Source organism: Cetorhinus maximus, chromosome 17 (genome assembly GCF_964194155.1).
Source record: "Cetorhinus maximus chromosome 17, sCetMax3.hap1.1, whole genome shotgun sequence".
NCBI lineage: Eukaryota > Metazoa > Chordata > Chondrichthyes > Lamniformes > Cetorhinidae > Cetorhinus > Cetorhinus maximus.
In genome coordinates, this window is record NC_135895.1 from 43,673,651 (window position 1) to 43,941,943 (window position 268,293).

Genomic DNA, 268,293 nt, shown 5'->3' on the forward strand with positions numbered 1-268,293 from the left:
TGGCATAACTCATTCATGGTACGTTACAACATCAAATTCTATCAAATGCATTGCTTATTCCATGAAATAACCTTTCTTGTTTTATGAATTAAATGCATCGCACTCAGGAACAGCAAGCAAATTCTGGTGACAGAACTATTTACTACAAGATTTTTTTGTTCCTTTCCAACAATAAATCGGGCAAGCTAACTTTGTTTTTGAGAATTATTATATACTTAGCAATCCAAGAAATTAAAATTTGACAAGGGCCACTCACTATTTTGTAGCTTTTGGTTCAATTATGTGTAGTTCTCTCCAAAAAAAACATACGCAATGAACCGCCAACTTTACTCCAAGCCATTCCCACAATTAATAGCATTTTATGAACAAAGCTGCTGGAAGAGAGAATTATTCCTAGACATAGTAGGGGGAAAACCACATACTAAACCAACAACTGTACTCTTATTTATTTTGGATCCAAAAAGCGTCCTGCAATATTTTATCTCTGTCGCTGTTTGCGGTTTACAACAGAAGCCCGAGATGAATAATAGGAAAACTTTATAGCATGATTCTGCGGCACATTGTTGAGGGGAGAAAAAGAGGGAAACAAATCCCATCCTTCCCACTAGGAGTTCAGCAAATCTACACTTGGGAGATGCCTATGAAACCTACGTGTATTCGGAATGTGCGAAGCAGTTTTTACAAATACCCAAGAATACAATTTACAGATACGCTGGTCAATTAAAGCAGAGCCAGATCCATTCGTAGTCAAAACGCATAAAGTCCAAGATTTACACCCTGCAAAATAAATGACTGCTTTCCCCTTCTCTGTCGTACATGATCGGTTTAATCCGCAGTATTTAAATCTCGGACTGGTAACAAAACTCAAACATTTGCAGACTCGTAATAGACATTACACCAAACCCCCCCCGCCCCCCCAAAAAAATCACGTTAATAAAGGCAAACAGCAGACCATTCCTGTGCTGTGCCTTCCTAGGCCTGCCCGAAGCATCGGAGTATCTGCTTCAGGAATATCCGCAAAGCACACGCTAGCCCACAGCAGGCGCATTATCCAGCGAGCCCTTAGGGTCACTCGGAGGGAGGGCGCTTCCATCCAACCCTTTGAACGTTCACATCGCTCCCGGGCTTTCCTGCCTTACCAGACGCGGGTTCATCGCTTCCAGCACGGGGTTGAAAGATGTCGCCGGCCACCACAGTGTTATCGCTTTTAATCGCTTTGCATCTTAATGGGAAAGATCCGCAACGTTTTCCCCTCTCCGACGTCGACATCAACTCAACAGCCATCCATCACGCGCTTGACGTTTGGAAAATACGAGCACCAACCTTCCAACCGCCTATCCGACCGCGCCATCCGACCTGACCAATGGCCATTCCGCATTTCCAACATCCGCCCTTCACTCCTCACAACTGGCCAATAGAAATGCTCGGGACTAACGCGGCTGAGCAAAGCACCAATGGGAAGGCTGTTTTTGAACGGCCGCTTTCAATTGGCACAGATTTTACCTGCCTCTGCGAACAGCCAATGGAGTCTGTGATCCCCGAACTGATAAGGGAGTTGCTGCGAAAGGTTACAGCCGGTTTCATGTATTTGTTGCTTCACTTTTATCGAAATAGTGGACAAGAGCAAAGAATCACAATCATAGAAATACAAAAAAAATCCATTATTTAAATAAAATTGTTCAGCTAATTTCAGTAATGCAGATAACCTGGTTATTTAGAATCAGCACAGAATGAGGCCATTCGGCCCGTATTCTCTATGCCTGCTCCCTGCAAGAGCAGTTTACCTAGTGCCGCTTCCCCGCCTTTTCCCTTTGGCCCCATATTTTCTTTTCCTTTTCAGATATTGATCAAATTCCCTTTTGAATGTCATGATTGAACCTGTCTCTGTCGGCTGTGCATATTCATTCACTGTGTGAGGTGTCAGCTGTGGCTCAGTTCATAGCACCCTCGCCTTTGAATCAGAGGGTTGTGGGTTCATGTCCCACTCCCGGAAACCAAGTAACTGTGATTGTACTCGAACGAGTTGCAATCTGTGACTGTTGATAACTCGAAAGAGTTTCATTTACTGCATAAGAAACGTTTTCCTCATGTCTTTGGGTCTTGATCCTTCCATCAGTAGCCGACTCCAGATTCTATTTCTTAAGTTCATGGAAACATACCATTCAGCCCAAGTCTATGCTGGTGTTATATTCCATTTAAGCTTCCTCGCACCCTTCCTCATCTAACTCTAACAGCATTTTTATTTCTTTCTCCCTTATATTACTTTAGCTTTCATTAAAACGCATTGAATTTATTCACTTAAACTGATCTCTGTGGTTGTGAGTTCCACATTCTCACAATTTTTGCATAAAGAAGTTTTTTCTGACTTACCTATTTGATTTCTTGGTGGCCATCTTATATTCGATGGCTTCTAATTTTGCTCTTCCCCACAAGTGAAAACACACTGGGCCAGATCTTAACTCTGTTCAATTTAGAGGGCTCTGAATGGGTTAAAATCATGCCTTCTGTCTATGTCTACTCCATTAAAACTTTTCATAATTTTAAAGACCTCCAAAAGGTCTTTAACCCTTCTCTTTTCAAGAGAAAAGAGACCCAGCCTGTTCATCCTTTCCTTATAACTCTTTTTGCACCATCTCCACCGCCTCTTTATCCGTTTTCTCATATGACAACCAAAACTGTATACATTACTCCAAGTATGGTATAACCAAGGTTTGATATAAAGTTAGCACATTTTCTCTTCCTCTCAATTATATCCCTCTAGAAATAAGTGCTAGCACTTGGTTTATTTTAAAGGCCTTATAACTTGTGCCACTAATTTTAGTGATTTACCTATATGCACTCCCAGATCCCTTTTCTCCAGTACCCCCTCTAAATATATATTTGCCAAGTAACACGTGACCTTATTTTTCCTACCAATACATATAGTTCACACTAATCTATATTGAAATTAATTTGACAATTATATGCCTATTTTTCAAGTTTCTTGTCTAACAGCAATTTGTAGGAGTCATCCTCAGTAATAACTACCCCTCCCATCCCCCAATTTGATGTAGTCCACAAATTTAGAAATTATGAATTTAGAAAGTCCTCTCTTATTCTTCAATTCTAACCATAGAGCCTCGGCTGATTTCTTTCCTTTTCCTATATCCTCTCTTGCTAATGCTTTAATAGTCTTTAATAATCTTTTATCAATAAGACTACCTCTCCTTTTCTTCCAGTTTCCCTATCCTTTCCCTGCAATTGGCCAAAAAGTTTGAGATTCTTTCAGCTTGTGTGGATGAAAACAGGGACTATTGTTCACAGGAGGTTTTTAGGATTTTTGAAGAAATTGATAGGGTTGAGAGAAACATTTTCCATTTTGGGAATAAGTCTCAGACAAGGGCATATAACCTTATTTTCAAAGCTAGATCACTGCATGAAGAAGTGTTTCCTAACTTCTCAAAAGGTGGCAGAAATGTGGAAGTTTCTCCAACAAAAAACAGTAGATGCTAATTCTGTTAATTTAAATCTGAAATTGAAAGATTTTTGCTAGCCAGGCGTATTATGAGATAAGGGGCCAAGGCAGGTGCAACGAGTTAAGTTACAGATTAACCATTGATTGGCAGAGCAGGCTAAATGGCCGAGCAGGCTGAATGGCCTACTCCCGTAGCTATTACAGTTGAGGGACACTAACCTTATCCTCACTAAAAGCCACAAAGGCACACTTTCTAACAAAGGCTACTTTTCCCATCTCTAGCCTGAAGACACCAAGGTCACTATTCCCCACTACTGCCTAAGAGTGATCAAGGTAACTCAGCATTGACGAGGGATCAAATCTCAAATCTTCTTTTTTTGCAATATAGGACACTTTATACCCACTCACCGATATAGGGAAACAAAATTAGCATATTATTACAAATCCATGCTCAGAATATATCACATAGCAAGTTTCCAACTACAGCCATGAGAAGGGAGTAATAGGAGATGCAGAACAACAGGTAGATGTTTTCCTCGATGTCAAATTATTATGACTACTTGTTTTAGCGGCATCTGTAAAGGCCAGGGAGGGGGTGGTGGTGGATTGGGGGGGGCGGGGTTGAGGGAGGTCAGTTGGTATGGGGTTTGGGGGAGTCACTTAGCTTCTTCCTCAGCTGGACAACAATAAGGAAGAAAATAGAATATTACTTCCTTTTAAAAATTACAAATATGCTTCTATCAGGAATAACCAATTGTGGGCTTTGATCTGAATTTGCCCAAAAATTGCAATAATTAATGTGTTTGGTATTTAAATTGAATAACAGTAAATCAGTGAATCAGCTGACTGATTTGTTTTGGAACAGGGTGGATAAGTTGACTAATACTCTCAGTTTTACTGCTATTCTCTTCTTTGCTGTCTCAGACTTTCAGCATGTCCAGCTAAGCTGGCGCAACTCATGCCAGCCAGGACGGACTTCTAGGAATAACTGGGGTAGTACTTCAGATTTTACTTTCCTAGGAAATGACTCAGGCCTCTACTCTGCCACACGGCCAAGATCCGTAGTAGATTATAGAAGAAACTTTACCTGTCCAGGGTGGTAATGTAATGCATGACAATGTAAACATGACTGGAGCATGTGCTTAGAAAACAACTCAGCTAGCAAAAGTATCACAAAGCTCTTAAATTAGCTTAATATGAAAATGTATTGTGCAGTTTGAAATTGTTGGGGAAACTCTTTCGAGTTATCAACAGTCACAGATTGCAACTCTTTCGAGTACAATCACAGTTCTTGGTTTCCGGGAGTGGGACATGAACCCACAACCCTCTGATTCAAAGGCGAGGGTGCTATGAACTGAGCCACAGCTGACACCTCGAAATTGTTGGGGAAGTTGAATCTACAACCCATGGTGTGGAATAAGGCAGCTAATTCCAGCTCAGGTGGGTTGGGCACTCCAATTAGCCTCACCATCCACAAGTTGGGGAACAAAAAAAAATCAGCTATATTCCTACTCCCACAGGAAAACTAGTTTTCATGCAAAAATCAACTAAAGTATATGGCCCTGTATACATTAGCAACAAATTAAAAACTTGCATTTCCGGGTGCTTTTCATGACCACCAGATATCTCAGTGCTTTACAGCCAATTAAGTACTTCTGAAATGTAGTCACTGTTGTAATGTAGGAAGAGCAGCAGCCAATATGCACCCCAATATGCACACAGCAAACTCCCACAGCAATATGATAATGACCAGTTAATCTGTTTTTGTGATGTTGATTGGGGGATAAATATTGGTCAAAACACTGGGGGTAACTCCTCTGCTCTTTTTCGAAAATGCACCACGAGATTTTTTTTTTTTGCATCTACCCGAGCGGTCAAAAGGGGCCTCAGTTGAACAGCTCATCCGAAAGACGTCACCTCTGAAAGTGCAGTGTTCCCTCAGTAGTGCACTGGACTGTTAACTTTCGTACTGAAGCCCCAGATTGGAACTTAAACCTGGAACCTTGTGGTTCAGAGGCAAGAGTACTACCAGCTGAGCCACAGCTGATGTAAAAGACTATATATCAGTAACATTTCAAATTTACAAGCACATTTAAACCACAATTAAGCCACAATTCAGCTCAAAATTATGGTTACCCAGAGCAATTAGATGTTGTTAAAATAAAATAAAAATAGAATACTGCGGATGTTGGAAATCTGAAACAAAAACAAAAATTGCTGGAAAAACTCAGCAGGTCTGACAGCATCTGTGGAGAGGAAGACAGGATTAACATTTCAAGTCCGAATGACTCTTCATCAGAACTAAAGAGAAATAGAAATGTGGTGAAATATAAGCTGTTTAAGGGAGGTTGGACAGGTGAAGCTGGATAGAGGGCCAGTGATAGGTGGAGGCAAAGGAGAGATTGCCAAAGATGTCATAAACAAAAGGTCAAAGGGGTGTTGATGGTGGTGATATTAGCTAAAGGATGTGCTAATGGTGACATTAAGGGTAGAAAGCAGGATGAGCAAGTGACAGATGGTCCTAGTGGGGGTGGGGTGGGGGGAGGCGATCAAAATAGGCTAAAAGGTGGGGATAAAACAGTATGGAAATAAATTGTGGTCTGTTACGATCCCAGCTGATGTTAATACTGGACAAGTCAGATCCCAGAGCGACACCTGGCTCGATAGATTCTAACATTTTTTAAAGAAACCATGAAGGTAGATCATTGAACAAATTCATAGAAGTCTGCAGATGAACTTTTAACACAAAGGATAAAACATTTATTAAAGAAAAATGAACTATATTACATCAGACAAAAAGGTTGGAAAAATCTCAGTTCAAACACAAGAAAATGATTCAAATATTCACAATTCCTTCACCCCAGCTATATCTTTAAGAATGCACACAAATTCAGAAAGATGACACAATTTACCATATAGAACATAAGGACTAGGAGCAGGAGGCAATTCAGCCCCTCGAGCCTGCCCTGCCATTCATTACAATCATGGCTGATCTCATTTTGGCCTCAACTCCAATTTCCCGCCCTCTCCCCTTAACCTTTCAACCCATTACTAATTAAAAATCTGTCTATCTCCTCCTTAAAGATATTCAGCGTCCCAGCATCCACTGCACCCTGCGGTAGTGAATTCCACAGATTCACGACCCTTTGAGAAAAGTAATTCCTCCTCATCTCTGATTTAAATGTACCACCCCTTAGCCTAAAGCTATATCTGTCTTATATTCTAATATTCAGGATAAGTATGCGATACATGTGAAACAACTGGTGAACTGTGGTCAGACACACCACGCTCCAAAGTAAATGACAGATGCAACCAAAGCAGATTCTATGGATTTCTCAACAACCCACCCAGACGCTTGTTACACCGTGAGCTAACTGGTCTCACTGAAACTCTGTCTTTCTCTCGAGGGTTTCCAATCTCCACATTTGAAGAACTCTCCTTGGAATTCTCTCCCAAACGTCACTGCCGACAGCTTCAACAGGGATCCACCTCTAGGGTTTCAATCTCGCCTACTGAAATTCCACTCTTCTGGATCCCCATGTGGGCTCAAGCTTCACACCTTCCAAGCATAATTTCAGATCTTCACCTGTGCCAAGCAGAGCACCCACTGCTCCAAAGAGTATGTTTGCCCTTATGACCTGCAGCACGGAGTCATCAACCTTTAGCTGCCCTCTCAGATCTTCAGGCTTCTCTCGAATCTACTTTGCTTCAAGCCTGCTCCCCACAGCTCTAATTCAGAGCCTATTGCTCTGCTCCTTTTTCTCAACTTTACTCAACAGGATCTGTTTGTGGTCTCTGTTCTTGTCCCTTACCTGGGACCTGTTTCTGCCCCACTCCCTGGTTTGGGATCACCTTTGTTTGGGACCTTCTCCCTTGTCTCTCTCCATGGAACACCTTCTCTCAAATGGCACTCTTCAGGTCACCTGACCTGCAGTTTCACTTTTCTTTTACGCACATGTATAGGGCTGGTTCCTGACCTGAAGATGTGAAAACGGATGAACTACACATGTACGGCCCTTTCCTGGTCAGTGCATGCACAGAAGTCCAAAGACCCAACAGGAACTGTAATTCCCAAACCACGACTCCAGTTTAAACCTAAGGTCAGTTGTTTTTGTTTCATCACAGGTGTTAAAAGAGCAGGCCCATCATGTGAGCCATTTATGGGCAGCCTCACCATAACAGATTAATACATTGTATATTTTGTAGTATAATTCTGTCATAAAACACTTGTATTTATATAGCACCTTTAATGCAATGAAACTCCCAAGGTGCTTCATAGGAGCATTAGAAAACAAAGTATGATGTTGAGCCACATAAGGAGATGTTAGATCAGATGACCAAAAGCTTGCTCAAAGAGGTAGGTTGTAAAGGAGTGTCTTAAAGGAGGAGAGTGAGGTAGAGTTGAAAAGGTGTAGGGAGGGTACTCCAGAGCTTGGGACTTAGGCAACTGAACACATGACACCAATAGTGGAACATTTAAAATTGGGGATATAAAAGAGGCCATAATTTGGCAAGCTCAGATATATCTCCTAGCCACTGTTTTCTGCCTCAAGGAGATTACAGAAACTGAGGGCTGAGGCTATGGAGGGATTTGAAAACAAGGATGAGTATTTTAAAATCAAGAACTGTTTGATCAGGACCCACTGTAGGTCAGCTAGCACAGGAGTGATAGAGGAACTGGACATGGTTTGAGTTAACAAGCAGGCAGCGGTTTTGAGTGACCTCAAGTTTACAGTAGGGAGAATGTAGGAGACCTGCCAAGGGGTGTGAATGAGGGCTTCAGCAGAAGATGAGCTGAGTCGGGGCAACGTTTGGGCGAACACAGCCAGTTTACTTTGTACAATACCTTGATAGATCCACTAGCGTGATATTTAGAAATATTAAAAATCTATGCCATTACATCATGTAGAAACTTAGATAATGAAATTTAAATATTAAAAAGAATCATCAATGCTGGAAATGGTTGGACTCTTGCAGGTCATTCAAATAAAACCAGTAAAATTGGTATAAAGGTTTTAAAGCGGCAAGACTGAACATAGGCATATCAAGAATTTCATTACATACTAAATTTTTTAAATTAATCTGTAAATTGCAAATAACTTTTTAACCTTCCATGGTCAACAAGTATACTATCAAATGTTTTGGAATGTCACTAAATTGAATCAGACAAACCTGGCAATTGATTAATAAATGGTGCACCATATTTTTAAAATTATTGTAAAAATCTCAGATGAGCTGGATCTTCAGTAATATATATTGGTTTATTCAATTATCCTTTATCAAGCGATACACAATCCATATTAACTTTCCTTTGCAGGGAGCAATGTACCAATCATAATTCTTCCTTCATAGATTAATGGAAACAAAGTTTTGTGAACAATTACATTTCAATAGTTGCCTTGGTTTCAGTATTTCTTAGCTCCAGCTCTAACAGTGGCAGTGTTTCACAAGTGGAGGCACTGAAAAAAAATGCAATTTAGTGTCACCTCTGTAGTGCATAAAGTATATTGCTGATATGCCAACTAGCAAGAGTAGACAAAGAATAGGAATCAATTTTACAGATTTCCCATGTATTTAGGTAAATAGCAGATTTTCTAGACTGTATTATTTTCTAATCCAATTCAAAAAAAATTCACGTTTGGCAATGGAGTCTTTCCACACAAATTCAGTGGGGCTACACCATCAACTTACATTTAGAAAAAAAAGCCAAATTTTTATTTCTTTTGTTCATTCACGGGATGTGGGCTTCGCTGGCTAGATCAGCATTTATTGCCCATCCCTAGTTGCCCTTGAGCTGGTGGCGGTGAGCTGCCTTCTTGAACCACTGCAGTCGTCATGCATTGTTCTAGATGACTCTTAGAATTAATCACAATCTAACTATTAAGGCCACACCCTAGTTGAAGCAGACAGGACCAGTTTATTTCTGATAGACATATATTGCATTGGGTCATGGGTGAGCTCCTTCTTTACCATCCCAGTCCTAATATGTACCTCTATCTCATCCCTTGCTATTCTGATATGTAACCTGGACTTTCAAAATAATATTGAAATTGATTAAATCAATAAAGGAACATCTGTAAAGGTTGTAAAAATAGGCATACCAGATACAACAAATTGGATGACACTTATAAAGAGCAAGACAGAGGCCAAAAAATTAATCAGAAAGGTGGAGGTAACAAAGCTGTGCGACTGAAGACTTGTGCTCCAGAACTTGTCACACCCCTAACCAAAGCTGTTCCAGTACAGCTACAATACTGGCATCTACCCGGCTATATGAAAAATTGCACAGGTACGTCCCATACACAAAGCAAGACAAATCCAACCCGGCCAATTACCGCCTCATCAGTCTATTCTCGATCACCTGTAAAGTAATGGAAGAAGTCATCAACAGTGCTATCAAGCAGCACTTGCCTAGCAATCACCTGCTCACTGACTCCCAGTTTGGCTTCTGCTAGGGCCACTCAGCTCTTGATCTCATTACAGCCTTGGGTCAAACATGGACAAAAGAGCTGAACTCCCGAGGTGAGGTGAGAGTGACTGCCCTTGACATCAAGGCCGCATTTGACAGTGTGGCATCAAGGAGCCCTAGCAAAAATGGAGACAATGGGAATCAGGGGGAAAACTCTCCACTAGTTGGAGTCATACCTAGCACAAAGAAAGATGGTGTGGTTGTTGGAGGTCAGTCATCTCAACTCCAGGACATCAATGCAGGAGTTCCTCAGGATAGTGTCCACAACCCAACCACCTTCATCAATGACCTTCCTTCCATCATAAGGTCAGAATGGGGATGCTCGCTGATGATTGCACAATGTTCAGTGAACACTCAAAAGTTTATAAATGAATGATGACTAGTTTAGCAAGAAAGTTGACCACTGTTTGGAACTCTACTCCAATAAACAAGACAGCACCATCAGGGGAGGAAAATTAATAGTTTAAAAAAAATCAAAGCATCATAACATTTATCGATGCTTCAATTGTCTTATGGTAAGATCTCCCATTCTAAGCATATATTGTTTCATTATGAAACAGATTGTTGCCTCCAGAGACTCACTCAGTGGTCATCCAACAAAGCAGTACCACTGCAGCATCCAACTGAACAGCTATAAGACTGCCACCACAGGATTCAGATTTGAGTTATGTTTAAACATTATAAATCCAACCACTTGAGCTGCTGGACAGGTACACATACATGCAGTATTCAGCCAGCACAAAGGTGATGCTCTGCTCTCCTTGTAAGAGGCATACATCACACAAGTACATACCTCCAAATGGACCATGGTGCTGAAATTGAGATTGCAACAACATGTTTGTTTGGCAAGGAGTCTGACATGACTGAGGAAACATTTTTCTCACAATAATGCTACATTGCTGTCTTTCAGATATGTTAAACTAGGATCTCTCATCCAGGAAGCAAAAGATACCCTAGCACATTTAAAACGTGGAGCCTTTCTACTGTCCTGGCCTACATTCATCCCTCATACACCATCAAAACAGATGAACTGTTCAATTATCTAATTTATTTGTGAAACCAGATGTGCAAAGTAGCCTTTAAATGTACCTGCAAGATAGATTGGACTTTAAATATGTTACATTAACAATTTTTATTTAAATACTAATTTTTCACAATGAAATTACAACTCTTTGCTAATTAATGTTAGCCTTTCTACAATAGGTGTAGCTACATACATAGAAACACTACATTATCATATTGAGATTGTGGAAAGTGACTGGTCTTTGGTTCTTCATACATTATGATGTAACTAAATCAAGGTGGAGCTTCACAATATATCACAATGAATTGTACTATATACAAAACTTACCTTGATAAGTTAGATGGAAATGATTTAGGCTTGAACATAATAGAACTCAATTCAACGAGAACCAAAGTGCTCTCCACAGAAGCAAAAAGTAGCAAGCTTTTTGCAGGGTGATGTAGACTATTGTGACTGTCCTCAACAAACCTTGTAAACTATGGGAGCCAAAGTTCAATAAGAGTGTATATTATCAGTTAGAGAATTATTGCATTTTTATAAATTATGATTCATACTATTTTAACCTAACCCATTTCCGCCCAATCAAAATCTCAAGCACGAGAAGATTCTGCAGCATGTCTATTTGGGGTTTGAGGACATCAATATAATTTTTAAGTTGTTAGAGCAGAACCGACAATAGCTTTTAAAATGGTTTACAATTTACTATGCTTAGATTATGACCCATATGGTGCATAGCTGTTTACAGTAATAGCTGCCAGTTAAAACCTCTGTCTTAATCAACTTTTTAACCATGCCAGAGAAATAATCAATATCCTCTGTTCAATGGACATCAATTTTATGATCCTTATTGATGTGCAGCTTATTAATCTGCATTTTACAACTTGCAGTTGATATGCTAAACTAGGGTTTGTGTAGAATCATCCGATTATGGATCAGGGATCAATGCATTTATGCACTGCTCAAACATTTCATAGCTACAATTACAATGGGGAAAACTGATATCAAAAGGAGACAATAGGTCTTGACTGTACTTAATGGGCAAAAAACAGTGCTTCAATGATTATTTAATTTGACTTCAATAACTGTAGTTGTCTGGTCCTACCATTGTTCTTGACAGTGAAGTCATAAATATCACAGTTCTACTAACTAATCTGGTACTTTTTAGAAAAAACATGGGCTTTTCTCTATCTTACTACGTGCAAATGTATTACCTGCGCCTGATATGTCTAAAGTTTGATTACCAAAATGCAAAGTAAATCGACCTCAGCCTATATTTACAACTGGCTTGTTTCCCTGCACCAGGAACAATGCTAGAGGTGCCACTCCTGACTGCATTTTTCAGATACCAACTCTAAGGTTCATGTGTAGCTAAGACCGGATGCAGTACTGATGCCCTCCATAACTGAATCATTTAGCACTACCCTATAGTCACAGGAAGAATGGCAAATTAGGATTTACCCAGTAGAACCACAAATTACTTTCTACGCAAGAACAGACAGGAAAAAAAGGGGATTTTAAATATTAGGCAGAGTCTCAACCAACAATTCTGTTACAGCCATGTGTGTCTGTAGGCCAAGTAGAAAACCATTGCATTTTTAACTATCTGCAGTTTGGTATGACAAAACATGATACAATGACACACAGAATAGCTTTGCTGTCATGTCTGCCACTTCTGGAGTTAGACAATGATACCTGGTAAGGGTATGCTTTGGAGAATTATAAAAGTTAAGCATACCTTGATTTCATTTTACCTTCTGAAAAGGGTATGTCCCTTCAGCTAATTCCATTGAGTCCAATTTAATTAAATAAACACGAAAATGAAATTCACACGATGTACAAGGAGTTAATCAATCTATTTTATTTGCATGTCATGAGGGAAAACCTTAAATAAGACTTCTTCGCCAGCTTGCCCATCACTGTGTTTTCAACCTATTCAGGTTGCGTTTTAATGAAATTTCACTGTCTTACAAACTTCAGACCAAAGGATTCTCTTTCGAAGTGCAAAATGCAAACAAGTGATTTCAACCAATTGAAAGATGCTGAACATTCAGCATCATTAAAATATAAAATGCCTTAGTTCACTGTATTTGCAAACTTGTGATTTTTCACTCTTTAATATGGTAAAACTTTGGAATAAGTTTCCTTGTTGGTACAGTCTTTATCCTAGTCTATGGTCTGCCAGCAGCATTAGTTGGCTTCATTCTTTGATGCCTCATCAAAATTTTCAACGAGGTCTGAAAAAACAAAAAATGCAAGAGTTTAAATCATAAATGTTGTACTACTTATGAAACATTTTTATCTGATTTTAACAGGTTGAGACAGAAACTGTTAAATACACTAATAAAAATGTTCAAGCAGCTCCAAAGGCTGCAACATCAATATATTAATGGCAGAATGATTGAATATTGATTTGCTGCCTCAACAGCTCCAAATTCCTGACTTCAGCCCACTACTGTGCCATTTGTGTGTGCCACCTGGTAGCTTTCAGAGCAGCCTTGATGTTACTTGGCAGCTGTTAGCTTCCCATAGAAGGTAATGGCACAAGAGGATGATATACCGAAGACTCAGATGTAGCAGTGCGAGTGGGTGCTTGGCAAGAAACACAACAGAAGAAGGGGAGAAAAAAAGAGTAACATACTCTAGAAATGTTTCAATGGAGAACTCCAGAAGTATTCATTGTAGATGGCTGCAGACAGGAGTCACCAAATCAGGCCAATTCCTCAATGAAGGTTGAACCAGCAGGGCAGGAATGAGTTATTACTATTCCCAATTACCAAATATTCAGGAATGGTAGAGAAGGAAAAGAGCAGGGGCATGGCAAGGAAATATTGAATAAGGATGGTGTTACAGTTCCAAATAGAAATAATTTACTTGATGCTTCTCAGAGTGAATCCATGGCTTAAGTTGAGGAGCAAATTCCACAAGGTGTGTAAAAGGTGTATAGACTGGGATAAACAGTGCTAAGGGGAGGGGAGGAGAAAAAAATTCTGATAGGTGCATGACAGGGCATTATCAATATACCTCCAGTCCAACCAGGAAGGAAGCAATTTTGGGTTTGGCTCTGGGAAATGAGGTAAGGCAAGTGGAGCATCACACAATAGGAGAACATCTACCTAACAGTGACAAATAATTTAAATTAATTATGGAAAGAGACCAGAATCTATCAAAGATAAAAATGCTCAACCAGGTAAAAACTAATTTCAGTATTTAAGAGACCTAGCACAGGTGAGATTCTAGAATAAAGCAGTAATGGAGGACATTCAACAAACAGAATATTCAGAAACAAACTAGGTATATTCCTTTGAAGGGAAAGGTATAACGGTCAAAGTTAACGTGACCTGGATGACAAAGAAAATTGCGCCAACTATAGAGGATCTCCAGTTCCAGGCACAGTGATGTCATCAAGCAGACTAAACACCCAATCACACTGAAGAATTTGTGCAGGCAGCAAACCAGGAAATAAAATTAGCTGATTAACCTTCACTTTTTAAACATTTTATAGAGCGCGAGATAGATAGGGACGTACAAATGGATTAAGGTAGAAGCTGAAATATAAAAAATTAAAATAAAAAATCTATTAATTTATCATAATGGAGAAATCTTACATTCCACAAATATAAGTGGTTTTTCAGGACCAGAGGTTGTTCAGCAGTAACGACATGTTAGCGTGGCAGCAAAAATCCAGTTACAACTCTTTCAATTGGCATAACGTTTTCAAGGTTTTGAGAGTGACAGAAAGCATAAAAAGTGAAAGCTCACATCTATTCAGGCAATTTCCAGGATTTCCATCTGCGCATACTTTGATAGCATACCTCGTGGGCGAGCAGGGAATCACAAACAAAAGCTTCTGTATCTTTGCATTTAACTGCACATGTCAGAAGCTGCTGTCAGTTTCATAGGATAATGACAGCAACGCTGGTAGTTTCACCAATGTTATAACTGCAAAACTAGCCCATCACGCTAGAGCTTTATAAATCACTGGTTAAGCCTCATTTGGAATATTGTGAACAATTCTGGGCACCACATTTTAGAAAAGACAAAGTCAGTAGAAAGGGTACAGAGGAAGCTCATCAGAATATTACCAGGGATGAGGGACCTCAATTACAAGGAGAGGTTGCAAAAGTTAGGACTATTTTCCTTTGAACACAGTAGGTTATAAGAGGTGATCTAATAAGAGATTTTTAAAATGATGAGAGGTTTTGATCAAATAGGGGAAAAAAACAATTCCCCTCTGGCAAGTGGGACAACAACAACTAGAGGAGATGGAATCAAAATTATTGGAAAATGATCAGGTACTTGAGGAGGAGCTTGCAGACTTATGGACAAAAAAATGCAGATCTGGTACTAAGCATGACTGCTCTAACAGCTAGCACAGACATGACAGACCAAATAGCAACCTGCTGTGCTGTAAGTATCTATGATTCTATTAGTGGCGGTGCCATAAGTTTCTACAATTCCATTATGCCATTCTGCATCTAGGAGGCCTGAACGATACTGTGGAAATGCGATCTTGGCTGACCATTGAGGACGAATATAAAATGGCATGGAGCTAAACCCTAAACACCAGCTGCTGCAAAATGGTGGGAGGCCAATTCAAAATAAAGCATTTGAACCTGTGTATACTCCACAAATGCCACCCTTCTATACCAAACTGAAGTGCCTGCAGCCATAAAAGTACCCTTCTTCACAAATTACCAGTACCTGCAAATCTGGTGAACAGTCCAGGCGTCACCAGGAACATGGCTGTTATCAACCCCAAAATACCAGTGCTTGTTGGGACTGCCCACTAGAGAGAAAGCATTAAACCCACAACTCCTCAATGAGTAGACTGGCACAACTCTCGTTAGTCGCTACAAGATGCAACCCCTTTCTGTGACAAAAGTGTTCAAGCACACAGGACATTTGTTAATCTGAATAAATGTCTCTGCCTGGGGCTAGGTAATTAAGCAAATAATGGGACATTCTCAGAGACCTTTGCAACACCAATCCAGCCATTTGACATGAGACAGTGACCATTACCACAGGGCTTGCACATATGTTCCCAAGCCTGAGCAAGCTCCAGGATCCAAGACTGAACAAGATGACTTTCTGATCTCCAGTGGTGCATCTGGGCCTCAGATGCAGCAATACATTCTCTCTATAAATGTTACGAATGGACACTGAAAGGATTTGTATATTTAGGCACACAATCTTAATGATCTCATAATATATTTGCATGTATTTTTAATCATACATTTCCATCATGAAATGGTCTTTTTTTCAGAACCCAAAAAATTCCCCAAGTTTACCTTGGCTACAAGTCTAGAATGATGTACTTTCTTAATCTGTGAGGATGGCAGAATTTAGTCTTAGTGCCTAAATATTTCCTGGTGCTCCAACATGCTCCAAAATGCAGAAGGCCACCAACACATATAGCACTGACAAACTGATCAATGCTGACTTCTGTGGTCCTGTTGCTCAAGTACATAAATTTAGAGACACTGACAATGTGATGGGAAGAATTGTACAACAGGAAATTTCTGTGCTGACAACAGTTCTCTGGCCAATAAGGAACCAAGAGCCAGTTTGCAAGGTAAATACTAATTCTAATTTACCTGGGACGTCATCATCTTCTTCATCAATGTCTTCAGCTTTGGGCGTTTTATTATCCAAAACTAGATTTGAAGAGAAAATACATTTTTAGCTCATTACTAAAAGCTACATGTAAAAGGAATGCTACCATGTAGGTCCGACTGTCTCTGTGGTTCTTAACGTACTACCATGCTTCTTTACAGTTAAAGACATGAATTACGTACAGTGGAAAGTCACTATAAAAAATCATTTTCATGACTCAAACTGATCCAAGAATCTACTCAGATTGTGACACATTTAAAATCAAATTGCCATTTGTAAGTTCACAGAGATAAAACAGAATAAGACCAGCCAATAGGGCAGTAACAACTCTAAACTAATAAGCTCACAAGTATCCCAATTGCACTAAGAAATTCCATTTCGAAGAAGAGTTATCCCTGATACATTATCCAATTTTTATCCCCAATTATCATTAAAACAGATTATCTGGATCATTATTATATTGCTGTCTGTAGGAGCTTCCTGTACACAAATTCCACCATCTTTCCTACATTACAACAGCAACTACACTTCAAAAGTACTTCACTGGCTTTAAAGTACTTTGGGACTTCAAGCTTGTGACGGGAACTACATTAATACAAGTCTTATTCTTTCTTTAAAAGCACGCTAATTAACAATCATAGAATTTCAGAGCACAGAAGAAAATTTTTCAGCTAATTTAGTCTGTTCCAGTTCAGTTATGCAGGTAACCCTTTTACCTGTAACCTTTACATTTATGCACTTTCCATTTAAAACACATTTTGGATTTTACTTCCTCCACCTTTTCAGGTGGGGCATTCTTTGTCATGAAACCGGAGTTTTAAAAAAGTTCTTAATCTCTCACTTCATTCTTTTGGCAATTAACTTAAACCCATGAACTGTAGTTACTGATTCATCAACAATGGAAACAGATTTTCTCCAATAATCCTTCATAACCTGGAACACCTTGACCAGATTCCCTCTTAACCTTCTCTGTTCTAATGAAGAAAGCCCCAGTTTCTGCAGTCTATACTTTAATTAAAAAGTCTTTCACCCTTGGTATTATCCCAAGGAATCTTCTCCGCACCTGCTTTATAACATAAGAAAACAGGAGGAGTAGGCCGTTCAGCTTTCTGAGCTTGCTCTGCATTCAATAACAGCACGGCTGATCTTCTACCTCAACTCTACTCTGAGATCCACTGTTAAGTAAGGAACACAAAACTGGCCAATATTTTAAATACAGCATAAGTAGAGTTGCACATGTCTACTACTATCCATCCCTTGCCCAAATTTATATAACCTGGGACTCTATTTATTTTTAAAAGAAAAAAAAAAGCTTTATTTACTTTTCCTGAGTTATAAAGAAATTGGACATATAGCTGCTGTCATGAACTCTGGACATCCCAAAATCTTTTATGATCAATGCAGTGCTTTTGAAGTGCAGTCACTGTTGTAAGGTAGGCAAGTGTAGCAACTAATTAGTAAACTATAAGGTCCCACAAACACCAATGAGATAAATGACTAGATAATCTGCATTATTGGTGTTAGTTGAGGAATAAATGTTGGCCACCACACTGGGAGAACTTCCCTACTCTTCCATGGCATCTTTTATATCCTGTCAAAAAGCTAACAAGGCTCAGTTTAACGATTCATCTGAAAGGCAGCATCGTCAACAGTGTTTAAATCTCTAGAGTGGGGCTTGAATCTATGATCTTATAATTCAAGAGGTGAATGCCACCACTGAGCCAAGGTTGACACATCTGAGCCTTCAAGTGGCTAAGCTCCTTTCAAAGTTCTATCATTTAGTGTATTCTCCTTTCCAAAATCTATTTCTCCATATTACATTTGTTGTCAAATCTATCTGCTTATGTGTCCTTTTCAGTTTCTCCTCATGCCTCCATTGATTCTTTTGTCAATTACCTTAAACTGTGCCCCCTCATTCTTAATCCTTCCACCAATGAGAAGAATTTTACCCCAGCTACTCAGCCCAGACCCCTCATGATTTTGAATACCTCTATCACCCCCATATACACATGTACATCATTTTCTTTATCAACACTTATCTCCTCAAAACTCTCAAATTGGCAAACATGACTTGCCTTTTACAATCCACTGACTTTAACCCATATATTTCCAATTAATAACATTATTCTGTAATATAGCCTCTATAGGTTTTCTCATAAACAAGTTAAATTAATTGCCCCATAGTTACCTTGTTTATTCCTTTCTGAACATAAAAATGTTATGCTACCAAACTTTCAGTCTCTAGCACAACTTCTTTATTCAAGGAAGCATGAGAGAATGTGATGAGAGACTTCTTTCCCTCTCAACTTCTCTCATCATTTTAGGATGCGTGTTTCAGGGTCCAGAAAGAGGCCATTTAGTTCATCCATTGAAAATCATGCTAAAGCCACTCAATTTTTAAAAAAATGTTTCCAAAGGTTTTGATTTCTGTTGTTGTTGTCAGCAGCTGTCCATTGGCCCGATAATGATGTCTACTCAAGGTCATGAGTTTCTGCCATGGGTCTAAATGTGATTGAACAGGCAGATTCTTGATCCACAGATCTTTGGACACATGGGGCAGGATGTCTCATGAGGTAGTGGGATCTGAAGTGCAGGATTGGCTTCTTTTTCTTTCCTCCTCTGCTGCCACTCTGCCTTATCATTAAGACGTCAGGAATCAAAAGCACGATGCAGCTTGATGGACAAGTTGTCGCCAATCTGAACAATTGGTAGCAAGCTCCTCCCAATCATTAATGTCAATGCTGCTGTGCTTCAAGGAGAGCTCCAGAGAATCTCTGAAGCATTTTCTCCAGCCTCCCCTGGAATGTTGGCCATTTGAGAGCTGACAAAACAGGACCTGGCAGGGAAGACGATTTTTGTACAGTGTCCAGTCCAAAGTTGGTTTTGCCTGAATGCTTGTGGAGCTGCATTCAAGAAGGACACTAGCGTTTGTTTGACGGTCTTCCCATTGAATCCAGAGGTTGCAGCAGAGGACAAATAATGGAATTTCTCTGGCGCTCTTGTGTGTCGCTGGTCTCACTGCAGTACAGCAGTGTGGTGACAACAATAGCTCTGTACACAAGGACATTTGTTGATTTGCAGAGGTCTTCATTGCCAAACACTCGCTGCTGCAGTTTTTTTTAAGAAGGCTGAGTTGACGCAGCTGATTCGGTTTTGGATCTCCTCGTCAATGGTAGCCTCTTGAGAGAGGTTTCTGCCAAGATATGAGGAGTGCTCAATATATTCCAGAGTCTCTCCATCAACATAAGTGGGAGATGAAAATTTGGCTGACCAGGTGTGGGTTGATAGTTTTGTTTTGGCAGCATTTAAGGACAGGCCAAGACTCTTGAATGCAGAATTGAAGAGATCGAGAGTGGCTTGCAAACCTGGTGCAATGTGGGCAACGACACTGAAGTCAGCATCAAAATGTAGATCATGTATGTTTATGGTGGCTGGTTTAGTTTTGGCACGGATCCAACTGAGGCAAAAGAGTTTTCCATCTAGACAGCATTCAATGCTGACACCAGTGGGCAGTTAATCTTTGATGAGGTGAATAATCACTGTCAGGTGGATTGTAAATAGTATGGGCATTTTCTCTCAGCCTTGCTTGACCCCAGTGCAGATTTTGAAGGCGTTTGTTTCAGATCTCCCACTCAAGACAGTTTCAGTCATATCATCATGATGCAATTGTAGGATTGTAATGAAATTTCTTGGACATCCATATCTTTGGAGCACAATCCAGAGAGCCATGCGACTTACTGAGTTCTCATTTCCACATCACCATCCAAGAGTCAATTGTCATATTGATTAGGAATTAATTGAGAATAAAGAACTTCCCAAAATCCATACTAAATTTATCCTTTATTAGTTTAAATCTGTGGCCCCTTGTTTTATTTTTTGAGATTAAATTTACAGTACCAATGTCACCTGCCTTGATGAATCTCCTCCAAATACATACTGTTTTCTATCCTTTAGCCAATGTTTTTTATATCCAAGATTTATCCTGAATACAATTTGAGTTTAACCAAGGCTTGTGTGCAATAATGTATGGAAGTATAGGCACAACACTTCATACTGGAATGTCACTTCCTCAAAAGAAGTCAACAAGCTTGGTCAGACAGGATCACTCCTCACACCCCCAAAATCCATGTACTTAGTTATCCTATACACTTAATTTTAGTAATCTCACTTTTCTTCTTACCTTCTCAGCCTACTTTTTTGCTTACCAACTACATTTTCTGAGGTCCATTTGATTTTTTTTATTATTAGCTGTAGATTTATAATGTGCCAAAGTCTTGTTTTAATTCTCTCTAGTCACTTAAAGAAATTTTCAACTTTTGCTGCACTTTAATTCTTGTGAAAATGTATCTAGTTGTTGTTTTCTAGATGCTTCCCTACTCCTACAGTAGCTACTTACTCCACTTTATTTCCTAAAACAAGATTCAGCACTACAGCTTTCCATGTTGAAAGCAATCCTGGACTCCTCCATCATTCTTTGCAGCGATATTTTTTTAAGCTGATCTCGCTCTGGGGTTTGTGTCACCCATTATTATGGGCCCACTATTCCTGAATTTTCTCTGATGTATTGGTTTCTCTATTCCTCTATTTCTATTCTCTGTTTTTGATCTAAAATAAACACTTAATGAAGTAACAGTTCCACTAACTCTAATCATCTAGATTCAATTTTTTATTTCTAACAATTCCTACTTCCAAGTTTCAATGCTGTAATTGAATCTTTGATTAAAACCATTGGCCCCTCCTTAGTCTATTCCTCCGGAATATTCTGTAGCCAGGAATGTTCAGATTCTAGGCCTAGCAGCCTAAGCCAGTGTGAAAATTCACATGGCAAAGTACATTGAAGCCAAACAAAATGCAACCACCATCAACACATAAAAGCAAAAATCAGAATACAAGTTAGTTTTTGTTTTGGGCTACTGTAGAAAATAGATAGTGCACTGTGGGAACAAATCCTGGCTCAATTTATTATAATAAAAGCTTTAGCTCAGCGGTAGCACTCTCACCTGAATGAAAAGAATGTGATCACATAATCTAGACTGACACTCCAGTGCAGTGTTGAGGTAATGCTGCATTGCTGGAGGTGCTGTCTTTCAAATGAGACAGGAACCCGATATCTCAACTGCCTTCTCAGATTGATGTACAAGATTCCCATGACACTAATTCAAACAACAGGGGAGTTCTCCCCAGTTTCTTGGTCAAATTTCATCCCTCAATTAACAGCGGATTATCCCTTTCCATTTTGCTGTGTGCAGACGAGCAACCACATTTCCTACATTATAGCAGTGACCACACTTGGAAAGCACTTAAATGGTTATAAAATGCTTTGGGACATCATGAGGTTGCGAAAAGCACTATATAAATGCAAGTTCTTTATTTTAAACTAAACTGATACCGTTATCTAAAAAAGTGAATTTGTGTCTTGGAATTCACTGGGACCCATCTAATATTTCTCATTTAGTACAATAGGCTGCAAATTGAATCACCTGCTTGTTCAACATATATGTCAACCAGCATAGATCTATATTCCCATGGAAGAGGTCCACATTCCTATTGTTTTCTTAGCTTGGAAAACCCACTGCACATATTCTCATGTGACAAAACAGGACTAAGATCAACTTTTTATTTTAAGAATCTAATAATGCAGATATAATTATGCAAACCACTCAAGATCATCCTATACATACCTTGCCGTGGCAACTGCTCAGCTAACTTTCTAAGACTTGTTAGACTGTCAGCTCCAAGCTGGCTGAGAATGCCTGGAAGCATTTCTGTGATTTGTTTTGTCTCAGCATGGCCGGTAATAGCAAAGGTATTGGCAGATAATGAGGCCTGCACTTTAGGATTATTGAAGTGAATGACCTGACCATCATCTTTAATCATATTCACCTGTTTGGTATAAAATAGAAATAGTCATAAAAGTGTGCCATTCATCTGAAAACAAAATATTTTCAATACTAGTGTTAAATAGTAATTTCATTAGTGTCTTGCAGGGGAATCAGCTGATGAGCATAAATCATGAAATTCCTCTCCCACTACTGTACAGGGTTATTCAAATTTTCATCCATTATTCCAAAAACATTGCTGTATGGTCAGTCAGTGCCAGCTGCCTCTACTGCCCAGACCAACTGGCTATTCTTCATGCTCAAGACCAGGCAATGAGGGTTTATGTTATGAATCATAAAGCAACAAAAAGAGGAAATCACATCCAACTTTATTCGCATCCAATATTCACAGGTTCACATTTTTCAACAGCAGTTACTGTGCAACTATCAGGATTAGGAACCATAGCCTAGGCCAATTTGTACTGCCCAATGTGCTGTTTTGATTACGTTTATTGAGCAAGACTAGAGAATGAACCATGGAACTTTATGGCACATGGTTCACTGTATTTACAAGTTAACAGAAGAGCTATTGCACAACCTTTAGGTAGTTCACCAAACTAGTCATCACTTTAGCCAATTCTGTGGATGTATTTTATAGTTGTTGAACTGCCAAGTGCTTCTCTAAAGAAACTGAGGTGGCAAAAAAAAGAGCAGATACTAATTGCACTGTTCCACCAAGCAAGATCGATGCTGGGGAAATAAAAACAATGTCAGCAACATAACTACAATGTAATCATGTTACATACAGTAGACAAATTGGAAAAATAATTTCTACTAACAAAACAAGGTGAGGAATGCACCCTAAAAGTTGTGCGGAAATCAAATAATGAAGCGTAAAATGCAAAATATACCTCCTCAATTCCAGCAATATTATTAACTGCCAGTTTCTTCAGAGAGCTTTGCAATTTCTTGTCATCAGCTGTAGCTGTTCTGTGCACTACCTTCTTCTTTCTGCGAGCTGTGCCCTGACAAATTGCATTGATCGCAAAGTTAATCAGTCTTGCTAGAAACTAGTCAAAAGGGAAAAAATACATAAAGGCTTTCTTTGCTATTAATTTAAACTTTGAAACTGCTAACCACATCAACCTGAGAGATATTTATGCCGAATCCCACCATTGTTTTCAGCAACATAAACATTTAGATTCAAATATAATTTACCTGTGCAATAACACAAGATTACAAATGTTTAACACACTTAATGCAAAGCTTACTTTGCAACCTGAAAACAATACATTATTTTACATGAGCTTGGCAATAAAGTGGCATATTACAAATAAGCAAAACATAGTTTATTTTAAAGGTCCTTTGTTCTATTACTATTACAATTTTGTTTAGTTTAATAGGCTGCACTCAAGATTTTTTCCAATGTTGCTGTGACCAAGTCTAACACAATGCATAAAATTTCTCAAGGGAAGCAGCTAAAAAAAGGAAATACATCAGGCAGACATAAATCCAAGTCCACAACATTATGCCACCAGACTATTCTCATGTATTAATAATCTTGATCTGTTGATTAAAGTTATTGTACAATTTTTTAAAAAACATTGACCAGTGGAATGAAACAAGTATGCATATATCCATGCACAAAAGCTAGTGCCTGGACTATGAAAACTAAAGAATTGTCCTCAGAAACAAATAGGCAAAATGTATTACTATAAATAGGTTAAATGTATAACACGTAAGTTAGTAATTATGGTAGGCAATACTATAAATTAAAGATGGCAAAAGATTTAACATTAGCATTGCAAAAGTCATTAGGTTCAGTTTTATGCAATCACACAATTTAGAAACTGTGGTATTTCGATACTTGCAAGTTATTTGTAAAACCGGAATATAATTATATTAACAGGTCTTTTAGTCAAGAAGAGAAGGCTTTGAGGTAAAGTAACAATGTTTGGTGATTTAAGAGATTTCAAAATTGTCAAACACAGATTTGTTGCACAGTAACTCGCACATTAGGCTCCCAATCTTAGTTGAGAGATCCAAGCCAACTGTTCAAATTGAAAGGTTAATTCCATTCTTGCACATTCTAAATTGTCTCTTCAGAAAGGAACAGCGCGAGTAAATGTTTAAATTTAGCTTTACTTGCAGGTTTGGAAGGAACATAGAGTAAAGGTGCATATCCGCATTTTCAAGTGTGGCTGCCATGGAATAACTGGGCAAGAAATATTTTAAAAACAAACAAAGCAAGAGCCAAAAACATGCACATTATCATAAGTAAAAGTCAAATGTATGATCCATAATAGCTGTCTTGTGTCATGTGAGAAACCAAGCCAAATACTACCAATAACTATCAAAAATGAGCTAGTTGCATTATAGATAGTGACCTGAAAATGCCAGAGTGCAGATTTGACCCCTACCACCTTACCTGCACTGCTACAGGGAACAAATTTAACAAAGAGGGAGAAACCTACTAAAGGGCTAAATCTGCAAAAATCCATTAAAGTTATATTATTTAAATTTGGTAGGCAACATCTGAAATGACCAAGAATATTACTGTAACCGCCTCTAAGTTTACAGTAATCTAAAGGACTGAAAAATTCTTTCTAGTATCAACTCATAAATGGAGATTTAAGGGTAAAGCAAACGTAATTCAGAAAAACGAATAATTTATATCTATGATCAAACCCTTTCTAATCAGAAACATTCACTGCAAAATTGGTAATATACTGTAAAATTCACATTCAACTTTCTGAAAGAGTCTCACATTACAATAGACATACATCACCAGCACGATGCACACTTTAGTTTATGCAAAGTGCCCCTTGCTCCTGCATACAACTGCCCAAACTGGGGTATGGTTTCTGGCACGGGACAGTCATCTTGTACTGCAACAAAGTAGCAATTTTTCCTGCCTGAATGAACAACCAATTCAACTGCAGGGCATCAAAGCCAAGCTCAATACTACTGTTAACTCACAGCATCTTCTAGCCGCCATCACTGAATAGTGTGCAGAACTAGGAACCTTGGGTGATTTCCAACACTCCACCCTCCAGGTGGAGAACAGTACACATTCGCACCAAATAACAACACTGATCCACTCACATCTCAAGGCCAAGTGAAGAATAATGTCATTCGAGCTGCCTATTCACTGTGTATTTACTTAATAAGCCATCAGGATCCAAATGCTCACTCTAAAACAGGTTCTTTTCAACAAACATTCCCTTCTGACTTTTCCTTTCGGTAGAGATTCGAGGGAAAAAGCTTGAAATTAAATGTTCAAAATAATATTGTAATAAAGGCAGTGTAATATGACAAGATCAGATTGCATAGTTCACTTAGAGACAACATCCATTCCACAGGTAGACATTTTATTTGCTATTCATTGGGTGAGGAACAAAAAGTACCTGCACTATGTAACTCATGTTGCATGTAACACACGGATCACTCATGTCAAGGTACCTGCCAAATTAAGAATAAGTCTCCTTTCAAATTTTTTTCTTTTCTTTATTCGTTCATGGGCGTCGCTGGCTAGGCCAGCGTTTATTGTCTATTCCTAATTGCCCTTGTTTAAGAATCAACCACATTGCTGTGGGTCTGGAGTCACACATAGGCCAGGTTAGCTAAGGACATTAGTTAACCAGATGGGATTTTACGAGAATCTGCAATGGTTTCATGGTCATTATCAAACGTTTAATTCCAGATTTTTATTAGATTCAAATTTCACCATCTGCAGTGATGGAATTCGAACCCGGTGTCCCCAGAGCATTACCCTGGGTCTCTGGAATACTAGTCCACTGAAAATACCACTAAGCCACTGCCTCCCAATATGGCTTAATCCAAAAGCCAGAATAGCACTTCAGTACCAGTTTGCATTCTTAGTGCCTTTGTGTGTTCCCAGAGGTTCGGGGGTGGGGTTTACGGGGTGGATTATACTTTAACTAAAGGGAAATTAATTCCTCAAAATCTTCACATAATCCAAGATGAAAGATACATAAAGGCTTCCTTTGTTACCATAGTTTAAACTTTGAAACTGCTAATTAAGCCAATCAACTGGACTTGCCATATAAATACTGTGGCTACAAGAGCGGGTCAGGGGCTAGGAATCCTGCGACGAGTAACTCACCTCCTGACTCTCCAAAGTCTGTCCACCATCTACAAGTCACAAGTCAGGAGTGTGATGGAATACTCCCCACTTGCCTGGATGAGTGCAGCTCACACAACACTCAAGAAGCTTGACGCTGTCCAGAACAAAGTAGCCCACTTGATTGGCACCTGATCCACAAACATTCACTCCCTCCACCACCAACGCACAGTAGCAGCAGTGTGTACCATCCACAAGATGCACTGCAGGAATTCACCAAGGATCCTGAGATAGCACTTTCCAAACCCACGACCACTTATTATCTAGAAGGACAAGGGCAGCAGATGGATGGGAATACCACCACCTGGAAGATCCCCTCCAAGTCACTCAGCATCCTGACTTGGAAATATATCACCATTCCTTCACTGTCGTTGGGTTAAAATCTTGGAACATCTTGGTGTACCTACACCACATGGACTGCAGCGGTTTAAGGATGCAACTCACCACCACATCAAGGGCAGCTAGGGATGGGCAATAAATGCTGGCCCAGCCAGCAAAACCCACATTCCATGAATGAATAAAAAAAGAGAAATATTTTTGTAGAATCCCAGTATCAATATCAGCAACCTAAGCATTTCCTTTGTATACAGCTTTATTTGTAGTTGTCAGGATTTCGGCATCACTGGCAAGGCCGACATTTGTTACCTATCCCTAGTTGCCAAGGTGATGGGTCATCTTCTTGAACTGCTGTAGCCCATGTAGTAAAGGTGCTCTGATAATGCTTTTTTTTTGTAAATACCTGATATAGGGAGGTGATGGCATAGTGGTATTGTCGCTGGACTAGTTAGAATCCCGCCACGGCAAATGACCATGAAACCATTGTCGATTATTGTAAAATCCTAACTGGTTCACTAATGTCCTTTAGGGAAGGAAATCTGCCTACATGAGACTCCAGACACACAGCAATATGGTTGACTCTTAAATGCGATCTGAACAAGGGCATGGGCAATAAATGCTGGCTTAGCCAGTAATGCCCACATCCTATGAACGAATAGAAAAACCCAATTATATTACAGGGCAGTTTATTATATCACAAAGCCTCCCAAACTTCCCAAAGTTGATCACATACAATGAATTACTTTGAATTAAAGCACTCTTAATAGTAAATGCCACTGCCATTTAGTACGGGTAACTTTTTCCACTCTATGTTGTTGGTTGAGGGGGAACAGGGCACCTGCTGCTCTGCAAAATAATGTCACAGGATCTTGTACATCAGCCTGAACATCCAGAACAGGCAACAGGGGCCTCAGTTTAACATCTTATCGAAAAGGTTATGCCTATAAAAGCGCACTACTTCCTCAGTCCTGCACTGAAGTGTCAGGCCAAATACACACTCAAATCCTAAAATGGGCCCTGAACCCACAACCTTCCAATTGAAGAGGCTATGGACAAACTCAAGATGTAAATCAAAAAAAAAATCTTCAAAAAAGTTTTCCTTCAAGTCACACTGCATCTCGATATTGACATTTTACTGCTCAGGAAGATTTTACAATATTAGCCGATCTCAGCCAAGACCACAGTGCATTTGTCACAACCGTCTTCACCAGTTCCAGGCTATCTCCATTGCATATAGGCAAAAACTGGTGGCAAAAAAACACACGCCTTAAGATGCTGTAATACACAAGTACAGGCAAATTAATACATACTACATTGCAATGAGTGACTACACTTCACAAGTACTTCACTGCCTGTAAAAACACTTTAGGACGTCCTGAGATTATGAAACGTATTATATAAATGTAACGTCAGCGAAAATGAAAAATAGGCAATGTGACTTGCACTGTATTAAGCAATTTGAACTGTAATTAGACAAAGATCTCACCTTTCCTCCTATCCGGACCTGAGCCTGTAGTTTAGCTAACTTTTCCTGATTCATAGTGTTTACTCTAGGAAAAAAAAATCAAAGATCAGTTAAAATTATCGATACTTACGTCTAGCTGTCTTTGCAGATACGAAATACAATTTATTCCTGTTAATTCAAAATTATGTTTCTGCTCAAAATTTTCTATTCGTAGTTTCAACGCCTGCACGCTTACGTCTAACCTTCTGCAAATATACACAATTCTTCAATTTATTCATCGCAATTCTGCTTCACTTCAATGGTATGTCTCAAATACCAAGTATAAATGGACGGTGCCAAATTGAAAACTTCAACTACACTCACGCTGTGTCGCTCCTGAAGGTAACCGACAGCAGCAATACAGCCCGCTCCGATTCGTAAAACTCACGATCCCAGGCAACGACCACGTTTCTCCCTAGACACAAGATTAATGTACTTTCCTCCTCCACCCCGCAGCACCCCGCAAAAAGTCAGGACGCGGCCTAACGTCCCCGGCCTCTGAACAACAGCCAGCCACTAAATTAGCACAAACAGCCCGCTTTTAAAATCCCAGCTGCCAACTAATTTTTAACTTGTTCCAACGATACGAATCCTTCCCCCAGCAACGCTCCACTCGGCAGGACGCGGATTTCACCTCGACCTTATCAGAGTGCCGACTGTCCGACGACTTACAATCACAGAAAACTTTTCTTGCCCCCCCACTCACAAACCTTATTATGCTTGCCCGGACCCAAAGGAAACACGCGGTGAGCAAGATGGCGGATATGGAAAGAGATGGAGGTCGGGAGACGGGCGCGAGCGTCCATCGCGTCACCCCGCACGTGACGCGCCCGCGCTGCCCCGCCGCACGCACACCGCACCCAACCTGCCCATGCGCAGTGGCGAGCGGAGCGGCGATTGGAGGGCAGCCTTTTGCGACAAAATCAGTATCACCAGAAATGAGTGGTGCCCGGTTGCAGCTGGAGAATGGAAGGAGAAGAGTGGAGCAGCAGTCGGTTTACAAGTTCGATTACTTTTACTACTCCAATTAGGCTCCTTTGAAATAGTTATAGAGAATTAACAAAATTGAAGTAGACCATTAAACACAACATGGTGTTCCATCTTCTTGTCCAGCGGCGGCAGGAGTCCGCAGGGGAAGGCTCTGTATGCAGGAGTGTTCCCTTGTTTCACTGGGCATATGGCCTGAAAAGTGTGACAAGGTTGCTCTGTGCCGTTATTTTTTAAATCAGCTTCACATTCTCACCAGTCTCTGAGTAAAGAAATTTCTCCTGAATTCCTTATTGGATCTATTAATAACTATTTTGTATTTATCGCCCCTAATTTTGGACTTCCCCACATGTGGAAACAAATTTTTATCCATATACTCTATAATTTTAAAGACCACTGTCATTTCACTTCTCAATCTTCTCTGTTCTAGAGAAAAAAGTCTCAGCCTACTCAGCCTTTACTGTGTATGGGTGATCTCCTCCTCTAACCATTTCATGCTTATGCTTCTTTGGATAAGAAGGTTGTGCAGCAAGTAGTAGGCTATTTCTAGGATTCAACCTTTAAAGACTGGACTGTGAGACACCCTTGTTCTGTCCAATTATCAGAAGGCCTCCCACCTATACTGTCGTGATAATTATGGTTTTATTTTGTGTGTAATATACCTTTAAGAATAATGCTTGTTAAGGAAGATCACATGATCTTTAGCACCCAATAGGAGAACAGTGCGGGCTACCTCAGTAGTTAGTTGTGTAGAGATAGAGTCTGAGTTGAAAGCACACATGTAGTTAATGCTGAGTACCTTGTAAATAAACTTAAACTCTATCAATAGCATCAACTCGGCCACCACTCACAAACTGGTGACGGGGGTAAAACAAACTTAACAGAAGAAATCATGTGAAAAGAAATCGGCACTGTACCTCACCCAGTGAGAGTAAGTAGAAGTTCCGTTCGAATCAACAAAGTAATTGCATCGAAATGCCACAATTCGGAAGAAATTATGCTTTTAACCCAGCCACAGACGATTGGTCTCATTACATCGAACGTCTCACGTTCTTTTTCCAAGCGAATGAGATTACGGGGGAAGAGACAATGCAAGCGATCCTCTTAAGTGCATGAGGGAATAAAACCTACAGCTTGATTCGCAGTTTGATGGTACCTTGCCCCAGATTTGAAAAATTTTGATGAATTGGTGGACCTCGTAAAGGGCCATAATTAACCAAAGCCCTTAGTAACGATGCGAAGGTCCAAGTTTAATTCGAGGAATAGAGCCCCAGGTGCGACTGTTGCATGCTATATGGCAAGTTTGAAGCAGTTAACAGAACATCGTGAGCTTGGTACATCTCTAAACAACATGCTCAGAGATTGTGCGGTGTGAATGAGGACACAATTCAGAAGAGATTATTGTCCAAAGCGAATCTGGATTTCAAGAAGACGTTGGAAATAGCACTGGCCATGGAAAGCACAGTAAGAGATTCAGAAGCCATATAGGGCATGTAAAATGGCGCCGTCCTCCACATCGGGCAGGAAAACCCAGCCAAAAAGGGCGCAAAAATGCAAGACTCTGCCAAGAAGCGGGAAACAACCCCCACTAGCCGCAAAATGAGGAAAAATTACTTAGCAGCAAAAACAAAGAATAATTTCAGTAGAGGTGGAAATAAGCAGTCTTTTAATGATTAGCAGTTTAAAAAAAATCGAATGTTATTATTGTCACAAATGGACATATAATGAGACAGTGCAAGGAAAGATTCAAGCAGGCTTTTAAACATAAGAAAAAAAACCAGTGAGCTTTACAATGTAGAAGAGGCTGAAACAGCAAGTTCAGATATTTACTCATTGTTTAATCTGAGAGTTGGAAAGACAGAACCAATATTTGGAACAGTGAAAGTAAATGGCAGACCTGTTAGAATGGAAGTGGACACAGGAACTTCCACTACAGTAATTTGGGAACATGTCTTCAGATATCTGAATAATGGCAAACATCAATTAAGTTTAGAAGTAACAGCTGCCAAACTAAAAATATACACAGGTGAAGACATTCAAGTCAAAGGCGTAAGTAGAGTAACTGTCCGTTATGGAAGCCAATTGGCAAAGCTACCCTTGATTCTAGTAACAGGCGAGGGGCCAAGCCTCCTGGGGCGAGACTGGTTAAAAAAGATTAAGTTAGAATGGACTGAGATTTTCCAGTTGAGAGCAAATGGGTTACCTGAGCTATTTCGAAAGTATGCCGTAGTCTTCAAAGATGAACTTGGGAAGATTCAGGGGCTGCAGGCAAAAATTCATATGGATCTGGAGGCAACCCCTTGATCCATGAAGGCGAGGCCGGTACCGTACGCACTGTGCGAAAAAGTCAACACCGAACTGGACAGACTAGAAAAACTGGGCGTTATACAACCTGTGCAGTTCTCTGAACGGACAGCGCCAACAGTCCCCATCCTTAAATCCGACCAAAGCATCCAAATTTGTGGAGACTACAAATTGACGGTTAATAAAACGGCTAAGCTAGACAGGCACTCCATTCCAAAAATCAAAGACTTGTATGCCAAGCTGGCAGGTGAAACCACCTACATGAAACTTGATTGAGTCATGCTCATCAACAACTAGAGTTAGATAATGCCTTCCAGGAATTTGTCACAATTAATACCCATAAAAGGCTGTACCAATATACTCAATGATCTTTCGGCGGTTTCATTTCGTCAGATACGGGCTCTTGTGACCACCCATGAAGCAATTCTTCTCATACTTCAAAGATAGGACTGGGTCCCGACTTAAGACCATAAGACATAGAAGCAGAAATTAGACCAATCGGCCCATCGAGTCTGCTCCGCCATTCAATCATGGCTGATAAGTTTCTCAACCCCATTCTCCCACCTTCTCTCCATAACCTTTGATCCCCTTACCAATCAAGAACCTATCTATCTCGGTCTTAAATACACTCAATGACCTGGCCTCCACAGCTTTCTGTGGCAATGAATTCCATAGATTCACCACTCTCTGGCTAAAGAAGTTTCTCCTCATCTCTGTTCTAAAAGGTCTTCCCTTTACTCCGAGGCTGTGCCATCGGGTCCTAGTCTCTCCTACTAATGAAAACATCTTCCCCACATCCACTCTATCCAGGCCTTTCAGTATTCTGTAAGTTTCAATCAGATTCCCCCCTCATCCTTCTAAATTCCATCGAGTATAGACCCAGAGTTCTCAAACGTTCCTCATATGTTAAGCCTTTCATTCCTGGGATCATTCTAGTGAACCTCCTCTGGACCCTCTCCAGGGCCAGCACATCCTTCCTGAGATACGGGGCCCAAAATTGGTCACAATATTCTAAATGTGGTCTGACCAGAGCCTTATAAAGCCTCAGCAGCACATCCCTGCTTTTATATTCTAGTCCTCTCGAAATAAATGCCAACATTGCATTTGCCTTCCTAACTACCGACTCAACCTGCAAGTTAACCTTAAGAGAATCCTGGACTAGGACTCCCAAGTCCCTTTGCACTCCAGATTTCTGAATTCTCTCCCCATTTAGAAAATAGTCTATGCCTCTATTCTTCCTACCAAAGTGCATGACCTCACACTTCCCCACGTTGTATTCCATCTGCCACTTCTTTGCCCATTCTCCTAACCTGTCCAAATCCTTCTGCAGCCTCCCCGCCTCCTCAATACTACCTGTCCCTCCACCTATCTTTGTATCATCTGCAAACTTAGCCAGGATGCCCTCAGTTCCGTCATCTAGATCATTAATGTATAAAGTGAAAAGTTGTGGTCCCGACACTGACCCCTGCGGAACTCCACTAGTCACCGGCCGCCATCCTGAGAAGGACCCCCTTATCCCCACTCTCTGCCTCCTGCCAGACAGCCAATCTTCTATCCATGCTAGTACCTTGCCTCTAACACCATGGGCTCTTATCTTACTGAGCAGCCTCCTGTGCGGCACCTTGTCAAAGGCCTTCTGGAAGTCCAAGTAGATAACATCCATTGGCTCTCCTTTGTCTAACCTACTCGTTACCTCCTCAAAAAATTCTAACAGATTTGTCAGGCATGACCTCCCCTTGATGAAACCATGCTGACTTTGCCCGATTTTACCATGCACTTCCAAGTATTCTGAAATCTCATCCTTAATAATGGACTCTAAAATCTTACCAACGACCGAGGTCAGGCTAATCGGCCTGTAATTTCCCGTCTTTTGCCTCACTCCCTTCTTAAACAGGGGGGTTACATTAGCGATTTTCCAGTCCTCTGGGACCCTCCCTGACTTCAGTGATTCCTGAAAGATCACCACTAACGCCTCCACTATCTCTTCAGCTAACTCCTTCAGAACTCTGGGGTGTAATCCATCTGGTCCAGGTGATTTATCCACCTTCAGACCTTTCAGTTTTCCTGGCACCTTGTCCAGTCTCTGATCTGTCGAGCACATACCGGTGAGGAACCTAATAAATTTAACAGTAAAACAAGTTCCTGTGGAACTGGGACATCCTCATCATTTACTTGTAAAGGCAAGGGACTCAGCGCATCGGCATTTGCGATTTGGTTGCCAGGCCTATGTACGAAAGTACTGCTTGTGCCATCATCCAGAGATCAATGGAAAGCTTACTGCAGGGGCTGCCCCAGGTTGTAGTCTATTTAGACAATGTTTTGGTGATAGGATTCCTGAAAAATAGCATTTGGCAAACTTCAAAGATGTCTTAAAATGTTTCTTGCAAGCTGGGGAGCGTTTAAAAAAAGACAAGTGCACGTTCCAAGCAAAAGAGGTAATCTATTTGGGTCACTGGGTAGATTCACAGGGCCTCCACCCGGTTGAGGAGAAAGTGAGAGCCATAAGAGAGGCACCTGCGCCAAACAACACCTCCGAGCTCAAATCATTCCTAGGAATGATCAACTATTATTGGCAGTTCTTACCCAATTTGTCTACAGTACTGGGCCCTCTGTATTCTCTACTCAAAAAGAACCAATGTTGGTTTTGGGAGGCGCCCTAGAAAGAAGCTTTCATAAAGATGAAACAAATGTTGCACTCGTCCAACCTATTAGTGCATTTTGACCAGACGAAAGAATTGGTTCTGACATTTGACGCACCCCCCTACGGAGTGGGAGCAGTGCTCTCCCACCGGATGGACTTGCAGATAGAAAAAAATGGCCTATCCATCGTCTTTGGTGTCAAGAAATTTCACTAGTACGTACATGGCCGCTATTTTACAATTGTTTCAGATCACAAACCATTGCTAGGATTGCTCAGTGAAGACAAGACTATACCACCCATAGCCTCAGCAAGAATACAATGATGTGCTTTAATCCTGGCAGATATATGAGTACACTTTCGTACATAGACCTGGCAACCAAATCGCAAACATCGATGCACTTAGTCCCTTGCCTTTACAAATAAATGACGAGGATGTCCCAGTTTCACAGGAACTTGTTTTACTGTTAAATTTCTTAGATTCCTCGCCGGTATGCGCTCAACAGATCAGAGACTGGACAAATCGGGACACAGTCCTATCTCTGAAGTATGAGAACAAGTGCTTCATGGTTGGTCACAAGAGCCCGTATCTGACGAAATGAAACCATACTTTAACAGAAAACATGAAATAACCAGCCAGGATGGCATCTTATTGTGGGGAGCAAGAGTGACAGTACCCTCAAAGGGAAGGCAGCCACTGTTAATTGAACTATACAGTGCATATCCAGGAATATCCCAAATGAACACCATAGCATCCAGCCTCCTATGGCCTGGGATGGATGGTGAAATAGAGAGTTTAGTGAAGAATTGTGTGCAATGTCAGCAACTGCAAAAGTTACCACCCTTGGGAGTGGCCAGGAACACAATGGGTGCAGTTACACATTGACTATGGGAACAATGTTTCTGCTCATTGTCAATGCCCACTCAAAATGAATGGACATATGAGGTGAAGTCACCAATGTCGACTGCTGCAATTGAGAAGCTACGTTAAAGTTTTGCCATTAACGGACTACCAGAAGCAGTCGTTTCTGATAAAGGCACAGCATTTACGAGTGCTGAGTTTCATAGGTTCATCAGTCTCAATGGTATCACTCATGTAAAAACTTCACCATACCACCCTTCCTCAAATGGACTGGCCGAAAGATCGATTCAAATGTTCAAGGTAGGCATGGAGAAGCTAACTGGAGATTGCTTGGCAACCAAGCTAGCACACTTTCTTTTCCATTATTGGACCACCCCTCACACAACAACAGGTGTCACACCTGCACAGTTATTGTTGAAATGCCGTCTCAGGATGAGATTGAGCTTAATAATGCCGAATTTTGAAGGAAAGGTGAAAAGGAGTCAGGGAAGCCAGAAAACTAGACATGACTCGCATAGCCATGAGAGGAAATTTACCATGGGAGAGACGGTATGCATGAAGAACTTTGGAGAAGGACCAAAGTGGTTACCGGGTGAAATAAGTGCAGTGACTGGACCTCTATCTTACCACGTATAGGTGGAAGGTTGAGTCATACAGAGACATGTGGATCATTTAAGGAAGAGAGAAACAGATTACCAAGAATTGATTCCACCAGTGTTCATGACCAGGTCTGTGTTTCCTGTTAAGAGTATTCAACCTAGTACAGACATGTCTGATGTTCCTGTAAGAGTTGAAGATACAGAACTGCAGCTGCCCACCGAAGCACCTGATGTTCAGGCAACTCCAGAAAAGGAGTTCCTGACAAAGCATATGAAGTTGTAGAGCTGGGACGTTCTACACGCATAAGGAAACCACCAGAAAGACTGAACTTGTAAATTCCTTACCCAGTGTAAATATTTTTATGTTTTGAGAAATTGGCACTTGTAAATATAAAATGTATATTTGAGTAAAGGGGGAGGGATGTGATAATTATGGTTTTATTTAGTGTGTTATATACCTTTAAGAATAATACTTGTTAAGGAAGATCACATGATCTTTAGCATCCAATAGGAGAGTAGCGCTGGCTACCTCAGTAGTTAGTAATTAGTTGTGTAGAGATAGAGTTTGTGTTGAAAACAAACATGTAGTTGCTGCTGAGTACCTTGTAAATAAATTTAAAGTTTCCATCCAAGAAGTGTCTGCTGATCAACTCTTATCAATAGCACCAACTTGGCCACCACTCACTATAGCAGTCAATAAGGATTCCGATGGCTACACGGGCCTCATTCTTTCCACACTATGTCACTGCTCATGGCTGCCAGGGATAAAAACAGAAGACCTGTTCTCCTAGAAGCCTTAAGGTTAAATAATACTGTCTCAAAATAAAGGTATGATGACTGCTGCCTGATTTTTGCTTTATTTTGTTCGAATGGTCACAGAAGACATCCATGTTGGTGGAGTATAAGTGCTTGTAGTTGATAAAGGTCACAGGATTGTGTGTAGAAGTACGTTGGGTCATATGACAAACTGTGGATGTTGGGAAATCCTACCATCCAAAAAACTGTAAAATCTCTGCTATTGATTTTCCAGGAGTAAATCTTTTGGAACAAGGGAGAACAGTAAAATGAAAAGTGAGTGAACAAAAAGTGAGATTAAAGTGGTCATGTGGAGAAGAATGCTGTTGCAGACTTCTTGGACTAAGTCTGTTTATGAGCTAAAACATTCTATGAATCTATGATTCTCCTCTTCATTTTGCAAGTAACACCAAAATAGCGAATGCATTAAGCTTTTTCTTTACCTTCCCTCAAAAGATAAGGCAAAATGCCCATGTTTACAGGTCCTGCGGGGACCATCAGCAAGGGCTCCCTTGGAGCAATTTCTGAGTTATCAGAAGTTCCTGGTGCCGTCATAAATCAGCTCCCCAGAACTTCCAATGCTGTTGCGCCCTTGCTGCTATTGGGATCAGAAGATCTGGGCCAATCCTTACCCTGGCTTTTACACTGATTTACTTAGAATTGTTCCTAACAGGTATAGCGCCTGCTGAGGAGTGCAGTTCTAAGTAAATCAGGAGACGTGTCAAAGCACTGCAGCACAACGGCATCCCCAACACAGCTCAACCCTCTTCCCCCTCCTGACTCTGCTCACCCCCACCCTTACTGCCTACCCCTCAAGACAGATATTAAGGGGCTACTTTGCTGCAGTTGCACTTTGCCACTAGGTCTTCCCAGTCTGCTTGTCAATGGATTCAAGCTGGAGCCGGGACAGGAAGGTCCAAAGGCTTCAGCATAAAAAGGCAAGGACACAGTTCTAAATGTGATCAGTGGTGTGTGCTCCTGCTCCGCCACTGACTGGAAGATTTGGGCCAAAAAAAAGTTATCTAACTGTACTTTCAAAGTGATAGGGGAAGGTACTTGATTGTCTCTATGGGGCTGGGGTCAAGCTGTCTCCAAATAAAAAGCAGAGCAGATTGTTTGATTTGCTACTTAATCATAGAAGGGACATGTGATGCTTTGTTTTTTTTAATTCATTCATGGGATGTGGGCACCACTGGCTAGGCCAGCATTTATTGCCCATCCCTAATTACCTCTGAGAAGGTGGTGGTGAGCTGCCTTTTTGAACCACTGCAATCCATGTGGCGTAGGTATGCCCAGATGTGGTGTTAGGGAGGGAGTTCCAGGATTTTGACCCAGCGACAGAAGGAGCGGCAACATTTTTCCAAGTTAGGATGGTGAATGGCTTGGAGGGGAACTTACAGGTGATGGTGTTCACATGTGTCTGCTGCCCTTGTCCTTCTAGGTGTTAACGGATATGTGTTTGGAAGATGCTGCCTAAGGAGGCTTGATGAGTTCCTGCAGTGCATCTTGTAGATGATACACACTGCTGCCACTGTGGATCGGTGGTGGATGGAGTGAATGTTTGTAGATGGGATGCCAATTACGTGGGCTGCTTTGTCCTGGATCGTGTCAAGCTTCTTGAGTGATGTTGGAACTGCACTCATCTGGCAAGTGGAGAGTATTCCATCACACTCCTGACTTGTCCTTGTAGATGGTGGAAAGGCTTTGGAGAGTCAGGAGGTGAATTATTCGCTGCAAGATTCCTAGCATCTGACCTGCTCTTGTAGCCACAATATTTATGTGGCCAGTCCAATTCAATTTCTGGTCAACAGTAACCCCCAGAATGTTGATAGTGGGGTATTCTGCAATGGTAATGCCATTAAATGTCAAGGGTGATGGTTAGATTCTCTCTTGTTGGAGATGGTCATTGCCTGGCACTTGTGTGGCACAAATGTTACTTGCCACTTGTCAGCCCAAGTCTGGATATTGTCCAGATCTTGTTGCATATGGACACGGACTGCTTTAGTAGCTAAGGAGTCACGGATGGTGCTGAACATTGCGCAATCATCAACGAACATCCCCGCTTCTGACATGATGAAAAGAAGGTCATTGATGAAGCAGCTGAAGATGGTTGGGCCGAGGGCACTACCCTGAGGAACTCCTGCAGTGATGTCTTGGGACTGAAATGATTGATGTCCAACAACCATAACCATCTTCCTTTGTGCTAGGTATGGCTCCAATCAGCGGAGAGTTTTCCCCCAATTCCCAATGACTCCAGTTTTCCTAGGGCACCTTGATGCTATACTTGGTCAAATGTTGTCTTGATGTCAAGGGCAGTCACTCTCACCTCACCTCTGGAGTCCAGCTCTTTTGTCCATATTTGAACCAAGACTGTAATGAGATCAGGATTTGAGTGACCCTGCCGGAACCCGAACTGAGCATCAGTGAACAGGTTATTGCTAAGCAAGTGCCGCTTGATAGCATGGTTGATGACCCCTTCCACCACTTTAAAGATGATCGAGAGTAGACTGATGGGGCGGTAATTGGTTGGGTTGGCTGTGTCTTGCCTTTTGTGTACAGGACGTACCTGAGCAATTTTCCACACTGCCAGGTGGGTGCCAGTGTTGTAGTTGTACTAGAACAGGTTGGCTATGGGCACGGAAAGTTCTGGAGCACAAGTCCTCAGTATTATTACTGAAATATTGTCAGAGCCCATAGCCTTTGCACTATCCAGCATCTCCAGCTATTTCTTGATATCACCTGGAGTGAATCGCATTGGCTGAAGACTGGCACCTGTGATGCTGGGGACCTCCGGAGGAGGCTGAGATGGATCATCCACTTGACACTTCTGGCTGGAGATTGTTGCAAATGCTTCAGCCTAATCTTTTGCACTGATGTGCTGGGCTCCCCCATTATTGAGGATGGGGATTTTTGCGGAGCCTCCTCCTCCAGTGACTTGTTTAATTGTCCACTACCATTCAAGACTGGTTGAGGCAGGATTGCATAGCTTTGACCTGATCCGTTGGTTGTGGAATCGCTTAGCTCTGTCTATCACTTGCTGCTTATGCTGTTTGGCACACAAGTAGCCTCATTTTTATTTAGGCCTAGTGCTGCTTCTGGCATACCCTCCTACACTCTTCATTGAACCAGGGTTGATCCCTTGGCTTGGTGGTAATGGTACAGTGGGGGATATGCCAGGCCATGAGGTTACAGATTGTAGTTGAGTAAAATTCTGCTGCTGCTGATGGCCCATGGCGCCTCATGGATGCCCGGTCTTGAGTTGCTAGATTTGTTTGAAATCTATTCCATTTAGCACATTGATAGTGCGTCCCAACACGATGGAGAGATTATCCTCAGTGTGAAGACAGGACTTCGTCTCCACAAAGACTGTATGGTGGTCACTCCTACTGATACTGTCATGGACAGATGCATCTGTGGAAGACAGGTTGGCGAGGATGACGTCAAGTATGTTTTTCCCTCTTGTTGGTTCCCTCGCCACCTGCTGTATACCCTATGTCCTTTAGGACCAGCCTGCTCGGTCTGCAGTGGTGCTACCAAGCCACTTTGATGATGGACATTGAAGTCCCCCAAAGTACATTCACCATCCAGTCCCACCCAGACTATATTCTGCGCCCTTGCCACCCTAGTGCTTCCTCCAAGTGGTGTTCAGCATGGAGGAGTACCAATTCATCAGCTGAGGGGGTGCGGTAGGTGGTAATCAGCAAGAGGTTTCCTCCCCCATGTTTGACCTGACGGGACTTTGTGGGGTCCGGAGTCGATATTGATGAATCCCTGGGCAACTCCCTCCTGACTATGTACCATGTGGCCGGTGGGACAGGACATACTCGGATGGTGATGGTGGTGTCTGGGACATTATCTATAAGGTATGATTCCGTGGGTATGTCTATGTTGGGATGTTGCTTGACCAGGCTGTGAAACAGCTCTCACAATTTTGGCAAAGGCCCCCAGATGTCAGTAAGGAGGACTTTGTAGGGTCGACAGGGCTGAACTTGCCATTGTCATTTCCGATGCCTAGGTTGATGCGGAGTGGTCCGTCCTGTTTTATTCCTTCTCGACTTTCTAGCTATTTGGTACAGGTGAGTGGCCATTTAAAAGTGAACCATATTGCTGTGGATCTGGAGTCATATGTAGACCAGACCAGGTAAGGACGGCAGATTTCCTGATGGATTTTTACGACAATGGTTGTCATCAAACTTTTAATTCCAGATTTTTTATTGATTGAATTCAAATTCCTCCATCTGCCTTGATGGAATTCGAACCCAGGTGCCCAGGCATTACCTTGGGTTTCTGAATTACTAGTCCAGTGACAATAGCACTATGCCACCACAGTTATGCTGTGTACAGCATATAACAGTTGCTGGGTGTGTGCAGACTGGTTAAGGTGGGAATTGTTGAACTTTAAATGGTGACATGTCCAAGACGTTCCATTATATTTTTGAAACTGATTTGATTGACACTTTTTGAAAGGCTTAGGCTGTGATTATTACATAAACAGTTGGCCAATTCTTTGCCATAAATAAAAGGAAATGGCAAATGCTAGAAATATGAAATGAAATAGAGAAAGCTAGAAACATAGAGCAGATCAATCAACATCTATGAAAATTAAAGGCCGATCAACATTTCAGATATAGACCCATTGTCCAAACTAAAAAGGAGAAACCAAAGGTGCTTTATTATTCTTCTGTTCCGATGAAGGATCTACAGTGGTACAAAATGGTACAGTGTCTTCTTTTTAGAGATGCCGATCATCCAAAGAATAGTAGAAGATCAATAGACAGAAGGGAGGGAGGAACTTAAAACAGCCACTATACCTAGAGAAAAAGTACTAGGAAACCTAATGTTGCTAAAGGCTGACAAATCCCTTGGACATGATGACTTGCACCCTAGGCTCATAAAGGAAGTGGCTGCAGAAATAGTGGATGGATCAGTTGTAATCTTCCAAAATCCCCTTGATTCTGGAAAGGGTCCAGGAGATTGGAAAAACTGCAAATATAACGCTCCTGTTCAAGAAAGGAGGGAGACAGAAAGCAAGAAACTATAGGCCAGTTAGCCTCGTAGTTGTCATTGGGAAAATGCCAGAATCCATCATTAAGGAAGTAGTAGCAGGACATTTAGAAAATCATAATACAATTAAGAAGGTTCAACATAGTTTCACGAGGGAAATCATGTTTGGCAAATTTATTAGCATTCTTTGAGAATGTTGCAAACAGGATAGAAAAAGGGGAATTAGTAGACATAGTGCATTGGATTTCCAAAAAGCATTCAATAAGGTGCTAGATACAAAGATACTATACAAGTTAAGAGTCCATGGTGTTGGGTTTCCCTTTGTGGGGAATTCTAGAACTAGGGGGCACAGTTTCAAAATAAGGCAAATTTAAGACAAAGATGAGGAGGAATTTCTTCTCTCAGAGGGTCATTAATCTTTGGAATTCTCTACCCCAGAGATCAGTGGAGGCTGGGTCATTGAATATATTCAAGGCTGAAGTAGATAGACAATTGAATTACAAGGGAGTCAAGGGTTATGGGGTGCAAGCAAGAAAATGGAGTTGAGGCCTTGATCAGATCAGCCATGATCGTATTGAATGGTAGAATAGGCTAGAGGGGCCAAATGACCTACTGATCTTATTTCTTATGGATGCTGTGTATTTTCTGTTTTTGGCCAGTTCTTTATTTGACTTGGTAGAACCTCATATCTGTGTTATGGCAATGACACCCATCCAAACCTGAGTTAAAGAAATCTGAAAGAAAGATTTTTAAGAATTTCAATAAACTATTATTTTAGCAACGCAGAAAGTTAGCATGCAGGTGCAGCTAGCAATTACAAACGCAAATGGCATTTTGGCCTTCATTGCAAGGGGTTTAGAGTACAAGAATAAAGAAGTCTTGTTACAGTTCTACAGGGTTTTTGTGAGACTGCATCTGGAATACTGTGTGCAGTCTTGGTCTCCATATTTAAGAAAGATACTTGCATTGGAGGCGATACAGCGAAGATTTATTAAATTGGTCCCTGAGATGAAGAGGTTGCCCTATGATGAGACGCTGAGTAAATTGGGCTTATATTCTGTGGAGCCTGAAAGAACGAGAAACGATCTCATTGAAACCAACACAATTCTGGAGGGTGTTAGGAAATAGAGATAGTTAAAGTAAGCTATATGTATATTTAGGTGTGTTAAGAATAAGGTATATCCTTAATATTTAAGTTTGATTTGTATTTCTGTATTTGTGTGCCAAGAAAAGGAGTTGAGTTTTAGTTTCACTTTAAAAGATTTTTATGACTCTTGAAGGAGAGTTAATGCCAACAGGGTAGAGAAAAACTGCAGAGAGTATATCTCCCAAAAGAACTGAAAGGTCCCAAAGCCAAGGAGTGAGACAGGAAGGAGGGGTCCCAAGAAGACCTTCTATTCAAAGAAAGAGCAGGAGTCTGGAAAAGGTCCTGTTCTGTGGAAGTGAAAATAAGGAGCAGAGAGGAAGGTTTCAAGCTTAAAGAGAAGAAATCTGCAGGATGTAGGTTTAAAGCAATATATGTGTGCAAGAAGCCAGAAGGTCCAAGGAGACAGCTGAAGGTCTGTAACTCTTTACTATGGCATATAAGGCACTGGTGTTCTGTTGGCACAGCTGTGTCAGTGAGAGAGAGTGCGTGGAAGAAAACTTGAATGCATGTGGCGATCCAGGGGAGAGGAACATTGGAAGAAGAGTTTGAAACCCTGGATGTGGACCCTTGTGGAAGGTGTTTGAGAGAAAGCGTTGGTTTGGGAGAAGATTCCAGAGTGAGTTCTTTGAGAATGGAGATTGGAAACCCCTGTGTGAAGGACAGAGTTCAGTGAGACTGGTTGGCTCACAGTGTGACAAGCAACTGTGGGGAGTTGATGGGAGATCCATAGTATCTGTTTGGGGTGGCATCTGTCACTTGGTTTCAGAGTGTGATGTATCTGACCACAAGTCACCTAGAGGTTTACATGGACTGTGTATTTACTGTGAACATTAGAGTATAAGTTAGCTTTTGTAGCTGGTGTTATCCTTACAAATCTGTATATATCTGTAAAGGTATAGTTGTGGGTAAAGGAGTACTGTAGTATAGTTCACCTTTTCTTGTTTAATAAATGTGTTATTCTTTCGTTAGAAGTTCATCAGCTGACTCCTGTGACTCTGTTCAGTAGCCATCCTCCATGTAGCTAAACAAAAAATAAAAGTTAGGATCTATCGAGCCGGGTTCCACCATGGGATCAGGCTTGTCCAGTAGTAATATCAGCTGGGATCATAACAAGGGACTTGATAGGGTGGACACTGAGATTGTTTTCATTGGTTGGGGAAATCTAAAACACAGCGGCACAGTCTCAGGGTAAGGGACCGATTGTTTAGGACTGAGATGAGGAGAAATTTCTCCACTCAAAGGGTTATGAATCTTTGGAATTCTCTACCCCAGAAGGTTGTGGATGCTCCATCGTTGAATACATTTAAGCTGGGATAGACAGATTTTTGGTCTCTAAGGGAATTAAGGGATATGGGGAGCAGGCAGAAAAATGGAGTTGAAGCTCAAGATCATATTGAATGGCGGAGCAGGTTCAATGGGCTGTGTGATCTACTCCTGCTCCTATTTCTTATGTTCTTAAATTGTTCGAAGTATTGCTATTTCATCTGCTGAATTAATTTTTTTCTTCTGTGTAATTTAATACCTTACCATATTTGCCATTTATCAGCCCAAGCCTACACATTTGTATGCTTCAAAGTCAAACATAAAGAATTAACTTGAAGGGTGTGATTTAAGAGATAAGACTATGTCTCTGTCCTGAATTTCCTTGAGTATTATTCAACAGCAGGAGTGCAGAATCACTGAATTCAAGCTTTATTTCAAAAGGTTTTTAAAGACTTGTTATGAAGTGTTCCTCAAAGCTTGATAGTTATTTTTAGTGATTTATAGTGTATTAATTGGAGGACCATCTTTTTTTGTGTCTGATTGTAGCAAAATCATTGCAATTTTCATGTGTAATTTGTTTTATTTTTACAAAACTCCTAACTCTCAGTAATAGCAATGGTCTACCCTGGTAACCATGCTGCTTATTTAGAAGTATAAAACATTATTAATTATAATCTAATTTTTCACATATAGAAGATTTTTTTATTTTTGTGTTATTTTCAGTTTCTCTAGTGCACTGTTAAGTGTTTTCAGCCTGGAGTGAGTCTTGCTATTCAGCCATTGCCAATTTTGCTTTGATTATAAGCATGTGTATTGGGAAGTGCTTGACTAAATTATTCAAGCTGTTTTAATGGTCTCATATATCACAAATAATCAACAAAACTCTATAGATTAGAATCCATAATGTGAATATGGGTTACAATCCAACATAATTTCTTCACACTTAAATTGTAATTTAAAGTTGCAATTGCTATAATGAACAATTGTATAGAGCAATTCAAAATGATACTAGTGCGGATCATAGTTATGAGATTGGAAAGGGACATATTTTGATTCACAGTAATATGGCAATTATAATTTCCGTTTATTGCACAATTTGATTAATTTTGGATTTATAGAGAAAGCTAAGTTGGTGAAAGATATTTGTGGAGGAGGAAGACCTTTTAGTACAGAGATGAAGAAAAACTTCTTTAGCCAGAGAGTGGTGAATCTATGGAATTCATTGCCACAGAAGGCTGTGGAGGCCAGATCATTGAGTGTATTTAAGACCGGGATAGATAGGTTCTTGATTGGTAAGGGGATCAAAGGTTACAGGGAGAAGGCGGGAGAATGGGGTTGAAAAACTTATCAGCCATGATTGAATGGCGGAGCAGACTCGATGGGCCGAATGGCCTAATTTCTGCTCCTATGTCTTATTGTCTTATGGTCTTATAAGGGAGGAAGGGATAAACCAGGGAACTACAGGCCAGTCAGTCTAACCTCAGTGGTGGGGAAACTATTGGAAGCAATTCTGAGGGACAGAATTAATCTACACTTGGAAAGGCAGAGATTAATCAAGGACAGTTAGCATGGTTTTGTTAAGGGGAGGTTATGTCTGACCAATTTGATTGAATTTTTCAAAGAGGTGACCAGGTGTGTAGATGAGGGCAATGCATTTGACGTAGTCTACTTGGACTTCAGCAAGGCTTTTGATAAGGTCCCACATGGGAGACTGATAACAAAGTTAAGAGCCCATGGGATCCAAGGCAATTTGGCAAATTGGATCCAGAATTGGCTGAGTGGCAGGAAGCAGAGGGTGAAGGTCGAGGGGTGTTTTTGTGGCTGGATGCCTGTGTCCAGTGGGGTTCCACAGGGATCGGTGTTGGGTCACTTGCTGTTTGTGGTATATATAAACGATTTAGACTTGAATATAGGAGGGTTGATCAGTAAGTTTGCAGATGACTTGAAAATTGGTGGGGTGGTAAATAGTGAGGAGGATAGTCTTAGATTACAGGAGGAAATAGATGGGCTGGTCAGATGGGCTGATCAGTGGCAAATGGAATTTAATCCAGATAAGTGTGAGGTGATGCGCTTGGGCAGGACAAACAAGGCACGAGAATACACAATGAATGGCGGGCCCCTGGGAAGTACCGAGAATCAGAGGGACATTGGTGTGCATGTCCACTGGTCCCTTAAGGTAACGGGACAGGTAGATAAGGTGGTTAAGAAGGCATGTGGGATACTTGCCTTTATTAGCCGAGGCATAGAATATAAGAGCAGGGAGGTAATGCTGGAACTGTATAAAACGCTGATTAGGCCTCAGCTAGAGTATTGCGTGCAGTTCTGGAATCCGCATTATAGGAAGGATGTGATTGCACGAGAGAGTGCAGAGGAGATTTACCAGGATGTTGCCTGGACTGGAGAATTTTAGTTATGAGGAGAGATTGGATAGACTGGGGTTATTTTCCTTGGTGCAGAGGAGATTGAGGGGGGACATGATTGAGGTGTATAAAAGTATGAGGGGCATATATAGGGTAGACAGGAAGGAATTTTTCCCCTGGTGGAGGGATCAATAACCAAGGGGCATAGATAAGGTAAGGGGCAGGAAGTTTAGAGGGGATGTGAGGAAGAATTTTTTCATCCAGAGGGTGGTGGGAATCTGGAACTCATTGCCTGAAAGGGTGGTAGAGGCACAAACCCTCATAACATTTAAGAAGTATCTGGATGTGCACTAGCGATGCCATGGCATACAAGGCTATGGGCCTAATGCTGGAAAATGGGAATAGAATAGTTAGGTAATTGTTTGACTGGCGCAGACTCGATGGGCCAAAGTGCCTTTTTCTGTGTTGTAGACCTCTATGACTATGACTATGACTATGAACAGCTCGGTGGTGATTCGGCACACTTTTTCTTGTTGGGGAGGCATAATTATTGCCCAGCGCACGAGGAGAAATCTCCTGCTCTTTTTTGAATAGTGCTATGAGATATTTTATTTCATCTAAGAAGGCAGATAGGGCCCCTGTTTAACATCTCATCCAAATGGTAACAACTCCAAATATAAATGTACAGGAATTAGTTAATAAATTATATGCAAAGGCATTTTGCAAAGCTTTGCCCATGAGATAATAAATTCCATTTATACTCAGATCTTGGCATGTTTATATAATGCAACTTATGAAAAGCAACAACAAATTATATTTATATAGTTGCTTTAACATAATAAAACTTCCCAAGGCATTTCACATAAGCGTTTTAAAGCAAAATTCAACACTGAACCACATAAGGCGATATTAGGGCATATGGCCAAAAGCTTGGTCAAAGAGGCAGTTTTAAGGAGCATCTTAAAGGAGGGAAGAGAGGTGGAGAAGTCCAGAGCTTTGGGCCTAAGCAGTTGAAGGCACAGTCACCAATGGTGGAGAAATTAAAATCGAGATGATCAAGAGGCCAGAATTTAGTGCTAGCTGTGATTCAGTTAGTAGTACTCTCACCTTTAAGTCAGAAGATTGTGGGTTCAAGTCCCACTCCAGGACTTGAATACAAAAATTAAGTCTGACACTCCAGTGTAGTACAGTGTAGTGCTGCACTGTTGGTGGTGCCATCTTTCAGGTGTTAACCCGAGACCCAGTCTGCCTTTACAGATGAACATAAAAGATCCCAAGGCACTATTTCATAAAACAACGGGGATCCTGGTGTCCTGACTAATATTAATCCCTCAATCAACATCACAAAAACATATTATCTGGTCATTATCACTTTCATTTTTTTTGGAGTTTGCTCTGCTCAAATTGGCTGCACATTTGCTACATTGCAACAGTGACTACACTTCAAAAGTACTAACTGGCTGTAAAGTGCTTTGGGATGTCCAATGTTCGCAATAAAAAAATAATTTTTTTTAGAATTCAATGACCACAGATACATTTCAGAGTTGTGAGGCTGAAGGAGGTTACAGAGATAGGGCAGCATGAGGCAATGGTGAGATTCAAAAACATGGATGAGAATTTTAAAATCAATGCTTTGCTTAACCGGGGTCCACAGGATGTCTTTAAGCACCAGGTGATGGGTGGACTGGAATTGGTACAAGTAAGGACACAGGCATCAGCGTTTTGCGTGATCTCAAATTTACTGAGGTTGAAATGTGAGATGCCAGCCAGGACTGCATTGGAATATTCAAGCCTAAAAGTAACAAAGGTACGGATGAGTGTTTCAGCAGCAGATAAGCTAAGGCTAGGCCATGGTCAGGCAATGTTATGGAGGTGATCTTAGTGATAGGTCTTAGTAAGTAGGAAACAATATAGATATAATGAAATAGATAGACTTCTTTCCTTGGTTCTCTCCCTTGCCTAGTGTGCTAGTTTCTACGGCTAGTTTTTCCTGGAATAGGTCACCAGCCTGTCACCAGAGACTATAACTTGAGGGGCACCACTCCACATCAAGCTGACCAGGAGACTTTCCCACTCTTACTGTTTGCCGTAGATACATTGGAAGGATTTACAGGTTGACAATCAACTTGTTTGGACATGCTGTGGATGCACCTTCTGTGGCCATCAAGTCAAAACAGGAGCTTCTGGCTCAGAGGCAGGGGTGCTATCCACTGTGCCACAAGGCCTCCCTCAATAGATAAACCAAGCAATGATATAAAGTGATGCCTCTATCATAGTGTTTGATATCACTTATCTAAGGTAAGAATGATATTTATGTATTAGCTTTTGCAAGTCAATGGGTAGTTGTACCATAGATAGAGCAGTATTGACATTTGCTTTATTTCTCCTACTATGGTGGCAGCCTTCCATTTTGTGAAACAATAGCTTGCACCATGGTGGTAAACTCTGTGTTAAGCATCACCTGGTGTGGCTCCAGAGCCCCACTCTTGCATGTTAGTCTCTGCTGTATTTGTTGCAGAAGATGACAGTGGGCTGAGATGGTGCACAATTCACTGGCCTCTGGTTTCTCTGGGCCCTCTTCTCAGCCAGCTGAACTTTTTGTTTCTGCTCGCCACTTCCAACGCCCATCCAAACAGTCAGCTTCCAGAGGTCACAGCTGTCAGCAACCGTCTCCCAGTTGTGGCAATATCCGCCATCTTCATATCTGACTTGCAAGTGTCCTTACAGCGGAGATATGGACACCCAGGAGGTCGTGACCCAGTGGCCAGTTCACTGTACAGAAGATCTTTGGGTATACAGCCATCATCCAGTTGATGAACGTGGCCAAGCCAGCGCAGATATCATAAGAACTTGCCTGAAGTTAACTATCTCCTCCACGTAGGCATTTCATGTCAGAACCTTAGCTGAGGTTCGAGGAGGATACTGAGATTGTCAACCATCTGGTTCAATCTGACACAACGACGGGGAGGGTAATACAACTGAATAGGATTTGTGACAGGTACCAAAACTGATGGCTTCCGTCTTCCCAATGTTTTAACTGGAGCAAGTTGCAGCATATGCAGGACTGGATAGTAGATAAGCAGTGAGAGAGTTAGTGGAGGGGTCAACAAAGAACTTGGTGTCATCACCTTACATGTGGAAACTGACACCTTATCTGTGGATGATGTATATGAGAACTAGGAGGGGCCAAAATTCTTGGAGGACTCTGGAGATAATGTGGGAAAGAAACCATTGCAGTTGTAACTCATGTTGAAGTTTTAGCTTGTTTTTTTGTTAATTCATGGGACGTGGGCATCGCTGGCTAGGCCAAATTTATTCCCCTCGTTCAGAGGGCGTTTTTTAAGACTCAATCACATTGCTGTGGGTCTGGGAGTCACATGTAGGCCAGACCAGGTAAGCACAGCAGATTTCCTTACCTAAAGGGAACTAGTGAACCAGATGGGTTTTTACAACAAAATAAAAACAGAATTACCTGGAAAAACTCAGCAAGTCTGGCAGCATCGGCGGAGAAGAAATCAGTCACAACAATTGGTAATGGTTTCATTGTTTCCAAATGTCACCATCTGCTGTTGGATTCAAATCCAGGGCATTACCCTGGGTCTCTGGAATTCTAGTCACTATGCCACCGCCTCTTTTTTTTGGGGGGGGGGGGCGGTGGTGTTTGCCCTTTTCCAAGTTTAGTAGGTTGGGAGCTAACATGACCTCCTCAGGGCTCAAGCAAAAATCGCAACCATAAAGTCCCTACTATTTCTTTTACTAAAATTTATCATCAGTTAAGACTGAGTCGGGTACAACCACATTAATGGACTTGCGTCAATTTTTTTCTTAAGATGCTACACATAAAAACAGATGAGCCTTCTGAATTAGGGCGAATAATCGGGAAATCTGTTGTGTCTACATCTGGGATCGGGGAGATGTTTGAAATTCCAGTCCAGAAAGTGTTACATTGCGTTCTGATGCGTCACTTCCGCTCTGCCCCTGGCTTCATTGAGTTACCGGCTGGGTTCGAGCTGAACATGAAGCTGCAAATATTTCTGCATCTCACTGTCTTTTGCATTTTTCTGATCCACTCTCAAACATCTGGGAGTGAAAGTCTTGGAAGAGGTGGGTTAGTTTTTATTTATTTATTTAAATTGCTGGCTTTGTTCTCTTTTAATCAAAAACTGCAAACTCAAATACCAATTATGTGGCTACGGTGGATCCGTTTCCTCCATCACTCTTTCCTTATATTCGATAAGTCTTTCAGGTGTCTAATGCCTCTGCAAATAGTTTTCTTTTATTCTGGACCCAGTCATTGGCCAGGAATGGAAGGGAGGAGAGCGTAGGTCCCGTGTCCGTTAAAGGCAAATAGTTTATTTAATCTCCATTTTGTTTTCCAATACCCCACACCCTCAAGAACTACCTATGACAAACACACTCTTTACACGGACCAGCAATGTATATACTAATAAGTATCAATCAAGTTAAAATGATCCAGTTACATTGAGCTGGGAAGATTAGAGTTACATATGTGGGTTTGGGTGCTAAAGTTTGCCTCCAAGAACTTGTCAGAGATGGAAATTCACAGCAATGATAACGTTTTTCAGGATTTGGCGATCACATTCACTGGAGAACACTGGATGATGGGAAGAAAGAAGCTGAAGCCAGGTATGCAAAACTAAGTGGAAGCATCCTGTATCTTGGCACTGAAACTTTGTGATTTAAACTTTGTATAATTACTTTGTAATTGACTTTTTTCCTTCTTCGAACATTCTAGTTAGAGCAAAATTTGACTATGTGTTAACACGATTTACTAAAATGCGATTCCTAAATTACAACTGATTTGTTTCATTCCTTCAGCATTTACTCTTTATCTTTACCTTTGATTCATCACCAAATCTGTGGAACATGTAGGTGTATGATTTTGATAATGTAGTCTAACTCTAGGAAGATTTACAACCAGTAGAAATTGTTATTTTACAATGCTTAACAAGTATAACAGATGCACACAACACCTCACTTCCTGAATGTATTTTTGTCTGAAATATGCAGATTTAAAGACCTTTTTTCCAGCTACTTTGCCACAAGGTGTCAGTATTTACCTTTCCAAATTCTTCATTCCATACAGCAATAATTGCATTGACCAGGTTTACTGTAAAAACAGTGAAACCTGTTGATATTCACTATTGTTTATGCACAAATGAGACATTAACCTCAGGAAAGTGCAGATATGGTATTAAAGGTGATAATCCAGATGTAGCTGTCCAAGATGCACTGCTGCCCATTCAAATGTATTGAGCAGCATGAAGTTTGTGTACTTGAGTTGTAGCTTTGGACCCAGAAAGTTAGTCCTTGTCCGTTTAAGTCTAAGTACTATAATTAACAGATTACGTTTTAATTATTGCCAAACAACCACTTTGACACTGAAAATTAACATTTACAAATTTGGATTCTCATTTCTTCAGCTTTTAGTTGTTGGAGGTTTAGTTTCATAAACTTTTTCTGTGTGTCTATCTCTATCCATTCTTTCTTTTTCATTGTTCATTTTGCTTCCTGTTCCTGATTTGATATTGAATTCACTGTTTTAATTTACACTTACTGGTTCAGATGCTGCACTGTTCATTAACAGGATATTTGACTTTTAAAAGATGGAGGCAAAAATAGAAAAGGAGGAAAGATTGCCATGACAAAATGATAGGATAAAGACAATATAGAGAAAGGATCTTCGTTTGGAAAATCAAGATTTAAAATCAGTTTGATTTGAGCTAATAGAAAATAAGGTGCATAAACCCTATATACAAACCCTAATAGTAAATGTAGGGTTGGACAGAGTAAAAGCTTCTATAGGTATGAAACATGGGAGATTAATGAGAGTAAACATGAGTTCCATAGAGGCAGAGTAGGAGAATATAACGGGAAATAATAAAATGGCAGGGAAAAAATACTTTTGCAATCGTCTTCAGGGTAGAAGGCATTATAACATCTTGGAAATGATGGGGAATCAAGGGTCTAGAGAAATGAGGAACTTAAAGATACTTGTATTAATAAAGAAATAGTACTGGAGAAATTAATGAGACTAAAAGCCAACAAATACCCTGGATGTGATGGCCTACACCCTGGGTTTTAAGAGTTGTGGATGCATTGGTTTTGATCTTCCAGAATTCCTTAGATTCTAGAATGATCCCTATAGGCTAGAATGTAACAAATGTAAACTCACTGTTCTAGAAAGGAGGGAGAGAACACAGGGAACTATAGGCCAGTTAGTCATACATCATCAGTAGGGAAATTGCTAGAATCTATTACTAGGGGCGTGATAACAGGGCACTTAAATAATCATATAATTGGGCAGAGTCAACATGAAAGGGAAATAATGTTTGACAAATCTTAGTTTTTTTGGAATCAGTGAATGCAGTACATATCTGTTTTCAAAAGGCATTTGATAAGGAGCCGCACTAAAGGTTAATACAAAAATAAGGGTTTGTGTGATTGGATTAATATATTAGCTCAGATTGAGAATTGGTTTGTGAACAGAAAGCAGGGAATAGGAATGAACAGCTCATTTTTGTGTTGATAGGCTGTAACAAGTGGGGTGCCACAAGGACCTGTTCTAGGCCTTCAGATAACTGCAATCGATTTGAATGATTCTGAAGAGGGGACTGAGTGTAATGTACCCAAGTTTGCTGACAATACAAAGGTAGATGGGAAAGTAATCTGTGAGGAGGGCACAAAGAAGCTGGAAAGGGATTTGGGCAAGTTGTGATTGGGCAAGAACGTGTCAGATGGAATATAACTTTTTAATTTTTAAAAATTCATTCACGGGATGTGGGATTCGTTGGTTGGGCCAGCATTTATTGCCCATCCCAAATTGCCCTTGAGAAGGTGGTGGTGAGCTGCCGTCTTGAACTGTCCATGTGATGTAGGTACATCCACAGTACTGCTGGGAAGGGAGTTCCAGGATTTTGACCCAGCGACAAGTGAAGGAACGGCAATATATTTCCAAGTCAGGATGTGAGTGACTTAAGAGGGTAACTTCCAGGTGGTGGTGTTCCCACCTATCTGCTGCCCTTGTCCTTCTGGATGGTCGAAGGATTTCTCTTCTCTGACCTGTTCCTGTAGCCACAGTATTTATATGGCTAGTCCAGTTCAGTTTCTGATCAATGGTAAGCCCCCAGGATGTTGATAGTGGGGGATTCAGCGATGGTAATGCCATTGAACGTCGAGGGGCGATGGTTAGATTGTCTCTTGTTGGAGATGGTCATTGCCCGGCACTTGTGTGGCGTGAATGTTACTTACCACTTGCCAGCCCAAGCCTGGATAGTGTCCGGGTCTTGCTGCATTTGGACATGAACCGCTTCAGTATCTGAGGAGTTGCGAATGTTGCTGAACATTGTGCAATCATCAGCGAACATCCCACTTCTGACCTTGTGATGGAAGGAAGGTCATTGATGAAGTAGCTGAAGATGGTTGGGCCTAGGACACGACCTTAAGGAACTCCTGCAGTGATCTCCTGGAGCAGAAATGACTGACCTCCAACAGCCACAACCATCTTCCTTTGTGCTAGGTGTGATTTCAACAAGTGGAGAGTTTTCCCCCCTGATTCCCATTGACTCCAGTTTTGCTAGGGCTCCTTGATGCCACACTTGGTCAAATGTGGCCTTGATGTCAAGGGCAGCCACACTCACCTCACCTCGTGAGTGCAACCCCTTTGTCCATGTTTGACCCAAGGCTGTAATGAGGCCAGGTGCTGAATGGCCCTGGCAGAACCCAAACTGGGTGTCAGTGAGCAGGTTATTTCTAAGTAAGTGCCGCTTGATAGCGCTGTTGATGACCCCTTCCATTACTTTACTGATGAAGAGAGTAGACTAATGGGGCGGTAATTGGCATGGTAGGATTTGTCCTGATTTTTGTGTGCAGGACATACCTGGGCAACTTTCCACGTAGCCGGGTAGATGCCAGTGTTGTAGCTGTACTGGAACAGCTTGGCTAGGGTTGCGGCAAGTTCTGGGACACAAATCTTCAGTACTACTGCCGGAATATTGTCAGGGCCCATAGCCTTGGCACTATCCAGTGCCTTCAGCCGTTTCTTGATATCTCATGGAGTGAATCGGATTAGCTGAAGACTGGCATCTGTGATGCTAGGGACCTGCGGAAGAGGCCGAGATGGATCATCCACTCAGCACTTCTGGCTGAAGATTGTAGCAAATGCTTCAGCCTTATGTTTTGCACTGATGTGCTGGGCTCCCCCATCATTGAGCATGGGGATATTTGTGGAGCCGCCTCCTCCAGTGAGTTATTTTAATTGCCCATCACCATTCAGGACTGGATATGGCAGGACTGCAGAGCTTAGACCTGATCCGTTGGTTGTGGATCGCTTAGCTCTGTCTATCACTTGCTTATGCTGTTTGGCACACAAGTAGTCCTGTGTTATAGCTTCACCAGGTTGACACCTCATTTTTAGGTATTTCTGGTGCTGTTCCTGGCATGTCCTCCTGCACTCTTCATTGAACCAGGGGTGATCTCCTGGCTTGATGCTAACGGTAGAATGGGGGATATGCTCTGAGGTTACAGATTGTGTTTGAGTACAATTCTGCTTCTGCTGATGGCCCACAGCGCCTCGTGGATGCCCAGTATTGAGTTGCTGGATCTGTTTGAAATCTATCCCATTTGGCACCATGGTAGTGCCTCACAACACGATGGAGGATATCCCTAATGTGAAGCTGGGACTTCGTTTCCACAAGGACTGTGCAGTGGTCACTCTTACTGATACTGTCATCAACAGATGCATCTGTGGCAGACAGGTTGGTGAGGATGAGGTCATGTATGTTTTTCACTCTTGTTGATTCCCTCACCACCGTCCACAGACCCAGTCTAGCAGCTATGTCCTTTAGGATTTGGCCAGCTCGGTCAGTAGTGGTGCTACTGAGCCACTCTTGGTGATGGACATTGAAGTTCCCCACCCAGAGTACATTCTGTGCCCTTGCTATCCTCAGTGTGTCCTCCAAATGATGTTCAACATGGAGGAGCACTGATTCATCAGCTGAGGGAGGGTGGTATGTGGTAATCAGCAGGAGGTTTCCTTGCCCATGCTTGACTTGATGCCATGAGACCTCATGGGGTCCAGAGTTGATGTTGAGGACATCCAGGGCGACTCCCTCCCACTTGTATACTACTGTGCCACCACCTTTGCTGGGTCTTTTCTTCCGGTGGGACAGGACATATCCAGGGATGGTGATGGTGGTGCCTGGGACATTATTTGTAAGGTATGATTCCATGAGGATGACTGTCAAGCTGTTGCTTGACTAGTCTTGTGAGACAGCTGTCCCAATTTTGGCACTATCCCCCATTTGTTAGTAAGGAGGACTTTGAAGGGTCAACAGGGCAGAGTTTGCTGTTGTTGTTTCCGGTGCCTAGTTCGATGCCGGGTGGTCCATCCAATTTCATTCCTTTTGAGAATTTGTAGTGGTTTGATTCAAGTGAGTGGCTTGTTAGGCCACTTCAGAGGGCATTTAAGAGTCAAACACATTGCTGTGGGTCTGGAGTCACATGTAGGCCAGACCAGGTAAGGGTGGCAGATTTCCTTCCCTGAAGGACATTAGTGAACCAGATGGGTTTTTACAACAATCGGCAATGGTTTCATGGTCATCATTAGGCTTTTAATTCCAGATTTTTATTGCATTCAAATTCCACCAACTGCCGTGGCGGGATTTGAACCCTGACCCCCAGAGAATCACTCTGGGCCTCTTGATTACTAGTCCAGTGACAATGTGGTAGAATGTGAAGTTAGCCACTTTGGAAGGAAAAGTATAAAAGCAAAATATTTTTTAAAAGGTGAGAGAATGGAAAATGTTGGTGTTCGGATTGATTGAAGAGTCCTTGTACATGAATCACAGACAGTAAACATGCAGGTACAACAACCAATTAGGAAAGCAAATGATATGTTAACCTTTACTCTTACTCTTATACTCCAACCCTTTTGTAATAAAGTCCTTGGTGAGACCACATCTGGGATACTGTGTACAGTTTTGGTCTCCTCACCTTAGGAAGAATATACTTGTAATAAAGGATCCCCGAACTGATTACTGGGCTGAGGGGATTGTTCAAGAGATGGAGTAAACTAAGCCTATTCTGCCTGGATTTTAAAAGAATGAGAGGTGATATCATTGAAAGGTGTAAAAATCTTAAGGGTCCGGACAAGATAGATGCTGGGGGTGGTGTTCTTGACTGGGGAGTCTAGAACATGGGATCAGAGTATCAGAATAAGGGGTCAGTCTCTTCGGACTGCGATGAGAAATTTCTTCATGCAAAGATTGTGAACCCTTTGGAATTTTCTATTGTGGGGAGCAGTGGCTGCTCAGTCATGGAATATGATCAAGTCAAAGATTGACATTTTTGGATACTAAGGGAATCAAGGAAAATGGGGATAGTTTGGGAGGATGTAGCTTAGTGATCTTCCTGAATGGTGCCGCTGACTTAAGGGGCTGAATGGCCTACTCTGTCTGTTTTTGTTCGAGATATTAACACCTCTTCAATCTGGTATAGGACATAGTTTCTTACCACATTTTTGATAATGAGCCATGTCAGGAGTTATTAGGGCAGATGACCAAAAACTTGGGCAAAGAAGGTGGGTTTTAAGGAGGATGTAAAGAAGGAAAGAGAAATGGAGAGACAGAGAGGAAATCCCAGAGTTTTGGCTCTGTGCAGCTGAAGGCATGCTCTCGAAAGGCAGAGTAATGAAAATCAGGGATGCTCAAGAGCCCAGAATTGGAGTGCAGAGATCTCAAAGGCTAATAGGGCTGGAGGGGATTGGACAGAGGGACTTGAAAACAAGGCTAAGGATTTTAAAATGAAGGCCTTGGTGGATCGGAAATCAGTGTAGGGCATGATGGAACAAATGCCATCCTGCTATTTTGTAAGCCTCAATGAAGAAATATATCATAAGTTGATTCTAATGATTGTCAGAAGAACCTAGAGAAATTGAATGAAATTAATTCAACAAACGTATTTTTAAATGTCAATGAACAAGGGGTGAAAATGCCAGGTTGAGTTTGAGAGTGTAACATGGTCAAAGAGCTGTTGTGTAAAACTTTGCTTCTAATGTACTGTCAGACAATGCAGAAACTTGATGCACAGCTAGCAACTGTGTGTATCTAGAGGTTTGCCATAAATGTGACCAGCTGTCACATTTATGACATAGAGTAATTATATTATTGGATTATAATTGGAACATTTAGTGGGGAATTATGGGTGTGATATATTTTGTTTGTCTTTTTTCACCGGTTTTTTCCTCCTTTTCTCTCTTTACGTGAGACTATTGATTCTTTGCTAGGTTACAGTTCTTGCCATGTGTTTTTTTTCCTCTTTATTCTTTTGTGGAATGTGGGTGTTGCTGGCAAGGCCAACATTTGTTCATCCCTAATTGTCCTTGAACTGAGTGACTTGCTAGGGCATCTCTGAGTTAGCCACATTGCTGTGATTCTGGAGTCACATGGAGGCCAGATGGGTTAAGGATGGTAGATTTCCTTTCCTAAAGGGCATTTGTAAACCAGATGGGTTTTTACAATAATTGATGATGGTTGTCGTGGTCACTATTACTGAGACTAGCTTTATACTCCAGGTTTTTTTAATAATTGAATTGAAATTCCACAAGCTGCTGTGGTGGAACTTGAACCCATGTTCCCAGAGCATTAACCTTGGCCTCTGTGTTACTAGTTCAGTGACATTAGTACTATGCTACTGTTTCCCCATGACCTGTATATCTACCTGTCTGAAATAGTTATTTTCATATTTAAGCTAAGATTGTGAAATCCAGTAGACTATATTTGTCTGTATAAAGACAATTGAGCCCAAACCTATTTTTTGCAAAACATTGACATAGGTGCACAGTAAGAAGCAGGATCCCTGGGGGATTTTCTCCTCCCTAGCTCGGGGCCATCAGTGCCAGTAGTCATGTCAAATGTCAATGTATCAGTAATTACATTGTCACGGTCCAATAACAATCATCTTGTTGACTGGTAATTGCATTGTATAGCAATTACATTGTTAAGACAGCTCAACACCTCTTTGTCCTTTTGTCTGTGACATCTTTTGGTTATCTCCACCTATCACTGGCCCTCTATCCAGCTCTTCTTGTCCCACCCCCCAACCCCTAAACCAGCTTATATTTCACCCCTTTTCTATTTTTCCTTAGTTCTGTTGAAGAGTCAAGCGGACTCGAAACGTTAACTATGCTCCTCTCCACAGATGCTGCCAGACCTGCTGAGTTTTTCCAGGTATTTTTGTTTTTGTTTTGTTAAGACAGCTGCTTGTTAAAACAGGTCATGGGCATTGGATCACCTATAAATGGGTACAATTGTAAAACTCTAGTGTGGAAGGGACTGGGAGAGGCAGCTACACTGCAGAGTTGTCTTGAGAATAAACCAGCTTGAAGGAAAAGACTAGCTTGGACTCATCCACAACAAGCACGTGTTATGAGTAACATACCAGAGAGGAGAATTCAACTGGTATATGTGGCTGAGAGAAACTAACTGAACAGGCTGGGGTTTAAATCCATAAATCCATGGTCTAGCTGGTTCAGCTGCTGAGTTGTCAAAGGAACATTTGAATCTGTGTTTTAACATTTTTTTTGGCACAAAATGCTGCAGTTTTGTTGTAATGCATTGCCCTACACAACTCTTAAATAAGCCTTTATGATTTTAGCCATGAGGTCCCTCAATGAATTCTGCCAGTAAAAGCAGTGTGTAACTGAATCATACCAACAAAAAGATCTTGGGTTTGATTTCTGATCTGTGCTGAGTTGGTAGATTTTTAGCTGAGTTTATAATTGAACTTGGTGCCCCTGGATTGAAAGAGAAGAATTAACCAGGGTTCCCAATATTGATCTCTTATTCAGTGACCCTTGAAAAAAGATTTATGGCAGTATCTAAATCTGGCTGGATGTTGAGTACAAACAGGATAGCTAGCTTGCCAGCTTTCACTGTCCAGATTGTCCTTCAGGATAGGAAAAAGCAACGGGAGGGAGAGCAGTTGAAAAGTAAATGCTGTGATGTTTCTGCAAATTGTGACATTTGTTTACTCAGAAGTGCTGGTGTAGATTTTAGCTTGCAGCATTTTAAATCTTTTTCAATTTAATATTCGACTGAAAATTTAGTTACCATTCAAGGTGAATAATTGTGGAATGTTTACTCATACAAGACATTCAAGATTTCTTGTTTAATTTTTAGTGGCCTACCATTGATGTTGATTATACACAAAAGCTGGTGTGGTGCATGTAAAGGTAGGTTCAATTTTTGTTTAGAATCTACTAAGATTTTAAAGTGTTTTTCTTTCACGAATGTTAATTTATTTGGCTTAATTACTTTGAGTGCTGTTAAGTTCCTTGCAGTTACAGAGAGGTGGAATTGGGTCACTTGTAAAGTTTTTAAAAGTTATTTGTTCTCTATTAGCACTGAAACCAAAGTTTGCTGATTCTCAGGAGATCTCAGAACTGGCCCATAACTTTGTCATGGTGAATATAGAGGTAAGAATATCTGTGATTTAGCCTAATGAAAATGATGAACTGGTGAATGCTATCTGACCCTCAAGTCTGTCCCATAATGTCATACCTGAAGCATTTGGATTAGACACCCACTAATCACCAGCAGCCATGTAACCTCCTGGAAGAGATTTTTAAAAAAATTTAAAAGGCCACATCAGGGAAAAAACGATCAGAAAAATTCTTCTCTGACCTGCTTAGGCAATCAAAACTCATCCACAAGATGATGTTTATGCTACTTTGTATTTACCTACCTTTCTATAAGGTGAGTGTTCTCACTGCTTTCCTCCAGCCAGGAACTGGTCAGCCTTTTTTGTTTTGAAGGTGTGCAAACAGTAGGCACTCTCTGCATTTGCCGACAACTTATTTCATAGGTCTGCTACCTGCAGGGACAAGAACCGCACCCTTGCATAATTTCTACATATCGCCCAGTGTCCTCTCCAATCTATCAATAGGTCTAGGCCTTTTACAATTATACCTTTATCAAATTACCCCAAATTCTCAGCATCTCCAAAGTCAATAGACCCAGCTTTTTAAGCCTATCTGAGTTGCTACGATAATTTGAGAAATAACTCATTCTTGTGGTCCTCCTCTGAAAATTTTCCAGAACTTTGTGTTGGAAGCCATGTAAGGGGATCAAGACTGGACACAGTGTTCAAAATATGGTCTCACCACAATCTTGCATGAGGATAAAATTATGTGCGTTATTTAATATTGAATAGTGAAATGATGAGTATTTTCTCCTCTGCTTTCGTAGGATGAGGAGGAGCCAAATGATTCTGCCTTTAGCCCAGATGGAGGATACATACCTAGAATCTTATTTTTGGGTAAGAACAAAGTATCTTTGACTTCTGCTTGGTACCCCCCTGCTGTAGCAGAGTTGAAGTGAGGAAGCCTGTGGGATTGGGGGATACAAAGCCAGTGTACCCTCAATACAATCCTAATACTGAGCCTTTATTACACTGTGTTGAGTGATATATTAATTTTAAGCCTACAGTTACTATTTCGAAATGCAGAAAAAAAACTTATTGTCAATTTTCTCGCCTCAATTATTCCACCACTGGATTTTGTGATGTTCCGGTGGACTTAATTGCTAATCTTTTAAGAAGATAACACTGCTCATAAGCACTTGGCTCTAAAGTTCATCCATTTCAGTGCATAGCATTTTGTTTTACTAATTTTTATATATGGTGTTTATTGAGTCGTAGAGTCATCACAGCACAGAAGGAGGCCATTTGGTCCATCGAGTCCATGCCAGCTCTCTGTAAAGCAATCCAATCAGTCCCATTGCTCTGCTCTATCCCTGAAGCTCTAACTTTATTTCCCTTGAGTGCACATCCAATTTCCTTTTGAAATCATTCATCATCTTCGCTTCCACCACCCTCATAGGCAGTGAGTTCCAGCTTCTTCCTGAATCCTGTAAACTCCAATTTCCAAGCACCTGTGCAGGAAAGATTCATTGAATAACTTTAACCTGGTGATCTCATTTGCTTGTCTTCGACTTCCTGCACTATGACTAGTATTCTTTTTATTAATTATGGTGATATTAGCATCACTAGGAAAGTCAGCATTGATTGCCCATCCCAGGTTGACCTAGGCCCAACCATCTTCAGCCTGTTTCATCAATGACCTTCCCTCCATCACAAGGTCAGAAGTGGGGATGTTTGCTGATTGTGCAATGTTGAGCACCATTTGGCGGCGACTCAGGTACTGAAGCAGTTCATGTCCGTATGCAGCAAGAACTGGACAATATCCAGGCTTGGGCTGATGAGTAGCAAGTAACATTCACGCCGTACAAGTGCCAGGCAATGACCATCTCCAACAACAGAGAATCTAACCATCTCCCCTTGACATTTAATGCTTTACCATCACTGAATCCCCCACTATCAACATCTTGGGGGTTACCATTGACCAGAAACTGAACTGGACTAGCCATATAAATACTGTGGGTACTAGAGCAGATCAGAGGCTGGAAATTCTGCAGAGAGCAACTCTCCTCCTGACTCCTCAAAGCCTGTCCACTTCTACAAGGCACAAGTCAGGAGTATATACTCTCCACTTGCCTGGATGTGTGCAACTGCAACAACACTCAAGAAGCTCGACACCATCTAGTGCAAAGCAGCCCACTTGATTGGCACCCCATGCACCACAATAAACATCCATTCCCTTCACCCACCACTGACTCAGTGGTAGGAGTGTGTACCATCTACAAGATGCACTGCAGCAACTCTCCAAGGCTCCTTTGACAGCATCTCCCAAACCTGTGACCTCTACCACCCAGAAGGTCAAAGACAGCAGATGCTTGGGAACACCACAACCTGCAAGTTCCTGTCCAAGTCACACACCACCCTGACTTGGAACTATATCGCCATTCCTTCACTGCTGCTGAGTCAAAATCCTGGAACTCCCTTCCTAACAGTACTATGGGTGTTCCTACACCACATGGACTGCAGTGGTTCAAGAAGGCAACATATCACCACTTTCTCAAGAGAAATTAGGGATGGGCAATAAATGCTGGCCTAGCCAGTGACATCAACATCTCATGAACGAGTATTAAAAAAAAAATTGAAGATGAGAGTTCATTTTAAACCATTGCTTCTCCATGTAGTGAAGGTAGTCCCAGAATGCTGCTGTGTAGAGTGTTTGACCCAACGACACTGATTTTTGGAAAACTATGGTTAATGACTCAGCTAGTTAATGTAAGTCAACTGATTTCTAAAATTAGGAGTCTCTAATGAATTTGACCATAACGTATCTAGTTTTATTTACATAATGTCAGATAGTAATTAGTTGCTACATTTAGATTTTCTGTATGGCGTTGATTTTCTGATTACCAACAATACTGGGTGACAATGTTAGAAATGCAGGTCCCTTTAAGAGTAGACCAGGACAAGCTTCAGAGTGAATGGTGAGCAGGTGATGCTCATTGAAGCCTGTACTTAAGAGCTAAGTTTTTCCCCAGTGGGGGAGTCCCCTTCTGGACCCTTCCCTGTCCAGAAACAGGAAGAGTGGAAATTGGTATTTGTACTGAACTATAGTTTAACAATAAAGCAGGTATGATTCTCAGAATGTCTTCTGCCTGATTTGGTAAAGAATATCCACCTGTTAAACACTGGGGATGTAATGACAAAGAATCAAGTACAGGCAAATTGGACAGATGAATTAAATGTCCCTATTTTTAAAAAAAAAAGTAAATTTAAAGTGATCAGATTCTAGTAAATATTCAGTGATTGGCCTATTGATAATTGGCTAATCCTGAATTTTTCTTCCATTTATTCTATTTTATTATTGGTTATATTGCAGATGCTGGAGGTAAGGTTCATCCAGAGATCGTTAATCAAAATGGAAATCCCAAATACAAATATTTCTACAGTTCTGCTGACCAAGGTGAATATGCAACCAATATTCAGTCATTTCTTCACAGGGCATTCTCCCTTTCTTTCTTAACCCACACCTTGATTCTTGGCGATTGTTCAGTTCATTGATCACACATTCAAAGTTGGAGAGTGGACAAGGAGAATTGCAAACTTCTCCTGGCTTCCTGCTTTTGCTTGACATATTTTGAAAGATAGGAGTGATTCTAAGAAAAGACTTGGCATGCTTTGTCCTACTAACTGTTGAGTTGCTCAACCCTGTGACCAAACTTTGAACTAATAGATACTTTATTTATTGCTAAGTATGTTGCTGCTTACACTCCCCTCTTTTTTTTTTGGAATTGAGGAGTCTGAGGCCATTTTGAACATTCTCTTTCCCTTAAATTCAAATAATGTAATGTTGGATCTGTTCATGTAAAAGTGTTACCCAGTACAACTGCAATCAACTGATATGGAGAAAAACAATATGTTTGAAGTGAGGTTAGGTGGTCCTGATCCTAGTCAAAAGAGATATACTCTGGTCATAATGCCATGAACCATCTAGGACTTCTCGCATTCTTCAGTGCTTGCTGCATCATTGGTTTGCATTGGTTGCATTCAGCCAACGTATGCTTGATCTACATCTTAAAAAAAAACTCAATAATATTTCCTCAGCAGTTGTGACAGGCCAGACAAAGTTCAGCACTGCCATGTGTTACCTTCTGGTTGAGTTCCAGAAAGGAGTTGCTGAATAGTGGCCAGGTACTTCCCCATAGGAAGGGAGAGAGAATGAGATTGCCAAACACATCAAACTATCCAGGCCTTGCAGGTCAGTTATACGGTGGCAACTGGAGAGGCTTGAGAGAGACCTACACATGCCACTGATGGAATTATTTACCACTGTTGGTTGCTCCAGATAATTTTGAATCCCTGGGTCAGCCAGCTTTCTTAAGTTAGTTTACATGTGATGAAATGTCAAAAGGGTGCACTTGAAACAAAAAGAACATCCCCAATGGCTTAGTCGGCAACTGAGCCAAATGGGGTGCTGTTGAGTCATAAGGACCCAGAAGGTCTCTGCTTTGATCCTGAGCTGTGGTGAGTTAATGATTTCAGCTGGAGTAGGAGGTGGAAATTTAAAGCCAGGAGAATAAAATTAGCCAGGGTTTCCAATTTTTAATCAGGACTCCATGGCACCTTCTGGAAAGTGTGTGCATCTATTAAGTGCATCACTAGGTTTAGCTGTGGTGCTCTGCCCTGCCTGATCAAATGGCGTGGTAACCCTCGCCCTGGAAGCGCTCACTTGAAGAACGACCGCTTGGGCAGATCTTGAAGAGGGAAAGAGCAAAAGATTGGGAAAAAAAAAGAATTTAAAATAAAATAGTTCTTTATAAATAAACAAAAATCAAACCTTTCGCAAATAACTCTGTTAACATTTATATCTTTTGCCGCCCTTGAAACTCAAATCTTCTGGAGCTTCAGAAAGTCTGTGTAACTGGATGAGAGGAAAATTTTCAGAAAATGTATATAACTGTTTTTTGGATTTGACCAGTGATATGAGTAAGATGTTTCAAAATGTTCATAGTTTAAAAATAAATGTCATTCATTTAAGGGCTTTTTCAAACTAGACTGAATGAGGTTGGCAGTTTTTGTCTCTTTGATCTTTCATTCACATTTTAACAATCTGTTTTCTGCTTGTATGTAGTGGTGTTTGCCATGAAGGAAGCCCAGGAAATGCTGACCGGTGATATAACTACAGAGCATCGAATTTCAGATGAATTTTGAGTTGACCAACCACTAGCATCTGTACATTATCTGACAACAAAAGAGAACTTTAGAGCCTTGCCTGATGCCATTTACTGATTTAATATTGTTATATTGTTTCACTTAAACTTTGTGCTTTTATTTACTGATTTTTTTTTTTCTTTTTAGTTCTTGAATAAATCTAGAAGCATAAGATTGAACACACACATCTTTGGGAGATCATGCCTGCACCATTATGGGATAGCTTACTGATGTTAAATAAATTGTATTCTTATGACATTGCATTAATACCTGTATTCTGGTTGCCCTGCTGGGCAACTATTTTTAACCACTCATCCACCTATTTATATTTTTCATTTGTCTGCAAAGTGTCACTCCAAGTGTCGTAGCAAGGATGTTTCGTAAATACATGTGGGTTGTAAAGTTAGGTGAAGTCCTGAATAATTGTGTTGAGTTGGACAATTTTTTTCAAATGTCAAACAAATGATTGGTGCTAAAAAATAATCAGTGCAGTACAAAAAAAACAATGTGCTTGTTAGAATAGTTGTCAGATTGCATGATGTATTTGCCCATGGATACATGCTACCTTTCCTCCAGGCTACAACTATCTTGACAAAAGTTATCAATGTAGTTCATTGACCAACCTATTTGGGAATTTTACTTGAATAGCTTGGCAAAAGTCTGTAAATCATTCTCTCTCGTTTCCTAAGACTGACTTTGTTGAAACTCACCCTGTGGAGAATTTGAGCCTGAATGTCAGTTGATACTTAGATGGTAACTCTGAATTCTGCATCAGGAATCTTAATGGTTCTTGTAAAAATCACATGCACATGTGATTTTTCAATTCAGGCAGCAGTTCTTGTATAGTCACAGACCTCAAAATTATGTCATGGTGTTACAATTTTAAAAACACTTAATGTACTTCTCTGAAATACCTCCCTCTGCTCCTTTAGTACTGAAAGATTTGGGTGAACTGGGATGGGCGCCCTGGAATTTGGCAGCACAGAATCCCTTAGTCTAACATCTCAGCATTCCTGTAGAAAAGGAAATCTGATGGTTGGTAGACATGGGAAAGGGAAGAAATTAGCATATTGGCTTACGTTAGATTCTTGATGCGTGTCAGCAGTGAGGGGAGGGAAAGCATGAGCCTGACAACACTGCTGGGGATGTGGTCTCAGTTCTGGCAGTGATAGTTTGTAACTTTCCAACCCTTCCTAACTAGGTCAATGCCTCTGCTAAAATAGTAGAGAAGTTTCAGTTTCTCGTAACTTGCATAATTGCAAGATCATGTTTTTAATATTTTCCTCGCTGATTTGATTCTTTTGACCTCCTAAATTTAAAATATATATAGTTCTGCTATCTGTTCCATGTAGAATTCTTCTGACAGAGGAGAATTCCCAGTATCAGCACTTCTGAATTCAAGGGATTTGGAAAATTCAAGAAGTTCCACTGAAACAGGAACTCTGAACAGTTGGCAGTCTCTAAGAATGTAAGAAGCTGGGATGCAGGGCCACAGACCTGGATTCAAGCAATAAATATTTTGGATTAATTTCACACTACTTTTGCATTTTGCATTACTTTTATAGTTTGAAGTGCTGGAAGACTTTGTTTTGTTCTTAGAATTGTATTTTTTTTAGCCAGAGTGAGTTTTATATTGTGTTCAATGAACTTGTTAATGGCTGTTATTTATAATGCAGAATGTTTCCAAATTTCTAATAGCATTTTGGATTCCATTATGGTGTCTTATACAAGCAACGCCCGCACCCAATTTCTAAACAGCAGAACCATGCAGTACCTGTCTATCTGAAGAATTTAGAGATGATGTACTATGAGGAATTATAAAAGTGAAGTTAAGAATCAAGGAGCCGGTGTAATTTTTGTACTTTTAAACTATTTAAATAGTGTCTTCTGTATTGTTCATGAAACAAATCAGAGATGGGCTTTTTAAGCAAAACTTCCCCTTCCTATTGGCCTAATATGAAGGGATTTGTTGCCCTATAGTTTAGTAGTGTACTGCAATGCAGGAAGTTAATTGAAATTGGACTAAATGTTTTCTGTATTGTATTTTTGATACATCTTTTGGAATGGAAAAATATAAAACTAAAAGAAGTTTGGTATATTGTGGTCTGATTGCTTATTATCCATGCAGACAGTGGGCAGCCTTGGAGCAGCCAGTTGCTTCTTTAGAGTGGTGATTTACATTTCCAGCCAGTGGCTCAGTGTTCTAGGTGAAAAATGCCAATGAAAGGCATCGGGTTTAATCTCTGTCCATATGAGAACTTCACCTTCCAAGCCTCTGGTTGTGAATCCAGCCCACTGTTGCCAGTGGTATACGCCCACATTCTGTAATGTTGAGTGAAGTTTAAGATTAAATGCTTAATAGTGGAACTTGGAGAAAACAAAAAAAAAACCTTTTCCTTGTTGCAAGATGGTTTTCTGTTTGCCTGCCCAAAATCACTTTGTTGGTGTTAGTTGTGGGAAAGTTAGTGACCTATAATGACCCAGACTCCCAGCTGAAGGTAAGTGGATAAGGACTCAAACATTTTGAGAAAAATTGAGAGAAATCTTAAGGATTTTAATTTTTTTAGGAAACACTCCTAAGAAAATAGGAATGATTAGTTAGCAATTTTTAAAAACTCTTCCTAAAATGACTAATCGACTATCCAAAGGCTACTGCCATGTTGCAAAAAATGATTTCCCAACTTGTAAGTAGTAGGAAAATAATATGCAATGAGCCATGTTTCTGATCAAGGCTTTACATAACTAAGTTCCAAGAACTGGAGAAATTATTCGTTTTTTTTCTAATTTCCAAATTTTTACCTTCAAAACACCAACATTGCTGGTGTACGATTCTAAAGCTGATGGCAGCTCTACCTTGTCCAAGTTAACCAGATAAACTAGATGGTGATTGGGGAAAGGCTGTTCCTTCTTGGAGGACACTTCTGCTTTGCAGCAAGGGCCAGCTTGAAGCCTCAGCCATTTACAATCTATATTAATGACTTGGATAAAGAGATGGAAAGTAATGTATCCAAGATTGCTGATGATATAAAGCTGGGAATGTAAGCTGTGAGGAGGACACAAAGGCTGCAAGGAGATATAGACATTGAGTGGTCAACAAGGTAGCAAATGAAAAGTGAAGTTATGCACTTGGTAGTAAGAATAGAAAAGCAAAATATTTTTCAAAAGGTGTGAAGCTTCTAAATATTGATGCTCAGAGAAACTTTTTTTTCTTTCCTGGGATGAGTGTGCCACTGACCAATATTTATTGTCCATCCCTGATTGCCCTTGAGACGGTGGTGAACCATCATCTTGAACTGCTGCAGTCCACGTGGTGTAGGTATATCCATAGTGCTGTTAGGGAGGGAGTTCCAGGATTTTAATCCAGTGGCAGTGAAGGAACAGCAACTTAGTTCCAAGTCAGGATTGTGTGTGACTTGGAGGGGAACTTGCAGGTGGTGATGTTCCCATGTGTCTGCTGTCCTTGTCCCTCTAAATTAAAAAGCAGAACCACAAAGTAATAATATCTGGATTGCTGGGACCAGTGTTCTGGTGAGTCATATAATAGGACTTTAAATATTGGGCGAAGGGGTGGGGAGAGCTCACGTGAGGGGAGATGTGGTAAATTAAAGAGAAGAGAAAGATCAAGGCAATTGGGTAGTGTAGAGATGTGGGTAGTAACCAGAGTATATGAGAAAGCTAGCTAGAAATGTAAAAACATAAGAGTTTCTACAGGTATTTAAAAATGAAAAGAGTAACTAAAGTGAGTGTTGCTCTCTTAGAGGGTGAGACTGGGGAATAATTAATGGAAAACAAGGAAATGGCAAAAGTGTTGAACAAGTATTTTGTGTCTACACTGTAGAAGAGACACAAAGTATGCCAAGAATACTTGAAAATCAAGAGGTAAAAGGGAGGGAGGAATTTAAAACAATCACAATCAGTAAGGAAAGGTACTAGTAAAACTATTAGAACTAAAGGTTGACAAGTTCCCTGGAACTGTTGGCCTCCATTCTAGGGCCTTAAAAGGAATGGCTGCAGATAGTAGATGCATTGGTTGTGATCTTCCAAAATTCCTTAGATTCTGGAAAAGTCCAGCAGATTGGCAAATCACACGTGATAGGAGGGAGACAGAAAGCAGGAAACTATCGGCCAGTTAGCCTAACATCTGTCATAGGGAAAATACTAGAATCCATTATTAAGGAAGTAATACCAGGACATTTGGAAAATCATAGTGCAATCAGGCAGACTCGATGTTTTACCAAAGGGAAATTGTGTTTGACTAGTTTATTAGAGTTCTTTGAGGAAGTAACAAGTGATGTGGATAAAGGAGAACCTGTATATACAGTAACTTGGATATCCAAAAGGCATGTGATAAGGTGCCACATCAAAGGCTACTTCACAAAATAAGAGCTCATTGTAGAGGGCAATATGTTAGCACGGATATAGGATTGATTAGTTACCGAAGCAGAGGGTAGGGATAAATGGGTCATTTTTGGATTGGCAAGATGTAACTAGTGAAGAGCCACAGGGATCAGTGCTGGATTACTGGGGGCTGGGGGGGGGGGGCGGGGGGAGCTGAAGAGAGTGGGTAGAAGACAAGAAAGTGGAATTAAGGCCAGAGTCAGATCAACCATGAACTCATCAAAATGGCAGTTAGTGCTGTAAAAAGGCGGCATAGCTTGACTTTCCCTGACGATCCTGCCCGACACAGCAGGTACGCTCTGCGTTTCTGAGGAGGCTCGGTTCGGAAGTCCAGGTAAGAAATATGGAGCTCCAGTGCAAGGTAAATAAATAGGAGCAGAGCAGCAGTCCAACAGTGATTGCCACTCCTCGGAAGATTTGGCCAATTATTCTAGAAAGAGTAATATTGTATCAGAAGTGCATTATAACCCTCTACACACAAGTTTGTATCAATTGTTTTATGATTAATCTTTTTGAGTGGGTACAATGCAGTGTCCAGGATTTTTCTATTAAACCTTTATTAGTTCCCAAAAAAAACTGTAGTAAAATACCTTGCTTGTGCAAAATAAATGTATAGAGGAAATTGTGATGTCAAAAATCTGCTTTCGATGTCATCCTTCTAATTTTGACAGGAGGGGTGGAAATTAAACTGGGCACATATACACGAAGTTATAGCCATTTTTTGGAGCTCTTATGGAGCTATTTTAGATGGACCTTCCACCAACTCCCTAATGGAAAGTGGCATTAGAAGGGATTAGGCTAATGTGAGGATCTTAGCTGACCTTGCAGCAGGTTGGGGCAAGTTTGGCAGTCCACTAAGAAGAGGCAGCATGCACATGTTGAGAGGGGTCAGATTTAAAGTAATTGGCAATGGAAGCCAAAATGTTATGAGGAAAAAACTTTTTCATGCAGTGAGTGGTTAAGGTGTGTAATGCACTGCCTGTTGTGCAGGCAGGTTCATCTGAAGCATACAGAAGGGAATTATTCTGTTATCTGAAACGGAAGAATGTGCAGGGTTACGGGGAGAGGCAGGCGAATGGCATGAAGTGAATTGCTCATTCAGAGAGCAGGTCTGAACACAATGGGCCGAATGGCCTCCTGCGCTGTAACATTTCTGAGATTCTGCAAATGGCGGAGCAAGCTCAAGGGGCTGAATGCCTTCTCCTGCTCCTAATTCTTGTGTTCTAGGTGGTAGAGTTTGCAGGTTTGGAAGGTACTGTCCAATGAGCCTTGATGAGTTATTGCAGTGAGACTTGTAAATGCTACACATTGCTGTCACTGCTTAGGTGGTGGAGTGAATGTCTAAGGTAATGAGTGGGGTGCCAATCAAGCGGGCTGCTTTGTCTGAATGGTGTCGAGCTTCTTGAGTATTGTTACAGCTGCATTCATCCAGGTAAATGAAGGATATTCTATCCCTACTTGTGCCTATGGGGATTTGATAGGTGAGTTACTCACCTCAGAATTCCCAGCCTCTGACCTGCTCTTATAGCCACAGTATATATATATATATATATATATATATAGCTGGCCTAATTTTTGGTCAATGGTAATCCCCCAAGATGTTGATGGTGGGGAATTCAGTGATAGTAATCATATTGAATGTCAAGGGGAGATGGTTAGATTCTCTTTCGTTGGAGATGGTCATTGCTGGGACACTAATGTTACCTGCCACTTATCAGCCCAAGCCTTAATGTTGTCGAGGCTTTTCTGCATGCAGGAATGGACTGCTTCAGTATCTGAGTAATGACAAATTGTACTGAACACTGTGCAATCATAAGTGGACATTCCCACTTCTAACCTTTTATTGGAGGGAAGGTCATTGATGCTGCAGCTGGTGATGGTTGGGCCTAGGACACTATCCTGATGAACTCCTGCAGCAATGTTCTGGGACTGAGATGATTGGCTCTCAACAGCCACAACCATCTTCCTTTGTGCTGGCTATGGCACCTACCAGTGGAGTAATTTTCCTCTGATTCCAATTAACTTCAACTTTGATAGGGCTCCTTGTTGCCAAACTTGATCAATTGCTGTCTTGATGGCAAAGGCAGTCACTCTCACCTCATCTCTTGAGTTCAGCTCTTTTATCCATGTTTGGACCAAGCCTGTAATGAGGTCAGAAGCTGAGTGGCCCTGGCGGAACACAAACTGAGCATCAGTGAGCAGGTTATTGCTGTGTAAGTACCACTTGATAATATTGTTGAAGACATCTTCTGTCACTTTGCTGATTATTGAGAATAGACCGATGGGGTGGTAATTGGGTGGATTGGATTTGTCCTGCCTTTGTGGGCAGAACATACCTGGACAATTTTCCACATTGTCAGGTAGATGTCAGTGCTGTAGCTGCACTGAAACAGTTTGCCTAGGGTCACAGCTAATTCTGGAGCACTAGTCTTCAGTACCACTGCCAGGATGTTGTCAGTGTATCCAATGTCTTCAACTGTTTTTTGATATCATGTGGAATGTATGGAAGTAGCTGAGGTCTGGCATCTGTGAAGCTGGGGACCTCAGGAGGAGGCCAAGATGGATCATCCACTTGGCACTCCTGTTGAAGATGAGTGCAAATGCTTCAGCCTTGTCTTTTGCAGTGATGTGCTAGGCTCCCCCATTACTGAGGATGGGGATAATTGTGGATGATCCTCCTCATGTTGCTTAATTGTCCACCACTGTTCCTGATTGGATGTGGCAGGACTGCAGAGCTTTGACCTGATCTGTTGGTTGTGGGATTGCTTTACTCTGTCAACTTCACGTTGTTTTCGCTGTTTGGTATGCATGTAGTCTTGTATTGTAGCTCGAATAGTTTGGCAGCTCATTCTCAGGTATGGCTGGTGCTACTCCTGCTCTACTCTCCTGCACTCCTCATTGAACCAGGGTTGATCCTTGGTTTGATGATAATGATAGAGTGAGGGACATTCCAGGCCATGAGGTAACATTATGATTGAATACTGAATTAGCTGCCGCTGATGGCCCCCAGCACCTCATGGATGCCCAATTTTGAGCTGCTAGATCTGTATCTATCCCATATAGCGCCACACAACACGATTGAGGGTACCCTCACTGTGAAGACGGGACTTCGTCTCCACAAGGACTGGGCGGTTGTCACTCCTACTAATATTGTCATGGACAGATGCAACTGCAACAGGTAGATTGGTGAGGACAAGGTCAAGTAGGTTTTTCCCTCTTGTTGATTACCTCACCACCTGCCATATGCCCAGTCTAGCAGCTATGTCCTCAAGACTCGGTCAACTTGGTCTGTAGTGATGCTAGTGAGCCACTCTTGGTGATGGGCATTGGACTCCTCCACCCAGAGTACGTTCTGTGTTCTTGCTAACCTCAGTGATTCTTCCAAGTTGTGTTCAACATGGAGGAGTACTGATTCTTCAGCTGAGGAAGGGCAGTAATCAACAGGAGGTTCCTTGCCCATGTTTGACCTCATGCCATGAGACTTCATGGGGTCTGGAGTCAATGTTGAGGACTGCCAGGTCAACTCCCACCCGAACGTGTAACACTGTGCCATTGCCTTTGCTGGGTCTGTCCTATCAGTGGGATAGAACATACCCAGGAATGATGATAGAGGTGCTTGGGATAAATTGTCAAGTATGATCCTGAGAGTTGATAATATCAGACTGTTGCTTGACTAGTCTGTGAGGCAACTCTCCTGATTTTGGCACAAGCCCCCAAATGTTCGTAAGGAGGACTTTGCAGGGTTGACAGAGCACAATCTGCCATTGTTGTTTCTGGTGCCCAAGTCGATGGTGGGTGATCGGTCTGGTTTTATTCTTTTTTGACTTTTCTGTCATGGTCTGGTATAACTGAGTAGCTTGCTAGGCCTTTTCAGAGGGTAGTTAAAAGTAGGCCAGACCAGGTAAGCCCATCAGATTTCTTTTCTCAATCTAGTGTACCAGATGGGTTTTTATGACAATCTGATAGTTTCATGCTCACCTTTAATGAAACTAGCTTATAATTTCAGTTTTATTAATTAATTGAATTTAACCTCCACCAGCTGCTGTATCCCCAGAGCATTAGGCCCAGACTGGGCCTCTAACACACTATGCCACCATACCCACATATACTGTTTACAACTAATGATTTTACAAACCATGAGAAATGCCATCCCTACATTGCAAGACATCTGCAGTGTACTTTCTGCAGTGGACAAAGCAATAACCAGTTGATCTATTTTCAACTGAGGCAGTTGTACATTGGCGGGTGTCTTGATATGGTCAGAATCAGTTTTTGTTCCCACTGCGACTATGGAACACACATAATTGAGGCACTGTAAAATGAATTTACCTTCAGGAAAATAAACAATGATTTTATAAATATAGAAAAAAACTCAAAAATAACATAATACTAAAAATGTGCTTTAGGCATTGCAAAATAAATATACAATGCCTGTGCCAATTTAAGAGCTCCTTTGCCCATGGAGCATCTCTTGCTCCCATTCCAGGTATACATGGAAAAAGCACAAACTATAAAATACAATGAATTTTGCTGTTTATTTCATATTTTGAATCAAATCTGGTCTTTAGTGAGACTAAGGCATAAAATGGACGCAAGACTACTATTTTCTAGGCTCCATCTCTCTATCTTTTCAGACAACCCATTTTTTTGACTAAGTTTTCAGTGAGGCCTGCTAATCTCCCTCCATAATTCAGTGTCTGTTTCACTATCTATTCCTTTTTTTTAACCCTCTTCTATGAAATGATTTTGTGTTTTTTATGTTAAATGTGCTTTATAAAAGCATGTTGTTGGTGGAATTATATTGCAGCCCTGTAGGAAATTGATGCAGAGTCTCTTCCAATTTTCTTCTCTGTCTGCACTGGTTATGCACTAGGTTACCTGGCGCAGAGGAGCACTGAAACTGTCCTTGCATGTCTTGATCCAACTACTATGGTGCACAAGATTGATCCAACATCACTCATTTTCCAGTTCCTCCTTCCTTCCATCTGTTTATTTCTGATGAGAGACAAGATCACTGACTTAATGTTTGTGAAAACATGATTGCAAAGTACTATTCTGCCATCTTGTGGTGCAATGTGTTGGCAGATATTTGGCCAATTTGGATTTGAACTAAATTCAAGCTATTGAGGGTCAAAACTTTTGGCATTAAAGAAAAAAATAAACAACTAAGCCAGGTAATAAATGCTACCTTTGCTATAACAGCAGGTGACACAGCTCATACCATAGACATCCAACTTGTGCCTTTATTATTTTCTTTCAGACACTTTGTTATTTTCTATAAAGCATAAGGCTTTCTGGTACCTGTAATGGTGCACAAAATCATAAATGAGTCAGTAGATTTAGCTAAATGGACCAAGGTATGGTCTATTAATGTCATTAACATTTCAAATGTGATGGTCATGAAGAATAATGTGAATGGCTGTATGAATGTCCTCTGTATTGTAAAATCATATTGTGGTCACAGCAAAGACACATTGAGAAGCTATGTAAAAATAGCGATGTGGCTGTTTTATTTTGGTAACTATTCAATGTCAAGCCTTTATACTAATCAGATTTTATTTGATTATTGGTTTCATGTTCTTCTAATTTAATATCCTCACAGAAGAGTTAACGTATTTTGTGCTACGTTGGGGACAGGGCTGCAGCTATAATGCTATATTGATGGTGTACGGATGATTGGTATTCTTCAGGACATCATTTAAAATTGCTACATTTACCTCCCTTCTGCTAGCACTAGGGAAATGGTTGGAGTATGATTTATGAAGAATAGGACACATTGAAAACCTATGTAAAATACAGAGCTCTCTTTATTTTGTTTTTCAGATTGAGATAGATCAAAATAGATTATATTTTCAAACTAAAATGAGTGACTCACTGTGAATGAGTGCCAACTGCAAGGTCTGATACATAATTACCTTAGAAAAATCAGAGCAGGAAATGCAAGCAGCACCATCCCTTGACCACAGTTTGATTTTCCAGTAATCAGAGACTATGAAGCTGTACACATTAATTTTTCTAACATTCTCCTTAAAATTTTAGTGACATTGAAGAACTATCATAATGTGATTAGTGATATGTACCAGAATGTGTGCAGGTTGTATAAACTTGGCTTGTATTCCCAGGAGTACAGAAGATTGAGGGGCGATCTAATCACGGTGTTTAAAATGTTATACAGATTTGATAAGTTAGATACATGGAAAGCATTTCCTGTGATAGGGTAATTAAGGATGAAGGAATATAATAAAATTAGAGCTGGATCACTAAGGAGTGAAAGCAGGAAGCTCTTTTTTCACACAAGTTGGTTTGAACTGGAATTCTCTGTCCCAAAACAAAGCAGAAGATGGGATAGTTTGAGCTTTCAAGACTGATATGGATAAATGTTAAGTAAAGGGATCAAGAAATATGAAACTAAGTGGGGTAGATGGAGTCAAGGTACAGATCAGTCACGACAAAAACAGAAAATGCTGGAAAAACTCAGCAGGTCTAACACTATCTGTGGAGAGAAAAACAGAGTTAACGTTTTGAGTTCGTATGAAGGGAACTGTGAAACGCTCCGAAGAAGAGTCATATGGACTCAAAACCATAACTGTTTTTCTCTTCACAGCTGCTGTTAAACCTGCTGAGTTTTTCCAGCATTTTCTGTTTTTGTTTCAGATTTCCAGCATCTGTAGTATTTTGCTTTTATCTTACAGTTCAGTCACCTTCTATAGGATTATTTTCTTGTAGTTCCACTTACCTCCTCTGGTTGCTATAGTAATTTTGATCAATGATTTCAAAAGGAAATTGGATGGTCGCATGAAGGAAATAAACTTGCAGGACTATGGGGATAGAGTGGAGGAATGGGACTGACTGGATTGCTCCACAGAGAACCGACATTGACTCGATGGGCCGAATGGCTTCCTTCTGTGCTTTAATGACTCTATGACCGTGCTCTAATTTTAAAATGTTAATCAATTAAACAATTAGCTATTCCACTCAAAAATGAATTGATAACCACAAATAAAACATACAACTTTGACCATCTTTTTTTTGTTTTGGGTGTGATACTGATCAAGGTGTGGTCTATCTGATGTCACCAATACTTCAAAAAGAAAGTTAGGAAGAATGATGCGTGCGGCGTGACGTTCCCGACGTGTTTAGAGTAAAAGAAATCCACGCTGTGGAAAGGCGGGGAGACGTTTCTATTCCTCGTCTGACGTTTTGTAATCTCCTCTGCCCCACCAGAGCGGTGAGATGCTGGGATTGTGTTTGTTATACCCTCACTCACTGGAAGCAGCAGCGGCTCCTCACAGCCATCTGTAAAGAGGCAGCGGAGCTGAAACTGAACTCGACTGGGAAATCGACCTGGCGGCTTCGCGTCTGTTGCCATTAAGCATTGAACAAGAATTGTTTTTGTTATCTTTTGACTTGTATCCGGGTTTAGCCCAGTTATTCCAGAAGAACTGTGTAGAATAATCATACAATAAGGTGAGCGTCTTATTTGCTTTTGCATCTTCCGTGAGGACAGGTTTTCCAATTCTGATTGACCAGTTTGTAAGTAAACCAGCGTGGCTTGTCTTGCCTAAAAGCTGATGTTACTCTTTTTTCTTTCTTTCTGGATACCGAAGTATTTTATTTTCGGGCAGCAAATCTCTTCTGCTAAGTGGCATTTTTGCTCACAAGCCCCAGACTCACTTTCAGAGCAGGCTTTTATTGTCCATTAAGATCGCAGCGAATTTGCGATGAAATTTGCCGGTTCTTTCAACACCCCGTCGTGTCCTGCACTCAAGCCCATCTATCAGATCGCAAAACATTTATTGTTTTGGAAGGCAAAGCAAATTCCTTCCGATGCAAACTGGATACAGTGTTAATGAATCTCTGGAATATTGATGTTTTAAATTGCTACAAGTGGCCAAGTGAGTCTGCGCCTAATATACTCATTGAACGCCACTGTGAAACAACGCTGCTTTATTTTGGGGAAAAAAATGCCTATTTAGTCTGATTTAACATTGTGCGATGTTATACATCGTTTACTGTAAAGCTGTTTATCATGGTTTTACAAAAAAGAATTGAAGTGTTTGACCGCATTTGCTAAAAAAAGAGCAACAATTTCACCATCCAATCCCCAAAGGGACTTAAGTAACGTCAATCAAACCTGTCATGTTTTTGTTCTCCAATACCAGATAGTAGTTGATTTAAAAATAGTGACTGCAGTGATGTCTGTTGGAAAATTATTTAAGTGTGCACCTGGTACTCTCTGGATCGTGTACCATGTGACGGATAGTTCTTGAAGGATTTAGTAACATACTGAGCCAGTGGAGGATCCCCATTTCTGTTGATCTTAAATAAAATCGACGAACTGGGTTTTTAAACAAATTGTTTTGCTTTTAGGGTTTTTGCAACATAGCTGGTTACTTGCCCAGTGTAAGACTTACATATTCCACTATTTCACATGCAATTTCAGCAGTAACAGTTGTGAAGAACAACAAGATTACCAGTAACCTCTACTGGCAGTTATCTTTCTCTCCCTCCTAAATTGAACAGTGGAGCCTTATGCGACTATTGAGACTTTTTTGAAGAAACAAATACCGTTTAAAGCTAACTTATCAAGCGGTACAGGAAGATACAAAGCAAAGATTTAAAAAAACTGTGAAGGCTGGCCATCTGAAACAAAAATTAGGAAATACGCAGCTTGTGATTAATTGGAAAGGAAAACAGATTAACTCCCAACTGTCTATCTTGGGCCCTCCATTTGGCATGATACTTTTGCAGCTATCAATATGCTGAGTTATTCCCTTGTCCCCAGTAAAACTCTTAACTCTGCATCTACCATTCCTGTTTCCTCTTCATTTTTGCTCCTTCGAGTTCAAAGGGCACAGATTTAAGTGTGTATGGGGGGAGGGTGCAATCGGTTTAGCTGTTCATTGCCATATCTGGCTGAACTACCTCAAGCAATACCAGGGCTTGTTATTCATGACCCAGGATCATTCTGGAGGATAGAGACAACCACCAGCCTTTTCTCCACTACATTGACCAATATTAGCTTTTGGTCCCTCAATAATTCAAAGTTAAAATTCATATCCTTTTGTTGAAATTCCTTCATGATTTTATCCTTTCTATCTCTGTGGCCTTCTCCAGCTCTACAACTCACCGAGAACTCTCTGTTTCTCTAACTCTGGTCCCTTTTGCAACCTCTGCATCTTGAACCCCCACCATTGGGGACTGTGCCATCAGCCACCTAATCCTGACGTTCTGGAATTTCCTCCCTAAACTTCTCCATCTCTCCTCGATAAAAGCCACCTCTTAGACCAAGCTTTTAATCAAATATCTCCTTCTTCGGCTGTTCATCAATTTTTTTGTCTGATGATACTTCCATGGCATGTTTCGGGACATTTTTTCTTCTTAATGGTGTTCAATAAATGTAAGTTATTGTTGTACACATTCTGTTGAAAGGTTCTGATGAAGGGTCACACCCAAAAGATTGATCTATCAATCTCTCAGTGCAGTATTAAGGGAGTGATGCACTAACAGAGGTGTTGTCTTTTGGATATGGCCTAACTGCCCTCTCAGGTGGATGTGAAAGTTTGAAGAAGAGCTGGGGAGTTCTTCTGGTATCCTAGCTAACATTTATAACTGAGACATTACTAAATCTCAAGGTGACATGCATAGATCAGGATAATGGGCAGGCGATTTACTGTAGTGGTGAAGTAATACATTTTGGGGTAAAAATAAGCAATGGAAATATATACTGAAAGATGTTGGTGAACACAGACCCGGGATTTGAAGTACATAATTCTTTGAAAATGTATATATATTTAAGCCATAAAAAGACTAGTTGAATTTGAGTTTTATAAATTCTACATTTCATTTCCCCCTCTTTGACAACTACTTGGTCTATGGTGCAATGGTTTTGCTCATGGGTATCCTCTAAGATGTTGGCAATGCAGAATACCTGTTTGTCAATTCAACACCCTTAGATGATTTCTGTACTGTTTCTTGTTTCCTCTTTCTAACCCAACTGATTGTTACCCACTTCCTTTTCTCATTAACCTGCTCTGCCTGCAAGATGTCCAGGTCCTGGAATGTGCATCTCACAGAGCCGTCAGTCTGCCATGTGTGACAGTGTCTCCATCAATTTCCTTAGCTCAGAAACTTTAGGTTTGAGTATAAGCAGTTGGAGACGCTTCCTGGAGATGTGGTAATACCCAAAATGCAAAACATCCAGGAACTCACATCAGGAAAGTACGTCACAAGCTTCACCTGTCTCAATCCCCTCCTCCCCTCTCCCCCGCCGCACCATAGCAAAGCAAATCATTTTCCCACGCCTTTATTCAAGATTTCTAACCATTCCTTCTTTAGTTGAGTCTCCACTTTGTCCTTATGCCTCTGTGAAGCCCTTGCTAAATTTCCCTATGATAAAGACCAGTGAACACCAGTTGCTATTTGCTTAAAAATTTAATAAAAGCAAACATTGCTTCACCTGCAAAGCTGGATATCCAACTTTCTATTCCTATATCCAAAATGTTGATGTCTATGATAAAAAAAACTGAGGCCCCAGTCCAGGTCTTAGGGTGTGACACATGGTGTTCCCCAAACAGAGTACATTCCTTTTATCCCTACTTTCTCATAACCCACATAATAGTACAACTGCCACAGGGAAAGAAAAAAAACAATCAGCGAATAGTTAATCACATCACTTACATGATTAATTGATTAACCTATTACAGGTTCAAATCAAAACGCAGGTAAAGCACCAGAAAGCCAAGTTTAAACAGATCCTAAATAGTTGTTAGCATTAAAAAATGAAGTCAATCAATGTCAACATATTGCCCAAACTCATTTTGCTTGGGACCCCCTAAAGACAGTGTAGATGCTTATCTCTCACCTGTTATACATTTCAGTTAACGTTAGAGTGAAATTCTGTGGTTAAGGGTTCCCTGCACATTCGAGGTGTACATACCAGAAAGTTGCACACCCCTAGCCTTAATTTCTCATCCATTAATTTTAACAAATGTAAATTTATGGGCTGGAGATATGTAATTTATAGATATGTACTGCTGGTGTATACCAGAAATATCAACATAGAAAATCTTCCCAAATATTTTAACCACTGGCATCCAGAAATTCATTCTGTATTTCCATATATTTCAGATCAAGTCACCTGCTGTGTAGGGATAATAGTTTACTCTGAAACTCTGTCACCTACCCAGCGCTGATCTAAATTCAGCTCATGAATTGAAATAGAATCAAGTAGCCGTAAACAATATGATTAGAATCCCCGGTTGTCCAGATTAAGAACAAAACACCTGACAGGCTGGTCTGGTTCAGGGCAGAGGTGAGTCGGATGTTCAAATTCAGTTTGAATCTATACAATAAAAGCTGAATTTGGCTCCCAGCGTAAACAAAGTTATGGACCTAACTGGAAAATAACATCGTCAGGCCAAAAGCACAATTACATTTACTCAGCTGCATGTTATCATGTAGCGTGATATGGTGATGGTGAAGTCACACACACACATATTGAAAATACTTAGAGGCTTTGAATCTAGGTAGCGTCTGATTATATACCCTTTTGCAATGGAAAAACTAATTGTTTGGATCAAAGGAACCAGCTGCTAATTAAATTAATGAAAACACCATTTAAAAGTTAGTTAATGAGACAAACAATTTAGAGCCTTGTTGCATTTGATCACAAATATTCTATGTATTCCTAGGCTCAATACTTGTTAAGAAAAGCTCTATGCAAAATAAAGCAAGGGAGTAGCTGGAGTGTTTTTTATGAGATCTAGAAGGAGATCTTATTAAGCTAAGACAGGCCCATCTTTAGCAAGTAAAGTGTTTTACAGATAATGTCAATTAATATTTCCTTCAGCAGGCAATATTGTAATTTAAACTAATTGTACAGAATGAAGCCTTTTAAAACTGTCATTGTGCTATGCATCTTGCTTTTATGAATTAATAGAGAGTGATCGGACACAGGCTCACATCTACACTTATCCATTTGTTTATTCCAAGTAGCTTCCCTAGAGAGAAGGAGAATCTGAAAGCAAAGGCCTACCAACACTTTCAAATTCAAAAGGCAGTCCACATATGAGATTGAAAACTCACCCTACCTGCTTTAGAGACATAATCACATGCCTGCCTATGCCAATAATTCCCAGCATTTCTCTTGTGTTCAACAGCATGAAGAAGAAATGAATGAAAAAAAATACAGTAAAGAAGATCGAGCAAGGAGAGGAGTATTAATCCTACTTTGTTGTCCCCAAATTAAATGAATAGTAACTGAATTGACCTTTTTGAATTGTAATATTCCAGTTGTATAGCTCTTCTGATAAACACATTTTTAATAAGAACATGTTATTTGTTTAATTGTTCTAATGGTCTTATAAATTCACAGAACTTTATTTATTCAAGTCAGAAGGCATTAATCTCTAAAACAGCCATATTCAACTGGAGTTTGGGCATAATTGACACCTCTGGGTTCACATATAGGATTAACAAAGGATTCAGATCCCTCCAAATTCATTGTAGGAAATTGAAAACAAATGGACCCTTGCTGATATCAGCTGAGCATTTCTGTAGTCCTTACTGCCTTGAAATGGCAGGTTTTCACAAGATGCACAGTATAATTAGCACCAGAATATATATGGAAGACCTGAGGCATGAGGGGAAGTTTCCAGCAGGATTGTTCATTTTCAGGTTAGTATTTATTACAATGGAAAAATGTGCATCTGGATGGGCCCTTTCACAATGTCAGTTACTTTTAAAAAATTCATTCAGGGAATGTAGGCGTTGCTGGCTGGGCCAGTATTTATTGCTCATCCCTAATTGTCCTTGAGAAGGTGATGGTGTGCTGCCTTCTAGAACCACTGCAGTTCATGTTCTAATGTTGGAAAAACAATGTATGAAAAAGAAACTGCAAGAAAGATCCATCCATGGCTCACTCAGGAAGTTCAGGATAGTATTAGACCAAAAGGAGTAGCTTATAATGTTGCAAAAAAACAATAGTAATTCTGAGGATTGGGAGTGATTTAGGAAGCAGCAAAGGACCACCAAAAAGTTGATAAAAAGGGAAAAAAATAGAATCAGAGTAAACTAGCTAGAAATGTAAAAAAAAAGTAAGAGCTTTTACAAGTATATAAAAAAAAGAGAGTGGCTAAAGTAAATGTTGCTCCCTTAGAAGCAAAGACAGGAGAAATTATCATGGGGAATGAACAAATGGGAGAGGCATTGAACAAATGTTTCGTGTCTGTCTTCGCAGTAAAAGACACAAGTTTCATACCAGAAATAAACGGTAACCAAGGGGCTAATGGTCTATTCCAGCTCCTATTTCTTGTGTCCTTGTTCTTGTGGAAAGTTAAAAAGGGATCTTTGGCATGTATGTAAGGTGTTTTTTTAACCAGGCTAGTTTCTGTTCTATCACCTCATGCTAAATGATTGCTATTGTTGTAAAACCTCCTAATTTGTGATACATTCTTGTTTGTTATTGCTTTATGGCTTTATTTCAGAGTGTCTGTTTACAATTTTTGACAGGTTTTTCTTCATCTGGCATTTTTAGATGGCTTCTGCAACAGATTCTAGATATGGTCAAAAGGATGCATCTGATCAGAACTTTGATTACATGTTCAAGCTTCTCATTATTGGAAACAGCAGCGTTGGAAAGACATCTTTCCTCTTCAGATATGCAGATGACACATTCACATCGGCCTTCGTTAGCACTGTTGGTATTGACTTCAAAGTGAAGACTGTTTACAGAAATGATAAAAGGGTCAAGTTGCAGATTTGGGTAGGTAGTGTTCATTTTATGTAATTCTCCCTAAATTGATGAAACATGGAACAAGATTAGCTATTGCATGAAGTTTATCTGGATAGTTCAATATGGTAATAAGCTCAAGACATACTGAAAATAGACAGAATAATACATTTCATATGTTGGTGGTGACTCTTATTGGACTCTGGTTCCACATTGGCTGGATTGCTGTCAGTGGCATTGAGAAGTGAAGAGCAGCAGTTGGGCCCATTAGCAGCTCAGCTCAGGTAGGAATGGAGCATTGGAGATTCATAGAGAAATAGAGACTTGGGGGTAAGGGAGGGTAAGGGACAGTGGGGGAGTAGAGGAAATACAGTATTGGTTGAAGAAGCCCTATTTTGTTCTGATTTCTGCTGGCAATGCTGACTCACTGACGTGTTAACTACACTTCAAATTTGGTTAGTGCGTATTTAATCTGTTGACAGGATATTGTGGCATATTTTTTGATATTTTCTACATTATAATGAGCATTAGGAAATAGATTAAAACTCACTATGAGTGTTCTGGTCTTTCACAAATTATACATAAGTAAATCAGCCTGTTGGTTTGCAATTTGCCTCCACTCACCAAAGTATGTATCAGTTTGCCTTCCAGATGGAAGTGGAAATACATGTGGGAACACATGTGAGATTACAATGTCCAATTCACCTAACAAAGTGTTTATTTTTATGCTATCCCATGACCACATGTTGGGCAATAAAGGTAAATTCCTAATTGTACAAGATGGGGCCCTGCCGTGGCTCACTTGGTAGCACTCTCATCCTGAGTCACAAGGTTCTAGGTTTAAGTCCCACTCCAGGGCTTGAGCACAAAATTCTTTGCTGACACTCCAGTGCAGTACTGAGGATGTGCTGTAGTGTTGGGGGTGTTGTCTTTTGGTTGACACGTTAAACCTGCCTACTCAGGTGGATGTATAAGATCCCATGACACTATTTCAAAGAAAAGCTGGAAATTATTCCTGGCGTCCCGGCTAATATTTATGCCTCAATCAACAAAAATAAAAGTTTATCTGGGACTAGCAGAATAATATTTCGGCACAGACTAGAAGGGCCGAATGGCCTGTTTTCTGTGCTGTAGTGTTCTATGGTTCTATTATCACATTGCTGTTTGTGGTAGTTTGCTGGTAGCAAAGTAACTGCTATGTTTCTATGTTATAACAATGACTACACTTCAAAAGTTCTCCATTGGCTGTAAAAGGCAATGGGATGTCTGGTGGCCGTGAAAGGTACTATACAAATGCAAGTCTTCATTTCTTTATTTAGGAGAGACTTGCAAAAATTAACCACCAGATTATCTTGTGTCCAACCAAAATTTGTGACAAGCACCATGCAAAGTGGTGAACCTGGAAATTCATTTGGGCTCCTGATAGCATTATTCATATTCAGAAGCTGAGTACATGTTGTTTCCCCAGGATCTGTATTTAAAGAGCTTGACACATCTACATGGACATGCCCGGAGAGACCAGATGTTGCACTAATTTCACAAGAGAAGCTGTTGCAGGGTTGTATAATTATACCAGGATAACCTGCAAACAACATTTGATACAGGGAATACTCCTTACATAGTAGGGGAGGTTATTGTTAATTATTTCTGAAACCAGTTGAAGTAGGAAACCAGGCACCAATCTTTTACTTAATTTATTTACAGAATGCAACATTACAAATATATACCTCCTCACTAACCAACACCCAATGTCCTAGAAGTCTCTCTTTATATGTTCTTAAGGTATTTAATCAACGATGTCGATCTGTTTATCCTTAACCTTAATAATACAATTAACATATCATTAGCAAATTCCTCTATTTTCTTTAAATCAAAACTTTATAACACACAAACAGTATTTCAAAACAAATTGAAGAAAAGGGAAAAATTGATTTTTGATATTCTGTACACCAAACTATCATACGAGATGTTCCTCTTCTAGGTCTTTTTTTGTGCAAGCACTCCTTTTTGTGAAGCAATCCAACAATTGTTGACTTGCATCAACCCATTTGATTGTGGAGATTTATTTTAGGAACATAGGACTTAGGAGCAGGATTGGGCCATTCAACCTTTCAAGCCTGCTCCACCAGTCAATAAGATCATGGATGAAATGGCTGAGGTCTCAGCTCCACCTTCCTGTCTGCATCCCATAAACCCTTGGCTCCCTTGTCTAACAAAAATCGAACTCAGCTTTGAATACATTTAAAGGCCCAGCCTCCACTACCTTCTGGGAAAGAGAATTCCAAACTCTAATGATCTTCTGAGAGAAAAAAAATTCCTCATCTCTGTCTTAAAAGGGAGACTTCATTCTTAAACTATGCCTCCGAGTTCTCGTTTCCCCCACAAGAGGAAACATCTTCCCATTATCCACCCTCAAGGTCTTATGTGTTTCAATAAGATCACTTCTCATTCTTTTAAACTCCAATGGGTAGAGGCCCAACCTGTTCAACCTTTCTTTAAGCCCTTCATCCTAGGAATGAGTCAAATGAGCCTTCTCTGAACTGCATCTAAAGCAATTATATCTTTTTCAAATAAGGAGACCAAAACTGTACACAGAGTTCCAGATGTGATCTCACCAAGGCCCTATATAGCTGCAGTAAAACTTTCCCACTTTTATATTCCATTCCCCTTGCAATAACTGCCAACATTCCATTTGCCTTCCTAATCACTTGCTGTACCTGCGTACTAACTTTACGTTTTTCATGTACCAGAACAACCAGATCCCTCTGTACCACTGAGTTCTGCAATCTCTCTCCATTTAAATAGTATACTGCTTTTCTATTCTTCCTACCAAAATGGACAAGTTCACATCTACCCACGTTATGCTCCATTTGCCAAAATTTTGCCCACTCACTTAACCTGCGAATATCCCTTTGCAGACTCTCTGCCTCCTTCCAACAGCTTAATTTCCTATCTATCTTGGTGTCATTGGCAAATTTAGCTATCATACATTTAGTCCCTTCATCTAAGCCATTGACACGGACTGTAAATAGTTGGGAATCCAGCACTGACCCCTGTGGCACTCCACTTGTTATAGCTTGCCAATCCGAAAAAGACCCATTTATCCCATTGTCTGTTTCTTGTTAGCTAACCAATCCTTTATCCATGCTAATATGTTACCCCCTACAACATGTGCTCTTATCTTGTGTAGTAACATTTGATGTGGCACCTTATCAAATGCCTTTTGGAAATCCAAGTACACCACATCCACTGGTTCCCCTTTATTCACCTTGAATGTAACTTTATCAAAAAACTCTAATAGATTAGTTAAACACGATTTCTCTTTCACAAAGCCATGTAGGCTTGTGATTTTCTAAGTATACTGCTATCATTAATAATGGATTCTAGCACTTTCCCTATGGCAGATGTTAGGCTAACTGGTCTACGATTTCCTGTTTTCTGCTTCCCTCCTTTTTTGAATGAAGGTGTTAGCTATTTTCCAATCCACTGGGACCCTTCCAAAATCTAAGGAATTTTGGAAGATCATAATCAATGCACCTACTATCTGTGCTGCCATCTCTTATAAGACCGTAGGATGCAAGCCATCCAGTCCTGGGGACTTGTCAGCATTTAGGCCTAATAGATTTCCTTGCATCTTTTCTCTGGTGATGGTGATTGTTTTAAGTTCATCCTCCCTATCACCTCTTGATTTTCATTTATCTTTACAAAGTTTTCTAAGTCTTTTAGCGTGAAGAGAGACACAAAATACCTGTTCAATGCCTCTGCCATTTTTTTGTTTTCCATTATCAATTCCCCAGGCTCACTCTCTAGGCGACCAACACTAGTTTTAGTTACTCTTTTCCTATTCAAATACTAGTAGAAACTCTTACTATCTGTTTCTGTATTACTAGCTAGCTTTCTCTCATACTCTGCTTTCTGCCTCTTTATTATCTTTTTAGTCATTCTATGCTGGTTCTTAAAGTTGTTCCAATCCTCTGACCTACCACTAATCTTTGCAGATTTGTACAGTGTTTCTTTCCATTTAATACTATCCTTGACTTCCTTATTTAGCCACAGATGATGCATCCTTTGCTATGAGCCTCTTTCTCACTGGGATAAATCTTTGCTGAGAGTTATTAAATATCTCCTTAAAAGTCTGCTACTGCAAGTCTACTGTCCTGCATTTTAACCTAGTTTCTCAATTCACCATAGCCAATTCTGCCTTCATACCTTCATGGTTACCTTTATTTAGGTTTTAAACACTAGTTACTTCTCACTTTCAAGCTAAACATGAAATCCTATCATGTTGTGATCGATGTCACTTAGAGGCTTCTTTACCATGAGGTTATTGATTAGTCCTGCCTCATTGGAACACTACCAGGTCTAGGATAGTCTGCTTCCTGGTTGGCTGTAGAACATACTGTTCTAAGAAATTGCCCCAAAAACACTCTATGAAATCATTTTCCAGGCTACTTTGCCAATTTGATTTTCCCAATCTACATGTAGATTAAAATCACCCATGATTATTGCTGTACCTTTCTTATACACCCGATTTATTTTTTCCTGTATGCTCTGTTTTATAGTGTAACTACTATTAGGGGGCCAATAAACTACTCCTATAAGTGACCGCTTACCTGCACTGTTTCTTATCACTACCCAAACTGATTCTACATCCTGATCTTTCAAGCTAAGGTCATCTCTCAGTACTGAACTAATGCCATCCTTAATTAACAGAGCTACCCCACCACCTTTTCCTAGCTTCCTGTAATTCCGATATGTCATATAGCCTACAGCATTTAGGTCCCAGCCTTGGTCACCTTTCAACCATGTCTCTGTAATGCCTATCATGTCATACATAGTTATCTCTATCTGTGCTAACAATTCATTCCTTTTGTTACAAATGCTGCGTTCATTCAGATACAGGGCCTTAAACTTTTTTTTAACCATTTTTGCAATCTCTGGCCTTATCTGCTGATACATTCTTACGATTGCATGTTCTGTCCCACCCTGTCACTCTCTGGTAATCATTACCCAAATTGCTGCCCTGCTCTATTACTTTGTTGTTTCCCTTTACCTTACTATATATCCTCTCACATGGTCCCTTCCCCTTCACTATTTAGTTTAAAGCCCTCTCTATCAGCCTAGTTATATAATTCGCCAGAACACTGGCCCCAGCATAGTTCAAGTGTAGACCTTCCCAACAGTATAGTTCCCACTTTCCCCAGTACTGGTGCTAGTGTCCCATGAATCAAAACCCATTTCCCCCACACCAATCTTTGAGCCACATGTTCATCTCTAATCTTACTTACCCTATGCCAGTTTGCTCATAGCTCAGGTATTAATCCAGAGATTATTACCCTTGAGGTTCTGCTTTTTAATTTAGGCCCTAGTTGCTCATACTCCCTCAGCAGAATCTCTTTTGTAGTCTCACCTATGATGTTGGTACCTACATGGATCACGACAACTAGGTCGTCTCCCTCCCACTGCAAGTTCCTCTCCAGCCCAGAGCAGATGTCCCGAAGCCTGGCTCTGGGCAGGCAACACAGCTGTCTGGACTCCTGCTCTTGGCTGCAGAGAACTGTGTCTATCTCCCTGACTATACTACCCACTTCTACCATAAATTCCTATTTATTCCCCCCACTTGAATGGCTTCCTGTACCACAGTGTCCTTGTCAATTAGCTCATCCATCCCGCAGCCCCGACTCTCATCTAAACAGCTGAACAAACCTCAAACCTGTTGGACAATTGTAAGGTCTGAAGCTCCTGCACTCCTGCCTTCTGGATCCCCTTACCTGCCTCACTTGCAGTCACACCCTCCTGTCCCTGGCCGCTTACCAAATCAGAAGACCCTATCCTAAAGGACGTGACGACCTCCTGGTACAAAGTATCCAGGTAACTTTCCCCCTCGCTGAGCTACAGTATCTGTAGCTCAGCCTCTAGCTCAATGACTAAGCCGACGTTCCTACAACCACGGAGACTTACTGCAGATGTGTTTGTCCTGGATCAAACTGGCGTACAGAAGCTCCCATATTCTGCAATTGCAACACATTACCTGCTCTGCCATTCTTAATGCATTTTAATTAACTAATTACTTAATTTTATTTAACTATTTATTTCCCTTTTTATTTTATTTAGTGCCTTTCCTTAGCACCACCTACTATACTAATTCAAACCTCAGTAATAGAATAGACCGTTACCACTTAGAAAAAACAAACATTTTAATATATTTTATTTTAATTGCCAGCTATTTACACACTTTCTCATGAGCAGTTACTTACCAGCCAATCAACTTACGGCTTTCCTGTGATGTCACTGTTCACTATTTTTTTAAAACTGAAATTCCTGTCTCCCATCTCGCTATTTTAAACGCTGTTATGATATGGCAGATGGTAATTGCCAGGCTGATCAAATCCCAAAGGGAAACTTGGTCAAGCAACCATAATGATTTTGCAATTTGTATTTATTACGAGAAGATACGTACACTGATGTCACAAGTAAAGAGTCCACTACTACCTTTGGAGATTTTAAAGATTAAATTACAACATTTAGCAACAAAAAAAATAAGTTAAACACACAAGCTTACAATTATACAGTTAAACTCAGTCTTATAACAGTTCCCAAGATTTCTACTTAACTAGACTCCCAACTACACACCCCCTTTCAGATAACAGCCTGAATAGATTCTTAATCTATAAAACATCCAGCAATCTTACCACAAGCACCCACTGTTGCTATAAGGGAGGTATGTCACAGCTTCTCTCTCCCTGTCACTCGACAATGGAACTCCAAGGCTTTTAACAAAACCTTGCACTCTTGACCAAACCAGCACTTCTTTGGCGTAGCTAGGTCTATTTCACACATTTCAGACCTATTTCACAGGTCTATTAGTCCACTGGTCAAGATCTCACAAGGCCACTCCCACTCCATCTTTCTTTAGATATATTTTCTCCCTTTTAATCTTTAAATCCCATTGTTTCACCCTTGCTTTGGAAGTTACTTTTCCCAGGATATAAAAATCTTTCATGTTGTCCTTATGGCTTGCACTTTTGGGAAAAATAAACTTAATAACTTTGCCTGATTTATCTTGCCATTTGTAAAACATCTTATCATGTCCCTGTGAAAATCAAACAACCTCTCAACTTATCTACAAAATGCAAATTCCATTCACAATGTATCTGCTGAGACTTCATCTTAGCTCACCCATCTCTATTTCAAAATGCTTGTTTTACATTTAATCCCTTTGATGATTTAAACCTTGCAGCCTGACCGTCTTTAGTTTAATTAAATTAGTCTCACACACACGCACAAACATGCATACACAAGCCTGCTCCAGTGTCCCGCAGTAATATTAGGAAAACAAATGATATTTCCTTTACACCTCCATCCTTATGAAAAAATGAACCATCATAATTCTAAAAGACAGTTTCATTTTCTCAACCCATTTCGCATTACTTACTATGCTTATCTCTATACACAAAACTTTTACACTACCAGGTACATGAATTAACACGACAATATATACAAAGCCGTTGTATCAACTGATGTCACTTCAGTCCATTGACCATGTTTTAAATGTCCAATTTCCTTTGAACTTTAAACTCTTGATCTGCAATTAAATTTTCTTGTCCAGCCACATGTATAACCTATAAATTAAATGGCTGCAATAACAAACTCCTTCTGAACAGTCTGGCACTTCGGTCTTGAAATTTGTCCAGAAATTTTAAAGGATTGTGGTCTGTATAAATAACTGTTTCTGAAGAATTGCTTGCAACATAAACCTCAAAATGTTGCAACGCCAACACCTGACCTAGAGTCTCTTTCTCGATGGTTGAGTATCTTTTCTGAGGTACAGTCAGCTTCCGTGAAAAATATCCTACTGGATTTTCAATTTCTGTTTCATCTTCTTGTAACAACACAACAGCAATACCCAGATCACTTGCATCAATCACCAACTTAAACTGCTTGGCATAATTAGGCGCTGTAAAAACTGGTGTAGTAGTCAACACAGTTTTTAAACTGTTAAATGCATTCTGATACTCCTGTGTCCATTAAACTTTCTTGTTCCATTTTAATAGTTAGTCAACGGAGCAACCACACTGCTAAAATTTGGTACAAGCTTCCAATAAAATCCATTCATGCCTAAAAATCTCAAAACTTCCTGTTTTATTTTAGGCACTGGGAAATTCACAGATGGCATTTACTTTCACATCTCGTGGGACCACCTGACCATGTACAGTGGTATGGCCTAAACATGTAACCTGCACTTTTGCAAATTCATTCTTAGCCAAGTTCACCACCAAATTAGCTTCCTGCAGTTGATCAAACAGTTCTCTCAGATGTTGTAAATGTTCCTCCCACGTTTGATTGAAAACTACCAAGTCGTCAATATAGACAGCACAATTGCTCAGCCCTGCAATTCAGTCTTTGAAATGCTGGTGCATTCTCCATGCCAAATGGCATAACTTTGAACTGAATATAGTCCAACTGATGTTCCAAAAACTGATATCCCCTTTGTTCTCTCCGATAAGGGTACTTGCCAATATCTTCGCAGCAAGTCAATCTTTGTGATTAACTCTGATTGTCCCACTTTCTCAATACAATCTTCCAACTGTGGAATAGGATATGAATCCATTTTGTCACTGCGTTTATTTTTTGATAATCCACACAGTCTTTGTGTTCCATCCAGTTTCGGCATCATTACAATCAGTGAACTGCAGTTACTGCAACTAGACTCTATGATGTCATTTTGAAGCATGGATTCAATTTATTTTTGCAATTGAGCTAATTTTACTGGATTTAATCTATAAGGATGTTGTCTTATTGAAACTGAATCTCCCACATCTACATCATGTACAGCTAAATTTGTTTCCCCAACTTATTCCCACAAATAGCTTTGTGTGACTGCAATAGCTTTTCCAAATCACTTTGACACTTGTCTGGAAGGTAACTCAGTATTACATTTAAATTTCTGAGCACTCTTTCGTTGTCCAATTTAATTACAGGAAAATCAATTTCAGAATCTTTTATTTCTACCTCCTTTTCCTTATCTACCACTACCAATACCTCCTTCTGGTTATCTTCCCTGTCAAAGTACTTTTTAACGCATCTTTACATGACACACCCTCTGCTTCTTTCTTCTATCTGGAGTATTTATTGAATAATTTACTTCACCCAGTCTGTTTTCAATCCTGTAAGGCCCACTAAACCTTGCCTTTATTGGTTCGCCTGACACTGGCAACAATTCTAACACCTTCTCAACAGCAACAAAACTACGAGCTTTTGCCCTTTTATCCACACTTGTCTTCATCACCTGCTGTGATATCTTGAAATGTTCCATAGCTAACTCACGTGCTCTGTTCAGTTTTTCTCTGAATTTTGTCACACAATCCAGGAGAGTAGTTTCAAACTTTAACCTACTAGTTTCTCCTGAATCAACTTAAGTAGTCCCCTTACTTCCTGACCATAGACTAATTCAAAAGGACTAAACCCTGTTGATTTGTTAGGGGCATCTCTAATAGCAAATAACAAGAATGGAATCCCTCGATCCCAGTCCTGTGGGTAGTCTTGACTATATGCTCTCATCATAGTTTTAAAAGTTTGATGCCACCTCTCTAAAGCACCTTATGATTCAGGATGATAAGCTGATGATTTAAACTGCTTTATTCCCAGGCTGTTCATTACTTCCTTAAACAGCTGTGACATGAAATTCGAACCCTGATCCAACTGTATTTCTTTTGATAACCCATATCTTGTAAAGAATTTGATCAACTCCTCTACAATCCTCTCTGTCGTAATATTTTGTAAAGGTATCACTTCCAGAAACCTGGTGGACGCATCCATGATTGTCAGCAAGTACTGATTTCCACTTTTGGTATTAGGGAAGGGCTCTACACAATCAATCAGGACCCTGGTAAAACGTCCCTCAAATTCTGGAATCAGAATTAAAGATGTAGGTTTAATTAGTGCTTGAGGTTTTCCTGACACCTGACATGTGTGACATGTTCTACAGAACTTGACTATGTCTTTATGCAGTCCAGGCCAATAGAAATGTTTTTGTATTTTTGCCAGAGTTTTCCTAATTTCTAAATGTCCAGCTATTGGAATTTCATGAGCCACTCTTAATATCTCATGTCTGTATCCAGATGGTATTATTATTTGATGTACTACCGCCTACTCCTCATCTGTTGGAAAATGAGACATTATCCACTTCCTCATTAGCACATTATTTTTAAGATAATAACACTCTGGGATACATCCTGCCTCTGTTTCTGAATAAGGTGTCTGATATAACTACTTTATTTGTGGATCTTTCTGCTGTAACTCTACCACTTTCACTGAGCTAAACACTTGAGCCTCACCCTCTTCAACCTTCTCTTCCTGAACAATCTTTTCAAAGATAGATCCAGCTAACTCTTCCTGTTTCAACCTGTGAGTTTGTGATCTTGTTACTACACAATCTGGAAACAATCCAGGATGGCCTTTTTGCAACATCCCTGTTGATTGTGTCTCCACAAGCTGCTCAACTACAGTAGGCACCACTAACATTTGTGACCCAATTATATCATTACATAGGATAAATTGAACCCCTGCAATGGGCAATTTTTCTACCGCCCCAACAATCACCTCGCCTGTTTTCAACTTTAAAAGAAATTTACCTTACTTAATGGAATATGTTTAGTGTCTCCATTAATTCCACTTATTAATACTCTTTCCTGCAAGACCACCTCTGGACAACACATCGCCACTATCCCATAACATTAAGGACTGACTGGCTGCTTTGTTCCTTAAAATTTTGATATCTTTGCCTGCTCCAACACGTACACATGGATAGGCTTTCCCTTCACATATAAAATCTTTAAACATTTCTGTAACCTGTTCTTCAGAAATCCCTTGGGTAAATTATGAACAAATTCCCACTTCTTTACCTACCACCTATTCTTCCTGCTCCATTTGTGTACAAACCATTGGTTTTTCTTACCTCTGGATCTCAGAGCCCACAGTACTCTTATTTCCAGAACTTTCCTGTATTCCAATTACTGCAACAGGTTTTCCCTGTAACCTCCAACACGTTGACTTTGTGTGTTCAACCTTATTACAATGGAAACATTTACGTCTTCGAGTGTCACTTCTACCCTCAGCACCTTCCTTTCTGGTTTGAGAAGAAATTTCCTGAGAATTTCCATCTGTCCTTTCTCCTCTCTGACTACCTGCCTTCCTTCTACCTTCCCACCTCCTATCATTCTCGGATTTAGAAGGGTGATGGAAGAAAGGTTTTGACCTAGGGACCAACTCATAATCATCAGCCTTCTCTGCTGCTTGCCTCGCCTTTTTAACTCTCTATTCCTCCACATGAGTTCTAACTACCAAAGGAAGTGAATCTTTAAATTCTTCCAAAAGAATTAGTTCTCTAAGAACTGCACATGTTGTCTCAATCTTTAATGCCTGTATCTATCGGTCAAAATTATTTTGTTTTACTCTCTCAAACTCAATGTAAGACTGTCCAGGCTGTTTCCTTATATTCCTAAATTTCTGCCTGTACGCCTCAAAAACCAACTCATATGCACTCAGAATGGCCTTTTTTACTGCATCATAATCCACAGATGCCTCTTGTGACAGTGATGGATATACCTCATGAGCTCTACCTACCAACCTATACTGTAAAAGCAAAGTCCAGATTTCTTGTGGCCATTTCATTTGCTTAGCTATCTTCTCAAACGAAATAAAGAATGCCTCTACATCCCTTTCTTCAAACTTCAGAAGAGCTTGTACAAATTTAAACATCACCCCACTGGGCTTTGGGTTGAAAGCGGTCGATTCACCTTCCTCAGCAGCTGAGGTCTCTTTTTTAAGGTCCAGCTTTTTAAGCTCGTATTCTCGTTCTCCTTTTCTCCTCCTCCATTGCTAACTTCATTCTGGAGGTCAAATTTTCGTATTTCCATTTCTCTTTGAAATGCTCTCTCTTTTCCATTTTCTCTCTCTTTTGCCTTCAATTCAAATATTTTTCATTTGCAACTGAAGTCTCACTACTGCCAGCTGTGACTCACTAGTTTTAGGTATTGTTATGACACAGCAGTTGGTAAAGGCTGAGTTATTTAAAATCCCAGAGGGAAACTTTAAACAAACTATATATACTATAACCTATATTTTCAATTGGTATGTTTGAGATGCAGCTCTCAATTCAGGAATAAAACCAACAGGCCTCGAGAGGCTTTTTTATATAAATTAAATTAAACATTTATTAATTTAACAAGGTATTAAACACATACACATGTCTACAAATTACTACCATAATAACTATTAAACAAATCCCCAAATTAATCACTCCCAGGTAAATATCTTCACCAAGGCAACAACAACTCATAGGGCAGAATTTTACGTTTGGCGTGCAGACGTGGGCGATGTAAAAATCAAAAGGCAGCTGTAAGCCTCCAACTGGCTCCACAGTGAAAAGAACCTCATTTTGAATTCGAAAGGTGAAAATGCTTTGCCTGGTGCTTGGCTAAGTCTATGGGGAGAATTTTCTCCCCGTTGGGGAGCCTGAACGGGAGCGTGCAGGTGCGCAGCCGATTGCCGCCCAGGATTGGCTGCACGCCACCATTTTATGTGGGCGGGTCATTTAAGACCCGCCTAGCGTGACACGTACCCAGAAGCGCTCAGCGTTCCCTGTGCGGGCGGGGAGAAGTAGGGGAGTCGGGGCATGCGCGTGAAAGAGCGCAGAAATCTCCCTGAGACAATCGGCTGCGTGCCTGCCCGCTCCCGTTCAGCCCCACCGATGGGGAGAAAATTCTCCCCATAGACATAACCAAGCACCAGGCAAAGCATTTTCACCGTACGAATTCAAAATGAGGTTCTTTTCACTGTGGAGCCAGTTGTAGGCTTGCAGCTGCCTTTTGATCTTACATCACCCACGCCCACACACCGAGTGTAAATTTCTGCCCTATGAGTTGTTGTTGCCTTGGTGAAAATATTTACCTGGGAGTGAGGCAGCACAGAGCTGCCTCAGGGAGATTAGTTTGATTATCAAAAATTTTAATAAAGAAAAAAAAATTTAAGACGTCCCCTCATGTGGCAGTGTCATATGAGCTGGGAAAAGTCAATGAACTTTAATTTAAAAAATTATTTGAATTATAAATCCTTCATGAAACCTCATCCCGCCCATTGATGAAGTTTCATGATAAATGCAAAGGCCACCTGGGCTCTTTGCCTGCTCGCTAACCTTAAGGTTGGGCGGGCAGCTAAGTTGATTACTTTAATTAGTTTTTAAATGGCCTTAGTAGGCCTTGACAGTTTGGCGGGCGCACAGCTGACTCCACTGTGTGCCTGCTGAACTGAAGGTCTGAATGACGCATGGTGACATCAGGACGTACACCCAACATCACCGTGCGTCATTTTACGCGTTGGTGAGCAATTCTAGCCTATGGGTTGCCCTAATGGAGATTAGTTTGGGAATTTGTTAAAAGGTATGATAGTAATAATTTGTAGCCATGTGTACATATATATTTAACCTATGTAAATTAATAAAATGTTTCATTTAGTTTAGTGTAGAACCTCGAGAACTAGTGGTCTGATTCCTGAATTTAGAGTCGCATCTCAAAGATAACACTTAAAATTATTGGTTATGACAGTTGTTTAAAGTTTCCCTCTGGGATTTAAAAAAATAACTCCCCTTTACCAACTGCATCGGTCATAACAATTGGCAATGTAAAGTCAAAAGGCAGCTGCAAGCCTCCAACTGGCTCCACAGTGAAAAGAACCTCATTTTGAATTTATAAGGTGAAAATATTTTACTTGGTGTCTGGTTAAGTCTATGGGTTGCTGTTGCCTTAATGGAGATTAGTTTGGGAATTTGTTAAAAGTTACGATAGTGGTAATTTGTAGCCATGTGTATATATATTTTAACCTGTGTAAATTAATAAAAGGTTTCAATTAGTGTAATGTAAAGCCTCGAGAACTGATTCCTGAATTTAAGGTCGCATCTCAAACATAACATTTAAAATTATAGGTTATGACAGTTGTTTAAACTTTCCCTCTGGGATTTTTAAATAACTCCGCTTTACCAACTGCATTGGTCATAACAATTGTGGGTATGGGCGGAGTCGGCTACGTGCCTGCCGATAATTAAAAGGCCATTAATAAGCTAATTAAATTCAAATTTACGCTGCCTGTCCGACCTTGCGGTTAGTGGGCAGGTGAAAAGGCCAAGTGGCCTTTACATTTTTTAGAAAACCTCATCCAAGAGCAGGATGAGGATTCCTAAAGCAAATAAACATTAAATGAAAACTTTATTTTGGAATTAAAAACATGTCCCATCTCATGTGACAGTCACATGAGGGGACATGTTTTATTAAATTTTTACTGTCTTTATTAATTTTTTTAAAAAGCGCTTCAATCTCCCTGAGGCACTGAGCTGCCTCAGGGAGATTGAAGCGCTCTTTCGTACGCATGCACGCTAGGCCCGTCTCTCCCTCCTTCCCCCGCCTGCACAGGCAGCACTCAGTACTTGATTGACCTGCCCACATGAAATCGCTGAGCGGAGCCGATTATGGGCGGCAGTCAGCTGCTCGACCGCCCCCGCCGAGCACCCCAGCCAAGGGCAAAGTCCTGCCCATAGACTTAAAACAGACGCCAGGCAAAGCACATTTTATCTTACGAATTCAAAATGAGGTTCCTTACAATTTGGCTCCTTTGCACAGTTGTAGGCTTATAGGCTTAGATCTTACATGCCTCTGAATCACACACAAAACTCTTTTTCTGTATATACCTAGCCTTCCCTTTGAATGAAAATTCTTATTGTATCATCAGGCCCTTTGAACGCCACCTCTCCTAACAATAAAACCCCTTTCATAGTACCAATTTTATGAGTAATATAAACATATTGCTTGGTGTCTGCTAGCTAGGTGCAAGATTTCACCCCCAGCCTTTGAATGGTTTATTCAACAAAATGCAAATTTACCCTCTGCTTTACTGTTAATATCTCAAAATCACTAAACATCAAAGCACCTAGACTAGCTGGCTTTAATCAAATTAAGACACCCACACTCACACCCACAGACACAGATCCTACTACAAGTCCAATTTAAAATAATTTCCAATAACATTATATACATTAATATCTTCATGACAGCATCCCTTCCAATTTTAAATGCTGCGCTATTAAATTATGTCTGCTTTCTTTGCCCCTGCAGTTAATCCTAACTGCAACTTATCCGCCAATTCTGTTAACTGAGCCTTAGTTACTTTTTGTAAACATCTTCTACTCCCAGAAAAGTCTTAGCAATTGTTAAAGCCATATTTGCAGTCTAACCACTTTAAAATCCCTCAACGCCAACTCCTGAGTTCAACGTTCTTCTTGCATTCGTAGCCTTGAGATTCACCAACCCCAAGCCAATCAAGGAATTTTTTGAATACTGCGAAGAGCCCCCAGTCTTGTTATAATATGGCAAATGGTAATTGCCAGGCTGACCAAATCCCAAAGGGAAACTTGGTCAAGCAATCATAACAATTTTGCAATTTGCATTTATTATGTGAAGGTACATGCACAGAAGTCACAAGTAAAGAGTCCATTACCACCTTTGGAGATTTTAAAGATTAAATTAAACATTTAGTAACAAAAGAAAAAAGTTAAACACACAAGCTTACAGCTATACGGTTAAAGTTAGTTTTATAACAGTTCCCAAAATATTTCTACTTAACTAGACTCCCACGTACACACCCCTTTTTGGATAATGGTCTGAATAGATTCTTATTCTATAAAACATCTGGCAATATTACCACAAGAACCCACTGTTGCTATAAGGGAGGTATTTCACAGCTTCTCTCTCCCTCTCAGAATCACAGGATCACAGAATCACAGTATCACAGAATCACACAGTGCAGAAGAGGCCCTTCGGCCCATCAGGTCTGCACCAACAATGGAATTCCAAGGCTTTTAACAAAACTTTACACTCTGGACCAAACCAGCACTTCTCTAGGGTGGCTAGAGGCTGCTCTTTCACTGGTCTATTTCTCACAGTCCACCTCTCAATATCTCACAGGGCCGCTCCCATACACCTTTCCATCTTCCTTGAAATATATTTTCTCCCTTTTAATCTTTAAATTCCATTGTTTCACCCTTGCTTTGGAAGTTACTTTTTCCAGAATTTAAAAATCTTTCATGTCGTCCTTATGGCCAACACTTTCATGAAAAATAATCTTAATAACTTTGACTGATTTGTCTTGCCAGTTGTAAAACATCTTATCATGTTCCTGTGAAAATCAAACAACCTCTCAACTTATCTACAAAATGCAAATTCCATTCATATTGTATCTGCTAAGAATTCATCTTAGCTCACCCATCTCCATTTCAAAATGTCTGTTTTACATTTAATCTCTTTGATGATTCAAACCCTGCAGTCTGACTGTCTTTAATTAAATTAGTCACACACACACACACATGCACACACAAGCCTGCTTCAGTAATATTAGGGAAAAAAATGATAGCTCCTTTACAATGCTTTTTTTTAACATCTCTTTTACACTAGCAACGTCAATCCTTAACCTTTCTTCAGTCACACCTTTTGTTGAATATCCCATAGGAAATGCTTATCCATGTAACATTCAATGGGTAAATTATTCTCAGAATGCCAATTGCATAGAATTTCCCATAAAATATTTGACAAGTAAAACCACATATCTATTGCTGCTACATGAGCCAGTGGTTCTGCAGCTAAAGCACTTTTAACCATCTTTTTAAATTTCTTAGTTTCCTAGGCCAAGGGACGACATTTTGTATTTTCATCCACTAATTGCATTATAAAACCAGCTGTATTAGAACATCTATCCAGAAGATTAGCATGAGAAATAACGGTTAAAAATTATTAATTTCATGCCTTTTGAGTTGTCCAAGGGTATGCATTTCTCTGTACTTAATTTTTTAGCTGTTTAATTTGCCCTTAAAATATCCTCAACTGTACTGCGTTTCATCATAGTATTTAGTTCCCATACATCCCAGAGTGGGACTTGAACCTGGAGGTTTTGGCCCAGAGGGTGGGACACTACGACTGCACCACAAGACTTTGTACCTCACCTTTAAATCTATGGTTACTACTTCATTAAACTCTCTTGCCAATGGAAGACTTACAATGGGATGTGGCGGCGTCTTCTGATACTTGCTACATATGTCACATTTTGCACTAATCTCTTCGACGGGCCTTGTATACTCATCATCAACCATGCCTGCATCTTTAGTAGGATTTTTAATCTGTGACAAGAAGGGTGAGCAAATTGTCTGTGTAACTTTAAAATAATTTTTTTCCTCTCTGACTTTTATCACCTGATACCGTTAACATTTATTTAACATTCTGATAAGAAATGTCAGGTTTTATTAAGGGGATGCTATAATGGCCTAATTCAGTGACCTTCACTTATTTTTCAAGCAAGGGCCACTTCAGCAAAAAACCTGCAATGTGAGAGCCACATCTACATTACGAAATTATCATTGCTTACTACTCCTTCATGATGTAATGTTACAGAGCAACGTGTGTTACTAAAACAAATCACATATTATACTTAACAATAAATACACATGTACAATTAAAAAATACAACATTCATAAAACAATAACAGGAAAATATAAGGAATTAAAAATGCACATATGCATGTAAACTTTTAAAAAACTGAATAATGCAAAATTTACTTAAGTTGCAATATTCTACTTTGCTACATTTCTACATTGGTAAATAAAATATTTTTAAATTTAATTTATTTTAGAAGAAAAATGTAACTTTCTACTTAAGTTACCTCTTGCCTGCCACCAATCCTGCTTCCTGACCCTCCTGCTCCCTGACCTTCCTGGGCACTATAGATTCTCCTCCTTCCCAACCCTCAGCATTGTGGTCTCTCCCCCGCTGCAACCTTCGACTTGTGGCCTCTTCCTCCTCTCTGACCCACCCTCTCGCAGAACCTCTCACTCCCTGACTCACCCTCTTGCTGGTTCCCTTTCCTGGACTTGCATTCCTGTTCAAGGTCCCGCCGCAACTCGGAGGTCAGGGAGGGTGGGTAGGCTGCAACTCGGCGTTCGGGGTGTGATGAGAGGCTGCTCTAAAGTGGTGCCAGGCCAGTCACATGGGAAACAACGTTAAAACAAATCTCGTGATGCTCGACGAGATTACAGGAAAGGGAGAGTCGGGGGGCCGCACTTAGTGAGGATGAGAGGCACCATTGGCTCGCAGGCCTTGCAATGAAGAATGTTGCCCTAATTGGAAAGTCAGTGGATCTGCAATTCACTCAAAAACAATTGTTTTATTATGTTCCATGTCCAGTTTCATTTGTGCCATTTTCATAGAAAGCTTACTCAGCAGCAAGAGTATCTGACTAGAGACTGCATCAGTACTAATAAAGTGGCTTACTCCAGCTATTTAGTGACCTCAATGTGTTGTCATCCCCGAATTGAAACGCGAGCGCTGAATAAGGAATCTCCAAATTGAATTTCTGCAATCTTTTATACAGCTGTTAAAGTCCATGATATACTCCTCTCTGGAAATACTGTCGATCTTTTGAAATCTATCAAGATCTGACCATGCCTCGTAGGAATCTAGTACACCATCTTGTAAATTTCACCTATGAAGCTTAATAGAAAATCCAAACCTTCATCAGTATCCAGCTGACGGGCATCCAGTTCATAACGCACTTTGCTTCTGGGTTTACTTTTGTTAGGAGTGGACAATGCCAAGACCATACCTTATTTTCTCTTCAGTAAGGACATAACCTATGTTCACCTTTCCACTAGTCGTAAGATTCTGATTCAGAGAATATCGGTGGGTAATCATACCCTGACAATTTACACTTACTTTGAGCCATTCTTCACAAAAGCAACTCAGATTACAATCTTCTGTCTGAAATTTTTTTCTTCGTTTACAATCTTCATCTCAGTTCACAGGATTATTAAGTAAACAATAATAATTATTATTGACAACAATGAAACATACATTTAACAGCAGCACATATGACAAATGCAAGATGTTTTAGACAGGAAATTCAAAACATGTTACAGATTTGAGCTCAGTGTACTTAGTTGGATAGATCTTCAAATTCAAAGGTATCCGTTTTAACACTTATTTTATACCCTTTTTCAAATTCTGCTAGGTGACAATTTGCATGTCATCATATAACATATAGTCATCATTCAACACTGATTTGTTGGCCTGTCTTTGCAGAAAACAGGTCCATATCTCCCTAACTTGTTACACTCCTTGACTTTCTCAGGCAAGTCCTTTATCTTTCAAGGCTTGAGTGAATAAAGAAAGCTCCTCTGCCTGCTCTATAATAACCAAAGCTCTCTGATTGGAATGTCTTTTAATTGGATTTGCTGTCTAAACCAAACATTGTTTTTCACTGCCTTCTGTAATAAATGAACATTTATCTGAAGTACAGCAAGTCTGTATCATGATTACACTTTCAATCTTATAACAAAAAACTCACTTAACAGACAAAAGCTAAAAGTTAATACAAAGAGAATTCAACATGGTATACTACTTGCAGTCTGATTAATCATTTTCATACACAGCTGAATATAGACAAGTGCAACTGGGGAGTACAGTTATATTTATCTCATTCCTAATGCCAGCAAACTTAATCCTTAATTTGAACCAGATAGGGGGGGATTGGATTGACTCAGTCAGCGATCTCCCTTCAGTAGCTTGCACTGTAGATTTTAATTGAGGGTGGCATTTGGCCTCAAATTAGACCACTCGCCTTTAACTAATCTGTTGCAACAGGACTTCCAGTCCTTCAGAATTAAAAGTAGCAAACTACCACATGCCTCTACACCACCATTGTGAACAATTAGTCAACCCTTCAGTCACAAACACAACTTGCAACAATAAAATTGTTGCCTTGCCATCTTTTCTGCATGCCAGCCAAATGTTCTGCATAACAAATTCTATGGGAAAGCTTTTCAAGTGACAGGAGCCTTTCCCGTTAAGCCTATTTGAATACTTCTATTAGGCCCCTGCCTGTATCGAGCAGGAATGCTAGATGCCTAAATTGACATTCACATGAAAATCCGAGTGGGTGGTTTTTCAACAGTATGTTAGAATTTTTCCCCCCAGTTTCCATCTGATTATCTAATCAAGGTGGCAGTGAGACAAAATTCATCCTGTGTATTGAAGGATTACACCACTCAGTAACATGCTTTGCTGTAAGCCATTAAAACAGTACTAAAACTAAATGACCATTAGCAATGATTTTTCTTCATCTAAAAATAGCAATAGAATTTACCAATCTTATTGATCACTGTCTTGGAAATGGTAGTTTAGTGGTTATGTGAACTAGTAATCTTGAGGCCTGGACTAAAGGTCTGGAATTGTGAGTTTAAATCTCACCATGGCAGCTGGGGAATTTAAATTCAGTTAATTAAATAAATCTGGAATTAAAAAGCTAGCATTGTAATGGTGACCATGTAACTGCCAGATTGTTGTAACAGCCATCTGTTCACTCATGCCCTTCAGGGAAGGTAATTTGAGGTCTTACCCAGTCTGGCCCATATGTAACCCCTGAGTGCAACTAAGGACAGGCAATAAATGCTGGCCTCCTCCTGTACATCACTTGAATTGAATAAAAATTAACTTTTTTTTTGCTATTTAGTGAGCTGTTTTTCTTTAAATTTTAAAATCTCTTTTCTCAATGGCAGCAGATAACCTATTTCTAGGAGAAACAAATTTTAATTATCTATAAAAATAATTATGCTTTGCCATGCAGATGTTATTCAAATCAGGTTCCTTCCAGTTCCCTTTGCACAATTTGAGGATTTCCTTTTAATTAAATATTTTTCTTTAAAGCAGATATAATTTTTGGAAAAAATCATTTAATACTTAAGAAAAATGATCTTCAAATTAAAGTTATTTCACTTTTCTCTCCAGCCTATTGGAGAATATCACGGCGTAAGCATTGATTTCATTGACTTGTAAGTTGAGGCGGGACTCTGAGGTATTGTATCCCTTTATGTCAGACTGCTGCTGTCTCTGGTATTCCTGATACTGGTGACAGTGCTGCATTATAAATGAGCTTGTGGCATGGAGGTCCCAACTTCAGAAGATTGGTTTTTCCTGTACCACAGACCACATCTGACAGTGTGAGCTTCCGTGGGTCGTTTTTTTTTAACTGTCCTCTTGGGCCAACAATGCTATTTACATATTGTTGCCTTGTACAGACCATTGCTATACATTGTGAAAGGCCTGCAGCCAGAAAACCTTAGGTAATTTTACAGCTGCAAGCTCATCCCTATACAATTGCTTCTCCGCATGTTGAGGACTATAAGTAGGGGGCAATTAAAGCATTGGCAGCATCAGCAGATTGTAGAACTGTGCCCAATAGAAAGAGTCAGTTATTTTTGGTCTTTTGGATGCTGGCTGACTTGTTGAGCAGGATAAGAATCCATTAATGTTTAAGATCAAATGTAAATGATTTGAAAACTTGCCTATAAATAATGGGTTTGAAGGTGCAGAGGGAGATACTGTGTCAGATCAAAAGATCTTGCTGATATTCTCCATGTCTAAGCTTGAGGTTTATTTACTTGGGCCAGGATTTTATGGCCCCACCCACGGCATGTCTCTCCACACAGCGAATGAGGCAAGTAATTTGCATCTCCACTCAGTTTGGCAGGGCCGTAATATCCTGCCAGGCAGGAGGGGCCTTAAAATCCTGGCCTTGGTATCAGTAAAAGTCGTGTTTTGAGAGAGCAGTGCAGTAATAACCTTTGGATGCCATTCAGCCATGTTAATTTTAATTCAGATGGCATGGCTTGCCTTTGTTTCCTTAATATACGCAACACCTTTTGCCCTCTTTATTTAAACTGGCCTGGCACTATTTTCCCTTTTATCTTAACCTAACTGGTGCTTTTCTCCCCTGTTTACTTTAATTCTCCTGGCACCTTTCTCTCCTATTCACTTTAACTTAGTTAGTACCACCTTTATAGGCTCATATGATAGCAATATCTAGAATCATAAAATCATAGGGTAGCTACAGCACAAGGAGGCCATTTGGCCTGTCGTGTCCATGCCTGCTCTCTGCAGGTAGTTCTGCCCTTTCCCTGTAGCTCTGCATATGTTTTTTCTTCAGTTGCGTATCCAATTCCCTTTTGAAAACCATCAATTCTTCAGTGCTTCCATGCAGTTTAATGATGTCATTATAAGTCTGTACTTCAGATAATTTGAATTAATCAGTCACATTTTGGAGCTATTTATAAATCCATAATGAGGCTGTTTTGATGACATAACAATATCCTGTGCATTTAAAAATGATTGTCTGTGAAATACTTTGGGATGTTTCCAAGGCATGTGAGGAGACATTCTATGGAACAAAGCGTTTCCTTAATGCATCAAGCTGATTTCAGGATTTTAGTGGGTAAGGAGCAAAGTTAAAGAATATGATAGCAATTTGCAAGAACTGAATAAAAAAGGTGTGTCTGCTGGCATCAGAATTACAAAGATTGGGCCATATCTATTTATGAGCACTGTTGACAATAGGAGACCAAGTTTTCCATTGGCTGCGTTCTTCTAAAGTAACAACATTGTTACACATTGAACAAATAGTTGGTAGGGTAGCTTGGTGGCTATGTTTCTGGACCAGTAATCCTCATGATCTGGAGATGTGAGTTCATAATCCCACTGTGGCAGCTGGGAAATTTATATTCAGTTAATTAAATAAATCTGGAATTTAAAAAAAAAGCTAATATGACTAATGGTGACCATTAAACTGCTGAATTGTTGTAAAACCCATCTGGTTCACTAATGTCCTTTGGCGATGGAAATCAGTCATCCTTACCGACAACAATATGATTGACTCTTAACAGCCCTCATACATGACCAAACAAGCCACTCATTTGTATAGGGATGGGCAATAAATGCTGGCCTAGCCAAGATGCCCACATCCCATGAAGAAATTTTTAAAAATCTGCACAATGTAACCCAATCCTATTTAAAACTTATGGTCACTGAATAGACAACTGGGGTAGAACTCAGCCTGATTTTCTTAATTGTCTTCTCTGGAACATGGATGCTGAAGATAACTGTAGCATACTGTGCTAACTCAGCACAGGTGAGGCAGGAACCTGTAAACTCCCCAATCTCCATGGTCAGGATTTTATGTTTGGCGTGCGGGTGCATAATATGACGCGTGATGACGTCGGGCATGCGTCCCGAGGTCATCGCACACTCACGCAATATTTCGTTCGGCAGGTGCGCGCCGGAGTTGGCTGCGTGCCCGGCGATAATTGAAAGGCCTATTAAGGCCTTTAACAAGCTAATTAAAATCAAATTAACACTACCCATCCAACCTTACGGTTAGCGGGCAGGCAAAAAGGCCAAGCGGCCTTTACATTTTTCAGGAAACCTCATCCACGAGCATTAACTAAAAACTTTATTTTTGAATTAAAAACATGTCCCAGCTCATGTGACAGAGTCACATGAGGGGGCATGTTTTTAAAATTTTTTACTGTCTTTATTATTTTTTTAAAAAAGTGCTTCAATCTCCCTGAGACAGCTCCGTGCTTCAGGGAGATCAAAGCACTCTTTCGAGCACAGGCGCGAACTGCGAGCTAGGCCCACTCATCCTTCTCCCCCCGCCCGCACAGGTAGCGCTGAGTGCTGCCGCTCGTGATCCATGCAGGACAGGCCTTAATTCGCCTGCCTGTGTGAAATCGCGGAGCCATGTTAATTTTAATTCAGCGGTGGTCGGTTTCCTTACCGCTTCCGCCAAGCCCGCCAATGAGGGAAAGATTCTGGCCTATGTCTTAAAATTGCACCAGGTCCTAGAGCCGTGGGGGAAGATCTCTGCACGACAGTTTTTAATAAAAAATTTTACAGGAGATTTGAGATGGTTTAACATTAACATCCCAATTACGTAGTGTAATTTCTGGCTGCATTATACTGCTGACAGTAAGAAATTTGGACTGGCAGTGAATTAATGTGAGAAAATAGTAGTTTGTGAAACGAAGGAACACAAATGTAGAATGATTAAAGACACAGGAGTGTTCTTACTGTGATCATTGTTTGAGAGATCGATTGTCTTGATATTGTACATGATCACATTTATCAGTGTACACAGTGACTGGTCGTACACAGTTCAGAAATTATTTTTGAATTGTTGTAAACAGTTGTAAAATATATATTTTGCTGTTCTGGCGATCAAACAATTTATGCTTGGAAGTTGAGGTCAGACAATGTATTTCCTATTGGATATTCAAAAATTATACAATGTATTGTATTTTTCTTGGAATTAATATGTTATGATACTTACAATGTCGATTAAGTAAGGTATCGTAGAGAGCATGTTACAGTTTTCAGTTTAAAATGATATCATTGTGTCTTGTGACATCTTGAGATTTCCTCTGTGATGTATCATAGAAGTAATTATTGGTTACAGTAATTCCACTGTGATTACAGTGAAACATTTAGTCAGATAATTTGTTAAGAGTATAATGCCATGCTGTCATTTGCCATTATTTAACACAATTGCTTAAGCAGTATGGCTCGTATTTACTGTAAAGCAGGAATGTCCAAGCTTGGGGAGCTGGCGCTGGATGTGTGTACTAAAACCAATTTGTGGACCACATATGATTGCATAAAATGTATCCTCCTTGCACAAAATGCAATCCTTTCCATACATAGGATTCAAATTTTCACTTACTCCCCGTCTTCTCCCATCTTCACCTTCTCCATATTCTCCTCTCTCATTTCTCCACCCTGCCGCTCCTTTCCCCCTGTTTGTCTGGAACTGGAACTGGAGATGTAGTAATGGTTAAGTCTTGACTGGTGAAAAAGCATTGATTCCTGATAGTGGATATGGTCCAATCAGGGAAAAGGAGTTTTTTTTATCTCATTGGGACCAGGTTGTTTAAACAGCTGAAGTTGAAATCAGCTGTTTGCTTTAGCCCACCCCTGTTCTGCACTTATATCAGTTAAGCTCCAGGGGTCTTTGGATGACCTATTGGAATGACATGTCCATGGTGAATTCTGCTGACCCCCATAAAATAACAATTCCTGCTACTCTGTAAAAGAAATAAGATCAAGAAACAGAATATGAGGATTCAGCTGCTTTCAAAACCAATCTGGAGCAACAGAAGTTCCAGGGGAATATGGCTTCAGTGCAGCATATGAACAACATCGTTGTACTTTCAGATCTTCTGGAGAGAAGAGCTGAGTCATCCAAAATATTTTCTCAACGGTACAAAATCTGCTGCCATTCAGTCCTGGGCTATTGCCATCAGCTCAGTGTATGTGTCAGTTGCAACTGGAAACTACAAACTATCCTGTATTGAGAGATAAAGACAGCATTTCTCAATCCAACCTATATCTGCTGTCTCTGTCTGCGCAACATCTGCAGACACAATGAGTGGAAGAAATGTTTCAGACACTTCGGCAGAGAGGTATCTGCACAAGGCAGGGAGCAGTTCAACATAGTCACTGCTGACAGAGGGGAGAAGAATAGAACAGGCCTTGGTACATTTGCACCTGCAGTGGGTGGCAGGAGGAAATTTATTGGAGAGGATTAAGGCCCAGGGGCAAATCAACAAAGGGGTACTGAAATCCCTACAGCAGCCAGAATGGACTGTCTTAAATTTAAAACATCTCATGTGAAAAGCTAATAAACTTTGACCATCCTTAGAATGCTTTTAAGTTTACTAGCAAGCTTTATGCACAAGTTAAGATCAGAAGGGATCTATGACTGCATTAAAAGATCATGGGCATTCTGTCCAGTGGGTGGGAGGGAACATTACTGACAGGAGGTCGCAGCTGGGAATGGCCCCCAGCAGTCAGGAGTGGAAATAGTGGGGGAAAGACCTGCAAACGGCTGGTGGAGGAGATCTGCAGAGAAAAGGTGAGTTGATGAGAGGTTGGACATTCGGGCTGGTGGTGGCCAAAGGCTTCCTTCAGCTGCCTGGAGGGAGCACTTGTGCTCCTCCTAATCCCCACTGATTGCTAAAGCAGTTTTTTTACATTGGAGAATTGGCCGCATGGGTTGGTTCAGCTGCTGGGAAGCCCACAGCTCAAACCTCCCCTGGCATGGTTATGAGGCCTCTGCCTGTATTATATTGAAGTCTTGTCCAAGCCTCAATTCCTATTCTTTAACATTTAAAGGGCTGGGAATGATTGGGGCCAGGTTGCCTCGTGCAATGAATTTAAACCCCCTCTGAGCCTCTCCCGCCTGTCACAGGCTGGTTGGGGTGGGAGGGCGCACTAAAATCTATTGACACGAATCAGCAATCAACACATAGCGTGACATTTGAACTCATTCAAAACTTTACACTAAAGGTTAGACCCATATTCTTTGATGTTGAACAGTCCATCCAACGAAAACAATCTTACCAAAAAGTTAGCTAACACAGAAATGGTTGGATTTGAAAAGGTGGAACATGATCAACTTCTTTTAGTCTATTAATGAATGCAAGTTTAGGATTTTTTATTTAACTACTATTATCATGCATTTTGTTTTGAGACATTTGACTTCCTTGCCTTGATCTGTATTTTTTTTTTATTCTTTCATTGGATGTGGGTGTCACTGGCAAGGCCAGCATTTGTTGCCCACCTATTTGCCCTTGAACTGAGTGGCTGGCTCTGCATTAGCAGAGGCCAGTTAAGAGTCAACCACACTGCTGCAGGTTCTGGAGCCAGACCAGGTAAGGACAGCAGATTTCCTTCCCTAAAGGACATTAGTGAACCAGATGGGTTTTTACAACAATTGATGATAGTTTCATAGTCACCATCACTGATACTAGCTTTCAAATCCAGATTTATTAATTAAATTCAAATTCTATGGTGAGATTTGAATCCATGTCCCCAGAGAATTTAACTGGGCCTCTGGATTACTAATCCAGTGACATTACTACTATGCCACCACCTTCCTCATGTGCTTATCAAGGTTTGACTCCACCAGTAAATTAAGCAGATTTCCCATCATCGCAGTGTCCTTACTTCCCTTGCAATGTACTGTGCTACTAAATTAGTATTTGATTTTGCCTTGATTTGCTTTTATTTAAGTTGACGGAAACTCTCTCAGCCTTTTCCAAATCATCATCACTCCAGCAGGATCACCCTGTACCACCCATCATTTCAAGTCAAAAGAATGGGACTCTGATTTGCTTCCAGGTTTCTGCTAATTGTGGCCAAACATGACTGACCTGTTGCAGGGATTTGCTCCTGACCATCAATTCTTCCTCTACTTCAGTCCAGAAACACACCATAACCTACAATGACATATAAGGATTAGGAACTCAAAAATTGGAAGTTACAGTTCGTTGCAAAGTTCCTTGCAATGGATGATGGCAATCTCCTCACAAACCCTCTAGTTGGTGTGAAGGATGCACTGCCCACCACACTATTTGTCCTGTGTTTTATGTAGGATTTAAGGAAATTAATAAATTGTTGCATATTTTGTTTTCATATGCAAACCTGGGTCTGGTATTCTCGTTGGTTGTTTTGGTGTTCTTACAAAGCTAATTGTGGATCTGGCTGTTGAACAATATCATCTATAAATAGTATTGGATGTAGCCCGATTGTGCAAATAAGCCCACAGGGACCATAAAAATAGATCCTGTTGTATCTTTCACTTTTAGTTGTGTGCACTTGTGTTTCTTTATTTCATTTCAAAAGTCAAATAGATGAACAATACTAATCAGTCTTAACCTGTAGAAGATTTTTAGACTGTAATCATGCAGAATTTTTTGCTGTCTCCATTCTTCAATGAGTAGAGTTAATGGTCACCTTTTTAGAGCATTATATAGAGGGCTCAGTAATATGATGTGATTGGGAATGGAGGCATGAAGACTCCTCCTCATGAAGTCTGCTCAATGACCACCTTGTAGCATAACTGAGCATGTGCAAAGAGTGCATGCAACTAATTAAGACCCAAAAAGTGATTTAAATGAATGGACCTCCTCATAATTTGACTTCAGTATCTGAGCTTTAAACACTGAACACCCATGAAAAGCAAAAGCTTCAAGAGACCCTTTGGGAAAGGGGAATAAAGTATGTGCTTGGGTAGCCTTACTTACCATGGTATCCCCTTGAATTTATGCCTCACCTTTCTTCAGGCTTCCAACAACCAATGCTTTTAAGGGGCATTTGTATCCCACCAACTGTAAATAAAAGTATGACAACATTTCATGGGCAACTGGCAGTTCTTTGCTGCCAATTCACGTGCTACATTGTGCTGAATGCATCAGGAGTGCCACCAAGTTATGAATATGAACAAACCTCAGGTTATGGTCCTGTTTAGTGAAAAACATAAAAAAAATTGGAGAACTTTTGAAATAGATTTGGAAGGCTAAAGGCTTATACTTTAATAAAAGCTACAGAAGAAAACACTACTGTTGACTGGGACACATGTGGCAGTAATGTTATTGGGCAGAGAAAGAAAAATAAATATAAAAAAAGTTCAATTTTGGATAAGAAACGGCTAAATGATAAATTTAATTGCTTATATTTAATGTAATGAGCATTGGGAATAAATGATTGTAATTGTGGGTAGATGTAATGATAAAATTCACGTTATTGACATCACCAAAAGCTAGTTGTGAAAAGTAGATGAAACTGAAAATGTGTAGAATATTTCTCAAAGTTAGATCAATAAATCAAGTTTTATTGGAAATAAAGGGAAAGTAAAGTCAGCACAATAAAATAGAAGCAAGGGAGAATTGTAAATATGAGAGAATGGGGAAAAAAGACAGGCAAACAGAAATAGAGTTCTTTAAATTTTAAATTCAATTTTTTTTGTTTGTTTTGTTGCGTAAACCCAAGTGTTGATGGAGTGGGGTACCTCATGGTATGCTGCATGAGTTAGTTTTTTTCAATCACTTTTCAGTTCAAAGGATTCTTTCTCCATGGGCTGAATTTTCCCCCAGTCGGGGTTCCCTGCACAGGCACACTTCCGATCGCTGCCCCCAATTGGGGGCATGGCGCCATTTTACGTGGGCGGGCCAATTATGGCCCGCCCAGCGTGATGCCCCCACAGAAGCGCTGTGCGCTTCCTGTGCAAAGGGGGGGGGGGGGGGGGTTATCCCAAAATCGAGAGCGTGCTCTTTCGCGCATGCGCACGAAAGAGCACGCTCACTTCCCTGAGGCTAAGTGCTGCCTCAGGGAGATCGGCTCAAAATGTAAAAAATCTAAAATTAGAAAAGTAAAATTTCCTTAACATGTCCCCTCATGTGACACTGTCACATGAGTTGGGACATGTCCATAATTTTCACAAAACTTTATTAAAATTTTAAAAAACCTACATGAAACCTCATCCCGCCCATGGTTGAGGTTTCATGCTTTTTCTAGTTCGTGCCAGGGCTCCTGGCCTGCCCGCCAATCTTAAGATTGGACGGGCAGGTCCTTTAATTACATAATTGACTCTGCCAATGGCCTCAATTGGCCATTGACAGGTCGGCAGGCGCGCAGCTGATTTCCCCCCAACTTCACTGCGCATCATTTTACGCGTCGGCGAGCAGGCCCCGCCCCTGCTCACCGATGCGTAAAATCCTGCCCCATAAGTTTCTGGAAGTGTGAGTCTTAATTAATGATGGGACCAACAAGTCTTTCTCCTTGACCAATGAGATTCAATGACAGAAAAAACAACAGAGGAATGACGGAGAAGGAGGGCAATAATAGTCAAATTAGGTACAGAGAAAGAAATAGAGAGGGAAAGAAAGATTGAATTGAAAGATAGAGAAAAAAGGCCAAAGGAAAAGGAAGAGAAAAATGTAAAAATTTTAAATTTAAAAAAAATCTAGAAACAATTTACTATTGAACGGAATGAGACTCACAGTTTAAATTCTTCCTTTCTGGGCCAAAGTGGTTGATTGGCATTGTAGGAGCACAATTCCTCACAATAAAAAAGGCATTTGCACTGTTTAGTAGCATTCCCAACTTTCTATGGTGACTTTAATTGGCAATTAATGCACAATTTCAGCAGTGTCGTGAAACTCATGGGAAGGTTGAGGGCGAGCTGCCATTTTTGTGAGGCTAACAGAAAAGTGGTGCAAATTGTCCAGTACCTTGTGGCAATTCACAATGCCCAGCACATCTCTTTGCCACAAGTTGCATTAATAATGAGTGCCCATAAAACCCACTGTTATTTTGGGAGCTACTGGAACAATATTGCATTAATGAAGATACTAACTATATTTGTATAATATTATTGCAGTAGGTTTTGTTTCACTGTGACTGTGTGTGAGCTGAAAACATTTAACCAGTTCAGGGCCCAAAGAGCCTGAAGTTTTAAGGCTTAAGTTTGAGACTTTCTCTCTAGCTTGATAAGGCAATATAGCAGCAATGAACTCCGACCAGATATAAAAATTCAAATCATTGCTGATTTAGGAAATGTGGATAAAACTGGGTGACTTGAAATGTCATTAATTCTCTATTTAGAGCAGCATTATGCAAAAGAGACACTAATCAGATACTTATACATGCATCCTGGAAAATTGCCCCAGCTGCATTTGGAAATAAAACAAATTGCAAATATCATTAGTGTTTTGACCTTCTACATCAGAATTAGGACAGTATATTTCAATCTCTTTCCATTCTCTTCCAACCTTTTCTCTTCCAAAGGGAGTTGGTAGCATAGTGGACTAGACTAGTATTCTGCAATGCAGGGTAATGCTCTGGGAAGATCCCACTGTGGCAGATGGTGAAATTTGAATTCAATAAAAATCTGGATCTGATGATGACCATAAAACCATTGCTGATTGTTGCAAAAACCCGTCTAGTTCACTAATGCCCTTTAGGGAAGGAAATCTGCCATCCTTACTTGGTCCACAGCAATGTGGTTGACTTGTAAATGCCCTCTGAACAAAGGCAATTAGGGATGGGCAATAAGTGCTGGCCTAGCCAGTGATGCCCACATTCCATGAACAAATTTTTAAAAATTCAAGTAATTTCTCTGAATATCAGCCATGCTGTCTTTACCTTGTTCAGGAAGAATTATTAAAATACTACATTTCCTATCTTTGGATCTCTTCATTTACACACTTTTGTTTTAATTTAGTTCCATAGATTTTACATTTTTATCCTTTTCTCATCGATTCATCACTTATTGATTGTCCCTTCATTATAACAAAATTATTTGATGAAAATGTATTTTTTTACATCTCCTGCAGTTTGCCAGCAAGCATTGGCTCCATGTTGCAGTTCCAAGATGCTGGATTGAGGGGGGTGTTGGGGCAGCATTATTCTTGTAAAAGCACCAACTGTTAGTGTAGGTAAGTTAACCGACCAGGTTATCTGCTCCCCTCTCGCCTACCACCGGCAAGTGCACTATTCAGCAGGGATTGCTTAATGGTGATCAGGACTGGAATGCTGGCCAATTTTCTCCAGCCTAGCTCAGCAGCACTTAGTTCAATTACAGTTCCTCTTTCAACATCCCAGATGTTAGCTAACTTAAATCACAACCCTTCCTCCCTAAACGCTTATGCCTTTCGCCCTCCTTTAAGGGCCTCTTTAAAACTGAAATCTTTGACCAAGCTTTTAGTCAGCCCTGCCTTTCTTTGGCTCAGCCTACAATTTGTATTTCTATTGAAGTGCCTTGGGGTGAATTTCTATATTAAGGGTGCTAAATTAATGTGGGTTATTGCTCTGCTCTGTATGGCTCAGGTACTCGATGGATAAAAGCCAGCCACAACTATCGGAAGTTTTTGATAGATTTGAAATGCCAGTTTTTACTCTGACCTGCGGTTAAAATGTTATGATTTGTGAATGGTCAAAATGAACCCTAATGTTTTATTTTGTGTTACATGTACTGAAAGGAGTTATAAAGTCCAATGATTTAACGAATATATGAAAATTGTTTTAAAGTATTACAGATATAGCAACACACAGTTGAATGAGAATGCTTAACAGTGAAGGTTCCTCCTTAGGCTTGAGTCATCACAAGGACTGTGTAGTGGTCTTTCCTACTAATACTGTCATGGACAGATGCATCTGTGAAAGCTAGATTAGTGATGACAAGGTCAAGTAGGTTTTTCCCTCTTGTTAGTTCTCTCGATACAGACCTAACTAGCTGAGTCCTGAGGATCAAAGGCCACAACTGTATCTGTCACTACTCCTGCGGAGAAGTTTACCCTGAACCATGATGGCCCTACTGACTGCAGGTCTCTTTATTTGATGACTGTTCTGTGGGCAACCAAAGGTACCTCCAAGTTGCGGTGCCTCATGCTCACTACCTGCCCTGACAGCTGCCAGCTCTCTTGGTGGGGCTACTAGCCTGACATCACCGTGGGCCCTCTGTTTAGGATGCCAGCCTCAGGAATCTGCCCAGTGTCCATAATAGGATGGCGAGCATGCAAGTGGCCAATTAGAAGGCCTGTTTCCAGAAGATTGCGCTGGTGAACACGCCAATAACATGAGTGCACTTGGGACCCCAATATGGGCCCGATGTCAGGGTTCTGATGCCCACTGGAAGATTCAGCCTCACATCAAAAACTTGTTTTACATAGAAACATACACAGAAAATAGGAGCAGGAGTAGGCCATTCGGCCTTTGAGCCTGATCCGCCATTCATTATGATCATGACTGATCATCCAACTCAATAGCCTGCTCCTGCTCTCTCCCCATATCCTTTGATCCTTTCGCCCCAAGAGCACACCACCTCTTTGTAATTGTTCAGATTGTTTTCTGTTGGTAAAGTCATTGAAGGTAGTTCGCACCGCTTTGCTCTGTGAGGAGATAGGAAACAGAAAATTATCCATTACATTGATTCTGTTTTTATAATGCCAGTTTACAAAGTGAACATATAGCAGACATCACAGTAATGGTCAAAGTATTCCATCAGTATTTGTTCCAGATGACAATGGCTGCATTTTCCAAAGGACTTTCAAACATTCAGTGTTGATATTTAATTTTGAATCTGGTAATAAATTAACCATGTGATTCTTTTTTTTTAGTTATGTCCAATGGAAAGATTTGACTGAGTGGATTAATATAGAGTTCTCAAAGGGACCACTCTGCAAAGCTGCTCAATTTTATTTTTTTTGTACATATAGATTAATCAGTAATTTATGTCAAATGACTACAAATTGTATGTATCTTAGAATTCTTAACAAGTGAAGTGTTAATTTGGCTAATGTTTGGGTTAAAGAATAACATGCTAAGAAATAAGTATGTAGTAACAAAGAAAATTTAAGGTTGTCATTATGCACCAAAAAAGTAGCTAAAAATAATTTTGCCAGTAATTTGTTTTACAAGTCACACTTCATCCAAAGTTGCCCCCAGATGCAGGACATGAGCCCTCCCCAGAAATGTAAACCAAAATGTTCATCAATTAATATAGGCAAGAGTTCTTCCACACACAGTTCAAATGACCCCTTGTGATGCAGCCAAACAAATCATCTCAATCCTTTAGTATGCACTAATCTCCAGTGTAAGTAAGCACTCTTCTAGTTATCTGTTGACCTTGCAAGATTGGCATAGGTGCAACAATTTCCAGAAATATATGTGCAAGTGTTACTGATGAACATTTTAAAAAGTGGTAATTCTGGGGAGGGAGATGAATAACGAAAAAAGATAATTTCTGCAATTATTTAGACAATAATGTATTATGGGATTGCAAAACAGGAATTAATTACTGTGTCCTGTTTGTCATAGTGGATTAGTATACCAACTTGTGATGCATTCAGCTTATTAGGAACATGTAACTGTACCATTGTGATTTATGTTTGCTTTTGTTCACTGACACAAAAGCTTAGTTAAAATGCTAGAATACAAAACAAAAACAAATACAGAACATAATGAACTATATTTTGATGTGGCTTTGGGATCATGACATCAAGACCAACTGGGGATCCCAAATCTGCCCTTTCTGGCAGCGAGACTGCCGGTGCGATCATCTGGGAGGTGGCCTCCTAATTCGCTGCCTGCCCATTAACTGTCATAGGAACATAGGACTTAGGAGCAGGAGTAGGCCAACTTGGCTCTTTGAGCCTGCCTCGCCATTCAATAAGATCATGGTTGACCCGGTTGTGGTCTCGACTTCACATTGCCATCTGCACTCCCCCCGCCCTGTCCCATAACCCTTGACTCCCTTGTCTATCAAAAATCTGTCTAACTCTGCCTTGAATAAATTCAATGACCCAGGCTCCACTGCTTTCTGGGGAAGATAATTCCACACACTAATGACCCTCTTGAGAGAAAAAAATTCTCCTCATCTCAGTCGCAAACAGTAGTCCTCTTACTCTTAAACTGTGCCCCCTATTAAGGATGGTGGGTGGGCTCCAGCCTAATCAGAAATCTGGCAGCTCTGGAGTTTTGGCAGCCCCACCAGTTGAGGTGGGCACTGCTGAAGCAGGTAGGAAACTGCAAGGGCATCTTAATATGGGGTTGCCCTCATTGGGCTGCACAGCAGTATAGAATATAACAAAAGCTAGGCTGGCAGGTTTTTAAGTATGGAGGGAAAACCTCTCTGCTGGGCCGGGTTCGGCTGCGATTGAAGCCTTTTCATGATCATGATCCTATTAATGAGGCATGGAGCCTCCAACTCCGATGACCGCACAACCTTCCGTGGGGGAGGGAGGAGGAGGAGGAGGAGGGGATGCCTCCATCGAGCTGGAGACTTCTGCATGTAACGGGGAGCCACTCCGCTGGTGGCAAAATGCTGACAAGGCTGCAAAATCACAACTAATTGGGGCATCATCAAATGTAATTGGCTGCCCAACTCTGTGGAGTGGACAGCCGATCCAATTCCCAGCCCGCCCCTGGGAAAGATCCCTGGCGGCAGGAATGCATTGGGGAGCTGCTCCAATCTGGTTCTCCTCTGTTTTTCCGGCTCCCCCTTCTCCAAACCCACCACTACCAGGCTGGGAAAACTCAGCCCATTGTATTTCAGGCAATTTTAATTCTTTAAGCATTTTTGCTGTGAGCAACAATAGACTGGAACTTGCCATTAGTTAGTGTATATAAATAGGGACATACTTGACATCTTGATATATTATTCTCATTAAAGATGCTTCCACTATTCAGTGGACCCAAGGAAGGAGTGGCAACCATAGGGAGGACATTTCAGGAAATCACGGACTGTGCGTCCAGGATTTCATAATATGCAATCCCTGTGAGCTCTGTTCTGAGCAATGAGTGCTGGATCATGAAGTCACTGTGGTCAATGGAACTCACAATGACTTCATTGTTCCAATTTATTTCTTCTTTTTCCTTCCTCTTCTCTTGAAGGTGCTAACATTTATTGGGGAACTCTACCCCATACCAGGTGCCCAGTCTTCACTTGTGACTGTGTCAGTACAGAGAGCCAGTATTGAGTCAGTTCAACTGTAGTTAAAGTAGCTGAACTCAGTTCTGTTGTCACTCGTCATCCAGGAGTTGCTGGATAGCAATTAGGAGTAACAATTCCGGCTGATTTATTCCCCCCCCCCACCCCACCCCCAACTTTTAAACCTGGAATTTCTCAGCATAATTGCAGCGCCTCCACTGCTGTTGTGGCTACAGTCTTCCACTTCAGCAAGGAATTGTCCCAAATTTGCACTAAGTGTGGTAGCGGGCGGGCAAAATGACGTTTCACCTGCCGACGGCATTACTTATGCATTCCTGGGAAACACGTCGATTCCATGGTGGGCGGGCTCTCATTCGCCCACCCGCCGCCACTTGCTGTTGCATCACACCGGCCGCTATCTTTAAAAGGCAGCCGCCAGCAGAGCGCTCATCACCGCCAGCTCACCACCGCTGCCTGGGAGACATGGCCAGCAAAGGAAAAAAGACTGCAGCCTCCCGCTTCAACGACGGGTCCCTTGAAAGACTGCTGGGTGCCATGGAGGCCCACCGGGGTGTCCTGTACCCCGCTATGGCCGCAGGATGGGCAGCAACGTGACCAACCCGGCTTGGGAGGAGGTGTCAGTGGTGGTCGGTGCCTACACCCTTCAGAAGAGAACAGCCACCCAGTGCCACAAGAGGATAAATGATCTCCTCCGTTCTGCCAGGGTAAGTCACTCTTTTCATCACTCTCAACTCACACACTCACAAACCCATCACACATCCACAGGGCCCTCACTCACTGCCGGTCCAAGGGACATCACAATTCACTCTCTCATGCACACCTTCATTGTCCTCATGCCATTCATGGGACACTCACCACCTACACAGGCCAGGCATACTTATCATCTGACCTGGCAGGCGTCCAGCTTACACTTTCTCCATCTCTAACCATGCAGGACAAGCTGGCATTCAACAAGAGCGAGAGGTTGCAGGCCAGTGGCGGCGGAATGCTGGAAATCAAGGTCCTCGCGGACTTTGAAACAGAGCCATCCAGCTGGCCATTGAGGATCTGGACCGGTCCTGTGTTGATGGTGAGGTTGGCGCTGCTCTACCAAGTGAGGATCAAGCAGTGCAACATCCATCAGACAACCATGCTGTGAGTGATGTGTCCTCTTTCACAGGCCACTGCCATGCACTAATTATCTCCCCTTACTTTCGCAGGCACATCTGCCAAACAGCCAATGGAGTCCACAACCCAGGGCCTCCAATCAAGCTCCAAAGAAACCTCCGACGAGGAATCGGAAGGTACCCGCCCTGAAGACCCATCACAGCGCTCACCCACACCCTCCACCAGCGCAGAGACACACACCTCGGAGGGACCTAGCTTTCAAGTAGCTACGGGATCACAATCTGGTGAGCACATCATACTGTCTGATCCACTGCAGGGGGCAGCAGGGATTCCCAGGTGTCCGGTACTCGGAGGACTGCTGGAGGCCAGAAAGTTGCTAAGTCTGAGTCAGATGATGAGTCTCTGGGCTCGGTCATGTCTCAGTTGCTGGAGCTGCAAAAGCAGGCTCAGGAACATCAGGAAGGGATGTCCACTGCACTCCTCAGATTGCAAGGCACGATGGAGGAGTCTGTCCATCTTCAGTCTGAAGTGATAGTGCTGGCATGCCAATGCACCGAGGTCAACAGTAGCAGGGTAGCGGCCGCCATGGAGACCTTGGTCCAGGACATCACTCCTGCACTGCTGTACAGGCTCAACTCTATCGCTGATGTCATAGTTGGCCTCTAACAGTGTGCACGCGAGAAGGGTGCCAGGCAGCTCGATCTCACTCCGGCTACTTCTGCTCCTCAAGGAGTCAGCCTAGGGCCCCCAAGCACCCATAGGGAGGAGGGTCAGCAGGTGTGCACTCTGGGCCCATCCATCCAGGTGACTCCGAGAGCATCCAGCCCACCTGACTCCCCTCTTCCTGTGACCTCAGCAGCTCCAGCTCCACAGGCCACACAGCAGGACCCCAAAAGCAGGCCGGGGCCCTCCAAGTCTCGGCCCTCTGCAGGACGCCAGCCAAAGTCATCACAGACAGGGCGTCGCAGTCAGCAGGCTGCCTCCACCTCCGCTGTGGATGTCCGGGGAGCAACAAGATGTAGCAACAGGGTTAGGAAAGTTAAGAAGAATTAGTTGCACAGCCTGGGGACGGTGTTAATCACTTGTACATACTGTTCACTATTGTCAATAAACTCCCAGGAATGTCTCCCTGCCTATGGCTCCTTGTTCTGATGAGCAGTGTTCTTGTCACTCAGATGTGAAACTTTCTGCACAAGCTAAAGGCAGATGTCTCAGTCCAGGGCCTCTTCTCTGTGCTCTGTGCAGCCTTCAGATCAAAATGATGGTCCAGCCTCACACTCCCTGGAAACATTACTGATGCCTGCACCTCAGTGGTGCTTGTCATTGCTGCCAGAATGAAGTGGGCAGGCGCCACACTGTTCTATCATTCTCTTGATGTGCTCTCAGCACCTTTAAGGAGGGGCTGTCCCCCACCTCGTCAGCACCTGTGACCACTGATGCTGTGCTCCAGCTCCTGAAGGGCTCAGGTGCTGAAGGCGGACAAAGCATCAGATTCTTCTAAAGTTTCATGGCTGTGTCTCTATGATATGACCCTGACCACAGAGCGCAAGCAAGCTGCCCTCAGCCAGACAGGAGTCAGATATTCTCAGAGGCTATGTGAAGTTTTATGGAGTGTCCTCACTGCATGTTGTCATCACCCCCCTGCAATCGTGCGACTATTAGGGCCTCCACTGCGTCTCCGTGACAGGGGCATTCTCACAGAGGGAATTTGCGCTGTGATAAGCCAGACTGTAGTCAAACGTTCACAAATGCGATGGAGTCACTTCACTGCATGTCGTCATCATCCTTCACAAATCTAGCAGCTATGAGGGCCTCCCGAGCATGCCTGCCTCATCTAGCCAGTGTGAGGGCCTCATCCCTGTCATCGTCACCTCCAAGGACCTCCCCACCCTCATCCGTGTCAGTGTCCTCCTCAACGGAGGGTCCCTCTAGCTGCTCTGTCTCCTCCTCAGCCAGCTCCACTTCCTGTTGCAGTGCCAGGTTGTAAAGGGCGCAGCAGATGACGACGATGCGTGATACCCTTTGTGAACTGTATTGCAGGGCTCCTCTAGACCGATCCAGGGACCAGAACCGCATCTTCAGCATCCCAATGGTCTGCTTCACCGCCGTGTGAGCTGCAGCATGAGCCTCATTATAGCCTCGCTCTGCTGCAGTCTGAGGCTGCTGCACGGGTGTCATTAGCCACGGCCTCTGCGGTTAGCCCTTGTCCCTGAGGAGCCATCCCTGTTGCTTCTGTAGACCCTGAAAGACTCCAGGGATCTGTGACCGACTGAGGATGTAGGTGTCGTGCAAACTCTGTGGACAAACCTTCAGGATGTGTTTGTGGTGGTTGCATACCAGCTGCACATTCAGGCTAGAATTTTCCCATCGGCGAGTTGGGGGCGGGGCCTGCTCACCAACGCGAAAATGATGCGGGATGACGTTGGGAGGAACCCCCGACGTCTTCCCGCCCCATTTAAATATTCAGGAAGGCGGGCGGACAGCGCGATCAGCTGACCACCCGCCGACCTGTCAATGGCCAGTTGAGGCCATTGACAGGGTAGTTAACCCAATTAAAGGCCCTGCCCATCCAACCTTAAGGCTGGAGGGCAGGCCAGGAGCCCCAGCGGGCTTCTGAAAAAACATGAAACCTCACCCACTGGCGGGATGAGGTTTCATGTCTGTTTTTAAAAAGTTTAGTAAAGTTTCTGTGCTTTTTATTAACATGTCCCATCTCGTGTGACATTGTCACATGAGGGGGACATGTTAATAATTTTTTTATATTTCTATTTTTGATGTTTATAAAGCTTCCCGTCGGGCAGCCCGCTGGGTGGGCCTTAACTGGCCCGCCCACTCAAAATGGCGGCGGGGCCCGTTTTGGCGGCAGCGATCGTCTGCCCGCCCACCGCCGAGCCAGTCGGGCCCGCCCGCCCATCAAGGGCAAAATTCTGCCCTCAGTGTGTAGAATCCCTTGCGGTTGATGTAGTCCACTGTGTGTAACAACGGAGACCTGAGCGCCACATGGATGCAGTCAATCACACCCTGCATCTGAGGGAATCCCGAGATCAGATCAAATCCAAGGGCCCTTGCATCCTGGCTGTCCCGGTCCTGGGGGAAATGCACAAAGTTGTGTGCCCTCGAGAAGATGGTATCCGTGACCTCATGGATGCATTTGTGGGTGGCGGCTTGTGATATCCCACAGAGGTCACCTGTAGAGCTCTGAAAGGATCCACTGGCATAGAAATTGAGCGCTGCAGTCACTTTGACAGCCACTGGCAGTGAATGCCCTCCATGTCCCCTTGGCACCAAGTCCTGCAGTAAGTGCAGATGTGAGCGACCAGGTCCCTAGACATGCGCAGTCGTCAGCGACTCTGGTTCTTGGTCATCTGCAGAAATGGCAGGTGGTGTCTATAGATCCTGGATGTCGTTGGGCGCTGACCAGCCTCAGCTTGCTGTCGCTCCTGGGCAGTCTGTGCGGGAGGCCCTGCTGCCGCTTCTTTCTGAGGCTGCCGCTACTACCTTTGCATGGCCGGGAGCCTCAGCCGCTCTCTCCTCCATTTTCTATGGTCTCTGTAGGCCATCAGGCACACAGCTAGGTCACCAGGATCCATAATCCTGATGTGGTCCTCCTGCAGCATGAAAGGGAGACATGGTTAGCATGGTTATACCTAGCACCTTTCTTGCGCTGTGTGGTGGCCGCTTAATGCTTCCCGAAGAGTGCTGGTCACCCTCGGATGACCAGAGATGTGTGCTGCATGGCTGCCCTGTCAGTCTGCAACATAGGGGACACTGTTCCTAACCGGGTTGCTGAGATTGCAAGCGGCTGTGACTGTTACATGGCCATCGTTGATGAGGAGACACAACGTGTGCAGTCCAACTGCTCCGTGGTCCAATAAAGTGGTTGCAGACTCGCAGTCTGTGGCAGGGGGTTTGTGGGGCAGGGGGTGGTAAGGTCTGGAGCGCTTGGTGGCCCTTTGGTGCCTCCGCATTGCTTGCGTAGGTGGGCAGTCAAGGAGCCCAACCCCAATCATATCACTGTGGCTGCGCCTGAACTGTCTCAGTTGCCGAGGAATGGTCAGTTTATACAGATGTCCCTACTGTGTGGCCACTTTCCTCGCCTACCCTGCCCCCCACCTCAATTTTTTGTGCGAGGAATCCAATGCCAGGGTAGCAGTTGCCCCCCTTGACAGCAGTCGCCTCCAAGGCTGGGCAGCAGTTGCCCCCAGACACCTCCCCTGTCAACAGTCACCTGCGAGGCCGGGCAGTAACTGCCCCTGGACATCCCCCCGACAACAGTTGCCTCCATGGCAGGGCAGCACTTCACCCAGACCACCCTGCCCCTCCCCCGCACCCCTGAACCCTGCAAAGCAACAAGTAACCCTGGCTAGCTCTGCAGAACGATGCTGTTCACTCAACTCCAGTTCCCCCAAAGTGAAGGCCGCCAAGTGCACGTCACCTGTGTGCTGTTGTGAAACACATTGACATGCTTTCCCACTGATGTGGACGGATGATCTGGCAGGGGTCCAAGAGTCTGGCCTTTTAACGAAATGCTGCTGTATTACAATGAGCTCCCTGACGACTGTTGGCGGGAAACGCAACCCACCGTTGGCGGGTTGAGCAGACGATTGTGACCTACCTTCTCGCCGTCGTGAAACAAATCATTCCATATTGTCCGTACACGCCACCTTTCATGCCCGCCGCCAGCAGCACGGAAAATTCCGCCCATAGTCTGGGATAAAACCTGGGGCCTTATCTCTCTGTAGGCTACGTTTCACAGCAGGTCACAGCTTTCCTCATTGAACCGCCAGAGAAGCCTAGCATTTTTAGGTAAAAGTTCTTATTAATTCAGTCAAACATTTGTTTTTAAATATATCATCATGTCTGCAATTTTTTGCTGCTTTAACTGTTCTATCCATCATTTTCTGTACCTGTGTCACTTTGTTTGGGAGAGTTAAGAAAACTTGATGGTTTATCAATAGTGGATTAATTGTAAGGTTGTGTCACTAGTTTGTTGTTCTAAATAATCTGCTGCTAATGCCAGGAAACATACGAACATACAAAATAGAAGCAGAAGTAGGCCATTCGGCCCCTTGAGCCTATACCACCATTCAATAAGACCATGGCTAACCTGTTTGTGTTTCGAGTTCCACATTCCCATCTACCTCCAATAACTTTTGATTCCCTTGCAACAATATCAACATCACCACCTGGAATGATACCAAACCCACTTGCAACTTAAAGCCCTACCAAACCTGATTTAAACCAAAAATATTCCTTCAACGCTAGTGACATGGCCCTCATATTGACCAGCAAGTGTTGAAAAAAGTAAATAAGTGGTGGTGTACCACCAACATTGTGAATTCACAAGGTGATTGTAACAGTGAGATTGGGCCTACATCTGTGTGAGACTTGAAAATGAAACAGAACTTTATTTTCTGAACTTCATGCCCTCGGAGCTCTCCTTCCCCCATGATCACCTAGTATTTCCTCGTGGCCTGTATATTGACATTTTTAATATTTCCCTCATATCTGGTACTGCCTCCCCCCCTTTCAAAGCAAAATATGATCATAATCTTCCTCAAAAGATCCACCCTTGATGCCTTTATCTTTATTAACCATCACCCCATCTCCAACCTTTCTTTCCTACCCCAGCTCTTTGAACATATTGTCAGTGGTGTAGTGCTGTCGTAGCGCTCTGGCACCTTCTATTTAAAGCAGACTTGTCCAACTCAATGTGGCCCGCCAAACTTGTTGGACATTCAAGTGACTTATATTTGAAAAATGCTGTAAAGCTGCTCATCCAATCACAGGCTGGTTCGTCCCTGCATTTGCAGCTGAACCAGCCTGTGATTGGACGAGCAGCAAAAAGTTGGAAGGTAAGTTTTGAGGGTAAGTTCCAGGGTCCGGAGCGCGAGGCAACTGGCGGGCTGGAGCGGGGCCCAGGCAAGCCCAAGTGGGGCCCAGGTAAGCCAGAGCAGGGAGCCAGGTAGCTGGAGTAGGGCACAAGACAGCTAGAGCAGGGCACGAGGCAGCCAGAGTGGGGCCCACAGGCATCTGAGTAAGTGAGTGAGTGGAGACTGTGTGAGAGAGAGTGTGAGGGGTTGAGGGGAGAGAGAGTGTGTGAGGTGGTGGAGGTGGGGAGAGAGTGTTTGAGGGTGGGGGGGAGAGTGTGTGAGGGGATGGGGGGGAGAGAAAGTGTGTGAGGGGGAGGGGGGAGAGAGTGATTCACATTAATTCCTTGGCTGTGATGGCCTGAGGATGTGAAATGCGGTGTAGTGTTTGTAGTCCCTGCTGGCAGCTTTACATGGAATTTATGGCACAGAAACAGGCCATTTGACCCACCTCATCTATGTTGGTATTTATGTTCCACACAAGCCTCCTCCCACCCTTGATCACACTATCAGAGTAACTTTCAGCTCCATTCTTCCTCATGTATTTATCAAGCTCCTTATAAGTATCTATACTGGAATCATAGAATGGTTACAGCACAGAAGGAGGCCATTCAGCACATTGTCTGTGTGTCAGTTCTCCCCAACAGCAACTCAGCTAGTCCCACTCTTCCACCTTATCCCTGTAGCCCTGTAAAATCTTGTCTTTTCAGATAATTATCTAGTTCACTTTTGAAAATTGCAACTGAACCTGTCTCCCCCACACTCAGGCAGTGCGTTCCAGATCCAAACCGGTTGTTGCATAAAGAGGTTTTCCTCATGTCGCCTCTGGTTCTTTTGTTAATCACTTTGGGGTTCTCAACCTTTTGCCAATGGGAACAGTTTCTCCCCATTTACTCTATCCAGACCCCTCCTGATTTTGAACATGTCTAACAAATCTCCACTCAGCCTTCTCTGCTCCAAGGAGAACAGCCCCCGCTTCCCTAATCTATCCACATAACTGAATTCTCTCATTCTCAGAACCATTCTCATAAACCTTTTCTGCACCCTTTCTAAAACCTTCACATCCTTCCCAATGAGGCTGAACCAGTGTTTTATGAAGGTTCATAATTTACTTGCTTTTGTGCTCTGTGCCTCTATTTATAAAATCCAGGATTCAATATAATTTATTAACTGCTTTCTCAACCTGCCCTGCCACCTTCAATGATTTATGCGCATATAGATCCAGGTCCCTCTGCTCCTGCACTTCCTTTAGAATTGCACCTTTTATTTTAAGTTACCTCTCCTTATTCTTCTGATCAAAATATATGACTTTTCTACATTAAATTTCATCTGCCACGTGTCTGCCCATTCCACCAGCCTGTCTATACCCTCCTGAAGTCCATCACTATCCTCCTCACAGTTCACAATACTTCCAAGTCTTGCATCATCTTCAAATTTTGAAATTTGAACAAGGTCTAGGTCATAAATATAAATCAAGAAAAGCAGTGGCCCCTCCATACAGCATCCCCCAGTCAGAAATAAGTAAAGTTTTCTGAAATTCATCTTTTCAATGGGTTTGTATTAAATAATTAAACTGTTCCATAACAAAATTCTAGCAATGCTAAAAACTAATTATCCAAAATACCAAATGATTCAAAAGAAAATGCCTACTGGCACTAATAGTTTTCACTTAAAAAGCATAGTTTTACTGACTTTTGGGGACTCAAATGATTAATACATAGGAAAACAATGTAATAGTAGATTTAGAAATGATATGGCCAACACATTTCTTAGAGCTCCTGCATCTCAAAATTTGGCACTACACCACTGCATCTTATTGCCTCTCAGCTCAAGCTGATCTTTTTGCAACTCTGCTTAAATCCCTCCAATCTAGTTACTGTTCTTTCTAGAGTGTGGAACTGCACCTAATCAAAGTCTCAAATTATATTCTCTGTGACGAATGATACCATTCATTTCGATCATTCTGTAGTTTTCAACACAGTTGACTGTGCCATTCTCCTCTGCTGGTCATCTTAATGAGACCGCCTTCACTTTGTTTCACCCTTGCCAGTCCAATAGTAGCCAAAGAATCTCTAACAATGGGTTATTTTACCACCCTGCACCATCATCTTGAAAGTCCCTAAGGATCTACCTTTGGTTCCTTCCTGTTCTTCTACGTGCTGCATTTCAGAACCACTATCCACATGGACTGGTTAAGCTTCCACATGTACCTCCATAATACCCAAGCTATCTCCGATCGCCTCTTTCAATTCCTCCATTGCTTCTTTGCTGTCAGACTGCTTGTCTGACTCCTTCATGGACTCCTAATATCCAAAAGCGCCACTTGTATCCTATTTCTTATCAAGTCCCGTGGGTCCAGAATCTTCATTATTATTACATTGACACCCAGTCTACCAAAATCTCTGATTACCTCCTATAGCTGCAGAATACCTCTCTTTTCCTTTGATTCCAGCCTGCTCTGCATTCCCACATTGTTGACTGTGCCTTAAGCTGCCTAGGCCCCATTTTCTAGAATCAGCTCCCCAAACTCTCTGCATCTCTCTTCTTTATGACATTCCTTAAAACCTATTTTTCTGACAAAGCTTTTGGTCACTTCTCCTAAATCTCTGTTTCGCTGGCTTAGTGTTGGTTTACCAACGTTTTGAGAAACACCTTGGGATATTTTCTCTGTTAAGGTTGTGGTACAGTTGCAATTGTCATGGTGGTAGAATGATATTTTGCTGTGCACAATTTTTTCTGTCTCTATTTTCCAAGTTTTTTTTCAAAGCACCTCATCTGCTGCTGAGACCAAATTTTGGGCTCATTCTTCAATTGTTTAGTCTAGCATCAATCCAGCTAGGCAGTACACAGATGCGTCCATTACTACAATACTGAAACATGTTTCTTATAAGTTAAAATGTTAACCAGGTCAAGCAAGCCCGGAGTGGAAAATTCCATTGCTCCGAGGAATGGATGAACTACTTTATGGGACTCAAGACAATATAAAATATAAATTTACAGTACATGGGATCTATGGAATTTGTTACTGTGTGCAGTGCTAATTATTTCAGATTACGATGACCCTGACAATCTAAATGCTGAATTCGACATTGAAAATAAAACAGAAAACACCAGATTAGTCAACATCTTTAAAAAGAAGACAGTCTGTGACATTTCAGATTTGTATCCCTCATGACGAAGTGGACAAACTTGAAATTTAATCTGTCTTCTTTTTACTGACCTGCTATGCATCCCTAATATTTTCTGTTTTAATTTCATATTTGCAGCAGTTTTTCTTTTTTATTTTAGCATTAAACACCAGCCAGATCTTTATAAAATATTAGAGGACTTGGATATTTTCAGCGAACAAGTTTTGCGCGTGTGGGTTATAGATTATTAGACAGTTATGACTGTCATTTATTCAATCTTGACTGCTCTCAAAAGGTGTTTGGTTTTGCTAGATGGTAGCACTCTCTCTCTGAGATGGGGAAAATTCACTCCACCCTGCAGGAATGCACACCTCTTATGGAGTACAATTAACACAATGGTAATTCAGTTCCATAAGGTTTAGCTAGTATTGCGGGGTTACAGAAGGAGTTGCTATGATTATAATTAGCAAAACAATTTCACAGTTTTCCTGTGGAAGATGATACAGTTTGAAAATGATGTTGGGCCACATGGCTGTTTGATATGATACAGATAAAACATGATGGGTTTATGGATAGAATTGCACTTGGTGGGGGCAGTAATTGATTGAGGGGAATGTAGAAAACAGGGTGTTATCAAACTTGCCGGTGTGCTGCATGTTTCACTCACTGCACTATCTCCCTCTCCTGGTTTTCTACGGGCATTGTTTTCTTTCATACAGAATTACCAACAACCTTATTTGATATTCATTTTTCATGCTAATCGGGGCATAGTGATGCAGCCTTGATTTCCTGTCTTTTGGATCCTTGTAAGTCCTCATACCCTGCAATCTCCATAGGGAAACTATGGCTATTGTCTATTAGTTCATATTGCACATCAATGCCGGGGCCACTGTGGCGTTCATGATCACTAAGCAAGCACGATACATTATTGTATAATGATGCAAGCTGCCACAGCCTGCATAGTGAAATGCTTGGTGCATTGGTAATGCTAGAAAACCTGCAGTCAATGTCAAGGAGCATAGAGGACTCTGGCACAAACTTGGCACATGAATTTATGCAACACTTGCAGACCATCCTTTCAAACATGGAAGCAGTGGCCAGCTCCATTTGCACACCAGTTGACCCAATCATTATACAACATGGCCGATATTTCAGCTTCCATTGCAGCATAAGCAGCTTCTACCGGAAGTCTGTGTGCTGCAGTGAAAACTCAGAATGAAGTCATGCAAGGTCAACTTGCTGTGTGCAAGCATGGCTGAAATTGTTGTGTGCAAAGGAGCTTGCAAGGTGTCACAGCAGTCCAGTACTCTGCCTTCCAACAGATTACTAAGATCAATGATGTGCCTCCTTTGGTGGATTGGTGGCTCTCAAGAAGACAGCATTTGTCCACCCATCTCTGGCATTCAGCCAGTGCGCTTGGTGTTGCTCATCAGCCTGCCCAGACTTCTATCACCCATGCCAAAATACTGCAGCCCGCAGCTAGGCCTTCTAAGTCCAAAGCTGCTGGAGTTCATCCTACAAGGTCACCTGCAGTCACCTCCACTGAAAGTCAGCAGCCTTCCATGAGCCATGCTGTTGCCATTGCGATAGGACTGCATAGAAACACAGGAGTGGCATAGGCACCTGGAAGACAGTCATGAAGGGTGATTAGTAAGAAATATATAACATCCTGAGGGGATTTGATAGGGTTGATACCGTGAGAATGTTTCCACTTGTGGGAGAGACTAGAACCAGGGGACACAGTTTAAGAATAAGAGGTCTACCATTTAAGGCAAAGATGAGGAGAAATTTTTTCTCTCAGAGGGTCATTAGTCTGTGGAATTATCTTCCCCAGAAAGCAGTGGAGGCAGGGTCATTGAATTTGTTCAAGGCAGGGTTGGACAGAATTTTGATAGACAAAAGAGGCAAGGGCTATGGGGGCAGATGGCAAAGTGGAGTTGAGACACAACCAGATCAGCCATGATCTTATTGAATGCTGGAGCAGGCTTGAAGGGCTGAATGGCCTACTCCTGCTCCTATGCCCTATGTCTAGCTGGCTTTTATGTGCAGTATGGAATTATTTCATTGATAAATTTGCTTGGAATTTTTTTGTTGGATTTTATTTTTGCACTATGGCCAAACAGGTATTGCAATGGTCAGTAATTAAGGGAAGTTAATGTCTGGGGATGTTGGTGAATTGGAAATTGTGGTTGAGGTTGTGACCCCCATGACCTGCCAGTGCCGGTGAAGGTAACCGTCGCTCTCAATTTTTACGCCTCAGGCTCTTCCCAGAGCTCAGTAGGAGGCCTGTCTGGTATATCCCAACCAGTAGCACGCAGCTGTATTAAGGCTGTAATGTCTACTAATGTCCTGCTGGCTCATGTGGGGGACCACATTAATTTCCCAATGGACTTGGCGTTTCAGACATGAAGAGCCACAGCCTTTGCCCAATTAGCAGGCTTCCCTCAGGTGCAGGTGTTATTGATTGCTCCCATGTTGCCATAAAGGACCCAATTCAGCACTCCAACACCTTTGTCAGCCAAAGTCCTTCCACTCACTCAATGTCCAGCTGCTTTTTGACCACAACAAAGACTTCCTTCAGGTGTGTGCAATGTTTCCTGGTAGCTGCCAGGACTCTTTTGTACTGAGGAGTTCCCAATTCCCTCAGCTATTTCAGCCACCTTTAGAGACCCATGCTTGGCTTCTAGGGTACAAGAGCTACCCCTTAAGTGCTTAGCTAATGACCTCCTTTTGGACCTCTCAAACTGAGGCAGAGTGCAGCTACAATAGCAGCCAAGCAGTGCAATCGAGAAGGCCATTGGTACTTTGAAAATGCCTTCAGGTGCCTTAATCACTTAGGTGGAGCTCTGTGGTATGTCCCAGCAATGGTATCAAGAATCATAGTGGTGTGCTACATGCTGCAAACATTGTGCAGCAGAGGGGCCTACAAATTGATGGGCAGAGCTTCAACCTCTGAGGAGGAGGAGGAAGAGGAAGATGATGTGGAGGAAGAAGCCCCTGTCCTTTCTGTTGATTCAGAAACAAAGGAGAATGAAGAGGCTGCCAATGGCAAAGCTGCTAGGAAGCATGGCCATGTAGTCAGGGCTGACTCTGTGCAGGAGGGGTCATTGCTAGAGGTGTCCTTGTGCTACATCAATTCACATAAGGTCTTCCAATCTCACACTTGCCATCAGCCAGTCTCTAGTTAACAACTTCCAACTAAAAAACCATTTACTCAGGGGAATGTCCATCCCCACAAGGGAGAGAAACAATATCAATGAGTTTGACTCAAACAAAATAAAATGGCTGCAGCCTTCACCATCATTACCATGGGTCCATCATATTTCAAACACACCTGGTAAGAAGTCCTTCACAACTTGGCCCCCTCACATAAATGCCAGTGTCTGGAAAGCTGCCACCTTGTCCATAGTCAAACCATGCCCTCAATGCTGAGGGTGGCATCATGACTTAAGACTTTAAACCCTCTACATGCTGATAGGATTATATGTGCCAGCAAACATGCAGATAAGACATATTGTGCAGGATAAGCCCACAACTGTGCAACAAAATCTCTTTAAAAGAACTTGCGCACCATCCATTCCAGCCAATGATCCATTCTCTGAGACGGGCATCTTTTATTCCAGGCTCCCATAAACATCGCATTCCCTCACAAAGCACATCCTCTGCCAGCTGGAATGCTAATGCTGCCAAAGCAGTGGGGACAACAGATGAGCAATGTTCACTGGAGCAAACAAGGCCTGTCGAGCTGTGATGCTTACACATTGGCCAATGAGTGACAGTGCCATGTGGATGACTGCCTTGCAAACAGCACTCATGCTTGAGATGCACCTGATGCCCAGCATCCATTCATGGAACATGATCATTGAGTCTCGCTTAAAGTCAAGTTTGGATGGACAATGAAAGATACAAGGAGTAGCTCAGTGCTCGAACCTTTGAACACTGGAACCTTGTGTGATAGAGCAGAGGAGAAAGAAGCCCTCAGATGCCTCATGAACCTGGCTACATCCTTGCTCCTGATGACTTCACCTCAAGATGAACCTCAGCATGCCACCTTCATTATCACTGGTAAGAATGTCCTTCAAAATGTTCATTCTTTTGGAGTTCTGTAGTGTGTAAACACACACCGAGCCATCTATGACTGTATGTAAATATATTCCAAAAGTGGTCAAATGTGATATATACAATGTGAAAATTGTAACCATGGTGAACTCGTTAGTGCTGTAGGCGAGAGTGTCCTGCACTCCTGCACACTCTTACAAAGGTCCCCCCCCCAATGTTGTCTCAGAGGAGGTGGAGGCTTCTGCTCACTTCTTGGGCTAAACGACACTGAGAACCGTGGTGGCTGACCCCGCTGTGCAGGCACCTGTTGGGGACCTCCAGACTGCAGTCTCTGCATGGGCAGCCATAGACACTGGCACCTGTGGAGCAGGCTCTGGCGGAGCGGCCGAGAGGGGTGGGTGGAAGAAGATGAGGGTGCTGAGAAATTCTCAGTACTTTCACCCTCCTCAGTTACTTCCACAGTCCTGGATCGGCCTTCAAGTGGTGTTGATGGGGCTGGCTGCTGGTGCGCAGCAGTCGTCCATTCCAGCAACCAGTGTACCAACCGTGCATCTGTCCTGTTAACGGTACGCAGTTCCTCATGTGTTCCGTGGATGTCAGCGCTCATACTCTGAGTGGACTGATCCAGGCTACTGAGAGCCGCTTGAACCTTTCCTGGTTGAAACATCGCTCTGCATTCACTCCGGGTGCTGCTGGATGTGTCTCTCCATGAGAATAGCCACTCTCTTATGGTTGGAGCTCATGTAGTTGAGCCCCTGGGATGATGTGGATCTCATGAAGGTGATGGACTCCTCTATTTGCAGTGCTGGAGCTTGCACTGCCTCAGGGAACTCTGCCAGATATCCACACATCTACTGATTGTCCAAATAGGTGACTCCTGACGCTCCAGGTTCCTGCCCATTGGAGGAAGACTGCACAGATATCTTTGACTCTGACACCTCCTCCTGCACTCTGGTGCGGTGCCCTTAGCCATGTGCCACCGACTCTGCACAAGTGCTACATCCCTCTAAAGTGCTTGTATCTGAGTTGGCGGAGTGTGATGTGACGCTGCCTCCTTGGACATCTCTTCCTACTCTTGATGCCCGAGGGATGATCTGGCCTGGGAGGAGTGAGTGACCAGAATTGGGACCAGTGTGAGATACAAAAGGAGTTATTTAGTAAAGCCCTTTTCATTGTGAAAGCATACTCTGATGCACACCATTGCCTTAACCATGCTCGCATTGCCCAAAAGATGCAACTCCATCCTTGCATTCTCTCTCATGCCAACATCCCTTGTGCTCAGTGAATTGACATCAATACCACCACTATTACCACCATGTTCCAAGGTGATTTTACCACCGCCTTTATCGCCTGCTACCGGCAATTCACCATCAGCAACAGAGAGCTGCTCAGGCACCCTGGCAATCTCCATGCCATCTGTTCAACCAAGCGAATTGATTTCAGCATGTGGGGATATCTCTCTTCACTGTGTCTGTGTGACACAGTGCTCATTCACACTTGTTCTGTGCACACCTACGTGCTTACAAGCCTCGCTGCTGAAGCAGAGCTATGTGTCAGATCTTGCACCTAAACTGCAGCATGCAGATATGACCCTTCCCTTGGACCTCTTTGTGGATGAACCAAGCTGCTCACCTTGCCTGAATGCAGCAGGTTATTGAACCTTTTTCAGCACTGAATCCATAAGTGCTCATGGTTTCCTGCTGCACTCACTGTAGCTGCAATTAGAATCCAGTCCTTCTTGGTTACTGTAGTTGGATTATAGCAGCCAGCAGGGTAGAGGACTGCTCTCCTCTTCTGGACCCACCAAAACTTGAAGGTCCTGATCAGAAAAACCTAGACAACTGGACCCATCCCTTTTCCATGTGACTTTCTGTGTGACATTCTATCAATAAAAATGTCAGGCAAAAAGGGTCATGAGCCATTCAGATTACAATGTTCTCATTCACTTTTGTGTGCTCATAAGCACGAACCATTTTCACCATATCATCAATGAATGTGGTAAGGTAAGGTTTGGTGGAGAAAATGGCCCTGTGCAAATGCTTGGTGCCATGTATGTTGTGACTGTCACTCCAGGGTTGCATGCTGTTCTCCATGACCACTGGCAGCCCTGCTGGTTTACTCCCTCTTAGTCACACTCTTATGCCATGACAGTGTGCAGATGTGAGGGACCTGGTCAAGGCTCAACTGTATAGGTGCATCCTGATAGCTGGGTGGCAAGAGGGCAAGTGGATGGGATAATGACCATGGTACTGTTCATCATTCATCCACTGAGGCATGGCAGCTCACTACATTACTGCAGAATATCTTTACCAGGTAGTGGTAGCGAGATGACGCCATCTCCATGGCTGCATCATGTGAATCCACTGCATGCTTTCAGTGCTTCACTACAGCACACTGTGTGCTGCTGTGTGGATAGGCAGCAACAATGACAATTTTCATGATGGGCCACCTGTTCCAGGGTCAGCTAACAGTGGTCAACATTTACAAAGTTCCCACTCACCTGACAAATCAGTGACATCTCCTGCGAGATGACCAACCTCTCAAATGGGCCTTGCTGAGGGCCTGCTTTTTATCTGTGCCCGAATCGACCGAACCCGTGTCGGTCCCGCCTCCGACCCCTCACTACTTCCAGGGTCGTCCGCCTGATTCCTAATATAACCTGCCCCCTCCGGACCAAAACTCTGATGTTCTGGCGGACATTTATAGAAGTTGGGCCCGCGAAGCCAGGAATTTTTCCAATTCTGTGCACCCGACGCGCGGATGAAAATCCAGGCCGTTTCCTTAATAATGTATTGGGTAAGCATTTTTGTTCACTGTGTCTCTTGCCAATGCAAGATGGCTGCCAATACCCATCTGCTCATGCACACTGGTCCGCACGTGCAGAGCACCAATGACATCACTCTGCTGCACCCAGCCCTCGCCTGCCAATACTCCTCTACACATGCAACAATGACATCACCACGCATGTACATAGTGAAGTCAGTATGCTCTCGCACGGCCCTGCTCAGAGATACAATGAAAATATATGGCATTAATAGCTATATCGTGGAGCTGGTGTATAACGAGACTTCCATTTGACTTTTTACAAGTTGCTGGGGTTAATTGAAAGCCTGCTACTGCAGCCGCTTTATCTGCATGAACTGATGATACATTTTGTGGAGAGCACTCCTCCCGCTTGAAGACAATCACAGAGCAGCCTGGGCAGGTCTCTGCCTCACACAACTTCCACCCTCATTAGCGCGTCCTCTACAAATTGGTTTTAGTTGAATATGTATTCATATAGTTAAGTTTAGGTATTTTCTCCGTCTAATGGCTATGAAACTGTTGTGTTAACTTTATGGAGCCATTAAGGATGCCTTAAGAATGGATAAAAAGATGCCCCGTCTAAAACAGAGCTGTGATGATTTGAACTGCGCCATCTTTGGTCCTGGCCGCTGCCTACTCTGTTGCTCGCAATGATGTCACAGAGTAACACACTCGAACTGCCGATGCATGGCGTTGGCAGCAGCCGCTGCCTTTTTTGTTTGAGAAAGAGGAAGATCGAAACAAGGTGTGCATTGTTTTTGTTACAATGACAAATGAAAGAAAGACAGACTTACATTCACAAGAAACCTTATCAGATCTTTCAGAAATGTCTTAAATTGCTTCACCTACAAGAATTTAGAAATGCAATGACTGCTGTTCCATAGAAAAGCACAGGGGCCATTTTGCACATGACAAGAAATGCAGAGATTGCAATGAGATGAACTGTTGCTTGAGGGTGGAATGTTAAGTGAACTTCTTTGCTCTTCTTTACATATCACCATGGGATCATCGATGTTGAACAAGCAGCTGATTTGAGGTCTCATTTAAAGGTCAGCATCGCTGACAATACAGCACCTGAGTATAATATTATACTGGATGATACATGTCAGCTTGGCTCACTCTTGTCTCATAATTAAAAAATCATGGGCAGGATATTGAGTTTGGTGAGTGGAACTACCGACGTCATCCTGTGTCATTTCAATTTTCAGGTCGACGGGGGCGCAGCCGAATCAGCTGTGCGCCCGCCGACCTGTCAACGGCCAATTGAGGCCATTTAAAAACTAATTGAAGTAGTTAAAGGACCTGCCTGTCCAACCTTAAAGTTGGCGGGCAGGCCGGGAGCCCTGGCGGGCTTCAGAAAAAGCATGAAACCTCATCCACGGCAGGATGAGGTTTCATGTAAGTTTTTAAAACTTTAATAAAAGTTTAATTAAAAGTGATGGACATGTCCCAACTCATGTGACAGTGTCACATGAAGGGACATGTCAGGGAAATTTTATTCTTCTATATTTCACATTTTTGAATTTGGTGCCGATCTCCCTGAGGCAGCACTTAGCCTCAGGGAGATGAGTGCGCTCTTCTGTGCGCATGCACGTAAGAGTGCACTCTCGGCTTAGGGAATACTCCCCCCCCGCCTGCACAGGGAACGCATCGCGCTTCCTGGCGGATGTCACGCTGGGCGGGCCTTAATTGGCCTGCCCACATAAAATGGCAGCGTGCCCCCAATCGGGGGCACCAATCAGAATCGCGCCAGCTCCTGAACTCCCCCCACAACGGAGTGAAAATTCTTCCCCATGTCTTCAAGCCTCCCACCAGTTCTTGAGCACACAATCTAAGCTAACACTTCACTATAATAAAAGCAAAAAACTGCGGATGCTGGAAATCCAAAACAAAAATAAAAATACCTGGAAAAACTCAGCAGGTCTGACAGCATCTGTGGAGAGGGACACAGTTAACGTTTCGAGTCCGTATGACTCTTCAACAGAACTAAGGAAAAATAGAAAAGAGGTGAAATATAAGCTGGTTTAAGGGTGGGGTGGGACAGGTAGAGCTGGATAAAGGGCCAGTGATAGGTGGAGATAACCAAAAGATGTCATAGACAAAAGGTAAAGAGGTGTTGAAGGTGGTGATATCATTCTAAGGAATGTGCTAATAGGTGACATTAAGGGTAGAAAGCAGGACAAGCAAGGTACAGGTAGCCCGGGTGGGGTGGGGGGAAGGGATCGAAATAGGAGAGGAGAAGTAAAGGGACAGGTGTTGCACCTTCTGCGGTTGCGTGGGAAGGTGCCGTGGGAGGGGGTTGAGGTGTAGGGGGTGATGAAGGAGTGGATCAGGGTGTCCTGGAGGGAACGATCCCTGCGGAATGCCGCCGGGGTGGGGGGGTGAAGGGAAGATGTGTTTGGTGGTGGCATCATGCTGGAGCTGGCGGAAATGACGGAGGATGATCCTTTGAATGCGGAGGCTGGTGGGGTGATAAGTGAGGACAGGGGGGACCCTATCATGGTTCTGGGAGGGAGAGGAAGGTGTGAGGGCGGATGCTTGGGAGATGGGCCGGACACGATTGAGGGCCCTGTCAACCACTGTGGGTGGAAAACCTCAGTTAAGGAAGAAGGAAGACATGTCAGAGGAACTGTTTTTGAAAGTGGCATCATCAGAACAGATGCAACGGAGGTGAAGAAACTGAGAGAATGGGATGGACTCCTTACAGGAAGCGGGGTGTAAGAAGCTGTAGTTGAGGTAGCTGTGGGAGTCGGTCGGCTTGTAATGAATATTGGTGGACAGTCTATCACCAGAAATTGAGACAGAGAGGTCAAGGAAGGGAAGGGAAGTGTCAGAGATGGACCCATGTGAAAATGATGGAGGGGTGGAAATTGGAAGCAAAATTAATAAATTTTTCCAGGTCAAGACGAAAGCATGAAGCAGCATCGAAGCAATCATCGATGTACCGGAGAAAGAGTTGTGGGAGGGGGCCAGAGTAGGACTGGAACAAGGAATGTTCCACATACTCCATAAAGAGACAGGTATAACTGGGGCCCATGCAGGTACTCATAGCCACACCTTTTCTTTGGAGGAAGTGAGACGAGTTTAAGGAGAAATTGTTCAGTGTGAGAACAAATTCAGCCAGATGGAGGAGAGTAGTGGTGGATGGGGATTGTTCGGGCCCCTGATTTCCAGCATCTGCAGTTTTTTGCTTTTATCATTCAAACGTAAGTTGGTTTATGCTAATTTTGGATTCTTTTATGTTCCTTTATACTTCATATTTTCAATAATGAATTAATTTTAAGCAATCCATCCACCTGACTTGTATATATTAAACATACTGTCCAAATGAGCCATAAGCACCATAAAAGTTTCTATGGTTGGGATTGGTTTGATGCAAAGAAATAATTGATGGGGGAAGGCAGACAATAACAAATGGGACCGATACTTCCTGAAAAAAAATCATTTCACTTTTCCTTGAGTGGATTCTTTGAAAAAAGAACAGTCTGCTGCATCATATTTTGATTAATAAAAATTGATGTTTCAAAACATTCTTTTCAAAATTGACAACATTTTCACATTTTAGTGAGAGATAATGGCAGAAGTGCAACAATATTTAAAGAGCTGGTGGAGTGGGGAACAAAAAGGCAAATTGTAGGATAGACTGGGAATTTTGACCTGAGCGGCCTAGATCTCCTGAGGTGAAAGGGCTGTCCTATGAGGAGAGATTGAGCAGAATGGGTCTATATTTTCTCAAGTATAGACAAATGAGAGGTGATCTGATTGAAACATAATATTCTGAGAGGGTTTGAGAGGATAGATGCTGGGAGCCCATTTCCCCTGGCTGGAGAGACTAGAACTAGGAAGCATTTTCTCTGGACTGGGATGAGAAATTTCTTCACTCAGACGATTGTGATTCTTTGGAATTCTCTACCCCAGGGGGCTGTGGATACTTAGTCAATACTTCGTCAGTTAAGACTGAGATCGATTGATTTTGAGCACCAAGGGAATCAAGGGATGTGGGGATAGGGTGATAAGGTGAAGTTGATGTAAAGATTCAACCAATGTTTTATTGAATGGTGGAGCAGGCTTGAGAGGCTGAATGGTCTACTTCTCTCCTATAGCTTTTGTATATTCCTTAAGAATAAGTATAAACCAAGCCCAAAATTTAAAATATAGAGGGTGTACTTTAAGAAATCACATTTATCTACAATGATTTTCTTTGCTGTTTTGATGTGAGCTGTTACACTTCAGAAGCCATAAATTAAATGTTTCCCTCTGAGATGTTTGCAAAATTAACTGCAGATTTTAAGATGTGGATGTGGCGAAATTATACCTCTCTGAGCCATCTGTCAGATGAGTTTGGTTTATATTTCCCTGTAGATTTGCTGCTGTATATTTCCTTGTGTTCATTGGTGCAGTCCTATTGCAGGAATTTTTCACATATGAAACACTAAGCTTATGAAAATAATTTGAGAGATCTTATCTTCAGCAAACAGATCGTGAGATGATGTAAATTGTCTCGATGCATATCACTGAGTCACTCGTACATGAAGCCATTGTGATAAAACTGAGCATTTAATCCTCTCTAAGTCCTTTCAACATTTTTTTAAAAATGAATTTGGATGGAGATTCCACAGTCATAATGTTAATGAGCCATGCTTCCGTTTAAATGAATAGCATTGCTGCACTATTTTACACTGCATGCTTCCTTTGGTATAGAAGCTACTTTAATATCAAAAGTCCCTCTTCATACTTATTTTAAAATAAGGTTTTTCTCTTTTTCCACCCCTTTTTTAGAATCCTCACACTAGATACAATTCTCTGAGGAAGAGGGGCAGGTAACCTGTTTGCATCTGTCCTCAGCAGGGCCTATGTCGACTGTCAGCTTGTTTCACGTCCTTGAAATTCAAAGTCATGCATCCAAGAGGATTAGCGATTATGCTGTATTGCTGATCACTTATGAAATAATCTGCAGTTGATTACTGGCTGATTGTATGGCAGTGTCCATTCTAGCTATGCAAAGAGCAGGAGTAGTGCAGTAGCAGTAATGGTTCTGGACTGGGAATCCATTAAATAGATCATTAAATGCAGCTGGTTCACTACTGTCCTTCAGGGAAGATGTCTAGACTTTATCTAGATCAGACTATATCTAGTCTGGCCCACACAATATTTGATTGGCTCTTAATGTCCTCTGAAGTGGCCTAGCAAGTCACTCGGCTTTAAGGGAGGCGATGGCGCAGTTGTATTGTCGCTAGATAATAACCCTGAGACCCAGTAATGCTCTAGGGACCTGGATTCAATCCTGCCATAACAGATGGTGGAATTTGAATTCAACAAAAACCTGGAATTAAAAATCTAATGATGACCATGAAATGATTGTTGTGAAAGCTCATTTGGTTCACTAATGTTCTTTAGGGAAGGAAATCTGCTGTCCTTACCTGGTCTGGCATATATGTGACTCCAGATCCTCAACATGTTGATTGACTCTCAAATGCCCTCTGAACAAGGGCAATTAGGGATGGGCAATAAATACTGGCCTAGCCAGCACCACCCACATCCCATGAATGAATTTTAAAAAGCTGTAAAACAATTACTCAGAACAAAAGCAAAGAAGAAATATTGGACAGCCCAGTCAGCATTGTATCAGGGCAAGAGTCAGGCACTCTTACCCCAATCAATCCTGCAAAGTCCATCATAGTAATGTCTGGGAGTTTGTGCCCAAGTTGGAAGAGGTCCCCTCAGACTAATAAGCAACCTAATAGTCACACTCACAGATTCGCACTCAGCACCATATCTATAACAGCTAGATATCTGCTGTTATCTAGCAGATAACATCCCAGATTCTTCCATCGCTATCTCTGGGAAAGTCCTGTCACATTGGTAGGATAAACCCAGCAGGTGGTGGGGGTGGGGCAGAGGGGGCAGCGATACTAAGTGTGGCCTTGGGAACTCTTGACATTGTCTTTGGATCCCATGAAGTTAAGGTAAAACAAGGCCAAAGAAACCTCCTGCTGATTACCACTATTACCCACCCCTCAATTGATGTATCGGTTCACTGATGAAACAAAGGCACAGAATGACCACCACCAAGGACGGCTTCGTACCATCACTGACTGTACTTTCTGAGTGCTGAAGAACATATCTGTCTGAATGGATTCGTGTCAGTTGGTCAGGGAAGAAAAAGAGGGACCAATCTACTTGACCTTGTCTCCATCGATCTCCCTGACATATCATCATGAAAGCATTGGCAGGAGTGACTACAGCACAAGCCTTATGAACACAAGTTTTGTTTCAACAGTGAGGCAATACTCCATGATGTATACTGTGGAATGAATTTAACGACAAGCTTTGGGGCCCTGATGTTGGGACCAAATGGGAGCCCATGCTTGCACTTGCTGGCAGCGGAACCAGTTCAGCAATTTACCTGAGATAGTGTCCCAATTAGCCTCCTCCAGGCTCACTGTTGGCAGATGGTCTCCTGAAGCTTTTAGCCCAATCAGGGGGCCTGCTGAAGCCTCAGCAGGGCCATCAGGAGAGATGGGTGCTGCTGAGATCTTGGGGGACCTCAAGATGGAGGTGCCCTTCTAGAGGCAAGTACAAATTAAAATTCAGGAGGAAGACCATGCCAGTTGCAGGACAAGCCCCCCTGGGGGGATCATTGGGGCAGCAGGGGCTGCCTTTCCTGCCCACGGCCTCCTCTTTAGGCCATGGAGCATCTGGCCAATGACCGCCCGGGCTGCTGCAGGGGGGACACCTCTGGGAAGTTGGTGCCTCCCCGCATGGTGGAGGCCACCCCATTGCCAGCAAATGTTGGTGGCCCTTAGTAGGAGCCTTAATTATGCAAATTGGCTGCCTACCTCTGTGGATTGGGCAGCCAATTTGCATCCCAGGCCTCCTCCTGCCTGCCACTGGGAAACTTCCCCATCAGTGGGACTGCACTGGGGAGCTGTCCCACTCTGCCTCACCAATCTTTTACAACCCCCTCTGCCTTTGTTCCTTCCAACCGGGGACCAGTAAAATTCAGGCCTATTATTTTGCTAAATGGAATAGTTCATACCTCTCGACAAAACTATATTCCATTGGGAAAAAAGGATGAGCCATCCATGGCTAAATAAGGAAGTTAAGGATGGTATCAAATTGGAAAAAAAAAGCCATACAATGCTGTGAAGATTAATGGTAGGCCAGAATATTGGGAACATTTTAGAAAACAACAAAGGATGACAAAATATAATAAAGAGTGGGAAATTAGAAGTGAGAGTAAACTAGCAAGCAATATAGAAACAGGCAGTAGGAACTCCTACAAGTACATAAAAAGGAAGTGAGTAACTAACGGATGAGACTGGGGAATTAATAATGGGAAACAAGGAAGTGGAAGAGACTTTGAAAAAGTATTTTGTATCAGTCTTCACGATAGAAGACACAAATAGCAGCCCAAGAATTGTAGAAAATCAAGGGGAAAAGGGAGAGCGGAACTTAAAACAATCATAATCACTAGAAAAAAAGTACAAGGAAAGCTAACTGCACCTGATTCCCTGCATGCTGGGGACTTAAAAGAAGTGGCTGCAGAGATAGCGGATGCATTGGTTGTAATCCTTCAAAATCCCCTAGATTCTGGAAAACCAGAAATGTAATGCCCCTATTCAAAAAAGGGAGGAGATGGAAAGCAGGAAACTCTAGGCCAGTTAGTCTAACATGTGTCACTGGGAAAATGCTAGAATCTATTATTAAGGATGTAGTTGCAGGTGGCAGCCTTCTGACATGTAAGACAATGGTTTCCACTGTGGTGGTCAACTCTGTTAAATATTGCTTGCAGTGGCTCAGGAGCCCCATTCTGGCGTGGCAGTCTCTGCCACATTTGCTGCAGAAGAAGACAGTGGGCTGAGAATGTGTACGATTCACTGGCCCTGTTTTCTCTGAACTCTCGGTCAGATGAGCTTTTTCTTTCTGCTAACCTCTTCCAATGCTCTTCCAATGCGCTTCCAAGCAGTCAGCCTCCTGAGATCACGACTGTCAGCAACTGTCTCAAAGTTGTCAAGGTCAATGTCTGCCATCTTCATATCTCACTCTCAGGTGTCCTCACAGTGGAGGTATGGATGCCCAGGATGTCGTGACCCAGTGGCTAATTCACCATACAGAAAATCTTTGGGTATAAAGTTGTCATCCACCTGATGAATGTGGCTGAGTCAGTGCAGACATCGTTGGCTTAGCAATGAGTGTGTGCTGATGGAGTTAGCGGGCTCCAGAGCTTGAGTTGATGACATTGTACTGCCAAGAGATGCTGAGGATATGTCTGAAACAGCAAATGTGGAAACTGTTCAGCCTTTTCTCCTGCCTAATATAGGTTGCCCAGATCTCACCAGTGTAGAGGAATGCATTGAGGATTCGGGCTTGGTAGACTTGGTTTTCTCAGTCAGGCTGCTGTTGTTCCACACTCTCTTATTAAGCTTGAATCTGCAGTTTTTTTGATGCATGTGTTGTTTTCGGCATCAAGTGACAGATTGCTGGTGATTGTGGAGCCTAGATATGTGAAGCTGTCAACAACCTCCAGTGTTACGTTGTCAGTGCTGATAGATGGCAGTATGGCAACATCCTGGACCATGACATTTGTCTTCCTTATGCTGATGGTCAAACCCAACTCTTTACAGGCTTGAGACAGCTGTTCACTTGCCACTGCAGGTTTTCCTCAGTATGGAATATTAGTTACTAGCGTGACATCATCAGTGTAGAGCTCTGATGAGAACTTGGTCTTGGATCACAGGTGGGCAAGACTGAACAGCTTCCATCAGTTCTGATATGTAAGTAGACACCTCTGCAGATGACCTGAAGCAAAGAGAAGAATATGCCAAAGAGTGTCAGTGCCAGAACACAAACCTGTTTAACACCACTGCCGATCTCAAAGAGTTCTGATGTTGCACCGTCATAGCTGACCTAGTCCATCATGGAGAGAGGGTATCATATTGAGCAGCTTGAAAGGGCAACCAATTTTCTCCAGCAGCTTAAATATACTGCCTCTGCTCCATAATCGAATGCAGAACTTACAAGATCGTATCAGTTGTGGATCTTGCAGTTCTGAAACCACACTGGGATCCGGGATAGCTGAATTCAGCCAAGATCTGCAGTCTGACACGGGCAAATATTTTTCCAATGATGGTCTGCAGGGAGAAGCCTCGAAAGTTGTTGTATTTGCTGCAGTTGGCTATCTTCTTGTACAGGGTCACAATCTTTGCATCATGCATATCATAGGGCACTGTCCCTTCCCTCCAGCAGAGACTGAGAAGTCCATGCAGAATGCCAGTTTCCCTTGATGAGCTCAATATAGGCAGTATAGCAGCAACAACTGCAGCTTTGTCCATGGCAAATGAGTCAGTAGCTTTGCCAAGCTCCTCCACTGTCAGTTCGATATCCAGCTCTACCATGACAGGTGGGCTTTTTATGATGCCTAGAGCTTCCTTGGTGACAGTGTTCTCCCTCAAATACAACTTAAGGTAGTGTTCCACCCATTTCTTCAACTGTTCATTGCAGCTGATGATGACCTCCCCCACCTTAGTTTTCAATGGAGCCATTTTCTTTGCTGATGGGCCTGTTGCTCTTTTGATCTCTTCATAAATTCCCTGCAGCGAAAGACATCTGGATATTCCGGCAGAGTTGTAACCAATAGTCATTGGCGCACTGCTAGCAGTTCATTGGACTTTACATCAAGCAGCTCATAGTCCAGACATGGACAAAAAATGGATTGTAAAACAAAGGATGAAGGTAACTGCCTGTGACACTTATACAATACTTGACTGAGTATTATACCAAGGAGCCTTAGCAAAACTGACCTCAATAGTGTCCAAAGGGAAAAATTCTCCAGTGGAAGAATTGGATATAAAGAAGTGGTTGTGATTGTCAGATGCTGCCATATCTCTACTGGAGTACCTCAGGTCAGCAGACTGACTCCCAACCATTTTCAACTGCTGTTGTAAAACAATTTAAGTATTAACAATATCCAATCTTCCCACTTGGCCTGGCCTCCCATTGTCATAACCAGTTCATCGAAAACACGGCAGCCCATATCCCATCCTGCACCAAATCCTTCTAACCCATTACACCTGTGCTTGTTCTCCTACATTGGCTCCCAGCCCACCAATGCCTCCAATTAAATATCCTCATAACCGTGTTTTAATTCCCTTCCTGAATTAGTCCAACCCCATGTCTGTAACCTCCTTCAGCCCAGAAGTCTCCAAATTTTCCATTTCTCTAAATCCTATGAATCTTCCGCCTCTTGTCCCACCTGGATTTGCATTTAACTGCCTCGCCCTATCCTCTGGAAGTGTCTCCCTAAACATCTCAGGTTCTCCATCTTCCTCTTCTCCTTTAAGATCCTCCTTAAAACCCCCCTCTTTGGCCAAGCTTTTGGTCACCCCACCAAATCTCTTTTGGCTTGGTATCTATTTTTGGCTGATTATGCCTCCATGACGTGGTTTGAGACATTTTTCTAAATGCAACTTGTAAATATAATAAAAATGAACAGCAAGGCATAATTCTTGGAGTTCAGCTATGATGATTGATTAATTTGCAGTAAATTAGTGACAGACACTGTTATAATACATTAAACTAGTTGAAAGGAGTCTGAGTTGTTATTTGATTTGCTTTGTTTGAAAAGCTCTGAATCCAGTGTTAACCACATCTAACACCTACTCAAAGCAGTTTCTGATTCAAAAGCAAAACATGTTCCTACTTATATCACTGTTTCAGCACCTTGTCAAGCACCAATAAATCAAGCTCTGGTCTTGGTGCTGAATTATAGCACTTTGGTAAAGCATCGGCTTGCAACAGTGAAAGAATTAAGGGTGTTAATTAAGGCTCATGCCATTAAGAGTTTAGCTAGGGATTGCATATAGGTATTTAATGAGGACAACTTAACTGAATTTGATAATGTCACTGCCAGTCAGGGATTGAGGAACTAGAAGTGCGTTAAATCAATATAGGCTTACAATAAGAGAAGTAATAACTTTCTAAGGTTTGTTATGTTCATCCAGACTGACTGAACTGCCAATTTGTGATGAGGCTTGAATTGCACTTTCACAGATCTTTGGGAAAAACAGTGGAGTGGATTGTTCTAGAAATAAATTTTCTTGAAAAACTCTTGCAAACTATGAGTGTGCCTTTTAAGTGTGACATTTTCCCCACTAAAATTCATTCATCTGATTGCAATTGATTATTATAGCATGTGGAACAACATTTATCAAATCTCATGAAATAAAATTGATCAGTGAATTCTATTAAGTAACTGGTAGGATTGTCAAACAAGAGCTCAACTTATCAGAGAATGTGCTTTCTTTTGTGGGAAGGACAAGATTTATCCTTTGGACAGTTTGTGTTCAGAATGAGCACATTATTTATTCTTTCAACAGGTCTAGTAATAAGTCAATTTATTAAATAAAAGGATCAATGCTTCTAATCTTCCAAGAGGTTTTTCTTGCAATGTAACATTTCCAAATCTTTTATTCACATACTGTCTGTTAAATTAAATGTCACTGCACTGAGAATCAGTGGAGAGGAGACTGAGTCACAGGGTTAGATTGTGACATTGAGTGACAGTGTAAAATGCGCAAGAATGAATCAGCAGCCCATTTTATGCTTCTCCTGAGAGATGCAAGGTCAAAGCCCAGCCTGCATATATTCAGTAAAGCCTAGAAAACATATAGGAAATCCTCAGCAAGTCAAGCAGCATCTGCAAAGAGAAACAAAGTTAACGTTCCAGGTTGATGACCTTTCATTGTTCCTTGGGACATTTTTTCTGCTTTACAGGTGATATATATAAAATTGCAAAATCCTGTTTGATCTCATTTGTGATTTCCTTTGAACCATGTAGCTTAAAAAAGTTACTGGAAGATTGTAAAAAATATCTGCTGCATTGAATTTTTGTTGTTATTCTCACACTGGTGTAAATCAAATAAATATCATGCAGCATCTTTTAGTGCTTAGAAACTTTGAGAGAAGATATGTTGAAGAGTGCTAGATACCACAGTTGTGCCTTCATTAACGAGCCTACTAAAAAGGGTCAAACCCTCATTGTGAAGTTAAATTGTAGCTGCAGCATGTATGGAACAATAACCTTTCGCCATAGAGCCAGAGATCAATGCAGTTTTTTTTCTTTCACAGGATGTAGGCGTTGCTGGCTAGGCCAGCATTTTTATTGCCCATCCCTAATTGCCCTTGGGAAGGCGGTGGTGAGCCACCTTCTTGAACCGCTGTAGGCAAGATGATGTAGGAAGGCCCACAGTGCTGTTAGGGAGTGAAGGAACAGAGATATAGTTCCAAGTCAGGATGATGAGTGGCTAGGAGTGGAAATTGCAGGTGGCAGTGTTCCCATGCATCTGCTACCCTTGACCTTGTAGAGGTTGCAAGTTTGGAAGGTGCTGTTGAAGGAGCCTTGGTGAGTTGCTGCAGTGCATGTGTAGATGGTACACACTGCTGCCACTGTATATCAGTGGTGGAGGGAATGGATGTTGAAGGTGTTGGATGGGGGATGCCAGTCAAGTGGGCTGCTTTGTCCTGGATGGGTGTCAAGCTTCTTGAATGTTGTTGGAGCTGCACTCATCCAGACAATTGGAAAGTATACCGTCACACTCCTGACTTGTGCCTTGTAAAGGGTGGACAGGCTTTAGGAAGTCAGGGGGTGAGTTACACTCCGCATAATTCCCAGACTCTGACCTGCCCTTGTAGCCACATTATGTATATGGCTGGTCCAGTTAAGTTTTTGGGCAATGGTAACTCCCAGGATATTGATAGTGGGATATTCAGTGATGTTAATAAAGGGAGATGGTTAGATTCTCACTTGTTGGAGATTATCATTACCTGGCACTTGTGTGGCATCAATGCAGTTCTACACCTCCACAGGTCAAAGCTCCAAATCACAGATTACAATGCCACTGATATATTCAATTAAAAATGCACTTTCAAATTTTAATGAGATGGAAATGGTAATGCTGGTTCCTCATTAATTCAAAGCCTCTGGTCTCATCAGGTTGTGATGATTGAAACTCTGAGCTGATTGAAGCTCTGCAGATTTCATTAGAAACATTTTATAGTCACAATGAAACTGACTTTCTTCCTCAGTTGAAGCAAATAGGGTGGGTGAGTGAAGATGTTAATAGATTTGAAAGCATGAATAAGAATTTTAAAATGTTACCCCATTGTTTGATATTTAACTGGTATAGGTAGCCAGTGGAACTGAAATAAAATGGGGTAATGGGACTATATGAGTGTTGTCATGTGGACATTTTGGATCTGTTGAAGCTTGTAGAAGATTGAGTTGGGAGGACAACTACGAGCATGTTAATATGAAGCCTTCATGTTAGGAAACTATTGACTAGGGTTCTACTATTGGAAGGAATGAGACAAGGTGGAGGCAGACTACAGTGTGGAGTTGGAAGAAAGTTCTTTTGGGGATTGGAGCTGGGCTGAAGTTCAAACACAAAACCATGTGAACAGAAGAGGAGAAGCCTCTAGCATCAATGTAATCGGATCAAAGTAGAATCAAGGGAGGTGGCTGAAGAGGAGAGGCACTGGAGGGCACTAGACTAGTCAGCAGAGCAGTTGAGGAGGATGATATATCAATAATGAGATATGGTCACAGGATATCATTTGTGGTTTTAATAGATATAGTCTCAATATTGTGGACGAGGCAGTAACCGGACAGAAGCGGCCCTAATGAAAGAGAGGTAGAATGTGGAAGCTTGCTCAGGACATGTCAAATGCCTTAGAAGTACTATTGAAGTGCTGCATTGTCTAAGTTGTTCACAATAACACAGAATAATTACGGATTAGAAAGCCCATCTTGATTCGTCTATTCAGGGACACAATAACATCTCCCTCCGCTTCCCCCACACCCAACACATTGTAGTATCCAATTGCTTCTGAACTAATCATAGGGATTTTGCACCTGTTACTCTATCTGGAGGTTTATTCTATATGTTGATCAATCCTTGTGTGGAGAAGAATTTCCTGCTATCAGTTCTAAAATCTCCTTTTGCTATATTGAACAAATGTCCCCTACTTGTACTCCAGCCGTTTATAACTTAACATAATATTCCAGGGTAACTTCTTCCATAACCGCTAACAATCTTACAATGCACATAAAATATCACCTCTCAGACACATCCCTTTAAGACCATAAGACCATAAGACGTAGGAGCAGAAGTAGGTCATTCGGCCCATCGAGTGTGCTCCACCATTCAGTGAGATCATTGCTGATATGATAAACCTCAACTCCACTTTCCTGCCTTTTCGCCATAACCCTTGATTCCCTTACTGATTAAAAATCTGTGTGTCTTAGCCTTGAATATATTTGACAACCCAGCCTCTACAGCTTTTTGCGGTAAAGACAGGCTGAAAAACCCAAGTTTCTCCAGTCATTCATCATAACTCAGAGCACTGATGCTAGGAGTTAGGTTCATGGTTGTTCACTGCACTGTCTCCAGTGCTTGAGTGCCTCTCTTGTTTCTTAGCACCCGGACTGAATGTAATGCTCATGGTGCAGTATGACCAGAACACTACACAATTTGATCATTAACATTTGACTTATATTCTATTGTTTAGGCTATGTTGTCCATCATTCAGATTTCCAGCATCTGCAGTATTTTGTTCTTATTCAATATTCTGTAGACTCTGTTGATTGTGGCAGTGCTTGGCTGGACATGTCAAGACTGCTGAGACCCTTAGGTCTCTCAGCTTCAACCCTAGCTATTTCAACACCATTTATAGAGTCGTCATCTATTTTTGCGTCCCATGTGTGGTACTTTGTTCTTGTCTGCACATTTTATCTTTTAAAAAGAGGCTTTTTGTCAAAGCTTTTCATCTTGCACTCATCAGGACAGTTCACAAGAAAATGCAATGTCAGGGGAAACAACAAAACCGTATGAGAAGATAGTGATGATTAGTTGGCAAGTGGACTCTGATTGGTAGAGGTGTTGCCATGGAGAAAGCACCAGTTGATGGTGACTGACAGTTAACTGTCAGGCATTGTTTGAAATTTAAACCAGGCAGCTTGATTGGCCAAGACATTGCCCTAATAAGAAAGGCTTTGACAAAAAATATATCTTTTTTCAGCAATACTCAAGTTCTGTGCTACCAAATGACTATTTAAATTTTATCTGCTATCTACTTGCATATTTTTTCCACTTCTTTCTGTACTTTCTAAGTTCTATTGTCTCCTAGTTTGGCACCATTTGAATATTTGACCACCTTGCCTTTTTCAGCTCTAAGAAAGTTAGGAATGTGGTGGTGGGGCAACAATAAATTCTGGGGCTTTGGAAGAGAAGGAAAGATTTGAGGTAGTTTGAGGGAATGAAAGGTTTCATGAGGAGATGAATAATAATAATAATAATGGTGATCTTGATGCAGTTGAGGACTGTGCAAGATAAGACAGGCAAGTTGATAATGTCATCCAGTACTGAAATTGAGTGTTCGGGACTTGGAATGAGAGTAGACCAAGAAAATAGGCCATCTCATGGTTAAGATGAGTTAGATGAAGACTTAAGATAAAATGGAGAAGCAACTACAGAGAAGGAGATGGCTGAAGGGAGTGATGAAGTAGAGGGCAAGTGGGGAGCTTAGAGCTGGGAGTGGCCACTTTGCAGATGGTGTCAGTATTTTGATGCAAAACGTCCATGAGTTTCTTGTATTTTAACTCCAATATGAGGATAGAAGATGAGATGGAAGATTCCCAAAGAAGTGGTTTGTGATGGCAAATCAGAATTTGGAGCTGCTCTTCTCTCCAAGATGAGTTAGGAGTAGGAAGTGTTTTAACTATGGAGACAGAATGTCAGTGCAGCCTGAGGTGGTCCAGTTCATGTGAAATGTCTTGTGAAACATACTGGCCAGAATTTTCCAGCCCCTCCCGCCAGCAGGATCTTTCGATCCCGCTGAAGTCAATGGACTTTTGAATGGCTCACTGCACCACGGAAGAACCTGCCACACCAGGGCCGGAAAATCCAAGCCACTGTTTTCACTCATGTAAAAGTCAAATTTTTTAGATTAAACTTTTTGGCAAAAGTCATGGGGTTGACTTTTGCATGTGTAATGTTTTTGAAGGATTGACATGCGTGTTTGATTTGGGCCCAAGCAAAATCCAAAAAAGATAAGACCATTGCAATGGAATAAAGTAAAAATCAACACCAAAGAATTCATATTAATTATCTAACATTTATTCATTTCATAACAATTTAAATTATATGCATTTCATCCAATGCAATATAATTAGGTACTGTAATGAGCTAGCTACAACACTTCACATTGAAATCACTCTGATCACCATCTGAATCACCAAACATTTTGTCACAGTTGCCTGGTTGTATAACATCATTGTATGGATCTTCCTTGTCTTCATCATCACCATCGTTAGTTGTAATTTTGGTATCATCATTTCACAGGTAATTGTCCTTGGTAGCATTGAGCACATTCGATATTCCATATTTTAGAAATGCTTTTTGACAATATTGAGATCAAGTTCATCCCACACACCTACGACCCTTTGATGAAATGTTGCTAGTAAGGGTGCTCACATATTTCTTAGTGCCCTTAGTGAATGTTTCTTTGCTTACCAGCATCCAATTTTGACACATCCTTTGGCTATTGTCCTTCAGAGGTTTGTTTATACACACATTCAAGCTCTGAACAACAGTTGTAAGATTGTAAGATCGCTGGTAATAACTGCCAGGTTGGTGTTGTTGATTTTAACATCACTGATTTCATTGTCGCTGAGTTGGGATTTGAACATGTCCCAGATGAGCAAACTTATTTCTTTGTGTAGTCCTCCTGGTCTTAAATTCCACACTTCCTTAATCTATTTCTTGCAACTGTCTTCATCCATCCAGCCTTTCTCATGAACATGGATGACATTGCCATTCTGAAATTTCTCTTTGGGACGAGTTTTTTGCTTGACTATCACTATCGCTGTTCATTTTGTGCCATCCACCATACAAGATGGAACCACTGTGAACTGTGTCTTCTCATGGCAGTTGACTCTACAAGGACCATTTTCTTGCCCATCTTGGCAAAGGTCTTGTTTTCTTGGCATGTTGAAGTTCAGGTGTTGCATCCAAATTTCCAATGCAGGCCAATTGATAAGCATCCTTCTCTTGATGTCGGATAACAAATCTGTGGAATTTGGCAATTTTATCAAGTTCAGGTGACAGATGCTGTGAAATTTTCATTTTCTGATGAATTACTAAATTGTACCTTTTCGTGAATCCTGTACACCACCTGGCATTGGCTTTGAATCCTGGAATACCATCTTTCTCCGCTTCTCTAAGGGCATAGAGTCGGATGGCTCCGCGGGTGATAATATGACCATTTTGCCAACGCTCATTAACCCAGTCTGCCACTTTTTTCCCCAGTTTAAACTGAGCTGCATACTTAATTATTCTTTCATGAAGGCACCTTGATCGATCATGTGATACACATTTGTCTTGTTCATTGGCTGGGAGATGGTCGCTAGAATTAGCAGACAGAAAATCTAACGGTTTCAGATTGTGCCTTTAAATGAATGAACCACAGTAATTACCAGTAAGTAATTAATAATCACTACATGGTTTGATCGCTGAAAAGCTTGGGTGGACTTTCACATGAGTGTATGAAAAATTACATTTATTTTGGTCAAAAATCATGGGGTCCATGAGATCAACTTTTACATGAGTATTGACACATGAGTTATGAGTTTTACATGGTATTAACACATCAAGTTTTCCTTTAAACTACACAGATTTGCACATTGATAATTTGTATTTAGTGACAAAACATTACATTGGCTACTTACAAATGAATCATAACAGCAGGCTAGAAAATAGGATGGACTGACAAGTACCTCCCCATCAATGGGCCATAATAGTGCTCCATGTTATTTATATGCAAATGTTACAATAACTTCAGGCGAGGTCAGATGCATGGTTAAATGTGAAAATCCAGATGATGTTGTCTGACTTGTGCTGTTCTGTTTTCAGTTTCGCCATGATGGCTGGTTGACAATTGAAATACATTGAATGGCATGAAGCTGCTGTATTAACACAGCAGATAAAAACTAACAGCCTCAGGAAGCTATGTTTTGTTTGTTGAAGTCTAAGTATCCTTTTAGCGACATACTAAGTATAAATTACTGTCAAACAAATTCACTGTCACTGAAAATTAATCATTACTAGTATGGACTTTCATTCCTTCAAATTTTAATTGTTGGAGATTTAAAAAATGTAAAATTTACTTTTTCTTTCTATTTCTCTGTTCTTTTTATCCAATTTTTTTTTCTTATTTCTCTTTTGTACCTGATTTAACATTGAATTCCCCCACTCTAATTTATACTTCCTCCTTAATCCTTGCATTGCTAATTTCACAATTCTTCAATCTGATTGGTTCAGGAGGTACACTGTTACTTTCCCTGTTCACTCAGATCCCAGATGTCCTGTTTCTCTCACTGTGATGTCATCAGCTCACACTTCCAACAACCAGCCAAACAAAACATTTAAAACCCAAGTGTGAAAAAACAGGTATAGCTATCGGCAGATGCCATTAGGTTCAGTGCTACTGCAAATTATGGCCCATTCGTATTTGCCTGATTGAATCCAGAAAAATCATTGTTATTTTAAAGGCCATGTTATCAATGTTTTCGCTGTGGTATTATATTATTGAGCATAATTTACAAGGAAGAGGTTTGGCAGACAAAGTGCCTAACAAGAAAGTAGGTTTGGACTAACAATATAATTAGAAACACCAGTTACAAATTAATAAAAAATATCACATTGGCTGGATTTTCCGTGCCCGTCGGTGTCGGGCATGTTCGGTGGCATGAGCGGACAATATGGCGAGAAGGCCAAAAATCAGTTTCACAACACAACACAAAATCAGTTTGTGATCGACCGCTCCACCCATTGATAGCAGGACGTGTTCCCCGCTACTGGACGTCGGGAACCTCATTGTAATACATCAGTATATCATTATAAGGCCAGCCCGCCGGACTCATTTCCTCCTCCCGCTGGATCGTCTGCCCACAATGGCAGGAAAACACGCCAATGTATTTCACAACAGCATATATAAGGTGTGCACTTGGCAGGCTGCACTTCGCTCAGGACTCCAAGGTTTGTTTGCCTACCTAGTTTCAGTCAGCACTTGCAGTCATCAGCACCAGGCTTCACAGCCAGCACCACATCACTTTTAGGTGGGCTCACAGGTAGGTCTGTACCTATCAGATCAGCCATATGTGGGTGGCTTTTCAACAGCTGCAGGGCAAGGTCTTGCTTGGGGAAGGGGGAGAAGTGGCTTCAGGCAAGGGAAGAGGCTGCAGGATGAGAGCTGTATTGGGGAAGGAGGGTATCCCAGGGTGTGTGTGGGGGCAAATGTTGATCTGTGCAATTGGTCTCAAGATGGTGAGGGCTGAGGAGGCAGTCTCCAGAGGAGATGGGGCCAGATGGGCATGTGAGGATATGTGTGAGAGAATGGGTGGTGATGTCCCTTGAGCTGGCAATGAGTGAGATGCTAGTGAATGTGTGATGGGCTTGAGTGTGTGAGTTTAAAGTGATGAGATGGTTGCCATACACTGGCTCCATGGATGAGATCATTTATCCTCTATCTGCATTGGATGGCCAACCTCTTCTGTGCAACATTGGCACTGATCACCACTGCCATCGCCTACCAAGCTGGAGTGGTAATAGCTGCCCCTCCTGCAGCCAGAGCGGGGTTAGGGGACATTACAGCGGGCCTCCACGGCATCCAAAAGGCGCTCAAGGGCTGCAATCTTCTTGCCTTTCGGGCCATGTCTTCTTTACTGCAGTCCTGGGCTGGAAGCACTGAGCGCGGCTGTACTTTAAATGTGGCACCTGGCGTGATGAAGCAACGAGGCGAGGGCGTGGTGGGCAAATGAGAGCCCCCCCATGGCGGGGGGCCATGGAAACGGTGTGTTTCCTGGGAATGCATAATTAGAATGGCGGGTTTGGGACGATACGACATGAAAATCCACCATCATGGCTGGCTGGTAAAATGTCATTTTGCCTGCCCGCTACCGCACTTAGTGCAAATCTGGGACGATTCCGCCCATTATTGCCTGACAAAATTCTGTTCTTCAAGACTGTATTTAGTTACATACTTAAGCAGGATCTCTGGCAGCAAAGAGAATTGGATTAGCCGAGTGGAATAGTTCTCCCCTGACAACATCATTTGTTCTGAAATATCAGCTGTAGGTTGTTTAGTGCTTGGTTGATTGAAAAATGAAGGATACTAGTGGATGAACTGCCATGTTAGACATTTAGCTTCATTTTTACACATCCTTTTTCTGAATTTCTTGCTGTGTATCCTTTTTAATGCACTAACCCAGGAGGCATAAATGAGAGAGTCATAAGGTCATTATGGCACAGAAATGGAATTAGTTTATGGTGCTTACAGTTAATTTAAATGTGAACTCTTAACTTATCACATTAATGATTTACCAGGTTTTAATCAAATTTCCAAATGTCTCTTTGTTATTAGTTACTGACTTCCTTTTGAAAGCGCACACCATCCAGACAGAGTACATACATTTTTCTCACGTCTGTAAAAAACAATATAGTCTATTAGATATGTAGAATTACACAGGAAACTATACAAAAATATATTGCCGTATCAATGTAGCTATGGTTGCAAATTGGAGCTACAGAGATTTCTTACAAGTGTATTTTAACACATCTGGTGACTCACTGAAGAGCAGGCTCAGTGGAGAGCTGGGAGGAGATTGCCTACTTGCTTATTGATTGTAGTTGATATATGACCTGGACAGATCTGAAAAAAGAAAGGTAAAGTAGAAGGATCGATTCAGATATTGCACACAATACTGAGATCATCCTGGTCAAAGTCATACAGTAACATTCTGTCCGACTGCAAATAAAGCTCTGACAGTCCTTATTCTCATTAACATCTATACTGCCTTCAATACTGTTGATAATTTTATTTTGCATCAATATTTGTCCCTTGTGGTTTGCCCCTGTGGCACCGCTGTTGTTATTCCACTCATAGCTGAACAAATGCAGTCACTATATCCAATAATTTCTCCTACAATCCTACTGTGATTGTGTGAGTTTACTCGTCTACATGCTGCACCTTGGCACAATCACTTGCAAGCACATGTATGCTAATGACATTCAACCTCTACATCACCACAGGCTTGTTACTGTATTATCTTTCTGTCTGTCTGACATCAAACCTGGATAAACTAAATGTTGTCCTCCTCAACTTCAACAAGGCTTCTCATTTTACACCCACCAGCATCTACATGCCACTGCTTCAACTCCATCAGCTTCTGTGACTCCCCACTCAGGTTGAATGTGGTGGTGGGCAATCCTGAGTTGAGTTTGAAATCCTACACCTAGTCTTAAACTTTAAAAAATGTTAATGGCCATTTTTTTTCCTATATAATCTTTGGGCTGCCCCTGGGACCCTGAGGGACCTTTTGATCAATGGAGCCAGGCAGGCACCACCATCAGGTTCTGTGGGTGCCCTTCTGCTTGAGTACCCAGCAAACAGGAAAGTGAGTTAGGAGACAGGGAAACCTCCTCCTGCCTCAATGTTTGTGTTGTTCCCGCACTTACTCCAGTTATGGGCCGCTGGAGAAGTCCAGGTAGTTTTGGGACAGAGTCATTGACAGAGACCTGACTCAATGGGCAGAATTTAATGTCAACATCCCACCCAACATGCTGTAGGCAGATTCAGAGGTCGGGGGAGAGTTGTGTGATCAGGTGGGAATGTGCATGGGGGGGAGATCCACTGTCTTCCTCCCTCCGATTTTGTCCAGGGCAGGAAGGCCCTCCCCCTGTTGAATCCACCACGCTCACCTGTTTCCTGGGGCTCTGGCGTTGATCCTTAGTGTAGACCGCTCTGCTGTATCGGCAGTGGCCACCGCCCCTGGTAGCGCTGCCAGTACTGGGGAGTTGCTGGCCTCTGTTTGGCCGGCTGCTCTTAAAGGCAGGATACCCACCCCACACAAGGATTTCCAAGAGGAAACTCCCCTCACTGGAACCAGGAGACCTGACAGCAGACAGGTAAGTGCCTGATTGGGATTAAATCTCACCTTGTCTCCCAAAAATGGCCGCAGTGAGGTTACCACTGGTTTTCCAGCCCACCACTACCAACTCCCCCTAACCCTGCCCGACTTTTAAATTCTGCCCAATTGCTTCAATTTCTTCCTTGTTGTGGTTGGGAATTGTATTTTCCTCAGCTGCAATGAAGAAGAAAAATTTCCCTTATTTTCCTATAGTCCTTACTTCTTCCTTGGTTTTCCATTTTAAACTTGCTTTAGATGCTTCAAAATTGAGTCAGTATAGCCTAACACAAACCAAATAATGCTGTGTACAAACTATGCATAATAAAACTCTCCTGCAAGTTAATGAGCTCCAGTCAAGTATACATTGACACAGTGCAGAAGACATCTGCTGTTGATTTCCTGTATTACAATGAATGGGATATTGAGGGAACAGCACAGCTGAAAGCATTATGTTTAACAAAACCACAGTTTAGATAAGCACTGTGCAAACTTGATCAAATTTAAAGTATTTTCTATCTCGCCACCCCTATAATTAAACTCTTACATCATCTATCATCCTAAGGTAGGGAAAATATACGACAAATTTGTCCTATTATGCTAACTTCCAAGTGTTGGCAAGTGCAAACAGGCCAGTTTTAGCTGATGATGTGATGCTAGCATAGTATAATACGGATAATGTGAACAGACAAGGCTTTACTTTGAAAGGCCTTTAAGCAGCACACAAGATATGTTCTGTTAAAAAGGGCCTTCTGTCTCACCTGATCTCCTCTTCTCAGAATGCCAACCTTACCCAATGCAACAGCACATTATTTCTTAAGTGAGTCCTCAAATGCTTTCCCTCAGAAATTGTCTCAGCAGATGATCAATCTCTGCTTACAGAAATACTTCATGACATTTGGTTTATATAACATCCAATATGACTGTGACAAAGGTGAACTTTCCTTCCTTGCCCTTTTTGACATGGTTGACCACACGACTCTCCTCCAATGCTTCTCCACTATCATGTAGCCGGGTGGGACTGCTCTTGACTGCTCCATTCTTATCTATCTAATTGTAGCCAGCAGATCTCTTGCAATGGTTTTTTTCCTGCTCCCCCATTGTTACCTCTGGGGCAGGATTTTTCAGATGGCGGGGTTTCCTGCCTTGCCACCGAAAAGGTTGGTGGGAAACATACCCCTGGTGCTGACAGCTGCGCTGAAGCCATTTGACGCTCTTGGTTGGGAACAAAATCCCGCCTCAGAGAGCTGCTGTGCATCTGACTGGCCGGCAGCTGTCTAGTCCCAATGGCACCATCATTGCTGAGACTGCATTCCATCCCAGCGACGAAGAGCCAGGATCCAGATGGAAGTTGAGTTCTGGGGGTCATTTGGCCGGGCCAGAGCAGGAGGCCCTGGTGGGAGGATGGGGGTACGAGGGGAGGGTGGGGGCTAAGGGGAGGAGTAACCTGGGGGAGCATCCCAATCAGGAAAGGGTGTCTCTGAGGGAGCTGCCCCCCCCCAGCTCTTCCCATCCAAGGTGCGAGCCCCGAGCAGGCTAACCTGCCAGTCTTCCTCCCAGTCCCTGACCTCTTCCTGCTGGCCTGAAAATTGTGGCCAGGGTGAAGGACGCCGCCCTTAAGTGATCATTAACTGGCCTCGCTGGGGTGCTGATCTCGCTGGTCTTTGTTCAAAAACCATTTATTTGCGTGCTAACTATTTACAAAGTTTAAACAAGATTAACATAAAGCCAGAGCTACCCTCTGATATGCTACTCAGACATCCTCTCTCAGTGAGTGACATCACTGTGACATATCTTCTTTTGCACGCGTTCCCAAAACCTTGATGGGAAGGAGGAGGGCAAGAGTGGCTCTTTCTGCTCCTGCTTGTGGATGGCACAGGTGACACAGTTGGAGACCATCCATCCCTGGCAACCATACAGATTGCTATGTCCTGGCTCGACACTTGATTATGCCAAGATGTCCTTGGTGGATCTTCTGGAGGACCGCCAGGTACAAAGCATATGGCATCACCATTTTTGTATCCTACACCAGGAGGTTGTCTACGATGCTGAAGTGGTGCCGCTATTGAAAATATTGTTTCAGGGTGGGGTTGCTTGGGTGTACTGTGGCCCTCCATCCAGGCAGAATGAATCTGGGTGCCCTTTTCATCTTGTGTTTGGGCCGTATGAAATTCACGCAACTTCTGGTCTGTTGCCAAAAAGTACCTGATAGCCAAGGCTATAAAGGCATTTGTTGGATCTGTTTGAAGTTTAATCCAATTAAGCATGGTGGTAGTGCTGGGCCCTTTTCTCTAATTCTCTTCTTTTTTGGCTTTTTCTATTTATTAATAAGATACCAATATTTTGAGGCTGAAGAGCCCCAGTTTATCAGCTTATTGTTCAACCCTGGAACAATGGAACATGTTGCTCTCTTCTACACTGTCTGGATGGCACTATTTGTTATAACAGCTGGAACTGTACACAGTACTTCAGGGTACAGTCTGTTCAGGGCATTGTGCACCTTTGACATAATGCTTGGGATTTAACCTAGTATCGTATTGGATTATTTATAGCTGTCTCACACTGTTTACACATGAACAATGACTCAACTAGCACCCAAAGTGTTTTTTAAATTGCCCTTTGACAAGTTTTGTCTAACTATCTGTGAATGTGTTATGTTTTAAAGCAAAGCAAATCTGTGCAGATTGAGAAAAGCATGCATGAAGATGCATTTTAAAGCTAGATGTGGAATATTGCAGCTCACCTAATTCAAACAGATAATGAGAGTCAATTGGCTCATACACAACTCCCTAAGTACAATGGTCCCTATTCAGATTGAAAATAGTAGGAAGTGGTGTCTGAAGACTCACACTCCAAAGTGGGAGGAGAGATAGTCAGTTTTATTGATAAGCCTCTTGGTGAATCACTGAACAAGGAACAGTCAAATGGACAACCCTTCCACTTCCTGGAATCACAGAACGGAAAAGGACACCACATAGGTCAGATGAGGAAATAAAGCTATGGCAAGAGGATTGATCTCATGCCCAGAGATGGTCAGAAACAGACTAGGAAATGTGAGCATGCTAGCAGAATAGTGTGCTGTATTTTTATTATTTTTCCTTGACTGTTCTTGAGGAGGGTCCAGTGTTGGATTAAATCAAGGTGAGATTTAAATATAACTTTAATTCATTCATTTAAACAGAGAAAAATATCAGAAGATCAAGAATCATTTTCATCATGACTATGCTTGTCATTGATTCAGATTTTGCTCTGAGCAGTGAAGGAATGGCTTTTGCCATTCACCTCACATACATTTGCCATTTTGCAGACTTCGCAACCAAGATTTCTGCTAACCCCATGTCTGATCCGGTGTGGCACCCTGTACAGGGAAACTGAGGCATCTGAGAGCCAGGCAAGAGCATGGAGATTCTTCAACCAATCAGATTGGTTTTGTTTCGTCAGACGCCGCGGCGAGTGAGGGGTATTTTCTTTATAGAATCGAAAGTGTTTGCTTATTACCTTTTCGCAAACGGTTGGGGAGTGCATTTATTTATTTGTTGCAAATCAGGAGGTTTAAAAAAAACAAGAAAGATAAAAGAGAAAATCTATTTTGTTTCACATCTGCAACACTGATTTTCTTCCCAGGGAATAAGACTCCATACTTGCAAAAATAAATTTTCAGGATCAGAGAGATTGTTTATTGGAAAATGTCAATTATTACTCCGTTAGAAGTACACATATTCCTGAAGACACTAACTCTATCATTTTTATCCATCTTTAGTGAGGACTAATGTGTAATTGCCCTAAGTTCACGCCTTTACAGATATTTTAGTGCAAAGTCTATCAGCAAGCACTGTAACAGCACACTGTGGAGAATCAGGGTATTTCTGATAGCAATTTGTGGATTTCCACATGTTTATCACCAGAGTTCCCTATTGCATTTACCTGTGGTAATGGTGAACACTGTTTGCCTCACCATTATTGTTAACAAAATCTGGGCCAATGTGTTTTATCTTGGACTTTTGTTAGAGAGTTTAATGAAATATTTTCCATTTCAGTCACCCAGTGTCAGCATCAGTATAATACAACTAGATTAAAAAGTAATTTTATTCCAAAATTATTCCACACCGTCTGTGGAAAGAGACAGGTTAAGTGAGTGGCAGACGGAATACAATGTGGGAAAATGTGAGGTTATGCACTTTGGCAGGAGGAATAGAGGAGCTGAATATCATTTAAATGGAGAAAGACTGCAGAAGGCTGCAACACAGAAGGACTTGTGCATGAATCCCAAAAAGCTAACAGACAAGTTCAACGGGTAATAGGGAATGAAAATAGAATGTTGGCCTTTATTTCAAAGGGAATGGAGTATAAAAATAGGTTAGTCTTGCTAAAATTATACAAGACACTAGTTAGACCACACCTAGAATACAGTGAACAGCTTTGGTCCCCTTATCTAAGGAAAGATATACTGGCATTGGAGACTGTCCAAAGGAGGTTCACTAGTATGATTCTGGGTATGGAGGGATTTTCTTATGAGGACAGGTTGAGCAGGTTGGGCCTGTACTCATTGGAGTTTAGAAGAATGGGAGGTGACCTTATTGAAACATATAAAATTCTTAGGGTACTTGACAAGGTAGATGCTGAGATGTTGTTTCCCCTTGTGGGAGAGTCTAGGACCAAAGGGCATAATCTCAGAGTAAAGGGTCACCCATTTAAAACAGAGATGAGGAGGAATTTCCTCTGAGGGTAGTCAATCTGTGGAATTCTTTACCGCAGAGGGCTGTAGAGGCTGGGTCATTAAGTGTATTCAAGGCTGAGATAGACAGATTTTTAATCAGTAAGGGAATCAAGGGCTATGGGGAAAAGGCAGGAAAGTGGAGTTGAGGATTATCAGATCAGCCATGATCTCATTGAATGACGGAGTAACTCGATGGGCCAAATGGCCTACTTCTGCTCCTTTTGTCTTATGGAAAAGATCACCCCTACTAAATAAATTATCAATAATAAGATGAAAGGTACCTCTATTAAAACAATCCGATGAATGACAGACAACAAACGTGATTTAGAGGTAGATCTTGATTGACCATTTATCTGATCAGCAGATTTTAAAATTGTAGCCAAAGGAATACTAGGACTAGACCAGCTTTTTATTGTTTGGTGTGAATGGAGCGTTGTCGTGGATCTGATACATAAATGCAGATATTAGTGAAGCATTTATGAAAGACAATGTAGTTATCTCCCAAATACAATCATCCCTAAAGTTAAACCGGCAGCTCTGTAGACCAGGTAAACGCAATCGACCCTACCACATAATTTTGTTCCGTATCAAGGATAATGAGTCATCATAGGAACGATGCCATTCAGTCAGCTGAGCTTGTTCTGCCATTCAGTAAGATTATGGCTGATTTGTACCCCATTTACCCACCTTTATTCCATATCCTTTGATACAATTATGTAGCAAACATCTATTAATCTCAATCTGTAATCTCTTCCAACCCCACAGCCTATCTTGTATTACCAGCTCCTCTAATTCTGGCCTCTTGAGCATTTTTTAATTGCTCCAGCATTAGTCACATTGCCTTCAGCCGTCTAGACACTAAACTCTGAAATTCCCTCCCTAAACTTCTTAGATTCTCCAAGTCTCTTTCTTCTTTTTTCAAGCTCCTTAAAACCTATCTCTTTGACCAAGCTTTTGGCCATCAGCCCCAACATTGCCCTATAAGGCTCAGTATCAGATTTTGCTCTCTAACACTTCTGTGAAGCATCTTGGAGCATTTTATCACATTAATAATGTTATATAAATACAAGTTGCTATTGCAGTTATCTTAAATTTCAGTTAACTCAAGATCAACAGCCTTTCGGGGAGTGAGTTCCAGATTTCCACTACCCTTTGTGTGAAAAATCTAATTCTAAGTTTGTCTGCCATTGTTCTGGATTCCCCTACAATTGGCAATTGTGTTTCTGTTGATTCCCCATTGATTCCCTTTATCATTTAAAAAAAAATTTCTCTTGATTGTTGTACAGTAACTCCTGCTTGAAAACCTTTCTGTGAACGATGTGGGGGACAGCATTGGGTTTCACTGTGATGTATTTTGTAACTGAATAGGCTATTGACACTCATTGTCTGGACTTACACATTGCAAATGGCCACTTGGTGAGGTTTTGGAGAGTTGATGTCACCTGTGGAGCTGAAATTTAGTGAAAAGGAAGAGGCTAAGAAAATGGGAGTAAAACCTCTGAGTGTAGCAACCCACCCTGTTTGGAATACTTAACACTAAATGGATTTGGAGTACGTAAGGGTTTTTTTTTTTAACCAGTTTCAGTATTTTTCAGTGTTATAGGTACAAAGTGAGACAGAACTTTCAATGAGAATGTTATCGAGTGTGCAGGAGGCCTGCAGTCATTTGAAAATCCAGTTGTGGGTATTCATGTTCTGAAAAATAAATGGATTTAATTTCAATACCAGTGTTCACGAACAATCAGCTTTTGTGCCCTGCATAGTTCATGATGAATTTCATGTGCACATGGTGGAGTTAGATAACATTCCCAGCCAGCTAGCTTACCTAGCATTATGTGTTTTTTGAATAATCACAAAATCGCTATTGAAAAATAGATCTGTACAAAATAATTGCTCTGATTTATATTTGTATTTGCCAAAACATAAATTATTAATATTCAGGTTGTCACAGAAAATCCCTTACCGGACTTCTCAAAAAATCTATTTCATAATCTCATTAAGCAGTAGCTATGCCTATAAAAGGGAGAATAGATACTGATATTATTTCTTGAAATGGAATACTTGTAGACAATGTGTCAAAAGTCAGTTTAGGTTCAGAACATTTTCTGGACCTGGCTTTCAAAGCCATACGTTAGCTTTTAGAATGTAACTTCTATTGTCTAGAAACAAGGAAATATTTATGTCATACGGCCCACCATGTCCATTCTGGACTAAAGAGCTATCCAGTCTAACTCCACTTTCCAGCTCTTGGTCCATATCCCTGAGGTTAATTTATTGTGCAAATAAGAAAATCCAAAAATGATACTGAATGACTCCAGTGGGTGGAATATGGTTTGCACTTGGACCTGCATGCTTGTAATAGGTACAGCACACTAATAAAGAGATTATCCATCTGACTTCCTTAGAAAAATCAATTTTGACAATTAGCAAGTGTGCAAGTACCAAAAGACATTTAGTACTATTGATGGACTTTTCTGTTGAACCAAGACAATTAAGATGGCCGCCCCTCTGTCTCAGAGCTATCCCCAGCAGTCTGCAGAACAAAAGAATTCTCCTCTCAGTTTTGGGAATGTCAAAGCTCGTTATGTCTGAGGAGCTACTAACAGACAACCTGGCACTGTTCAGAACAATTTCAAAGGGAGATACAGGAAGGCAATTTGCATTTGATAAGCCAAGCTTGCTAGCAGAGTCAGTAGGTCTGCTGAGACAATGGCTTCCCAAACGCCAAAATGCCAAACCCTCACATAAATGACAACACCCCTTTCAACCCGTAATGGCTGAGACATTATCAATCCTGAAAACAAAACCAACTCCAGATGTTGGATAAACATCCCTTTTTCAAGTCATTATGGAGGAGGAAAGTCACATGACCCAAGGCTCTGGCTCTTGGAACAGTTTAATATTACATTTCTGGGCTGTACACTCAGTTTGCCATTTTACCATCCAACTGGATCTGAAATTTAATGGAAAGGAAGAGGCTAAGAAAATGGGAGTAAAACCTCTGAGTGTAGCAACCCACTCTGTTTGCAATACTTAACACTAAATGGATTTGGAGTACGTAAGGGTTTTTTTTTACCAGTTTCAGTATTTTTTCAGTGTTATAGGTACAAAGTGAGACACAACTTTCAATGAGAATGTTATCGAGTGTGCAGGAGGCCTGCAGTCATTTGAAAATCCAGTTGTGGGTATTCATGTTCTGAAAAATGAATGGATTTACTTTAGATGCCAGTGTTCATGAACAATCAGCTTTTGTGCCCTGCATAGTTCATGATGAATTTCACGTGCACATTGTGGAGTTAGATAACATTCCCAGCCAGCTAGTTCACTTAGCATTATGTGTTTTTTGAATAATCACAAAGAAGCCAGCTTTGCCCAGACAGGACAACCAGCCCATCTAACCTGACTCTGCTGGAAGATTTTGTACCATCGCCTACAGAACCGACTCAATCTTCATGTACCTGCTTCATCTTTCAACATCAACATCACCTGAAAAACAAATCTTACAAGCCTGGTCTTCAGCCAGCTGAACTCGAAATGCCTATGTGAAAGAATTCCTCACAGGACTCTGACTTTGGGATTCTGAAACTCAGGAGAACCAATATTCAGTTTTTCTGTGGCCTTTGTACTGTAAACATCCTTTTCTCTATTTCCCCCCTTCCCCCCGCACCTCCCACTTCTCTGCGTGAAGGCGGAGTGGGAGGTTGTGGACACTCCTTACGCAGATTTTGAATGTGTGAAATAAATCAACCTTCTGAGTTAATCCTAACTCAAGTTTGCTGTGGATTATTAGTCAAATTGAATCACTCAAAAATCGGGGTTGGGAAAAATATGCCACTGCTTATTCTTTAAAACAAAATAATTCAAAGCAACTTCTGTGTATGGACAGGTGGTGAGAGGAAAACAGTGCTGTTTGAACTGACCCCCTCCTGTCTGTAACACTACTCAAAAGGGTTAATCTGTGTTGCTTCATTTCTGTTCCAGTGGCAAAACACTTGCTTTGGCGTTTTTTTTATTCCAGTACTAGTTTACTTTGAACTTTTCTGTCTTCCCTGTCTTTCTGAAAACACTGTGGGATGTAAATAAGGCCTGGTCTTTAAAACAGTCTGTTGGTGCAATTGGGTTTGACACTCCCCCTGTTCCACTGCTCACCTGAAACCCACTGCCAGTTAAAATCTTCCCCAAAGTAACTATTGAAGGGTATCCTGCAGCTGGCATCTAGCGTATACTCTTGTTGTGTTTCTGTGGGGAATTCCCAAAAACCTGACTCCCCCCAGATGTGCAGCATCTGTTCACTCACTGCCTTATGTTGAGAACATCTAGTTCCAAAGAGCCAGCTGGCATCCAACCTCATTGCAAAACTCGAGGATTCCAGTCTCACAGGACCTGCAATATGAGCATCAATGCTATTAGCTGAAGAGTTCCAGGCACTCTGCAAGGTGTGACAGAAAGATGAAAATGTTCACTCCCCCAACTCGGCAGATGTGTATGACTCCTACCTGATATTCAAGCAACAATGGAGATGTGGCCAAGTTCGGGACATCTGCATTCGATCACCAGTGAAAGAAACCCATTCCACTCATAAATACTCACAAAGCTACCATGGAAGTCTTGGGCTCCAATCTCTGTAAGAGGCTGTTCTATCTGGCTGTAAACTGTTTCCCTGATTTCCTGGCTCAGTTTGCATTAGCTGTTCAACATGGTAATTTTGCCTTAATATTGCATTATATATTACAAAATTAAAGCATTTCTAAAGCACCAATAGCTGTAATGATTTAATTAGACCATGTGATTATTGTAAATTTCAAATCCAAGACTTGTAAATTATATATTAATAGAACTGCCATTTTTAAATCCAGTGGCCTGAATTTTATGCATGTCATGTGGTGCACTTGGTGGGCTTGGAAATGGATGCATTATCCGCTCCCACCCACAATCACAACTCGGAAGTGATTTCACGTTGGCTAGCCAATTATGGGCCGGCCAGTGTGAAATGCACCTGGACATTGGCTCAGAGCTGCCGGTGGGGGCAGGAACGTGGCGAACTCTGGGTCTAATGGTGACCTAGAGGGGGCATTTAAAAGAGCACAGAGCTCCCTGAAGGCTGCCAGGAATTGGGGAGGACTCTCAGGGAGCTGTCAACGGGAGAGTGCAAGATCGAATGGTTGGCAGGAATGATGGCCTCAGCACCCGCTTGGCACACCAATCGGGAGGGCAATGCCAATGGGCACTCTGGTCCCTAGTTCTGAGTGCCTTCCTCTTGCGGAAGCAGAGAGTGTCCAGCGTGACCCATAAGATGGCAAGAGGAGGCCACTCACCAGACAAAGCAGGCCTGGGCGGAGGTTGCTGCCCAGGCAAGCAGGCATGATGTTGTGCGCTGCACATGGATCCAGTGCCAGAAACGGTTCAATGATCTTCTGCGCTCTGCAAGGGTGAGTACCAGCTAGGCATGGAACTGTGCACAGATGTCTTGGAGGGTGGCCGTTCTTTGTGGTGCTCAGGGGTGTGAGATGCAGTGTGCCAAATGGCACATATCCCTGTGCATGCCGAGGCTGGGAGGTGTGCCTGCTTGCCTTGTGCATATAGAAGAGCGAGGTGTGCTAATCTGACAGGCACCTCAACCTGCGTCTCCTTGGAATGGTGTGGCAGGTAGAGAGTGCACTAATGAATGCACTTTTGCCCGTACAGGAGAAAAGAAGCCATAATGCACTTGAGCGTGCATGAATGGGTGATGGGGTCCCTAACATACTGATACTTTCCAAGTTTGAGATGGGCACCCTGGACATGGAATGTGAGTGTGAAGCAACGTCCACAGCTCACAGAGAGACAGGGGTCTCGGATGATGGTAAGAGTCCAGTGGATAGGTGAGAGACTGGGGAAGTGCGTAAGAGCCATAGAATCATGGCATCTCCAATGAGAAGTTCAAATCAACTGTCCCCATTGCTTGTCCAATCACAGTGCCTCAGTGAGGCAGTTGTCCATTCTGACAAGCAACCACAGTTCATACACAGTCACTTTGTTACAATGTAATCAACTGACATATTCTGTTCCTCCCTCAGAAGCGCCATCCTCACAATGCCAGTAGACCATGAGCACCCTCCCTTGACACCCGAGGAGATGTGGACAGATGCACCCATGTCAGATTATCTCTCTGAACCAATCACCAGTGCAGATACAGGCACATTGGCGGGCAATAGCTCATCCGATCAGTTGGTACTACACAGTGGTGAGGGCACATCACAGTCACTTGAGGAGCTGGCAGAGGCAGAGAGTGCCAGGGCGCCGGCAGTTGGAGGATTGCTGGACACCAGGACGATGCTGAGTCCGAGGCAGATGATGAGCTTCTGAAGTCGTCCATCAGGCGGCAGATGCTGGATATTCAGTGGGATGCATGGGATGATCTGGCAGAGATCCCTGAGGGTCTGCGTGCCATGGTTTCTGTCATGGAGGTGTCCATGCGACGTGTGAGGATTGGCCCAGAGTTCTGACTGCACAACCTCCTCCATTAAGAGAGTGGCGACTTCACCAGACTGATTCCTAGGATGGCAGGATTGTTGTATGAGGAGATATTGGGCCGACTAGGCCTGTATTCACTGGACTTTAGAAAAGGAGATCTCATTGAAACATATAAAATTCTGATAGGGATGGACAGACTGGATGCGGGGATGATATGCCCTGTGGGTGGGCGTCTAGAATAAGGGCTGACAGTCTCAGGATATGGGGTAGACCATTTAGGACTGAGATGAGGAGAAACTTCTTCACTCAGGGTGGTGAACCTGTGGAATTCTCTACAACAGAGAGCTGTGGAGGCCAAATCACTGGAGTTTTGGGGAGAGGGCAGGAGTATAGCGTTGAGATAGAGGATCAGCCATGACCATGTGGATAGCGGAACAGGCTTGAAGGGCGAATGACCTACTCCTGCTCCTATTTTCTTTGTTTCTATGGAGAGGCGTGGGGGGGGTTTGCGCACCAAGATGCAGCAGTCACCAGTGGAAGTTTACGCCACTACAAACACGAGGGGTTGTCATGGGTGATGTTACTGCAGTTGAAACATGTTCTATATTCAAATTGTGTAAACATGACCACCATTTAAAGATGTTATTATGTTTCATAGCCTGAATGTGCTTTATGTTTCTCATAGGTGTTGGGCATGGGAGTGGCTTGTGACAGATGGGAAGGGCTGCAAACTTTATTTCAGAGGTAGTTAGTTGACTTAAGGGTCAGAGGATGGCCTCATCAGGAGCATTCAGTAAGGAGGCGTCACCCTTGCTCTTACTTTCAAGCCATGCCTTGGATGCCTAGCTGAAAGAACTGAGGTCTCCCTGCTTCCCACAAGGTTCATCACTTCTGCATGCACATCCTCACCCTGGGCCTCCTGTGGCTCTTCTTCAGCTCCATCAGTTCATTCGTCCTCTGCAGCCTGGGGAGCTGCCTCGCTGCCTTCATCCTCCAAAGGTCCCCCCACTTGCCAGTGCTGGATCATGCATAGCACAGCACACAACGACAATAAATGAGACGTGCTTGAGAGGATATTGCAGTGCTCCCCAAATCAGTTCGGGGAGCAGAACCTCATATTGAGCAGGCTAATGGTCCTCTCAATTACCGCCCTTGTAGAGGCATGACTTCTATTGTACCTCTCCTCTGCTTCTGTCCTTTGATGTCAGAGTGGTGTCATCAGCCACCATTTCAGGGGATAACCTCTGTCACTCAGGAGCCAACCATCTAACTGAGCAGGAGTGACGAATAGCCTCGGTACCTGGGAGTCTCGCAGGATGTACGCATCATGGGAGCTGTCTGGGTACCTGGCGCAGACCTGCAATATCTGTGTCCTGTGGTCACAAACAATCTGGATGTTGATGGAGTGGAAGCCCTTTCTGTTGACGAAGGCACCTGACTCACTCGTTGGCGCCTTTTTGGCTACGTGAGTGCAGTCTATGGCACCTTGGATGCGGGGAACACAGCAACTGCAGTGAAGCCCCTGGCTTGCTCAACCTGGCTGGCTTCGCTGGCCCAGACCTGAATGAAGTTTCTCACCTATTTGAACAGAGCGCCAGTGACCAGCTTGACACAGCTATGGGCAGCAGATTAGGAAACACCACATGGATCTCCCGCTGACCCTTGGGAAGAACCGGAGGCAAAAAAGTTCAGGGCCACTGTCACCTTTAAGAGCCATTGGCACAATTTTGAGGTGATCTCTGGGCTAAATCATGTGGCAAATGGAGGACAAACTCTCTCTAGAGAGGCGGAGCCTCCTTCAGCACTGGGCCTCCGACATGTTAAGGTAGCTGGAGCATTGCCCCGATGGAGACTGTCGCTGCAGGATAATGGCATCTTCTGCAGACCCTTCCACCTTGTAATTCCTGCACCCCATGTGGCTGCGCTTCTTTCCACAGGTCACTCTCTGGAATGCTGCCTGCGGACACCAGCCTTCTTCTGCCTTCTAGCCCTCCTCCTCCGAGGAGCAGGTCCCTCCAGTGAAGTAGACAATCCCCATTTGCTGGAATACAGGTAGCACAGGATAGTGACCTGAAGGTTGCACTCGGCAGAAAGCTTGTAAGCCGAAGAGTCCTCCAGAAAATGTAAATAACTGTCAGAAAAGCACCTACAGCCACCTCTTACCTAAACTGCTATCTACTCACATTGCCACGACTCTGGTCGACTATTATCCCGCCCTGGGTTGAGTTGCACTTAAGGATGGCTGCCTGGCCGTATGGCCTGTGCACCGACTGCAAAATTGCATGGGCCACGTAAAAATTCAATGAATTGCCTTTTTAATGGGCTTAATCGCCTGTTAATTGTTGGCGGTCACGCTTCTGACTCCTGCGCGTGCCTGCTGACCATAATATGGTGCGACGGCGCAATGACGTCATGACACACGCCTGACACTTTCTTGGGCGATTTCACACAATGTCGATTGACTGCGCACCTAATCCTGCAACGTAAAATTCTGCCAGTGTGCTTGATTTGAGGTATTGCTGGGAGTCCTATTTTGATCAGAAGGGCAACAGATATTAGACAGTCTGTTCAAATTTATACCAGTGGATAGGAATTTTACATGATAATTAGGAAATTTGACATTGCTGGATGTTAGTATATGAGTTGTTTCAATGTTGCCAAATTGATCCCTTTGAACAAACTAAAACTCCAACACTGGACAGATTAAACCTGTTTGTTGCAACAAAAAGGAATTAACTAGTGATGAATAAATTTTAAGTCTGTGTCAAGGTTTGAAGAAGTTGAATTTGGCTTCAATCCAGGCTTACAGCACAAAATGAACCCAATCACCACACATGGCAGTCCTACTGAGTCACTGGTTGGTGTCACATGGGAAAATACACTACATCTAACAGCGCTACACCTGAAATGGGAGTGTATTTGTTGACATAGGGTTCTTAAAATAGAAAGTGCTCATTTCTTAGCACTAATATCCCTCACTTTGGGAAGCACAAAATGAATATGACAGTCAGGGACAAGATACCAGGCTACTCCCAATTATTAAGCAATATATTTCATAGTGAAATTTCTTTTGATACAATGAATTATACTCCATTTAACAAAAAAAAATCTGTAATAATGACTGCTATGGGGTGCAGAGAACACTAACTCTCACTAAGTTATAGGAGCAACCCTTACCCCCCTCCTGACATAGGATTTTCAATATAGGGAACACATATCATTGGATAAAGAATAAACCTCATAAACCCAGAACAGAGATAGTCCCAACTTTGAATCATGGTGCTCAATTGATGCTTTAGCTCTGTGACTCAGTGTAACAATTTTGAGTACTTTATAGAGTTGTTTGCATTTTCTCACTGATTGAGAACACAAGTTGCCCTCCTTGATCTGTGAACCTGGTTAGTCATCTCCCTTTGGAGAGTTATGTGACCCAGATCATATAGTTAGGATACTTGCAGTAAATTGTTCACTGGATTGAACATAGTTCATTACCATACTTTTACGCTCAATTCAGATTGATACAAACAACAAAAACCAGCATTTATATGATGCTGTAAACTTTAAAATTTTCTAGATTGCTTCACAAAATGGAAATAAATGAGGAACCAGACTCCAATCAAGTAGCAGATTAAGATGATTGAACACAAGGCTAATATAATAGCGTTATTTTGAGAAATTTATAATGGTGAAAAGAGAGGTGGAAAGATTGAGAGGAAATTAAGAGAGCAGATGGAATTCAATCCAGAGAAGTGTGAGGTAATGCATTTGGGGAGGTCAAACAAAGCAAGGGGATACACAATAAATGGGAGGATGTTGGGAGGGGTAGAGGAAGTGAGAGACCTTGGTGTGCATGTCCACAGGTCCCTGAAGGTGGCATGACAGGTGGTAAAGAAAGCATCTAGAATTCTTTCCTTTATTGGACAAGCAGAGATATAATGATGGAACTGTATAAAATGCTGAATAGGCCACAGCCAGAATTTTGTGTACAGTTCTGGTCGCCACATTACAGGAAAGACATAATTGCTCTGGAGGGAGTACAGAGGATATTTACAAGAATGTTGCCAGGGCTTGAAAATTGCAGCTGTGAGGAAAGACTGGATAGGCTGGGGTTGTTTTCCTCGGAACTGAGGAGGCTGAGGGGTGACCTGATTGAGGTGTACAAGATTATGAGGGGCTTAGATAGAGTAGACAGGGATGCCCTGTTTCCCCTAGTGGAGAGGTCAGTTACCAGGAGGCACAGATTTAAGGTGATGGGTAGAAGGATTAGAGGGGACATGAGGAAAAACTTCACCCAGAGGGTGGTGGGTGTTTGGAATTCGCTGCCTGGTTTGGTGGTGGAGACAGAAGCCCTCAACTCATTTAAAAGGCACCTGGATCTGCAGCTAAAGTGTCATAACCTGCAAGGCTACAGACCAGGTGCTGGAAGGTGGGATTAGAATGGGCAGCTAGTTTTTTTTCTTTTTTGGCCAATGCAGACACGATGGACTGAATGGCCTCTGTGTCATAACATTTCTATGGTTCTATAGAGTTAGGTACCATTAGTGCATAAAAGGAAGCTGACTCCCCATCTACTGTTGATGCAGCTGAGGACAGCATGTAGAAAAGGAAGAGCAGAGGCCAAGTATAAATGGTGTGAGGAGGAAGGAGAAGCCTTTGTTGGAGATGTGCTGGTTGTAGTTGCTTAGGTTGGAATTAAACTATACAAGGGCCCATGGAGCTGAACAAAGATAAATGATCAAGGAGGATTGCGTGCTCAACTGTATCATAAGTTGCAGAGAAGCTGACAACAACAACTTATATTTATATAGCACCTTTAACATAACAAAGGGTCCCAGGGCACATCACAGGAGTAATATGAAACAAAATTTGACACCAAGCCACATAAAGAGATTTTAGGTGAGATGACCAAAATTTTGGTCAAAGAACTAGGTTTTAAGGAGGGTCTTAAAGGAGGGAATGGAGGTAAAGAGGCAGAGAGGTATAGGGAGGAAATTATTGAACTTAGGGCCTAGGCAACTGAAGGCATGACCACCAATGGTGGGTTGATTAAGATTGGAGATGCTCAAGAGGTCAGTATTAGAGGAGCGCAGATATCTCGGAGGCTTTTTTGGCTGGAGGAGATTAGAGATAGGGAGGGACGAGTCTAAGGAAAGATTTAAAAACAAGGATGAGAATTTAAAAATCAAGACACTGCTTGACCGTGAGCCAATGTAGGTCATTGAGCACAGGGGTGATAGGAAAATGGAACTTGGTGTGAGTTAAGACATGGTCAGCAGAGTTTTGGATTACCTCAAGTTTACGGAGGATAGAATGTGAGAGACCAGCCAGGAGGACATTGGAACAGTAAAATTTAGAGGTAACAAAGGCATGTATGATGGTTTCAGCAGCAGATGAGCTGAGACACAGACGAAATCAGGCGATGTTATGGAGGTGGAAGTAGACGGTCTTAGTGATGGCGGGAATACGTGGTTGGAAGCTCAACTTGAGCTCAGATATGGCAACAAAGGTGCAAACAGTCTATTTTGTCTCAGACAGTTGACAGGGAGAGGGATGAAGTAAATTAACTAGAAAACGGAGTTTGGGGCAGCATCCAAAAACAATGGCTTCAGTCTTCTCAATATTTAATTGGAGGAAGTTTCCATTTATCCAGTACCAGATGTCAGATAAGCTGCCTGATAATTTAGCAACAGTGGAGGAGCCAAGAGAGATGGTGATGAGGTAGAGCTGGGTGTCATCAGCGTACATGTGAAAACTAACACTGCGCTCTCAGAAGATTTTGCCAAGGGGTAACATGTAGATTAGAAGTAGGAGGGGTCCAAGGATAGATCCTTGGGGGACCCAAGAGCTAATGGTGCGGGAGCAGGGAGAGAAGCAATTGCAAGTGATACTCAGGTCATGATTAAGTAGTTAAGAATAAAGAGCAGGCCCACCCAACTGGAGAAAACACAAGGAAGGGTAGCACACCATGGCCACAGTCACATAGGATGTAATTTGTGACCCAGGTCAGGATGTGTAAGTGTATGGCACTTCTACCAACTGACAGGCCAGAATGTCATACTCTTATTCAATAATATGGAGGGGATGAAGCATTGTCAGATATCCAGTACTATTTTAAAGATGAAATGTTAAACCTTGCTCGTCTTCCCGTAAACTTAAAGATGCCATGACACCATTTGAATAAGAGGGTTTTCTTGGTGACATGTATCTTCATTTAAACAAAACTACCTCCAAATAGATTTAACTGGTCGATCTTCCTGTTTGTGGGGCTTTACTATGCATAACTTGGCAGCTGTATTTTCCCACGTAACAACAATGGTTACACTTCAAAAGTAATTCATTGGCTGTGAAGCATTTTGGGACATAAAAGAGACAATACAAACCCAAATTCTTTCTATGCAATTGAAAAAGCTAGTTTCTTAATATCTTTAGCTCCAACAGGTCTCATCTGTTGGTGGACAGCTCTGTGCCTAGTCTAGTTTAGCTCTACGGTAGCATTTCACCACCTAAGAAATGAATGACCATTTCAGGGATTTAGTTAAGGTAAAAGGCAACTTGAGCGAAGGTTTTTTGCTGCTATCATAAAGGATAACAGAGTTTGTTTATTACTGTCAATACATTTTTTTGCATTAGGTACTTTTCAAATACTTGTAACTCATTAAATAAATTGTCAGTTTATAGCTTGAATCTTGCTTTATTGGAGTTTATATTCAATTGGCATTCCAAAGTGATTCCTGTGGCAGCATGTGTTACCCGCCAGTCGCCAGCATACATGAGGAAGCCTTTTCTGTTCTATTTTGAGATTGTTTAATAATGGGCAGGTAACAACACAGTGTAGATCATAGGTGATGTGAGAATTACCTATGAGAGTGGTTGCACTTGAGTAGAATATGTAGCATTAAACCCAAAAATGTAATGGGTTTCTTCAGTCTTTAGTGTCTGAAGTTCAGTATCTGGGAAGAGTGGGATTTATTAATGACAATGCTCTTTTTCCCTGGGAGAATTCACAAGGGAACCAGTTAATAATCTTATTGATTAATTATTGTCCAATTGAGATAAGACAATTCAACATACTTCACACTTCTACAATAGGATTAATCAAGATTCTGGGTAGTCAATCACACATCAACAAAACATCTGTGATATTTATTATAGATTAAACATTTAATGATGTCACAGATCCCACAACTACAAAATTAACAAAGGCTGACAATACAGAATCTTAATTCAGTAGCACTGTAATTGATGTCACTGACAACAAAACAGAAGCTTAGCATTTATTAATGCTTAGATGAAAAATTGAATTTAATGAGCAATAAGTTAAATGTGCTCCTGGTTGTCTAAATCTGCACAATTTTAATTGGGTTCCATAATGGCATATCATTTGTTGGAGGCACTAGTTCAAAGAATTAAGACTTTGTGGGACTGATAGTCGCTGCCATCAGTGCTGATAAGAGATACAACTTGAATTATTCATGCAAGAAGAATAGAAGTTGAACAGATTCTAAAGAAGGTGTGACTCTAGGGAGTTGGCCTCTCTTTGTGTACCAACACATAATTCTAAATATAGTAGTGTGGGGGTAATGGTAAAGAGTCACTTGCATTCTGAATTGCCGTTTCCAGGTCAGGTCAAGTTGAAATTCATTACTTGTTCCAGCCACTAATAAAACAGCAATGTGATTTTGACCATTATTTTGTTATACTAGGTCTGGAGCTTACTAAATTGTGGGACATTACTTCAATATAAGCCTCAGTAATTCTGTCCACAGAACGTTGAATGGTCTCAAAAGGCTAAAGGTATTGCACCTGTAGATGGTGCTATAAATACTTTTTAATACATATTTATTTATTCACATGATGTGGGCGTTGCTGGCTAGACAACATTTATTGCCCTGGAGGTGGTGGTGGTGAGCTGCCTTCTTGAACGCCTGTAGTCCATGTGGTGTAGGTACACCCACAGTGCTGTTAGGGAGGGTGTTCCAGGATTTTGACCCAGGACACTGAAGGAATGGTGATATATTTCCAAGTCAGAATGGTGTGTGGCTTGGAGAGGAACTTGCAGCTGGTGGTGTTCCCATGCATCTGCTGCCCTTGTCCTTCTAGGTGTTAGAGGTCATAGATTTGAAAGGTGTTGTCGAAGGAGCCTTGGTGAGTTGCTGCAGTACATCTTGTAGCTGGTACACACTGCTCCCACTGTGCATTGATGGTGCAGGGATTGAATGTTTAGTGTGGTGGGTAGGGTGCCAGTCAAGTGGGCTGCTTTGTCCTGGATGGCGTTGAGCTTCTTGAGTGTTGTAAGAACTGCACTCATCCGGGTAAGTGGAGAGTATTCTATCACACTCCTGACTTGTGACTTGTAGATGGTGGACACGCTTTGGGAGTCAGGAGACGAGTTAATTGCTGCAGAATTCCAAGCCTCTGACCTGCTCTTGTAGCCACAGTATTTATATGGCTGGTCCAGTTCCGTTTCTGGTCAGGATGTTGATAGGGAAGAATCAGTGATGGTGATGCCATTGAATGCCTAGGGGCGATGGTTAGATTCTCTCTTGTTGGAAATGGTCATTGCCTGGCACTTGTGTGTGCGAATGTTACTTGCCACTTGTCAGCCCAAGCCTGGATATTATCCAGGTTTTGCTGCATATGGACATGGACTGCTTCAGTATCTGAGGAGTTGCAAATAGTGCTGAACATTGTGCAATCATCAGCGAACATCCCCATTTCTGACTTTATGATGGAGGAAAAGTCATTGATGAAGCAACTGAAGATGGTTGGTCCAAGGACACTAGCCTGAGGAACTCCTGCAGTGATGTCCCTGGGCTCAGATGATTAACCTCCAACAACCACAGCCATTTTCCTTTGTGCTAGGTATGACTCCAACCAGTGGAGAGTTTTACACCCCGATTCCCATTGACTCCAGTTTTGCTAGGGTTCCTTGATCAAGTGCTGCCTTGATGTCAAGGGTAGTCACTCTCACCTCATGTTACATCATCACCACGACCACAAAGAAGCGGGAACTCTAATGGAAATGGAGAAAGTGCAGCAGCAGAGATAACACCTAAGTATGTTGCCCACACTTGTGGTATTCTAAAACAAAATTATATAGATTTTAGCCACTGTTTATGAAATCCTTTTTAGAAATCTTTCTCTCCCTTCAGAGGAATTTAATTCAGGAGACGGGCCCTGCTGGCAGAGCCGGAAGTTGGCAGGATTCCTGAGCAGGTGAGAAGGGGCCGGTCGAGCATGATCACGCTGTGGTCAAACAGTTAGGGAAATGGGGACAGGTCCTTTTGCTGCTGTCACCGATAATGGTGCCCCTGGTGCCTGCAGATGCCTCCCTTGGTGCTGCTCCGCTTATGTATCCAACATTGTGATCTCCATTAAAAATTATACAGGCTGAGTTATCCAGTTTGTAGGCAGAGCAGCATTAATCTTGTGCTGTAAGATTACTCATAATCAATAATGATAGCTGATCATATTCTGTAATACAAAGTTCTGCTGCTCTTGGATCATTTTTGTGCTGTTATGTACTTCACAGTTCAGGTTCCAATGTCACAGAGGTCATGTTGTTCTGAGGTTAATTTGACAAAAAATGTCACTGGCTGCTGGCTCACATTCTGATTGGTGCCCTCCAGATTGTTCCATAAGATCCCCCCTCTCATCTGTGCCGCTCAGCCTGTTCCATCAGATCCCCCCTCTGATCTGTGCAACTTTGCAAACTCCTTGTGTGCCCCCTGCAGTAGGCAGCTACAAAATGGCTGACCTTCAGCCTCTCCACTTCAATAGCACCGGCTTTCACTTGTCAGGGATCTGACAGTTCGTGATCCCCGCTCACCAATTGCTTAATCCCAAAAGATGCAAAAATGATTTACTAGAATGATACCAGAACTGAGAGGTTACAACTATCAGGAAAGATTGAACTAGAAAAAATACTGAGAGGTGACCTCATTCAACAGCATGCAAATTATCCTTAACACTCTTCTTAGCTATCTCAATTGGCTTCCTGCCAGGTTGACACAGGTTTGCCACCTCGCTGCTTTCCTGCCACTCGTTTAATCCGGCTGTCAGCTCCCACCATAAAACCCACTTCAGTGGGTTGCACTAAATTCCATCCTATGGCTGGAACTGTCCCATTGCTGCTGCCTTTCCCAATGCAAATAGACTGCTGCACTGCTACCACTCTCCCCTGAACTACCATAATGTTACCATACCCCAACACGCCTCTCCCAGTTCCAACATATCCTGGCACCCTTTTATCTGTAAGTGCCTGCAAATTTGCGAATAAGTATCATTAAACAACAATTGAACATTGAGATCAGGCTAAGTTTACCTACAGCAATTTGACCCAGTGGTCATTCAGATACAGTTTTACAAAGTATTGCAATGTATTTACAGCACAGAAGCAGGCCATTTGGCCCAAAAGGTCATTGCTGGTGTTGATGCTGCACATGAGCCTCATCCCACCCTCCTTCATCTATTCACCTCATGCACTTATCCAGCTTTCCCTTAAATGCATCTGTGCTGTTTAGCTCAACTACTCCTTGTGGTATCACGTTCCACATTCTAACCACTCTCTAAGTAAAGAAGTTTCTCCTGAATTTCCTATTGGATTTGTTAGTGACTATCTTATATTTATAGCCTGTAGTTCTGCAGTCTTGACTGCAAGTGGAAGCATCTTTTCTGCATCTCCCCTATCAAACTCTTTCATAATGTCTATCTGGGCACTTCTCAGTATTTTTTCTAGTTCAATCTTTCCTGATAGTTATAACCTCTCAATTCTGGTATCATTCTAGTAAATCATTTTGCACCTTCCCCAGTACCTCTATATCCTCTTTACAACATGGAGACCAGGATAGTACTCTAAATGTGGTTTAACCAACATTCATAACTTCCTTGCTTTTCAATTCTATTCCTCTAGAAATGAACCTCAGTGCTTTGTTTGCTTCTTTATGACCTCTCATACAATAACTGCTGGGCCACAATGACAAGCAAATCAAGGTAAACACAACATTTGCAGATGTCACGTGATCAGACATCATGTGTCAATCCTCCAGAAATATCTACAACCAGAGTTGGCAAGTCTAGCTGTACACCATGTAATGCGCACAATTTGAATGATGTTACCATACCCCAACATGGGGTATTAATTACTAATTAGTAGCTATTAATCTGTATCACTACTTTTAGTGATCTGTGCCCCAGATTCTTCTGTTCCTTTACCCCATTTAGATTCTTATTTTCTAAGGAGTATGTGACCTCCTTATCCCTCCTATCAAAATATACTACCTCACACTTACATATATTGGACTTCACTTCCCCAATTATACATTCATCTGGAAGTTTATTAATTTCTTCCTGTATTTGTTGCAGTCTTCCTCTGTATTATATTTCCAATTTAATATCATCTGCAAATTTTGTGCATTACATGATGTACAGCTAGACTTGCCAACTCTGGTTGTAGATATTCCTGGAGGATTGACACACGATGTCTGATCACGTGACATCTGCAAATGTTGTTGTGTTTACCTTGATTTGCTTGTCATTGTAGCCCAGCAGTTGTTGTATGAGAAGTTCCAAGACCAGGAGGTGAGTAGGCAAAGAAGGAATAAGCACAAAAAAGAGGGGACATCAGTATTATCCATGTAAAGTCCCCAGGTTTCACTCATCTCTTCACTGACTGCTCCTCCCTTGGTGCCACTCCCACTCACCATATTGCGGTGGTTCCTGTCTCTGGAGGAAATGCTAGGCCTTTTTATAGTTATCTTTCAAGTTAGATCACAGATTTCACTCTGTCAGCTGTTGTTATGCATCAGGTGTACGTTTCTATCACGTAGGATTTGCAGATTTGGCATTTTGTTATTATTTGCATAGAGTTGTGTACTCCCAACTGTTTACTGAAGATAGGGTTTCATTATATTGCCTGTGGCTGGCTTCTGACTTTCAGCGCGTTGTTTGGAGAAACCCAGCTGTTAGCAAATCATCAAAGAGATTCAGGTCTCTATTCCACCCTGAATATCTCCCGTGGTCACTGCAAGGGCTTCTTGTTACAGACTTTCATTCTTTTCATGAAGATACAGGAATCAGTTTTCATTAGAGGAAAGAGGACAATATTAACTCACAGTATAATTACAGAAGGAGAAAAGTAAATTACCTGCAAACATAACTGCTTTGTGCAATGAGGAAAAATCCTCTGGTAAATCATTGATAGTGGTCATTTAGGAAATCTGAATTTATTGCAAAGTGCAGATGTTCAATAACATTTTATAATTCCTCTATAAACTTCAATATAAGTTTGAAAAAGTTAGTGTTTAGGAAGTCTCTTGAAGTGTTAATCTTAGAGTTCTTTGGAAGAAGTGGTAGGCCACTATGTTTTGAGCAGGGTGCTCCATCAGTTGTCTGCAGGAATGGCTGGAATAGGTCACAACTTTCAAGGTAAAAAGTGCTCTTTTCAGAACATTTTTACATGGTGTAACTGTAAAATCATCTTAGTGTTCCTACTCTCACCATGAAAACCTTTAACAACTTTTAATATAGAAATAATTAAATATTGATAGTGGTTTGCGGAAGAAGTAAAATAGTTGAGAATTTATTGTAAAGCTTTGTTACCTTGCAACAATAAATTACGTTCCATAAGCGAATGGAAAATTGCTGACAATACACATGAGGTTTGTTCACCCATGGCAAAGATATGAGTGCAAACTTAGCGATAAATCTCAAACCATCAGCCTGGAGGGTTACACTAGTAGCTTCTTGCTCTTTTCAACTGGAAAACTAACTGATGAAAAATATTTCACTGAGGTATAATCTACATGGTTAAAAAATCCGGCAAGAACTGTTACAATGTTTACTCTCAAATCTATTTCAAAACTTCCATTTCCTGTTATCTGGATTATCATGGTACAATACAGAATAAACATTTGTAAAGGAAATAGCAATTCTAGATACAGCTGTTCATGTTTGTTGCAAGGGCCAGAGTCAATCATTGATGGTGTCCAGGACACATAGGGTTAGAGAGTGGGAGTGGTTTAGTTGGGTAGTGCATTGAAGCAGTGCTTGGGACCAGTGGGCAATGAAGGAGTCAATGGGATGTACATTAGGTGGTCCATTTAATTGTTGAACTCAGGAGTTCTTTGGCTGTTGAGCAGACCCACTGGAAGATAAGGAGTTTAAAAAAATTTCTAGGTTGTAATAGGAAAATTCCTGATTAAATATTTTATATATCCAATAGCCAAACCTAGATGAGTGATCTGTGTGTGTCAATAGGATATATAGATCAGCTCTTCAAGCACTGCCTTTCCTACATGTGGTAGAGCCTGTAGATTGTGCATTGGACTTATCAGCCATCTCAGAACCCATTGAACTGAAGTGGAAGCAAGTCAAAAACAGAATTACCTGGAAAAACTCAGCAGGTCTGGCAGCATCGGCGCCGATGCTGCCAGACCTGCTGAGTTTTTCTAGGTAATTCTGTTTTTGTTTTGGATTTCCAGCATCCGCAGTAGTTTTTTGTTTGTTTTTATGGAAGCAAGTCATCCTAGATCCCGAGGGACTGCCGAAGAAGAGAGAAGAAACAATAACTTTAAAACTGTTTCCTGAAGGATAGTAGGATTTAATATAATTTCAAAGGATCACAGCTTCTATAAGCATTGTGTCAATCCTTTGAAATGGCAACCAGTGTGATTAAAAGTTTTTTTGTTAATATCTTTTGTTCCGACATGTCTCAGTAAATCATGAAATAGATCAATCAAGTTAAATGGCACAGATCAAAGAAACAAGCCACTGGGGGTTGAGACCTTGATGGGCAGCTATGTCTCAGATCCATGAGGAGCACTATCAATGATTGGCATGTAGCCATTTGAATAACAACTCTGTGATAGGAACCTTTGATTAGGAGTTAACCTGTGTTTGTACCAGCCTAGCTGGTTAGCCTACAGCCAGGAAAGGGCCTGGGCTAGTTTGACACCATATTAATGCTTCAGAACAGTTCATTTCAAAGATCTAGTTAGGTTAAAAGATAATTCAGGAACATATCTTTGTTGTTTTGATATATCATGAAGTATGCAGTACCTTGTCTTGTGATGAGTATCATTCATTTATCTGTTCTATGTTAAATAAATTACCTTATAATTTTATATTAGGTATTGGCCTGATCAAGTGCATATTCCCTGCTGACCAAATACAAAGAGAATCACGTGGAGGCACACGGTATATTTCTGTAGGCCAGGATTCAGTGACTTGTGTTCTGTGTTCAATCCCTGGATCTCCCTATAATTTTGCTATTATTAGGAAGGCAAAGGCAAGTTCCAGGTAGTGATGAATGTGAGGTTTTTGATGTTGAATCAAAATACAATAGGTAAGTACTGTAAAGCTCAAAAAATATTGTGAACATTTGGGTTCCATTTGGCATGAAAACCATTCATAACCAAAAGCATTTTTAAGCTGCTTCAGCCAGAAGCCAGGCAGTGTAGGACTAAGCTGATTAGCGGGGAATTAGGGTAGGTAATTGCCGCACGATAAGATGTGTGCTTTCATCACAGTCGACTACTGTGAAAATAAAGTGAACTTAAACTCATTAGGCTCGAGCTGATTTTTTTTCACCAGCTGCACTGAAACTCCAGAGAAGCATAACTTCAATTAGCAGTGTGTAATTGATGAAAATTATCTGGACATTTAATATTACAGTAAGTAACCACATGGGAAAACAGCTGCACAAGAACAAGAGTTTGATAAACCCATTAATAGCATGTCAGTCCTTGTGTACAGTAGCAGTATGTTTGTGTTTTTTCCACCAATATGAGAACATTCAGCATTTAATTTTGTAGTAATTTTAATGAGGATTCAATGGTGAAGGTCCAAGGTTCATAGTGCAGGTAGCCATCCAGTGTGAAAAAAGTAGGAGAGAAAAGTTCAATCAAAAGTTAGTGGTTAGATGACACCAGTTTTAGGTTTTAAAAATTTGTGGATTGTAGGAAAAATATATGGAAGGCAGTAAGGGGTTGCACAGTTTTGAGAGTGAGCTATGTGAGTAGGAAACATATTGCAATGAGTTTCGATTTTAATAAAGTGAGGATGTAGTGAAAGGGGAGAGCATGTTGGGTAAAATATCTGGACTTTAAGCGATGTTATCAATATATATTCTTTGTACTGCATCTCTTGATGAGTTCACGATTTGGACTTTCCTGCAGTTGGCAGTGGGCCAGTCCCAACACCCACTAATATTAAACTGCTGTTATCTTGAACCAATTTCTTCCCAGGGGATTCCCAGGGAGGGCAGGGCCCTCTGGAGACCAGAAAACGGACCCAGAAGGGACAGAAATACAGTCTGGCACAGCCAGGAGACGATAAGAAGGAGCAGCATATCGGGGTGCGAGCAGCTGTGAGGGCCTCCCAGACTCTCCAATGCATCACAGAAAACATAGAATTGTTACATCGCAGAAGGAAGCCATTCGGCTTATCATGTCTGCACTGGCTCTTCAAATGAGCAATTCCACTTAGTGCCATTCTCCTGCCTTCTCCCTGTAACCCTATATATTCTATTTTAGATAACTGTCTAATTCCCTTTTGAATGCATCAATTAAAGTTGTTTCCACCACTCTTTCAGGCAGTGCATTCCAGACCTTAACTACTCGCTCTGTGAAAAAGCTTTTCCTCCTATTGTTTTTGCTTCTTTTACCTATTAATTTAAATATGTGCCCTCTCATTCTTGATCCTTTCACGAGTGGGAACAGTTTCTCCCTATCCACTCTGCCCAGATCCCTCATGATTTTGAATCCCTCTATCAAATCTCCTCTCAGCTTTCTTTTCTCCAAGGAAAACAGTCCTAACTTCTCCAATCTATCTTCATAACTGAGTTCCTTATCCCTGGGACCATTCTCATGAATTTTTTCTACAGTCCCCAATGTCTTCACATCCTTCCGAAAGTGCAGTACCCAGAACTGGATGCAATACTGCAGATGAGGCCAAACTAGTGGCCTCTACAAGTTCAACATGTACTCTGTGCCCTATCAATAAAGCCTAGGATGCTGTTATGCCTTATTAACTACTCTCTCAACCTGCCCTGCCACCTTCAATGACTCATGCACATATACACCCAGGCTCCTCTGCTCCTGCACCCCGTTTACAATTGTGCCCTTTACTTTATACTGTCTCTCCATGTTCTTTGTACCAAAATCAATCACTTCACATTTCTCCACACATTGAATGTCATCTGCTACCTGTCCGCCCATTCCACCAATTTTTCTATGTCCATTTTGAAGCTCTACACTATCCTTCTCACAGTTCACAATGCTTCCAAGTTTCATATATCTGCAAACTTTGAAATTGTGCCCTGTAGAGCATGGCCTAGGTCATCAATATATATCAGGAAGAGCAAGGGTGCCAACACTGACCCTTGGGGAACTCAACTACAAACCTTCCTTCTGCCCAAAAAGTACCCATTAACCACTAATCTCCATTTCCTGTCACTCAGCCAATTCTCTATCCATGTTGCTACTGTCCCTTTTATTCCCTGAGCTATAACTTAGCTTACAAATCTGTTGTGTGGCACTGTATCAAACGCCTTTTGGAAGTCCACATACACCTCGTCAACTACAATTGCCTTCATCAACCCTCTCTATTGTCTCTTCGAAAAACTCCAGAATTTAGGGAGCTAGATAGAAAATTAGCAAGCAGGACCTCAAAGGAATTAATCTTTGGATTACTCCCAGTGCCACGTGCAAGTGAGTACAGAAATAGGAGGATAAGGCAGATGAAAGATGAGGCAGGAGGGAGGGCTTTAGATTCCTGGGACATTGGGACTGGCTCTGGGGGAGATGGCACCTGCACAAGCCGGACGGGGTTGCACCTGAACAGAGCCGGGACTGAGTTCCTTGCGGGACGTTTTGCTAGTGCTGTTGGGGGTCTTTAACTTAACTCGGCAGGGGTGTGGGAACCAGGAGAGAATATTAGAGAGTAATACAAAATACTAGGAGAGACATATAGCACCAGAATAGGGAAAAGGAAGTTAATAGGTGGAGTCGGAGTAAGGGAGAAAGTAATGAAGTCTAACTCAGGGTTATACTGCATGTATGTGAATGCACGGAGTATAGTAAATAAGATGGGGAGTTACAGAAGCAGATTGCCACGTGAAATTATGTTGTTGTGCTGATAACAGAGACCTATCTCAAGGAAGGGCAGGACTGCATGTTAAATATTCCCGGGTACAAGGTGTTCAAGAAAGATAGAGAAGGAGGAGGGGTGGTAAAAGGAGGAGTAGGGCCAATTAGGAACCAAAAAGGAGATTTACACATGGGGTAGAATCTTTGGCTCGGTGAGTCAGGCATGCGTCCCGACATCACCGCGCATCATTTAGATTTTCAGTTCAGCAGGTGCACAGCCGACTTGGCTGCATGCCCGCTGAACTGTCAAAGGCCTATTAAGGCCATTTAAAAAGCCAATAAAGCAATTAGCTGAACTGCCTGTCCAACCTTAAGGTTGGCGGGCAGGCGAAGAGCCCAGGCGGCCTTCGCATTTTTCATGGAACCTCATCCACGGGCGGGATGAGGTTTCATGAATGTTTTAAAGTGTTTGAAAAGTTTTTAATAGCATTAATGGACATGTCCCAGCTCATGTGACAGTTTCACATGAGGGGACATAAGACCATAAGATATAGGAGATGAAATTAGGCCATTTGGCCCATCGAGTCTGCTCCGCCATTCAATCATGGCTGATAAGTTTCTCAACCCCATTCTCCCCCCTTCTCCCCGTAACCTTTGATCCCCTTACCAATCAAGAACCTAACTATCTCGGTCTAAAATACACTCAGTGACCTGGCCTCCACAGCCTTCTGTGGCAATGAATTCCATAGATTCACCACTCTCTGGAGGACATGTCCTCAACATTTTTTTTTTACCTTTATTCATTGTTTTATAAGTGAAAGTAATCACCCTGAGGCACCTCTGTGCCTCAGGGAGATTTCTAGTGAAAGAGCACACTCCCCGACCAAGGAACCCCCTGCCCGCACAGGGAACGCTCAGCACTCAGGAAGTTGGTCATGTTCTCCCCGGAGAGGAGAAGGCTAAGAGGAGATTTGATAGAGATGTTCAAAATCACGAGGGGGCTGGACAGAGTAGATAGGGAGAAACTGTTCACGCTTGTAAAATGATTGAGAATGAGAGGGCACATATTTGAAGTGATTTGCAAAAGAAGCAAATGCGATGTGAGAAAAAGCTTTTTCACACAGCGAGTGGTTCGGGTCTATATTGCACTGCCTGTGGTGGAGGCAGGTTCAGTCAAGGCATTCAAGAGGGCATTAGATGATTATTTGAGTAGAAACAATGTTCAGGGTTACGGGGGAAAGGCAGGAGAATGCTCGTTTAGAGAGCCGGTGCAGACACGATGGGCCGAATGGCCTCCTTCTGCATGTAACAATTCTATGATTCTGTGAAGTTAATTAAAGACATCAGTGCAATTAATTGTTGCTAGAAGAAGTGAGAGCCAAAGGGATCCATCTGATGGGCACCTGAGGGGAAGAGACCAGATTAAAGGGTGGTGGAGACATATGGAGGGAGGTGGGACTGGAACCTCCACCATCCCAGGATCTGCCACACAGTGCAGAAAGAGGTTCACTGACCTCAAGGGTGACCAAGGTAAGACAGGGGTGTGTTGCACTATATAGCATTTTCCACTCATATAGCCTCACATAGCTCTTTGCTATCATACTTTTTCTCTCTCAGTACCTGGGTGTAGCAGACATTCACTTCTGCAAAGGACAGTTTCTCCAAACAATTAAGCACTCTTTAAAATCAAAGCAACCCTCTCATCTCACTTCGCCTGCTTCAACAGAATGAAGGATTAAGATCTCTTAGCATCCTGAGCATCAGCGGCATGCAAGGGAAAAGCTCCAATGAGCTTCTGGACTGGAGAATGTTTACTGTTCAGAATCAGGTTGGACTGTAGATAGATGGGTGCTTTCTATTTTTGTTGATTTTCATTTGGATGTTTCAGAATAACAACAAAACTAAATTTTAAATTGGGTTACTACTCCTGGTAATCCTGACAGTCACATTTTAAAACCGCAGATTCCCAGCCTCCAGGCAGGATTTGGGATAGAGACAAATGCATCAGGTTCATTGTTGAATCTGATCTCCAGGCAGATGGGACTAATGGCAGCTGCAGCACTTTGTTGAAAGGGAGGGAGGGAAAACTGAAAGTAAGAGCCAGGCCTGAGAGGTACAGGTTCTTCTTGATGACTGATCTCCGGGAACTGCCAACAATCTGGGAGAATGCTGCATGCAGCCTGTAATGTAATCTAATAACCCAAAGGCTCTTTTTTCAGAGCCACCCACGGAGCCTGTGAAATTGCTGGTTACTGTCTGAAAAGATTCACTAATTTCATAATGCCAGTGCTAGGAGGAGTGGAATAGATGGGGAAGCAGAGTCCAATATTTTAATCAGTCATGTGTGAAATTCAGTGGTTCACTCCTTTTCCTAGTTTATTTGAATTAAAGTAAAACAAAACCCTGAAATATAAATACTGATTTCAATAAGTGAAAGGCGTCCTGGCATTGGAAAAATCAGGGGTAACATCCTGAGAAAATATAAAGGTTGAACGTACAGTTTAAATTAACAAAAGGTAAATAAGGAACTCATTTGTTTAAGTGAGTTTGTGATCTGTTTCACTTCTTCGAGCTAGCTCATAGCAAGTATGGTGCATTTTGATGACGTTTCTGTATCTGAAATACAGTATTTGTTTGTCGTCAGTCGGCTTTAAGTTTGACGGACCCCTGGGGTGGGATTTTCCAGCCCTGCCCGCTGCTGGGATCATCCAGTCCCACTGAGAGTCAATGGAGTTGTGGCTGGGCCTCTGCATCGCCTGCGGCGGGACCCACCACAGCATGGCCAAAAAGAAAATCCCGGCCTTGGTGTTTTGTGGTCTATAATTTCCCCTAAGAATTACACATAGTCATTGGCGAATAAAGGATGTCACAAAAGAAAAATGATGCCATGCAATTGCCCATTGATTCCTGTTGCTGCACAGAAGGAAATAATAAGTCGGAATACAAAGTAGAGGAAAAGACAGCGAGCCAAGAGTTTGTGTTTAGGTGACACCAAGCTTGGGATTTAAAGGATTGTAGGAGGAAGAAGAGACCTGAATTAGATAAGGCGTTTCATTATTTCAAATCCAAAGGAAGGATCAGATAGATAATGAGGCCTTAAAAAAAAAAAAAAATTTTCATCTTCCTTTTGCTCATTTTCAGAACCATCGAAGGACTCGGTACAATACTTCTGTAATCCAAAGTAATCTGAAACCAAATACACCAAACAGCAACAGGGGTTAATTAAGGACAAATAATTAATCAATAAAAAACAAAACATTATTAAAGGAAAACTAACCCTAATTAAAAATACAACAAAATAGCAAATTATTCTCTTCCGGTGATTTTCATTTTACCGTGGAAAATATTTTTTCTAGCAATGGTTCAAAAAAATAAATGTATATCTGCTGCCAGTTTTTGTCTTGAGACAGCACATGGTGCTCACATAACATCAGTCAGTCTTCTGTTTGATTTAAATGATCAGATTGTGGAGCAGATTGTTGATTACAGATACAGCCTGGTGTTTCTAGCATTTTCTGTTAATATGGTGAACATACAATATCTCCCCACGATCTCCCTTCATGATCTCTGCCATCCCACAATCTCTCTCCTTGTGATTTTCCTTCCATGTTCACTTCCCCTGATCTGTATCTCCATCCCTCCCCCCCAGTTTCTCCCACTATTGAAACCTCTCCCGTCCTTCTTGCTGCATTGAGCCCAGCCCCGCTCCATCTTGATTGTTGGGAACCACTGTCATTGGTCCCTGACCACCACCTTGTGCCACAAGCTTTCCCACCTTGTAACCAGCAGCCTTTCAATTTGTGGGAAACGGAATTTAAAAATTCAAATCAAGCCCTGCCTTTAAATTCAGCAGCACCTCCACCTTGCTGGTGTTTCTGGGTTTCCTGATCATTGAAAAGGAAAGAAAGAAAGACTTGCATTTATAGAGCATCTTTCACAACCACCAGGTGTCTCAAAGGTCTTTGCAGCCAATTAAGTACTTTAAGTGTAGGCACTGTTGCAATGAGGAAAACATGGCAGCCAATTTGCACAAAGCAAGCTCACACAAACTGCAGTGTGATAATGACTAGATAATCTGTTTGTCTGATGTTGGTTGAGAGATAAACATTGGCTAGGATACTGGGTTAAATCCCCTGCTCTTTAAAATGGTGCCATGGAATTTTTTACGTCCACCTGAGAGGGCAGATGAGGCTGTTTAATGTATCATCTGAAAGAAGGCACCTCCAACAGTGCAGCACTCTCTCAGTACTGCATAAGGGAGTTGTCCCAGATTATTGTGCTCATGTCCTGGAGCAGGACTTGAACTCACAACCATCTGATGCAGGCAAGAGTGCTATCAGCTGAGCCACAGGACATGCCCCTACTCTCTTCCTGCCTGCCTGTGAGTGATTGCAGGTTTTTTTGGAAAATGGGTATCACATTGAGTTTGGTCTTGTTCTCACACAACATTAACAGATTTGTGCTTTCCAGCAGGGGTCACTTAATGTCAATCAAGGACAGGACGCCTAAGCTGCTTTTTCTCCCCCTCGGAGGAAGCTGAGACCAGTTGCAGCATTGCAGACTGCTTCCCTGATTGAGATTAGATAACTCAGCACAAACTGGGATCCATCTTGTGATACTACAGGTTTTATAAGTTCAATTGTTCACTAGGTAATTGGGAAGTCTGAATAAAATGAAGCAATAAATACATTTAAAAGACTGACTTCTTTTATTAGTACTGAAACTTCTTAACCAAGTGCAGCAGCAGCAGCTGAATGTTTAGTTGCATACAGTAAAATTTGATTATTACATTTTCAAAATAAGTAGTAAATTTGGCCATTATTGTTCTGTGAGGGCCACTGTTATATCATGGCCAGGATTTTGCCCTCGTCGGGCGGGGGCAGGCGGGAGCAGTCAGGAAGCTGAGCGTCGCCCGCGATCAGGGCCTGACCGTGATTTCATGCTGGCGGACCAAATGAGGCCCACCCAGCGTGCAGCGTGAAATGCATGCTGCAGCGCTCAGCGCTGCCTGTGTGGGGGGGAGGAGAGCGAGCGGGAAACTTCGCACATACGCGCAGGAAAAGCTCCCTGAGGCACAGAGCTGCCTCAGGCAGATGAGGATTTTAAGAAATAAAAATAAAGAATTTTAAATTGTTAAAAAAAAATGCCCCCTCATGTGACTGTCACATGAGCAGGAACGTTATTAATGAAATGCTTACATTTTTATCTAATTTTTAATAGCTGTTGGAAACCTCATCCTGCCCATGGATGAGGTTTCCTAAAAAAATCCAAAGGCCACTTGGCCTTTTTGCCTGCCCGCCAACCGCAAGGTTGGACAGGCAGCGAAAAATTTAATTCAATTGGGACTTTAATGGCCTCAATAGGCCTGTTCTGAAGAAGAGTCATACGGACTCGAAACGTTAACTCTGTCTATCTCTCCACAGATGCTGTCAGACCTGCTGAGTTTTTCCAGCAATTTTTGTTTTTGTTAATAGGCCTGTTAATTGTCGGTGGGCGTGCTGCCGACTCCCACACATGCCTGCCAAGCAAAACATCGCGCAAGTGTGTGATGACGTTGGGACGCTCGCCACACATCACTCGCGTCATTTTACACTCGCTCGGGTCGGGCGTGCGCCCACCTGACAAGCTAAAAATTCTGGCCCGTGGGTTTGAATGGCGAGTTATTGCAGGTATTTTAATTTACTGAGGTTCTAGCTGGAGAAAATTGTGAAGTTCTCAATGACCACAAGAGTCATGATTGGTCAATCACCCCAGCTTTATTAAATAATAATTCCATCCATTGTCATATTAATACTTGTTTTCATGCCTGTATAATTAAGGTCATGCGTTCGATGCTTTAGTCGACTAGTTTGGGAAAGTAGCTTCAATTTTTTTTTTGATTGCAAGACTGTGCATACATTTATACGTATTTGTGAATATTTATGCATATACATTATAATTTTAATTTGGACTTCAGCATGGAAATTAATAATTATTGTAACATTCCAAAATTTCTCTTCTTGCTCGACCTGTTTGTAATATACTGACAGTGAATGAAATATGTGGTTCTCAATATCCTATTAGGACTGACAGATGGGAAATGGAGGGACTGACAGATGGAACGCGCCAGCCACATTTATTTTGTAACAGTTTGTCAAAAGGTGTCAAGTATAAGAGCCAATCTGTAACCCCGAAGTCCAGATCCTGAGAATGCTGAAGGCTTGAGTTCAGTTCAGTAATTATGTGATGAGTCAAGATTCTATTTGAATACCTGGTTATACTCCTTATTTTTTCACAAGTATTTGACCACCTTTGTGCACTGTGAAATTATAGTTTTGCATTCTAGGCTGTTCTTCAATGGATAACTACTTTCTTACAATATATTTATTCTTAAATGCTGATTCCTCCTCTCTTTGATCCCTACTACTTACTATGCTCCATTTCATTACAGAGAAGCCATCTCCCAGATGATTCATATTGCAAGGGGACTTGACAGGGTAGATGCTGAAAGGATGTTTCCTCTTGTGGGAGAAAATAGAACCAGGGGATACAGTTTAAAAATAAGGGGCCCCCCATTTAAGACAGAGATGAAAAGAAATTTTTTCTCTTGAGGGTTGTGAGTCTTTGGAACTCTCTTCTCCGAGAGCAGTGGAGGCAGGGTCATTGAATATTTTTAAGGCAGAGGTAGATAGATTTTTGACTAACAAGGGAGTCAAAGGTTATTGAGTGTAGGATGAATGTGGAGTTGAAATCACAATCAGATCAGCCATGATCTTATTGAATGACAAAGCAGGCTCGAGGGGCCAAATGTCCTATTCCTGCCCCTAATTTGTATGTTTCTATGCTATTTGGAAGTGTGGGATTCACAGCTGAAACTAACTCTCTCCCTATCAGACATCAACACACACCTTTTCTAACAAGGGTCAGTAGAGAGCAATCAGGAACTGGAATTTTTGCCCTATTTCCCCCCTCCACTCCCCTGCAACACCTCCTGCTGCCCCAGCTGAGATCAGCTAATTGCAAAGATCAGAATGGGTCAGTTCTGTATCATATGGTGCATTTGCAATTTGAAGCATCAAGAAGTCAACATTTACAGAAGAAAATTAAATTGCATATGTTAACAAAAATAGTAACATTCAATCACTTACCTAATGTCCAGTTTTCTGCTAGCACAGATTCCACTGTAGCTGCCAAAATTAAGGGCAGAATTTTCCTCCCGTCCCGTGACGCGTGCCCGGAAGCAGTGATTCCCTGAGCCAGGGCCTGCGCTCTTCCACGCATGCACGCGAAAGAGTGTAGAAATCTCAGAGGCACAGAGGTGCCTCAGGGAGATTAGTTTAAATTGTAAACGTGTAAATAAAGAAATGTAAAAATTTTAAAACATGTCCCCGCATGTGACAGTGTCACATGAGCTGGGACATGACAATGAATTTTTTTTAAAAAATTAATTCAATTTTTAAACACTTCATGAAACCTCATTCCGTCCGTGGATGAGGTTCCATGAAAAATGCGAAGGCTGCCTGGGCTCTTCGCCTGCCCGCCAACCTGAAGGTTGGACGGGCAGCATTCTTAACTGCTTTAACTGATTTCTTAATGGCCTTTATTGGCCGTTGACATTTCGGCGGGCGCACAGCTGACTCCGGCGTGCACCCGCCAAACGAAATAGTGATGATATCGGGACGCACGCCCGACATCATCGCACGTCATTTTACACTTCAGCGGGCCCCGCCCCCACTCGCCAACCCGAAAATTCTGCCCTAAGCTTCCTTGTGGCTACCACACGTATACATTGTATTAACAATATGAACTAGCATTGATCAGGGGAGAAGATTGTAGAAATATTGCTTTTGCCCATTCACACAAATGGAATGTACTTTATATTGTAACTGTTTTATATGCAGTGCTAATGCCACATGAGGATTGAACATTGCATCAGTAGATTTTGTTTGTGTAGCATTCCTTATTATTATTTATTATCTTTCCAAATCAGTACAGTGTTATAGCACTATCTTTGACCTATGCTGCTGTGTAGACAGAAGATGGGGGCAGAGTTTTATGGCACTGGTCCTTAGATGTGACCTCCCCACCCCCCAAACTGCCATGGTATGCCTGCGCCACCCGTGGTTTTAACCAAATTTCCATTTCATTACTTTCTGTGCAGTGGTGTCACACACCACTTCATCTTCATATATATTCTTTAGCAGATGTAGGGTTTCATTTCTGACGAAGGGTATACATCTAAGTACCATAATTTATCTTTTTCTATTTTTATACGATGACTGACCTTCTGCATACTTGCAGCGTTTTGAGTTTTTATTTTAGATTTTCAGCAATTAGAATCATAGAACCAGATATTTAAAGTACAAAAGGAAACAATTTGGCCCATTGCGTCTGTGCTGGCTCTCTGCTAGAACAAATAAAATTAATCACAAAACAAAAATAGAAATACCTGGAAAAACCCAGCAGGTCTGGCAGCATCGGCGGAGAGGAACAAAGTTGACGTTTCGAGTCCTCAAATAATAATAATAAAATTAATCCATGGTCTTGCTCTGTCCCAAAGAATCATAGAATGGTTACAGCACAGAAGGAGGCTATTCGACCTGTCATGTACATGCTAGCTCTCTGCAAGAGCTAGTCAATTAGTTCTACTACCCTAAAAGCAAAATACTGCGGATGCTGGAAATCTGAAACAAAAACAAAAATAGCTGGAAAAACTCAGCAGGTCTGACAGCATCTGCGGAGAGGAATACAGTTAACATTTCGTATGAAGAGTCATACGGACTCGAAATCTTAACTGTATTCCTTTCCACAGATGCTGTCAGACTTGCTGAGTTTTTCCAGCTGTTTTTGTTTTAGTTCTACTACCCTGCCCTTTGGTCCTGCAAATTTTTTTCTTTTCGAGTGCGTATCCAATTCCCATTTGAATCTGCCTCCTCCATACTTTCAGGCAGTGCATTCCAGATCCTAACCACTCGCTGCATTTTTTAAAAAAATGTTTTTCATCATGCTGCCCTTCGTTCTTTTCCAACCACCTTAAATCTGGTTCTCAATCCTTCTGCCAATGGGAACAGTTTCTCTCTATCTACTCTGTCTAGACCCTCATGATTTTAAACAGCCCTATCAAATCTCCTCTCCCACACCCCTGCATCTTTCTCTGTTTCAAATTTTTATCTAATTTCGCTTTAGAAGATAAAATTGTCTCTGTGTTAAACAGTCCCCAATTTAATGCTCCAACAAAGTCTGTGTGTGAAGATATTGACCTCATTTTTAATTTTAATAATTTTAAATTGCTGATCCTTCATCACTGACTCCCAACCAGAGGAAAATGTCTTGATCATTCACTGTATCGGATATCATAATTTTACAAACTTCCATTACATCTCTTAGCTTCCTCTGCTTCAGTGGAAAGAGTTCCAGTATCTCAAGTCATTATGAAAGCTTCCTGTCTCTGTCACCGTCCTGGTAAATAAGTCTGATACATTCTACATAGCTTTAATGCCTTTTCGTTAATGGGTGTCCAAAACTACACAATATTCTAACTATGGCCTAGACAATGTGCCATATAAGTTCATCACAATTGTTTTAATCTTTTGTCTTTAATTATAAAACTAAAATTCTGTTGGCTTCATACACCTGCACTCACTTGGAGGCAATTATATATTTGAACACCTAAGTATTTCTGTTTATCCATGTCCTTCAGTGTTGGGCACATTTTTGGGACCTTTGATCTTTTATTTCTTCACAGACAGGATAATGTTTCAAGGTACTATTTGAAAAGAAAGTGAATTTATACAGATTTTAAAATTCACAGACAACAGATTGGAAACCATAAATGGGATGAGAGGGGTTAAAGGGTTAAATAAGCTGTCTATCCTTATTTTGTCTGCAGCATTAAGCAAACTTGAAGGCAAATTATTGATCTGAAAAGCAGATTGGTTAGGCGATGGTGGATAGAGAGAAAGCAGAAAATGCTCAGCAGGTCTGGCAGCATCTGTCGATAGAGAAACAGAGTTAATGGCCTGAATCTTCTGGTTGGCATGCGGGGGCGGGCCCTGCTCACCGACGCGTAAAATGACACACGGTGATGTCGGGCGTGCGTCCCGACGTCACCGCGCATCATTCTGATCTTCAGTTCAGCGGGTGCGCACCAGAGTCGGCTGCGCGCCGAATGAACTGTCAAAGGCCTATTAAGGCCATTTAACAGCTTGTTAAACTAATTGCCTGGACTGTCCGTCCGACCTTAAGGTTGGCGGGCAGGCGAAGAGCCCAGGCGGCCTTCGCATTTATCATGAAACCTCATCCACGGGTGGATGAGGTTTCATGAAGTGTTTATAAATTGAATAAAATTTTTTATTAAAATTCATTTGACATGTCCCAGCTCATAGGGGACATGTCTGAATAATTTTTTTTTTAATCAAACTAATCTCCCTGAGGAGGCTCTGTGCCTCGAAGATTTCTGCGCTCTTTTGCATGCATGTGCGAAAGCGCACAGGCCCAGACTCAGCCTCCCCCCCACCCACCCGCACAGAGCTTCCCGGTGCATGTCATGCTGGGTGGGCCTTAATGTAAAATGGCGGCGCGGATCCAATCGCGGGTTGCGATCGGCTGACGCCCGCCCACTCCCGCTCAGCCCCCCCAATGGGGAGAAAATTCTCCCCAATGTTTCAAGTTAGTGACCTTCATCATGAGTTCTGATGAAAGCTCACAGACCTAAAATTTTATCTCAGTCTCTCTCTTCACAGATACTGCCGGACTGGTTGATATTCCTAACATTTTCTGTTTTCATTTGATTTCCAGCATGCACAGTATTTTCCTTTTTGTGTTGGTAGAAGCTAAAGTAGGGATAGTGGGTATGTACGCAAATTGGAAGGAACTGACGAGTGATGCCCCACAAGGATCAGTGCTGCACCTCAGCCATTTCCTCTATTAATGAAGGCATGAAGATACTACTATTTTTTTCAAAAATTATATTCCTTTTAAAATGGAACCTGGTGAACTGTAAGATGGCTGCCAAGGGGTCATTTTTGCAATTTCAACAGCCTAGCAAACTTTATGGAAGGTTCCAAATTGGATTATAATGAGCAGGGGTCTTCCTCACTCAACAGAAAGGCATTCAGCATGGTTCGCAGCAGAAATATCTGTGCCATGCATTGGGCTCCATTTTATAGCCAGAACAGCATTCATAGCGCGATATTTAGTTGGCCCTACAGGGATCTCGCTCATTGGTCGGAGAACTGGCGGGGAACCCCCATCAGTTTCCATGGGGTGACCCGATGGTATTAAGTGCCCTTAAGGCCACTGTCAGGTTTCAGGATCTTGGCAGTGCAAGGCCTGCCCACTGAGAGCTGCCAGCAGCTCTTCATTGCTGTCAGTGCCACGGGGGGAGCAGTGGCAGCTGCCAATAATGCACTCAACAGAGGCCCAGCCAAGGGACCCCAGGCCAAAAGCAGGGTGGGGATTGCGAGGTAGGCAAAGTGGGAGTGGGCGGAAGGTGGGTTAGGGAGTGGCTTTGAACAACACCCCCCTTCCCAATACTAGGTCCCTCTAATCAGGCACCGAGGTGCCTGATGACACAGGACACCCCCCCCTCCCCGCATCCTCCAGCCCCCATATGACAAACCTAACAGGATTTGTTGGGCGGCCTTCAGGAGATACGGGAAAACTATGCGGCTCCCATTTAATTCCTGAGCTACCATTGAATTGCAGTAGGCTCAAGGATAGTGGGTGTCAATTTGCTTATTAATGAGCCTAATTGACATTCCACCACCACTGGCCAGGAATACCATGTTAGTCCCTTCCACCCACTCGGGGGAGATTTTGCTGTTGCCTAGAGACTGACATGGGGCCTCTCCCACAACTAAAACTGCCATGGTTCCCGCCGTGCATTAGCTTTAGTATTAAATCCAGCCCGTAATGCGATGAACAGACGCTAAGAAGTAGAATTTTGTAACCTGTTTCTAATCAATTTAAACATTTCAAATAGATCGCACATCAACTTTCTAAACACAAAAATACAAGCAAAATTTATACAAAGTACACCCATGATTTAACCCTTTAAGCTCCACTGTATTGGTGAATCTGCGCTGTACCACACCAAGACCAATATATTTTTACTGAGGCACAGTATCAATAGCTAAAGACAGTACTACAAATGGCATGTGACCAACAAATGAAATGTCACTTCCTCACTTTTGTACCAAGTACCTTGAGATAAAGACCAATGTTCTATTAGCCTTTTCAATATGTTTTTGAAACAGTGCACTAGCTTTTAATGATTCGTGTACATGGACACCTAAATCTCTTTGCTCCTCCACAGCAACTACTCTGTCACCATTAATAAAATATTCTAATTTGTCTTTCTCCAGTCCAAATGACCTCACACTTCCCTACATTGAACTCCTTCTGCCATCCTTACATTCGAGTGCTGTGATAGAACTAATTATTAATGTTGGCACTCCACCCACCCTTTTTCTCTCCTGAAAATGTAGGAATGCTAACTTTCTAGTCCTGTCTGAGTGTAAGCCAGTTCTCCATGGCAGCAGTTACATCATATCCCTCCATAACGATTAATGCTACTAAATTAATCATTAATCTTGTATATTTTGTGCATTGATATGCTCAATCCTGTGGTGACAAGTTCATATGCAATTCGTTTGTGCACTAAACTAACATAGTGGTTAATCAATTAATTTGAAAATAAACCTTCAACCTAGGGAGACAATGCATATTTGCACGTATGGTCTGTTGAAAAGAGTGAGTTCAGTGGACTGGCTCTTCGTAATCTCATATGTTCTTATGTTTTATGTCATTGATTATTGCAGTTTAGTAGTATACAAGGTTTAGAGTGTTTATGCTGCAGGCCTGAGTGTCTCCTGCTTATCCCAAAAATGCATGTGGATAATCAGAAAGTTCAGTTGATTATACTTGGTCTTATGGCAAGTGCTTACAGTATACATGAGGATTTGTGTATAAGTGTTGATTTATCCTCTGTGGCTAGATGGGCAATAACATTTTGCATAATGACTGCAGAAATAGAAAAGGAAGATAAATGGAAATCAGAAAAATGTAGAAAATGCTGGGGGAAAAACAAAGTTATTCAGCATCTGTAACCTTTCAGACCCATGTCTTTTGTCAGAACTGAAAACTGAAAAATAAGCAAGCATTTTATTAGGTAGGAAAAGGAGCAGTATATTCAATTGCCTTATTTGAACATACCCAGTGTTTTGAAAAAAAAAGTGAGCTTCAATATCGGAGGCAAAGGTTTGTGTTTAGCCGCAAAACATGACTGAGTGCAGACTGCATTCTGTTGTCTTCTTTGTGTGCATGCAGAGCTTGGCCTCTTCCAGACAGTTCCCATAGTGACAGTCAGTACCAGCACAACAGAGGTCTGTTGAGAAAAATGTTATCATCAGGAAACAGATGAATTAAAAATCATAGATAAGGAAATACAAAACTTGATCATGTGAAGGAAATGACCTTTCCAGAGGAGGTTTATTTGGCTCTGCTGTTAATTAACAAGATCTATCATAGAAAAATCTCTCCCACATATATTTATTACTAATGATTAAGTACTAATTGGTCAAAACTACATAAAAACTTTCCTCATCCTCCTGCTTTCATACCTAAATGTTAAAAAAAAAATCAATCCTTAATCAACAAGGGGAGAAATCTTTGTATGAGAAATGAGAAATTGCCTAGCTTGTTCCTTTTCCACCAAAAATTATGAGACAGTAACAAATCTCTAGTTGTGACTATAATCATAAAACTATTATTCTGCTTTCAAGAATTTGCATGAAAGAAAAAAATCTTTAAATCAAACATTCCACTGTAATAGAGGTTTATACATTTTTGTTTTGCAATTTTTTTTTAAGAGGTAGCCACTAATATATTGAACTTAATCTTTATTTCAGTCAAGTTCGTATTTTGGACTTTGTTAGAAGCTGCTGCTCATATAATCTCTGGATCAGGGTAATGCTCTTTGAAAAACATTGTAACTGATGTGTGGGATGTTAAATTCTAAATGCAAAATAAAATATTATCATTGAATGTGGAGTTGAGGCCACAATCAGATCATTCATGATCTTATTGAATGGCAGAGTAGGCCCGAGGGGCCTGCTCCTAATTTCTATGTTTGTATGTTTGTAAACCAAAGGAAAGGTTTTCAAGGTATGGCTGCCTCTTTCCAGCTTGAAAACAGGCAAACAGTATTGAAATCAGAGGGACATCTCAGGCGCTCCATTGATGCTCGAAGTCTGCCTGTAGCAATTTTCAAGTGAACAGGCAAGGAGCCTGCCTGCCTGAGCCACGGCTGGTGGTTGGGGGGAGTGGGTGGACTGAATATGCATTTTGGGGTCCTGCTCTGGTTGTAGGACTCAGATTGCAATTCCCAAGTGAATGGAGTGTTTGGTGTGTGCACTCTGCCCTGCCTTATCTGCAACATTTAAAAGGATCCTTTGGAGAATGCTCATTAAAAAAAAATGGTGGGATCTGGCCTGTTCAAGATTCAGCTCCCCCCAATTAAAGAAATTTCTTGGCATTGCAGTTTTAGTCCTTTCCTTGCACTCTGCTTACCATGTTTATGAAGTTTCCGGTATTGTATTCTTCCAAGTGAACACCTTCAACCTTCTTTCTGCAGTCTTTTGTGAAGCTTACTTTTCGTCCTTATTTCACTTGAATTATTTTGTCGATCCATTTAAGTTCATATTTTTGATTCCATGCTTGCTAATCTTAGCCACACACATGTGCTAAATCTTTCTCCGCATATCTGTGACTATACTTAATTTGCTTTCAACTGAGGTATTAACAATTTCCCCAGTCAGCCTGCTTTAGTTTTGACCTCATGCTTTATAATTGGATTTTTAAAAATTGCTCACTTAAGTGTTGACCCTATGTAGTGTTGAATTCTAGATTATATTAAACTCAATCATGTTATGGTTCCTATCACCCAGAGCTGTCTCAAAATCCATTTCCTTCATGCTATCAGACTCACTTACCATTATGAAACTGAGCTGAGAACTGACTATTATGGATTCCTTGAAGAATAGAGTTATGAAGCAATCATGAACTACACTTGACAATTTGACTAAATCAGTTGGGTATTCTCAGTTTATATTTGGTTGGTCAAAATCTCCCATTAAATAATTTCAAGGATCCATCTTATTTCAAAATACATTCCTTCTTCCCCTTTTATATGAACTGATGATGGCAAAGCTCTGGTGTTATTTAAGGCCTCTACATTAGAAATCCCCAGTCAAAGAATTTTGTTCAGTAGTTTTTGTTTCACTTTCTACAAAGTCTACTTTCTTGATCCCCTCGCACCTACCTCCACACCCCCACCCTAGATGTCTGAACCATCATCTGAAGATACAAATGAATCTTGAGTAATAATAACGGGGAGAATGTTCTGGTTTTGCTTTCAAAATTTAAATCACTTTGCTTGACCAATTTTTGTTTTATGTTAACTGTGATCTTTGAAATAGTGAGGAACTCCAAGTTTGCCTTTTGTCCCATTATTCAGCATTCAACTATATTACCCTGTATTAACACAGAAATTTGTTTTACAGGACACAGCTGGTCAAGAGCGATACAGAACCATTACTACTGCTTATTACAGAGGAGCCATGGGCTTCATACTTATGTACGACATTGCCAATCAAGAATCCTTTAATGCAGTGCAGGACTGGTGAGTTTAAGCTGTATTTTTTTCCCTCTCTTCACTCTGCCAATACATTCACTTGTGTTTACCTTTCTTAAACAATTCCCTCAGCCCTTCCTTATATTTTCTTATACATTATTCCTGATGATAAATAGCAATAATTAACTTGCCAGTTGGTGATCTCTTTAAAGACCAGTAGAAATGCTGCTCTTGAATTGTCCATTGGGTGAGTTGACCCATCTTCATCTCCAACAGGAAACTCAATAGTCAAATGCATAATTCAGTGCAAGTAACTAGCGATTAAATTAACTGGAGTGAGCTATTACAATCATTTCAAATAAACAGTTTGAGGAATGTCTTGGTAGTTCCTTAACGGTTTTACCTGAAGTTGTAGCTAAGCATCACACCTTCTGAATATATGCTACTTGAGCACAGAGCCAACACTGAAGTTTGTCTCATCTATCTTACCTGGGGCCTCCAGGTGTAGCCTTTCTTTAGGCCCATGTAGTTTGTACTCTGAACTTCTGGTGCCATGATTCTTATGTGGAGGTGCCTGCTGTAATTTTTAATGAAAATCATGTTTAGTCTTTTTTAAATTCATTAACGGGATGTGGGCATTGATGCCAAGGCCAGCATTTATGTCCTGTGCCTAATTGCTCTTGAGAAGTTGGTGGTGAATGGCCTTCTTGAATTCTACTATGTGGCTTCCTAGGCCATTTCAGAGAGAAATTAAATGTCAACCACACTGCTGGAGTCATATGTCGATCAGACTGGGTAAGGAATGCAGTTTTCCTTCCTTTGTCCAAAAGCACATTAGTGAACCAAGATGGGGTTTTAACAACGATCCAGTGGTTTCGTGATCACCATAACTGATGCTAGCTTCTTAATTCCAGATTTATTTAATGAACTGAATTTAAATTCCCCAGTAAACATGGTGGGACTTGAAATCATGTCTTTGAATCATTTGTCCAGGACTCTGGATGATTCATCCAGCAACATAACAACTATGTAAACATACCTACAAACCTACCCTTTTGTGAAATGGTATTGAGATTATGGTTATTCTTAACTGCTGATATGTCATTGTGACTTACAACCATTGACTTTTAGGTTTATTATCTGGCAATTAAGATCCTGGTTCTCCCTCTGGCATATTCTAAATAGATAATTATTATATGTACAATCATGCAACAATTGTAGTTAATTGCATGTTCAACATTGTAAAAACTCTTGGGAGTGTGGAAAAGCACAAAAAGTGGTCACTTGGCCAACAAAACAGTTCCTCATTTTATAGGGTAAAGAACCATTGAACTAACAGAAGAACTGACTAAATTACAATTTGTTTTTAATTACATAACTGTAGTCGCCATGCAGAGCTGTGGAAGATGCCCAAATGACCTATGTTTATCCTCCACACAAGCCTTCTCCCACAAATTATGTGTTCCCACCTTGCTCCCATATCCCTTTATCCCAAGCTCCTGAATGTATGTATCAAGCTAATGCACCAATGCAAACTGCTTCAGCCATTCCTTGTGGCAGTAAGATTCACATTCCCACAATTCTCTGTGCAAAGAACTTTCAACTAAATTCTTTATTTGATTTGTTCGTGCCTATCTTATATTTGTGTCCCCTTATTATGGACTCACCCACAAGTGAAAACAATTTCTCCACATCTACTCTACCGAGCCCCTTCATAATTTTCCCCCCAAAATATACTTTATTCATAAAATTGTAAAAGTACATTCCAAAACATTTCAAATTGAATATTACAGGAAGTGCAATAATATTCAACTTTTCTCCATGCAGCATGTTTCACTCTGAGGTGCCTCAATACAATTGTAAGGCTCTTGATATTTACATATAGGCATACAGCCTGAGGAGGTTCTACAAATTTTCCAGCCCCTCAATGTATTATGGCCGAAGCCTTTATTAGGTTGCCTTTCTTTCCTGAAATTTACTGTGAAAAGTAGATGGCCGATTTATCTGCTGGCACTTCTGACTTATGGTGACACCTTATGTAGTTTTCTTGCCTATGATTTACCAAATCACATGGTATGTAAATTAGTACATCAGAGTATAAGGGATAAATGCCAGGATTCAGCTACTCTGAAAGGTGTTTACACTACAAAGTAATTGATTTGTGATGTAATTTATTTTGAAATGATACTCTATCCTAACTCTGGCCAACGCTCTGTGTCAGGGGTCATTTGACATGCAGACTAGATTCCTTACAGAATTTCCGCCAATCAGAGGGAGCTCACCATCACCCAGAAAAAGTAGCTGAACAGTTAAAGGAAGAGCCCCGATGATCAGGAATTTGGCAAATGTGTCGGCCCCACCAGCAACTGATCCTCATGCAGGGGCCTGGATTTGAAGGAGACATGATCACAAAAGGGACTTCTGTTGAAGGATCTTAGATCCATCAACCGTAGATCTCAGGGTCGACAGTAGCTGGGGAAGGAATGGCGAGTCATAGTCCCAGAAGGAGTCGGGGGATGTGAAGTCCAGGCCAGCATTAAGGTAGTGGTGGAGCTCACAGCTGGAAATTTTCTCTCATTTTCCACTGAGATCCTACCCCATTTTGGTGGGATTGTGGTGGAGGATCTAGCTCCCTAACCCTACTCCATCTCCAAGACCACTTACTTGCAATTTTGAAGTTTTGCCTTTCTCATTCAACTCCCCACTTCTTGTTTGTTACTCATCACTCTTCCTATAATGTACCTGGCTGAATTTCATGACATGAAAACTATTATTGAATAAGGTTAAACATCCATTGTAGAGTTATGCACCATACGTTACTGACTATAAATGTATTCATAGCTCTTATTGGACTTTGGCATAACCAATGGATTTGTTGAAGGTGCAGAAAACAGCCTTCTCTTTTCAAATACTGACAAGATCCAATTATTATAAATGGTAATAGGCCTAAATTTTTGCCATGAAGGAGAACCATTTAAATCACCTGCTGCCTCCACTGATAGGCCAGGAGTGTGAAACCCGGAATGTTCAGATTAGATCAGGTAAGAGGAGGTCTTAACTTGGTGGATTCATTTGGATAGCCAGGATACCCCTTTGGAGAGGTAAAGTACCTCTTTGGATCAGGTCCCTGAACACCTTTGGGAGCGGTAAGGCACCCTTTGGGAGAGGTGCATGGACTGCAGTGGTTTAAGAAGGCAGCTTGCCACCATCTTCTCAAGGGCAATCAGGGGTGGGCAATAAATGCTGGCCTAGCCAGTGACGCCACATTCCATGAATGAATTTTTTAAAATGGTAAGGCACCCTTTGGGATTGTTATAAGTAAACATAATTGTGCATAAAAAGTGTATAAACCCATTGGAACTGTCAAAGGTGTCAAGGAACTGTCAAAGGATACTAGATGAATTAGCATGGAGGGGGTAAGGGCAAAGGGTAGTAGGTGGGGGCCATCAATTGGCATGAGTTGGCACTATGTGACATAGGGACTATAAAAGGGCCATGGGGATGTGGGTGGGCATAAGGTGGCACAGGATGCATAGATGAGACTTGGGGAGTCTGTGGGTGAGGGGAGGGGTGAGGCTGGAGGGCAGTTTTTTGTTTTAATCTTTTTTCTAAGTAATTTAAACAAAGAGGCAGAGCACAGAGGCGAGCCTTCTGCCCAGCTCATCTCCACACTCATGCCTGGGGCGGCAGGCCGCCTTCCAATCCAGCATATTGCCTGGAACAAAAATCACAACTGCGAGCAGCTATTTTTAAAAGTCTCCGCGGGAATTCTCCCATTTCTGCGGGAATTCTCCCGTCTCTGTGCACCCAACCAGGGAGTGAAAATCTGTGCTATAGCGTTTGAAAATTATTTCACATTATCATTGCCTGACTGGATATGGTGATTGTGGTCAGAAGACAAACTTGCCTTCAATGGAGCTGAGATTTTTACTCATTGCTGCTAAGAAATGAAACAATAACAATCTAAAGCATCAGAAACTAGGAAATATAGCTTTTTACTGGATGAAAAGGGTTAATAATATAACACGCCAGACTGTAAACAAGCCAGCTGAGAAATAGCTTTTGATATTTACTGCAGGATGAGTGTGAAGGTGAATTGTTATTAGGGTATGTAGCATTCTAGCTCTGAATAGATCTGTCTTATTACATTATAAAAGTTAGCATTGGCATGAACAATGTGAGCATAAATAATTTTGCATGTTTTTATTGCCTCATTATCTTAATTATTAGTAATTGACTTAAATACATATGTACTGACATATTAAGCATATACAACTCTGGCGGGATTGCACTCGAGCTGTATTGGCTTTCTTAAGTAATTTAAATGGAGCTTTTAGTCTTGTGAAGGAACTTAATGAAAGGAAGCATGTGGAATTTGAAGCCTTGGAAGACTGCAGCCACAAAACTAAAGAGATGCAGTCACTTAAAGGTAATGATGTAATAATAAAAATGCAAAAGTGTTTATCACCCAAATGGTTCACATTAATTGCGCATTTTCAGATGGACCTATTTAGAAATAACACTCTTAACAACTCAATTGCAAGAAGTAATTTTCACATTTGTCCCAGCATTAATGATGAATGTCTACATGCAACGCAGAAAATATTTGAACCTTTTTCAAGAAATGAATGCTGCAGTTCTCAGCCTTTGCCAAGACTGGGGTGGGAAGAATTGGTAATGCTGTCCACTCTTGTGTTTTAATGGATGGACAGCAAAGTTGACAATCTACTGAAGTTGTTGCAAGGGGGATTTAGTGATGGACTAGTTTGCGTACCTGAGGGGTTTAATTAGCGTTTTAGTAGACTTGACTAGAAAGGGCCAGAGCTGGGAACTGCGGAATTCTGACATGCCTAGTTCGAAGGCCAAGTTGCAAAGTGCCCAGATATGAAGTGCCAGATGTTCCTGGGAGTGAAGTGGAAGTGGTCCTCCAAAATTATGCTTCAGTTATACAGGGCATTGGTGAGACCACATCCCGAATACTGTGTGCAGTTTTGATCTCCTTATTTAAGAAAGGATGTAAATCCATTGGAGGCGGTTCAAAGGAGGTTTACTAGATTGATATCTGGAATGAATGGGTTGTCTAATGGGGAAAGGTTGGACAGACTGGGCTTGTTTCCACTGGAGTTTAGAAGAGTGAGGGGTGATTTGATTGAAGTGTCTAAGATCCTGAACAGTCTTGACAAGGTGGATGTGGAAAGGATGTTTCCCCTTGTGGGTGACTCCAGAACTAAGGGGCACTGTTTTAAAATTAGGACAGAGATGAAGAGAAATTTTTTCTCTGAGGGCCATGCAACTTTGGAACTCTCTGTGTCAGAAGGCGGTGGAGATAGAGTCATTGAATATTTTTAAGGCAGAAGTAGATGGATTCTTGTTAGGCAAGGGAATCAAAGGTTATTGGGGATAGGTGGGAATGTGTAATTCAAAACACAAACAGATCAACCATAATCTTATTGGATGGCGGAGCAGGCTTGAGGAGCCGAATGGCCTACTTCTGCTCCTATTTCTTATGTGACAGCGCAGCATAACTGGTCAGAGATGACAGCCAGATTGAACAAGGGCCAGAGTCAAATACCTGGAAACAGCTAAGGGATATTATAGCACACATGAAGGATCCTGGCCAGATAAGAATAACTAACAGTATCACATATCAAGTACATGACTCAAGCCACAAAATATAACCTATTCCACATTTACCAGCTGCCAATTCACTTAATCTTACAACTCTTTTGTTACATCTTATTGATGACCATACCTCAGCAGGGCAAGGTTCAACATATAATTCAAAACCTTGACACATACCTGTCTTTTAAGGGCAGCAGGCAGACACATGGCAGCAATGACCACTGCACTTTGGGAAATGCACCAATGTGGTGACAGCTAACATGTGGGTTATGGCATTCAGCAGGTTAGGAGATAAGAAGTTGCGACCATGCTGAATAGTACATCAGATACCTAATAGAAATGTATTTGGATAGTACAGTATCTGCTTTATAATAGTTAGAAATTAGGAGAATAGTGATCTTATAAGCCATTCTAATGGCTCTCCCTACATTGCATGCTTGCTGAAGGTGTCCATACTACAGATGACAAATCTTGGCCTGCTGACTGTCCAGTTTTAAAATTGAGAGTTTTGCACAACAGGCAACAAATCTGTGTAGGTTTTCTGCCAGATAGGTTGGTTAAAATTACCTCCAATTCTTTAATTTAGCTTGAAGATTGTGCCAAATGGGGAAACTAGAGATGCAAGTATTTAATTAGCCCATCTATTACATATTTCTTCCCAAGGACAATCCCACAATAGAACAAGCTGCCAAAATAAATAGTCACAGCCCCATTACTGGAAACCTTCAAGACCCATCTTTAGATTATTTCCATTTATAAGTTTTCATTATTAGGACCACCATGTCAGCAGGTCATGCCTGGTCTAGCTAGTGTTTCTTATGTAAGTTTTGGCAGAATATGGATATTAGTTTGTGATGCTGACAGAACTAAAACAGAAGCAGCTAAATATCTTACCCAAGGTAGCATTTACTTTAAGAAAGCAATTCCAGTACTTAAATAAAAAACTGCCACCTGTTAAAAGAGTCTGAAGTGGCCTTGGACAATTGTGCTGTTTGTTTTTGCAACTTTTGTATTGTAGTCAGAAAACTTCAGAAGTTGTGATATGAAGCAAGTTGCATTGCTTACTACTGATATGTGCTATATATCACAACAATTATCTCATTCTCTTTGCTTCAGTGCATGACTGCTGCTCAATAATCCTTATTTACCAGAGTTATGTTTGTTAATTTTAGTCTGTTCTGAGTTTAACAGTGTCTGAAATGGATTTCACTTTGCTTCAATCAATTTAATTGATCTCTTTCCCGTTCCCATTATTCTTCACTTGTTTTCTTGATGTTTGATGAGATTTCTGTGTTTCACAAAATATTTAATCAATTCTTCCTTCCCTTCCTCCTTCTTTCATCCCCCTTTGTGCTGAATGATCATTCCAATGACTTCCGCATGCAGCCAATGAAAAGCGTGCTGCTGAGTGGCTGCAGACCTGAGCAGAGGATGTAAATCACGAGGGGCTAGCACCACCTTAAGTCAGCCTGTATCTCTTAAAGGGGAGGTGCATTGTGGCTGGTAGATGTGCTGGAAAAAGTTGCAGAAGTGGGTGTGAGCTAGAAGGATTACAGATGGCAGAAAGGGGGCTATGAGATTTCCTGATGCTATACTAGAGGACTTGGTGAAAAGAGTGGTGAGAAGGAGAGCTAATCTATCCACAGGGGGCAGAATAAACTCCCAAAAGGTAGTGGGAGTAGAGAACTGTGGTGATTAATGCCAGGTGAGTAAGCCCGATGCACTGCCACAAAAAGTTCAATGAATTTACCCAAGCAGTTAATGTTGGTAAATGCACTTTCAAATGCCATATCCCATCAACTACACCGCTAACCTCATACACTGATCAATGCACCACACTACCATCACCCACATCTCAAACCTAAGATTCATATGCCTCATCTCAGCCTCACATACTTTGCATTGCTTCATGCTTAACACCCACATCTCACAGCTTGCACACACTGTCAGCTATTCAACTTGTGACAGCCATATCACCCAAACACAATCATAAGCAGAGCAACTACCCAATGAGGCATGGCTGCATGTCACCCCAATGGAGGAGACAGTGCTACAGCAGGTCAGCAATCTTTCCTCCAACAGATTACTAGGATGCTGAGGCACTGCTCTATGGAGTGTCTCCGTGGAGCACAAACCTGCTATCCCCTCTCAGGATGACAGCATTCATGCTCTCACCACTGCCACCTTGCCAGTGCACTTGCTGTTGCCTGTTAATGAGCTATCCCGGAGTGCTGCTGTCCATACTGAGGTAATACAGTGCAAAGCCGGGCAGGTATAACTATGACATTGATGACTGCCCAAATATGGCTCACATCACATCATTCTGTGTCAGAATGAATCAGAGTTCTGCAGTGCAGATATATATTTTTAACATCTTAATTCATATTTTGTCATGGATCTAAGGTCTATACTCCCTTCTTCAACCAATACCATCATAAGCACAGATTAGCTGGTCATTCATATCATGGCTGTTTGTGGGATTCTGATAATACAAAGCAGCATTTGACTGAGTTACTGCACTTCAGAAGCCATGTATTGTGTGAAGTACTCTTGGATGTTTCAATGTGATAAAACGCTATAAATGAAAATATTATTCATAATTATTATAATTCACTATAGTAATGCCAGTTGTTCAGTTACATTACCCATTTAATATAGAATAATGAATATCCGGTGAAGTAGTAATGGGCTATAATCCAATAGAACTTCACGTAACTCTAAAATGAGATTATCTCCTTGAAAACATTGTGTGCCATGTATATGACTGGCTATGTAAAAAGAAAGAAATACTTGCATTTATTTACAGATTATCACCTTTTTTTCAGTAAGTCACAAATAATGAATTGCATTATTATTGTTTTTTTTATTCATTCGTTCATGGGATGTGGGCTTCACCGGCCAGGCCAACATTTATTTCCCAACCCTAAGTTCCCTTGAGAAGATGGTGGTGAGCTGCCTTCTTGAACTGCTGCAGTCCCTGTGGTGTGGGTTCCAGGCATTTAAGAGTCAACCACATTTGTATGGGTCTGGAATCACACATAGGCCAGACCAGGAAAGGGCAGCAGATTTACTTCCCTAAAGGGCATTTGTGAACCAGATGGGTTTTTACAACAATCGTTCCAAAGTTTTATTAAATTCAAATTCCACCATCTGCTGTGGTGGGATTTGAACCCAGGTCCCCAGAGTATTACCCCAGGTCTCTGGATTACTAGTCCAGTGACAATACCACAGCGCCACTGCCTCCCCTGTTGGTTGAGGAAAGAGTGTTGATCAGGATATCAGGAGGACTCTGTCATCTTCAAATAGTGGCATTGGACCTTTAGAATACACCTGGACACTTAGTCGGTACCTAACAACAGCATATAGCTACAATATAGGATTTTCTCGGTATGACACTGGAGCGTCAGCCTAGATTGAGCCTAGAGTGTCAGCTCAAGTCCTGGAGCATGGCTTAATCTTAATGGTCTGATTTAGAGACTAGAATGGTCCCAACTGAGCCAAGACGACAGTTAATTCATGTTTACAGTTTTTCATAGAAGTATTTTGAATCCATTATTTAAGCTAATAAATTGAATGTTAAACTGTGTTTGGCTGTTACAAGTTCAGAACACATATATCTACTCAAGCTCAGTGGTGTTAGTCACTGTCTTAAGTGATTTCGTTATCCATTTTTTGAAGGAAGTTGACTCCTGTTGCTCCAAATCTGCTGGTGCAGTAGAAACCAGGAGCATTACATTGAGTTAATGTTTCAGATCGATGAACTTTCATCAGAACTTCTGAAACAACCTGAAATGTTAACTCTGTTCCTCTCTCCACACATGTTGTCTGACCTGCTGAGTGTTTCCAGCATTTTCTGTTTTTATTTCAGATTTCCAGCATGCTCAGTATTTTGCTTTAATATAACAATGACACTTCTCTATGATCTGGATTGGATCCCCATGACTTAAGCATGTACTTCTTTACTCTCTCTGAAGACTTTATATTCACAGTAGATAAAGCATACAGAACCCTGAGTCACATTGTCCAACTTTTATTTACACACCATTGTAAAACTAAAAAAAAAAATGCTAGTTTAATTTGGTGGGCCCTTTGTTAGGTAGGGAGTACCAGGATTTTGACCCAGTGATAAAGAAGATATGGCAATACATGCCCAATCAGGATGGTGTGTGACTTGAAGCTGAACTTGAAGATGATGGTACTCTCAGGCATCCTCATCTTTCTATATGATGGAGATCTCAGGTTTTGGAGATGCTACCAATGAAACCTTGACAAGTTGCCTCAGTGCATCCATTAGTTAGTACGCACTGTAATGGTGTGTCTGTGGCTGAGCGGGTGATTGTTTAAGACAGTGGACAGGATACCAGTCAAGTGAACAACTTTGTCCTGGCTGGTGTTGAGGTTCTTGAGTGTTGTTGGATCTGCACCCATCCATGAATGTGGAGAATATTCCATCATGCTCCCGATGTACCTTGTCAGTAGGGAGGCTTTGGGGAGCCAGGAGATGAACCACTTTTTATTCTTTCCTGGGATGTGGCATCACTAGCTAGGGCAGCATTTGTTGCCCATCCCCAATTGCCCTTGAGAAGGTGATGGTGAGCTGCCTTCTTGAACTGCTGCCATCAATCTGGCTACAGCGCTGTTAGGAAAGCAGTTCCAGGATTTTGACTCAGTGACAGCGAAGGAATGGCAATATAATTCCAAGTCAGGATTGTGTGTGGTTTGGAAGAGAACTTGCAGATAGCGGTTTTCCCATGGATCTGTTGCCTGTGCCCTTGTGGGTTCTACAATGGAAGAATGGACTTGCTGTGAGTTAGGATACAGCCAGAGTTTTGGATGAGCTCAAGTTTACAGCGGGTGAAAGTAGGCCATGAGTACATTGGAATTGTTATGCGTGGAGGTAACAAAGGCATGGCTGAGATAGGTAGAACATTTGCTGAAAGTGTACTCATTTAGACGTTAGGTGATTCTTTGATGTCCTCAACAATCTCTCTGTCACTCACTGCTCAGATTCACAAGTGATGAATTAATTATGGTGTCAACCATGGCTCAGTTAGCAGTACTCTCACCTCTGAGTGAGGAGATTGTGGGGTCAAGTCCCACAGCTGACTTTACAATGCAGTACTAAGAGAGTGCTGTGCTGTCGGAAGTGCCATCCTTCATATGAAATATTAAGCCGAGGCCCCATCTGCCTTCTCAGGTGGACGTAAATGATCCCATGCACTGTTTCAAAGAAGAGAAGGAGAGTTATCGCCAGTGTCCTGGCCAATACTTACCCCTCGATAAACATTTCTGACCAGGTTATCTGGTCATCCTCACTTTGCTGTTTGTGGGAGCTTGGTTTGCGCAAATTGACTGCTATGTTTTTTACATTTCAACAGTGACTACTTTTCAAATAGACTGCAGGCACTTTGGAATGTCCAGTGGTCATGCACAGCACTATATAAATACAATCTTTCTTTCCTTCAAAACATTACTCAAATACAAGTCATTTCCTTCAAGAAAGTAGAGTTTTATCTCAGCATCATAACAATTATTAAAATATAAGAAAGCATAAAACCAGAAAAGCCCATTTGATCCACACACTCACTGAAGGGGAAGTTCTTCAGATTTTCAGTCTGTCATGAGATTTATTAATTTTATACTTTGTGTTTTCTTGTTCTGTTTTTATGGTATTAACTGTACCTCTCAGTCCTTTTTCCTCCAGTGAGAACAATTTTGGTTCTGTGAGGACCTCATCATTTGCCCTTCTTGAATTCTCTACCAAAGACTGGTCCAATCCACAGTGCCACAGCTTCCTCTATGGACTGGAACGGCCATCAAACCCCATGCTGTTGGCATCATCTGATTCACACTGGCTATCCAGCCAACTGAGCCAGCCCCCAAGGGGTCTGAGTTGCCATGGCAACATACACTTTAACATGCATGTTGTAGCCTGGAGCTATTAATAGTGATGGTAGAAGCTCCAATTTCTTTCCATCACATGGCTGACCAGGAATCTCTCCATTCTTACCTCCCACCATTGGTACTCAACCTGTTTGGCTGTAATAAAAACAAAAAACTGCGGATGCTGGAAATCCAAAACAAAAACAGAATTACCTGGAAAAACTCAGCTGAAGTTCTGTTGAAGGGTCACGAGGACTTGAAACGTCAACTCTTTTCTTCTCTGCCAATGCTGCCAGACCTGCTGAGTTTTTCCAGGTAATTCTGTTTCTGTTTGGCTGTGTTGTGAACACACTTGGCCATCAAGTCTGGGGTGGGACTTGAATCCAGAGCTTCTGGCTCAGAGGCAGGGAAGCTACCCACTGCACCACAACACCTAAGGCTTCAAATAACTTTGTCCTATGTCCCTAAACTCTGTCCACAATGTCACTTTGAAGTTAGATTGCTCAGAATTACATACACAATTCCAGACAGGGATTCATTACTCATGTGTACAAGGATAGAATAGCTTGTTTAATTTATAAAACAAATGGCTTTGGAATGAAACCTATCATTTGATTAATATTCACATTAACTGAATTATTTTAAATGCATGATTCAGGTCCATGATCACATCCAAATATTTTTCCTTCTTACTTTCACCTAAGAGCCCTCAAAACAGGATACCTCATTGCCTGCAAGTATTTTCTGTTTTGTGTTCCAATGTCCATTATCTTGCAGCCATCGAAAGTAAAATGCAACAATCATCCCTGCGCCAATCTGCTCATTTGGTTCAAGTTTCTCTGAATGCTTTCAGCTAGATTTATACACTTTTCCTGGCCATATGGTAATTTGCTGCCCTCAGCAAATTTGTAACATCATATAACAAGTGTTCTCATATTGTTTGAATACAGTGAGCGGGAGACCCTAAAGAGAGCCCTGAAAGGCACTACAGATGACTCAACACAATAGGAGCTTTTTTTGCATTTATCATCCTTTCCATTTACTTTCTATTGCTAACACAATTTTCAATCTAGTCAGCTAATTTCTATTCCTTCATGAGCATGAGAATGCAGGAAAAGGCTTATTTATTCAAGTTGCTTCTTGAACCCATTTATACTGTCTGCTTCAATGGTCTTTCATGGTAACTAATTTATAGAAGATACCTATAAGCATTTGCGACTAACTGTTGTAAGAACTTGACCACCTATGAAAAAAATGGGAACATAGGAACAGGGGTGGGTCATTCAGCTGCTTGAGCCTGTTCCACCATTCAGTTAGATCATGGCTGATCTTTATTTCCACACAATGGGAAAAGGAGAGTTATATGACAGGAGGATGAAATTCACAATACGAGTTCATTTGCCTATGGTATGTGGTACTTCAAAATGTGAAACAAATCCTCCCTCTGTGGAAGTGAAAATTATAATGCATAGTGGCTGTGCGTACAGGAATGTTTCTTCATTAAATACACATTGAAGGAAGAAAAGGCAATTGGTTCATGGAGATTATCTGGGAAATTCACTGCTAATTTCAATCATTTATTTAAACAGGGCAACCCAAATCAAAACCTACTCATGGGACAATGCACAAGTTGTCCTTGTGGGAAATAAATGCGATATGGAAGATGAGCGCATAGTTCCTGCTGAAAAGGGAAAACATCTGGCTGAGCAGCTAGGTAGGTGCTTACTATTTTCCTATGAGTAGTTTTATGATTATATGATGATGTTTCCAATTCATTCTTTAAAATCCGATAATTTGCATAATTTAAACAAATATGTGTTTCGGAAAGCTGTGGTACGAAGGTTGTTGGCATTTTATTGGTGTTTTAATATGGTATATAGTTGTGTTAGACATAATCAAAATATTAAATTCAAGTTGGGAAGAATTGGATGATGCAGTTGATTAGAATCATTCCTTTCATCTCTGGGACCTGAGCTTAGGTTGATGAGATAAAATTTGCTCTCTGATGACTTAGAGAATACAAAGTGCAATGAAATCCAATTCCTCAGAAGTGCCAACCCTCTATTTGGTGAGCAAATTACTGCTTGTTCAGTATTAATTTGCAACAAATTGTGAAGTGAGGTAATGGAGATGTGTGGTGTGAGAAATGAGGACTATCACACTGATACATTAGAAGTGCTTTTTGAGGAAGGCCGTATGTTGGGGAAGTGTAGAACAAAGATCTTCACTAATGCCAGGTGCCAAAGTGAAAATACTTCACTCCCCATTTTGATGAGCACAAACATTCAGGAGCCCTAGATAATGTTCAAAGTCATGGCACCAGTCTGTTCTTTGGACTATAAAGTAAAATCTCACTGGTATCTTAAATAGACAATTGATCATCCACTTCAACAGGCAAGTCTGCTGCTCAATGTTGGCAGTAACCAACCAACTCCTTTTGCAAGAAGTTACCACTGGCTTTATTATCAATTGAATTACTGAACGACGAAGTGAACCTGAAAAGTTTTAGAAAGAAAGTGGTAGTTAGATTTTTTTAAGACTACCAGTAAGACAGTCCTAGAATCTCTAGAGGGTCACTAAATAATTCTCATTAGCAGAGTATCTCAATCTTTCATTTTCTTAGTGCACTTCAAGTCTTGTTTCAATAATTACTTTACTATACTCGTTACTCTTGGAAAATGCAATAGGGAAAGACCATGCACTAACAGTGAATTTCAGAATTAAAAAAAAAGCAACAGAGCCAAAGTCATCAGGTAAAGAAAGCAGTGTCTTGTATCTTTACAAAGTTTGATATCAGTCCAACATCTTAATTCCAAGAATTACTACCTTTGAATATATACACATACATACACACAAATACAACTACCAATTTTATTCATGAGCTTTTGTTACAGAAGAGCCACTCAAATAAAACAAATCACTTACTTTACAACCCATGTATCTTGAATGTTATATGTAGTTTTGCCTGCATGGATGTCTCTTTAGTACTTTAGGGGTTGAGTCAGGACTTTATTGCTCCTTTACTCAACTCTGTTCAAAGTACTGCTTTGCACTCTAGAAATGGAGGATGAAGACATGGAAGAGGCTAGGTTGAAGCCTCTGAAAGTAAGGCACAATCAAAGATATTTCCCTACATCTAGATACTCTCACTGTAAAGTCTGCAGACCAAGAAGGTCTTATTTAGGCATTGCAACAGAGCACAAGCTAGAAGAAGTAGAACAAGCCAGCAGCCTTTTGACAGACCACAGCTGATAGCCCAGAACTTGCAATAAATAAAGGTTGACTCATCAAATAAAGTCACTTCACACCTGCCTTTTCTCCCCTCATCCAAGATTCCTGTCAAGATCCTTCGTAAGACACTCCCCCTATCATTGTCCAAGTCCCAAAAGTTAAAAGCATATTTAGAAATGAACCCATAACTTTATGTAATTGAATTGAGTGAGAAAAATTGAGATATATTGATAATACAAATTGTCACCTGCCCTTGTATTAATTAACATGTTTAGCCTACAGTTGCACAAACTGTGGAAACTGAAACTGTTTACATATGGATCTGTCAGTGATTGGTACCAAGAGTCAGCATGACTATAGATTTGCTGGCAACTATTCTATGTTAAATAAATATTTGTTGTCTTCCTGTACCTGTGGCCTCTTCAGTGAAGACCATATGGATTTTATAATGAAATCATCAGAACCTACTCTTCAATGTGTCATCACCAGTGGAATGAGTTTAAAAAATAGGTGTTTCAGCCTATTACCTTGGTACATGTCTGTGTGGGTGGAGGGAGATGGAAAGCAATGCCGGTGCAATGTGTTGCAGAGGAACAAGCTACCCGCCTAAATCTTCCTTCATCTCCATATGATGTTATTCTCATGCTTAATAATAGTCAGGCAGACTTTAAAGACCATCTGTTCATTAATTCTGTTTTTAATCGTCAGCTAACCTAGCAGTAGAAAATGTAATTAAAAAGTTATTACATTCCCCATAGAGACTGATCTCTTTTTAAAAAGAGATGAATTTCCCATCGACTGATGGAAAGAACTGAAGGACAAGATTTCACGTTGTAAGACTTGAACTGTAATGATCAACATCGATCGAACATTATTTAACAGGCAACTGACACATTGAACTGAAGAGAAAGTACATTCGCGTTAACTACCTAACACAACCAAAATATGTCTTATGAAACCCTTTCATGATATGCCATACTTCTAGCAGATATGTAGCTTTACAGGAACCATCCCACAGTCACTCCCAGTACCCCAGCGGGATCACTTTTCTCCCTGCCACATCAGGTTGAAACTTCCAGTGTCCTTTGGCAATCGTTCCACTCCCTAATCGAGTTTTCTGGACCTGATTATCACCAGTAAGGCATGCCTCGGCAACTCCTCATTCTTTAAATCTTCAAGAGTCCCATGTGTTCTGTTCCCTTTCTTTTGAACAGAATCCAAATACACAACCACATCCTGCTTGGTCAGTGGCACCAAACAGTCCACCTGCTTCCCCATTGCAGTAGCCTCTTTATCCCTGCATCTCAAACAGCATCTGTCCTTTTTCTAAAACAAAAACAGGATTACCTGGAAAAACCCAGCAGGTCTGGCAGCATCGGTGGAGAAGAAAAGAGTCGACGTTTCGAGTCCTCACGACCCTTCAACAGAACTGAGTATAGTTAGGAGAGGGGTGAAATATAAGCTGGTTTAAGGTTGGGGGGGGTGGGGAGAGAGAAGTTGAGGGGGGTGTGTGGTTGTAGGGACAAGCAAGCAGTGATAGGAGCAGATAATCAAAAGATATCACAGACAAAAGGATCAAAGAGGTGTTGAAGGTGGTGATATTATCGAAGAAAATGTGCTAATTAAGAATGGATGGCAGGACATTCAAGGTACAGCTCTAGTGGGGGTGGGGTGGAAAGACTGACAAGGTATTAGTTGTAGATTTTAAAATAATGGAAATAGGTGGGAAAAGAAAAATATATATAAATTATTGAAAAAAACAAAAGGGAGGGGGAAGAAACGGGGTGGGGATGGAGGGAGGGAGTTTAAGATCTAAAGTTGTTGAATTCAATATTCAGCCCGGAAGGCTGTAAAGTGCCTAGTTGGAAGATGAAGTGCTGTTCCTCCAGTTTGCGTTGGGCTTCGCTGGAACAATGCAGCAAGCCAAGGACAGACATGTGGGCAAGAGAGCAGGGTGGAGTGTTAAAATGGCAAGCGACAGGGAGGTTTGGGTCTTTCTTGCGGACAGACCACAGGTGTTCTGCAAAGCGGTCGCCCAGTTTGCGTTTGGTCTCTCCAATGTAGAGGAGACCGCATTGGGAGCAACGAATGCAGTAGACTAAGTTAGGGGAAATGCAAGTGAAATGCTGCTTCACTTGGAAGGAGAGTTTGGGCCCTTGGACGGTGAAGAGAGAGGAAGTGAAGGGGCAGGTGTTGCATCTTCTGCGTGGGCATGGGTAGGTGACATAGGTGGGGGTTGAGGAGTAGGGGGTGATGGAGGAGTGGACCAAGGTGTCCCGGAGGGAACGATCCCTACGGAATGCCGCCAGGGGAGGTGAAGGGAAGATGTGTTTGGTGGTGGCATCATGCTGGAGTTGGCGGAAATGGCGGAGGATGATCCTTTGAATGCGGAGGCTGGTGGAGTGATAAGTGAGGACAAGGGGGACCCTATCATGTTTCTGGGAGGGAGGAGAAGGCGTTTATATTTCACCCCTCTCTTAACTATACTCAGTTCTGTTGAAGGGTCGTGAGGACTCGAAACGTCGACTCTTCTTCTCCACCGATGCTGCCAGACCTGCTGAGTTTTTCCAGGTAATTCTGTTTTTGTTTTGGATTTCCAGCATCCACAGTAGTTTTTTGTTTTTATCTCTGTCCTTTTTCTGTGTGATATGTGAAACGGTGTTAAAACTGACCCCGGCAAATCAATGGGTTTCTGTTTGAGTTTCTCTCCCCATGGCAACCTGATTTACATGGGCATGTCTCCTATCAGGTGTTTATGATGCTTTCACCATTGGAATGTTCTGTTTCACCTTAAATTAAAGGTGACAATTTTAAATCAAAACCATCCTGTAAGCCTCAGCATTCATGAAAAAGTGCAAAGAAATTGTAGGTAAATATGTATGATATGCTAAATGTGTTTAAAGCAATGTTACTATAAGATAAATAGGGAATAACTAGATCTATTGATTGATCACTTGCTATCTAGAGGGCATAGATTGATAATCGTCACTGAAAGAACAATGGGGCAGGATAGGAGAATATTTTGTATATGTAGAAGAGTGTTATAATTTGAAATACCCCACCAGAAACAGTGATAGAAGCAGGGCCCATAATAACATATAAAAAGGAAGTAGATCATTACTTGCAAAAGATTAAAGATTAATGGGGAAAGGGCAGGACACTGGAATATAATGGATAGTTCTTTCAGAGAGCTGGCTAGGAATGATGAGGAAAATGGTCTTTTTCTGTGCTGTTGAATTATATGATTCTATACACTCATGATTTTTTGAAAAATTAAATAGTAATTTGACACAAGTTACATTTCTATCTGTTCCAGTTTTTGGTTTGAATATTTTTGGGGCTTTTCTCATGATATTGAAATTGCAGTGTTTAACAGCAACATGCATTTATATGGTGGCTTTAATGTAGTAAAACCTATCTCTGACCAAGCTATTAGACACCCCTTAGGATTTATGAGGAAATACTAAAAGTTATATCAGAGGCACAGATTACGCTTAGGCGCCAGGGTTTAGATGGCTGAACGCACAATCATCAGTAGTGAGCAAAGAAAGCAGAAGATGCACATGTGGCCAGGGTTAGAGGAAGAGTTTTTTTGAGGGTTATATGCTGAGTGAGATGAGATGTGGATGTCCTGAGATGGATGCCAGCCAATCTGACTGCACCCTTTGGGGTCAGTAGTGGAGGATACTGGTGCAGCTACTGAATTTGTGTTCTAAAGAATCCTTTCCTCTGCCTCAGCGATGTATCTCAGGCCAAGCAAATGTTCCCCAGCCCCAGCAATATACCCAAGATCATTAGATCATAAGGAACAGGGGCAGGAGTAGGCCATTCAGCCCCTTGAGCCTGCTCCACCATTTAATAAGATTGTGGTTGATCTGACCAGGGTTTCCAACTGTAACTGAAGCCATTCCTAGAGATTTGTTTTTTTTTCTGAAAATGATGATGTCATTGATTGACCTGTCAGTTCAACCCATGCACAATAATGGAGCCTCAGATCTGCACGGTCCACCTGTCCTATAGCTGCACTGTTCCTGTCATTATTAGTCCACCTGTGTAAGGAGGCCATAGTTACCTTACTGCCTTAAAAATATTGACAAGTATTGTACACTCTATGTTATGTACTGTAGGTACTTGATTATCCTGGGACTCAGTGAGTAGATGTTTCTGTGCCTAGGCTTATGTAAAGGCTTTTAGGCCTTTTGAATCCAATGCAATTTTTATAACCCAGCAGGCAGCAGAACTCCCTGCCCTCTCGGGATTCTCAGCCCGCATGTAAAAAGCTTTCTAGGCTACCTGCTGGTGTGGTATGAATTTTCCAAGCAGTTTAAAGTTCAGACAGTTGCCCTTCGCTTAATTGCTCGCTCCTTTTACCACCACCTCAGTTTTCTTGTTCTCTCTCTCCTTTCGAGTTGAGGCTCAGTCAGAGCTGGCAGGAAAACAGGCAGTGCAGTGACATTTATGGGAGCAGTATGAGTGTATGGCCATGTTAGCTTATGTTCTATGTCATCATGCTGCACTTATGCAGCTGCTGCGAACTTAATCATCACCCTTCGGCGTTCCCGAATGGACTGTGGCAGGGACTGGCTGCCGGCAGCCACCCCAGTGTTTCTGTATGAATTACAGCATCATAGAATTATCATTTTAAAATCTCCCAGATTGTTTTTAATAGCTGTTGAGAGACTATGGCGAATCCAGTAGGCTCCCAGCCACTGCAGGAGGGTTGGCAACACTAGGTCTGATTGTGGCCTCAAGTCCACTTTCCTGCCAGCACCTTATAACTCTTGGTTGCCTTGTCGATCAAAAATCTGTCTAATCAGCCTTGAATATATTCAATGACCCAGCCCTCAATGCTCTCTAGAGCATAGAATTCCAAAGATTAATGCCCCTCTGAAAGAAGAAATCCCTCATCTCTGCCTTATTTTTAAACTGTGCACCCAGGTTCTAGATTCTCCAATGAGGGGAAACATCCTTTCAGCATCCACCCTGTCAAGCCCCCTCAGAATCTTGTATGTTTCAATAAGATCACCTCTTATTCTTCTAAACTCCAATGAGTATAGGTCGCCCTTTCCTCATAAGACAACCCCGTCATCTCAGGAATCTTCCTAGTGAACTTTCACTGAACTGCTTCCAATGCAAGTATACCCCTCCTTAAATAAGGAGACTAAAACTGTACACAAGTACTCCGGGTGCGGTCTCACCAATGCACTGTACAGTTGAAGCAAGACTTCCCTACTTTCATAATTCAGCCCCCTTGCAATAAAGGCCATCATTCAATTTACCTTCTTAATTACTTGCTGTATCTGTTAGCTAACCTTTTGTGACTCATGTACAAGGACACCCAGATCCTTTTGTACTGCAGCATTCTGCAGTCTCTCTTCATTTAAATAATATTCTGCTTTTCTATTCTTCCCTCTGAAGTGGACAACCTCATATTTTCTCTCATTATACGCCATCTGCCATTTTTTTTGCCTACTCACTTACCCTATCTGTATCCCTATGCCGAATCTTTGGCCCAGATTTTCACGGAGTCATGGAGATTCCACGGACCTTCCAAAATGTCAGGTATGACCTGGATCTGGAAGTCCCACCCACATTTCTAACAGATCCTATTTTCACTGGTAGGGGAAAGGGGATGGTACATGACTCACACATTAGGGAAAAGTAAACTCAGCAGGGCCATTTCATCTCAATGTTGAGTTCAAACAGGCTCCACTTTTGTTGTAGCAAGGGCCTTAAACCACGCCATGGGAGTTACGAATTTTTAACACAGACGTAAATGTTCTTGAAAGTTGGAGAAGTTTGATAGAACTGTCAAACTGTGAAGTTATTTAAATCCCCAGCTCTTAATTTTTTGTAAAGCAGCATGCCTGTGTCAATAGGAAGTTAAAAATAACTTGAACTATGAAGTTACTTAAATGCCCAGCTCTTTAAAAATAAAAAAAAAAGATCGCCTGCCTCATTGAGAGATAGTAAAAATTTTGGTCTAGCAGTTACAATAGCTGTTTGTTGACATTGCCCTAAGGGCTATTATTGTGTCATTATAAATGCTTGACTACTTCCACAGCCTACAATTATCCCAGCAGGAGATCTTAGATTCACAGTTTGATTGAAAGCTCAAAGAGGTTATTAAATGATTAGCTGTCTTTTATGTTTGGTTCCTAATACAAGTCTTGTTTTTATAAGGTGTCATGAAGCGATATTAATGTCTATAATGTTATTTGAAATTATTTTTGAATTGGAATTGTAGTAGGGTCTGTGTCTATGTGTGTGTCTGTTAAAGCCAGCTAGTCTGGGTGCTTTGATGTATAGTAGTTTTGAGACGTTAATTAGGTAAACATGAGGAAGTTCAAAGGTAAAGTGTAAATTTGCATCTGTTGAATAAGCCATTCAAAAGAATGGGTAAAATCTTGCACCAAGCAACGTATTTACATTACTAATAAAATTGGTGAAATGCAAGGATTATTGTTAGGAGAAGTAAAATTTTAAAAACCTAGTAATACAATGGAAAATTTATATTCAAAAGGGAAGTTAGGTATAAACATAAAGGAGTTTGTGTGTGTCAGTAAGAGGCATTTAAGTTCTAACCAGCCTGTAATCCTACAACTGTGTCTGCAAAGGAACCAAATTGCAAGGAACCTCATTTCGAATTTGTAAGGTCAAATGTGCTTTGCTTGGTGTCTGTTTAAAGTCCATTGGTTACTGTTGCCTTGGTGAAGATTTACCTGGGAGTGATTAATTTGGGGATTTGTTTAAAAGCTATTATGGTACTAATTTGTAGGCATATGTACGTGTTTAATTTAGTTTTATATAAAAAACCTCTTGAGGCTTGGTGGTTTTATTCCTGAATTGCATCTCAAACATACCAATTGAAAATATTGGCTATGACAGTTGTTCAAGTTTCCCTTTGAGATTTAAGCAACTCAGCCTTTACCAACTCGTGTCATAACAAGAAAGGGATTAAGTACTTGAAGGAATTTAAACATTCTGAATGGGCTTTTGTAATTGGAATGTTTTTTTTAATGTGGCAAAGACTGTAAGAGATATTTAGAATTTTTTTAAAAATTCATCTCAACATGGCTCCTGAGGTCTGCCTGAGCTAGATATTTGGTAAGTTGACATGGAGGGTGTAGGGGCAAAGGGTGGGTGAGTTGGAAATGGTGGGGGGCATGGGTTGGCATGGAGGGTATGAGGGACCATTGGGTTGGCATGAATGGAGCATGGGTGGGGGTGTGAAGGTTGATGGCTAGAGGGCCTAAAATATGAGCAAACAACTGGGACGAAGTCCCAGAAAACTGATGCCAGCCTTTCAAACAGCCCACCCGGCACTAGGTCTCCCCTGTGGCTGCCTCTATTCTGCGTTAGAGATAGGGGGCCCAACTCTATCCCGCACCAACCACCCCCTCGAACAAAGCTCCTGCCATTCGGGTGAGGTGTTACATTTGTGCTTTTCTAAACCAGCATCTAGGGGAATTTTGGAAGATTACAACCAATGCATCTACTATCTCCGCAGCCTCTTCTTTTAAGACACTAGGATGCTGGCCATCAGGTCCAGGGGACATGTCAGCCTTTAGTCCCATTAGGTTTCCTGGTATTTTTTCTGTGGTGATAGTGATTGTTTTAAGTTTCTCCCTGCCTTTTACCTCCTTATTTTCTCCTATTTTTGGGATGCTTTTTGTATCTTCCACTGTGAAGACAGTTACAAAATATTTGTTCAAAGTCTCCACCATCACCTTGTTTCCTACTATTAATTTCACAGTCTTGTCCTCTATAGGACTATGTTTATCCATCCTTTTTCTTTTTGTATACTTAGAAATTTTTATTGTCTGTATTCATATTTCTTGTTAGCTTATTCTCATACACTCTTCATTACTTTTTTAGTCATCTTCTGCTGGTTTGTAAAATATACCTCAGCCCTGGCAATGTATCACAGCCACAACCACAGAAGAGATTTATATAGTGCACATTTTTCAACAATGTTCCTGTGCACTTCATATACAACCTTGTACGTAGCAAGTTCCCATAAAATAAGATGATAAAGTTGTGGTTAAGGAAAAATATTAGCCAGGAAGCGCAGAGAATTCCATTATCTTCTTCAGATAATGCTGTGCAATCTTTAGCATCCACCTGTGGAGCAGGCTGATACAGCCAGCTTAACAAACGGTACCTCTAACAAAACATCAATAACCCCCATTGCAGCATTTGAGTGCCAGGCTAGAATGTACATTCAGGTACTGAAGTAAGAGTAATACCAACTGAGCTGAGCTGACCTATACAGGTCTTTTTTTTATAGCCACCAAACAGAGGAAATAGTGATTCCTTCTGTCTGGGCAGGATTGAACCCAGATCACAAAGGTGTAAATCTAGTGTCTAACCCATTGCACAACTAAGTCTGTAGATAATGATATAAAATAGATATTTATGGTGCTTTGGTTATAAATTATAGCAGTTGAAGGCCCTTCCAAATTTATAATGTACTTATTTAATTCTGTTGAATATTCTGTATTTTTCTCACACAAAAGTGTTTTATTCATTATAGAGATCAGACAATGTGGCGCAGTGTGAAGGTAAAAATAAGCTGTACTGGTGGAATTCTGAGGCTCTGTACTATGAGTCATCTAATGTATGTTCTCACCTCTTCTCTTTGACTTTCATGTGCCTCTTTTATCTCATGCAAAAGCTATGATAGTCAGTTTGCAGCAGGAAGAGCATGTCTGTTGGGGAAATAAGGGGCTGAATTTTCATTGGGGCTGGGGAGCCAGCAGATTTGCACTGCATGCCAGCATGTTCCTGCCTCCTGCAGATTTTCATGGTGGCTGCTTTAGGTGTGTGATGGCTACCTGCCTACCAGAGGCAGGTAGCCAATTAGGTCGGTTAAGGGACCGACTGAGGATACTCATCAGATGACATCTGGAATTTTCCAGTAGACAGGCTTTCTGTCCCCTGCTGGGGCCAAAGTCCGACCGATGAATGGAGGTGGCCTCCTGGTGGCAGGCCAGGGAGGCAACGGTGCTTCACTTAATTCCCCAACCCTCCACAGCCGCGATTGTCAGAGGGCCACAGCTGCCGCTGCAGGTTGCTTTGTGACTGAAGAATCCAGATCCCACTGCTGCCACCATGAAGAATCCTGCTTCGTAGGCTTCATAGTCTAGAGTATGTCAACAGCTTTAAGAGATTACAGGCTTCCAAGGTCCTCCTGTGCTTGCCGGTTTCTGGTGGGCTTTTCAAAATGGTGGCGGCACACTTCTGTCTGAAGAAGGGACTGCAATGGCAGTGTAGTTCAGCTGACTGTCAACTTAATTCATTCAGCAGTATCGCGTTACGAGTTGGGACTCTTGGAAAAGAACCTCAGGCTTACTGCTTCCGAAGTTGAACGGTCGCGAGGTGCTCGCGATGGACTATATCTTTTTTTTGTGCTGGACTCAGAAGTCTGGGATAGGGTTTAGCGATGGGTTGTGTTCAAATGGCGCTTCTGACTGAATGACTTAAAAGTGGTATTTAAAAATGTTATCTCTCCTTTGGAGGTGAGCTCTGCCTGCTGAAGCTGGACTTTAAAAGAGGGTGCAATGGAGTGTTCTGCTTGAGTTAAACTGCTACCTTTTCTTGTTTGCTTCTCTGGAGCTTTTTCTGTACTTTTTTTTTTGGTGAGTTTTCTCAGCATTTGTAGCTTCAGTTGGGAATTAGGTTCAGTGCAGAATCTGTTGAAGGAGTCCTGTTTTAGTTTCTCAGCATTCTTGTGAGGATGTGGGTTTTAATCTGGGTGCTACCACCATGAAGAACCTGGATCCCACTGCTGCTCACCATGTAGAATCCTGCTTTGGACACCATCAAGTAGACTTCGTAGTCTAGAGTATGTCAACAGCAAGTCTTTATTAACAACTCATAACTATGTACATATTTACAGTGTAGGGTACAGACATAGGGTGGGATTTTCCGCACCCGCCCACCACCGGGATCTTCCGGTCCCGCTGCAGGTCAATGGACTTCAGGCTGGGGCGCCACCTCGCCTGTGACTGGTCCCGCCCGTGACAGGGCCGGAAAATCCCGGCTATAGGGCTGACTCCAGTCTATGTCTTTACCCATCTCTATCCACCTCCTAGACTGGCCCTGGCTCTGGGTCATGTGCCTTCTTACGTCACTGTGTGAGCAGTACTGTACCCAGTCCCACATTAACCCTGCACTATTATAGTGACCACCTGGCATTTTATTTTTAACTTTTTATAATTCTTCAGAGGGTGCCTCTATCTTGAGATGCCTACTCATTCTCCTATACCGTCATTGTCAGCAACCACCTCCCCTTGGTTGGCTGCAGATCCTGCCCACTGTCCTTAATTGGCCGCCTCCTCCTAAATCTCCATCAAGGTCCCGCCAATGCCATTTCCAGATTCCCAAACAACTTTTCATCTTGGTGGTCAGACTGGGACCCAGGATCGAAAATCCAGCCTAAGGAGTCAATGATCCATGTGACTCACCACGTAGCACAGTTGATAAATGTAGCATGTGCTTTGCTTCTGAGTCACAGAAACCAGGATGCTTGTATGTTTGATCTTGAATCTCTGTAGAAGTAGCTGATCTCTGCCTGGGCAGTCCTGGGGTCACTGCAATTGGTCTCAGTGTCCCTGAGTAAGAAAGAAAAAAGAAACAAGAGTGAATCTTATTGTTGGGAACCAACCCATGGGACCTCTTCCAAAAATTAACATTGTGTCATGGCTTACTGGGGATACTGCGCTGCAATATCAAGCCCCACTGCTCCCCGAGCCACGATAAATGTGAAAAAGTTTGATCAACCCACCTAATTGTTTAATTCAGGTTAACAGAATACGAGCACCAGGTTTGTAAGCTTAATAAGTAAATAACTATTTATTGAACAAATTATCTTTAACCAGTGGCAAAAAGAAATATGAACTGCTAATTTCCGACTCTATAACCTAAACTCTCCCCCCTTCTTAAATCCCTATATACACACACATACACGATACATAAGATACACAAATGTGGATTTTAAAGGTGGGATAAAACAGTTCAATAGCACCAATTCTGGAGTACAGGATTCGATGGGATGATTTTGATTGATGCCTTCCAAGTTCCTTTCAGTTCTCTGTTGATGACATGAGGTGGTCTTCTAGCACTTTCAGTCTTTAGTTCACTGGTTGAGCACTTGCCTTTCAATGTCTCTAACAGTGATTTTCCCCTTTGCCTCTTGACAGGGGTTTTCAGAGAGAGAGCAGGTTATAGAGCTATGAGGAGAAAAAGCCAGCTAGCTATTATTGTAGAATTACTAGAATCTTACACACACAGGAGAGATCAGTTTTATGTCTTTTTCCTTTCAGGCTATGAGCTACACTGCTGCACTGCTCTCACACAAACCCTGGTCACCTGGTCAGGAGCCAATTAAAACATCGTTGCCAGGCAGTTCCTCATTAGACCAGACTCCTCCTCGGCACCAACCTGTCTTTCATGGCACAGCCTGTTCCAGGACAGTAACATTATATATATACCTCACACTGTTCCAGTAGACATGTCCTTCAAACGGCAGCCATTGTAATTTTAATCCACAGTCCAACAGAAATAAAAAGATATGTTCTTTACAATTGAGAGAGGTCAGGATTGGGGTCAGCAGTGATGTTTCCTTTTATGAACACCTGACATTTACAACTAGTTGCACACGTATAGCATGGCCACTTGAATGAGGCACTGGCAAGCCAACCTGGATATATACTTAGCACGTCACTGTCTTCAAGAAAAGAGGGGACAGAAGAAAGAAATTTAGTTCAAATGAGATGCTACTGTGACATTTATTTGTGGGCCTGTGATCAGTGTGTTGTAGTTGGAAGAGGTCTTGTGGATATAATGAGGCCATATCTATCTGGTCTATGCTGGTGTTTATGCTCCACACAAGACTCCTGACATTCTATTTACTTCATCTCATTCTGTCAGCATATCCTACTATTCCTTTCTCCCTCATCCTCTTGTCTAGCTTCCCCATAAATGCACTACTGGTGCTTTTTGAGTTTATTAGTGACTATTTTATATTTATGACCTCTAGGTTTGGACACCCCCAAAGTGGAAACATTTTCTGTATGTTTTTTTAAAATTCATTCTTGGGATATGGGCATCACTCTCAAGGTCAGCATTTAATTGCCCATTCCTAATTACCCTTAGAGAAGGTAATAATGAGCTGCCTTCTTGAACCGCTTCAGCCCATCTGGTGTAGACACATCCACATTGCTGTTAGGGAGTTCCAGGATTTTCACCCAGGGACAGTGAAGGAACGGAGATGTAGTTCCAAGTCAGGTGGTGTGTGTGTGACTTATAGGGGAACTTATAGGTAGTGGTCCCATGCATCTGTTTCCCTTGACCTTTGAGGTGGTCGAGGTACGGGTTTGGAAGGTGCTGTCAAAGGAACCTTGGTGAGTTCTTGCAGTGCATCTTGTAGATGGTGCACACAGCATCCTCTGTACACCAGTGGTGGTAGAATTGCATGTCTTGGTGGTGAATGGGGTGCTGATCAAATGGGCTGTTTTGTCTTGGATTGTGTCGAGCTTCTTGAATGTTGTTGGAGTTTCACTCATCCAGGCAAGTGGGGAATATTTCATCACACTCCTGACTTGTTCCTTGTAGATGATGGAATGGCTTTGGGGAGTCAGGAAGTGAGTTACCCGCTGCAGAATTCCTGGCATTTGACCTGCTCTTGTAGACAAGATATCTAATATAGCTGGTCCATTTACCCAAATAAACTCTACATAATCTTCAAGATCTCTATCTGATCAGCTATCAGTCTTCTCTTTTCTAGAGTAAAGACCCCTAGCTTGTTCAATCTTTCCTGATGAGTTATACCTATCCTATACCTATGCCTATCAGCTCTAGTATCATTCTAGGAAATCTGTTTTGCACCTTTTACCAATCAGTATGTCCTTTTTATAATAGGAAACCAGAAATGTTCACAGTACTCCATGTGTGGCCTAACCAAGGTTCCATACAAGCTTAATATAATTTCTTTTCCGTTCTATTTCTTTAGAAATGAGTGCTTGGTTTGCATTGTTATAGCTTTATTAATCTGCATTGCTGTACTTAATCATAGAGAAAAAGTACTGAGCAAACTATTGGGATTAAAGGGTGACAAGTCCCCAGGACCTGATGGTCTACATCCCAGGGTCTTAAAGGAAGTGGCAGCGAGAGATAATGGATGCATTGGCTAAAATATTCCAAAATTCCCTGGATTCTGGAAAGGTTCCAGTGAATTGGAAAAATGCTAATATAATGCCCTTATTCAAAAAGGGGGAGGCAAAAAGCACGAAACTATAGACCAGTTAGTTTAACGTCTGTCGTTGGGAAATTGTTGGAATCCATTATTAAGGAAGTAGTAATGGGGCATTTGGAAAGTCAAAATGCAATCCATCAGAGGCAGCATGGTTTTATGAAGAGTAAATCATGTTTGACTAATTTGCTAGAGTCCTTTGAAGATGTGACAAGCAAAGTGGGGGTCCTGTAGATGTAGTATATCTGGACTTCCAGAAGGCCTTTGATAAGGTGCTGCACAAAAGATTAATACACAAGATAAGATCACATGGAGTTAGGGGTAATATATTAGCTTGGATAGAGGATTGGCTAACCAACAGAAAGCAGAGAATCGGGATAAATGGGTCTTTTTCTGGATGGCAAGCTGTAACTAGTGGGGTGCCGCAGGGTTCGGTCCTTGGGCCCCAACTATTTACAATCTATATTAATGACTTGGATTCAGGGATAGAAGGTACTATAGCTAAATTTGCAGATGACACCAAAATAGTTGGGAAAGTAAGTTGCAATGAAGAAATAAGAAATTTACAAATGGATATGGACAGGTTAGGTGAATGGGCCAAAATTTGGCAGATGGAGTTTAACGTGGATAAGTGTGAGGTTATCCATTTTGGCCGGAAGAATAAAAAGGCGACTTATTATTTAAATGGAGAGAAACTTCAGAATGCTTCAGTGCAGAGGGATCTGGGTGTCCTCGTGCATGAATCGCTGAAAGCTAGTATGCAGGTACAGCAGGTAATAAGGAAGGCAAATGGAATTTTGGCATTTATTGCAAAAGGAATAGAGTATAAAAATAGGGAAATGTTGTTGCAACTCTACAAGGCATTGGTGAGACCGCACCTGGAGTACTGTGCACAGTTTTGGTCCCCTTACTTGAGGAAGGATGTAGTTGCATTGGAGGCGGTTCAGAGGAGGTTCAACTAGATTGATTCCAGAGATGCGGGGCTTGTCTTATGAGGAGAGATTGAGCAGTTTAGGCCTATACTTGCTAGAGTTTAGAAGGATGAGAGGAGATCTAATTGAGGTATATAAGATGCTAAATGGGATAGACATAGTAGACGTGGAGCAGATGTTTCCCCTTGTGGGGCATTCTAGAACGAGAGGCCATAGTTTTAGGCTAAGGGATGGTAGATTTAAATCAGATGAGGGGGAATTACTTTTCTCAAAGGGTCGTGAATCTGTGGAATTCACTACCTCAGAGTGCAGTGGATGCTGGAACGCTGAATAAATTTAATGAGGAGATAGACAGATTTTTAATTAGTAATGGGTTGAAAGGTTAAGGGGGGAGGGCGGGAAATTGGATTTGAGGCCAAAATGAGATCAGCCATGATCGTAATGAATATCGGGGCAGGCTCGAGGGGCTGAATTGCCTACTCCTGCTCCTGACCCTAGTTCTTATGTTATTATTACAGCGCAGAATTAGACCATTCAACCCACTGTATGTTTATCCCATACGACCAGAACCCCTCACTTCTTTATCCCATTTAGACTCTTAAGGAGTACGTGACCTCCTTATTCCTCCTCCAAGAATGCACCACCTCACACATATCCACACTGAAATTAACTTTATCACACATTGTGGATAAACTGATATAAAGGGATGGATTTTCAAATGGCTGCGGGGTCAGGACACGGTGCAGGCACAATTTCAAAAATCACAGTCCTGGAGGTCATCACAGGATCCCGCGCCTCTGGGACAGTTTCAGATTTTTAAAGGGCTGGTGGGGAGCAGGGAATGGGGAACCTGCTCTCCACCAATTAATGGCCCAATTAGCTCCTTTTAGGAGCTTGTTAAGGACTTGTGTGATTGCAATTGGAATTTTCGATGTTTTTTCCAGCAATCCTGAACAGTCTGGTGCAAGTTAGTGCACAGCTGTCAGATTCGCCACAAGGCCAAACTAAGTTTATTTGTATTTGTTTTAAAATGAAACCAGCACCAGGTTGAGCACTGCACCTAACTTAAAGCATAATGCTACTTTCTGCTGTCTTTCACCTCCTGGCCTTCTAAGGAGCTGCCTGCTCCAACTGACAAGGCAGCGGCAGGTCCCAACATGGTGGCACTGATCTTTGCCACTGGTGCCAAGCAAGGGGCTCCCACCTCCTGGAGGCATGCACTTCCACTAAGGTTGCCTGCTGGCCAGCTAGACCATTTGAATTTAAAAGTAGCGTCACAAGAGTGATGGAGGCACGGGGTTGGGACCCAGAATTCGTTTCCCAACTTCACTTTGAATATCCGGCCCAAAGAGTTCCTCAACCCGCTGGACAATATTTGTAGCGGTAGTCTATTTGGAGAGCCAAAGTGAACACCTGAATAGAGGGGCGGGTTGATGGAGAGGAGAAGGACAGGTAGGTAACACAAAAATAATTTGTATGAATTACATTGCACATTTCTCTATTTTTTTTTTCCACAGGATTTGAGTTTTTTGAGGTCAGTGCCAAAGAAAACATCAATGTCAAGCAGGTCTTTGAACGTCTAGTAGACATCATATGTGAGAAAATGTCAGAAAACCTGGATGCTGATCCTTCAATGGCCAGCAGCAGCAAGCACACAAGGTTGACAGACAACCCAGCATCAATGCAGCAGAACTGCGCCTGCTAGTGACTTCTGATCTTGGTGACCTCTGACCTTTCCCTCCTACTTTCTTCAGTTTCTCTTTATAGTTGCATGTGGTATGGAGACAACCAAATCCTTATTTATTCAAAGTTATACAGATAGTGGAACTAAGATATTTATTTATTATCCTTTAAAATATGTTTAAATGTTACTGTAAGAGGCTTACTTACTGTTACACAAAGTGGATGTTCACATTTATTAAAAGTTCTACTATATTACTAACTGATGCTGTTATAGGTGTATCAAAAACTGAACCATTTTAGTCCTTCTGAATTGGAAATCAAGACATCTTAGCTAAACCTTTCAGTGCTTGCTGTATTGAATTCATTATCCTTTAGCCTTGCAAGTTATAAAGAAAGTATTATGAAGTCGTAAATCATAGTAAGACTACAGAATTCAGAGAGAACCAATTAGATTTAAGTGAATAGATTGATTGAGCATTTAAAAGTTGTAATATTGTCAGAATAAATTCTCTGGTTACTTTGGCCCCCTCTATATAAAAAAAAACTTCAAACAAATAGAAACTAAAAGAAATTTTAACAATCATTTAAAACTACTCCTGAAAAAGTAAGTTCACTATCAGTCTTCATGATTTTAACGCTATAATTTATTGAACTTTTAGCACCAAAATTTGAATCTTCTCAGTATGAAAACAAGCATAGTTCTCAGTGTGAGACATGGGCCAGGACTCTCCTCCCAGTGGCATTGTTTCCTGGGCAAGACATCTGCTTATCTCTCCAATATCATAGAAACCCTGACACAGTTTCCTAGATCGGGTGTCACTTAGGATGCAAGCCTAAGACAGAGCCTGTCACAGTGAGATTGCAAAATCCCAGCAATGCTGCAGCAGGACTGTGGCAACAGAGGGACCAGGAGCACTGTTAAAAGAAAAAAGCTGAAGATCAAATGAAAACAATCTTACCAGCTAAGACCAGAGTTTTCAGCAGGTAAGTGTTCAGGAGAAAACGAGGAAAGAGGGGACTTTTACAACTTCCTCTCTCTCCATGGAGACACCTCAGGCCATTACCATGGTATCCTTGGACCTGCTGGCAGTTCAAGGAAGCAGTGGTAATATGAAGTGGCAGGAGGGATAGCTCCTAGGGGCCCAGTAGCTGCCACATCTTCCCCATTCCTCACACGCCACTGTTTCCCCCCGTTCACCTGCCCCCCCCCCCTCCAAACCACACACATCTCACTCTCCTCTCCTGCTGCTATTTACATAGAGTGCATAGATTGGTGGGAAAGGAGAAGTCAGCAGGGTTCCTGGCAGCATGCGGGGTACAAAAAACATACAGGTCTGACGGTGAGGCAGCAAGAAGTCTCATGGCTTATATTTTCCTTCGTTCTCCATCACACTCTTACCAAATTTCTGATGAGATTACAGAGAAGAATCCAGCTATGGACTGTTTTTATGATACAGAGCTGCTATTGTCTACAAGACCAACCAGAAAGCACCTTGCATTTATATAAAGTTCCTTACATTATAGAATCATCTCAAAATGTTTTACAAGGTTGTAAGTGCACACAATGAGAAAAAAGAAAATTCACTTGGGAGAATTAAGGCACAGTAAAAGAGTGATATGTAACAAGGAGGGCATTTTTCATTTTCAGATGTAAATTAGATCTCATTTGATTGGCACTACTTGAAGAATCTCAAGCTATTTTTTCCTGTCTAAGCTCATTTGCATAATGATTCAATTAAAAGGGAGCATCACAAGAAGGGAAGCAAGCATTTAGAAAGCTTTTGAAAAGCTTTAAAATCTGTCTTAACTCATCAATAACCTTTTTCAAAGGCTGAAGAAATAGGGATAACAGTACTGGTCTGAGAAATTGAAAGATTACTGATGGCGGTGGTCTGATCTAGATTTTAACAGCTGGAATTGTATTGGGTATTCTTTGTGCGAGACTCAATATGACTGCAGCTAGCATAATTGGCTACCATTCCATTTGTATTTTAATGACAAGATATACCAGCAGTATTGGAGAACAGTAAGTTGCATGCTGTGCATGAACTATAGTGAGACTGGGTATGTCAATGTCTTTTGTCACCTTCACCCCACCCAAACAGTGGTACAAGCAATCAGTATAATTGGATATTTTCTGCCCCAATCCCTACACAAACAGTGCCTAAACTGTGTCAGTGCCGTCAGTGATATTAGTAACATTAAATTACCTCCAAGAAGTCAAAGACAAACACTTACATCTTAAAATGGGCATTTGAATTAGGCAACTAGTACCATTGGAACTGTAGCCAGCTAGGAATTGGCAACTTCAGGAGACAATGGATGAAAAGAAAGTCGGCAAGAGAAACAAAAATGGGTCACACAAAGATAGTACTGATAGTAGGTTTAGAACACAATGGTAGCAGCTTAAAACTCTGCATGCTATTTCTGACCTCAGAGTGTTTAGTGCTGGCATTTGATAGACAATGGAAAATAAAAATTCATGAGCTCATCTTGACAAGCATAAAATCTACTCTTCCCACCATTTTTTGATTGTTTTTAAAAACTTGAGGTTTCTTGCAAGACAATTTTACCAACAAAAATTACCCTTTCATAATTGAATGTCCTTCTAGTTAGTGAAGGGCCTACAATGAAAGGCCTGAATTTCCAGGATTATTTCAGGGCAATTTGCTGTATTCAGGGTGGATGCGGGGAGAGGAGCCAAAATTTGGGGAGAATTCAGTTCTGCCAGCTTTCCACTCCACTTCGGTTTGCGTTTGTTGGAGTTTCCACTGGAAATGGGGGTAGATACTTATTGTCCTATTCCATGTAGATGTCAGTGAAGGAATTGGGACTGGCAGAATTCCTGCTGGTCCTGCCTCAGTTGTCCCCAGTGCACTCTATGCTGCCTAATCCTAATATTGAGGCAAGGTTCCACACTCAGTTTCCATCCCTGCTCTAATCACACACCGCCACCATAGGCACATGAACTGTGCCATAAACAATATAATTTATGCATGTAGCTCTGACCTTGGAAAGTGGAATTGTATTTATGGCACCAAAATCCTGCTGAGTAATTTTTTTCATTTTGAAACAAACCTTCATTAGGAAAGCTTTATGGAGCAAGTGACCAGAGTTAGATTATATTATTGAAAAAAAAGTTGTATTACAGAATGTGTAAATATTATATACTGTATATAGAAAATCTGTGTCATCTGTATTATGTCTTGATGTGCATGTCTCTGATCAAAGGTCCTTTTACCCTGTTAAAATATTTTAAGAAAATACATGGCACTCTGTTGTCCAGGAGAGTCATGCTCTGTACTTTGCATTTCAAAGCTTGAAGACACTTTTAGAATGGTTTTATCCAGAAGGTGGACCACTTATCTAAACCTATCTACTTATATTTTAAACAGTGCATATTCTCAAAAGTATAAGAACAGATTATTTCAGGCTAAAAGTTAAAATACATACTTCAAGACATTATATCATATACCTATTAGAAAGTGAGTTTAATGTGAAGCTAATACAATGATCATTTTTATGAATGATACGGTGCAGCACTGGCTAAATAGAATGGATTATGTTGGGAGAATACCTCATTCTTTTGGCGGTGTTATTTGACACTGTTATAATTGTCTGCTATTTAGCAGACTTGAGACTATTAGCTGGTTGGAGTGATGTGGAATCAGCATTGCTGAATTGCACTGACACCACCATGCCACTTTCCACTGCAGTCCCAGCTTGTCCACTGCCATCCAGATGTCTGTTAAATTTAAAGTTAGCAGAGCTGGTGGAGCAGTCAGCTCTTCACCAAAGTAAAGCAGCATAAAAATGAAGTGTGCAGGTTCAAGTACAACCAATTTGGAACATTAAAATTGATTTTACGATGGTTATATTTATTTATTGCCACTGTTGCAAAGCACTGATAGACTATGTCCTTGTGATAACCTCACATCATTTACTAAAATTGACTCCGTCCTTCAACTCACTTGCGAACAGCATCACACAGTTTGTTTCAAATTGAAGCCAGAACTGCATTGGACCAGCACAAATTGTTTAGTATAACTTACCTATATTGGTGCTCTTCTGCAAGCTAGAAATTCCCCCTTACAATTGGAGGTAACCTTGACTTTGTGTGATAGTCTAAAATGAATAATGGCGAATCAGCAGCCCATTTGACATCTTTCCTGAATGTTTTCTTTTCTGTTGACTGCTATGGAAATAAAAAATCAGAAGAAATGTAAATCAGACTCTTGATTTGCTGTTACCCATTTTACACTATTGCAAAATGAAAAAATTAACTTCAATGAAGTAGAAAGAAATAACTGATTTTTACTGCAAGTATAGTTAATCAACAATTCCAAGGAAGAAAAACATTAAAATTCTCAAAGATTTTTTATTTAATATTTTTCTTGCCTTCTTTGTGCTAAACCATTGTTCATAGAACTGCATTTCCTTCCTCCCACAGAATCCCATTAATACCAATTATTTTCTTCCACAGAGAAGATGCTTTATATTGATCCTCATTCAGTCTGCGTGATTACAGTGCAATCTCTGCACTGACGTAGACAAGTTATTGAGAGAAAACCTCAATGTTAACAGCATTGCAAAGTGCTGACATAAGTTGACTTCAACCATTTTCCTATAAATCTTTTCCTGCTGATCTGAACGTTAATTTTTAGGCAAAAATCAATGGCAACAATAATGGAAACCAATATTTGAGGTTGTATAGTAAATACTCTGACTCTATTTGAGAAAAGAATGCTCAAAAATGTGGTGATGCCATTGAATGACTGATTGCATCTACCAATATGACTTTTTATAATTTAATTTTCAAACTAAATTGTAGATAATGAATATATCATATGCAAAAATTCCAGCACAAGCTACCCTTCATTTCTGATTAGGACTTTAAAGTATGTCTATGAGAGAAATGTTACATGTCAATAAATTACCAGGCATTGATACAGATTTTTACTTTTCACTCAAGTTTGCTGCAATTGTTAAATAAATATGGTAGCTGGTCTTGATTATTTGCAACTGATCTCAAGTCTTCCAGTTCATAATTGCTGGAACTCCGCATTGCAATTAAGGTGAAGGACAGTAAATGTTCAGTTCACAGAACGGCTATTTGTATAAAGTTAAATATTCCCCATTACTTCGATGTTACAACAGAAAGCCATTAAATCTGACTGCATGAAATTCCAAACTAATGTTCTTGTACAGGGACAAATAGGCCAAATAAGTGCAATATAAACCGAAATTGTGTATTTGTGAGTATTGTGTTATTACCTGGCATTTATGTAAAAACTGTTTATACCAAATAGGAACAGAAAATACTGGAAATAGTGAGCAGATTGGCAGCATCTGTGGAGAGAGAAACAGAGTTAATGTTTCTGATGAAACGTCATAGACTTAAAGCGTTGGGCTGAATTTTATTGATCTTGATCAAGTGAAAGAGGAACAGGAGCCAATCCCAGTTTGACCAATGGCAAGATTTTAGGGTGGCATATTTCTAGCGGAGTTGAATTAAAAGGCTGCCACTGGGGCCGCTGACCAATTAATGGACAGCAGGCTGCCCTCAGGAGCTGCATCCCAATCATATGGTTGGCAGCTCAGTGGCCTCGACAGAGTCACTGCAGGTGGTGGCCATGCTGAGGATGCATCAATGGTGAGAGGTGGCCTCAATCATGGGGAGCCCTTGAAAACAGGTCAGTGTGGTTGAGAAAAGCTGAGGCCTTGCACCCAGGCCCAGCAATCACTGTGAAGGACTGTCAGTGTTGTTGCTGCAAGACCCCTCCCTGGACCATAAAGTGCCCATCAAAGAGGAAGTACCCCTGGAACACACTTGGAGGCTGCCAGGATTGACCTGGCAGTCTACCCACATGGTAGAGAATTGTGCTGATGCAGGCAAAATGCCCATGGAGGCAGGGAGCGTCACTTAATTGGCCAGTTAAGTGTCTCAATTGGCCACGTGTTGGGCTGCTGATCTGTCAGGTTTCCCGCCACTGGCAATATGGCATGGTGACAGGAAGACATCGGGCTCCCCTCCCCCCACCATTTTGCCAGCACTTCCACCTCCCAGCCTGTTGCCAAGGTGCTGGGAAAATGCAGCCTGGTAACTGTTTCTCTCTCCACAGATACTGCCTGACCCAAGTATTTCCAGCAATTTCATTTCAGATATCCAGCATCTTCAGTGTTTTGCTTTTTATATCAGTCTAGTTAAGTTTGGTGATGGAGAAAGCACAGTAAGCATAAGACTTTTACACAGTTTAGTCTGAAGATGATGCTGGTTTATTTCGAAGCTGCAGTTCCATGTAGGAGTAATTACAGTGAATGCATTTTTATAGTTTTGTGTGATATAAAAATGTTCATGAGTCAAAACAAAAACAAAAAAAAGTAGAGTGGGCCATTTAGTAATTGCAAACTCACTTTACGAAGCCATACAGAGAGAAATTAAGAATCATAGCTTGACCCAAGAATTGTCAAATAAAACAACATTGGTATGATTGCCATTGGTAAGATAATTGGTAAAATAACATTGGTATGAAGCACTTCTCAGGCACTACCAATGAAAACCTCACAGTCCCCAAAAAGCAATGCTTGTATCACTTTTTAAATTCTTCATGTATCCAGGGTAAATGCCCTCTCCGGCCTATTGCTTCTGGATGTAATTCAATGCCTGCTCTGAAGTCATCCTGCCCTTATTTACCTTTATAAATTCTAATATCCACATTTATTATGGAAACTGCCTATGTAAGGTCAGCACACTGCAATTTGAACACCTTCTGCCCCCGCAACGCTTACGAGTGGTGATGCAGCAGATCCACTGGTGGGAGAAGGTAATTAGCTGGAAAGTGGGTTACTTGGATAGCTTTTTTTTTCAGCACAGGCAAAATGGCCTCTTTCTATGCCATGACTTTCTATCATTCTCATTTTTTCTCCCTCTTTCTGAGTTGAAAAATACAGCGATCCCTGAAATTTGCTCCCAACAAAAAAGGAGCTGGGTTAGCTTTCAAAGGAAGGGCTTATGGGCTTCCTCTAAACAGAAATGCAGATAAACTTTTAAAACTACAAACAGCCCTGGTTCTGCACAGGTTGGAAGTTTCCACTGCTTGTTACTGTTGTACACCTTATTTTCTTTTTGATATGTCAAAATAAGCTAGATCTGGCTGTAAGCTCATGTTAATTACTACAAAATATTAATCCTTCAAAGTTTATCGTTAACATTAGAGCACTGGAACATAGGAGCCGTAGGTCATTCACCCCGTCAATCCTGCTCCACCATTCAATACGATCATGGTTGATCACCCACTTCAATGTCTTTTTCCCACACTATCCCCATATCCCTTTATGTCATTGGTATTCAGAAATCTGTCAATCTCTGATTTAAACATACTCAATGATTGAGCTTCCACAGCCTCTGGGGTAGAGAATCCCAAAGATTCACAACCCTCTGAGTAAAATAATTTCTCCTCATCTCGGTCCTGAGTGGCTTCCCCCTTATTTTGAAATTGTGTCCCCGTGTTCTAGACTCTTAGCCAACTTACCTGAGTCCACCCTGTCTCTCCCTTTGAGTATTTTGTAGGTTTCAATGAGATCACTTCTCATTCTTTGAAATTCTAGAGAATAGAGGCTAAGACTCCCCAATCTCTCTACATAGGACAGTCCTGCCATCCCGAGTACAAGTCTGGTGAACCTTCATTGCACCCCCTCTATGGCATTAATATCCTTCCTAAAGTAAGGTGACCAAAACTGCACACACTACTCCAGGTGCGGTCTAACCAAGGTTCTACACAATTGAAGCAATACTTCGCTACTCCTGTACTCAAATCCGTTTGCATTAACCAACAACAACCTAATTTTTCCAAAAACATTGTTGAGGGAAAATGGTGAATTGAATTTTTAAATTGTTCTTTTTGGGCATGTTCCCCAACCCTCTTTTTTTCTGCATTTTTTATTGCTTCTTTATTGACCTGGACACCTTGTTCTAAGGTTTGCTTTTGTAGTTGGCCAGGATTTTTTTTATTCATACATGGGATGGCATTTATTGCCTATCTAATTGTCCTCATTCAGAGGGCATTTTTAAGAATGCTGTGTGGGTCTGGAGTCACATGTAAAGACAGCAGATTTCCCTTCCCTAATGGAAGGTATTAGTGAACCAGATTGGCAGCAATGGTTTCATGGTCATCATCAGACTTTTAATTCCAGATTTTTTTTTTCAAATTCAAATTTCACCATCAGAATTGGTGGGATTTGAACCCAGGTTCCTGGATCATTACCCAGGGCCTCTGGAATACTAGTCCAGTGACAATACCACTATGCCACCACCTCCCTCCTTTCCAATAATCTGTCACCCAACTGGAAAACACTGCAACTTATGCTCAGCAACTCCTGCTTAGTATGATTCAGCAATCAAACATTAAAATTTAACCCTGTCCGCCCATCAGAAATCAGGTGAGCAGACAGTTAAAACCACAATTACTGGCTGAAATCCTGCTGATTTTGTCCATGATCCAATTTTAACCTGTTCTTCGGAGCAGGCATGAGGGACATCCCCAATTGGAGCCTGGCTTTAAATATGCAGATTGGTCTTGGATGACATAATTGGGAAGTGGCAGCAATTTTAACTGGAGGCCTATGTGGGGCAATTGTGGTGGTCCTACCAGCTTCAAAAAGTTAACTCTCCTCTGCCATGGGGGTTCATGACTCACCCCAGTCCAGTAGCCCAAGCATTTACCTTTGTGCCAGGAATTATTCCTCTTCTCCCCAGCACTGGTGTCTTGCAACCTAACACTCTGCTCCCATATGTCCTCCAGCCACCTACTGCTTTCTGCTAGTTTCTGGCACATGATTAATGGTGCTCCTGCAGCTGAGGCCGTGGAGTTAAAATCTCCCAGGCTACACACTGCCAAGATCTGGATGGTTTGCCGACTGCCTCAGGCCCAGCCTGCACAACTCCTGCCCCGAATTAAACATGGGGCTCCCCCTGTGGCGATTTCAGCTTTGCTACTGAGCTTCTGTCTTGTAGCATGCTCAAAGTTGTAGTAGATATATTTGTGGGATTTTAAGTATCGTAAAATGCATCTATTGAAATTATTGCAGTAATATTAAATAGCTAAAAAGTGTAAAGATCTTTTGGAGGCATTTTCTACAACTGTATGAAGGCATGAGCACAGAGAGGCAGAATGTAGATTTGGCTGCTCTGAAGTTCCAAGACAGTGATTTCCAATCGTCAGCTGAGGATCTTAAGAAGGCACTGAGTCACTTTTAATGGTAAGTGAGATGTTTTGCTTGAACAAATAAGAGGAATTTGGATGGTGAGCAACCCATGCTGTGCTTAACTCCTGCACCATCTAAATGGGAGTTATAGACAGGCAGAAGCAGAGACCCGGGAATAGGTTGTATGTTCACCATGCCAGTTGGCAAATAGTATATACCATTGGAAGGACCTAGGAATATAGGGAAAAATAGCCTACATAGCGGAAGAAAAGACTATCACAGGTATTGGAATGAGAATTTAGGATGATTAAGATCATTACAAGCATGTTTTGCTTCTTTTGTAATTAGCAGTGATTGTGAAACAATGCCAGCATCTGCAGCAACAACAGATAGAATCACACAGTGCAGAAGAGGCCCTTCAGCCCATCGAGTCTGCACCGACACGTGAGAAACACCTGACCTACCTACCTAATCCCATTTACCAGCAGTTGGCCCATAGCCTTGAATGGTTATGACATGCCAAGTGCTCATCCAAGTACTTTTTAAAGGATGTGAGGCAACCCGCCTCCACCACCCTCCCAGGCAGCACATTCCAGACCGTCACCACTCTCTGGGTGAAAAAGTTTTTCCTCACATCCCCCCCTAAACCTCCTGCCCTCACCTTAAACTTCTGTCCCCTCGTGACTGACCCTTCAACTAAGGGGAACAGCTGCTCCCTATCCACCCTGTCCATGACCCTCGTAATCTTGTACACCTCGATCAGGTCGCCCCTCAGTGTTCTCTGTTCCAATGAAAACAACCCAAGTCTATCCAACCTCTCTTCATAACTTAAATGTTTCATCCCAGGCAACATCCTGGTGTTCACATCCTTCCTATAATGTGGCGACCAGAACTGCACACAGTACTCCAGCTGTGGCCTCACCAAGGTTCTATACAACTCCAACATGACCTCCCTACTTTTGTAATCTATGCCTTTATTGATAAAGGCAAGTGTCCCATATGCCTTTTTCACCACCCCACTAACATGCCTCTTCGCCTTCAGAGATCTATGGACACATACGCCAAGGTCCCTTTGTTCCTCAGAACTTCCTAGTGTCATGCCGTTCATGGAATACTTGTCAAATTACTCCTTCCAAAGTGTATCACCTCACATTTTTCAGGGTTAAATTCCATCTACCATTTATCTGCCCATTTGACCATCCCGTCTATATCTTCCTATAGTTCAAGACCCTCAACCTCACTGTTAACCACCCGGCCAATCTTTGTGTCATGAAAGATCGGTTCAATTCATTTCAACAACAAGCAAGTAAAATTCCCTGCTGGATTTATTAGCGTACATTCAAAGGTTCCCAGGAAGTTTCCCAAGTAACTTGGTGAGCAAATACATTGCCTGGAGTGGTACTAAATTCTTAAGACCACCTGGTCCTGTGCTTATTCTCAGCCTACCATGAGTTAAATGTTAACATATAGAACAGAGGTAGGCATGCTACAATTTGGTCTAGTGAGGGGAAAGGAAGGGAAAAGTCAGCCCTAATGTTGGCTTAACAGTGATGCTCTCACGGTTAAATAAGCTATCAGCACTTGCATGAAAGACTTGTATGTGAAGACTGTTATCTGGAGTGAAATAGTGGAAGGCAACTACTGCCAGTAGAACAGTATTGCAGCATGAATCAGCATGTCCTGGGAAAAGGGATGAAAGTTGAGAAATGAAACAAAAGAAAAGGTGCTGGACACATTCTTATCAGAAATCTCACATTTCTTGTACAATTTCCTTTATTAATTAGTATAAGCTGTTTGCTGGCATTTCACAGAATTTTATTTCATAAATTGTTTTTATTTGCTCTTTAAATTTTTCAGTTGATACTGTAAGTCTTGTCTGTGGTTTATTTAAGCCTGTAAATATAGATTTCTCAGGAATGCTATTTACATTATTTGTGTTCCAATATATGAAACAGATTAGCCAGTGGCAAAATACAATTTCTAGTGTTAAAATTGTGTTGCTTTACGAACATACAAATTAGGAGCAGGAGCAGGCTATTCGACCACTCAAGTCTGCTCCGCCATTTGATAACATCATGGCTAATCTGAATATGGCCTCAACTCCACTTTCCTGTTTACCCTCTATACCCTTTGATTCCCTTGTCAATCAAGAATCTAATTTGTATACACTATCTGAAGCTAGAAACAATCTTGATAGTTCTATAGAATTACAGGTGAGAACGTATGTATTTTGCCTGTTTCCTCAGTCCAGTTCTATTAATGATCTTTTGTGACGCCTCGTGAGATAAATGTACTGCGCAGTGTGGTACTGAAAATACAGGTCAGGAAAATCCTAGGTCCAATCCTAAGCCTACACTGAATCAGCTGCAGCCAGGACGGTAACTGAGGCACTATAACTGGACTCAACACATCTGAGCTAGCGTTAGGGAGACCCTCACGCCTAATTGGTGTCTGGTGAACCCTGCTGGAAAGTACTGTGTGCATTTTTAAATTCTTTCATGGGATGTAGACATCATTGGCGAGGCCAGCATTTGCTGTCCATTTCTAATTGCCCATGAGAAGGCGGTGGTGAGCTGCTTTCTTGAACCGCTGCAGATGTACCGAGATGCTGTTAGGAAGGGAATTCCAGGATTTTGATCCTGTGACAATGAAGGAACAGCAATATAGTTCCCAGTCAGGATGCTATGTGGCTTGGAGGGAAACCTGCAGGCGGTGTTCCCATGCGTCTGCCGCCCTTGTCCTTCTAGGTGGTAGAGGCCGCGGGTTTGAAAGGTGCTGTCGATGGAGCCTTGGTGAGTTGCTGCAGCACATCTTGTAGATGGTACATACTGCTGCCACTGTGCACCGGTGGTGGAGGGAGTGATTGTCAGAGGTGGAGAAGATCAGGCTCACCTCTGATACCTTGCACAGCTTAATCTTGTACTGGAACTAACTGTTAAGTCTAATAAACTGAAAAAGGCTAATTATTAGGGCACTGGAGAACTGATGATGCTCTAGGAACTGTATTTTCAGTATCTTTAATAAGTAAATAAATGGTTTAAAATGGTATTTTACAATTGAATGATCCAAATTCCTGGACACAAAAAACAATGAGTTGGAAGAATTGAATGACCCATCGCCCTTTCTAACCTTATGATCCAATGGCTGTTTCAGGATTTTGAAATTTCAGACCAAATAAAGTGATGAGTTAATGGCATTAGTCAGGGATAATAAGCACTGGGCAGTTTCTAGCCAAGCACAGTACAATAGCAGAGTGTACTGGAATATTGTAACACAGCATGTTTCAGCGGGGCTGGTTACATCAGGATATAAACACTCATTGATAGGATGATCTAATTATTCTGTTTTTTAACGTTTTGAGCAGAGTTTTTCTTTTGTTGTCAGCAAATGCTCCACCAAGCTTTGGTTCATTTTAGCATGCATACACAATAAAAGGTACATTCAAAAACATGCAAACACCCAGCTATAATATATAATAGTTTTTGCCTCATCATTTAAAATGGCATTTTTCTTCTTTGTTTAAAACAAGAGTATGAAGCATTTATTGATAATGAGTGTCTGCATTGGCCGTTTTTGAGATTTGCTTTTTTTTCCATGTAATTTCACACCTTCTGCGCTTGTGGGTTCTATCCATTTGATTCCTATTCACAGGGACAGACAGGTGAACTGCTATCAATGTTCAACCAATGTCTCTTAAAAAAAAATGCTTGGAGACGTACAAAGATGTTTGCACTTGAATTCTCTCTCCCTCCTTATGGTGAAGTGCCTGGTAGCTATTGGCTACTATGTTGTCATGGCAAGCTTGAAAAGTCAGTATATTGTATTCTGTCCACCCTGGTGCTGTGCATTGTGCCTCCAGCAGGTTGTGATACTGTGTCACCAGCATCTGTTATTTTAAATCAGCTTCTTTTTATTTAGTTATTTCTGCACACTCCAATCCTTAGATCTTCCTTTGTCACACACATAAAGATAGATAACCCATTCTCAAGCTTCAGTCAATGTGCTGTGTAACTGGAGGACATTCAATGAAGTGATGCAAGTTGTTCTCCCTTTTGATTTTCCTGAAATCACCTTGATGGCATGGCAAAAATTGGAATTAACATTTGGAATTATGTCTATTTCAAACTGAACATAGACTGCGCTGTTATTCTTGCACAGTAAGTTATTTTTTTAAAAAAGTCTATCATTTATATAGCACCTTTAACGAGCACAAGTAGCAGAATTTTGACCCAGGATCGGCGGGGATGGACAGGGGTGGTCGGGAAGCCGACCCTGACTCTGTCACATGAGCAGGGGCATGTTTTTAATTTAAAAATAAAGTTTTTATTTTACTTGTATTTGCTTTTGGAAGCCTTATCCCGCCAATGGATGAGGTTTCCAAAAAAATGCAAATACAGCTTGGCCTTTTTGCCCGCCCGCCAACCGTTAGGTTGAATGGGCAGTGAAAAATTAACGTCACTTGATAACTTAATGGCCTTAATAAGCATTTTGATTGTTAGCGGGCGCGCTGCTGGCTCCGGCGCATGCCTGCTGACCAAACTAACACACAACTGCGCGTTGACATCGGCGTGCTCAGCCAACGTCATCACCCATCATTTCACGCTCGGTCGGGTTGGGCGCACGCCCACCCACCGAGCTAAAAATTATGGCCAAGATGTCCCAAACCTCTTTAGAGTCAATGAAGTATTTTTGAAGTTTAGTCACTGATGTATTGTAGAAAATGTGGCAATCAATTGCTGCAGAGCAAACTCCCACAAACAGCAATGTGATAATGACTAGATAATTTGTTCTTGTGATGTTGATTGAGGGATAAATATTGGGTAGCACTGGAATGATTTATACCTGATTAGCATTGTGGTGTTAACAGCTGTCAAAATCCATTCCTTTTTAAAAAAATTATTTTGTAAATTTTAATAATTATATAAAAAAGAATTAGAGAGACACACAAAAGTCCGTAAATCGCAGCAATCAAGAATAAACTTTAATCTGGCTATATTTTTGATTTTAGTGATGACATTTGAATTAACCAATAATCATAAAATCAAAAATAAAATAAAGAGGAGCTGCATCACTAATCATTCTCTTCTTTTATAAAACTTCAGTGAGCTTCACTGGTATCCGAGGTTGGACAACAAGTCCAAATGTAGGCGTTAGTCATGAATCAATTGTATTCTGCAGGGAAGCATTTAAACAAGGAGATGGTTGCAACATAAACTTTCTAACCTGAACAAGCATCTTTGAATTTTTTTCTGTCTCAATTTTAATTTTGTTTTTCTTTCTATTTATAACTGTCCTATAGTATACACCATTCCCCAGCTTTTCGGGAACTTCACGAAATGGAGAGTAGTTGACACAAATCTTTCTCTTTCCCCTCTGTAATGCAATGTGTTAAATCAGCAAAACTCATTTTGGCCTTGCAACATATTTTGAAAACGGATACCCTAAAGCCGTTTTCTCTGCTTTGGTGACTATTTATGACACCAAAGAATGATATCCTATGAAACCAACATATTACACCAGAATCATGAAGATACCTTCCTGCTGGAGGACATGATGTCACTGAGTTTCATTGTTATAAAACTCAACGACACTGTCAAAGAGTTAAGTCTAAGATACCCTCTTCAGAAGGACATCAGATTTGTATCTCTTACGGAAAGTAAATTGGGAAATTTTACGCTATAAATAACAAGTGTTTTATTTAGATCAAAAAATATTTTGATATTTTGTATTGATGTATAAGTAAGTAGAAAATGTTAAAAAACTAAATCTCAGAATCATCAATTCATCAAATTTCTCAATTTACAGTATTACTGAAACATTCCTTGTTATATTTTAGTTAGTAAAATGTTAGGTTTATGCAGTAGTTAAGCAGTGTCCAGAGATAGATATGAGTGTTGTAAAGAACCATTTGAAACATTTATTGTTGCTTCTGTTGATATCTGTAGTATAAGAATGTCTGAAGTAAACTTAGTTCAGGTCATGTTCTCTTTTCTTTTTCCTTCAAGAATGTAAAAGTGTAAAAATATGAGGTGCTTGCTTTGGTGGTTTGTTACAGCTTTAAAAAAATGCTCTGGTTATTGACAAATGCTTGAAAAAGCGGTCATGTGTTTTTAAATTTTCCTGTGTCTTTTAAAAAAAATAAAGTTTAAAAGTTATGAACAAATCTGGATCAATTTAATGGAAATCTTAGAACTGTGTTTTCTTCTTCAAAGTTCTATTTGCTGAAAATCATAAAAGAAATTTGAGGCAAATTTTCAAATGTCACAAACTACATATCACACCTTTCCATTTAAGGCCAGTTTTCAATGATAATGCAAAGGTACAAGGAATTTTCGGTATATTGGTGATTAATCGAAGACTGCTATAAACAAATTTCCCTGCAAATTATCTATCAGTGGTATAATTGTGAGGTTGAAATTTCCAGAATTTGATGTTTCCTTACCCTTTGCCAAAATTATAATAGGAATTTTGCTGTTTGGGATAAATTCTCTAGCAATATGCCAGTCACAACCCTCACTATGCAATCCCATGGTAAGTGATTTAAATTCTAGTTATCATTGAGACAAGTTTCTGTTGCCAACCAAGATGTTTCATTAAGCCTAAAGAAGAATACAAGAAAGCAGGAAAGAAGAAAAGGCCATTCAATCTATCCAACCTGGTTCTTCCACAGAATATTGAATCTAACTATCTCCCATGCAGTCATGTGAAGGAAAAGTTCTCTCTAGCCCTAAAGATAATTAAGCATAATTCCAGAAAATCAATTCATCCTTGTTTCTCCACTATGCATCTGACTGATTTAATTTTTCATTTCCATTTGGTTTAATTCCTTTTCCATTTCTCCTCTCTATTTTAATTTTTGGAATACAGGGAAGCGCATTTATAATTAAATTTGATCTGCCGATCATGAAATCATGAATAGTACTAAATGAAGAACCATGACATGAAACTTATTGGCAAATCATCAGTTTTAGTACAATTATAGTAATCTTTGACAGATAGAAAGAAAGGGATGATAACATATAGTGAGTGCATAAAAGATGAAGATGGCAAAATATTGTGTGAAAGGGATGCAATAGCAAAAGGATGGACAGAATATGTAAATGAGGGGTGTGCAAGGAGACAGGCAACTACGCTGGAGTGAGACAGAGACTGAGAAAGTAGCGAGTGAGGTTCATATGTGAATTCGGTGCATGGGGAAAAGAGTTGTAGCAAACATAGGAATTATTCTAGTTAATTAAGTGAGTAATTAAATTAACTAAACAACATAAGTAATAATGGCAGGACAGATGTTATGTTGCAGCTGTGGAATGTCGGTGTTTTTGGACGCCAAGGCGATCCAGGACAAACATGTCCGCAGAAAGTATGAACAGCTAGAGGAATTCCAGATCAGGATTATTGACCTGGAAGCCGAACTGCAGACACTGTACAACATAATGGAGGGGAGAAATACCTGGACACTTTGTTCCAGAAGATGGTCACGCCTCCTCTTAGAATAGGGTCATCTGTTTTGGTCAGCAGTGAGGGACAGGAGGATGTGACCATGACTGAGGCAGGTAATGGGACCGAGCAGACAGTAGTGCAGGAGCCTCAGACTTTGCAATTGTCAAACAGGTTTGAGGTGCTCACAACTTGTGTGGATGAAAGCAAGGTTTGCAGGGTGGATGAGCAGGCTGGCCATGGCACCATGGTACAGGTAGCCATTCAAGTGGGGGGAGAAAACAGGAATGTAGTGGTAGTTGGGGATAGTATAGTGAGGGAGATTGATACTGTTCTCTGCAGCACAGAGCGAGAATCCAGAAGGCTGTGTTGCCTGCCCGGTGCCAGGGTTCAGGACATCTGCTCAGAGCTGGAGATGAACTTGCAGTGGGAGGGGGAGGATCCAGTCGCCGTGGTCCATGCAGGTACCAATGACATAGGCAGGACAAGGAAGAAGGTTCTGCATTGTCAATATGAGGAGCTAGGCACCAAATTAAGAAGTAGAACCTCAAAGGTAATAATCTCTGGATCATTACTTGAGCCACATGCAAATTGGCATAGGACAAATAAGATCAGAGAGATGAATGCGTGGCTGAAAGACTGGTGTGCGAGAAGTGGGTTCCAGTTTGCTTGGCACTGGCACCAGTACTGGGGAAAATGGAGGCTGTACCATTGGGATGGTCTACACCTGAAACATACTAGGACATCTGTTCTTGTGAATTGCATAACAAGGGAAGGAGGCAGGGCTTTAAACTAAACAAGGGGAGTGAGGGATCAAGCTTGGGTAGATGTGGCAAATCAAGGGGTAGATTCAAAGCAGGAGACCATAATAGTAATGTGGGAAATGAGGGTCATAGGATAGCAGGAAGAGATAGAGAGATGAAACATAAGAATACCCCAATGGTCAAGGCTCGATGTTACAAAGATAACAAAAAGACAAAATGAAAGGTTCTGTATCTGAATGCACATAGCAATCATAACAAAGAAAATGAATTGATAGCACACATTGAAGAAAATAAATTTGATCTGATAGCCATTACGGAGACATGGCTGCAGGATGACAAGGATTGGGTTCTGAATATTGAGCTGTATATGATATTCAAGAAGAATAGGAAGCTAGGTAAAGGTGGAGGGGTAGCACTGCTGATCAAGGATGGCATTGGTGCAATAGTTAGACATGATCTTGGTTCAGGAGATCAAGATGTAGAATTGGTTTGGTTGGAGATGAGGAATAGTAGGGGAAAGAAGTCACTGGTGGGAGTGGTCCACAGGCGCCCTAACAGTAACCACAATGTAAGACAAAGTATACAAGAAGAAATATTAGGTGTTTGTGATAAAGGGGCAGCAATAATCATGAGTGATTTTAATCTACATATAAACTGGAAAAATTAGACTGGCAGCAGTAACCTGGATGAGGAGTTCAAATAATGCTTTCAAGATAGTATTTTAAAGCAGCACATTCCTGGGAAAAACAGAAGTTTAAATAATAACAGAAATTTGTGTTCAAATATATGCTAAAGGATACATGCCAAGTGACTTGAGACATTCATTATTCACTAAGTTATCAAAGAAACCTAAAGGAGTGGAGTGCAATCATTTCAGAACTATGAACTTAATGAGTCATCTCATTTAAGTGATTTTGAAAATCATAATTGAAAGAAATAACAAATTTAAAGCTGAAATTGGTGAAACACAGCTTGGATTTAGACCTGGAGTAGGAACAAGAGAGGGAATATTTAACCTATGAACAATCTTCAATAAATATCTAGAAGTAAACAAGAACACTTACATATGCTTCAGAGACATGAAAAAAGGTTCCATCGTGTTTATCACCAATACATTGGCATTGACAGTAAAGATGTGAGATTTATCCAGAGCCTATATTGGGACCAAATAGCAAGCATCAGGCTAGAAGATATGTTTCAAGTGAAGCGAGCACAGGAGTGTGTGTACTGTTGTCAGGATTATTCAATCTGTACACACAACAAATATTCAGAGATTCAGATGTACTTCTAGAGTTTAAAATTGGAGGCAAGAACATAATAAACTTATGGTACACTGATGACACAGCACTACTTGCTGAATTGGAAGAGGCCCTACACATTATCATAGATTAAGTAAAATCTAGAAGCTTAGAACACGGATAGAGTATGAACATCAAAAAGCCAAAAAAGGGTAGTCAGAAGGGATACATTAGAAAGACTGGAGTGAAGATTGAAGTGGATGATATCACACTGGAACAAATAGATAAGTGTCTATTTAGGCCAAATAACAACAGAAGATGGTAAATGCGATGCTGAAGTCATAAGAATGATAGAGATAGCCAAAAGTAATTTTGTGAAGATGTGCAATGTGTTAACAACAAGAAAACTCAAGCTTGTAACAGAGGAAAAATTCATAAGATGCCACATTCTATTCAATTGCCTGTATGCCTCAGATACCTGAACAATAAGTGAAGATCTGTGGAAGAAAATAGAGGCCTTTGAAATATGGATGCTAAAACATATGTTAAAAATCCCATTTACAATCCATAAGACAAATGAAGAGATGCTTGAAATTATAAGAACAAAAAGAACTCTAAAAAAGTAACATTCAGAAAAAGAAATGTCAGTATTTCGACCATTTGATTAGAGCTGAAAAGCTACAGAGATCTCTTCTAGAGGGCAAAGTGGAGGGCAGCAGAAAGAGGGGTCAACCTAGGCATTGTTGGATGACAGATGTCAGACAGCGGTTGCAGACGAGCTACAGTGAACATGTGATAATGGTGCAAGAGAGATAAGCATGATATACCATGACAGCAAATCTCCTGGTAGGAGTAGCTATAAGCAGGACAGGACAGGATAGTAGTAATTTGAAAATGACTGTATTCTCAACATTGACTGCATTTTTCACTACTACAGATGTAGTGCAAAAATTGACAGTGTAACAACATTGTTTGCCATCATAACGGCTTGTGACACAGTTTCTTGAGCTTTGCACTTTTTTTCAGTTTGTGAGCCTAACCTGAGAAATATTGTTACTTGCAAGCCTATTCTTTCTGGAGCTCAGGTGCTTGTGTGCCCTTTCATGGACTCTGTGTTGCGGAGACTGGCTATTACTTGAGCTGAATTGGAATAGACGTGTGAAAAAATTTTAATTAATGCCCTTCTTATACAGAACCAGGATGCTCATGTTGAATTTTGCATTGGTCGTAATGTGAATACATCACAAATGTCCCAATGCAGAGGAGCTGACTCAGTCCAACCCATCTGCTGTGCCTCCAGTGACATTGGGCAGTTTGTCTGATGCTGAAGTGGCAGCTGCAGCTAGACTAGCACCTCAGGAATAAGAACACAAAATACTGGAAATACTCAGCAGGCTAGTCAGTATCTGTAAGAGAGAAAGGGCTAATTAACATTTGAGGGCTAGACCCAAGATTCCAATTCTCCTTTCTTCAGTTTTTATGATTCTAGTAAACTTACATTTTTTCCCCTTTGGTTTTTCTGCTTCTTCTCATTCAAAACCATTTCTGCCACATGTGTTTCCAAATAGAAAATGCTGGAGACACTCAGCAGGTCAGGTAGCACTTGTTGAGAAAATACAAGTCAATTGACAATTCAGGTATAAACCATTCTTCAGAACTGAAGAATAGTGCAGATAAACAGCATTTAAAAAGGAACAAAACAAGAGACAGGAAAATATGTATAAAAAAAAATACAATGACCATACACACAGAACAATACACAAGATGATCTTCGAAGTGCTATAGTGGAAATCATATGAAGATGGCAAATATTGACACTGTCAACTGGGAGAGAGTCGCTGACTGTTTGGAAGGGCATTGGAAGAGGCGAGCAGAAATAAAAATCTCAGCTGGCTGAGGAGTGGGGCCAGAGAAAGCCAGTGAATCATGCATCTTCTCAGCCCACTGTCTTCCTCTGCCAAATGTGGCAGAGATTGCCAAGCCAGAGTGAGGCACCTGAGCCACATTAGGTGATGCTTAACACAGAGTTAACCACTATGGCACAAACCATCTTCTTAAGGAATGGAAGATTGCCATGTATTGAAACAGTTAAATGACAAGCAAGATATGCCTAAGAGACAAAAGAAGGCATAATGAGAGAAATCAAATTTTTATATATAATGCATACATTATGAAAACTGTTTCAGGGTGATAGGTAAGTGAAATGGGAAATGTGAAAAAGCTAACAAAGTGGAGCAGTCTTTAGAGGGTCTGATTGCAGAAAAAACTAGGTTAACATCAAGAATGCAGACCCTCCCACCAGCACAGTGTTGTGACATGGGGGTGGAGAACCCTCTCCTTGATACCAACCTGCTCACCTTTCCTCCCTGGAAATGACAGTGAAGCTATCCCACATTGGTAGCACTTGTTCCCAGAGAGAAAATGGGAGCTAAAATGCAGTAATGATAAGGAATTCAATAGTCAGAGGGGTTGAGACAGCTTTTTTGCAATTCAGACTGACCATTCCAGATGCTTTGTTACCTCCTATGTGCTAGAATAGGGGACATGGCCTATAAATTAGAAAATATTTTGCAAGGAGATGGAAAGCAATTAGTCATCGTGGTCCATGTAGCAATCAATGATGCAAGTTGAAAAAAGCTTAAAATCTTGTAAAATAAACTTTTATTTAAAAAAAAAGTTTAGGAATCAAACTTCACAGGTGATAATTTTAGGAATACTTCACCAACTGTAAAGGATTAATGATTATATTAATGAGACAATCATGTTAATGATGATGTAAGCATGACATCAGGGCCAGATGGCCAAGAGGCTCCAAGGAAGCAAGACACAGAACATTCTGTGTCCAGATAACAATGTACTTACCATAAGGTCTTTGTAAATAGTTCTAAATAAATAGTTTCAAGAAAAGTGATATACTGACTATCCATGAGTCACTCATAGAGTTGGCAAAATCTCATCAAAATAGGATGGCAGTGCTGGAGGCTGCAGTTTGGTGAGACCACAGATTGGTAACCCACAGGTGGAGACCTTGGAACAGCACCACTTCACAACGAGGAAGAACAAAACTGAAATGTACCTTGGTAGGGGACAGTAAACCACACATAGTGTTGAAAGCCATTGAACAGCCACTACCCCTTCCACAGCCTTTCCAACAAAACAAATGTCTGCAGCAAAGACAACAATGGAAGCTCTGGAGGACACTGTTTGAGAGGTACCAAACACCTTTGGGATTACAAGAAAAGGCATAAAAACACCAGGTCTCCAGGTCTGTCCCCTTTTATATGCAATTGGGGCCAGAGGTGATGATGTCCTGGCACAACAAGGAGTTGAGGAGACTTTGGCATCCTACAAGGAAGTTATGAGGGCCTTCAATAATTACTTCAGCCCTAAGAAAAATTTAGTCATTGAACAGGCAGGATTAAACCAGAGGAGCCAAAGGCCAGGTGAATCCATTGATTCATTTATGAACAACTTGTATTGACTGGAGGGAAGCTGCGGCTATGGATCTTTAAAGCATGAGTTAATTCATGACCACATCGTAGTCGGCATGCTGAACAACGTGCTGTTAGACTTTTTGCAATCCAAGGAGGATTAATGTTAGAGAACATCAAAACAGTTTGCAAGGTGGACTGAGCTGTGACAGCAGAATTGGGGCATACTTTGGGGAGACATTAAGGCTTGGGAGGGGTTGATCCAGTACAAAGGCCCTGTATGGGAGCCCGGTCCATGAAAAACCTGCAAGAAAGCCCACCAAAACCACCGAAGGAGCAGGAATAACCCTTCCACCTATGTGAAAATGTTCCAGATGCGGAACCAAAAAACAGTATTGCCACAAAGACTGCCCAACAGAGGGAGCTGAATACTTTCTGAATACTGTGGCATGTCTGGACATTTTAAACAATTCTGCAGATCTGAAGTTCGAGTTAGGGGAAGAAAGCTGGAACAAGCTTTCAACCATTTTGCAGTCCAGGAAATTGGAAATACAGCATTTCCACCTGACAATTTCCCAGGTGACATCACAGATCCCGAAAAGCAGTTTGGATCTGTAGAGTTGGAAATCCAAGGGTGCAGAACAGAATTTAAACTAGACACCAGGGCTTGGGGTCACAATCTTATCAGACAAATTGGACTGGCTTCAGATCTGGCTTAAGGAAGGAGAAATCCAACCATCTGTCATAAAGCTCCATGAGCCAGGAGTCACAGACCTCAAACTGAAGGGTCAGTTCACCACAACTTTTAGGCATCAAGATAAAGAAATTAGCTAAACTCTCGTTATCTTACAGAACCAGCAAATTTCTCTGCTTAGCAGGTCAGCATGTTTAAGACTTGGGCCAGAATTTTATGTCCCACAGGCAGGCATGCGCCTGACTCAAACAGACGTGAAATAGCGCAAGATGATGTTGGGCGAGCATCCCAGCCCGATATTTCACTCAGCAGGCGCGTGCGGCAGTCGGAATCATGCCCGCTGTCAATTAAGTGAGAAATTAAGCCCGTTAATGATGCAATTAACAGCGATTTTACGTGGCCCATCCACATTTACAGTTGGCGGACGTGCCATTCTCCCAGGCGCTATTCACATTTTTGCTGGCACTTCGATCCGGGGAGGAAATCTCCATGGGGAAATATCTGGAGAGATATCTGGGGATTGGTTTTTTATGAGGAATGCTTTCAGATGCTTGATTATGTTGCATGGACATATTTTGCAACATTTTCGTCGTTTCCTTTATTCTGTGGAGGTCTGCAGCTCCCTGGAGCAACTGCCTACTCACCTGCACCCTCAGTTAGGTTGGCGCCTGCATTCTTCCCACCCCCACCCTGGCAGTGCTGAGCATTTCTCAGCGCGCATTTCATGCTGGCTGGCTGTTAATTGGCCAACCAGCGTGAAATTGTGGTCGGGGGCTGATCACAGCCAGAGGCCCATTTCCCACTCACTTCCAGACCCGCCGATCGGGCACGCTCGATGAACAAAAGTTCAGGCCTTGGCCTTCTGCAAAAGGTCATTGAGGTAACAACAGAGGACAGCGGAGCAATACTCATGGATGAATTTCCAAAGGTGCTCTGAGGACTGGAAAAACCCTGCAGCAGTAAATGAAAGTCCACTCATTACGTAGTGAGCTGGTTTCTATTGCAGAAACACCATCCACTGGACCACAGGAGAAAATTGCAGATCTCTCACTTCTCTTTGGAGACAGGCTAGAAGAGGCAGAAATAGGAGACACTAAGCAATACGGTGACCATCCACTAGAGGAGCTTCTAGTTGGCTCTTTTGCACAGAGATCAAGCGAATGAAGCTGTCTCTGAATCAGATGGTCTGTTGGAAGAAGAGGTCCGAGATCTTACCACACTCTGACTCTACTGCCAATACCTCTGAAATCTTTGTCGTCTCTTTTGAGGAGAATCATCCTTTCGTTGAAAAAGGCAATAAAGAGGGGAATTTGTTTACTTATTCCACTGAGCCCACGGATGTCATGCATCAACAATTGCGTGCAGCCAGTAGAAAGTTATCCAGAGAGAATGAGATGCTTAACTCCAAGTTGGATCAATCCAACAGGGGATTATTATTCATTTGTACAAATGTAAGCTGCAGTTCACACTTGGATCTCACCAACAAATCATGGATGCACTAAAATCTTCTTTCAGTAAAGGAGCAGAGGCCCAAACTACAGAGCACCTACAGCTGAAGAGTACCACGCAAGAACTTCATATAGATCCGGTTCTGGAGATTTATTCCATTATTGATGATGGTGCAATCCTACTTTCTCATGCTAACACCGCGATTCTATTGATTGCGGCAGAGCAGCCTCACACTGAAGCAAGCATGGAAATGATGCCACTGTCTACAGAAAGTGAAAATCCTACCCTAGGATTGGTAGGTAAATCTTCCTTTCCTCATATCCTGCAGTATCTTCAGGATGTTTTTCATTCTTCTTTTGGTTTACCAGATTCATTCACGTCTCAGCTATTGAATACTTCTTTTGTTTTCGCAGCAGCAGTGAATGATACAGCTGTGCCATTCTTCATAGGAGTTGAAAGTGCTTCATTTTCTCAAGACAGTGTTTTCACCTTTTCCCCAGTGTGCAATGTAGAAGAAAATTACAGATAGAATTTCAGTTCATTGTCTTCCTTTTAATGGGGTTGTGATCATTCAAGGCCTGAGGGTTTCTCTCTTGAATCAGTTTTTCCTTCATTGGTTTTCACTGCCTTTACATTTAGGTCATTAGAAGAATCACAGCCCAGGAAACAGCTGTCGTGAGAAGCTGCTTTCCCACTCCACCAATGTGTTTGCCTTTTAAGAAGAAGATAAGGGAACACACATGTCCTACACGTCCTCCAAGAGAGCCTAGAACACTGTTGGGGACTGATGACTTAGGCGACAGTGACTTGGGCGGCAGGTAGAGGGGTAGGCAGGAAGGTAGGAGTTGAATGGAAACTGTAAACAGTACATGAGGTTAACAGACAGTGGGAAGGTAATGTAAATAATTTAACAAATTAATGTAATAATTTTGAGATTATATTGGGGGGGGAAACATAGAGTAAAGGATTAATGGTTATGCTAATGAGACAATGATGTTTATGATGATGTAAGCATGACATCAGGGTCAGTTGACCAAGAGGCTTCAAGAGAGCAAGACACAGAACAGTCTGTGTCCTGTTAGCAATGTACTTATTATGAGGTGTTTGTAAATGGTTCTAAATAAATAGTTTCAAGAAAAGCTGTACACTGACTATCTACGAAGAGTAAGCAAAAACTCATCAATACACCAACTGTTCATTAAAATAGGGAAGAACAGGAATTTTTTAAAAATTCATTCACGGGATGTGGGCTTTGCAGGCTGAGTCAGCATTTATTGCCCATCCCTCGATGCCCTTGAGAAGGTGGTGGTGAGCTGCTTTCTTGAACCACTGCAGTCCATGTGGTGTAGGCACACCTACAGTGCTGTTAGGAAGGGAGTTCCAGGATCTTTACCCAACGACAGTGAAGGAACGGCGATATATTTCCAAATCAAAATGGTGAGTGACTTGGAGGGGAACTTCCAGGTGGTGGTGTATCTGCTGCCCTTGTCCTTCTAGATGGCAGTGGTAAGGGAAATCAATGTATGACTAAAGTTGTGGTGTCCGGAAAGACACTTCGTTGGGCATTGGCAGCAGTTCTAGGACACATCGGAGAGATTGCCACCAGAATGCACTATATCGGGGAGAGTATTAATGTATGGGGAAAGCAATTAAATGAGGAAGTGACAAGGTATTTAAATGAGATGAAGGATGGCCCAGGGAAATAAAACTAAACAGGATCAGCTGATGTGCGGATAATATTCATACAATTTAGCAAAATGTAAATGGAGCAGAGGAATAAAATCAATTGGGCACATTATAAGTAGGGGTGAGACTCAAGTAAAAGTTATGGATAACTTAAACAAAATAAAAGAATAGAAATGAGGTGCAGCAGCAATATTCGTAAAAGAAGAAATACTGTCAAGAAAGTTGATGTAGACAAGAATGGGTAAAGGCAGAGCCATATAGTTGGAGATCAAATATAAAAAAGGGTTTGTTATATTTGTAAGAGTGTATTACAGCCCTCCAAATTGTGGGAGGAAAATGAGGAGGAAGTGTAATCAGATTAGAAAGAAACAAATATTATTTCTGAGAGCATTGAATTATCCATTTATCAATTGGGACAAAAAGGGAGTAAATTGAGAAAATAGAATGGGATTCCTAAATATACACACACCTCTTCCCTCAAGCAACATGTTAGTGGACCCACAAGGGTAGAGCATTGCTAACTGTGGGATGAATTAAATCTAGTAGTTGAGCTAAATGTGGGTAAGCACCTTGGGACCAGTGACCATAATATGGTATGGTTTAAGAACCAGTTAGATAGCAAAATGTCAATATAAGAACCAGAACACTTTATTGGATTGAGGCACATTTTAGAGCAATGACTAACAAGCTATTTGAGGTGAGATAAAAGGAGAAATTTGCACAGAGGGATATTTATTTTAAAAAAGACAGCAAAAGTACAGAGTAAGTATATTCCATTAAAAAAGGAAGAAACTATAAGTAGTTTCAATGCTATGGACAAATAAATGGTGGTGTTGTGCTGAGTCACCTGAAGTTTTTGATATAATTTCACCCATGTGACATGTTTCATAATCTTCTCTGCTTTTCTAAAATACCGTGGTGTCCATGAAATTTATTTCTATTCAAGACAAAGAAAATTGAAGTGACTGCTAATGCTTCTCTTGGGCTAGTTCCTAGAAGGTGTGAATGCATCACAGAATGTCTTGTCATCTTATTTCCTCCTCCCTCACTCTCTGCAGCACCAAACCTCCACTCTGATGTTTGACAACTGTCAGAACCTCAAACTGCTATATACATTGCACAGCTCAGGATATATATTGAATCTCTCCCCCTCTCATGGATATTTAAATAGATAAACTGTTATGACTATTATATGAAGAATTATTGTTCTTATCACATGCGTCAAAGAATTTATCAAATGGTAGTACCCAGCATATCTTGTACTACAATGGAATCTTGTTTTCATTCCACTGGCTAAGAATGCAATGTTTTTCTTACTAACTGATAACAATATTACTTTTGTTCCTAATTATCTCATTCTATTTCCTTGAAGGATATTGACCTTCTGATTCCATAATTTCTAGCATTAGTTTAGAGTTAAAAGCTTGTGTCTCTGACATTAAGGTGTGAATTTTCCTGTTAAAATCTGCAGGGACAGAAAGACCTGGGGGTTTATGTGCATAGATCTTTGAAGGTGGCAGGACACATTGAGAGAGTGATTAGCAAAGTGTACAGGATCTTGAACTTCATAAATAGTGGTATTGATTGAGTACAAAAGCAGGCAAGTTATCTTGAACCTTTACAAAGCTCTGGTTAAGCCACAATTGGAATATTGCATCTAGTTCTTGTCACCGTACTTTAGAAAGGATGTTAGGATCCTTGAGAAGGCGCAGAGGAGATTTACTAGAATGGTTGCAGACATGAGGGATTTTAGCTACAACATTACATTGGAGAAGCTGGGGTTGTTTTCCTTGGAGTAAAGGAGAGTGAGGGGAGATTTGATAGAGGTGTGCAAGATTATGACAAGCTTAGACAAGGCAGACAAAGAAAAGCTGTTCCCAACAGCTAATTGTACAAAGACTAGGAGGCACAGATTAAAGATTTTGGGCACAAGATGTAGAGGGAATGTGAGAAAGAACTCTTTTATGCAGCGAGTAGCAATGACCTAGAACTCACTGTCAACGAGGGTGGTGGAAGCGGAGATAATCAATTATTTTAAAAAGAAATTGGATGGACACTTTAAGGGAAATAAACTTGCAGACCTATAGAGATAGAACAGGGGAATGGGACCAGCTGGATTGCCCTACAAGGAGCTGACACAGACTCAATGGGCCGAGTGGTCTTCTGTGCTGAAATTACTCCATGACTCTATGACCTGCCAACTATGCATACAAACTATGTTACATTCAATGGGAAGCAACACACAGGAATTTACCAGTATTGCACTTCACTGCACATACATTAGAACCTGGAGGCATTCAAAGTACTTAAAGACGAACTGTGGCAAATGTGACCAGAAATACTTCGGCAATGGGTGAATCATACACTTGGTATTCCATATATTCCATAGGAATAACTATATGATCAACCTCCAGTGTTCACCCGAAACTAGTTGAGCTAGATGGTGAATGAGGGCATGGCGTAGGGCCGGAATTTTGTTACTGAGTTGGGTAGCTTGAGTTGGAAAATTTCCTGACATGGCAAACCCACCTCAGTAAGGGTCCTGTTAGATCCAATTTTCACTCAGAGGAAGCGGGCAGCGGGATTGAGGCAGGCCTGCTGACCCTGAAAGTAGATCCTAGGCGACCCTGGGGCTGGATGAGTGCTGAAGCAAGCTGGTTAGAAGGCCCGTCTTGAATCTCTGAGACTTTATTCCAGTTGGTTTAGAAGCTGTTGGGTCCTCTAGTCCATGCCTCTCACACCTCCCACCCTCCAACCAGTCCCCATGCCTCCTCCATTCCAACTCATTCCCCCACCCAGCCCTATGCCCCCTCATATCCCCTCATGGACCCTCTATGACAAAATGTCCCGCCACCCAGCACCCTTGCTCTCATGGACCCCTATGGCCCCTCCATACATGATACTAAAATAAAATCCCAATCATGACACCCATTTAAAGCTTTTGATCTCTTCAAGCGCTTAATCTCTTGTAAAAAGAAACAAACTTCTATTCAGACCTGACATCAAAAACAGCAAATCCTTTAATAGCCTCTTTAAACTGTCAATCAACCTGTGAACTCAGAATCCCCTGCTGAGATAATTGTAGCTTTTGAAACTCAGCCAAACATTCAAAATGACGTAATAATAGCCCTTGCAAACTGTCAGCAAAGAGCTCAATTAAAGCTGCATGAACAAATGGTAATGTTTTTTTCTAACCTCCACCAGATGGCCTGTCAATCAAAACAGTCCAGCAGAGGTATTTTTAAACTCTCACTGACGGCTTCAGTCTTTTTTGGGGGATTTAAAAACCTCAGATCATGAGACTTAAACATACCTTATCCACCTTCCAGAGCATTTACGTCTACTGCATAAATTCATGACTCCCACGCTGCAGGTTAATGCCCTTGGACCAGCCAAAATGGGGTCTGTTTGAGCTCAGCACTCATTTCAAATGGCCCTGCTGAGTTCGGATTCCACTCCTGTGTGAGTCACACCCTGCCCCCTTCCCCCACCAGCAAAAATTGGATCTGTTGGAACTGAGGGCAAAATGTCCGCATCTGGGTCTTGCCTGCCATTTTTAAGGGCCCACAAAGTGTTCTGCATTATCTCAAATTGTAACTAATAAAATTCCATGATTGGTTAGCAGGAACTACATTTTGGATTAGTTGGAACTGACCACCTCTGCCTCTAAGCTGGAGTAAATTATTACAATTTGATTTAGTTCTGAATTTATTTTTAACTATACTCATACTACTGAGAAATGAGGTCAAGCTCTGGCCTTCTGTGTCAGTGCTTAATATCAGATTCTGTGCAAAGAAAACATTACAATCAGTGTGAACATAACAGATGAAAACTCCCTCTCTGTGATGATGATTTAGGTTTATTGCCTGGGCTGCTATGCTCCCTCATGAGAATGGATAAGCTTTCTTAAAAAAAAACTCATTTCATCTTCTTATCAGAAAAATTAAACCACTTTGTCCCCACTGCCCAATGAATTCCAAATTCTAATACAACTGGGATAAGGCTTCTAAATATTCTGCAGTTTTAATTCCAACCTGCCTAGAGATAATACTGATTGAGGCTAGAAAGCCTTTGATAGCAAAGCTAATTAAACTTAAAAAAAATCAACCTGAAAAACATAGCTTGCATGACTGATTATTGAAGTAAGTCTGCAGTTGACTGTGTTATAGCCTTACCTGTATCAGTCCCTTCAAGTAAAAGATACGATCCTTTGACTCCATCTGCTGGCAATGCTGACACTGCATTTAAGAAAATGATCACTATGATGCTTGGATTACGACAGTCTCATTGAAGCAGTCCTTGTCCATATGCAGCAAAACCTGGACACTATTCAGGTTTGGGCTGGTAAGTGGCAAGTAACATTCGTGCCACACAAGTGCCAGACAAGACAATCTCCAACAAGAGAGGATCTAACCATCTCTCCTTGACACTCAATGGCATTACCATCACTGAATCCCCCACGATCAACATCCTTGGTGGGGGTTACCATTGACCAGAAACTGAACTGGACAAGCCATATAAATACTGTGGCTACAAGAGCATGTCAGAGTCTGGGAATTCTGTGGTGAGTAATTCACCTCCTGACTCTCCAAATCCTGTCCACCATCTATTAGGCTCAAGTCAGTAGTGTAATGTGTAATGGGATACTCTCCACTTGCCTGGATGATTGCAGCTCCAACAACACTCAAGAAGCTTGACACTGTCCAGGACAAAGCAGCCCACTTGATTGGCACCCTATCCACCACCTTCAACATTCACTCCCTCCACCACCAATGCACAGTGGCAGCAGTGTGTACCTTCTACAAGATGCACTGCAGCAACTCATCAAAGCTTCTTCAACAGCACTTCCAAACCTCTATCACCTAGAAGGGGAAAGGCTGCAGATGACTGGGAACACCACTACCTGCAAGTTCCCCTCCAAGCCACACACCATCCTGACTTGGAAATATATTGCCGTTCCTTCACTGTCGCTGGGTCAAAATCCTGGAACTCCCTTCCTAACAGCACTGTGGGTGTATCTACACCACATGGACTGCAGTGGTTCAAGAAGGCTGTTCACCACCACCTGCTCAAGGTGCAATAAATGCTGGCCTAGCCAGTGACATCCATGTCCAGTGAAAGAATTTCTTTAAAACTCTGACATTTGTTGTTGCCTCAATTATTTATGACAGCTTTGTGCTGAAGAAGGCATGTGGCTTATCCAGCTCTTCTCCTAGCTCGCTCAAAAGGAAACCCTGACTCTCCCACTAGAAAACCAAATAATCCCCTCCACACAATGATTGTTGGGGACTGTTCCTATGGGTTCCTGGCTGTGGCCAAGTAGTCAATATAGCTGATTATTGGGTGGGACTCTGCAAATATTTATTCAAATGACATACTGGACTCCGTCCACCACCACCACCCCCCCACCTCAACCCTGCCATTAAAATTGAGGCTTATGTCTCTGGGGGGTTGAGAGGCAACAGCCTTGGGGTTCAAATATGTCATCATTAGGAACAGCAGATGGGGACTTAAGCAACAGATAGAAGCAGCAGCACCAGGACTCAGGAGGGTAGTCAGATTAAAGGTGACCACTGCTTCTAGGGCATGGTGGAAAGGGATATGATGCTGTTGTCTGCTGAGGGTGGGATCCAACAATGTCTTAGGCCTGAATTTTTGCGCAGACGGAAAGGCTCTCTGTCTTTTTGAAAGTGGCTGCAGAAACCTGGGTCTGGAAGACCCACCCTTGAACACAGCCTCCATAATTTTTGCAGGGGAGTGGGGAAGGGAGTGGATCGCACTTTACATATCCATGCTTCACGGAGGAAACTGCATATGTTAAAGTGCAATTGCCTTCAGGCTGATCTGATTTTGGCTAGTGGGATGTCCAAAACATGACTTGTGCACTTTAGACCTGGTAGGAGAAAGTCTAATGTTAGGGGGGTTATTTGGTGAGGTACGGTATCCTTTTGGAGAGGTGGGTACTCTTCTACATATGATCACCATTGGGAGAGGTAAGGTCCTTCGGGATTGTTAAATTTAGACATGAATGTGTGTAAAAAGTAGATAAATTCATTTGAACTGTCAAGCTCATTAGAACTGTCAAGAGAGCAGTCAAGAGAAATGTCAAGAGAAACATCAAGAGAACTGTTAAGAGAATTGTCAAGCTTTCAAGGGTTTTAAATGTCTGTCCTTTAAATATTTGAAAAAAAAACTGTCTACAATGTTAAAAATCAGTGCTTGTTATTTCACTCTGTCTACTGATACAAGCCTGAGGGTTACCATTATAGGATTAGTACTGCGTGACTGATTTCACAACCTATCATTATCACAGGGGGGTGCCGGTCAGTTCACAGTTTGATTGACAGCTCCAAGTGGTTATAAACTCTTTGAAGTTGGACTATGAATAAAAATGCTTGTTTTAAAACAGATTAAAGGAAGTTAAAAGAAGTGAATGGGTTTTATCAATTAGAGTGTTTTTTTTAAAATAGTGAATACGTAAATAGACACTTAAGAATTTTATTTAATCTCAGCATGTTCCATGAGGTCTATCCATGCAGGATACTCGGTGAGTTGGCATGGTAGGTGTAAGGGTGGGTTAGCACTAATTTGGCATATCAAGAAAGTGCTATTAAGCGGCACTTACACAGCGATATCCACCTTACTGATGCTCAGTTTGGGTTCTGCAAGGGCCGCTCAGCTTATGATAGCCTTGGTCCAAATATGGACAAAAGAGCTGAACTCCAGTGGGGAGGTAAGAGTGATTATACTTGACATCAAGACAGTGTTTGAGGGGCCCTAGAAATACTGGAGTCAATGGGAATCAGGGGGAAAACTCTCCACTGGTTGGAATCATACCTAGCACAAAGGAAGATGGTTGTAGTTGATGGAGGTCAATCATTTCAGTCACAGGACATCACTGCAGGAGTTTCTCAGGGTATTGTCCTAGGCCCAACCATCTTCAGCTGCTTCATCAATGACCTTTCTTCCATCATAAGGTCAGAAGTTGGGATGTTCACTGATGATTGCACAATGTTCAGCACCACTTGAGGTTCCTCAGATACTGAAGCAGTCCATGCCAAGATGCAACAAGACTTGGACAACATTCAGGCTTGGGCTGATAAGTGACAAGTAACATTCAAACCATACAAATGCCAGGCAATGACCATCTCTAACAAGAGAGAATCTAACCATCTCCCCTTGACATTCAATGGTATTACTGTCACTGAATCCACCACTATCAACATTCTGGAGGTTACCATTGACCAGAAACTGAACTGGAACAGTCATATAAATACTGTGGCTACAAGAGTAGGTCAGAGGCTGGGAATTCTGAGGTCAGTAACTCACCTCCTCACTCTCAAAGCCTGTCCACTATCTACAAGACACAAGCAGGAGTGTGATGTTATACTCTCTACTTGCCTGGATGAGTGCAGCTCCAACAACACTCAAGAAGCTCAACACCATCCAAGACAAAGCAGCCCACTCGATTGGCACACCATCCACTACCATAAACATTCACTTCCTCCACCACCAATGCACAGTGGCAGCAGTATGTACTGTGTACAGGACACACTGCAACAACTCATCAAGGCACTTTCGGCAGCACCTTCCAAACCTGCAACCTCTACCACCTAGAGCAACAATGGCAGCAGATGCATGGGAACTCCATCACCTGCAAGTTCATGTCTGAGCCACACATCATCCTGGCTTGGAACTATATTGCTGTTCCTTCACTGTTAAGGGATCAAATTCCTGGGACTCCCTTCCCAGCAGCATTGGGAATATCTTCACCAGATTGCCTGCAGTAGTTCCAAGATGGCGGCTCACCACCACCTTCTCAAGGGCAATTCAGGATGCGCAACAAATACTGGCCTAGCCAGCAATGCCCACATCCCATGAAAGAATAACAAAAGGACTAAGAAACTAATATTTAACAAATGCTTCACACTTTTCTTTTGGGCAGAGTTTCAGCTTGCATCGCCATCTGACTCTAGCAGGAAAGAATTGTTATTTGGAAGCCTTGCTAGGCCTGGCTATCCAATGGGAAAATTAATAAAAAGGGGTTGGCCATTTAGAACTGAGATGAGGAGAAATTTCTTCACTATTTCAAATTTCTATCCCGGAGGTTTTGGATGTTCCATTGATATTGTTGATATACTTTAGACTGAAGTTAACAGATTTTTGGCTATCAAGTGGATCATGGGATATGGAGATAGGGTAGGAAATGGAGTTGAGATAGAAGGTTAAATGGTGAAGCAGGCTCTAGGGCTATATGGTCCAGTCCTTCTCCCTTATCTCGTGTTCTCCTGTTTCTACTGTGGGAAGAGCTGTCAGCTGCAGCTTTCTGTGGGCATGGGTAGGCCTGCTGGTTATCGGTTGGACATTGCCATGCTACTATAATAATGGAAGAAAATACATACTAAAATCTGCTTACTGGCAAATTGAATAGTGCAAAGATCAGAATTAAAATTTACTTTTTTAGATCACTTTTTGTAGTAGCCCAAGTTGTTCAAGGCTAGAGGCATCAGCACACAATACATTTTATAATACATCTCTAGCTTGGGTATTTTTCATCTTCCTTTGCTGTAATCAATTTAAATTACTTTAATTGCCATAGAAAAAAGTAAATAATCAGGAAATAAATCATATAGCTGAATTGCATCATATTTACCATGACATTTAAAATAAATACGTAACGTTCGCAGGCACATTGAGAACTATACATCGAAAATAAAATAATAAATAAAAGAAAAACACATTATCACAAGCGCACAAAGAGAGATGGGAGTCTAATGGTTGTGTACATTTGAAGAAACATTCAAGTGTTTGGTTACCGTTCAAATAATGATCATGATACCCCAGATAATTTTACATTTGCAATATTGCTAATCTATGAACATCTGGAGCACTGAGGAGACCTAAGTATTGTTTTATGGACACTTGTACACCTTTGTTGTGCTTTGTTGATGAAAGTTGACACTGAAATGGGAGAGCTAAAAAATGAGAAACAAACAATGGTGGAATGCTTAGAAAGCAAAAAGACAAAAAGAAACATTGACAGACAGACAACAAGGAGAGTCAGGGAGAAACTGAATGGCCTCACTAAAAGAGAAATATAATGAAATTATATATGATATTATGAAAGACAAGAAGAAAGACTGATATTGATATTAGCAGAGAATAGATTGTTTAAAGTTCATGAAAATACACCTTGTAACTTCTAAAAGATTGCAGTTTTGTGGGAATAAAACAGAGAAAAAAGACTTTTTTGTCAAGGGACACATTCAAGCCCACTCCAGAGAACATAGGTGCAGGTTAGGTGGAGACAGTAACGTAGAGGTAAGATTGCTGGTCTAGTAATCCAGAAGCCCAGGTTAATGCTCTGGGGACATGGGCCCAAACCCCATGGCAGCTGATAGAATTTAAATTCAGTTAATGAATCTGGAATATAAAGGATTTGAGGGCATTTTTCTTCGCCATAACCTCTACCACGAAGGACAACAACAGGAATCACATAAGAACAAGTAACTTTCAAATTTCCATCTTAGTCACATGTAACTGTTCTGGTTGCTTCATTCCATAGCTAATATCACCACCATCAACACCCCTTTGTCCTTTTTGTCTATGACATCATTGGCAATCTCTTCTTTGCCTCCACCTATCACTGGCCCTCTATCCAGCTCTACCTGTCCCACCCCCCTCAGCCAGCTTATATTTCACCTCATTTCTATATTTCCTCAGTTCTGATGAAGAGTCATCCGGACTCGAAACGTTAACTGTATTCATCTCCGCAGATGCTGTCAGACCTGCTGAGTTTTTCCAGTTATTTTTATTTTTGTTTCTGGTTGCTTCATTATTATCTTTGAATTCCTTACCTAACATCATAGTGAAAGTGCCAGTACCACAAGGACTGCAAGCAGAAGGCCTGGTACTACCAGACAATAAATGTGATGTTGCCAGCATGAGGATAGGCAATAAATGTTATGTTGCCAGCATGGAGACAGGCAATAAATGTTGCCAGCAACGCCTAGATCTTGAGAACAAATAGAAAAAGGTTAAGGGTTACCTCATTAACTATATGACAAGTATCTGTTTTCAGCAAGGTCTAAATCTTATACAGGCTAGCTTACATTGTGCAAGCCATCTTAAAGTACTAGACATATAAATCCAAACAAGACCTACTGATGAAAGTATGCACAGTGTTTTAGTTAAGAAATGTGCTAACCATAGGGTTATTTCCCTCTTCAGTGGATTCATGTCTTAGTTCAGTATAGAGTAGAATTCTCCACCCTCGAAACTGCTTCCATTTTTTTGCCAATCTCTAAGCTTTATCATATTTTGCACATGGACCAAAAGAAGCAGTTCTGTGTTCATGCCTGGGAGTTTTGAACAAAGCAAGAAAACTGGACACGTCTTAGATGCCACAAGAACTGGAGTGTGTTAAACAATGTTGAGAGAAGAAATCACTTTATGATACAGGTAGGAAATTGAGCTTCTTTGCGTATTTAGCAACTGATGGTTTGCAGCTGTGTTGTTGTTTAACGAAAATAAATAAAAGATAGATCTAGAGGTGCAAATGGGTAAAGCAAAATCATCACCAGCAGCTGCAATCCGAAAACAAACAAAAAGGCAGA

General features: G+C 41.6%; 4 protein-coding genes and 1 long non-coding RNA gene across 9 annotated transcripts in view; 2 read left to right on the top strand and 3 right to left on the bottom strand.

Annotated features, from left to right (window-relative positions):
* zfyve9a (zinc finger, FYVE domain containing 9a) overlaps positions 1-1,343 on the bottom strand; it is a 105,071-nt gene extending 103,728 nt beyond the window's left edge. For 2 of the 3 annotated variants that reach the window (XM_078561112.1, XM_078561116.1), the window contains exon 1: positions 1,140-1,343. The gene's annotated coding sequence lies outside the window, so the exon portion shown is untranslated. Of the gene's footprint in view, positions 1-952; positions 1,115-1,139 lie in introns of those variants that run through there. The other variant, XM_078561113.1, reaches the window with a different exon arrangement.
* An 11,447-nt stretch (positions 1,344-12,790) lies between these two features.
* btf3l4 (basic transcription factor 3-like 4) lies at positions 12,791-29,197 on the bottom strand. Of its 3 annotated transcripts, none has more exons than XM_078561105.1 (6): positions 29,074-29,197; positions 28,346-28,409; positions 23,291-23,404; positions 22,242-22,443; positions 16,542-16,601; positions 12,791-13,181 (listed from the first exon to the last, which is right to left on the bottom strand). In XM_078561105.1, the coding sequence occupies exons 2-6, from the start codon at positions 28,397-28,399 to the stop codon at positions 13,135-13,137; spliced, it is 477 nt and encodes a 158-aa protein (XP_078417231.1). In that variant the 5' UTR covers positions 28,400-28,409; positions 29,074-29,197; the 3' UTR covers positions 12,791-13,134. The 3 variants fall into 3 exon arrangements, with proteins under 3 accessions (XP_078417231.1, XP_078417233.1, XP_078417232.1); XM_078561107.1 differs by lacking the exon at positions 29,074-29,197 and adding an exon at positions 28,688-29,060; XM_078561106.1 differs by lacking the exon at positions 29,074-29,197 and adding an exon at positions 28,936-28,959.
* A 21,066-nt stretch (positions 29,198-50,263) lies between these two features.
* txndc12 (thioredoxin domain containing 12 (endoplasmic reticulum)) lies at positions 50,264-67,063 on the top strand. The gene is made up of 7 exons (XM_078561108.1): positions 50,264-50,426; positions 50,909-50,969; positions 59,522-59,574; positions 59,744-59,817; positions 60,590-60,659; positions 63,136-63,219; positions 64,888-67,063. Exons 1-7 carry the CDS (start codon positions 50,279-50,281, stop codon positions 64,965-64,967), a joined length of 570 nt encoding a protein of 189 aa, XP_078417234.1. The 5' UTR covers positions 50,264-50,278; the 3' UTR covers positions 64,968-67,063.
* A 4,296-nt stretch (positions 67,064-71,359) lies between these two features.
* Positions 71,360-76,435, bottom strand: LOC144692755 (uncharacterized). Its single transcript, XR_013579386.1, has 3 exons — positions 76,102-76,435; positions 74,244-74,360; positions 71,360-71,534 (listed from the first exon to the last, which is right to left on the bottom strand). It is a non-coding gene; the product is annotated as an uncharacterized LOC144692755 (long non-coding RNA).
* A 68-nt stretch (positions 76,436-76,503) lies between these two features.
* On the top strand, positions 76,504-232,029 carry LOC144692359 (ras-related protein Rab-3B). Its single transcript, XM_078561109.1, has 5 exons — positions 76,504-76,832; positions 82,903-83,130; positions 201,098-201,216; positions 214,263-214,387; positions 231,609-232,029. The coding sequence occupies exons 2-5, from the start codon at positions 82,903-82,905 to the stop codon at positions 231,794-231,796; spliced, it is 660 nt and encodes a 219-aa protein (XP_078417235.1). The 5' UTR covers positions 76,504-76,832; the 3' UTR covers positions 231,797-232,029.
* The last annotated feature ends 36,264 nt before the right edge of the window (positions 232,030-268,293 follow it).

Bases quoted from the DNA above. Each gene is read 5' to 3' on its own strand.
- btf3l4 (XM_078561105.1), bottom strand. From the start codon at position 28,399: ATGAATCAGGAAAAGTTAGCTAAACTACAGGCTCAGGTCCGGATAGGA. The intron at 23,405-28,345 runs GTGAGATCTTTG...GCAATTTGTCAG, and splicing joins AGGTCCGGATAGGAGGAAAG to GGCACAGCTCGCAGAAAGAA. The intron at 22,444-23,290 runs GTATATTTTGCA...TATACCAAACAG, and splicing joins ATATTGCTGGAATTGAGGAG to GTGAATATGATTAAAGATGA.
- txndc12 (XM_078561108.1), top strand. From the start codon at position 50,279: ATGCGTCACTTCCGCTCTGCCCCTGGCTTCATTGAGTTACCGGCTGGG. The intron at 59,575-59,743 runs GTAGGTTCAATT...GTTCTCTATTAG, and splicing joins CTGGTGTGGTGCATGTAAAG to CACTGAAACCAAAGTTTGCT. The intron at 59,818-60,589 runs GTAAGAATATCT...CTGCTTTCGTAG, and splicing joins TTGTCATGGTGAATATAGAG to GATGAGGAGGAGCCAAATGA.
- LOC144692359 (XM_078561109.1), top strand. From the start codon at position 82,903: ATGGCTTCTGCAACAGATTCTAGATATGGTCAAAAGGATGCATCTGAT. The intron at 201,217-214,262 runs GTGAGTTTAAGC...TTATTTAAACAG, and splicing joins TTTAATGCAGTGCAGGACTG to GGCAACCCAAATCAAAACCT. The intron at 214,388-231,608 runs GTAGGTGCTTAC...TTTTTTCCACAG, and splicing joins ACATCTGGCTGAGCAGCTAG to GATTTGAGTTTTTTGAGGTC.